This window comes from Ictidomys tridecemlineatus, chromosome 1, assembly GCF_052094955.1.
Source record: "Ictidomys tridecemlineatus isolate mIctTri1 chromosome 1, mIctTri1.hap1, whole genome shotgun sequence".
Lineage (NCBI taxonomy): Eukaryota > Metazoa > Chordata > Mammalia > Rodentia > Sciuridae > Ictidomys > Ictidomys tridecemlineatus.
Genome location: NC_135477.1, coordinates 239,791,088 through 240,034,880, shown reverse-complemented (window position 1 = coordinate 240,034,880; position 243,793 = coordinate 239,791,088). Strand labels below are relative to the sequence as shown.

Genomic DNA, 243,793 nt, shown 5'->3' with positions numbered 1-243,793 from the left:
AGGAGGCAGTTCAAAAAAGAACAAGCATGTGAAATATTATAGCTCTGAATATGCTAATGACATTTTATTTACTCATAGTATCAGAATGTTGGAAGAATTTCATTCTTATTTCTCTCTGAACTGTCTATTGTTTTTCTTTCTTTCTTTCTTTCTTTCTTTTTTTTTTTTAAATCAGAGGTCCACAACAATGGATTGTTTTTATGGAAATAAAATAGAGGATGGAGATTTAGATCTCGATCTCTCTCTCTCTCTCTCTTTTCTCTCTCTTATCTGAAACAATTACCATGATGATAAACAGCTTTCTTCTTAATACTGCAATACCATAAATAACAGTAGATGTCCCAGCAGTATAAGTGCATAAGGCAATATTGATATTACATATTGCTGGCTGGGAGAAATGCTTGTTTACAAATTAATTATTATATAACAAGACAACTTTAGTTAGATATCTGAGAGGTTAAAACACCAGATTCAGAAAGATAAAGTATGTTAGCATGTACATTAAAAAAAATCTCTGTGGTTACAAACAATTGTTTTGAGAGAATTGAAAAAAAAAACAAGTTAGAAAAAAAACCAGTTTATTAAGTAATATCATATAAATAACTTGTTACAAAAATTGATTTGCAAAAGGCATATTTACTCTTTGTGAGAAATCACTTTTTAAATTGCATTCTTTTCAAATTTATAAGTCTAAGAAAACAAAACAAAAGAAACCATTTCAAGGAGTGCGTATTTGCCATTTGACTACAAGGAAGGCCTAACCACGCTGAGCTAAAAGGTAATTGTTTCAATCCCACTCTTCTAATACAGAAAACTCTCCTACGAAAACGGTGAAGTTATGAAAATTTGCCTAACTAGACATGTGGATGGAAGCAGAGCAGGGATTGTTTTACATCAGGGATTCTCATAGCCAAAGACATGAAAGAGAAAAGTAAGGTGAACGGAACACTCCACCCAGTCAATCTTTAAGGGTGGCATCAGTTTCAATTTACACTTGGAAGTATTTTTAATTAAATACAATCAATACCAAAAAGCTTTTATTTTCTTGGTTTAAAGTCACAAATCACAGTAGGAGAATGCCAAATTGCCTTAGCTTGGTATCACTGAAGACGCACATAGCATTTATTATAAGGCCTATTCTGACGTAGTTCATTCTCGAAGCAAAGAAAATAATCACAAACAAAACAGTACAGTGGCTTTGAAGTGTTCTTGTGTCTCTTCCGAGCAGATCCGGTTTACATTTGCTACACAGCATTCTCCCCGAATGCCTAGTAATTCTATACATTTGATTCTTTAATAAACACTAAACTAATAGATCATAGAAAACTAAACGCTTATAGAATGTGCCTCCAGATATATTTACATAAATAGCGTAGCCTCCCAAGAAAGACCAAGATCTCATTATAGAGGAATGCTTTTTCCACAACGCTGGGTCTATGCCTCATTTGTCAAATTAACCCCATTTGAGGAGAAATTTGAGTTTGTGGTCCATGGGTTTAAAAAAAAAATGGAATTAAGCAACTTGTAAAAGCTCTTTTGAAATTAATCTAATAACCCAGTGGCTCTTCGACTAAGTGCCTCAGTCCTGTCTGAAATATAGTGGGTAATAGCCTTTGTTTCCATTTGACCTCCTTTCAACACTTTCATCTGCTGGCTCTGTGAGGCTAACGTTCCCCCCAAATTAAAAAATGAAAATGCATCATAAATAAGGTATTACAAAATGAGGAGTAGATTAAGGATTGTCTCAGCAATGCTTAAATTAAATTGATGATGCAGAGACCATAAAGTTCTGGTTTTAAAAATGAGCTATTTCTTTATTAACTTGTAACAAGTGTGTGAGTCAATGCATTTGCTCTAAGAGGGTATCGTTCTCCACATTAAATATGGTTGGGGTCTGGTATTTTTAGTAGAGCATTATCCCTTTAGAAAATTATTCCATAAAGATGCCAAAGGGAGATTAAAAAATGCTGCACCCATAATAGTTGCTGAAATTTTAAGGAGACCATACTGTAGTTTTGTATTCTCTGGAAAAGAAAACTGCTTGTCAGAACTGAGGAAATAGTTCATCTCCTGAAGATTCACATACCAAGTGTTAATCTTTCTACTCTTATCATCCGATAAAGAAGGTTGGGTTGTAGTGTTAATTTAAACACAGCCGACTGCTTGGATTTCGAGTCCCCTGCCACAATGTCACAATTCAAAAAAGATTTCATCTAGATAAGACATGAAAATTAAAATTACACTAAAATGATCCTTTTCAGAAGATGTCTTTCAAAATAGTGGGGATCATGACTTTTTAGAGTGTTCTTCCAAAGTAATTACATCACTTCAAAACTGGTAACTTGGATGAAAGAATTCATTTGGTGGTTCTGTGTTCCTTGGGAAAAACGAATTTAGCTGATAAGGATGGATACCTGATTTAAATATTTAGTTTGCACCCGGGAATCAACTTTGTTCTCTCCTTTCAATTGTGTACTTTTTTACAGTGCTCAAGCATATAAAAATCTAAGAATGCCCAATTGGTAGTTGGTACATTATTATCTCCCAGGAAATACCCATTCTAGGGCAAAGCATTTGATGTGAGATATTGTTCGGCAATTCAGGACATCTAAAATTTATAGACTTAGAAGTAAAGTAATGGAAACATCACAAAGTTATTTTGAATCCACAAAATTTGGATGCTTTGAAGATCCAGATTCAATTTTTAAGAACTTCTTGCGCAACTTTTTAGGAGCTGAAAATGAAAACTAAGCCACATATTTTTATACTGTGTTAAAATTGAATCACCAGCTTTGTTCCATCTGAAAATGGAGTAATTTTGTAGCCGTGCCTCCCTTATGCACCCAAACTATAAAAACAGGAAAGTTCTGAAGGAAATATATATTTACTGTGCTCAGATTCTCATATGGTTTTATGAAACCATCGTTGCTACTTTCCTGTTTGATTTATTTACTTATATGGCGGCAAATATTTTCAGTAGGAAGTGGGTATGAAGCGAAGGGGTTTCAAACTTATGTGCAATGGCTTAATGTTTTTAAAATTTTAGCTCATTTTAGGGAGTATCATAGTGGTTTAAAGAAACTCTTCCTTTTGCACAGAGGGGGAAAAAGTCAGAAAGGCTTCAGTGTCCTCGAAACGACACTTTACACAAAAGCGACCTGTTTCTGTTGAATGACTTTAAGCTTTTTAGTGATTAAAACAAATACTGAAATTTTACTTCTTCCCCCTCCTTCCCTCTTTCTCATCACCAGTATCTAAAACGAGGACATAGACAATGTGAAAACTGAGATGAGAACGATTTTTTTTTTCTTCAGTAACCTGTTCATGTTGACCCACGACCTTGCACTTAAAGAAACGTGCATGTGCAAGTGGTGTTTGAGCTGATATTTTGGTGGGAAGAAAGTAAGACCAGGCAGGAGATTGATGGAACTGTAGCTCTTACTGTTTGCAGGTTTTCAAGGGGTCTCATAAGAAAATGCCACTTCAACTCGATCCTTGCAGGACAGTAGTACTAAATATTCAGTTCTAGGCTCAAAGCATCCAATATCCTACAGGTTTCCTACACCATGAGCTTTTATGTTAAGATATTAAATACTAATTTCAATACTTAGTCTACTAATCCATTTTTGGCATGATACTGTACCCTGCCAATTACATTTCAAATGTCCCACGATAGAGCTATTTGATTTCACTTAGAAGGAGAAATCAACTTTGCCCTGAAATGTAGGAAATTGCTAGTGTCAACCCTCAGAATTCCAATTAACCCCAAAAGTTCAAAAGAACAACTTTTGATGATACCTTTCTTTTCTACTGAACTATTTTTCTTGGTTCAATTTGTTACATGACATGAATCACAAGGATAGAGCATTCTTTAGTTTTACAGTAAATTGTGTGATTAACGTGCTGTTCTATTGCTATACCTAGTACTTATTAATTAATTTTACTGAGCTATCTTTTTTCAACACTTACCTGTGACTATAATACATACTGATTCATTACAGTGAAGCCCTCCTGTAACTTTTAGTATGCATTCCTCTGTGTGTGTGAGTGTGTGTGTGTGTGTGTGTGTGTGTCTCTGTGTGTATAAAGAACTAGAAAAATAAAATTAAATTTTAAAAAAAGGCTTGGAATAGGCCAAGCATGAAATACTTGTTAGAATCAAGGGCAGACCATTAAAAATTAGGAAGCCATTTAGGAAACACAAGGAATAATATGGTTGTAAAAATATTTTCACTTTAACCCGAATTCCACATTTCTCTTGTTTTATAGGTGCTCACATTTACTTCCTGGGAAAAAATACCTATTTAAACTTAACTGAACAGTAGTATGTTTCCAAATAGAAAATATATGCTGATATGCCATTGTCTCCAAATGGAAATGACATCGAGATTATCTGCAGAAAATTAACATTAATTGAAAACAAATCCCTAAGACTAATAAGTGAAGCCAGCATGTTTTCAAGTATATATTATGAATAGATATACACAGAGTCTATTTTTAAAGTTTTCAAGCAAGGATTTTTTCATTACAGTACTTCAGAAATTTCTGATGACTGTACGATGTAAGATTCTAATGATAAAAGTCATTAGAACAGCCATATGAGATAAATGATTTGAACCTGCCAGAAGGATTAGTTCAGTTCACTTGGGTCCCCTGGATAATAACTGACTATGATGCTAATTGCATAATTAGAGAAATAATAGATTGGATGGATTTTACATTACTTTTCTATCATAGTTTGAGACCATTACTTTATCATTAGTTCAGAGACAACGATGGAAAGATTGCTATGGAAGCAAAGTTAAAAACAATGGAAAAAGTTAATACATATGAAAGTCAACTATCATTTTAATTCCAATATTAAACACTCTTGTTGAAGGGAATCCAAGTTTGTAAGCATCTTCCAGACACGAAATGAATATTTTCATAATGATCTCAGGGGTGTCCATCTTTACCCGGGTAAGTTTGAAAATGCTTCTGGATGTGAAGGGCAGAGTGTTAGGTTCATATGTGGCTAGCTCTAACCTCTCCCTGGATCTCCAAGAGGAGGATTTGAGTTCATTTAATCTAACTGTACTAAGCCAAGTGAATTAGGTGAGAAGTAGCTGAAGGATATTGTACTTAACATTGCTGCTTTTGGGTATAGTGGAATAATACTGAAAACAAGCACAGACAACATTCGTCTCAAAAAAATTCTTTCAGAAACCTTTAAACAATTATACTTATTTGTCATTAGCCTACTGATAGTTGAAACAATTTCAAGTGATCTGTGATACATTGGTAGCCAAAACTTTCAAATATGCTAAACATTTCATTCGTTAATATCATTCGCTATTTTCTCTTTCTCTTCCTATGGTGTTATGGCAAACTCTTGCATGTCTCATATATAACAAATTAATGAAGTCTTATTACTTTTCTGTTATTGTTATCTTTGAATGTTATCATTTCATTTGCTTTTACTCCTTAAGAGAAATGAGAATCTTAAAATGTGGATTTGATGTTCTGAATAATAGTTGGTGTCAGCAAAAGTTCTTAAAGCACAAACAGGATGGGCTGAATGTCATTTACTTTGCAACAGAAATTCTTTTATGTAGGTTATTATCTCCTCATGAGCTGATATATCAGGATTGACTTCCCAGTGGCTCCTTCTTTATTATTACTTTTTTAAAAACTATAACTATATTTTTATCAATAAAGCACAATCCCTTATCCCGTTAGCATGTGAAATGTACAGTTGGAGCAGTCTGCTGACCTGAGGCAATGGAGTCTAGTAAATCAGTGGCCAGTGGTAAGCCAGCAATTTCCAAACTCGCCCTAAGAGAACAAGTAAAAATACTGCTCCCTGTCCTCTCCTCGCGCACACGCCTGCTGGGCTGACTTGGTTAACTGAGATGCACTAAAAAATAAAAATTTGCCTTGGAAGCTCATAAAAGTGTACTAGAAAAAAGTCTCTAACATTGGATCCACAAGGACTGCAGCCATTGGCTTTTGGAACGGGTAGAACAGAGAACCCTTCACGGAATAGTGGATAAATAGAAAGAAATAGCCACTTCACATATTTCAGTGTCGTATTGGAAAATGAAAAAGGCAACAGATTAGGAGTCTTTGTCACTGTCCACCCCGCCATACATATCTGCCAGCTTTTTGAACCGAGGGCCCCAGTCACTAAGATAATCGTAGTCTTGATCTCCATCTGTGGTCACTGACTCCAGAGAGCTCAGGGAGTCGGCCACGGAGCCGGTGCCCTCATAGGCATAGGTGGCCAAGGAGTCGTATGGGGGGGCCGTGGGGTCCGTGTCATTTTCCTTTAACCTTTGGTTAATGAAATCTCTGACATCGGTGTTGTCACGAGCTGTTGGAGTCCGTCGGGGTAGAAAAAGAGCTTCAGGCACTATGTCCCTACGCAATTTGTTGTCCTCTATGGCTTCGGGATTCCTCAGGGTGCCGATATCAAAGGCCTGGGTGTCCTCCTCTCCACCACCTTCATCATTGTAACTGACAATGTTATCTCTGATGTCCTCTTTGGAAATGATCAAAGGCTCTTTCTTCCGCTGCCTCCGCAGAGCTGCAAACAGCACCACGGTCACTGGAAGAAGAAAACAAAACAGAAAGGGAAGGGAAAGTTAATTTGCCGCCCAATTAATGTCAGGAAGAAATACTATGCTCTGAATGTGAAATTTTAGAAGTTCTCTTGAAAAATGCAGAGTCGACTTTTACTTCTTTAAGGATGCATATGCCTCTGTCAATAATCAGTTCAGAACCCCAAATATTTGAAAGAAGGTTATAATTTAAATAGAAGATGAAACACCATCATGTTTTGTCAGTAGCTCCTTTTTGGCTTTGAAACAGCAAACTTGTTTCACGGTAAGAAGAAACAAAATAATAATAAAAAAAGCGTGGCCATGGTGGAAGTACCGCAATAAGGGTGCAAATTATGCCAAACACCTAGAATGCCCTGAAACTGGTTTTGAGGACAAGGCTGGCACCTTTGGGATGTGTCGAAGGGCTTGCATAACTCCACATCAAAAATAACTTTTGCACTATACCTTCTTTTTTTCTTGAGAAAAGTTTAAAATTGGTTTAAAACCCAAAGCAGAGATGTGAATGTTTGCATACCTTCGCAACATACAAAGAAATACAATTGCAGATAATTCCTGGAGAGACCCAGATTCAGAGAGTCATTTTGGACCTCAAGATCCACCAACTTGCATGGGCAAATGGTAATACACATTCCATAGTATTTTTATTCAAGCTAAATGAAACAGACATTTACAGGAGACTTTTATTTTTTATTTTTTCCAAAGGTGCATGGCCCATCAGTTTGTTACCCAGAATGTTTGTTCTTTTAACTTTTTCCTTCTAACACAAATTAGAGATAAAGCAAGAAGTACATTTAAATAGCTCCTGATCTTTCTTCACAGCTGTCTGGTAGAACAAAGCTGGCTACCTGTAGAGAGGCACATCTATCTACAAATGGACCTATGGGTGGGAAATAAAAATGTAGCAACAGCTTACAGAGAAAACAGCCATCCAGGGCAGAAAATGCATTATTAACCTAGGTTTGTCCAGAGGAGTTTATTACAGGAAGTAGAGTAATGTCTTTTTACTATCACACCCACACGTGGCCCAGTTTTTATAAGCTGTGAAGATTGGATTTTTACAATAATGGCCTTTTAGTGGTGAGTACATCCACCTATGTAATAAGAATGTGTGTACACCCATGTGTCTATGTTATAATTTCAGACATTAGTAGTCATAATGACAATAGGCTACCTATTGAAAACTTTCTCCATGTCAAGCACTGTGCTTAACGTACTGACTCTCTACAAAGTAGTGCCATCATGATAATCCCATTTTATATACCAGAGAGTAGAGGCTTAGAGATATCACATGTATGAGCCATTCAAATCCAGGGCTGTCAGACTCAAAGACCCACATTCTTAACTGTCATGCTTGAAGCATATTTGATTCTATTTACAAAGGAAATGCAGTTTTGCCATTGTCAAGAGTGTGGTTGTACAATTGTCTGTAGTGTCTCTTGCTGCCAGGAGTATCTTGATGCCTCATTTGTCACGTCCACCCTGGATATCCATTCACTCTTTAAATAAATACTTATGTCAAGCTTCCTCTCTGCCAGATACAGTTCTAGGTTCTACTGGAAAAAAAAAAAGACACAGCCCTGCCCACTTTCTAAGTGTGAAAGTTCATATAATGGGCAGGGCTGTGAAATGGTGCATGGAGACAGTAAGGGAACAATATGTATGATATAGAAGGAAATTATGAGGTGATAAGTGCCATGTAACCAAGGAAATGCTGAGCGGTACAAGGAGAGCAGGAGCTTATCTGTATGTTTCAGGGGCTGTGCCATGTCTTTTGAGGGGAGGTCATGCCATTTAAGCCAAGACATGAGTAGTTATACAAGGCTCTATGTGGCAAAGAGGAAAGAGCTCTGGGAAAGGCCCCAAGGTAGGTATGTGTCTGCCAAGTAGGAGGAAGAGCCAGGAGGCTCTCGGGCTAAACCACAAGGAACCCAGGGGAGGAGAAGAGTCGGGACTGGCCACGTTCCAAGGGGGCGCTGAGGCTTCTGTATACCTTTCATCTTTCCCTTGGTGGGCATGGATGTGGAAACCTGCAGGGTTTTGGGCAGAAGGATGCCCCTGATCTACTTTTACATTGGTTTCCAGTGTGACAAGTGACATGGATTTGCAAAATAGGGCTGTAAGTAGGACAACCATTGGAATTAGAGAAGAGAACCAAGCCAAATATCCCTCAAAGAATTCCACTCTGATATGCATGAGTTCTTTAACTTATTTAAGGCAAGACAGCAGGTGACTATCATTTCCTAATTCTTCTCCAGCTTAAGGTACCTAGATCTTTTATTCTAGTTTTATGCACATCTAAAAATACAATCATCTAGACCAGAGAAATCACGTTAAACAACTCAAAGGCATTTATTCACAGCTTAATTCTTGTATAGCTAAAATTGCCTATATTTTTTCTTATTAGCCCAAAGCACATCTGAACCCAAATTGCTTCAATATAATCATCTAGAAGGGAGATCTTTCTAAAGCTAACTTTTATAAACTGAAAACGTAATTCCTAAGTATAAGGAATAACATTCTAAAAAGGTAATATACCTGTGAAATGCCCTTACCAGAAACTGAGTCTCCTTTTTCCCTACTGTTACGGGGCCAGAGAATAGCAGTGAGATTTGAGTGTGGATGCAGGCACTTGTGCAAATTTAGTGTTCAAATTCTATCACAAAACTAGAAGATCATCAGATCCAGCTTAACTTAAATGATTTGACTTTTAAAGTCTGTTTTCCTTTTTAAAAATTTTTTTAGTTGTTGATGGACTTTTATTTAATTAGTTAATTTATTTATATGCGGTGCTGAGAATCAAACCTAGTGCTTCACACATGCTAGGTGAGCTCTCTACCTTTGAGCTACAACCCCAACCCCTTAAAGTCTGTTCTTTTATATGTAAAAGAGAAGAAATAACACAGTACTTGGCATTGTTGTCAGGAATGGGTTAATAAATGTAAAGTTTTGCAAACTCTGAAGTGCTATAGAGACATGAGATATAATTGTCACATTTTTGTAAATACTAGATGCCTCATGGTCTACTTTTTTCTCTCTTTGGTGGTGCCGAGGATTAACCCAAGGCCTCAGGTGGGCTAGATAAGCACTCTAAGCACTAAGCAACAGCCCCAGCCTGATTCACTTTCTTAATGTTGGATTTCCTCATATATCAATGTAATTTTCCTCCTCTGACTTTTCCTCTTCTTGCCTACATTTCTTCAATTGTCCCACTTAAGTTTGACCTCTTTCAGCCGGAAATCACCTTGCATTCTACAGGGCTGCAGGAAAGTGGAGTGCAGTGTGGAAGCACCCAGCCTCGAGGGAGAAAACCAGGGTTTGGAACTTGGTTCCACCATCTGTTACAAGTGTGACTTGACCACGTGCCTTTGCATCCTGGATCCTCAGCTTTGATGTTTAAAGTGCAGATAAATATATACCAGGTGCTTCTGAGAAGTGAGAAAAACATTAGTACAACTTCTTGCCCAGCATCTAGCTTAAGGTGAGAGCACTTGGGTAAGTTTGTGCTTAAATCACATCATAAAACAAGGAGATTTGCAGATCTGGGTTAGTGTAAAATGGTGTGATCTTTGTGAGCCTATTTTCTTATCTGTAAAAAGAGGGAACAACACAGTGCCCAGCATTGTTGCCAGGAGTTAGTTAAGGTTAAATCCCATTTTCTTCCTTTTTTTTTTATTGGGTATAGAACCCCCAAAAGACTAGACAAAATATGGGAGGCACTGAGGTCAATTAGTTATAATGAAGAGACAGTGAATTCACTTGGAGGAAGGAAATGAAAAGGGAACAGAAAAGTAAGCTAGTTTGAAGGAAGAAAAGGAAGAGGAGAAAATGGATTGATGATGAAGGAAAGGAAAAATCTGATTTAGCAGATGAAAGCTGGCTCTCTTTCCATAGACTACAAAAAGAGTCTGCATGCATGAGTATAACACTGACAGCCGAGCACTTCTGAAAATACCCCTTTAAAAAAGAATGTTCACGTCCTTCTCTTCTAAACAGTTTTATAAACCCACACCATTGGAAATGCCAATTGTCTTTGCTCACTGTCAGTTTCTATTTAAATGTCTTAAAATACTTTGCCCAAATCTTAGTTGACAAAGGGAACCACGGTTCTGCAGGGGAGTTTCAATTCTCCTGTTATAATTAGCAGCATGGATTTGGAATGTGAAGCTCTTGGGCAGGGATCCCTTAGCATTCTGTTCTTAGAGACACATAGGTCCTCTTTTACTCTTCTTGGGATGACTATGTCTTCATTTTCTTAAAAGACTTTTTCCTCCTGTGTAATCTAGGTGACTCAACTTCTGCCTTTATATTCATTTATTTTTTTCATTGCATAGGCAAGCTTTACAAATCTTGCTTTTGTTTTTGGAAGCGTTGTATTAATTAACATTTCCTTTCTTAGTTCACAGTCATGGGCCTGATTGATAAACCTTGCTTTTTCATTTCTATTACATTCATTTCTTTGGAGTCTCTGGTTTGTTCCCTTAATCACAGAAGTTTCTTAGTACTGAGGATGTGAAAATATTAGACATTTTGTATGCGGTAACCGGAGAGCAAAGCTAAGAAAATAGTCATTTAAGTGGGTAGATCAAAATACTGGGTTAAAGAAAATTTCATACTTTAATTTTTCTTGTATGAGAGAGAAAAAGTCATGACACTATTCTTTTTTTACTTTTCCACTGATCATAAACTTTACCTTTATAGAAGTGGCCTTCACCACATCCTCCATGCTGGGTGACTTTCACTCTTTCAAATTTAACAATATTTGCCAAGTTAAACATTCAACAACAAATGAAATGAAAAGGCCATATGTATATAGCCCTTGAATCCCCCTGAGATTCATTTCCAGTTTGATAGACAAGATGCTCTTTTGGTGGACCAATTCCCTGGGCAAGCAAAGATATGGGCAAGTTCCAAAGCCATTTCAAGCAAAATGAGTTCATGTTTGAACAACACAGATTCTCAGCATATAACTCTACTCACCTAGATCAGGCTGTATGCCTTAATGGGGGAGGCGGAAAAATCTAGAGTGTCACAGTAACAGTGTGTGCCCCTCACCAAGGGGAGATAAGATGCAGGGAGAAGCAGTTTACCTAGTAGGATCACGATGCATAGAAGGATGGCCACCAGAGCCCCCGTGCTCAGTCCTGTGGGGTGGATGAGGGCTTCCGCGTGGCAGGACTGCATGTTCCCATGGTGGTCACATGCACAGACCCGGACAGTCACTGTCCCAGTGCTGCTTTGGACTGGGTAGTCGTTGTCTGAAATGACCACAGGCAGGAGATAGGTGCTCATCTCATGTCTATTATAGCCATTTTTCCGAGTTAAGATTCCTGCTGTGTTGTCTGGAACCAAAAAGCAAAGTGTTAAGTGTACATGGACACTACATCATGTATTGGACCAATTATGATGGGAATTGATAGTTGTATGTATAGATGCATTGATAGAGAAAGTAATGAACTTATTTACCTTTGTTATCTTGGATGGTAAAGTTGGAGCCACTGACTGCTTCAGGGGCCAAAGAGAAGGAGAATTGGTGTCCACTGTAAGGGTCGTCCTTATCAACAGCACGTAGAGTCTGAATCAACTGAAATAAAAACCATACGGCTGCTCTAAAGTTCTGATAATTCACAAGTGTTTCTTACAGTTTTGTAGTGAGTTGCTTGATTTTATGATTTTTTTTTTTTTACTTCTAATTAAAAATCATAGCTTTTAAAAACTTCCAACAAATCCATTCTGTTCAAAGAACTGAAGGGCTAGATAGAGAGCCACAGAGCATGGGATAATTCTTTCCTGTGGGGTGTTGTTCTGTGCATTGTAGGATGTTTAGCAACAACCCTGGTCTCTAGCCTCTAGATGTCAGAAGTACCCTCCTAATTGTACAATCAAAAAATATCTCCAGTCATTGCCAAATAGCCCCAGGTAAATATCCCCTCCCTGGTTGAGAAACACTGATGGGAAGTGGTACAAAGTTATAAAACACCACAATGAATGAAAGAGGCTTGCAACAGGACTAAATGGAAGCACTCATTGGACGGCCTGTTTAGAAGTGCAATCTTGGCATGGATATAAGCTACTAACTGGCAAAAAACTAAAAAGAAAATTAGCATATAAAACACAGCCTCCACTTCCCACTTTCCCATGTACTTTAATAGTGCACTTCTATTTTGACCAACTGGAACATAATTTTTATATCACTGGCAGCAAAGACTTATTTCAGGTGGCAACAAATGGGTAAAATGGTAAAACATTCATGAATCTGTATTACTTGTACAGATGGGCAATGTAAATAAGTAAAACTATAAATTATAGGCAGTTATAAAGTAAGTCCTAGCTGTTACTTTCAAAAAAGATATGATAATTAACTATCTGTTCGCCAATAAAGATTTTTCCAATAACACTGTGACTCATCTATTTTAATGAAAAAGACCGATTTGGTATCAGCGTCAGTTTTCAGGAATGATGAACTTCCAGTTCTTAAAAACTGTTTGTTCTCTTATGCAATTTAAACATTCACCCTAGTTCTTATTTATGGTATTAATCTTCTTAACATTCACTTCATTGATAATTCAAAACTAGCCCTCAGATCTGTGTATCATATGAATTATTAGGAGACTTAAATTAATCTTTCAACTTGAATGTACTTTCTGATGAACTTACCTGATCTGCCTTTGCTTTTTCACAGACAAAGGTTTCATAGAACTCAGCAAATTCTGGGGCATTGTCATTGACATCTAGAACTTTAATATATAGAGGTACTCGGCTGCTTTGCTTTGGATTATCTGCCACATACCAAAAAGAAAAAAAAATAGGCATTTATATGTTGATCGCCAGTTCCCTGTGGACAACATTCCCTCTCTCTTTGCTCCTTATTCACACAGAGATTCCCCTTGGCTGCTGTGAATACTATAGAGGCATTGAGCACCACTGAGGACATGAGAAAGAATGCAATGGTTTGGTTCTTCTACGGTTGATGCACCTGGTGGAAATTCCTGCTTGTGTTGATACGATTACATCTGCATCATAAAGCCTGAGGCCACACAAAGTAAGAATAGGCATTTTAGAGGTAGATTTTCAAGGACACCAACAAAGCAGGAAGATAGGAAAAACATGGACAAAAGGAAGATGAGAAATGCATGAACCACCAGGATATCAACGTATGTTATTGGTGTTAGTTTTTGTGTGAGTGCTGAATAAGAGCTGGACATCATGCTAAGAACTGTGCTGGATTAGCCGACATGACACTTACACACCTTCTGAGGTAGATACAGTTATTGCCCCTATTTAATAGATGAGGAAACTGAGGCACAGAGAAGTTAAGTAATTTATCCACATTCACAGAGATAAGTAAGAAGTTGAGCCTAGGTTCAAACTTGGGTCTGTCTGATTCCAAAGTCCAGGTTGTTCATCTTGGATAATGGTTGAGTGCAGACAATGTCTTAAGATATGAAGTATTTTGTTTGTCTTTTATATTCTCCTGGTTAGTTGGAAGACATTGCTGGTACAGGAATCAGGAGTTAGAATCTCTTGCCTCACCCTTTCCATCTATTTCACTCTTATATCTATTTGTTGGCTCACTTCATTAAATGCTAACAATAAAAATTCTAATACTAATATTAGACCATCTAAGATTCATATGTGCTGCCATTGTTTAGGATGCCGGGAAACAAGGGAGCATAAAATTAGCTTGCTTCCTGGAGAGTTATTCTACTATTGGAATAGACAAGCTGTACACATGTAAGTATATCACCTATCAGATGGTTAATGCTATGGAGAAATTAAATGGAAAAGGGATTGAGACAGACAAGGGTGTTACTTTTTATTTTATTTTTTGGTACCAGCGATTGAACTCTAGGGTACTTAACCACTGAGCCATATCCCCAGCCCTTTTTATTTTTTTTTTTTATTTAGAGACAGGGTCTCACTAGGTTCCTTATAGCCTCACTAACTTGCAGAGGCTGGCTTTAAACCTATAATCCTCCTGCCTTAGCCTCCTGAGCTGCTGGGATTATGGGCCTGTGCTTCCGTAGCCCGGCTGGTATTACTTTAAATAGGATGACAAGAAATGGCTTCTCTGATGAGTCACCATTTGCCCAGAGATGAGACTGAAGAGAAAGATTAGGCCCCTTAGGTATTTCTGGAGGTCCTGGCAGAAGGAGCCACAAGCGCAGAGGCCTCATAGTGGGAGTGAACTGACTTTACACAAACTCTTGATTTTTGACACATCAAAGGTACTTCAGAGGCTGTGACAATAAGATTCTGAAAATCCTTTGTGTCCGACATTTTACTCACACCATTGTTCCAAAGTTAGAGTGGCTAAATATGAATTTTTAAAGGTCTGAATTACTAATACTTTCAAATGTGTCATAGAAACATTAAATCCTAAAAACAGGATTTTAAGGCAGAAAGCTTAAAATACTTATGAAGTGAATTTCATGATGTTTTGAAAAACGGTCCTTCTCAGTGGACAATAACTTTGTAATTTTCAAACTTTAGCGGTGCACTGTTGCTGGTATCCACAGTAGATACAAATGTCTAATGAGTTGTCCTTGTCATTATCAAAAGAAGGGCTTCATTGGCCCATATTGGTTACTTATTATACCACCCCATATCCTTCAGCTACTTCAAATCTCATGAGTTATGTTGACAAAATATAACTGTAATGGACTATTTGATATGGAATATTTCACTTTAGATAACCAACTGAGATGAAAATGTGTAGAACTTTAAGAATTAAAAACAAAAACTAAAAATATCTCTCACTTAGAAGTCTCGTTTTAAATACTAAAACATTATTTTAAAGACCATTTTTTATTTCATGTATCTCAGTCCAAACATTGTGTTTATAATTCATATTAATTTTCATTGAAGTATAATCATTTTATTTGAAATATTCTTTTGGCACTGTGTTTCTTTGCCTTAGTTTTCACAGGGAGAACCATAAAATTCATTCTGAACATTTTATTGATTACTTGGTGATCTGTATTGCTTACTTTGATATACTATGGAAAAATGATCATTTGTGCCTCTTAATTCTGTACAAATTTCAAAATGGAAATTCCAAGAAAGTTTGAGGAATAAATATTCACAAGATTTCTAGACCATGTCTACATTTTAAAGACACTTGAACTCTTTTTTTCCCTCCTCTGTCTTTGCAATGTCGGAAAGTCCATTTTTTCCCAGCTGTTTCTATAATGTTTTAACTTTACATGCATTTTAGAATCAAATCTAATAGTACCAATCCAGTCTCACTCTCAATCAAGTCACACTCTCATTCCACGCTTTCCAAACTATAAACTTCCACAATTTCCTCTCCATGTAGGAATGAACCACCCCTCAGTTAGAAGAAACATCACTTCAAACCATTCCAGGGATTTTCCCTCAATACATATTGAGCAGGATCATTGAGGTGTGGTGGCGAGTTTTGGCCATGCTCCAGGAGCCCTAGCTGGGACATGCGCTCCATCAATCAGGGACAGCAGCAGTACCAGGTTGGACTTACTAATTTCTGTCGCTATCACTGTTATGTTGTGCCACAGTAGTGTTTCTCGGTCAAGAAGTTTTGATGTAAAAATTGAACCATTTCCAGAATCAATGTTGAAGATTCTGTCCATATCTGTGTGTCGATCAACAGAATACCTGAAAATGCAGGGTAGAATTTAGAAAGGCTTTAGAATTGCTATCCTCACATCAAAAAGCAATATCCAGAATATATGTTATATGAATTTCTTTCTACTTGTACTGCATATTTAAATACCTAGAACTTAATATTAAGTAAAATATCCTGAGAAATCAGTTCTTTACGATGGAGGTGTTACCAGTAAGCTCACTAGAACAAGGTGCATGCTTTTAAGAGTCACCTCTACAGTTTTTTAAAAATATATAATTTGGATCAAGTTTTTATGGTAATTACATATTTCGTATTTTAAACTCAAGTTTTATAGAACTCAGAATGTGTATGTGTATTTGTGTATAATGTAGGGCATTGGTTATTTTTCTGTTATTCATTTAATTATTATTATTATTATTTTTTGGTAAGAAGCAAAGGAAAATTAGTGTGGCCAAGTTTAGTGAAGAAGGAAAAGGAGGTAGGAGATGAGATTGGAGAGGGATCCAGAGTCCAGACTGCGGAAATGATGGGTTGGCTTCATGAAGAGCTGGGCTTTATTCTAAATTCACCATAAATTTACCAAAGGTTTCCAAGCAAGGTAGCATCATAGTCTAAATCATGTTTAGCAAAGATTTCAGGTTGAATGGAAGAGAATGGTTGGATGGTTCTGCCATAAGCTGATGGAAGAGGAGGGAAGACAGGTTGTGGGGACTGGCTTCAGTTCCATTTTTAATGCATTGAGGTTGAGATGCCTGAGGAAGGTCCAGGGGAAGATACCTAGTTGGATGCATAGGATAAAGATCTGGACTGACAACCTAGATTTCTCATTCAACATCCAGTGAAAGGGGAAAAGCACTAAGGACAGGATCACTGATAGCACCAATGGGAGAACAAAGACCCACCAGGACAGAACAGTGGTGGGATCAGAGCAGGAGCTGAACAGATGAGAAGGGGAATTTGGAGATATTCAAAGAACAAAAGTGATGTCTTAGAAACCAAGGGACAGAGTTTTCAACCCTGATACTGATAGAAGACTCATAGATTTTGAAAATCTAATCTTATTTACAAATTTACCATCAGTTTTTAAAAAGTTTATTTACATATGTATGTATTTTTTATGGTTTTAGAGTAGCCATGTAAGGTGAAAAAGTACTTATGTATGCATGTTTATGAGCAAACAGGCATTTAAGAGAAAACACTGAAGAAAGTTGATGTTAAGGGCTGTAGAAAATGTGCATTTTAGATGGATTCTCAAAACTTATGATAGGAGGTTTATACATGTCATCTTAGAAATACAATTCAGGCAAATGACTTAACTAGTTGGAAATATGGAATTAGTATGAATTCTCTGGGAAAAATTGTTACTCATTGATAATATTATACTATGTCCAAAATGTTATTTCAAGGAATCATTTTTATTTATAATGTAAGTAGTGAGTTATAATAAACAATGTGTTTTACCTTAATAAAATTTATTTTTGTCATCTAGCAGGTGTCTAGATGAAATAGACGTTCAGTTATTGTAGGCTATTTAAATCTGACTTTATACAGAATTAATGAAGTTTACAATGGGTACAAGTTGGGTTGGAATTTTAGCTTCAGTGTATGTGATCCAATGATTTTTATTATCAAAACAGTGGAAACAGATGAAAAAGCTATTGCATTTACCCTATCTGTCATGAATCAACATTTGTTAAGAATTTAGGCAACAACATTGAATTTACTTGATCACCTTTCTTCATTTTAAATTTGAGGATGATAAATATTTATAACACATGGTTAATTACCAAAAGGAAATCTCAATATTCATAGACTTTGTGAGACATTCAATAATTATCTACAAACATATTTTTTCTCTCATGAAAAATGTCAAGCTTAAGAAGTGCCGATTAGTGCCTTTATAAGCTGCTACAATTATATACAGCAGTAATCTTTTTTTGTTCTTTGTCTCTTTGCCTCCTGTTACAGTTTAAAGTTTTAAAAGTAATCATATTTTTTTCCATCAAGTCTTGAAATAAAGGGTAAGCAGTGAGAAAGTTTTCATTGAAGGCAGCTTTAAATTTTAAAGGAAGAGGAACTATTTAAGAAATACTGACGTTTGTATTACTTTCCCCTAATTGGGAGATTAAAAAATTAGCAGAAAAATCTAAAATGCCCACTTTCCGTATGAAAAATTCTTTTACATAAAGCCTTATTTGCTTTTTGTTTTTCCCTAAAGCAATTTCAATTTATAACAGAGACATTTACCATCTATAAACATTGATTGTAAACATCACTAATAGAAAGCAAGGTAATCAATCCCATTATGATTGTAGCAGATCATTCTGCTGGGATGTCCTCAAACCACCACCCCCACCCTGGCTTCAGTGTATTTGTGATTAAATAATTTGTCTTCTAATGTATCCTCAAGGCAGGAAGATCTCTGGGCTGGGAAAGGAGGTGTGTTTGCATACAAATTTTTCATAGTAGGTATTAATAGTGACATAAGATTCTTTCAAGGGTTTCAAAAGGCATTGGTGATAAAAATTGTTGGCAGAAAATTATGTTCTTGTGATTAAAGAATTAAATATTATAGCTGCCTAACAATAAATCAATGTTTGGGGAAGAAGGGTCTTAATTGTTCACCTAACGTACGTACTACATTGAACCTAGTTGTTCAATATTTATGCTTAGAATAACCTAAAACTATGTGTAGTCGTACTTTCCTAATATAAGAATGACTTTTATCCTAGAAAAGGAATCACTGGAACCTATATTTCTATATCAATCTATCTAGGTGTATTTCTAGCTTTAAATCTATATTTGTATGTCAAATCCATACAAAGGGAAGTCTGGAAGCAAAAAACAAACAAACAAACAAACAAAAACAAAGACCTTTAAAATTAACTAACAGTTAACCCAGTTTGACAAGCTAACTACTTCCTTTCATAAAACATGAAATAATGCAGTGGGTAAAAATGGTATTTCATATAAAAAGTAACATAGATATAGAAGTATATAGCCTATATTCCCAAAAGACATTATCTCTTAAATTAAAAACAAGTTGATCTATTCAAGAGGTAAGTGAAGCTTGTATTTGTAAACTTTTGAGCATTAACACTTTAAAATTGGACTTGACACTGATTTGCTAAGATATTTTTCCTTATGCAGTTAGAATATACTCCAAATGAGAGAATAATTGTGAGAGCACTTGAATCACTTGTGCTATGGAAGTGAAAGCCATCTTTCGTTTTCCTTATTAATAATATTAAGCATGGATGGAGAAATACTTGATCCAAAGGCTCACATGTGGCTGCTTTGGGTTGACACAGTCCAATCCAAGGTATCTTATAGAAACTCCAGTAGAATGATATGACAAGTCTATTTACTTGAAAATAAGTCAGGCATTTTTGTATTTTTAGATGTGGGGGTGTCATAAGTTTCATGGAAACAAAGAGGTCTCGATGGCTAAAAAGTTGGAAAACAATTGCCTGACAGCCTCAAATTGTTTAATCTGCAGTAACATTCATCATGGAGCAACCCAGTGATCATTTTAAAAAGTAGCTTTGCATTAGGTAATGCTTCTACTCAAAGTGTTCAGTGGCTTCTCAACTCAGTCAGAAGAAAGTCCAATCTCTACCATGGACTATAGGGGCCACATAGGACCTGCCACGCTCACCTCCGCCATCCAGCCCTCCCTGTTGCCTCCTACCTGGCCTCTCTTCCCTCACTGTCTTCTAGCAGCACAGGCCTCCTTGCTACTCCTTCAACACACAAAGCAAGAGCTGATATCAGGCCTCACCTCTGCTCTACCTCTTCTGGGAATGGTCTTCCCCCAGATATTAGCATACTTCATTCCTTCGTTTCATTCAAATCTTTGCCCCATTGATTCCCTACCACTGAGCTTGACCACACTATTTAAAATAGCACCTCTGTTTCCATACTCTGCTCTATTTTACTGCTTAGAATTTATTTTCACCGGACACATTATATATTTATCAATTTTTTTATTTCTTTCTATAAGCTCCCTGCAATCAGGACTTTGTGTCTAGCATTCCCTAGTTCCAGGACATGCCTGACATATGGTAGGTGACCTGACCAGAATATATTTGTGGGATTCACAAGAGTTCTCATACAGCATTTTTGTTTGCTTACTGTATTTATGAGGAATAATTTACACAATGATATTTGGCTTAGCACTCTTCTCATTAGTCACCTTAGTTACTGGCTGAAGGTTGGAGGTTGCTAGACTCCAGTATTTTCATAAGATTCTACAATATTCAGAGCATTAGTGGTCCCCAAGAGCAATGAGGCTTTCTGGAACACATGATTTACAACTAATGTGTCAGGGAAGTACAGGGAAAACAGAGCTTGCTTACATAGCATAAATTTGGATTCTGCTTTATTAATTTCCCCTGGATTTCACAGACATATAGCATGAAATGGTTCTTGTTTTTATTTACATCCGCAAGAGGAAAAGTTATGCATCCAAATGGAGCATAATTCTGCCTCTAAGTGTTACATGATAGGTTCTTCCAACACTTGGAAAACAGACTCTCAAGCCCAGTGCCTAGTTTGTTATTTTCTCCATTTTACTTTGACGAATCTTAAACCCTAGGAAAATCTTGAACCTTAAACAAAGCCCAGGACACTGAGTTGCATTACCTCACACTACCTCCGGTGCAAGCAGTATACATCTTGAGCTCATCTTTTTTTTTTTTTTTTTTCCTTTCAATTTTAGTGTATTTTAGCTTCATGCTGCTGCTAAAATAATCTTTATGCACTGAGTACAGAGTCAAAGGTGATATTTGGAATAGTTTTTTTTTTTTTTCTTCAGGAAAACACAACTGTTTAATTGGAAAAAAAGCCATTCCTCTTTTTCTAAGGTGCAGGTGGATATTTGAATCTAAATTGGTGGAGACATATGACAGAGATGGTGCAGGAGTGTGCTTACTTGACGGGATTCCTGGCAGCATCTGGATCCTGGGCTGTGACCGAGCCTATTGTTGTGTTAATCTGAGCATCTTCTCTTATCTGTAGGACATAGGCCAGTTTGCTGAAGACTGGAGGCTCATCCACATCTTCTACCACAATTCTCACCGTGGCTGAATCTTTGAAGGGACCCAGGTAGAGAAATCGGGGCTCCACGTGGGGATTGGAGGCTTCCACCTTGAGGGTGTACACTTTCTTCTTTTCGAAGTCCAAAAACTTGGGAAGGAAAGTGACATATTTAAGGCAAATACCTGAGGTGGGGATGTAATCTATATTTTCAACCCCCCCCCCGCCCCCCGCCCCCCCCCGCCCCCCCCTCCGTGATTCTAAGGTGTAGTCAGCAATGGGAACTGCAGGTTTGCATATGGTTTCCCTATTCCTCATTCAGATAAAATAGATTAAATTTTTTTTTGCATGAGTTAATAAAATATTCCAAATGACATCTTGATAAGGGCACGGAGCTAATTATTGACCCAAGAAAGGAATAATAATCATTGTTGTTAAAAATCTTTAGAAAGAAAATTTTTGCTTTTGGAGACACAACAAACCCAAATGCTTATTGCTGACTTTTAGTTTTAGATGGGAATATGACAAGGCTCACTAGAAAGATAATTAATCAAGACGTTAGTGAATGTGATTTAGTTGGCTAGGCAAAATTTTAGTTCAAATCTTATCAGGCACTAAGAAAATTAAAAAGGTTAATGCACACTAATGGGCTTCCTAATTATATTATGATATAAAACATTGGTCTCAGTGTCACTTAAACATGTTTTATTGTGTTTCCAGATATTAGGACATGAGCTTAAGGGGAAAATTTTTGTTATTTATATCCACCTACGTTTATATTTACCAGCAAACACAACTGTGTGCTAAAGGAGGGAGAAATTATTATACTATACCTGATAAAAGAGGAATCATAAAAAAATCAACCAAATTAATGTGTTTAGCCTCAAAGCATACAATTTATTGGTTTTTAGCTTTTGCCACACTGTGACACTAGTTTTGGGAGGGGTTAAATTAATGCATAAGTACATTGGCAAATAAGAGGAATTTGGGACATAAAAGATTTATTATCATCGTGTTTCAGAAAAGAGCTTAAAGTAGCTGCAGAAAATTTGTATCACTTAAATATCTTCTCTAATTCAGGTCATCTGCATCACTATGTGAATTACTCTTCTCCTTTAACATACCTATTGCAATTTTTAGTTACACATTTATTGGTTTGTTTTCTTGCTTTCTATTTTTTCCTCCCCTATGAACTGGAAGTTCCATGACAGCAGAGACCATTTGTAGGTGCCATTGCATCTCCAGGACCTAGAATAATATCTGGCACTGTCTCCTTCCTTATTGTTCATTTATATTACTTATTCCATGTTTTTCATGTATAACATTTGTTTATATTATTTATTTACTTAGGAGATTCTTTTTTGCTGTTTTTAATATTTAATTGATTTTATTTTCTAAATACATCACAGTGGAATGCATTAAAATTCTTATAACACATATGCAGCACAATTTTTCATATTTTTGTTTGTATATAAAAGCTATTAAAAGTATGGTATTAATGAAGGCATAAAATTATTTAGACCCCCCCAAAAGCCAATGCAAGAGGTCTTAATATAGTTAGAACTGGCATTTTCCTAAAATAACAAACTCAGAGTCTAAAGGAATGTTTATATGAGATGTTAACTGCCCCTGATAACTTGGGAACCAGAGAAAAGCATGTTTATTTGTATGAGATTTAAGAGGTGGCATTACCTTTTTGACAGTTATGATTCCTTCCTGGGTTTCCTGATCTGTGATGACATCAAACATGTCCAGCCCCTCACCATCTGTGATGCTGTACTCAATCGCAGCATTTTCTCCAACATCAGCATCACTGGCTTTGATCCTGCCAATTGGTGTACCCGGTGGAGAAGATTCAGGGGTTTTAAATTGATATGTACCTATTAATCACCAGAGAGATGAGAGTCAAACACAGACTAAGAATGCTATGTCACAAGTAATCTCTTATTCATGGGGAAAGTGTTCTAAGACCCCCAGTGGATGCCTGAAGCTACAGGTAGTACTAAGTCCTATAACCAGTACGTTCTGTTTTTTCATATACATACCTATGATCAGTTTAATTTACAAACGAGACATAGTAAGAGATAATAATAATTGATAATAAGAGCTAGAACAATTATAACAATTATACTGTAGTCAGTTATTTGAAGCTTAGGAGTTGTTGATGCTGGAATATTTTATTTAATATTTTTGGACTGTGGTTGACACCCACCGGGTAAGTGAAATTGCAGAAAGCAAAGACTGTGGATAAGGGCGGGGATTAGGGTAAAAACGAAACCCATTTTTGAAGAGTCTCTTAGGACATGGATGGAGGCAGATTCATTCTTTCTTCAAAATAATTAATGGTGCCCTATTCTCCTTATGTCTTCACTATCATGATTGTTAAGAATATTTCTTCTGCTGGGTCAGGTGGTGCATGCCTGTTAATCCCAGTGGCTCAGAAGGCTGAGGCAGGAAGATCAAAAGTTTGAAGCCAGCCTCAGCAATTTAGCGAAGTTCTAAGCAACTTAGGGAGACCCTGTCTCTAAATAAGTTAAATATTTAAAAAAGGGTTGGGGATGTGGCTCAGTGATTAAGTGCCCCTGGGTTCAATTCCTGGTACAAAAAAATTTTTCCTCCCATCTATTTCATGATCTGCATCCTTGCAAATGGAGAACATTTATCTTGTTCTGTAACAAGGCTTCTAAGTTTATGGTGTCATTATGAAAATGATTGAATTCTATAAGAGAAACCACAAGTTTTCAATGCCCCCTGTTAATCTAATCAATCAGAAAGAGGAGAGAAGGACTTAGCCAGAACTGTGACTTGAAGTCAATTACTAGGTATTCTTTTAAAAAGTTCTTTCTGCTAATATTAGCAGAAGGTGAAAGTAAAATCATAGCAATTTGATGAATATGTCTAAAGAATATATCCTTTTACTCATATACATAGCTGGATTTAGTTGCTGAGTTAGGGATATAGATAAATACAATGAGTGATAAAGCAAATTTTTAATAACCAACTCTTTAAAATTTTATTATAATTTTTATCTATGCATAGGTTTCTCCCATGATTATGTTTGTATTATTAATTCAAAACTTCTAGTTTGTAGATAGGAATTTTCGTTATATCCTCTTCTTACAAAATTAGTTTAAGAAGACTACCTGTGAATTTCAGTTTAGATCTGAAAGGACATCATTTAATTAAAACTAAAACAAAAATAAACTAGTGAAACAGAAAGTTAGTCTATTGTCATATATTACACTCTGTCAACCATTCATGCAAATGGTTTTGGAAAAACCAAAACCAGACTGTGCCACCACTAAAATAGGGTTCTTGAATCATATTAATTTCCTGAGTATTGGGTTCATCCTTGGTAAAATGATAAAATGGGTTAAGTGTTTCTCTAATGTCTTCAACTTCCATTTTAAGGGCCTCCTGCACCTTTCTATATTCAATGCAATGTCACATAACAAGACACAGGCTAAGTGAAGAAAGAGTAGTTACATGTCCCCTTGGTACCAAGATGCTGGTGAAGCCCAACATAACCCTCCCCAGGGGACTGCCACACTGAAGAGGAGATTTTTGGGAAAAATGTTGGTGATCTTGATATTTTCAGGTTTCTTGGGGGAAATTTTAGCACTCATAAAACATTTCTTCTACCTCTTTTATCAGAAATTAGCTACTCTGCTATGTTGCTAACTCTGAATAAATTCTTGAAAAAAAAATATAACTACTTTTTAATGATCTATGTGATTCTCCATTCTACAGTTTTTAGAAAATGCTGTGATGAAGTAAGTGGGTTTTCTATTTAATAATTGAGATAACTTTCTTACGAGATGGTGTTCGTGGAGGAAAATGCATTAAAACTGGTCCCCACTTGGGCGGCTCTATGTGAAAGAATCAAGCATATGCTTGATACAAACTCAGCACTGATGAGTGTTGTTTCTTCCTCCTGCCTAATCATAAGAGTTAATGATGTTATAGACGGCGTTTGGTATCTCAATTAACCATAATGTAGAAAACTATTTATGATTACAAATGGATTAAGTACATAGTTACTTCCACAGTTATATTTTTAGAAACAGGAAAATGATAAATCCTTTCCTTATGAAGCTTTGTGAGGATTTAAAAGAGATTACATGCCTGATTAAGTTCACAAAACATAAAGACAAGTTTTTCCTAACAAATAGCAGCATGCTTGTATACATATGTTCTGTGCAAGCAAATTTATGTCTCTGGCAGTCTTTTTTAATAAGGAAAAAGAAAATAATGATGCTGTTTTTACAACAGCCATATCAGAAATCGCTCAGCTAATTACCAAGGGAGGAACATAAATGTTCACACTTCCTGAGCTTAAGTGGTGTTGTCAACTCATTTTAATAATTTTAATAAAAGTGCCATAATTTTAATTATGAAGTCCACTAATTTTGACAATAATGAAAATGGAAAATAAACATTTTTGAAATCAGAGTTTATGATACGGCATTGAAGAAACTTTTTCAATCAAATGTTCCTACTCTGGGGGAATCGAGGAGGATTGTCGTTGACATCTGTCAGCGTGATGTTCACTGTGGTGGTCCCAGATAATCCTCCCATCTGGCCGCCCATGTCCTTGGCTTGGATCACCACTTGGTACTGCTCTCTGTTTTCACGATCCATGTTAAGCAAAGCTGTCTTGATGATACCTATGGATGTGAAATTTAGGAGTGGAAAGGGATGCATTTAGAATACTTTACGGAATCATTTATTTATGCAAACAAACATAGACTGTCACCCACAATATGCAAAACACCATGCAGATGTCATAGTGATATAAAGATGATTATATACAGCCTTTATACTGAAGGATATTACAACCACATAGGGGAGAGAGAGACACATTTAAAAAAGCCTGTAACACAGAAGAATGAACACAAGTACAAGTCAAATCCTGCAATGGTATGGACTGCCTGTTCTATAAATATTAAGTACAGCAAAATCTAACTTGACCTATGATATAAAGGTGTGTTATGGTAGCTGCTTGATAAAAGATATTCAGGTACATTATGAGCAAATTGTTAAGAAACTGAGCTGACTTCTGGGTACCGCATGACTGAACTGGCTAATTGCTCCTCAAATACACCTACCATAATGAGTGTTCTGAGGTTTTTCGAAACCACAAAACTATGGTGTTAAGAATACACAGCATTGGTTCTCTCACAATTATCGTATTATATGATCCTGGAGAATTTAGTTTTTCCTAAAGCTTATGTGAATATTAGTTCAACTGGTCCCAACAGTAACAATTTTAAAGTTAGGTTAAATTTGTCTCTGTTGTTAGGCAGTTATAAGATAATTAGTTGAAAGAACTTCTAAAAGTTTGCCTGATTTCTATATAGGGTTTATGCTTAAATTAACTTTCTTTTAAAAATCACTGGAGAAGACTTTATAATCCTCTATGGTTGCACATTCCAGTGCCTAACAAGTAATGAAGCTGAAAATATCATTTTAATTTTTAACAAGAATACTTCAGACACCAGGTCAGTTTTATTCCTATCGACTTGACTTCAAAGTGCAGTGCTTTCTGTTCTCCACATAATAGTACCTGTCTATTAAATATAGGAGATTCTCCTTAGCTTTTTATCCTTTATCTGAATAATTCTAATTTTTCCTTCTTATTGTTTTTCAATTCTACATTTTCTTTCTCCTTGGAATTCTTCCCAAGTTCATCGCACCTTTTAATACCTAGATTTCAAACTGCTTGTAGGAACCTGGAAAGGTTTGGATTTCTACCATAATAATGGATGTTTGAAAAATGTAGGAAAGAAACTTGATTCCTTTTACAATTGGCAAATACATGTAGAATTTACTCTACAATACAAATGCTGTAAAAAACCCAAATCATCATCACATAGGATGCTATTCTGTGGGAAAAAAAAATACAGAAAAGTGAGTTGTTGAAGGAAGGATTTTATAAGGTGATAGGCTTTGTTGTATTAGGGCCAAATCTGGATGAGCTAGGCAATGATGTAACAACAAACAACACAACATCTCAGGGACTTAACACAACTGAAGTGTGAGCTTTGCCCATGCTCTGGGAGGTGAGCGGGATGCTCTGCTCATGGCAACACTGGCCATCCAGGGTAAACCCTTCTCAACATAGTTTCCCGGATCACTGGGACAGAGGAGGGGGATGTGGCAGGTTGTGCACCAACTCTGCATCACTGCCACATTTTATTTGCCCCAATCAATCAATCAATCAATCACATGGCTATGTCTAGCATCGGAGCAGAAGAGAGAGATGCAGTCTTACCCAATAGCTAGAAACAGAAGAACCAGAATATGGGTAAATAGCCCGACCAGAAAGGGTTAATCTTTTAGCTTCACCCCAAACTGGAAGAAAAAGAATAGACTGCATAATTTTTCTGAATCTGCCCTATATAAATACATTAGATGAAAGGTTCATTGTCAGGTTTCTTGATTAAAATGATCCGGATGTCATGCTTACAAATATATCATTAGTGTTTGGCAGAAGAATACAAGAAAATTCAATCATGCTGATTGTTTTTATTAAAAAATATGCTAGCTCAGCTGAGCATGTCAATTAAAATTATAGATTATAAAAAAATAAATAAAAAAGAAGGCCAAAAATGAATTCTTACCTGTTTCTGATTCAACTGAAAAATAGGGCTGTCCCTGTAGGATACTATAGACGACTTTGGCGCTGTTTCCGTAAGTTGGATCATCAGCATCGGTTGCCGTGACTTGGACAACAAATGTCCCTGTAATGACACAGAAGCATAAACTGAAAACAAATTAAGGGTTTTCCATATTTCTTGATACACACATAAAAAGAAAGCATGACCTTAATTTGTGTGAAGTTATCATGACAAGAAAGAGGTGAACTTCAGTAGGATGCTAGGTTAAAAAGCCTTGGATTCTTAACTCTGAAGGGGTGTAACCAACTAATAAATACTGTGAGGATTAGGTTGAAGAGAAGCATGGAGTGATCATGACCTTGAGTGGAACTCCTCCCAACCCATCTCCAATGATGGATCTGACTGGATTATTGCTGTAGTGACTTTTTCAAGTCATTCAGGACTAAATCAATTAGCAACTTGCATTACTTTGTCCACAGATAGGCATGAATTGAGGAGCTTTCTATTCCTTGGGCCACTCATGATTTTGCTAGAAGTCCTGCATCATTGATGCTTTGTCTCTTGGACTATAAGGTGCTGATGTGAAGCCACAAACAGCTATTTGTGATCTGAGAAAGGCCAGCCTGGGGACAAAGCTGTATAAGCTTAAAAACAGCCAAGAAACACCCAGAATTCCCATAGATCTGTACAAAGCCCAGTTTACTTTTGGATTAAAGTAATGTGACCAGTAATACTTTTATTCTTTAAACTACTTTGAGTTGGGTTTCCTGTTACTTACCATCCTAAAAAAAATATTTTATCTGGTAATTCCAAGATCCTGAAAGACCTTGAACCTTAAGAGGTACTTAAGATTAGATAAAGAATGAATTTATAAACATCTGGCAGCTGTAATTTCAAACAATGATTATAATTACATATACAAGTAAGACTAATGTAGTTTAGGCTGGCATTCTTAATTTAGGGACAAGAGTCACCTTAAAACTTTCAAAGTATCCTTACCCGCCCTGAAACCCCGTGCTAATTTTCATGTGTATGCTTACATGTGTGTTTCACTGGAAAGAACATGCACATATTTTATTTCACTTTCAAAAGGCTTTGTGACTTTCAAAAAGAATGAACCCCCCTGATTAAGACCATTTTATGGCTGCTTTTGATAATCCTATTAGGCAAGCAGTGGGCATACTGCTGGAGTCTTCCTATCCATGAAAAGGGCAGAGAAGTTCCATCTAGGGAATATCAGAGTTGTCAAGTTGCTTTTGCGATACCTAACCAATTTCAGTTATTGAACAGATAAATTGTTCTCTGTTAGGGTTGAATGCTCTGGATGTCTCGTGCTGCTGCATGAGATACAGCACCCACCTTGTAATTTGGCAAAGGAGGAGGAGAGAACGCCAGCATCACGGGATTTTAAAGAGAGAACTAACAGAAGTCAACAAACATCAGGCTCTTATTTGCATTAATACAAAATCTGACTGCTTTCGGAATGTGATTAGGTAGATGTTTTAAGTGCCTATTAGTTGCCAGAGATTGTACTAGGGGGTCTGAACCTGTTTTCTTATTTAAGCCTCAGGATAACCCTTAGGAGTTGACATTTATTATCATTATTTTTTATAGATACAGAACTGGAGAATCAAACAACTCAGGCTCAGAGAAATCAAGTAATTTGCCCAAGGCTACACTGCTGGTTATTAGTGTAGATGGTTTCGAATTTAGGTTTGTTTGGTACCAAAAATCCATTTTCACCTCCCTGATGTTGTTCCACTCGCTTAATGAAATTTCTTTAAGATGCCTTTATATATTATACTAATTGCATATTAATTTATAATGATGAATATCACATTATTATGCCTGCATAGAAATTAGAAAAAAAAACAACCTTCCCTTTCTCAAGAAATGTATGTCACTGTCAATTACTTCCATGTATTTGTAAATTGGCTATCATGGCTTCAAAAATGAATGTCAGGCCCTGGAGTTGTGCAGTGCATGACTGGGTGGTGCTGGTGACAAAGCTGTCTTTCATTAATTCTTTTTCCCTTTCTTATCTAGAGGAATCTGTATCTACGTCTCTATCTATATATATCTATATCCATCCTAAGAAATATTATACTTCCTAAGAAATCTTCCTCTTCAAAGAATTCCAACTCCTTCTTTGCTTTAGTGGTGGCTTATGATTTTTCTAACAAAGCAAAGTGGCTTCAAGCAACGAGATGAGCAATTTCCTCAGGCGAAAATTTAGATGCTTTACAAATCATTTCCCTGGATTGGATATTTTTCAAGTCTTGGATCTGTGAACTACAATCTCTCTGAAATCTGACTGACAGAATCATAGAAAAGTTATTATGTAATTTCAGCTCTTCTGAATATGACAGAGTGAAAATAAAAACAACCCTGTACATGAGTGGTTTAGAATTTGCTACTGTCTTCCATGAAGTATTTTAATGTTTCAAAGAATGACATCACTAGGATTTTTTCCTGAATTTAAATCCTGTTTACCTTCTCACAATTTAACAATCTAACAAATAAAATCCACACACACTAAAATTAAAATTGGCAGGGAAATTGTGCATACGATATTAATTTTACACATTAATGTCATGAAAGTCTCTCAATTTCCAGTTGTTCGTAAAAGGATATGCCCCCACATACCATGTTTTTATTTTTTAGTTGTAGATGGACACAATACCTTTGTTTTATGTTTAAGTGGTGTCCAGTGATCCACATGTGCTCTTTCACTGAGCTACAACCCTAACCCCTATTTATGGATTTTTTTTTAAAGTTTTCTTGAAATCTTTTCCAGATTTAATTACTTAAAACAACCACACTGTTGTTCAGACTGAACTATAAATTCATTTCATTGGGGAGGTATTCCCCTGGAGCCTAATATTCATGTGGATGGAGAGAAATGGAGAAGACTGCTGTCTTTCAGTCCAAGAAACAGAGGGAGTACAGGGCGGAGAGAAAGCAGATCTAATGGTCTCACTTCTAACCTCTCACCCCGGCTGAGCCTCATCATGAGAGGAAATGCTGTTTCCTTAACCGTAACCACCAGATGAGATGGAACTAGCATTAGGCAGCATGATGCACTTACAGAAAGGACATATGGATTGTTTGAAAGTGTAATAGCATCTCGACTCTTTCAACTCGGTACACATAGCTCCTACCCTTTTTAACTTGGTGGATCCCCAACAAGTTCTTGGTTGAAGTCACATCTCACTCACCAACATCAGACATTTCGGGGACAGTGGCTGTGTAAACGTCCTTGGTGAATATTGGTTCATTGTCATTGATGTCATGGATCTTGATAATGAATTCAGACTCTGGCTCCACGGGTCTCCCTGTCCTTCTGTTGATAGCTTGTGCTCGAAGGATGTAAACGGGTTTTTCTTCCCTGTCCAGCCTTTTGGTGGCCTGTATGTCGCCTGTGTTTTCATTGATAATGAAGAGATCTCCTGCTCCATCTCCTGAAAGGATATATTTAAGTGATCCATCTCCTCTATCCTGGTCTGAATGTAACTAGTGTAGGGAAAAAAAAATTAAAGAAAGTAAAAGTCAAGCTTGTCATCCTAAACTGGTTTGTTTTTATGAGCATGCTACGTTCATTTAATGCTTTCTAAGGCATACAGCTACTTTTTTCCTTGCTGTTTACATAACCCCTCAATAGCAAATGCCATATATTAATGAACATGCTTCCTTATAATCAAAGAACTTTCTAGAACCAAAACAGAGCAGGGAAATTTAGTTACCTTCTTATTTTGGAGAAGGGAAAGGTAAAGGACAGAGAAGTAGTTAAGATGCCCAAGGACATATAAGCCTGGCTGGAAGGAAACAGTTTTTGGATTCTACTAATACATTCTTACTTGCATGCACACAAACATATGATATAAGTGATATACTATTTTTTAAAATAAATATATATATTTTTTTTAGTTGTAGATGGACACAATACCTTATTCACTCAGTTTTTTTTTTTTTTTTAAATGTGGTGCTGAGGATTGAACCCAGTGCCTCACACATGCCAGGCAAACGCTCCATCACTGAGCCACAATCCCAGCCCAAATGATACACTATTGAAAAAAATCTTTGGTTTTCCAATCAGTGAGACCTGGGTACATTCTGCCTCTGGGTGAATTTAAGAAAACTAGATAAACTCCTTGGGTCTTTGGTGATGGAGATTATAATACCTTTTCTGGGAAGATGTGATAGTCATTTATTTACAAAATTCAACTCAAAGCATTTGAGAGACATCTTCAGTGCTGCCATGAGCAATATCTTGAAAACTAGCACACTAGATAATTTATGAGGTCACTTGGAAGAGTAAACATTTGACATTCAGATTTTAGTGTAATCTAGGAAAGGGTTGTCTGACACCAGGAGCCAGCCTAATGTTGAAACAGATGGCTTTCTAAGGTAGGGGCTCCCAGCTCCTGAGGGAGATTGAGCAGGGGCTCTGCTCTGGTGAGTCACTCCCAAGTGACATGAGATAAGGAAAGCTAGGATACCACAGAAACAGAGGTGGTGATCCTGACCTGGAAAAGTGATCCACCTTTCCTACCCCGAAGATCATTCTCACAGTGTTGAGTTCTGGTGCTTTCCTTAATTCTGTATTGCCACCCAGCACAGGTTTAGATTTTCATATCATCTATTTGCAAGTTTTCTAAAAGTGCTTTTTGTTGAGCAGAACCCTTTAATACCTGGGTCATCGGTATCAATGACACACGGTTTCCTAGTGGGAGGGCTGTGAACCTCTACCTTATTTCAGCTCCATCTAGACAGAGAAGCTGTGTTCCCCAAACAAAGGCAACAGCAACAGGTGACACTCTGCATCCTCACGGTTAACACATAGAATGCTCAGAGTGGCGTCCATGACACATCTGGAAATCGACTCTCCAGGCAAAAAGGGGCTTAGCAAATGCTCTAACGAGCCTTCCTAAAACTGTTCCATGGAATGTCATTTGCACAAAATGGAGCGAGAAAGTTTCCTGTGGCCCAATAAATTTGTGAGTGTCAGAAGATTAGAATTTGAGGGCAAGAAGGAGCCCTCTAGATGATTCGGTGCAACTTTCTCATTTTGGGATAGAGAGAAACCATGTCCAGTGCCACACATCCACAGCTAGCGAATCATGGAGTTTGGGAATGAGAATATTATTCATACAATTAGTAGCTTTGAAAGCTATTTGGCAGGAATAATGGAAGATAAATGTGAATGGGGAGGAAATTGCTTAGAAGTGAGACAAATGCAATAAGAAATGTAAAACAAGAGTATGCCATGATTTGTGTAATGTGATATGCTAAGGAGGAAGCGTTGAAACCATGATGACATAGAAAGAGCCACTGGGGAAAGTTTAACTCTCCATTGTCAAATCCTAATGACCGAAGAGTGCTCTTAAAGAGCCATTTCATTAACTCATGAGTAAAGCAAGCAGTACCGCTGCCCTGCAGATCCTTGCTCCAGGGCAGCTGTGGTCAGCAGCCTGGTTCAGGGTTGGGAGTGCCAAGTGCAAGTCCCAAGAATAGGTCACGTTCATTTGCTTTCCCTCACTGAGTGCAAGACCACAGCAGAGCCAATTAACCTCTCTGAGCAAGGACCCTCAGTAAAATGAGGATAATAAGGGCTCAACAATAAAGCTGCTGTGGAGGTCTCATTAGAGACCAGATACAAATACTGCATTAATTGCCACGTAAGCATGCATTAAAAACTCGGTGTATGTTTTATAAATTACAAAGCACCTTCCAAACTAAAGATATCAATGCTATTGTTCTCTGTTAGCTCATAACTGTCATGGTTTTGCTCTTATTCTGACTTTGAAAACTTTGTTTTGAGGACTTGGAAAACCTAATTTTGCAAGCACCCCATATCTCTGAGGTAAAATAATCTGTTATCAAAAGCTTATATTCTTCTACCTGGTGGCAATTTGCTGTCTTCACATGTGATTTATGATATTCTGCATTCTACTAGATTATACACTCTCCTTGGCCAGTTCTTTCATCACTTCAATATGTAATTGTTGCACACTTAGTAGGTGAATACCACATCTGATCACAAGATTTATTCAGGTAAAAGTAATCAGAAACTTATTTTTAGCTGTCAGGAGAGACCATTTCGATGACTTATAGAACAAACACCGGAGACGATACAAAGGCGCAAGGAGATGCAGAGAGAGGGTGCGGACGGGGATTGCTCTGCAGATCACAATTCTGATTCATCAATATTTGAAAACTAGTAGGGAGATGTACCTCTTCACTCAAGCATTGCCTGATAATAAAACAATTTAACCTGCTGCCCTCTTCTCTCCCCCCACAAAGAGCTTTATTGGGTCTGAACCGGTGTGCAGAAACCTCCAAGCGCCTTTCTTTTCTCCCCATTCTCCTCCCCTTTCACGGAGCTCCCCAGGGCCAGTCCTTTCTAGAGGAAAAGCGGGAACAGAAGCCTGCAGTGCCCACGAAAGCGGTGGCGACGACCAGACATTAGGGGTTTATTGAGCACTTAGATTTTAATTGGATTTTTGCTTTTGTGATGTCATTCATCACGGCCACTGTAAAAGACAGAAGTTAAACAACAACAAATAAAAGGTTGTAGCCTGCCCGAGGCGTGTTTTTACTAATTTCAGTTTAATGTGGCTGTTCCATTAAGTTTAATCATCTGGTTCACTTTTAATGATTCACCATCAAGTAAAAATTATCCACTTCCCTCGGAAAGTCACACCTCACCTGTGGCGGCAGGACTCCTTGCTACTGTATCTGAAGCATTCTGTGCTGGAAGAAGTTCAGGGTCTCTGTGTTTCTGTACATTTTTTTTTCCCTTTCTTTTTAGAAAAATAATAACCGTGCTGACTTGGCAAATCCATATAGGCATGTATGGTGGCTGGCTGGCCCCATGAAGGGTGTCACCAGGACTGGCAGCATCCTTGCCTGCAGCGCTGTGTGTCCCTGGGGATGAAGCATCTTTTTACCTGCTGCAAGTGCTGACTTCCAACCTAATTTTGAATTAAATTCAAGGGTGTAACATTGATTGTATGGATTTTTTTAGTGATCTATGGAGCCAGCTGCTCTATCACTCCTAGTTCCTGTGTGTCACCGAGTCACTATCTGAGTCAGTAACCAAACTGAATCTTCTGAGAATCAGCATGTTTAAGACAGAAAACAGTCTAAGGAAAAGCTTACCCCGGTGGCCTACGTAGGTGGAGTTAGGGGAAGGAAATATGTGATGTCTGCCACGAAACACTGAATTACGGCTTATGTGTTTTTAGAGTGTTAGTGCAAATGTAATTCGGTCCTTTGAGAAAGTAATGGTTGCCAATTTGAGATGACCTGGGACAATTAGAGAAGAGTTGTGGTGAGAAGATGCTGTCTGACCGAGGTGGAGAAACAGCAGCTAAAGGAGAAAACGCCTTCATGCTAAACAGGTTGAATATTATTTTAAATTAGGGAAATCATGATCAAGTTATGCCAAATTACGGCATAACTGAATTTAATATGCATATAGATGTTTGTATCTATTCATACATCTCTCCATATAATGAATGTATACAGAATGCTAATAAATAGACTTAGTGTTGGGAGGCTGGGGAGAGCCAGTTGGGTAGTGTTTAGGTTAGGAAGAAATTATGTTATGTGCCTGAAGTACATGGCAGAGATTAGAAATTGATTCTGTTTTAGAGATTATAGGATTAAGTCAATAAAAATATCTTTTAATAAAATTTCATCTGACAAATTTCACCAGGCTGTATTTGAATGTTAATGATTTAGCATGAGTTCACTAATTTTTATCTGAAAATTATTTCGTAAATAAAAAAAGTTCAGGGCAGCCTATTATTGTAGTAGGGAGCTTGTTTTTCTCTACTACAAACCCCTTTAGTTAGTCAGCTTTGAGTTACTGTAACAGAACACTTGAGATAACAGACTTATAAAGAAGAAAGGCTTACTGTGACCTACAGTTTCCATGGTCATGTCCCCATGCCCCCATTCCTTTGGGCCTGAAGTAAGGCTGAATATTATGGCTGGAGAGTGATAGAGATAGCTGCTTCTCTCATAATGATTAGAAAGCAAAGAGGGAAAGGGGAAGGGACTGGAGTCTCAGTATTCCCTGAGAGGGTAAACTCCCGCTAACCTAACTTCCTCCAACTAAGACCCCCCTCTATAGGTTCCACCATCTCCCAGTAGTTCCATGGGCTGGGGCCAACCCTTTCACATATGGGCCTTTGGAAGACAGTTAAAATCCAATCCATAGCACCCCTTCTCTGTTTGTTCCATAGTAGTTAATGGTCTAGGCAGGCTCATGCTCTCCAGTCTCTTGATAAAATTTTCACATTGTAATATGTGTGAATGTGAAGGGCACAACTTCAGTGTCCCCTGCTCGGCAAGAATTGGCTTGTTCTAGACGTTTTTGTCCCCACAGCCTGCAGTGGTAGTGAGGAAGAAGCTGGCTTCCTCCAGGCTGATGAGGACAGTACCTGGGGAGATGGAAGGACCCTGGGATCGGGAATAACCTCCTGTCTGACTATCCTGTAATGTGAAATGGAAACTACCCTACTCAGCCAGTATCTTTTTGATGTTTTCTGCTATTTTCACCCTACTGCAGCAGCCTCTTGGAACAAGGCAGAGATGTAAACTCCATGCCCTACTTATCTCCAGAATCAGAAACTCAGCGGGTGCCAGCCGGCAATCTGTTTTAAGAAGCCCTCCAAGTAATTCTGATGAGAGCAAAGTTTAGGAGCCACTGCCTTCACTAGGACAATCACAATGGCCAAAAACCTGGATTTGGGCAAGAGAAAGAAATGGGTGAAAGTCATGCTGTGTATTGGTGGTGTAACCTTGGGGAACTAAGTTCACTTCCCCAAGTCTCTGTCTCTTCATCCACATCCTGGGAATAATAATGATACTTTAACAGCAGATTACTCTGGAAATTAATAAAATAATGTACATAAAATACTTAGGGTCTCGCTCAGAGCAAGCCTTCTGTAAATTACATAAATCTACTTCTTAAACTGCATTCATAAACATGAAGTATTTAGAAGGTGGATTTGAAGAGTGGAAAGATTTCAGTCCAAATTTGGACTTTCCTATTAATCAGGAAATTAATTAAAATCTTTAGTCTTCGTTTTGGCTCTAAAAGACAGTCTTGCTTGTTCTTCCTCTTCTATCTGTCCCCTAAATGTTGGTGTCCCTTAGGCTTGAGTCTTAGACTCTTTACTTCCACACTCCACATGCTTTCCCCAAATAAAATCATCTACTCATTTTCGTTCAACCACTACCTACCTATGTGCCATCAATGCCCAAATCTGTATAGAACCCCAGGGCAGACCATTTTCTTGAGATCCATAGTCAAGGATATATTTACCTCCCAGGCAAGTTTCTTAGATCATTTACATTCAGTATGTCCCAGCTGACTTTATCAATTATCTCGCAGAAATACCCTCCTTTTGCATGTCCCATCTCAGCAAAGGCCCTTGGGGAGTCATCACGGACCATCCACTCTGTGGCCATCCCCACGTTCACTAAGCCACAAATCCTGTCATTCTACCTCTTTCATATATCTTATATGTATCGTGACTCACTTAACTTTCTCCATTTCCACTGCTGCCAACCTGGTCCAAGCCATCACCATTTCCACAGGTCTCTAGCAAGGAGGCCTTCCAAACACACATTCAGATTAGAAAAACTTTCTAGTTGGCCTCTGTTACCAGACCAATTTAATGCAACAACGGCTCTGAAGATACCACTTTCTTTCAATTAAATATTTCAGTGTCTTCTCTTTGCTCTCGGGATAAAGCTCTTTAATGGCACCTCCAAAGACCATCCTGGCCTCTGCTCCTCTCTTTAGCTTCCTCAGTTACCATGTTCCTTTGAACTCTCCTTGTTTTAGCAACACTCAAATCGCAGGTTCTAGGTCCTCCTTCATGTGGTCCACTTTTAGCATCTTCACCTGGTTAATTCAACTAGTATGTCAGGTCTGCTTGATTTATCTCCACGGGGACAATTTGTCTAAGTTGCTGGACTCAGTTAGATTCTCCTATGTACTCCCAATTCATTCCCTACTAAGCCATTAGCCTCTTCTATTATTTTGATGACCTGTTTTATAGCTATTTCCCTATCTAGATCATTAATTCATAAACGAAGGCATCAAATCTGTCTGGTTCACTCTGTATTCTTAGTAACCAACATTCTGGCACAATATAGGTCCCAAATAATTAATGATAGCAAAAAGTGAATGAATAAATGTTGTAAAGGGTAACTTGGATAAGATATCAATGACGAATGAAGGTTTTTGGCACATAGTAGACAATTGATAAAACTTAAGTGTTCTCCATCTCTTCTTTCTTGCTTGACTTTAAGATAGATAATTCTGTATTTTAAGAATATACACATATTCCTGCAGTTGCCAGATAATTCAGCAATTACTATCAAACAAGAGGCACATGGTCTAATCTGAACAATCTGAGGGAATAATTTAAGATATTGCCTTAAATCTAATAATTTTCTTTAAAAATCAATTAAATATCTCTACAATAATAAAACCAGCTTGTGATGGATTTCTTGACAAGAGCAGACTAATTATAACTACAGAGAGTTATAAACACATTGAGTATTGGGCCAGAAGTTATCTGTTAATGGTGAAAAGAGGTCAAGATTTTACTGAAACATGTTTCAAGTATCATCCTGTTGCAGAAACTAATGGAAAATGCCCCATTTCACAGAACAGTTATTCTATTATAAAATCATTTAACTCCGTCAACCAAGACCATATAAAAACATTTGTTGGCCTGAAGAATCTCACAAGGTATTGCACAAAAAACATCTGATACCTGTCTTTTATAAACTTGCAATTTAGGCTTGGGAATGCTGACTCTCATACATACAAAATTATAGAATAAAAGCAGAATGGCCAGAAGCAGCTATGCATGCCTGTGATCCCAGCAGCTCAGGAGACTGAGGCAGGAGGATGGTAAGTTCAAAGCCAACCTCAGCAACTTATCCTGACCCTGTTTCAAAGTAAAAAATAAAATGAGCTGGGGATATGGCTCAGTGGTTAGGCACCTATGGGTTTAATACCTGGTACCAAAAAAAAAAAAAAAAAGAAAAAAGAAAAAAAAGCAAAACAAGACACTAGGGTCCTGTTATTAAGTGATAGTTAGAAATAACATGGTATATGAAAAGATGGTAGATGGCTGAGAAGAAACTTGTGAACTGGACAAGATGGAATCAGGGAACATGTGAGTTCTCTGATGGTTTAGGAAGACTTCTTGGAAAAGCTTAGGTTACTGATAGGAGAAAAATGACTTCACAACTGTATGAGTGCATGGCATGGTTTCAAGGCTCAGGGTGGGAGAAAATCAGAGGAGGCCTTGAGTATCTGCCTGGGGTAATAAGAGCCATAAAGTTAGTAAAAATAGAAACATTCCTTCCCTTCAGTTGAAGGGTCACATATTTTCTCATACTGTACTGAGATGTGCACGGGAAAATGTGGCTTCTTCTTTATTATTATTATTATTATTATTATTTTTATAGCTTATCCCTCAAGCCCTAGTCCTGTTGAACTTTAGAACTCCATATAGGTTGAAAATTTAGTGCAATACAATAAAGTCTGCCCGATTCAATAATATGGTCTCCTTAGATAACTCTTTTAGACAAATCTCAGTCTTTCTGCTTGCTTTCTCCTGCTTCTTGTCCAATCCAGCATGACACCTGGGTATATGAAGAAAAGAGGCCCACATGCTGTGTCAGTGGAAAATGTGGGAGTGTTTGTACCCAAGGGCAGTCCTTGTACTGCTCTCTGCCCCCTACTCCGACCTCCACCCCATCTGTAGCCAATATATCCCATCCGTTGCTTTTCTCAGTGGCTTCTGTAGTTTGGGCAGGTGGAATCATGACCTTGGCTGTCCAGAGTCCAAGGTGGCCAGTTTCATCCTGCCTCCTCCATCAGCATCACATCCGCCAGCCCTGAGGTCTAGGTGTGACTTCTTATTGCCCTTGGCATATGTGGCCCTTGCTGCAGGATGACTTTGCCCTCAGTAGACATTATCTATGGGATCCATCCACTACTCCCTCCTTTCCCTACTGAAGCCCAGGAAGGGTGCTGGGAATGAAACAGGGATCCCCCTAAAGCAAAATGGGAACAGTAGAAATGAGACTGTGTTTGTGTGTTTGGTAGTCAAAGCACACAATTGTGAAATTCATGGGTTTCAGGAATACCCCACCATGTGTTTTGGGAGAAGAGAGCAGATGTGGAAACATGACCTGCAGCCCAGAACTTGACATAGGTAATGTTTAGTGACTCCATTTATAAATGGGATTGGTGAGTTTTATTCTTATTGGCCAGGATCACCCCTTGATATGTTGAAAGGGCTCTAAAAATAATCTAGAAGACAATTTTCTCCTCCTTCTCCTCTGTCTCCTCCACTGGGGATTGAACCCAAAGCCTTGCACATGCTAGCAAACACTCTACTAACCAAGCTACATCCCTGGCCCGTTTTACTATTTTGAGACAGGCTTTTGCTAAGCTGTCCAGGGTCACCTTGAACTTCTGAGTAGCTGGGATTACAGATGTGTGCCACCATGCCCAACTCATATCCCATGGTCTTTTTCTATTATAGCATGTTGTCTCTTAAGACATGAAAAATTATATTTCCTATATAACAAACTTAACTGATTTTTAAAAAATATTTACTTTTAAAAAAAATTTGTAGTTGGACACAATACCTTTATTTTATTTATTTTTATGTCGTTCTGAGGATCGATCGAACTCAGGGCCTCGCACTTGCTAGGGGAGCGCTCTACCACTGAGCCACAACCCCAGCCCCTTAACTGATTTTTATAACAGTAAAAATAGTTTATTTAAAGCATTCTTATATAATTCATCATTTGGTAATTGTTCTGGCTGGGATTTGTTAAAATAATAATAGTAGATATTTATTAAGTACATACTATGAGCCAGGAAATGTGCTGAATTCTTCACATGGATTATATCATTTGTTGCTCATCTTGGCTCTGTTCTTATCCCATTTTAACTGATGAGGATACTAAAACAACATAAGAGGTAACTTCTCAGCATCACACAATAAACAAGGGCAATGTTTGAGTTCATGTGATTGAAACTCTTATTCATATTTTTCCCCTTGAAGGTCTTTACATTCAGTTCTATGAGCATTCATTAAAAACTTACACTGTACCAAATAGTGTTGAATTACAAAGATTTGTATCTAATTTTTTATTTTGTGAAATTATTCTCTATGGACATTGTGAGTTGGACAATTGCTTTGGGGATTGTCCTGTGCATCACTGGATGATTGGCAGCATCCCTGGTCCTTACCTACCAGATGTCAATGCCTTCTCAATTTATAACAACTAAAAATATCTCCATATATTGACAAATGTTTACTAGGGCCACAAAATAGAGAATGTTGATCTGTCTGTCTGTTCATCTGTCCGTCCATCTATCCATCTTTCTATCTTCCATCTTTCTTCTCAATAGGTACCTTGTAACTTTTAAAGTCCACTTAAATAATACTATAAGGCATTTTACATTTGCAGAGATTCCATGACCCACTTGATTTAATCTTTTATCTCTTGTTAGATTTAGTAACTATTGAAACAGACCTTGTGTGATATGAAGGAGAAATTCTGACAAAGTGCTAAAAGCAAAGGAATTTTAAGTCTAAATGTAGGAGAAATTTATTAATTCCCTTGACATTTATTTTTTACACTCAATACCTTGACTTTAATGTCAAAAGTACCAGACTAACTATTGAATGGACAAAACTTTGGTGCTATTGTTGTTGTGGTAGGCAGAATAATGGTCTTCTCAAAGATGTCCATGTCCTAATTCCCAGAACCTGTGATAATGTTACCTTATGTGGCAAAAGGATCTAACACATGTGATTAAGGTGAGAAGAGCATCCTGGTATATGCATGTGAGCCCAATGTAATCACAAGGGTCTTAATAAGAGGAAGGGGAAAGTTGGAGTCGGAGAAGGAAATGTGATAAAAAGCAGAGGGGAGAAAGGGAAGGAGTGGGCAGAATATGAAAATGCTATGCTGCTGGCTTTGAAGATGGAGGAAGGGCCATAGGCCAAGGAATGCCTGTGGCCTCCAGAAGCTGAAAAAGGCCAGGAAACATCCTCCCCAGGAGCCTCCATGAGAACATCTTGCAGACACCTTGATGTTCACCCAGTGGACCCCATTTCAGACCTCTAGCCTTCAGAACTGTCCTATGATCCATTTATATTATTTTAAGGCACTACATTTCTGGTAATTTTTCATAGCAGCAGTAGGAAAGGAAATGAACTTGTTGCACACTTAATATGCATCATGTACTGCAGGAATGCTTTTGTGTCACCTCAATTAATTCTCCCAGTGACTCCAGGAGATAACCTTTATGCTCTCTCTCTCTGTCTCTCTCTCTCTCTCTCTCTCTCTCTCTCTTTTTTCCTTTATTAGGAAACTAAGGTCAGAGAGGTTAAGTAATTTGCTCCATGTTAAGGGTGGAACCAGGAACCATGCCAAGACTTGCTTGACTCTAAAGGCTAAGCTTGTTCTCATCAAAGCATATTGCCGAAACAATACCCCCTGCAATGACTATGAATCTTTCTGGATTCTTTGTATTTATTATATTAGGCCCCAGGCTAAGTTATTTGTAAATTCTATTGGCACAAATGATACACACTGTAATAGATGTTATTGTTCATTTGGGATTTATCAATTAAACAAATGCCTTCTGGTTTATTAACTGCATGAAGTTATTTCCCCAAAAGGCATTGTTTACTGCCTTTTGCTTGGCTTCTGAAGTCCAAGGTCCTTCTTGTCTTGGCAGACTGTGACATTCGTCTTAGCTCCTGCTTAGTCTAACATTTTCATTTTCAAAAAGCCAGTGGTAAATCAAGCTAAGAGGCAGATTCCCAGTCAAAAATTGATTTAGTAAGGCATTGTAACTCACCAATTATAATCCTACCTTTTTGCTCTACAGTGTAATCTATTTAGCCATTGCCAAATCTAAGGACACACACACACACAGACACACACACACACGCGCGAGCACGCGCGCCTTGTTTTCTCTTCTTCCTTCTCTCTGATACTCACATGCCTAGGAAAAATATTAAAAGATAAAATGTAGACATATCAGACATGATGATTCAAATGGGAGAAACTTTCAAAAAATGTGTTCCTTAATAGCTTTTCCCCAAAATGTATTTTTCTTTCTTTTTTCTTTTCCTGCATTACAAGGGATTGAACCCAGGACCTCACACATAGCTGGGAGAAAGCTCTACCACTGACCTATATCCCCAGCCCTTTAAAATGTACTTTCCTTGACAGGAAGAGAAACATGTTGGATATTCTTATATGCTGACTCTTACTTAGGATCTAAAAAGTTAGAGCTCTATCTTTATAAAACAAATAGTTTGCTTGAGGGAGGGACTATTTCTTACTCAAACTCATAACTCTCAAGCATTCCGAATGTGCACACTAAAAGATGATTAAATTGAATTCTGTAACCTGCTTATACAGTCAAGGAAATCATGGTAAAGAATTCTAGGAAAGAAGATTATGGGCTCATTTGTGAGTTTTTCTTGCTTTGAAACCAGCTGTAAGTTCTTAAGAGATTTCAAACACTCCTTTTAATTTTTTTTTTCCTTAAGGAAACTAATAGAAATGTTCAGTGAAGAGGAATGGGCACTGTCCCATGGCCATGCTGGCCAAAGTGTCCTCACCGTGATGCCAGTGGCACAAACTCCAGTGCTCTTCCCCCACCTCCAGCTTCTGAGCAATTATGTCATTTCATTGGCCACCGTGTCTAAAGAACTCTCCACCACTTTATCATCTTCTCAATTTTGTGGCACAAGGAAAGATGTCAGATTCAACCCCATCAAATCAGGTGGACTCCAGCCCAGTTTTGGTTTTCTGCTGGCAAAACCCTGTGTTCCCTGAACCCGTCTGACACTCTTGTTTTCTCTCATGCAAAAGGAATGAATCATGCTCAGTTGGAAGAGCAGTTATGCAGATCGCTTGAGGAACGTGCGGGCATCTGAGTGTTTTATAAACTGTACAGCCTGATAAAATGTGAGAAAATATTATCATTGCTCCTTATCTCAGTACAATTTTCCTGCAATGAAACTCTGAAAAAAAAAATCCAAGATGCCTCTTTGCCTGCCAGGGAATGATCTCTAATTTTTTTTTTTGGGGGGGGGAGTCTCTCCAGCATACAATAACTTAACTTCTTCTTCTGTAAATGTCACTCACTGGTTTGTATCGCAATCAGCATTTGGATGGCCACATTGCCATTTCAAACCTCAAGCAAGTGATGTCTCCATTGTTAAAGAGGAGATAGGACTGCATAAAGAAGTCAACTCTGCCTGGTTACCTAATTTTCTGGGATTGATTTTAAAACTCTCTCTTTTTAAGAAAGGGTAGATAGGTCATCATGGAGATAGTAACTTGAATACAAAGTGAAAAGTCCCTCCCAATCCTTTAATGTAATACACATGGTTGGGAGAATAGGCAAAATGTTGAAGATACAGATTGGATAAGAAAAATTATGCTTTACCTGATTTCTAAAAGGGAAGTTGGCTTTCTGTAGAGTATATACCTTCATTGCTCCTCTGACCCCACCAAGAATGAAAGCAAGCAAGAAACCAAGCTAGTCAGCTCACTCTCAGTTTCCAGATCAAGTAAGGAAATGAGCCAGATCCTTATGTTTTACAATAAAACAAAACAAAACAATCAAACTTGCTAAAGGTTTGAGTAACTATATTTTAAAGTAGAACTTTCTCTGCACATTTTCGTTCATGTTTCTTTTCTAAATTATACTCATAAAATAAGTGGTAGAGCTATAATGAGATAATTTTTCAGAAATGATTCTTTTTCTTGTGAAAACTCTCAATGTTGATTAAAAGATACAGTTGATTAAAAAAAGAAGGAGAAAGAATTGGCCTCAATATAGAATATTTTCTGTTTCTATATTTATCACATTTCTTGTGTGTGTGTGTGTGAGAGAGAGTGAGAGAGAGAGAAAGAGAGAGAGAGAGAGAGAGAGAGAGAGAGAGAGAGAGAGAGAAACATAGCAATCAATTTCCTCAGGTCCTAAATGATTATTTTTCTTTTACTGAACACTTGAATTGTCTGCACAATGTAGCCTCTTAGGAATTTTAAGAAAAAGAAATTTGCTTTTTATTGGCTGGCTCCTTTTGACTTTTTCTTATTTTGTATAAAACTTTCCTCTACGATCCTAAATATCTGATTTTTATTTGTTAAAGCCTCAAAGGAACCTACTTTTATGATATGCCATTTTATTTATTACTGCTTAAATATTTTAATTTTTCTTATTAGTTTATACACATACACGTGTGTTGTCTTTGGCTTTTCCTGCTTACACCGAGGAAGCTTCAGTTGCTTCCTACTGTATCATATTTGTGCCATTTTGATGTGAAATTTACAGAGGTAGTCTCCAAAGAAGGAATTTTACAATAAATTTGGTTTATACATTTACCATCTAATAAATACATCCTTCAACTTTAAGACTTTGGATTTTTGGTTGTCAACCCGACACAAAACACTATCAATGGGAGCCAGACTCTAGTGTGCTTGAGTCTGCAGTGACCCTATGCATTCCTACAGTGCTTGCCAGAACAGGGTTGGAATGGGTTTAGGTCTTGCCATGCTCTATTCAGAGCAAGATCATAGGAAATACAAAGCAAAAACACCACCACTATCAATGGTATGCATATGAAAGCCTTGCATTACAAACTGGGAGTTGCGGAGCTGTAAATATAATATGGTAGTTATAGCTAATATTATGATTTTATACTATACTTGAAATTGGCTAAGAGAACAGTTTTTAAAAGCTCTTACCACACAAACACACACATATGGTAACTATGTGAAGTGAGTGATATGTGAATCAAGCTTGTATGTAGTAATAATTTCACAATGTACATGTCAGAGCATCACATTAGATACATACAATTTTTATTTGTCAATTATACTTCAGTCAAACTTAGAAAAATTGGAAGGTGACTTTCAGATGGGAAGGTGGATGTTCATCTTTTGGGATCACCTATAGCTTAATTTAAGTGGTATTTGGCTGACTTCAATGTGTAAGAGCTGTCTTAGGTACTACCCGGGAATATAGAGATCAGTAAGACTTGTAGTCTAGGGTTTTGCAGAGTATACAAATATATATGTTTTCAAAAGCTAAATTCAATATCTTAAGGAAAATTGAAAGAATAGCCTTGGGACTGAATACAAAACACTACTTGATATAGTTAAATTCAAAATTCATTCTTAAACAAGGAATTAATTGTTTTGTTCTTGAGAAGATGAAACATTCAGGTAATTAAATAATGAAATCAACACTAATTTCCCCATAATAAAACTTTGGTTCAATAACAGGGAGTTTGTGATATTAATTTTAACTATTCTAACAAATCAAAACATTATTATTCTCCAAGTGCAAGAGTCATCTTGTGAATGGCTGGATGCCTGAAATTTTTTTATTGAAAACAAACAAGACCTAACCAGATACTCACATTTCATTACAATTGAAAGAACCTAACCTCAGATTGCAGTGAAATGTGATGAGGTTTTCAAGGGACATGATTAATAGCCAGGTAATGTGAATGTGGTGTGCGTTATATTTCTATTTTGGATGGGATAATAGAGACAACGTCATATTTCCTGTGAGCTCAGCATGCCGAATTGCTATGGGTGAATCTCACACCTCAGCTGCCTTGGCCGCTCCTTTCTGTCACTGGCCCAGGGTATGTCACTTCACAACCCTGGAGCCCCTGGAGTTACATGCATTCGCCTTCCTTTCTCCATTCTCTGTTTCTCCCTCTCCTGGAAGGCACACTTCTAGCAGGGTGTCTTCCTCCTTCAAGTCCTTAGTAAGCGGATACGCCAAGCCCTGTGTGAGCCCTTTCTGTGTATTATCTTCTTTAATCCTCACCTCCATAATTCTGTCACTTCCCTTTAATAGTTGAAGGAAAGAAGAAGCGAACTAGCTCACCCACTATTCATCAGCAGTGCCTGGTCGGGGTCCAACATGGGCAACCTATGCTGGGCACTCACACTCTTTAGTGAATAATTGCTGAATGAATTAAAAGCATTTTCTCTCCCAATCTATTTAAAAATGCCATAGCTGAGGTAATGACTTACCTCCAATCTCTGTTCCCTCTCATCAGCACTGCATCCCCCACCCAAAGTCATGCTTTTTGTTTTACCCCCTTTACTGCCCTCGGGTTCTTTGAAACATACCAACTCACCTAAAATATTTATAAACAGATTTCACACATGTATACATTTTTATCTTCTAAAATGCCTCTTTTTTGTTGTGCACATATATTCTCTATGAAGGGAAAACTGGAAGAGACAATCAATATTTTTTGTTTCCTAATTTAACTTTAGCATGCATTTTTTTTTTTTAAATTTCAGGTGAGTAATTTCAAATCGGATTCCTTACACTGGCCTTTTAGACTATTTGTTACTTTTATTTATTTATCAATAATGGCAACCAAAAAATCTCTTTCTTATTCTCTTAATGGAAATTTCTGTGTTTCCTTTTGACTCATTCTTCAGTGCCAGATGGAAAGATACATTTGCAAAGGATACCGATATATTTACCTTGCTCACGAGGATTTTGTTTCATTGTCATCTTGACAACTACAACATAAAATCTTGTAGAAGGTGGAGTTTGCTACCAACATGCTACACATACACAAAAAAATCACCTCCTGGAGGTAGCAATGGCTCACTGACTTCTTGATGAAGGCTATCAAAGGAAGAGGCTGTCACTGAAAATCTGTTTATTTTTGGCAAAACGTGGTTGTAGTACAAGGAGGATATCTTTTAGTTTGGGCTAGAGATGTGAGAGCCTCCAAAAATTCAGTTTATAATTCTGGCTACAATATATCTTTGGCTTTTCATGTTACTGAGCATGAAAAAAGCCAAAACAAACCGGTGGTGTAAGAATTTATTTACAGTTGATTACAAATATGTAAGGAATTTATTATTTGATTTTTAAAATAAAATTCAGTTAAAATTATAAATAGGGATATATATATAATTCTAATTTGTTATATATAACAGCAGAATACATTACAATTCATATTATAATATAGAGTATAATTTTTCATATTTCTGGTTGTATACAAAGTAGAGTCACAGCATTCATGTCTTCATAGATGTTCTTAGGGTAATGATGTCCATCTCATTCCACCGTCTTTCCTACTCCCATTCTCCCTACTCCTCCCTCTTTTGCTTTATCTAGAATTCATCTAATCTTCCCATGCTCCCCCAGCCCCCGCATTATGAATCTGCATCCTTATATCAGAGAAAACATTCAGCATTTAGATAAACAGGAATTTTGATTTGAAAAGAAATATAAACTAGGATATTGGCATTCTGCATATTTATATTTCCATCTAACACAAAGTATGGCAAAAATGAAGAACTCTAGTCAAATGAAGTAATTATACAGTTTAATAATTGCACCAACAAACTGACATCACCAGTAAAGAAATACTCAGCAATATCTGTAGAATAGATTTCAGGGGAACCTATCATAACCAGTATGAGGCCTTCAATGACCCTCAACAATCTCTAGCTCTGTTCAACTTAGGGAGCCTAGCTACATCAGCAGTAAAAGGGACTGAACTCTTAACTCTCTTTTATTCACCTTGATCCCTCCATTTTGCTCAACATATTGAATTCAAGCAGGAAGCTGTAGGATTCCACCCGCATAATGAAATGGAAGTTGGAGGATTTGGGATCTTGTCCTTATTTGAATCTTTATACGTTACTGAGCTCTTTCTAGAGCCTGGGCTGCCTTTGGGTTTATGACCAAGGTCAGACAGTCTAACTTTTCTGCTCTTCACATGAGCTACCATGCATAGAAGGAGGTTTAAGAGTCAGAAAATTGCAGCTACACAGGACACTTTCTTAGCATCAAAAAGCAAATTGAAGCTTTTGTCATTAAGAATGTGAAATCAGTTGCTCAATAGTGGAAATAAAATGAGGATTGCTGCCAATATTGGCAGTTGGTAAGCGACGTCATGAAACATTTTTAAAAAGTATATTCAATGAGTGAGCGTGTGCACCCACTCTCTTTTAAATACACTAACCAGTTGAAATATAAAAATGTTAAATGGCTGAGCATTAAATTTAAATGATGAAGAAGAAAGATGTGCCCAAGGCACTTGCCCTGACTCAGGGAGAAAAGATTATTGCAGGTCATTGAACTAGAACAGAAGTTTATAGAAGGTTATCAAGGGAAAGAAAAAGACTTTTAAAAAAATCACAATGACCAAAAAGATCACTAATTGTATATCTAATTTTAAAATGCTCACATTCTATAACTATTTTGAACATCACTGATGTGTTCTGGAAATTAAAATTAAGAAAAAAAGGAATGTTCATAATAATAATACAACCGTATTTGTATAGCTTCTTTGAAAGTAGCATTTAAAAACAATTCTTTTTCTCTTAGATTTCAGACAGTAGATTCTCAGAAGATATTTGTGGCATTGAGTGGAATGCCATCGCTAATGCCAAAGCATGTTCTGCTGTTTTTTCATTTGGGCTTCAAAATGGATCTGTGAAGCAGTGGACATACTATGAAAGGGGAAATAATGGAATTTAGGTGGTCAGGCAGTGCAGTCTCACTACAGGGTCCTAGCATCAGGAGACCTTAGTCTATAACACTCGACTTCTTGGCTTATTCATGTGTAAAACCAGGATTAAGTCATACACTAAGGTTGCTATAAAGATCTGTCTTAGTATGTTTTCTCTTGCTATAATAGAATACCAGAACCTGGGAATTTTTTAAAGAAAAGGGGCTTTACAGTTCTGAAGGCTGGGAAGTCCAAGAGCATTTTCTTGGCTTCTGGTGAGGGCCTTGTATTGATTCAAGTCATGGCAGAAAGTGGAAGGACTGGAAGTACGTGCAGAAGAGAGAGGGGCAGGGAGTGCTGTACAACCTTCTTTTGTCATATCTAACCTACTTTCATGGGAATTATATGAATCCCCTTGCAAATGTGACCCAAACACCTCTTTAGAGCCCCACTACGTCTCAACACCATTACATGAACAATTACATTTCAGTTTAAATTTTGGTGGGGACAAACCATATCAAAACCATAGGATCTAATGAGAGGATACCTTTGAAGCACCGAGCACAGTATCTGGGACCCAGCCACACTCAGTGAATGCCAGCTGTGACATCACTTTAATCTGTTGCAGCTGTTTGAAGTGACACGTGCCTCAGATTCCTAACCACCCATCTAATTAATGCTGGGAGCTCTCTACTCAAGCTGTGGCCTTCTCAGAAAAGTGATCATAATATAAGAATAAAAGAAAGTGATTCTTTAACATCATCATCTTTTAACTGTTCTTGCAGAATGGATAAAATATTGCTCCATGTTTGCTAAGTTTGGATCAGATAATGATGGGAACAAATAATTGCCCATCCCTGATTTTAAAGGTGCATATGGATGATGACTTTTATTTTTATGGGCTTTTAAAACATTGCTGTCTAATGAATTAATTATCTTGAGAAGAGTGACTTCCTTGAATTGAAAGATGTCAATTTTAAAGACTTAAAGAGAAATGCATATTGGGAAAACCTGCACATTGGAGCCTCAAATAGAACCTAAAAATTCACAATATTAAAACACCACCACCAACAACAACATATCACTGTTTTAGAATCCTACCAGAAGAAAACCATTGTCAACTTCCAAAAGCTAATGTCAGAAAAAACTTATGAAAGTAGAGTTTATTAAATTACATAAAAACAGATGTCCTTTTAAGCTACTAGATGTAAAAGCACCTCAAACACTTCTAATGGAATTATGTCTTCTGAGTACATTGTGTGGAAGGAAGGTATAAAGAACACTAGAAGATAAGGTGCAAGAGACTTAACCTGGGGCTGCTTAATAACAGCAATGTGTAATCTTTAGCTTGAAGTTAGACCTAATTCTGAGATTTTAATACACTCATGTTTGTATTAGTGAATGCCCACACCTTCAAAATCCAATCTACCTTCGCTACCTTTGCTCTTCTTTTTGTATTGTAATCTTAGACTACATATCAATCATGATCAAGGAATTGCTATATTATGTAGAGCTTGCAAGGGTTTCTGAAAATTTGGTATTGTAATGTTTCCCTCCCATTTTTCTATTAAGTTTACCTGAGCCAGAGATAACCCAAGTGGACTCTGTATAAAATCAAATACTCTTCTCTTTAGTCCCTGACAAGAAAACAGGCACTTCTTAGTTTCTGGTGTCATCAGGGACACTTCCACTGGCCTGGCTGTTCAATTTCTAAGCCTTCGACTCTGGACCTTTAGCTTCTGTATCCAATTAACTAGGAGATAATGGCAACTCTCCCTCCCTCTGCAGTGTGAGCTAACACCTGCTCTCCCTTTAAAATGGGGTTCAAACATCAACTCCTCTAGGAAGCTCTGTTGAACCCCAAAGCCTGGTGGGCCTCTTTTCTTTATATTTCTGAAACACCACAGATGCCCATTTTATCACCAAACTTGCTGCATTTTGTTATTATGATTGGCAAGATTAACATCCTAGGATTGTGGTTCTCAACTTTTGTAACATGTTAGGATCACCAATACTTAATTAAAACCTCGATGAATCAGAATCTCTGGGGAGGTAAGGCCCAAGCAAAGTGTTATAAAAGCAGCAAAATTTTTCAAATTTTATTGTACCAACAGTTCACCTGGGGTTCTGGTTAAAACACAGATTCTGATTTTATAAGCTCTGGGGTGAGGCCTGAGATGGTATATTTTGAACAAGCTCTCACAGATGCTGCTTATGCTGAAGCACCTCAAGGTTGCCTGCAAAAGTTGTTATGCATTTTAGGAAAAAAAATATCCCTATCTATATCTGTATCTATGTTTATATCTTATGGTCACAAACTCTTACCCAGCACAGGACTCCTCTCCAGTTACCTCTACCTGCCATCACCTTTTTGTATGAGTGGAATTGTTGAGATTTTTCTCATAAATAAGAATTTGGTTCATGAGTATTTCAGCTACAATTGTTCTTCACCACTTTCATCTCAGGGAATGCCTTCCCCCCAGCCCTACCTTTTTCTTGTTTCCCCTCTCATCTCACTGGTTGTGCAGCACAGTGGAAGGCGGAGGGGCATCAAGACAGGGAGAGGAGGCAAGTCCCACTGCTTCAGCTTGGGCTTCAGCTTCTAAGCACACTCTTGCCTATTTCTTGACATCATTAGACCTGGGATTTCCTCTTTGGCCCTCGTGACCTTCTGTGACCCCCCTTTTCCTCTCGTATCCCTGAAAGCTCTCTGCTCCCCACCACTCCCATCTCATATTTTACTTGCTCCACCACAGTCGCGGCTATCTCTTCTGATTTATCCCAAGATAATATAAACATCAAATGTTTGTCATAGAAAATATTTTTCTTTGGAATTTAAGTTCTATGTGCTCAACAGCATTACTTTTTCTCACTTCACACTTCTATCCTTCCACATACGGATCAGATCAATCTTCTCTGTTTTAGGCAACCTTGTTAGGCTTTGGGTAATTATTGTTTAGTAGGGCTAATGGCAAGATTGAAGCCTTTTTTAGTTTTTGTGCATCGTATGTGCCAACCTAACTAGAGTCCCATGGTTCCCCGGAGTGTGTGCCGAGGCAGCCTGGGATGCAGCAGGAAACTCCTCTGAACTTTTTAAAAAAGTTCATGGGACAGATAGGCACATATCACTGCCATCAGCCCCCTTGAGAATTACTGGTTCAAGTTAGTTCTCAATTTCTACAGTAGGTGGTGCTGCACTCCATTGGACGATGTCATTTGTAACCCAAGTTTTCCATAGTGGCTGTGATAAAAGCAACCACAGTACAAAAATCATTGTGGAAAAGGAAACAAGGAGGGTGGTATCAGATCTGATTGAAAAGTTGTGCAATGCACAAAAAATGCATATATTCCATTTGTAAGTAACTGTGGTTAAGAGTGAAATAAAAATATTATTTTTTTCTGTCAATTAAGACATATTTTTTTTTCGAAGAGTTACTAGATTGTTAGAGCAGAAATACTAAGTTGTTTGAGCTTATTTAAAACATGGAGACATTAGATGTTTCTTTTACCTTAAGGCCACTGTGAAAAAAGACCTTTAGAGAAAGTTTTGGAACCTCTGCTCTAGTCTAACATTGTCCTAAAAGTTTCCTGACATGGATGATACGAATTATTACATCAGGTGTCTGTTTTATTCCATGTCAATTAAAGGTGACCAAATGGCCACAGATGAGGGACACTTGTTTATCTCTTTTTTTTTTTCCTGAAAATTGTATTTTCTTTTCCTCATGTCTCATAACTACGCGAGGAGCTGAGGGAGGGGCAAGAGGGAAGAGCAGATGATGGTGAGGTAGGGAAATTTTTCAAAATATCCACGTGCGACGAGTCTGGTTAAAGCCATCACTGCAAAGGGATTTTACCATTATCCTCTACATTTTCCACCCACTGAGATTTGTTAATTACCCCATTTTACTTCTGCAGTGATATAGAAGTCGATGTTCCACTCGACTGCATTGCACATATGTTTAATAGAGCATATCCAATGAATTTTTCACCAGTAATAGTAGTTTCTTTACACACCTATTGTGTGCTAGCCTATACTGCCTGTCTCAAACCACCCTGCAACTCCACCAGGTATGCATTGCTTCAAGTATGTTCTAGATGAAGAGATGAAAACCTGAAACAGTTAATAACCTGCCCTGGGTCACAGTGGCAACTGGCAGCACAGGGATGCTCCTCGGATCTGCTTGAGTCCACAGCTTGCAACTTTTCCCCATGGCCATTGGACCTCTCACAATTATAACTGTGAAACTGATTCTTATGCAGTTGTAGCTGCCGCTGCTTCTAGGATTCTGAAATATCCTGGACTTTCTTTAAGAATATGTGGCATCATTGACATAACACGGCATCGCAATTTGAGAAGAAAAGCAGAAAAGAAAAAAAGTGGGGGGAGGGGGAGGGTCAATCCTTTAGACAAAGCACTTTTTAAAACTTAATCTTCTTTGGCAATAAGATATTTGTGCTGTAAAAAGTGCTTTAACACTGCGTTTTTCAAATTTCACAAACGAAATGCAGTACAAGTCAATGAACTGTCTTTCCTCAGTAGTCACACAGTGTGTGAGTTTCACAGCAAATCTGTGGCTACGTCCTTGGGGGATCCATGTTGATGTTCACCCCTTCACTGAGCACTCCCTTTCCTATTTTATTCCACATTAATAATTCACTTCACTGGAACATTGCCTGGTTATCTCAGCCTAAGCCACGGTCGGCTTTTCTCCTTCATTCATAGTGGTAAATACTTAGAATATCTGTACACAGTGATTCAGGGATATTCGATCACAGATTGAAGTGTGAACATGCAGCTCTTGGAATCGGCAAGACTTATTCTATTTGCGTGATACCCTAATAGAGGCATTCGAAAATAATTGCTATGATAAGAAATGAAGACATTTTATATCTGTATTTTAATGTTCATTCTCAATTTGTTTATGTAAGGGATGCGTATCAATACATTTTTCTCATCAATACCACCTGATGGAACGCAGAATCTGCAAAGCATGAGCCCACATTCCTGGCTTTTCTTTTACCTCTTTGCAGTATGCAGATATTCTGCAACAGGAAGGTAGGTGATGATACAATTTCAGTGACACTCATGATGACAGCCAACCCAAGTTGCTTCTCTGAGTCAGCTCCAGGAATTGTAAGGGCTATAATAAGCCATGCCTACTCACTCTACTTTCTAGAGTCAGTAAGATGGTCAGAAACTGTTTAGAAATAGCACCTTTACATAACCATTTTTTTTTCTCTTTTGTCAACCTGGCTACAGTAAATCATAAGAATTTAAAACATCTCATTCTTGCCAATTACTGAGATTAAGGCTAAATAGTAACCACTGCCAAGATAACCACCCCATCTGACCCATGGTGCTGGGTTTTGCCAACAAAAATCTTCATTTGGTCCAGAACAGAGCCGGCATAGGTAGCAGAGTTAAGAAACAGTTAATTTGAATTTGGCCAAAGGACTCCAGCTCAGAATGTTTGCTTTCAGATGAGGAAAAGGAACCTACCTCTCCTTACAGCATAATCTCTCTATTCCTATTTTTAATCCACCCTACTTTATAAAATAGCTGGACCCCATTTTTCAAGCTAAAGTAAAAATCAAAGGATTTATGTTAATCCTATGCGGATGGTTGTGGGCGTTTCATTTTTCACTGAAGCATTTTCTTTTTCTTTGTGGCACAGCTAACATTTCTCAGCTTCTTGCTACAGTCTTCTTCCCGAAACTACTCAAGTAGGAAAAAAAAAAAAAAAAGTCTTACCAGATAAGCAACAATTCTCACTGTACTGGGGAACAGTTCACAGCCTCCCCGTCTATTTATGAGAAGTAACTTCTTCAGGCTTTGAAACCCAGAATGTGAAAGCGCGCACAGGAATCCTACCTTGCCCACGTACTGATAATCCGATCCCGTGTACTCCTCCAGGAGAAAGAACTGATTCCACATCCAGCTCCTTTTCGAACGGTTCAGCTCATTTTTGCTGTTTCCAGAGAGCTCCAGGGCCCTTTTCTTTGCTGGGAAACCACTAGTCCTCTTAGATAACGGAGTGGAGAAAGTTGGGTAGGGCTGACCGACCCAAAAGAGCAGCAAGAAGTACCGGTAAGTTCTCATGCTGATAGCACCGTGAGTCCCCCTCTCCTTGAAGCGCCTCTTCTCACTGCACGGTATCCAGCCTCATTCCTCCTTTCTTCCTTAATGTTCTTTGCTTGGCTTTCAGAGGATATCTGGAAAGAATAATAACATATCAAGCATTTTTAGAGATGCTTAAAATTCAGTGTTAGAGCAAATAGGCTGGAAAAGGAGGGGAGGGGCAGAAATTTGAATAGCAAAACAACAACAAAAAAGAGTTGGCTATCAATTTTGAAATGAGGAAACCGGTCTTTCAGATATGCTAAGTGGAAGGCATGTGCCGGTAGGAAGCTGCTGTTTTCCTTCTTTTCTATCACTTAAAAATTCTATTTTAAGTAAGAGCATTGCTATAGGTCAACATGCCAGAATGGATTATTTCACTACTCTTTTACCTTGGAATATGTGGGCCGAGATCTGGTTAGAAGAAACGAGTTTGTGTTTCTGATTCTATTTGCATATTTATCCTCGTGAAATCTAAGGCAAAGAATACCCACAGACAATTTAAATTCAATTGAAAGTGGATAATGTTGAAATTTCGGGAGGATGTGTTGCGCACCTGTGTTGTGCCAGGCACCAGGCAAGGCAGAACCTATTCTGCAGACTCTTGGCTGCAGAGATGTGCTGTGTTGGAACAGTTTGGGTCAAGTAAGGTTGGAAAAGACAGTTCCATTTTTTTCACAGTGCAGGTTAGCATATTGAAGTTTCTGAAGTGATATTTTACACCAATGACAATAAACCTATTTAATTCACATTCTCCAGACTGGACCAGAAAACTATTTTTGCTCTTGAGATTTACTTACATTAGAGGATGGGTCAATGAACAACAGATAGAAATTGTATTTAAGCGCTAATAAGAATTAAATGATCAATTCTATTCAAAATCATTTAGGAGATCCTGAGGTTTTTTTATCCCCAAATTTCACTTGTATCTTAAGCAATCACATATGTATATTAAAATTGGTCAAACAGTTTCTATGTAATTTTCACAGATGCATCAAACATATCTAAGAATCACAGTGAGGACCACCAACGGCAAGATCTTCAGAAAAGTCAGCTATTATACATGTGGGTAATAATTTTCCATGGCAAATATTAATTTTCAAGAATACAACGTACCATTAAAAGATCCTGGAGCCAGACTGCTTGGCAAAGATCTCCCAACTTGAGTTACTAGCTTATGCTTAAAGTTGATTATGCCTGCTTTCTTTCTGAACTTTTCTACGTATCTGGGGTGGGGGGACAATCTAACAAAATACTCCTTTATCTTACTATTTTATTTTATTGGTTTGAAATCAGGGGCATTCAACCACTGAGCCACATCCCCAGCCCTAATTTTTTTTTTCATTTTATTTAGAGACAGTGTCTCACTGAGTTGCTTAGTGCCTCCCCATTCCTGAGGCTGGCTTTGAACCAGAAATCCTCCTGTCTCAGCCTCCTGATATCTTACTATTTGATGGAGGAAAAGCATTTTATTAAAAAAATATTAACAACAACAAGGAAGTACTTTCTAGGGTAGGATATAATAGTAATTGAACTGCTATACTCACTCTAAGCCATGATAAAGAAACATATTTTAGGGAATTTGATCCGCTTTTTTAAAATTTTAATGTCAGAAGAGAGTGGTTCATTTTATTCCTATTATTCTATCACATAAATGTATACATGACCATTTTTCCCTCCAGCAGTGAGTAATTATAACCACCTAACAAGTAGCTTAGTGGAAGTTTTCTGTTGGAAGATAAGTGAAATATTTCATGATGTTCAGCATTTTAAAACCTTTTTTTCCCATTATTATGCATCTTCTTGACAGTAGGCTGGGGAAGTTGAAAATTCTACAGGTGAGTAAATTAGTACTGTGTCAATTAGTCACTCTGGAGAAATGCCAGGCAACAGTATCCTTGTCATTTTGCAGCCTTGGTACAGGGGTGGAATGACTGACGATCAATTAGGTAACGATGATTCTTCTCTCTACTATGGATGGGGCATAGAGGGGACAAGAGGGCATATGGAGAAGAGCCCTCAAAAGACATTTATTCATTTTTAGAAGTAGAGATTACACTGAGGTTGATTCAGCACAATTACATTTTTTCTTAATTTCCTACATTCTCTATTATTTGCAAAGACAAATCCTGCAGTGAAGAATTACACGTCTGCTGCTGCACTCTGTGTGAGCCCCATGGTGCTGGCAGGAAAGAGGGATGCAGAGAATGGAGGCGTCAGCTGCTTAAAAGGCTGGCTCCTAAAGGCCATTTTAAAGAAAAATCGATCCCTGTGGGTGTTGTATGCAAACTCTACAAGCTGTTGCCACTTGAATATTAAATATTAGTTCTTTTTAATATCACAGATACCAAAATGTCAAGTATTTCATTTTTTTCTTTGTTGGTAATGAGCTTTTAAAGTGATGCAAATTTAAGCAGTGTTTCCAAGTATTCTATAACGTCTAGTTTGCTATAATCCAGTTCTTCTTGTATTAACTTGACAGGGTGAGGCTTTGTTAAAAACTCAATATGCAAAACTGAATACCACGAGCCATTCACATTTGATGTTAGCTTTTTTAGAAGGGCAGATTCATCTTGAAATTCTATGATTAAAAAAACCTCTCTAAACTTTCAATATACACATCTTTATAACATTCTATCCCTTTAGCTTCACAATCCCCATTTAATGTTTCTTAATAGGCAGGATTGCATGGTGGTTAAGATTATCAATGCTGAAGTCAGATTGCCTGTGTTTCGATCTAGGCTCTGAAATTTAGTCTCTATGAATTTGGGAAAATAATCTCACCCTACCTCAGTTTCTTCTTCTGTAAGTGGGGATAATTTTATGGTATGTACCTCATAGGGTTTTGTAAGGATTAAACAAGTCCTTATGTGCAAAGTACTTAGAACAGTACCAGGGCCTTAGAAAGATATTAGTAAGTGTGATTTATTGTTATATTACTTTCATTATTGTTACTACTACTTGTATTGCTGGTCTAGACTCCATCTATCACACATTTCATGAGTCTGCAGAAGCTGAGTTCTCTCTTAGGCCTAAATACTTTCTTGTTCAGAAAGCATCTTCAAGCAAGTCAAAATTCATTTAAAATTTGAAGCAAAGAAGCACTTGAAAATCAGAATGAATTCTCTGGCTAATTGTTTTCTTTTGTGTGGACTTGGATTCAGCACTTAGTAGTAATAGACACAGGGAAGGCAGCAACACGCTATTTCTGTAACCACTGATTGCACAACAGAGAAGAGCATGGATAAAGGAGAGTTTGCTAGAGAACCAATCCACTTATAGAATCTGTTCATTTCTTTTATCCTTTCCATTTTATTATGCTAAGATCTAAAAAAAAAAAAACATCTTTACTTTATTAAGGTAGGGGAAAAACCAGAACTAGCTTCCATTTAGTAATTTTGCCTTTGTACAAATGGTATTGACAATTAACATACTGACATGATTTGTGTGTTATATCAGATAAGAATCAGATATAATTAAAATGAAACACATTTTTTAGGTTTTTACTTAATCTGAAAATATGAAGTGCAAAGAAAGTGAATATTCTCCTAGCAGGGTTTTTAATGAAAAAAAATCAGAAAAACCAGGATTTAAGGTGAGGAATAGTCATGAGTTCAAGCAAAGAAAAGTGCTCATAAGTAACGCGGGCAGCTGTTGACTTTTGAATAGTCAAAACACAGGAGGAGTGCAGGGCCAGCGGTATTAGAGGTGGTGACTCATTCATAGATGCCAGGAGGTTGACTGGAAGGACAAGGAAGTAAGAATATACACAGAAGGAACCAGAAGTTTTGACAGTGGGAGAGAAGGCAAATATTGTACCATTTTGTGTCCCCCCAACCCCTCCCTTTCATCTCCTCTTGGCATTAAGAGAAACTCAGGAAAATAAACAACTCTATAAAAATTCAAATTCAACTGCCTAATTACAGTCTAATGATAGTTTAGCAAGACTCTGTCTCAACTTTGGATTTTCTATTTGTTGGGGTCTAGGCTTTTGCGGGGAGAACTTTCTACTTCTTATAAGCAATCATAGATATGCTCTGAAATCTGATGGGAAAAAGTTGTTGATCCAAAAAAATCTTTGCAGAAGCCTGATTTTAGTGACATATAGAAGGTAATTAAGATGTTTATGGATAACTGGGCAAGACTCACACAACACTAATAATTGCATACTTTGAAAATGTATTTGCCTGGCAGCAAACATGCATATATGCTTTAATCTTTATGGAAGTACTTAGTCAAGTCCAGGTTTTAGTCAAAGCATGGCATTCAGGAGGAGTCTGGGCCTCATTAATTCAGGTTCTATTAATTTGGAATATGTGATAATTAATGCAAAGTTTTCCTTTGATTAATACAAACTTTGTCCTAGATTATTGGAAATTAATAGTATAAATATGTTCCATAGGATATTAGAATGAAAAGACAGACTACAATGTCTACTGGTTCCCTAGAGTACTTTGAAATCACTTTTCATTCACCAATAATTAATATGGTAATTAGAAAATTTCTCCATTGATTGAATTGCTTCTCCAGTGACTTATGTTTGATAACAGTTTGAATGACTCAACTGTATTATCTGGTTTTCAGATACTGATTCTATTAACACTGTTTACAGACAAACAGGTAAATATTTGAAAGCAAGATAATTATGTGAGAGTTTTAAAATTCAGACCTGGCATATGGTTGTTCTAGTGTTCTTGATTAATTCTAATCAGGACAATATTACTATAATGCTACTAGACTTACAAATTAAACCAAACATATTCATTTTCTTTTGGTTTGTGGTTGCCTTAACTTGGGTCTTGAAAGCACAGTACACATTTGGTAAAGCAGTGCTACAGATATACTTTTTCTACTGAACTAATAAAAGAAGGCTCCAAAATCTATTATGAAATTGTTTTTTTTTTTCAGATAAAGGGTGTTGCATGAGGAGACTGTGGCATAACACTGCATGATGCTACCCACAGAAGATGTTTCTGAAGTATTGTTTGACTGAAGTCATCCCAACCCACTGAAGAACTTACACTTAAGTCATCCTAACGAATAAGCATAGAACTCTTTTCAGCATATGTGTCACAAACCACTTATTATTTTTTGGTACGTTTTCTCATGTTATATAATTAATGAAGGAGGAAGCAGCTGGTTGTTTACAGTTACTTAACACGTCTCTTGACCCCATTGCACTCAATGCTGAGCCTGAAGTTCTCCATTCCTGCTCTGGGTGCAATGGGAACAAGCATGATGTTGACGACATTCAAATATAGTGAATTAAACAAACAGAACAGCATGTGGGGATGAATTATACCAAATGAAGCCAAAGGTAAACTTGCCTTTGCACAAATAAATCTTTAAAAATACATGTTATTTGTTCAGAGAGAAGAGTTTTATAGCCAATTAAGTTTGCTGAAGATCAATTTTTTGATCACCCAAGAACCTTTGTTTTGAATAGGTGGCTTGCTGGTATGAATAAAAGAGTGTGCCTGTAGGACATGGTAGATCTTCTAGAAGTGATGACATAAGGATAGAACCAATTTAACATTTTTGGTAGGGATTTCACATGAAGTCTTCATTTCTAAACCTCCATTTCATTTTTTCTGTAAATGTCAAAGTCACTGTTGAGTAAAATTGGTTCCGTTTCGTGTGTGTAATGAACTCCACTGAAATGTGTCAAACAGCTTTGGCACCTCTCACCACGTAGCGTTTCTTCTGTGCCAATGAATCATTATGGCAACAGCCATCAAATGATGCTTGATTTTTTTGTAAATGTTTATATTTGTGGATAATATGCCAATCTGTTTGCAAACTGATGCATTTCCAGATGAAGCCATTTCAACAGTATTACCCTCGTTCTAAAATCATATTCCGCACATTAGATTAATGAAGATAAAAATCAAATGTGTTACAGCACATAAAACCCGGTTTTATATGTAGTTGAGGCTCAAGGAATATTTGGGTTGATACTCACATAGGACAAAACAAACACATTGGAATCAGAGGACATAGACAAAGTTCTTGTTTCACATGGAGGGAGGAGCCTAAACTATTTTGTTGTGAGAAGTGTCAGAATATGGTTAAAATCAGACTCTAGCATGCCACACAATCAGGGTTAGAATCTCAGGCCTGCCCAAGAGTAGTGGGACAAGAAGAGACCAATTTGTGCCCCAATTTCCTCAACTAAAAATGGGAGGGTATTAATAGTACTTACCCTCATGGAATGGCAGTGCAGATGAAATTAACAAGTTCAACTATTGCATTACAATGGTCAAAACCATGTCACCCAGCAAAGAATGTCTTAGCAGAGGACACAGGCAGGACATAGGCTTAGGACCAGATTTTGCCTTTTGAGCAGTTTTGGTTTTGTCTTTGGCAGTGATGAAACTTAAGCCAGTTCCTAGTCTTCAGAAACCAGCAGATCTCCGTCTCTGGGTTAACTTGAAACCTCAGAAGTCTGGTTCCAGAGTTGGTGGTGCAGCCTCTTGAAGCAGTGCAGATGCTTCCCGGTGGCTACAGCCCTTACTGTTCCTTATTGTGTCCCCTTCTGGGGCCTTAGGTTCAACTGCCATTTACCATCTCACTTTCACTTCAGTTTTCTTAGAGCTACTTAGTTTTTTTAGGTCCTTCTCTGCATCCTGCCTGGCTCCTGAGGGCCTCTGGACTTGTAAACCCTGTTTTCCCCCAAAGATTTAGTCATGTGAACAAAGGAGAAGAGAATGTGTTTCATACTTTCATTTAACTATTCATGATAGGAATTTTAAACATTCCTGTAGCAGAGTGTATGTTTGCAGAAATGTATGAAAAACTTGATTTCGCATTACCCTCTGTTTCTATGTTAGGTTGTCTGGCAGCTACATTAATTCCTTTGGACACATAGCCACTTAAAACAATGAAGTTTAAACAAGACTGGGAGATGTCTAAACCCACTAACTAATTAGCATGAATGTTTTCAAAATTTCAATGAGTTTGCTCATCTTTTAATGCTCAATGAAAAGGCAGCCTGAGAATATTGACTGGGAGCTATGGGCTAGCAGTAAAGAGGGTATCTTCGTGGGTATGGGGAGTTCAAAACAGACTTAACCTTATTAAATTACAAAAGGCATCACATATCTAAGTTTACCATTAAGTATTTATAAATTTGGCACACTATACATGGTTTTAAAGACTTGATCTTGTATATATAATATACAAGAATAGCATAAATGTTTTGTTTTTGCTGACATATGTCTAAATTTTTTTTATCACTGTCTTTCAAACTTTTATCAATGATGTTTAACTCCTAGATAAGAATACTTGTTGACACTTGGTGTTTTCTATTCCATAACTTACTATGTGTTAGGTACCATCCTAAGCACATCATAAAGTTGTTTTGATCTAATTCTCACAACAATTCTATGAGGGGAAGTAATATTCTTCCAATTTCTGCAGATAAACTGAAGCTTAGAGAGGATGAAGAAATGGTTCAAGGTCATGCAATATGTATGTAATGAACCTAAGCTAACTGAAGCAATCAGATTAGGGTATCCTCACTCCAAACCCACATGAAGGAGTCACAGGCCAGGCTGTTGCCCACATGATAAGTGAGCAATACAGCTGTGACCTTATAATTGAGTCTTCATGATTCTCCTAAAAAAGAGCACCAATACAGGTCTCCAAGAAGTAAAATAATTGTCACAAAGTTTATAAGCTAAATAAGAACAGCAAACAAATATTTGCACTGTGCCAGGTAATAGGATAAATGCTCTACAAATATATATGTCTTACAGTGGTCCTTTGAGATGAGAACCATATTCTTATTCTGTTTTAGAGATGAGAAGCACAGTCTTAGAGGGACTGGAGACTTTGCCCAAGGGTACACAGTAAGTGAAGCGCAGAAATTGGATAAAACCCAACTAACCTAGACGTTCCTTCTTAATCCTAACACCCACTATTTCATTTGTATTTTGCTCTTGGAAACAGCATCTAGGTTTTATTTACTCTCATTTCAGACAAAACTTGAACAAATTTATCGTCAGATTTCTAAATCCCCAACAAATTGAACAAAAAGGCAAGGAGTGCTAGAAGCTGGAGCATCCACATTAGTGGGAAGGAATAGCTAAAAGGCTCAGGGGGAGTGGTCACATAAGGCAGGCAGAAGAACTGGAGGTAGAACAGAGTCAGGGGCTGGCCTTGGGAGAGCCGAGAAGTCCTGCGCTCCACGCCAAGAACAGGGCGTGGCATACAGTAACACCAGATAAATATTTGTCAAATAGGTGACCTTATGGATGAACACATGCTTGGCTTCATGTAAGAATGACTGAATGTGTGCTTTGATAATATGACTGAAGACTGCAAGAATGGACATGAGTATTTCACAGCACTGGAGGGTACCACTGTTTGTAAATACAGCTCCAGAAAACACATGGTCTTGGTCTTAAATTTTTTTTTTTTTTTTTTTATTGGTTGTTCAAAACATTACAGAGCTCAAGACATATCATCTTTCATACATTCGACTCAATTGGGTTTTGAACTCCCCAAATACATAATACAGACTCACTTCTGTTACATACTCACATTTTTACATAATGGCATATTAGTGACTGTTGTATTCTGCTACCTTTCCTATCCCCTACTATCCCCCCTCCCCTCCCCTCCCAACATCCCTCTCTACCTCCTCTGCTGTGGTTCAATTCTCTCCCCTTTTTTCCCCCCACCCCCTTGCCCCTCATAACCTCTTATTATTTTGTGTATCACTGAAGGTCTTAAATTTTTAAGGAAAAAAACCAGTTCTCCTAAATATTTAGCTTGAGGAAGCTTGGGTGGGTAGAATAAATAGAAAGAAAATTATTGTCAAAAGTCACTATAGTGGGCTGAGGATGTGGCTCAAGCGGTAGTGCCCTCGCCTGGCATGCCTGCAGCGCTGGGTTCCATCCTCAGCACCACATACAAATAAAGATGCTGTGTCCACCGAAAAACTAAAAAATAAATATTAAAAAATTCTCTCTCTCTCTTTAAAAATAAAAAAAAGTCGCTATAGTGTTGTTTAGAAGAGATGGACTTTCTGTGCCTATGTCTCTGTCTCTCTTCTTTCCATGAGAGAAGCAAACTCTTCTACTTTTTTGAGCATTTTTCAGGTATGAAATCAGTGCTGAGATGCTAATACCTAGGGACAAAATAGTATCATGGATAGACGTACCCTGGAGCCAGTGTACCCATCTGTATCCCAGCATCAGCCACTACTAGGTATAAGATACGGGTAAGTGTCTTGATAAAACATGCTTCCACTTCTGTATCTTTAAGCCAAGAGTAGTAAAGTCTTGGGGTTTTAGTAGCTGTGCCTGATAAATAACACCCCCTTTTCTCTTCCAAACTCTAAAAGCAGAAAAGTTCCCAAGTGCAGACTCTAGTTCTACTTTTCAGAGTGGGACTTCCTGCTCCTACCTCCAGCCAGCTCACATATACAACCCGAGGTCTGAAGAAAGTGATCAGAATGAATCTCTTTTAATCCCCACTAATTAAAATGAGATATTAGAGACATCAGCAATGCTGAGAGCCAGTAAAACATTTATTATTTGCCAACAATTCTTGTATTTAAAGCTTTGCTTTTTGGAGTTGTTTACAACATCACTAAGAGGAAAAATATGAATAATTTAAAGATGGGGAGTTTAAAGGTTCCCTAAAAATATCTTTCACTTCAGGCCAATCAATGTATTACAAGCAAAATGAAACTCTTTTCCATTTCGCCTCACTTTCCCACCTACACACCCGCACGCGTGCAAAGAGGGATAATGATCTAGATATTTTTATTGTGCTTCAGACCTTTGCCTGTAAGCAATGAAAAGCTACCATGGCTATTCTTACTCAAAGGATGGCAGTATTTATGGAGGTGCAGGAAGGAAATAAGCAAAGCTTCACTTGCTGTTTGGATAGCTTTGTTCACTCAGTGTGTTTTATGTAACACTTTATTTGCAGAGGATTCATAACCTAAATTAGATGCTTCTCAGAATGTCTTGGTGTAATAACTTAGAAGAAATGCAATTTAATAAATAATGTATAACCCATTAAAGGTGCACACTGCAACACTGAAAGGTTTCTTTCTTGAGACTAACCAAAGTGGAGGGGGCTTGTGATGGTGGGGACATCGTAACTAATTCGGGCTAATGTTAACTGACCATCAAATGAAACTTGCACCAGACAGGAAGACAATGTGCTTGAATGGGATGCTTGGTGTTGTATCAATTTTGATTGCCTTCATTTAAAAACTTTAATTAGAATCTCTGTTTACTTGAGTCAAATTGTGCATAAAATATCACTCACAACATTTTAAAAGAGAATTTTAATTATACCACTAAAGAAATGCCCTTGTTCAATGTTTACTAAACACTTGCCAGAACAAGTTAATTAATACGTGTTTAAATAAGTGAAAGAAGAAGAAGAAAAACAACAAAGAAATCACATTCATCTTTTGTCAAGTTTTGCTACCGTCGTCAAAGAAGTTCAATTTCGGATTCAACCACTGCGCTGTCAGAGTGCACGTGCGAGATTCCCAACAATGAGCGCCAAAACACAACGGAGGCCAGAGGAAAGCTCTTCCAAATGAGCTGTTGCTCCAAATAATTGCACATTGTTTGCTGTTCTGCAGTCACCACTCAAGTGCTTTCAATTTCTTTCATCTATTCGTTTATTTCCTGGTACAACATCAGAATGTTCAGACATTGCTGTTTTAACAGGTCAGCATGGGCTTTTTAATTATTTAAAAGCACAGGAAAAATAGTTTTTTAAATAGAAAGAGCATATATGTAGAAAATTTTGATGGATATTGAGATTTTAGTTCTAATTTTAATACGTCACTCACTTTTCAACTTTATCGTTTTAGATTCCCCTCTTTCCCCATCTATTAATGTAAGCTATGATTGATTGCTTGTGCTAGTAAAGATTGATATTGGAAATCAATTGATGATCTGCCCAAACCAAAATGAAACCAATCTCTTTGAGATGTGACCTGTTATCTCAGTAACTTTGTGAAAAGTCAGAAGAAAAAGTATCCAAAGTAATGTTGAAATCTTTTAGAGAGAGAAAAATACAAATATTTCATTACTTATCACTATCATCACTAAGAACATTATTCTCTTAAACAGCATCATGGGTATTTACCTTTTCTTTCTTTAAAAAGAAGAAGTGTTTTTTTTTTTTAGAGAGAGAGAGAGAGAGAGAGAGAGAGAATTTTTTAATATTTACTTTTTAGTATTCGGTGGACACAACATCTTTGTTTGTATGTGGTGCTGAGGATCAAACCCGGGCCGCACGCATTCTAGGCGAGCGCGCTACCGCTTTGGCCACATCCTCAGCCCCAAAGATTTTTTTCAAGATTTATTTGCTAAGATAGATCTCGCATAAACTATTCCAGTATTAACAATTTCATTCAGAAATGCTTCTGAAAAACAGACAACCTACATCAGTCCTGATGTAGCCCTGATGTCACTTGTTCCCACACTGCTGAAATTCACCAAATTTCTCAAGCCCAGACGTCTGGTAGGAGCCTGTGAAGGTCTGCTAAATGATGTTGGCTTGAAATTGCACTCCAGCTAAAAGAGTTGTGAGTCTTACATGTCACAAGTTTGTTATAAAAATTAAGTATGACACAGTGGTATAGACTAAGTGTCTGTGTCCCCACAAAATTCCTAAGACCTCATCACAATGTGATGGTATTTGGAAGTGAGGCCTTTGGGAGGTGACTAGGGCATGAGGGCACTGAAGTACAGAGTTAGTGTTCTTATCATGCTCCATAAGCAATGAATAAATCTTAGCCAGGACTGTTTTCAATATTATTGTCTATAAAAAGTTGTGTGGAAAGAGCAGATAGAGCAATCAGTCCATATCAGTGAAGAATGTAAGTCAAAGTACCATAAAAGGCAACCTTCTTAAAAACCAAAACAAATATGTATGCATTACTTTTCTTTTTTTAAAAAAGGGAAAACTTTATACCTAGGGTAAAAAAAAAGCACAATTTGATACTTAAGCATGCCGTTGATTTGCTCTTATTAATTTTAGCTGGCAGGGGAAATAGAATTTCCTAATGTATTTTTTTCCTTATAAAATAAGAACTTGAAGTGCCAGCATATTTGCACACCTACCAATTATGAAATGAGTTTCCCTGAATATGAAAACGAAGCCAAAACATAATTTAGTCCTATAAGCTACTGTCAAACCCAGCTATAGTTTCTCTTGCAGCATCCAGGATTATTATTTGATTAGCAATTGCTTAATGGACTTGAAAGTTGCTATTTTTCCATAACACATTAAAATTTTTTTTTGTAAAAAAGTGTTGTTTTTTTTTTTCTAATTAAACACACACACACACACACACACACACCACATGACACACATTAAAAGCATCTTCGAAAGTTAGGTGTTTCTGACCTTCTGAGTTTAGAAGACGTGATAGTTCTGCCACTAATGTAGAATTTCTTTCACATAACTGTAAATAAAAATTAGATATCCATGGTTATAAATACCCCATTTCACATTTTCTTTAGCCACAGCAAAAATTTTTAGTTAATTGAATCACAGCCAACTACAAATAAAGCAAGAAGTGCAATACTTGGAGCTCCAGGTCATAGGCAACCATTAATTAAGATGCAAGGGATCAGCAGTACAGGCCTCCAATACAGGGTTTTTGTCCCAGAATTTTTTTTTGATGGATATGGACTAAAGTATCTAGAAAATGCAGTTCCAGCTCTTTGGAAATGAGGAGATTAGGTACAATCTTTATTTTGCTTGACCTGGAGTTTTTGATAAAAGTTCTGAAGTGTCATTTTGAAAGTGAAAATAAAAAGCTTGCTTTCTTTAGGAATCTCATTTGTATTTTTCTAAACTTGGCATATAATTTATTTATAATAAAGAGGGTCACTTCACGGGTAGATGGGCTTGTCAATACACAAAAATGCTAAGAATGTGGGAAGATTAACGGTCGCACACTTTGTTCGGTGACTTTGTGCAGTTGCTATTCTAAGTTTCTCTGTCATTTTCTCTCTGTCTCAATGTCTGAAGGGCAAACCACACAAGAAGACCACTCAGTGTTATGAATAAGCATGTGGAACCCATCCCTGAGAGATGGAGGGCGAAGGAAACTTCAGTTCTCCAATTCTCAGGGCCAGGATAAAAATTCCTTGTCATGGACTCACAGGACAAGGAAATCTGGCACTTCCCTATTTTTTACCCATCCATCTGCCTTCATGTTTGACCTCCGAACTTCACAGAAGAGCAAAATGGCAGATAAGTCCCCCTGAAACCTGTTCTCGCCTTGGTTTGATTCCAGTTCGTGCGTGGTTCAGAATGGCCAGGAAGAGATGACTGCAAAGAGGAGGTGATATTTACTCTGAAAATGCTTTGTTTCTTCAGAATTCAGGGAAGGTGTCCATGGCCTCATGTCTATGGTGTCTCCAGGGGCAGGATGGAGTGTGGAAATCACTTGGGCCCTGTGCTGTCACAGGACTGAGTCAAAATACTCATCTTGGGTTTTCGAGTAGTTGCTGCTGCTTCTTCCCTTAGTCTGGCTCCTGAATGCAATGTGTTTTCTACTCATCCTCCTGTGTCTCACACTGATCCTGTATCCAAGGAAGGGAAGCCTGGATGGGGTTGCACCTCTCATAGCTGGTGCTCTGGAGGGCATGACCAACAGAGCTTGAAACTCTGCTGGTTTGAGTGGTGAGGGTCCCTGCCTGTGGATCCTGTGGTCTTCTTCCTTGTGCCCTCTTTTGAATCTGAGGTTCGTAGGAGTTGACCTAAATGGCTTGAGGTTTCTGCAGGGGGCTGATGCCCTTGCTCAAGTGGCTGAGGTGGCTCCTCCATTGATAGTGCCTGCTGCTGCCACAGTCATGTCTGAGTGTGTGCAGGCTGCTGAAAAAAGTGCCCCTCTTCAGCTGCCTATTAGACCTGCCCACCGTGCTGCTCCTCTGCCCACCATCCCATAAGCATTTTACTGACCCAGCCCCTGCAACCATTGCTTGGGATGACGACCTTGAGGTTGAGTAGAGTCCTTTAAAGGCAAAACTGCCAGGTGAGTGTGCTTGGTGTCTTATCTCCTAGCTTCTTTCTCAGTGCGGGGGCCGGAAGGAGCCTGAGTACATGAAAGCCCCACTTTCAGCACTGGTACTGTTGACATGTGACACATGAAAAACCAAGAGGAAGGTGGGGGTTCTCTCTGGCATAGCTTAGGATGGCTGGGGCACCCTGGTTCATGGTGCTTGGCTGATAAAGCCCTTAGAGGGATACCAAGAACTGAGGATGTGTAGTATGGAGGAAGAACTGGTACAAATGACTGGTAGTTGCAGAAAGAATTGGAGGGACATTAAGGGAGCTGCTTGGGACAATGCACAAAGTTGGTTACTTTGCTTTGGCCAAAAAAGTCATGTGAGTTCTCTGGTTTGGGCTTCCTGCCAAGCAATTCACAGGTTCACCTCCACTCCAGCCTGAGTGCCAGGCCCTTCTTTTCTGAAACCATAGCTGAATTCTGGATTCTAGAAGATCTGTTGGGGCTGGGGATGTAGCTCAAGCGGTAGCGCGCTCGCCTGGCATGCATGCGGCCCGGGTTCGATCCTCAGCACCACATACCAACAAAGATGTTGTGTCCTCCGAGAACTAAAAAATAAACGTTAAAAATTCTCTCTTAAAAAAAAAAAATAGAAGATCTGTTTAGACAGTTCTTCCCTGGTAGCAATTCCAGATAACTGATTCTTCTCAAAGGCTTGAACGAGCATACTGGTTTGTAATCTAGTGAAAGGCATCCATTTTCACCTGTCGTTTTCAGTAAACATTCTTGAGTCCCAGGCTGAGATGTTGGTGTTCTCCTGAGGAGCATCCAGATCCCCAATGACTCTGCCTGAGGCGTTGCGACCTCTGGTTTTGAAACCAAATCTGTGTTCTAGTATGTCTATTTCTTTGGCCAGTCATTCTCCATTAGTTATACCCGGGTATGGGTTCTGTTCCAACAATGCAAGGTTTTGACTCACGTTTGAAAACTGTTCTCCTTTGTTGGAATTCTGTTGGTTCAGAGGAACTTGGCCCACCCATCTCTTAGGTATCCTTCCAGTTTAGCCCTATATCAATTATTTAAGACCTTGAGGGATTCAGAGGAAGTCAGAGAAAGTAGAACTTTAAGTAGAAGTACAGATGCTACCAGGAGTCTGGCCTTTCTCATAATCATTTTTCCAAATATGTTTGATTCTGAGACCCTGAGTTTTGATATGTGGAAACCTTTTGGTCTCTGTTATGTTCATGTACTCTTGTTTCTTCATTATCACGGATGGCCACATTTCTGAAAATCCAGGGAGCCCCTCCTTACAAGTCTACTTTTCACACTCCCTCCAAATTCTTGAAGTCCTCATTTCACCATCAAGTCCATTGGGTGATGTCAGTGGAGTAACATGAGAGGAAAATTATGTTGGATTGCTCTCAGAGTCAAGCCATGGATAATACCAAATGGTGTTGCCACCTGGGTAGAGGACAACGAATTGCACACAGCTACAGAGGATCGCATAGCTGTATCAGCTAACAAAAATCAAAAGGTAGAAAATGGAACATCCTCCTTTCAGTTTGAAGAGAAGAAAAATGGATTCTAAGTAGTAAAGCTCAGCTGGACTTCCCTTCCCTCAAATGTATTTATTTAAACTGACAGACAAAATTGTATGCATTTATTATACCCAGCACAATTTTCTGAAGCATATGATAAATATGTAGGTTGTGGGATGGTTAAATGTAAGTTGCACATGCATAAACTCATTTAGTTATCATTTTTGTGTTGAAGAAGATTTTTAGAAAAGAAACACTTTCCAGTTTTTAAGAAAACGTTAATTGCCATTGAGGGGATGAGAAAGAGATTAAGATGTTTTAGAAGTAGTTAAAGCCACCAAACAAAATTTGTAAAGTGTGACATATATTACTTAGAAATCTCCCCCAGAATGCCTGCCATGGGACCAGTGGAAGATATTTACAAGGGACAACCCACAATCCTTCATAATATCTAGACACGTTAGCAGTATATTTTAAGGTGTGTGTGTGTGTGTGTGTGTGTGTGTGTGTGTGTGTGTGTGATGTTTTGATTGTGGGAGATTTCTGGAATGTAGACATTTCTTCATGTTGCTTTATGGTGGTTGAGTTCAAACAAGGAGAATTCTGAAGAAGAGATCAGTACAACTTGTTAGCCTCCAATTTATCATCCACCTATACAAGATTTAATGGTAGTATTAACCTGTACTCTCAAGAATAATTATAGTCTAAAAACAAGTCCTTAAAGCAAAGAGATGAAAAGAGCTATATAAAGGGAAGGCTGTCATGAAATAGCAATTGCACAAGCACGAGAACTTTCATCATGTTGAATAAGTATTTTACTATGGGATTCTTTTTAAAATTAAGGGGCCTAGTAAGTTGGTTGAAAATAAAATATGTATGATTAGCAGGAAATACCTTGGCCCAGAATAGTTGGAAATGAGTGGAAAAAGGAAAGAGAGGTGTTTTTTTTTCTCCCCCTGCTAAGTCATTACCAGCTTTAGTTCACAGAAAAGTTATTTCAAATACTTGCTTTGAATTACTGCTTTGAGGTCTGCTTTTAATTTGAACAGTTAAATATCGTATTCATGCCAATGAATCTTTTTTCTTGTTTTAATATCATTAAGAAGAAAGCTTTCTTGGCCACAGTGAACAGTGTAATTGCTTAAAAGAAGAAATATATAACACACATATTTAATAAAAGCCTTTAAAACTATTTCCTTATGTTGGCTAGGCACCTGAGTTTATATGATAGGCTTTTAGTTTTTAAAACCAAATTACATTGAACCATATGGAACAAATCTCTAGAATAAGATTTTAGCAAATAAATAACCTCTCAAAGCTCTTTGTTGTTGAGCTTTTTGTGGTTGTATGTGTTTGGGCTGTGGAGTAATTTTCAAGGATCTTTTATTTTGCTAATGCAATTAGAGTTAGCCACACTCCATATAAACCTGAAAAACCACTAAGAAGAACTAAGATAGGGGTCATCCTAAAGCTTTGGTAATAAATTTGATAATACAAGTGCTTTGAAAATTTTTTACATTCAAATGCTTCCACCAACTGGAAAATATTTGTTTTAATTTAAAGTGAAATGAAAAGTTTTTTAAAAAAGAGCGTGAATTGCCACTTTTTATAGCTCAACAGATTGCTGTCTGCAGGCACAGCATTTCCTACTGCTTATAACTAAAAAGAAATGAATTTGGCACTTTATCTGTTTGATGAGGGATTGTAGTTGAAATTGTCCTATGAGACACCAAGACACCTGCCACATAGCATCCTTGGCTGTCTGCCTGGACAAGGCATCTTTCTCAGTCAGTGTGAAGGGAGCAAACCAAAAAGCCACCTGATAGAAGTAGGTGGAATATTCTTGTCAAGACAATGGACTTTGTGTCAACGAGAAATGGGTTGAAAATTTTACTTGTGTAACTTTGACCATGTTATTTAACTTTTTGAAGTTCTTCCTTTTTCACCTGTAAACTAAGGATGACCATATTTGGGTCCTATGATATTAATGTGGAGACACAAAGACCAAGTGTACAAAAGGAGTAGAGACATTATAGCTATTATCACTTTTTTTTTAAAGCAAAGTTTGGGTGAATTTATAATTTTTGATCATTGATAACTTTTGACTTTATGGCAGCTGATTTACTTTCAAACTTTTCAGCAAAGATGTCCTGAGTAAAGATACCAGGGAGGGTGGAGGGCAGAATCCCAAATGGGAAATTTAAAGTCTTTAAGTTTGTCTTAAACACTTATGCATATTTTGCATTCTCCTCAATGAGAGAATTAAATTATTTTATTAACAAAATCATTTTTGCGTCTCAGATTTTCTTGTAATCTGATATTCTGGTGTCTCTGGCTCAATGTTGGGCCTAAGAATGACCCTTTTGGGACATGTGGGATAAAACACTTGTAAGTCCATAGAGTGCTTTTTAGTGCCATGTGCAAATGGTAGGGGAGCTCTTTCCCTCCGATGATCTGCTTCATCCCAAATTGAAATACAGTCAAGGTAGGTTTTCTATTTCTAGATTATTCTCACCATTTAAATTTACATTATTAATTCATTTGGCTGAGGAATGGAGAACAATTAGATGGGAATAGAGAATGGGGAGAACGAATTTCTATTCTTTACTAAATATTCACTGGTAAGGCCTGTGCTCCTCTATGTGGCTCTCTGCACATCCTTATTTGGGAGTTCATCATGGAAACATTGAGATAGGTCAGGAGAATTGCTCTGGAGATTATGGTGTATGCTCAACAGAGGTTGCATGTCATCCTAGGAATTTCAGGAAATTTGTGGACAGCTTTGCAGAGTAAGAAAGATGGAAGCTAGAAAAATCCTTTGGGAGGCTGGCTATATAGACAATTGGGTCATTTGATCAGGTTATGGGACATTTCTCATAAATAAAAGTTCACAATAAAGAACAGCTATGGTTTGTATTGGCTCTCAACTTTCTGCCATCCTGATAGGTTAAACAACTATTTGACTTAAAAGTAAAACTTCCACTGCTTCCCCTGCTAGCCCCAGTCCTTCTGGCCCCGTAAGCTAAAACACACAAGCTGAGAAACTTGCAGAGGTAGGATGGTGCTTGGTAACTTGGACTAAGCCCAGTGGTTGGGAGGGAGGGAGAGGGAGACGAACAGGGAGAGGGAAAAAGGGAAGAATAAGAACAAACTGTGATGGTCTATTTATAATTTTAACAGAGAAAAAGATTGAAATCAAAATGCTAAACCATCTCCCAATTGTCTGTTGAATTTTTATTCAGTAGAAACAATGATTCTGGGGCCCCTGAGTGGGCCCTTTTCAGTTCCTAGACACAGGCTACCTCTCATTTCAGTAATGAGACTGAGTCATGTGCTTGCTGTGATCAAAACTTCACATTCAGTTGTGACGCTCCCTCCTCAGCTGCATCTTGCTTTCTGCTAGGGTCCGCACTGGGAAAGGAGTGCGGTTCATCCCTCTCTCCCAGCTCCTAGCCCCCATCCATTAGCTCTGAGTTCTGTGCCAGGTAAGTGGTTAAGTAGTTGCTGGGGAGGAATGGTGAGGCTATGGGATGCTTCTTTATGTTTCTGGGCTTGGAAAATGATTCAAACCGACGCCTGTTCAAGCTCAGGCATATGATCAGACTGAGCTTTTGCTGTCCAGGAGGCACTCGGATGAGATTCTCAGAGGTCCCCTAACTCTGGTTTCTCTTCTACTACAGATCCTGTGCCCTCGGCAAATATGGTTCTATTCAAACTGGTCTCGAAGGACATCTTCCACAGAATCCAGGCACTTCTAGACTCTGCTGGGGCTGCATTGCTCCTCTAGGCAGCCCTTTGTACAGAGCCCCAGATGGCCCCAGGCCTATCCTTTCCCAAGGGGCCAGTCCCTGGGAAACACACATCTATTTGCTAACAAACTCTGGCTGATTCCAGCAAGGCAGCATGGTCTTGGCACTGTCACCTAAACAGTGTATCAGCCCTTTCTCTTGTACCCCAGATTATAGATCGTTTTCCTCATTATTTTGGTAACTCAGTTTCAGCTGAGTTAGGAAAAGTGTTCATCCCTGTGATATACAAATCTGATTTAATTCAGTTAGGAAAAATAAGCAAACTCCCCATAATAAATAAAACTAAAAAAAACCCCATAAATATGACACCAAAAGGAAGTCACTGCAACATGTTTAACTTCCCTAGGCAGGTAACCTAGCACTTAGAGTTTGATTTGACCATAAAACCAAGTCTGTACAAAATCGGTGTGAAATTGTCATAAAAAGAAATGAGCTTTAAAACTGTATCGAACTCACATCGTGAGCTTTTCCTTTAACAGTAATATTTATAGGTTTGGTCCCCAATCTGTAAGAGATGGGAAGCAAACTTTTCCTGTGATATCTTTGACTCTGTTGAACAGACAGTGGGTAAAATGCAGGTTTGCTTTAAAGATATATGTAGCAGGACTCCCTGTTTGAGCATGAACTGTGTTTACCTCTGGGATCCAACGGGTTTAGATGTGTCTGCCAGACTCCTGGGGTTGGACTGCCCAGACTCTCTGAGCATGAGACAGGCACTATGAGGCTTCCCAGGAGACAAGGGTTCTCAGGGGAGAAGTGTCAAGCGGGCAAGCTTGAACGAGGAGTGAAACCTCAGCCATCACATGGGGAAGAACAATTCTGAGCACAGCACGATGCTGCCATTTGGATCTGTCCCCCCAGGGACTCAGGCGTGAGTCCTAGGGAGAGGGAGGTTGCAAGTAGAAACTGCAAGAGCTATTTTCACTAAAATCTTTGAGACATGGAAGATTCAGGTGACCTGAATACTTGAAAGCCTGTTAGCTCCCTGAATCTGCTTTGCTAGAAAAGGCAGGCCCTCCTCCTCTGTCTATTGAGAATGATGCAGTCTGGCTTAACAATGGCCTAGTGACCCCAATCAGGACAGTAAGCTTGCAGGGGGTGCCAATTCTCCTCAGGTTCTCATCCTACCAACCCTCACTGCCCCTACTTCTATATCCAGCAGTAGATTTCAGCAGATTCCATGTGGCCGTTACAAAGTCAGATCTACAAGGGGTCTCTTTCACCAAAAGAATTTCCAGATTTCCAGAAATATGCATGGAAATGGATTTGAAGACTGTTATACCAAGTAGAGAGGAGCACAATTATAGACTGGGCACATGTGCATTCACAAGATATTCTTCCGCTTGCTCAAAACTGGCTTTAATAATAACTGGCCCATGTTAAATTTAGCTGAAAGGTCAGATTCATTGATATAACATAGCAGAAGGAATCTAGGGATCTAGCAGGATAGGGGGCTGAAGTGCCCTTATCTTTTGTGACTGTTCATCTATCACCATTAATTAGTCTTCTTGTTCCAGCCCCCAATTGCCCCAGAGAATACTCCATTCTTTAAGGGAGTATTGATAAAATACACCAGCATTTTTGCAAAGTGCTGAGAAGTTATTCTCTATAGGCTGATGATGAATATGGAGATGCTGATACTGCCACAGTGACCTATTAGAACGAGGTGGCAAAGGCAAGGTGCAGCATGTGACCTCAAGAGGTGAGGTGAGTGTGGCATCATAACAGGTACCACAGGCAGAATAGTGAATAGAGAGGGGTGACTCCCAGAAATCTTTGGCAGTGGGTAATGCAGCATGGAGATCCTAGAACCAACATAGTCCGCTGAGGTCCTTCTTCATCTGTAGAGCTGAAAAACTCCAGATTTGGAATGCAGAATCACCACAGAGAGACACCAAATCACTAAGCAAATTCCAAGACTCAGGAGAGTTCCATGACTTAGTACTTTTAAGCAAAGAGGAGGTTTAGTATCTTTTGATGTCATATTCTAACCTTCCTCCAAGGGACAGTGGCTGTTTATCAGAGTTACTGTGATAAAGAAAGGGAGACATCCTGCATTCTTCATGTTTTTGATGGTTGCAGATCTCTAAGACTCTCCCTCTTAGAGATTTAAACTGACAGTTTAAATTAATTAAGATGCAAGGGATCAGCAGTACAGGCCTCCAATACAGGGTTTTTGTCCCAGAATTTTTTTTTTATGGATATGGACTAAAGTATCTAGTGGTATGGTACTTATTAAAGAGGGGCCATCATTGACTTCCATTTGGTCTTTCCATTATGATGCTCACATTCTAAAAGTTAGGGAGGCAACGTAGAGATCTAGTTCCTGGGTTTATTTATTCTAACTACATACTGAGTAACTGATTTGGGGTAGGGCTATGGACAGTGGCTCTGAGCTGAGGATAATTCAGGGGCCCAGACACCGCTGTGGTACATTGGTTAGAATGGAGATTTATGGAAGTCAAAGGAAAAATGGAATTTTGGGTGAAGTCCAACCCTTAGTGGGATCATTATGTCAGTCCATTGGTCTGGGAACATGCACTGTGGTTATTTTCTTGGTAGGGTGGTAAACTGAGTCATCCCATAAATTGATTAGGATCAGAGAGACTTCAATTGCTGGGGAACTCTTCAAAGTGTTACAGCTTAAGCAGAGAATGACTTGGAGAACTGTGTCCAAATATAGCCTATGCTGTCCTCCAAAAGCAAATAAACTCTTCTTGTATGTGGAGGACCAGACAGTAACTTGGTTCCAGGTCAGTGCCATTAGATCCCTTCCCTCCTGGTACAGATATTAACCCTAAATATGAATTTGCCTTCCCTGAGTGCCATGATTCTGTCACTACAACCATCCATGGACTTATGTGGCAAGATTTTTTTTTTTTTATAAAGTGAGTCCCTAACATTGCTTCTGGACAAGGGGGAAGGAAAAGCAAAGCAATGGGTGGATGTCCATGGAAATTTCTGACTTCTACCATGTACCCCATTAACCTGAAGCAGCAAGTTTAAAAAAAAGAGTGGATTGGCCATATTGAGAACTCATATATATAACAACTGTTGAGAGACAACATTGGGAAGTTGGATGACTCTCCTATAGGATCCTCTGATGTAGTCAGTAACATAGGGTGTAGTTTCTCTATAAACAGAATTAATGGGGTAGAATGACAACTTTTATTATTAACATCTAAATCTGATCTCAAAAAATATTATTGCTCAAACCCACAGATTTGGGCTTTGCTGGATTCAAGATTTTATAATGCAAAGGAAAACTGCTTCTATTAGGGGCGCACGACAGGCCCACTAGTTGAACATTGAGATTGCCATATGGTTATTAGGCTCTGCATGTCATTGGGTCAACGGGGGAAAAAGATGCCAGTGTGTTGTGGAATGTTTGATAGAGCCCCAAAACTCAGGAATCTGACACCAAGAACTGCCATGTAAGGTGGTAAAATGTTATGGAGGAGCAGGGAACTCTACATAAGAGAATACAATATGGTCACTAATAAAGGAAATACATTTCCTTTTTCCTCCCAGGCATATAGACAGACTATAATTCCCAATCTACTTTGCAGCTAGGTGTGACCATATGACACATGTTTATCAATAGGTTGTGAGGAAAGTATTATATGCAACTTCCAGGTCTCTTGTCTAAAAACCTCCCTTGTAATCCTCTGCAATCTCTTTCCTTAGAGGCCGACTGTGAATAACCCCAGGGCTCTACAGAAGAACAAAACTATAAAATGAAAGGAGCTGGGGTTTCTGAAGGACATCATCATCTGACCTTCTTTGAGTTTTACTTAAAAGAAAAATCATTTGCTAGGTTAGGCCACTTTAATTTTCAGGTTTTCCTGTTACAGCAGCTGGCATTACCTCAACTGATTGCACACCACTTCAGAGGATGATTTCCTCATCCATCAGTGGAACTTCAGAAGAGAGCCTGGTCACAGCCTTTATGCTGTATTCCATCCAAGAGGGATGCATTGTGGATGAGGACATCCAAACAGCTAGAGACTACAAAGAGATCAAACACAGGGATGGAAGAGGCTGAGCTAGAGGGGATCTCTCACCTTGGAAACGGTAGGTGTGTGTTGGATGTCTGAAAACTCATACTTGGTTCCCATGTGAGATAGCACGGAGGCTAGTGAAGGTGGGTCAAGGGACACTGTAACTGGGAAGACAAGCTTTCTTCATCTCTCTCCTCTTTGGTGGTGATGAGGAGTTTTAAATAGAAGACTGAGGGGAGGAAAGAGGGGAAGCAGCCTATCTACAATCCAGTCTGGGGGAGGCCAAGCTGAACAGGACTACACTGGGCCATAAAAATAACAGAGCAACCACAAAGTTGAGGAATTTGTCCAGGATAACATTTATAGTGTGGGAAAGAAAGGTTCAAGAGAGCATGAAAGAATGTAGCAATTGCAGAAAAATAAAAGCATGCCATACTATTCCACTCTGTTCCACACAACTTAGAATGTCAATATTGTTACACGCCCCTTTTTTTCTACTCTCTACTCTGTTTTCAGATAAGCACGGAGAAGAGTTGGAATGAATCCTGGCACTGTTTTCTAATTGTGGGGAAAATGAATTGATATTAATAAATAAAAATGGCTATTTCTTCCTGGCAGCTGGTAGCTTTCTGAGAAGAGTGAGGTTTTCTTCTTCTTTTTTTTTTTTTTTTTGTACCAGGAATTGAACTCAGGGGCACTCAACCACTGAGCCACATCCCCTGCCCTATTTTGTATTTTATTTTATTTTATTTTTTATGTGTGTGCTTTTTTTTAATTGTATAATTCGTTTATACAGAGAAATCATTTGATTGATCTATTTACAATTTTTTTTTCCAATTTTCACTTCTACTGGCAAATATATTTCACATAATAGTCAATATTGACTTGAACTGATCACCATTACAAACCTGCAATGACACAGAACTTTTAGTCATTTCTCCCCGTCTCATTATAACAGAAACATTTTGCAGTTAAGATCCAGAAGTCTTTTTTCCACTTTATGACTAAATCCACCAAAATTGACCTAACATGGCCAAATTTTCAACACATTTCATTGTTTCTTTTCAAACTTATTTGCAGGTATCATAAACCAAGGCAAATAAAGTCCACATCCCCTCAAGCCTTCTACAACTTACTACACACCCTCAAAAAGAGCTTTTCTATCTCCTTTCATCCTCTGGCACAACCAGACATTTTTACTTTAAGACAATACTACTCTCTTTTCCCCTCTGTTTTCTTTTACTTAGTACCAGTCAATTGCCTTCCCTCTTGCTTTACAGACAACATTAAAACTTTCAATGAATTCCTTGAAGTGGTTTTTCTTTCAGTAGTCTAGATTATATGGCGTCATTTCATGCGTCTTCACCACCCTGAAATGTGTATGTGTGTGTGTATGTGTGTGCGTATGTGTGTGCGTGATATAAATATATATATATTTTTTGTGTTTTTTTTTAATTGTATTAACTTTGCCAAGTGGAACCAAGCCATACTGTTTTTGAGCCAATTAAGAAATTGAAATTTTTACAGTGTACCTATTTTGTATTTTATTTAGAGACAAGGTCTCACTGAGTTGCTTAGCGCTTTGTCATTGCTGAGGCTGGCTTTGAACTCGTGATCTCCCGATCTCAGCCTCCTGAGCTGCTGGGATCATAGGCATGTGCCACTGCGCCCGGCAAGAGTGAGGTTTTCATAAAGGTGGGGAATTCTTGAGGGAGCTGCTGCTCATGGGGTATAAAGTGGTGGTGTCATTTATACAGTGTCATATTTTCTGCTCCAAGAGTGACCCGAGTTATCTGTATCACAACACCTTGTCTTTAAGTGAAGGTCAAGGTGCTTCAGAATGCCAATGTTGGCGGCCATACTCCCTTAGTGCCCTACATGCATCATTGCTTCTCATCATTGATGAGGTGCAGCTGCTTCCTCTTCACCCCAAATCAAAGAACACACAAAGCTGGCATTTCCCAAATTGTGTTCCACAGAACCATTGTTCCTTGGGATATTTACAGATGCTACAGAGGAAAAAAAAAAAAAGAGCTAAGGTCATATAACTTGGGTAAATCAATATTCAACAAAGGGGAATAGTTTTTCCTTTATCACAGGTCTTCTCAGAGTCTTTAATATGCTAACGTGTGCGGCAGATCTCATGACAGTGATACAGAGAACAGAATCTCACAGACTTCTAAGTCCAGGGACTTTCTTTTTACCCCAGATTGTCTTGGAGGATTGAGGGTTCATCAGTCCATACTTTGAGACCTGCTGGTCTGATTCATTCCCTGCTTTGCAGAAAAATTCACAGGTAATGAATTGATATGAATAAAAAGAGAGAGACAGTGAAATTCTGTTCATTTGTCTAAAAGACCATTTGAAGAATTGTCTGTGTTAAAATTATGGGCTTTTTTTTCCCCTGGACTAGAGAGAAGCCAGACCATCTCTTGATAAAGCGAAGGCTGGTAAAACTGGAAAGCATGTTTCATCCAGCGCCAAAGAGCTGTGGATTCCTCTGTGACTCTTCTAATATATAACCTTTGTGCAAGCGGGCTTTAAAATGAATACTGTGCTTTTGCCTTGTCAGAGACTTCACTTTTCATCACATGCACCACCTTTAAACTGCCCATGAGGATAAAGAGAAGTAGCCCTGGCAAGTCACATATTTTGTTACAATCAGGACAAAGCCTAAATTCACTTTGCTTTTAAAGTTGGTTTTATTAACCATTCATTTGCAAGTGTGTATTTCTATATACTTCTAGGAATGGTTCTTTATAGCATTTCATGTCTTTATATCAATGTTTTCTAATAAGCTGAATTTTATTTTTAAAAGCTTCTAAACATAAATGGAGAAACAATCTCCCACTGAAATGATATGAACTAGAAATATGGATTGGGAAATAATTTAAAGTATTCAAGCAATAACTAAACAACTTTTCATTATTTACAAAATAGGTCTGAACTTGAAACCATGATATCTACTTTCTGTTTTTTTTTTTCCCCCCCTGTATTCCTAATAAGTTCTGTGGCCCTTGGCAAATTTAACTTCTCTAGTCCTTGGTTTCTTCAACTGTAAAATAAGAGGGCTGGAGATGTTCTCCTCCAGGGACATTTCAAGCTATAAAATTCTAAGATTCTCATACTATTTCTTTTAATATTTCCACATCTACCAGATTTCAGTATATCTTTATCATTGTGATGCCCTGCAGAGGAATGGTTATGATTTCCAGAACCACACACGCATGGTGCATTGAATTAGATGCCCTAACTGGCAATATCATCCCCATTATTTTATAAAGGATGAATGGGCATCATTTTTTTAGCTATCAGTCAAAATTGTATTTTGGCATTTGGCTACTTAAGTGTGTCATTTTTCTCTTAAACCTATATAGAGAAGTAAACATATGATCCAACACTCAGACTAGCTTTTAACTTCTGAATACCTTACAATGCAATTAAGAGTAAGATCAAAAAGAGGTCCACAATTCTGGAGCTGTGCCACCAAATACAGTAGCCCTTAGCTACATGGCCTATTGAGAACTTGAGATTGCAAGTCTGAATTGGGATGTGAACAAAATATCAGATTTTGAAGACTGGGTGCAAAAAAAAAAAAAGAGTGAAAATGCATCATTAGTAATTTTAAACATATTGGTTGCTTGTTTGCAATGATATTTTGAATATGTTAGGTTAAATAAAATATATTATTAAAATGAATCTTACTTCTTTTTTACTTTTTAAAAAACGGTTACTATTTGCAATTACATATGTGACTCATTAAATTTCTAGTGGACAGTACTATTCTAAGAAGGTCTGTGATGCTAATGAAAGTGAAGATATTTTAGGTTATCAACACTATATTCCAACTATTCTAATTTATCCCCATTGAGGTATTAATCAACATAAGCAGCTCCTAATATTTAAATAGGCTCGGCTCTAAATTTTTGTGTTACTTTTCTCTCAATTAAAATGATTTTTACATTGAAAAAAATATGAAATAATACAAAGGTTTTATATTGAACAATTATGAAAGACTGGTTAGTTTCCCAGCTCAGAGCTGAAGCTTATTTATTCTTAAATGCAACTAAAATTTTGCACGTAAGCAATTAGAAAACAGTACTATTTGAAGTGACAGTAATTTAACAAGCAAAATAAAAAGAAATGTTTTTGATTATTTTGATTATTTATGCTTGGGTCAATCCTGTCTAACCAATGGTGAAAGACAAGATGAATACTTTCAATGTAGTTCTTCAGAGGACTTTGGGGGCATTTCCAAAGATTTAAAATCCTTTCACGTATACTATTTTTATTTTGAAATTTATGGTTTTCATTTTTTTAAGTCATGTATAATCCTTTCAGTGTCTTATTTATTGCCATGATTTCAATAATTTGTTTTGAATGACAATAGTAAAAACAAAACTAAGCAAAAATAGAAAAAAGAGAGAGGTGGGGGGAGAGAGAGAGAGAGAGAGAGAGAGAGAGAGAGAACTTAGAAAGACAGTTCTTTCTGTCTACTTTCAAGGGGACAGATGAAATGAAAGAGACTGACTTGGGTTGGGGAAAAGGAAAACAGCTTTGGGGTGAGAAGGTATGAAAATAGAGTGGTCCCTTCTATGCCCGGCCTTAGTTTCTTTGAAATAGCATTTTGCAATGGACATATTTTAGTTCTCAGCTAGAGTGCATACGGCATTCTGCTCAAGATGCAGAGCAATTCTTCCATTTGGTTGTTTTTTAGAATACTTAAAGTGCATAATACAACCTGATGAAATTATCATCAGTTGCCACTGTCTTCTCATTGTTCCCCAGATTGAAAATTCCTTAAGTGTAAAGTTTTAGGATAATGTAAAAAAAATCAATGTGTTATTTTCATAAAAGTGAAGCACAATAATATCAGGACAAAGAAAGACTTAAGTGGTCCTAATTTCAGAGTTTACCTTTGTTTTCTCCTTCAAATTTTCACTGAGGGAAAGAACCTAAAGACAAAGAAATGAACATCTATTGAGTATCTTCTACACACCCGTTTTTATAGAAGGAGATTAAAAATCTTTGGGAAATTAATGACTGCAACAATCCTATCCGGGTGTGAACATTATCATTTCCACTGACTGATGCAGAAACGGAGACTCTGGGGTTTCAGAGAAGTTGAATAAATGGCGCACTGTGAATGATGGTAAGGGTCAAGAGATTTGGGCTCTTTTGACTGAGAAGCTCATTCTGTCTTCCTGCTCCTCCTGCTTGGTCTTCCAGAAAAAACATGAAAGGAAGAATATGACACAGGAAAGAAGAATTGAGGATGTGAAACCTAATTTTACACACAAAGAAATATTGGGGGAAAAAAAAGGTCAAATCCATTTTCTTACCTCTATCTCAAAACTGAAAAGTCAATTTTTAATTATAAGGGTACAATTGCCTGGGGCCAAACCATCAAAAATGCTGAGTTCAAGGTTGGAGATTAAATATGAGAGAAGCTCAGATTTATCACTATCTGTGAGGAATAAACCCTGATAGAGACTGGAATCTCCACCTCCAGCCTGCTCTGACCCGGGTATAAGCCATGTAAAACATGATCTCTCTGGACAATAAATATAAAGCTCATGGATAATGTGGTTTACAGCATATGTCCTATATTCTGGGGGCACTGATACCATGTGGGAAACACTGTGGCTCTCATCACCTGCTGACATCTCCATCTACCTAGAGGCACAGATCTGCTCAGGCTGTACAACATCCTGAGACCCTACCGAGAGCTCCTTTAGGCCTTGGGATAACACAGATCCTCTGACTCATTCTTTTCCAAACAACCTATCTCTGACTGCTAACCATTTATTAAACATTATTCCTTATGCTTACCTGTCTTGTTCAGCTGCCTTAAATCCTCTCTGGAACAAGGCAAGATTTAAATAAACAAACTGGGTTCATTCATTCTTAAACACCCACTCTCTTGCCAAAAAGCTATTTTTCCCCCCTGCATGTTCAAAAATACAGGATGGCTAAATGGCAATGTATTCTTAAACGTACAAACCTATGTGGATTTCCTTCAAAAATGAGATAAATTTTGCTCTTTACCATCTTATCAGCATGATTTCACAGTACTCCCTAAGCATCAGGAATCACATTGAATAAGGCAGACACTGGAATGAAAGACAGAGCAGAGGCGGTGCATGGGGACCCCCTTCCCCATTTAGATCCTGGGCACAAATAATGACATAAAATCCCTGCACGAGAGACCAGATTTTCAAATTCTGCTGATCAAAACAGGTTCATGGCCAGCACACTCAAGTTCAGATGGAGGACAAAATGACACTGGGAGATGGGGGCAGGGATCCCTTCCAAGTAGAATGTTCCTGTTGATCCCCCCTAGAGTTTCAGTAGATTAAAAGCAGCAGTGCCAGCCAAAGAAGTTGGAGAGAGTTGAAAGGTGTTTGAGGCAGGATGGAGCATGTGGCAGAGCATGTGGCAGGATGAAGCATGTGGCAGAGCATGCACCTCTCAGAACTAGGTAGATCACATAGAAAATCACCTCCCTTTTCCTTGATTCACGTCACCAGAATTCACATTGTGTTCCTGTCACTTCTTAATTAGGGAAGTATATTATGACACTTCAGCGGGTCATTATAAACTATAACTGAAATAAAGTTGAGTGATTTGTTTCAATGAAAGACACCTTGATTGAGATGGTTATTAGCAAAAGATAAAGTGCAATGAGAATAATTGGTGTGAACACTATCATTATTTAGTATTGTCTTCAAATTTTCCTGTGATTAAACAAAATCATTTCCATTTAGCCAACCGAGTATAGAATATAAAAATCATTTGCCAAAGTATAAAATTGCTATTTATACTCAAGCTATTAATGAAAAATTTGTACCTCATAATAAACTGTTTTATATTTGCAGACATCTGGTTCTTATTCAAAAAAACCTGACAAATATTTTCTAAGGTTCAAAAAATGAATGGCAAAAAAAGAATAAAATCCTTAGTAACTGAAAGCAAATAAAAATGCAAATACCAATCAAGTTAGTATAAATAATAACATAAATTGATACAAATAAGATAAATTAATGTCTCAAAATGCCCACAACTCCCTATTGGCTAAAGTAATATAAAAAGTATAAAACACTTATTTTATAATAAATTCCATAATTTCCTTAATATTCTAGAGTATTGCTTCCTGCATATGTAGAGTACGCTCAGCTTTTGACCTTTCATTTTGACATAAAAAAATCAGAAAATATGTTTGGAAATGAGATTGTCTTTCATTTGCTCTCTGAAAACAAGAAATTATTCATTTGGTTTCCATTGCTATAAATTACTCATTTGGGGCTTGTTTCTCTAAAATGAAGGGTTTATGCAGTCAATCATGCATATTCCCCCCCCTTCTCCTCCACTTAGTCGGCTAGCTGCTTGCAGAGAAATCATATGAGTTGTCATTACAGAAAACTGGAGACAGAAGAATAGGGAGAAGAGCAGAAATCAAATAGAGGACAACTCTAAATGTACCATGATGGCAGACATCGATATAACTGTCGACTTTGAAATGAAATCGCAGGATACTATTTCCTTACAAATATAGGGGCACAGAGAAACTTCTCCAATCACAAAATTACTCTTCTTTTGTTGGCTCTGTCATAATATATTGACCACAAAGTGGAATTTTTCTAATTGGGGCTTGAAACAATGTCTTAAAAAGCAAAAAAGGCAAAAAAAAAAAAAAAAAAAAAAGAAGGACAATCCAGCCTTATAACTTTAAACCTTAAAGAGACCCTACAGTAGTAAAAACTTGGATTTAATGGGTGATAAGAAAATTTCCTTCTACTCCCTGGTTCCCTCAACTAGTTTCCGAGACTTGACAACTCATTCAGTATCTCAAAATCTAAAATAGATCAAATCAATCAATTGACTGATGATGTTAACTGAAGTGTGGTGCTGGGAAGACCTTTATGTTGCACTTCTGTGGATAATAGAGTACTTGGGTACTGAATACTTTGAGCTACTTAGACTAAATGGACAGAAAATAATTCTTATATAGCTCCAATGCATAAAGAGTATATATGTGTGTGTATATTTTAAGTCTCTCTCTATATGTATATATATATATATATATGTACATGTTTGCATGTATATGTATCTATACATAGATATGCATGTCTCTGTGTGTATGTGTGCGTATATCTCTCTCAATAAAATATATGTAATTTGGGCTAATCATCATTATAATAATAGAGGCCTGGATCCTATCAAAGAAGACAGGTATATCCTTTACAAATTCTAACTACATCATGGGTGGAGGGGAGCCACAGAATAAGGAAAGCAAAAAAAGTAGAAGGGAAAGATGAAGGTGTTCAGTGATTTTTTAGTGAGGCCAGTGGAGGAGTGAAGATGTGAATCCCTATTCACTTTGTCTTTCCTTCTTGACCTGCAGGGCTCTGCATGGTGGGCATTGGAAGAATAGCATGTAGTTATTAGGAACTCTTTTGGTGGTGTTTCTCTGTGCCTATCTTCCCATTGCCAGTCTTTGATAGATCTGCTAAACTTTTTTTTTTTTAATATTTATTTATTTTTTTTAGTTCTCGGCAGACACAACCTTTTTGTTGGTATGTGGTGCTGAGGATCGAACCCGGGCCGAATGCATGCCAGGCGAGGGCGCTACTGCTTGAGCCACATCCCCAGCCCAGATCTGCTAAACTTAAAACTATGACATAATTAGCCACATACATATACTCACTGTGATATGACTCTGAAGTTATGATACAGTCCATTAATTTTTTTTAAAAAAAGTCTTTTTTAAAAAATTATCCTAGTGTATGGAAATTTCCAAATTTTCTTTTTGGTACTATTTTAGCATAATTTTTTTTGTTTTTGTTACAACTTTGAACAACACTGACATATTAATAAAGATAAAAATACACCTTTAAATATAACTATTATCAGGCTAGACATTTAAAATATGATATTTAAATTATGATATAAAGTGTAAGAAATACTTTTAAACAGAATAGTTCTAGGCAAAAGAAATTTTGAGAATTTGACCATTACTACAAATTTTCATTCACGGAACAGTCATCAGAACCAAAAATTCAATCATTCAATATTCATGGGGAGTTATCTTCTGAATTCCTTTCATGTCCAAAACCTGGTATTAGGGTCTGTCCAGCCCTGAGACAGACACAAAGTCCTGCATCCAGGGATTGCCTGCTGTAGAGGAGACAGACTCTGAGTGAAGGAATGATAGGAAGATCATACATTTTTGAATCATCTATAAGGCTCCAGCAGACAAAATGGACAAGGTAAAGGAATACTGATATCATAATTTAAATGTCTAGCCTGATCATAGTCATACTATTATCAGGAGAGAGTGAGGTGGTGAGTATTTTATATAATGTCATGGAGAACATCTCTGGAGATACTGAGATCCTGATAAATGCCAGTCACAGAAAGAGCTGGTGGAGGCTTATGGCAAGCAACAAGTGCCACAGCTGTAGAGGAAACAGATTTTCAGTGGTTTTAATAGAACAGGGCCAGAATAATAGGTAGAGTCTGAGGCAAGATGACTCTTACCTTCATAGGTAATGATAAGCTGCAATAAGGAAACAAGGTAAGGAGCAAAGTAAGGAGCGAAGTTGAGTGGTTGAAATGTTTTCAACGTACCTTTCTTCTTTCAGCTTTTATACATTAAAATATTACTTTTTTGTATAAAACATTCTCCTTAAAATATACATACTCTGTGTGTATATCTGAATGTGCATATGTTATATGTGAGTGTGTATATATATATATATATATATATGTGAATATGTACTTGCACGTGTATTTATACATGCCTATATATAGGCACATCCATATGTGCATGTGTGTGTACTTGTATATTCAGTTGTTCCTTGCATGGTAAGGAACAGCATGGCATAGAGGGGTTCAGACTCTCTAGTTTGTATTCTGGCTCTCCTGTGTTGCAGTTCTGCCACTTTCCAAAGGTTATTTAACCTCTCCATGCCGCAGTTTCTTCATCTGTACAATAGGGGTATTAAAGTACATATTTTGGAGTGATGTGGAGAAAATTAAATGAATTAATGTGAAAAGCTTTTGAGAAGGGATGGCACACAACACAAGTATTAGGTAAATGTTGCTTTCACAATTTCTTTGGCAAATAGTATTTTATTCAAACAAATAGAATATATTGTAATTATTTGTTCTAATGTACATTCTTCAAATCAATAATAAAAAGCCTGACTTGATATTTTCCATTGGCTGTGCATGTTCACGTTTTGAAGTAAGGCATTTGAATTTTCATTTCATTTTGGAATATTTCTAGCTTAGAGAGGAGACCTCTTTTGCTTCTAAATTAGGATAATTAAATGTTTTTGTTCTGAATGGAGGAGGATGAAGCCAAACACGTTTCTAAAGATTAAAGGTGCATTAAACATATTTCCACTTGAGGGAGCTCTAAGATTTTCCGCAGTCTGGTCTTAGTGTCTAACCAACCCTGGGACAGGCACCCTGGCACTGAGCTTGGGTGATGTGAATTTCTTAAATGTCCAGAATAAAAGTTTTTTTTTTTTTAAATGAGGTAGTAAAACTGATAATTATTTTTTTACTGTTTTCCAGTTATGTATTTAATTGAGGGGAACAGAAACACTTTTTTGAGAACTTCAAACAGCTCAGCTGGAAGCATGGGAATTAGCATAAAGTGAAATATTTATGGGAGCTTAATACTGTTTAAGACTCATTTTCTCCTTGCCTTAAGACAAGAAGTCAAATTAGCCATTTCTAATTAAAGAGTTGGAAACAAAGTAGCGAAAGACCAGAAGTAGAAGCTAAATGGTAATGCCTAAGTTGCAAAGTGTGGAAAAGTCATTTGACTTAGAGGTCAAGTATGGGAAGATACGAAGAAAGAATCCCCTTAGAACCAGAGAAACAAATCAGAGTGATTTTAAATATAATTAGGGTAGGCTGACTACATTCCTTCTGAAATGAATATTTTCCCCTTTAAGAGTAGAGTTCTAAAACTGGGCATGGTGCTGCCCCTTTGTCCCTTTCCGTTAGTGGCTAAGCAATAATTTCTTTAAATATGATTCATAGGAATTCTGCCCCCAAAACGATCATCTGGTAAAGATACCAAAAAAGGAAGAGATTCCCAAGGGCCACCAATGAGTTTCCAGGAGTCTCCTCCTTATTTCTAAGCCACTAGGGAGATGCACAGTGATTTGATTAAAATATCAATTGTATGCACATATTTTAGTTTTAATTGCATCATGATGGATCTGTTAAAAAGAGTTTGAACATTTGGCCCTAAATCATTATAGACTGAATCATATAAAGATCAAAATAAGGCAATGGAGGTTGCCATCCAGAAGAAAAGGAAAATAGCACATTTGAATATTCTTTCAACGCATGAGAACTATAATTAAAATATAATCATGTGATTAGAAGAAAATTAAAAAGAGCATATTGTGCTTTCTGCATATTCTTTATGTGCTTAGATTTACATTTTAAAGACTTTGTTTGTCTTAACATGGCCTTAAGCATTTTGCACAAAGATTCATGTGGATCTTTTCATTCATAGTTTGTGAAATCTCCCACAATTGTTTACTCATTAATTAACACATAATATTTTTAACAGTATGGAATACTGCACTGCTAAGCTTCTTTTGTATGTGTCTACAATTTCTCTGCGGCATTATTTTGATTTTGACTAAACCGAATGGATTTGTTGTTCTACTTGAGAACAGAATCAGGATTATCTTGCAGATGGTTTTTTAATCACAGGTTCGTGTCTTTTCAAAAATATCACTCCTTGTTTTCATGGAGGATTTGTATCTCTTTGCTTTGTCTTTAAGTTTCTTTCCTCGTTTTTTATTAAGTACATGACTTCATGGTCTTAAACACCTTCGGTGACTTTCTTAAAGATGAAACAGGAAGATATGCCTGTTGAGGAAGCCTGATACTTCTGGATTCCTTGTTAATAAATAAATTGGAAATGTATTTTCATGGTGTTGAACATGAAGAGTTTAATATATAATCACAAAGGCTGTTCATCTGGCAAGAGTGGTAACAAGCCAGGCTTCAATCTTCTTTTTAAAAAATTTTTGTCTGTGATGGCTACACAGACAATCCTGGGTATAGTCTGTTAAGCAATATCCATCATCCCTTAGTGAGTTCTGTCTTTGGAGAAGTCATCCACTGGACAGAAAGAACTGTGCTGATCTGAGTTGATCTTCTAATATTATCCCCTAAACAATAGCCTGAGTGAAACCCTGGAGGAACAGAAAGGCCTCCGGTTCTTAACTATTGATTTTAAACTGGGACTTCAGGGCTCTTTCTGTGCCAAAGACTAAGCAAGTTTTCTTCAACTGGGGTATTCTGCTGTGGGTAGGATCACTGTTATCTTAACACTGTTGTGGAGACCAGCTCTGGTTGCAGAGGAAATAGTATTTGCCAATTAAACACCAATGTAGTGTTCAAAGGACATGGAAGATAGGACTTAATTAGGTAACAGATGACACTAGCCAATCTTAATTGTCATGCCAGGCTCCAACTCACTGTCCTCTTAATCACCAGCCAGGAGAATGGATAGTAGAGTACCTTCCATCACCAAGGGCAGGAAGCCTCTGGCCATGATTATACTGCTCCTTAATAGTCCCAATTAGGACCACCAGCAATAAAACAATGAAAACTTCTTATTTTCTGTAATGGTTAAGTACTGGGAAATGTTTATTCAGTTACTGTAATTGCAGACAACTGGATTTCTCTTTGTCATAATTAATTCTTTTGCTAAGAAATCTTTAGGTGGGCCTCTAGTGCCTTTCAAATTCACACAAGTGTTTTCAGAGTTCTTTTAACATAAAAAATTAACCACACTTACTGGTTTAGCCAATAATATCAGGGGAACTGGAGACCTATAAAAGCTTCCAAATTGGCACCAGCCATACAGTCATAACCGCCAAGCTGCCTTAACAACTCGTTGGAAATGCCTAACAGCTCCAGAGAGAAAATATTTTCCTGAGCCTACAGTTCCTCATCCTGTTTTGCTTTTCTGCAAACTTCACAAAGATAACGGGCAATATGCTTCATCTCTTATACACCGGATCTATTTTGGTCAAATAATTAATTTCTAACCAGTGCGGTGACCAGAAGAGGGTAAGAGGTCTGGTCTAGGAACTAAAAAAGTACAGAATATGAAGTAAAAACATTTGGTTTGTCTTTATTGAACACCTACTAAGGATCTGCCTGTATGCTGGGTGGTTTTGCATTTTTTAATGCCCTATGGGAGAGGTATTATTTTCTCCACGTTACAGGAGAAGAAACAATTACACAGAGGTTAAGTGACATGTTTAAGCATCCCATGACTTTGCTATTGACAAAACTAGGATGATAATCAAAGTATGTCTGGCTTGGGATCATACTGTTTTCTAATTCTAAAAGTTTGGAATCAAATGCAGCTTTGTTCTTTAGCTGATTCACCTCCTATGCTTTGGCATTAGGGATCTATGGCAGGCAGAAAAATGGTTTCTCAAATATGTCCACATTGCAGTTTACGGAACCTACGTTACCTTACATGGGAAAGAGGACTTTGCTAAGGGTCCTGGGCTAGAGAGATTATCCCGGATAACTTGGGGGATCCTCTGTAATTAGAAGGTCTTTGTAAAGGGAGGCAGGAGGTTTCAAGAAGGAGATGTGATCCTGAGGTACAAGTCCATGACAAAGAGAGGTTTGGAGATGCTAAGCCACTGGGAAAAAGGAGGAAGGGGCCCTAAGCCAAGGAATGCAGGTGACCTCTAGAAGCTGGAAAAAAACAAGGAAATGGACACTTCTCTAGAGTCTCCAGAAAGAGTATAAGCATTCTGACAGGTTGATTTTAGCTTTAGGGGACTTCTGACCTATACATCTGTAAGAGAATAAATTAAAATTTTTAATAAACACAAGTGTGTGGTAATGTATCAGCAGAAGGAAGAAACTACTGCTGGATCCTGTCTTCCCAGGAGTCCTCAAGCTTTATTGTTCAGACATAGGGTGACTCAGTCACTCGAGAGGTGGGATGAATCATGGAAGTTAGGGGCTTGATGGCAGGAAGTGTCTGAGAAGGGAAGCAACGTCCTGTGGCTGAGATGGGATCTGTGATTGACTTTTTAGAGAAATGAAGTTGGAATTGGAGGCCACAGAGATGTGAATTCTGGAAGAACGCTGGCCAGAACCTTGGCCTGTGACATACAACGGGTGCTGAAGGAACTGGGGTGTTCTGCCTCTGATGCACCCTGCGAGAGAACCCAGGAAGTACTTCTGTCCCAGGGTAGACAGCAGTGACCTCCCCAAACTAGAAAGCATAGAACCCCCAAATATACATATTTATTTATTAAATTCAAGTATTTCCATACACACCATGTAGTCTGTGATAGTGAGTAAACAAAAATACAAATTGAAAATATGTGTGATAATAGTAATCACACAGGTTGAGTGTTCCTAATCTAAAATGCTTGAGATGAGAAGTGTTTCAATTTTTTTTTTTAAATTTTGGGCTATTTACATATCCATAATGAGATATCTTGGGGTTGGAAACCGAGTCTAAACACAGAATTCATTTGTGTTTCTTATAGACTGAAGATAATTTTATTTTTAATAATTTTTGTGTGTGAAACGGATTCACGGTGTGGAATTATTCCACTTGTGCTGTTATGTGGGCGCTCAAAAAGTTTCAGATTTAGAAGCATTGCAGATTTGGATTTTCAGATTAGGGATGCTCACCATGTATATAGAAGTTCAACTATTTCCCCACCACACTCTAGCAGATTGTCTTCCACATTTACTATGGTGCTATAGAGCATGAGGGAGGTTTGGGAAATGTGATTTCCTGGGTGGAGGTGCTCCCCCATCACATTTTCCTTTCATTGTTTTGCCTAATTACATTTCAGAAGGGAGAGAAGTGGGATGGCGTGAGAAAGCTGCTGGGTAGGGGAGTTGTGCACTTTGAAGTCTGTAGAGCTGGAGCACTGGGTCTTTTTGGTTTTTGTTGGGTTTGGTGCTGCGGATCCAACCCACGGTCTCCTACTCAGGGTGTAGTCCTCTATCTTGGACTAAAGCCCTGACCCAAAGAGCCTTATTTTATTTTATTTCTGGTTTTTTTTTTTTTTTTTGATACTGGGGGTTGAGCCCAGGGGCGCTTAAGCACTGAGCCACATCTCCGGTCCTTTTTATATTTTTATTTTGAGACAGGGTCCAAGCTTGGTGCCTTGCTAAATTGCTGAAGCTGGCTTTGACCTCACGATCCTCCTATGTCAGCCTGCCAAGCTGCTGGGATTGCAGGCATGCACCACCACACCCAGCCTAGAGTATGACTCTTGTTTGAAGGGGCATGTGTCTGCACCCAAGGTGACATGCTGTGCTGGGAGAGGGGGACTAGCTTTCAGGCTGGAGCAGTTTCCAGGCTTTGCACTACTGTGATCTGAACAGCTCCACCATTTTCGTATGAAATCACGAGATCACATTTCTTCCCATTTGGTTCTGAGAGGCATAAAATACTCCAAAATCCTTAATTAGTTTCACAGAGTGATTTGATTGCATAATAATAAGAATTGTGGGATTTCCTGGGCCTCATCTTTCTTCTCCAAATGCCCAATTTTTCACAATTTTTAACATATTTGCGGTCCTAAACAATTTCTGAAAATAACAAAGATAATGAATTTTTGTATCTAATTTATAAAATCATTTTGTTCAAAAGGAAGATGAACCAACTGCTATCCTTCAGTTGTCAGGAAAGGGGTGGGCACATTGTGGGAAGTAGCAAAGGGACCAGAAGTAGAATCGTGCCCAGGTCATCAGCTTCTCCTAACCTGCTGTGTGAACACTGTCAGGTTGCACAATCTCTCTGTGCTTGGGATAAAAGCAAGCGGTGGAGCAGAAGAGATGGTCATTCATACCCTATCCTAAATCAATTCTGTTTTTATGGAATGCTTAAGAGATACTGGACTGTGCTTTTCTGTGGTATGAGAACATTTCCTTTCAAATTCTCCCATCCAATGGGCTACTCAATTAAATCCAAGCCGACTTAATAAGCGCTTGACTTTATTTCAGGAAAAACTCTATTTAAGTGCTGCAAAGGATTAGAGTAGAACTAGAACTCTACATTTCTTTGGCTAATTATATCTGAGATATGTTGAACAGAGCCTGTATTTAGGATGAGAATTCTGGTTCATCTACTTAGTAGCTATGCAATTTTAGAAAAGGTATTTAACCTTTGTACTGCTCAGGGAAGATAGTGCTTGCCATGCAGTTTTGTGAACATTTGCATACGGAACATACATGGATATGTCTAGAATGGGCTCTTGTCCGTGTCTACAGCAATAATAAAAATGTCATCCAGCCCAAAGGACACATGGCTTAAACCCTCGGAGACTCTGAGGGATGATCTAAGCTCTCTGCATTTATGCAGTCTCTTATAAACACAAAGCCCAGAGTCATTTATGCATTAGAGCAGTTCGAACAGAAATCAAGCCATATAAAGTCATGATTACCAGAAAAATCTTTCACTGGACAACTCCTTAAACAAGGTCTCATGACCTTGGTACTACTGACTTTGGGGCCAGATATTTCTTTGTTGTGGGGCTGTCCTATGCAAAATATGACGTTGACCAGTGTTCCTGGCTTCTATCCACCAGATGGAAGCAGCACCATCTCCCAGTTGTAAAGGCCAAAAATTGCTCAAGGTATTGATGAATGTTCTGTGGGGTGAGGGATAGGGTCACTCTACTTTAGAACCCTTAGTTCTTAAAATTATTAAACAATGCAGAGGACTAGACTGAATTATACACATAGTGAGATTACTTGTATTCATAAAGACTAAAAATGATAATGAGAGTATTTACAATTTTGTCTTTAGAGCCAGGGTTGGCTCATGCCTGTAATTTTAGCCTCTCTGGAGGCTGTGGCTGGAGGGTCATAAATTCAAGGCCAGTCTCAGCCTTGAACTTAGTAAGACCCTATCTCAGAAGAAAAAGATAAAAAGAGAGAGCAGCTTAACTCAGTGGTAAATCACCCCTGGGTTCAATTCCTAGCACCAAAACAAACAAACAAACAAACAAAACCCAAACAAAAAATCCTTGCCTCTGGAAATTTTGAATTTATCATTAGTTACCCATGTAACTTTAGATGACTAACCTCTCAAAGTTTAAGTTTTCTCCTTTGTGAAATGGGGATAAAAATCACACATGTCCATGGGATTGTTGTGAAGATTAATGAGGTTATTTCATGATCCTGGGCCTACAAAAGGATTAGTAAGTGTTGATGATTGTACTTTTGTTGTTGTTTACCACACTACCACTACGATCATCATATCACCAGCAATAGACCTTTCTCTATGTTGTAAGGCAATATTCCTCAATAATAAAGTGGAGCTTCAAAAAGATAATTATATGGGTAAGCACATTTTTTACTCCTTTATAGAATTTCAAACTTCAATCTTCTTAATGCAAAGCTCTTCGAAATATCCATTTTTTCTTTTGACTCATTTATTCATTAGTAATGATTGTATTGGACACAGTTAAATATGCATCTCATCCGGTGATGCCCATAGGGAACCCCAGTGCAACACATACCACCAAAACCAAAATGTAATGTCAATGGAAATTAACAAAAGACAAATCATCCCATAGCACACTAATTAGTTTTTTAAGAATTAAATCACCAAGAGCTGCACATTCTACAAATAATTACAAAAAAGAATAAAATAAGAATCTCATTAAACTATTTAAACAAAGTACTTGATTTATAAAACTCCTAAGTTCCACATTAGAGAGCACAAGTATGTTTCCCAGAAGGAGGGATAATGTTACAAAGCTTCCGTTTTTCTGAAATCCTAATTTTATTAGCAGCAAAGTAATTAATTTTTGTGACAACAAATTCTTCAAGGAGAAATAAACACTAAGGCAGAGTAATGTGAGCAAAGCAGTTAAAAAAGAGAGATGAAAATGTTTCAAGCAAATCTTAAGGGCAATTTTTATCCTTCACTATGAACTACAGCCTTAAAATCTGGTTCATTTTAAAAAGTTTCTGAACAAAATCTCCACTACTCAAATGATAAAGGTGGTATCAATGAGCTTGCAGACCAGGCAACTGGGAGAGAAAATGGGAAGTATTTTTTTCAGGTTCTGAAAGACAATCTGTAGGCTGTTAAAAAGAAAACTTTGTGTGTGGTGTGTATGTTGAGGGGTGGTGTTGCAGAAAGACAAAAGAATTCACCATCTCAAGAAGAACAAAGTGGACTTTGAAAGAACATGTAAATATCTAATGATCGTGGCATTAATTAGGATAACGCACAAAATAATAAAATTAGCAGATGGCCTAAAATTTATATTGGATTGATTTAATTTTATTTTTGCCATTTTCAATTTGAATCAAGGCTATGTGGAATTAGACTTCCATTTAGGTCACAAAATTGTTATTCACTGATTTTTCTACCTTCAGTTTCTTACCTTTTCTGAATCTCAATTTTTCTCATCTGTATAATGAATCTGTCTATATATGCAAATACAGAGCATTTATATCTTATAAGTATTGAGAGGTTTAAGTAAGATAAAGTGTACTGAAGTCTTAGCATTGATTGTGGCACCCAGGAGCTGGTTCTGATTATACTGATATTTGAATCATCACAAGAAAACATTTTCACGTTGAGCTCAATTTAATGTATTCTTTGGGAAAGTTTTTCTAATTAAAAAACTTTCTGTAGCATTATGCCAGGCAAAATAAAAGTGTGTAAGACTTTGATGTGTGTGACAAACAGAAAAATAAGAAACTTAACATACCTCATTCTCTGTGGTTTACATGCAGGGCTAATTTTTAAATCGCTATCAATCACTTTTACAAGATGGAAGGATTACATTCTTAGGGAAAAATTGATACTAAATAATGTTCACTCGATTGGAAGACTTTAGTCATTGCATATCATGTGTTAAAGGCTATATATTTTTAATATTAAAACATCCCAAGAGGAAGTATTTCTATCCACAAAAAGTTAAGTTTCTTGGGTCATTTTAAGATTTATTTCTCTTTTTTAAGGAGTTTACAGAAAATCTGTTTTGGGAAGTCTTTCCTATTCTTAAAAGTACCATGGAAAAAGGTATTTTATGATTTTATTGAAAATGCTAGTAGGTAAAAGACAAACTAAGATATACCCAGAGCTTACGGTAAAGATAAAGTGTCTCTGATGGTTTTGTATATGATTTCTCACATAATCCATCTTATAGATTTAGCAGTTCTCATCCATACTTTTACAGATGAAAGAACCAAGGTTTAAAGAATGCGAGGAACTATCTGTCTTAAAAGCTCATGACGAGCAATGTCCAAGTTGGAATCTTAAGTTTCCAGAACAACTCCCCGCACACGAGCCTGCCTATCATGTCATGCCTTCCTTCTCTCTTTAACAGCTTTTCCCTTCAATACCTCTAACAACACTGATGAACTGTGCCTAAGTCTGCTAATTCACGTGTTTCATTACAGATATGGTATTCATTCTCTTATTCATAAATGATGGATAAAAGAAAGTGCAAGATGGCATGATGTCATCAATCAAGTACAGCCACTAAGTTCCATCAAGATTCTAAGCTTTTCTGATTCCTTCCAATTCCTTCAATGACTCACGGAATTTTGATGACAATCTTCTCTCAGTGTATTTTATAAAATGTGGAGTAAAGGTTAGTGAAAAAAAAATACTCAAACAAAGGTAAAATCTTCATCAATGAGAAATTTTCTAAAAATCTGGAGAACAATGTTCTCCCTTAATTCCAAGAGAGTACGATCTGGAGCTGTTATGCATTAATTCTGAAAGACAGAATTAAAGCTGATTTTAGGTGACAAATTTATGGGGCTGAGAGCAAGACCAATAAAAGGTTTCTGACTTTGGCTTACAAAATCAGCACTTTCGGTATATAAGGATAAGAACGATTGATCTCTGCATCCAATCTTAAGCGTTTACTTTCTGAAGGGTTCTGGTAGTGTGCTACAAGGCTTGACATGTGAACAAGGAGTGACCAGGGACCCTCTGAGTCGCCACAGCTGATGAAGGACTTTGTTGTCAATGTGCGGTCAGGCTAAGCTTGCATAATGAGCAACCTGGACAGCTATTAAATTGAACAAATTCTGTTCAAGAGGTTCAATGTGCATGACAAACTACATGGCTCCTATTTAAATGTCTCTCCCTCCACATGAGGTATCCAGGATAGGATAAAAATTCAGGCAAGACACTTTAAGATCTTGGCCAAAGGCTAAGGAAAGAAAAATTCCACAAGATGTCAAGGAGATGCCCGTGAAAAAATACCCATTTGGTTCTTCATTGGCTCTATCACAGGTGAAAACAGTCTGCACTGCACATCTTCCTCCCGTTGTTACCATCCTGCCCTCTCTCCTAATGCTCTCTACCTGTCTCCATCTTTCCACCTCAGTTTCTTTCTTGATTCTCTCCTTGTCTTCCTTCCGGCTGTGGAATGCTTCACAAGGAAAACGCATCACAAGGAAATGAATGCATAGACGAGCGAATGAATGAATGAATGAATGGAGAATGTGACCTCCCTTGCTTTAATCACCTACGCTGTCTCTAACAATTAATAGAATAAGACAATAGGAGATCCAAGGAGAGTAATACAATGTGGTTATGAAGTTAAGATATTCCAAACACCCTTTAAATGGATTTAGCACATCTGTTGGAGTTGGTCCTGCTTTCCAAGCTCTCACATTTTAAAAAAATCAATGTTTTTTTCCCTTTGATTTTGGCAATATGGACAGTATTATCTCATGAATTCAAAAAAGAAACTGGTTAGCAGATAGAACCTTTGAAACTAAGTCCACACACTTTGTGTTTGGACCCCTTATGGTTCTCCAAGAGTGAAGATTTGTCATGGGAAAAATATAATGAACTGTTTTCACCTGTGATAGTTATAAAGAAAGAGTAAGGTTCTTGCTCTGATTCAATCAGATTTAGTAGACTCTGCAAAAAAAAAAAAAAAAAGAAGAAGAAGAAGACAGATGACAGATTTAAGACAATTTTAGTATATATCAAGTTTTCCTATTTAAGACAGAAGAACTAAATTATGTGTGGAAATTAAGAGGAGTACTGCCACTTTTTCATGTGCTCTCTGACTTTCCACTTCATTGTATGGAGAGTCACCTTCTGGACAGAACAACACCTTCTGGTGCAGGGTAGTGTTTAGCAAATCATTTGAAACTTAGAAAACATGCTTTTCTAGTTGACTTGTTCTTTCATTTATGTGATAACTACTTTCTGAATACTGTGTCCCAGGCATCAAGGTGCTAGGGACCCAACAGAGAGCAAGGTACTACAGTCTTTTTCCTCTTGGAATTGAAATCCATCAGGGTCAAATAGATAAAATATAAGTAAATGAATGAACAGCAATCATTTGAGAATGCGGAGTAATGTGGTGGGGTACTCGGGGGAGCGACTTTGAGCTGAGGCATGAATGGTGTGAAAGAGGTAGTTCTATGCTGATCCTAGGAAGGGAGTCTCAGAGATAGGCAACAACAGAGGAGTTACAGCAAGAGAAGGTTTGGCATGTGTGGTGTATTGTGACCAGGGTGCTCCAGAGAAATAGAACCAAAGAATGTACGTGTGTGACCTTGTGCATATGTGTGACATATATATGTTTGTGTGTGTGTGTGTGTGTGTGTGTGTGTGTGTATATATATATATACCCAATTTGTAAACAAGACAATGTAGATGACTTAATGAATTTATGCATGGGGGAGGAGAAATGTTAAGGAATTGGCTCACACAAAAATCAGAAGCAGCAGCAGAGAGGTAGGATAAAAATTCAGGAAATTGTTGCAGTTCAAGTCCAAAGTGTGTCTGCTGACAGAATTCCTTTTTCCTTTGTGTTCTAGTCTTTCCTTCAGCAGAGGCATCCATGAGGCCCACCCGTATTTTGGAAAATGATTTATTTTACTTAAAATCTACCGATTTTAATATTAACATCATCAAAATATCACCTTTAGGAGACCACTGGGGCAGAGTAAGGGGTAAGCAGGAGGGGAGGATAAGGGGAGGAAATAGGGAGTGAAACTGATAAAATTATATTATGTGCATGTACAAACATGCCACAGTAAAACTCACCATCAAAATTCATAGGCACCAATAAAAAAAAATTGAACAGGAAAAGGAACCAACCAACCAACCCAAATCACCTTCATAGAGATGTTCATATTACGTTTGTCCATATCTGGGCACTTTGGCCCAGCCAGATTGATGGCTAAAATGAACCATCACATCTGGAAAAGGAGAAGCAGTTCAATGTGACAGAAGTTCAATGTCACGAACAGAAAGTATTGGGAGGCCAGGAAGCAGGGGAGCGCCCTGGGAATCTGGTGTTTTTGAGTAACACGTTCTGATTTCAATCCTACAGAAGACTCCGAGTACAGCCTGGATTTTACAGAAGAGACAGAAAGCAGGGAGCCAAGTTGGAGGTTTCTGTGGGAGTTTGGGCGGGAGGCAATGATGGTTTGGATTTCAGTTCTGAATGGCGAGGGAGGAAGAGGCGAATTTTGGGTGTATCCGGGAAGCAGATGGGGCTTGTAGGCACTGACTGTAGGGCTGATAGAGGAGGGATCCAGCTCTTTCCCCAGGTGTTGACTTTGATGGGGAAGGCCAGGAGGAAAGCACTTAGGGGTTTTGCTATTGACATAGGTATAACTTCTTGAAAAAACAACAGAAAGACAGACAGACAGACTACAGACTATGTTTTCTTATATCTGCAATTTATGCCAGTAAAAGAAGTTCTTTGTTGAATGAAGGGAATTGCAGCGCATTTGGAATTACCTACCCATGTTTTACTTTAATTAACTATAAATCTTTCAGACATGTGAGATAAACCTCTTTCAGGTACAGTTTTCTTTCGGCTATAATTTAAAGTACAATAATAGGGTATTGTGTCCTTTTTGTTGTTTTTGTGAATTTCTCTGCTTTTAAAATGTCTAATTGCTTCATTGAATAATATAATTAAGCCTAAAATAGTAATAGTTGCCAGTATATTTCAAGTTGGTCTTTCTATAATTATAAATGCTCTTCAATTTTAAATGTGTATAATAATAATAATACCGTTATTTTATAATTTGGTTATAAAACTGAACTAAGATAAACTTAAAGACTTTAATGAAAATGGAAAAAATAAATGCCTTCTCTATTTAAGCAAGCAAATTTCTAAAAACCTAATCCTAGTCTCAACTGCATTATTTGTACTCAATTTATATCTGTATTTAAGGCAAGTGTAGCTTAATGTTTTTTCTATTCTCAAAAACTCTAATTTGGGGGAGTGATTAAATCTAAAAAGCAAAACAGGAAGCCAAATCCTAAACCTAAGGTTAATGAAAATACTAGTGAAATAAAGTCCAACTGGCCTGGAACTTGAATTTCTTTTCTTCCTGCTGTGGATTTGCTGCTGCAACTGGTAGAGAAGTTCTTGCCTTCCTATCACTGATTGTTTTACCTACCCACCTAGGCACTTAGCCCTTAGCCTGAGGGAAGGTGCCTTGCTCATTATTGCTCATTACAGCATCTCAGAGTCTGGCTCAGTGTCTGGACAAGGCCTTATTAAGAATCTCCATTAATAGTTGTAAAATAGCTGGGTGCTACTGGTGGCTCATGCTTGTAATACCAGCGGCTCAGGAGGCTGAGGCTGGAGGATTGCAAATTCATAGCCAGCCTCAGCAATGGTGAGGCACTAAGCAACTCATTGAGACCTTGTCTTTAAATAAAATACAAATTAGGGCTGGGGATATGGCTCAGTGGTTGAGTGTCCCCGAATTGAATTCCTGGTACCAAAAAAAAAAGTTTTAAAATAACGGATCAGATCAATTCACCTGTGAGTATCCAGCTATTTATTTTGAAATACTGTAAACCTGGCTTTTCCAAACTATGGATCAAACTACCCATCAGTAGGCCAGTAAATTGGTAGGTCTGATAAGAATTTAAAAATCATTAAATGAAATAAAATGTAATAGACAATTTCACATGTAGAAAGGTGGTTTTTTTTTGTCTATTTCCAGTAAAACTTCTCTTTTAGTTATAGATATTTATAGATGTGTGTGCTAGGTTGTGCTGTAAAGTGTATTTCTTAGTGCAGTTTGTAATTTTAAAAGGTGAAAACCACTTGGTCTAGGTTTTAAAGTTAAAATAACCTTTTTTTTTTTTAAAGAATCTGAATTTGTGAAAATTTTTGCCTAATAATGGGATACAAGGACTGGATGGGAAAATTGAGGCCACACTGACCATTTAACACATGTAACATAGAAATAAAAAGAACCCACCTTATTTAACAAGTATAGGTTGTACACTTAAAAATGCCCTTGGTAAGTACAAAGAGGAATATTAAAATGTACTGCTCTTCTCAAAGAGCATGAGAACACCTGCAGAAAGGTCCTAAGGCTACCTATGTCTAACTATAGTCCTTCAACCAGGAAAAGTTCTGCAACGTTTAGACACCTACTGCCAAACTTCATGTGCTAGTCAGCTTTCTGTCACTGTGACAAATGCCTAGTATAAATCAACCTAAAAAGAAGAAAGGTTTATTTCAACTCATGGTTTCAGAGTTTTCAGTTTATGGTTGGTTTTCCTATTGCTTTTGGGCCTCTGGTGAAGCAGAATATTATTATGAGGAGAGTGTGTTGGAGCTAAGTTGCTTCCCTCATGGTGGCCAGGGAGTGAAAGTGAGGACAAGAGACAAGAGTCCCAATGTCCCCTTCTAGGGTATTCTGACAACTGGTGCAATTTCTCCCTAGACCCACTGTCTAAAGATCCCATCACCTCTCAGTAGCACCATAGGTTGGGGACTAAGCCTTTAACATATGGACTTTTGGGGAACACTTCCAAACAATAGCACGTCATAACTCAGGCTCGGTACTACAATTAAAATAAATTATAATTTCATAAGCATTTGTGGGCTAGCCCAGGAATCAGATTGTTATTTGGTTTTCACAAACATCTGACTTTCAAAAGAATTTTTTTAGTATAAAATCTGGTGAAATTTAAATTGATATTGCTCATACAATTTTCTAAAAAAATTATTGGAGGGTTTGTTACATGAAAGTAGGAGTCAGTAGATTTTTTTTTTTCCCAGTGCTAGGGATTGACCAAGGGTTTCTTACATGCTAGGCAAACACTCTCCCACTGAACTACATCTGTATCCTGGCAAACTCTTTTCTTAAAGGGCCAGATATAAAAGATTTTAAGCTTTGTGGACCATATATAATCTCAGATGCAACTTCTCAACTCTGCTATTGTGTGAAAGTAGCCATAGATAATATGCAAATGATTCGTTCCAATATGATTTTATTTATGGGAACTGAAATTTGAGTTTTATATAACATGTAAGATTATAATATAAAATATATTCATGAAGTAATATTCTTCTTTTTCTTAACCAGTAAAAATGTATCTTTTCTTTCACATGGCAGAGAAAGGGAAAAAAATGGGTGAACAAAAGGGATGTTATGAAAGCAGAAGGAAGACCATTGGGGTAGAGAACAGGGGTCAGGGTGGGAGAAGGGCATGGTGGTGGGTGCTGGGGAATATAATTGGTCAAATTGTGTTTTTTTTTTTTTACAGATATATGACTATGCCACAATGAAGCCCACCGTTCTATATATCTAACATGCACCAATACAAATAAATAAACAAAATGAAAAAAAAACATTCTTAGTTTGTGGACCATACAAAAACAGTCAATGGCTGGATTTGGCCTGGAAGCCATAGATTATGGACCAAGAATTTTACTTAATATTTTTGTTCCACCAAATCAATAAAAGGAGCATAAGATTGCAAACAAACTTCTTAGGCCCAGAAACTATATCATTAAAATAAAAAAAAAAAAAGTTAAAAACAATGTCAGATGTACTGGGACTTCTAAAACTACATTGAATGTGTGCATAAATGAATAATTTAAGTAATATAATCGACTATCTGGTAGAATTTATAAAGATCCCTATAGAGTTCTGATGTAGGAGGGCACAGAGTTTTAAAAAGCTGGAGTCTTCCTCTTGGTTTATGACATTTTTAGCACAGTCACTGTCAGGACATGTAGGTTTTAAGTTATCTGTCTCTTGGTACTTATGTGGAATTTCTTTGTCCACTGTCAAATTGGATGATCTAGATTTAATTCTATGAAAGGAGATGGTTGGTTTTCATATAAGTGTTTGGTGTGGTGTGGTGATGGTGGTGGTAGGTGTGTGTGTGTGTGTGTGTGTGTGTGTGTGTGTGTGTGTGTGTGTGCATAGCTTGGAGGATTTGGGAGTTCCATTTTTTTTCATGCATAGATTTTAAAGCCTGGAATAATAATCAAAATGGCTAAGACTTATTGAGTTTTTACTATGAGACACTAACCTGCGTAAAGTCCTTACTGTAAATCCTACTCAATCTTTCACAATGATTTAAAGAGGTAAGATATTGAAAGAAAAAGAAGATTGAGTGATTAACTGAAGCTCACCTTGTGAGTGAGTATCCAGACGAGGACCCTGATTCCTAAACTAATTGTCACTCAGAATCTGCTCACACGTGGCAATGTTCTTTAGTTTAGACACAGAAATATTAAAATAGCTGCTTTGAAACAAGTAATGAGTCTTTCGCACACCCTCCACAGAATTCTTAATTTACTCAACTTTATCAAAGTTATATTCTTCAATTAGATTCTATTATCAAAGCATTGATTTGTTTCAATCAACACTTATTTTACATGGTAGAATTAACTTGGCCCCAAGCTTTTTATACATTTTCTATTACCTAAGTATTGGTGGTACCGTAAACCTAGTGCCTTTGCTGAATTCTTAAAGACATAGTTAGTCAAAACAGAGAACTAAATGTTTTAGCCAAAATAGAAAATTAAATGTTTTACTTTGGGAACCCAATGTAGGAACTACACTGAAGCATATATTGAACAATATCCATATCTACATCAATTTATTGTGGCCCAATAAATGTATCTAATTCTACTTGGTATTGTAGTTAAATGATTTTAAAAAATCATTCAGTATTTTAAATAAAAAAGTAAAGTGCCATATAAAGTATCACTGACTGGTTGACTGGTGCTTACGAAAGGACTTTTCTTGCAATTATAGTTGAAAAATATATTAGCGTTAATTATAGACATCATTCAAGAGAATATTCAGAGGGAATTACAGTAGACAGGAATTGCCAATTTATCTCAAATTGGGTAAATTATGTCCTCAGCGGCAGAACTATAATTTCAATGGATTAAAAAAAAACACTATTAAATGTATATGTGACTTGATCCTGTTCTGTTGACTTTCATGAAGGAACTAACGTGAAATGTAATACTTTTTTTTTTTTTACATGAGTGTTGCAAACATTTTGAAGGCATATATTTTGATAGTAGAAAGAAGAAAGTTGTTAAAATCATTCAAAGTCAGCAGTTCATATGAGTTGACAGAACTTTACCAGGATGTGCTCACATTTTTTCATTAATTACAGGCCAAGATTTATCTGCAATCAGTAAATAAAGGCTTATAGAAATGTAGTTCCATTGCCAATTGCCTTAGCTTTGAGTGCAGGTTTCTCCCAATGTGATTTCTTTTTTAGATACAACATAATTTCTTTCTGATCCTGAGCATATGGGCCTATGCTAATACGAAATGGTGTCTTAGAAAGGTTATTTTTGTTTTCTGCGGGGAGCAGTCATCCTTTGACCTATATTCAATCTGTGACACAGATCTGATTGTACAACAACCATTAGCCTCATCGGAATTCCCTAGTTGGAGGTTGGGGCTGAGGTCAGAGACCATTACTCTTGGGTGTCAGATCTAAACTTAATTAATGCCTTTTAAAAATCTATGGATGATATATTTTTTTTCTCTTTAGGATGTATGAAAATGGTTTGCAGAATTTAATCCAGAAAAATGTTAAAAACAAGAATAGTTGAGTTGTTTGACATGCCCCCGTGACCTCTTTCTGAAATCAGCCCCACCGTGCGTGCTTTGGCTTTTCCCGGCCTGCTGACCAGCTTTTTTTTTTTTTTTTTTTTAAGCAAAGATTCCTTTTTTGTGAACCTTTCTGGTCCTCAAGGCATCCTCTGGTAAGCCATGGTCCTTTAAAGTCTCACCCCTCCCCACAACCTGGTGCTGTTCCAGAATGCAGAGGGTCACAGGGGCCGAGAGTTACAAAATGCACTTGGACCTACAACCACGAGTAACAATGGTGGTTCCTATGGCACCGATGGGCAGAGGAGGCAACTGCTCTTGGGAGCTGGTGCTGAAGTGTTTAGCAATCATTTTTTCAATGAGAATTGGCAGTTGCCTGCCAGGATAGGATGTTATGTCAGCACAGGTGTCAGAGAATGAGAGCGGTTTCTGAAGGAAAATAATGGGCAAATCAGATAGGGCTGGGGAGGGCGAGAGGAAGAGGGCAAGGTGCTATGCAGCAGATAGCTTTAAAAAGTAATTTTTAACCAACATTATTTAGGAGCCTTTTAGAAAGCAGATCCCTCTTTCCCAGAGGCATCTGCCAACTGACAGTCCAACAGGAAAAGAGGAAACTACTTCCGAAAAGGCTTTAAAAAAAGACTTTTAGAGGCTGTTAAAAAGACATACAAGCACATCCTGTGTAAACCTGTTTAAGCAGCAGTTTATTGCTCAGACTGGGATGCTTCTTAACAGTCAGCTGATTTCCCTTACCTACAAACCCACCAGCCCACCACCCACTATTTAGAGCCAGGTACCTCTGTTTTCTAGCTGAGCTTCACATGCCATAGAGATACCAACAGCGAGGTCCCTGTTGTGTGGTCTGGAGATGTAGTTTGGATTTTAAGCTTTTCATCCTTGCAATAAAATGCCCTCTGTCCCATGTTTGAATGTCTGCAACTTGTGCTGCCTGGGACGGGTTCTGATGGGTGTATTCAGCCTTTATGCTTCTCATGCCATGTTTGTTTTTTTTTTTTTTTCTGTCATCTGTTATCCAGCCAGTGATGTAGTGTGTGGATCGTGTCCTCAGATGTGAGGAAGATCCATTCAAAATGCCTTCTGTGGTCCCTTTGGGAGGCTTTCCCTGGAGACATAAAGCTCCCAGTGAAGAAAAGAAATTACATTCATCATTGTCCCTGCCATAATTACCACGTGGTAGGCTAGCAAGGAGGACTTGTTGGAAATAAGAGTGAATAAGTGAATCATAAAAAAAAAATGCATGAATGACCATTGGCAAAATCAGAATTGAGACTAGCAAAGGCAGCTGCGCACAGGCACATAGTTGGACTAGAACAGTAGCTCCAACCGGCTAGGAGCCTTGATTCTGGACCTGTAACTCACTTCCCCTGATTTATTTGAGTTACGTTTGGTAGTGGAGCTATCGTGTGTGCACACAGCTCACGTGAGCGCCACAAAGTTATTGATCCCTTGCTTTTCTCTAGTCTTTACCACGTGGACAAGCATAGGCTGGCAAAGAGGATGGAGTGATATCCAAAAGTCAAAGCAGCAAACTTCTTACATGGGACATTTGCATGTCCCATTCTTACTTCATCTTGGCAGTAGTTGGTTCACACCGTCACAAACCCAAATGAGATACCCAGCTTGGGTTGCATATTTTCTGGGGAACAGTGCTGAAGAGGCTCTAAGGAAATTCTGAATTTAATCCACACTTGGCACATTCCCTGTGTCAGCCAAAACACATTTCAGTGAGAAGAATTATGGGCATATTGCCCCCAGTGGCACAGTACATTTGTGACATAAGAAAAAAAAAAAAAGTAGTGGCTTATTCCAATTAGTGAAATATTTTTAAAAAGCTTGAAAAATGCTTAAAAATAACCCCATCCAAGTTGATTAAAAATTCAAAAGAAATAATAACAACAACCACGGTAGCAGGAAAAGAAACAGCTAATATTTTTAGGGTGCTTCCCATAGGCTAGGCATCATGCTTACGCTCTTCTCAGCATATATCCTAGTCACTCCTTCACAACACTGTTACAAAGTCAAAACTATCCCTGTTCTCATTTGGTTGGAGGAAACCAATCTCAGGGAAATGTTCACCAGGGTATCTGTCTTGCAAGGTAGTCACTATATCTACACAGTCAACCTGAGACTCTCTTTGTCACCCAAAAGTGTGACAGTTTAAGAGCTCAATGATAAAGATGCTCTCTTCCTTTGAATTGCAATATAGCTCATCTCCTAATGAAATATGAAGCTTTGATGGTCATGGCTCCTTAATTCTGTCCCCTGAATTCCTTCCGGGTGGGGTGAGGGGAAGAATGTTCTGTTGTATTTAGATTTACAGAGAATTGAACTCAGACTGTGGCCAAGTCAGCTGTAAGAGATCACAAATAAAATCCAAGAAAAAATTAAAAGTTATAGATTGTATTCCATTTCAGGAACATCCCTTTGTGTGGCATATAGCACAAGTACATAAATGCATTTATATAAAACAAACTCAGAATATCACTTTTATGCCAAATTTCCCAGTTAACAGGGGTGGAACTCTGTAGAGTTTTTTATTTTATATTTTACAATTATTTTTTTGTACTGTTTTGATGTGGATCCAGATAAACATATGCATTTCACTTATTTGCCTTTCAAATAGAACCTGAAAGAAAAAAAAATCTTTAAGAAAGGTCTGGGGTATTTATAGTAAGAAAGAAAAAAGAAAATTATTTTGTGATGCTATTTTTAAAGAACACCTTTTAGAAGTTTCTCAAAGCTCTAGTGGTTAGGACAGAGCTAAAGGCAAAAATATTGCTTAAGAAAACACTTTAGAACATGCTAGAAAAGCTGATGTCCAAGCTAAGCCCCCTGAGAGCAGAGAAAGTACTCACATGTCATGATGTCCTTTGAATCTCTTAAGGTTATTTTCTAAATGAGACTATGAGAACAAAATGAAATTATATTTTCCTTCCAGCTAGTTAAGACTCAAATCCCTAGATGAAAAGAAATGTTTTCTTTTTGGACAGTGATGTATTTCTAGTCAGTCTATTCCCAAAACAAATACACTAAAAACCCATCGCACACACAGACTAAAGGAAAGGTGCAGGATTGCTCTGAATTGCCATTTTTCAGGTAACCCTCCCTCAATAGAATAGGGTGGATGGGTTTGGTCTTGCAATCTATTACCTCTAAAGCTGTAGTTTATTAAAGTAGACCTCTCACTTATACAATGCTTATATTTTCACTTAGAGCAATACTGATTTGACGTGACTCAACTGTAGAAGACAGTGCTTATGGGCTACCCAGCATCCCTTTCTCTCCTTCTTCTGTCTTCCCAATAGAATTCTGGTTTTGTTCAGATATCAGGTAGGTATCTGCTCACACACACACACACACACACACACACACACACACACACTTCAAGGAGAGCTGATTCCAAGAATGGATCTTTAGTCTTAAGGACCAAATAGTACCAAATAGAAGAGTGCCCAGGGATTAATATACACTGGGGTGGTCCTAAGACCTAAGTTGGCTCAACCCAACTAAAAGGCACTGTTTTTAATCCTTGATTATGAATTTATTCCATCCCCTTTCAGCTAGACATGAATAAGGAAGCTTGTAGTTTCAACTGCCACTGGCAAACATCTGCCATGGGATGAATGACTGATACTGAGAGAGATCCAGAGTTTTCGGTTATATTATTGCTCTATGGATCTCTGGGAGTCTGCTTTCCTAGAGGCTGTTCTTTATGTAAAAACGATATTTTCATTTATTTTAAAATTCAGTTTGAGATGAGAGTTTTCTTTTACCCATAACCCAAAGCATCCTAATAGACTAAAAACACTTAGTGAAAGAGTAAGAAGTGAGTAATCTGATCTTTAGGATGTTGAACATGAATTAGCTCATTCTCCTGATCATCTTTTTCCTGTTAATAGGGTTTCTTGTTGGCTTCCCCTTTACTCCCACGAGCTTGATCACTTTTGGAAATCCTTTAATTCTCTACTTATTCTAAGGTTAGTGTTGTGCAGCGTAGGAGAGGACTGCCCTTAACCTGTTTAGATTACTGTTGCTAATCAGAGATGTTATTGATTGGAAGGTGTTAATCAAAGGAACAGTACAGGGCAGAAAAACGACATCAGGGATCACTGTTCGAATTATTTCAGAACCCATACTCTCTACTGTTCTTTCTTGGAAGCTATAATTTCCCACAGTAGGTCAGATGCAAGAGAAATATTTGCCAGATGATACCATGGTACCTATTCCAGTTTAGTAAATCCATTTATGTAAAACAAACTAATTTCTATTTTGGTAATTAGCGAGTTTAGAATTCTTTATGTACCTTTGACTTCAGACTAATGAATATCACATGAAACAGGGGAAATATGAGCCATGATCCAAACCTCTCCCACTTCATCTCATCACCTTACAAGACATTTTGGCATGTGGAGATAGAACTTAGCTAAAATGCATACTTCATTGCCAAGCAAGATTTATGAAGTTCCTGTTCTATGCATTGACTGCCACTTAAGAATCAAATGGGACTGCATAATCAGTTGAGTTTAATTCCATCTATTTTGTACAGCCATGTTCAAGGTTACAAGGTATAGAGAATCTGGTATTTGGCTTCCTACAGAACCTGGAGAAACATTTCCAAGGTAGTAATTTAAGAAAAAAAAATGATTTTACTCATAAAACACATACATCAGAGTGTTTCACAGTTTGTTTTGTAGATTCAGTTTGATGTACTACTATGGGTGGATGATAAAGCAAAAGATAACCAAGTTTATCATACTAGCCTATGCCAATGAGAAAAAATATACAGCCACAGTTAACAACATGAACTCATAAATAAAAACTGCAATAATTCTATGCCTGGAGGTAGAGTGACCAAAGAAATGCCAACTTACAGATAAGATATTTAATTATTCTTCTGGGAGAACTATTGCTTATAGTACCTGTAACAATTTTTCAGACATTTGGCCAGAAGCACCGCAGTCATCCTGGAGATTTGGGGCATCTTCCTACTGTTGGGGGTACCTCTTTGGACAATCTAGAAGGCTGGCATGGACTTTCTTGCTTCTCAACTATATTCCCACAATGAATCCAAAGGAAATAAGATTAAAAGGAAGGAAAACTAACATCCAACATGAATAATGGAAAAGCACATCAAGGTAGCCCAGAATTTCATGATGAGCAGTCCCCATTTATTCTTTCAACCAACATTTGATGTTTTCTTGCTGTTTTTTTAAAAGCAGTGTTAGATCTCAGTACTAAAGTAAGACTCTGTGGCCTTTTTCTTGAAGCTGTGTGAAAGACCAGATGTAACAATTATGGTGGGGGTGCCTATGGTGGTGGTACCTGCCGGCTGCTTCATTAGGACAGTCACATAGACTTTTTTTTCAATCTTATTCACTTATTTATTTATTGCAGTGCTGAGAATCGAACCTAGTGCCTCACGCATGCTAGGCAAGTGCTCTACCCCTGAGCCACAACCCCAGCCATAGTCACATAGACTTTTTAAAACATGGCTTGACAGCTACACTGACAGTCAGTAAAGACTCTTACACAACCACACAGTGAGTAATGTAAGTAATGAGGGCAGGATAGGTAGGTGGAGGCCAGGCACCTTTTCCTGACTGATTCCTGACCTTTTCCCTGAAGGGTCCAAGATTTGGCCAGGTGAAGATGAGTGGTGACACAGGGGTGGGGGGTGTCAGCTACCAAGACAGCTGTTCACATGCCCACAAGCTGACTGTGCACAGGATTTGGTGTCAACACATTAAACTCTAGATATAACAATGGTAGATCCTAATCTACTTAGTGACTAAAAGACTGAATCCTGACAGAACACCCCTCTCTGCATGGGATGAGTTTATAAAATGACACCAACCGTTATGTTAAATACTGAATACATAATGCACCCAGACTGGTATCAAAGCATTGTGTCATTCAAGGCACCCACCACAACTTGCACAAAAATGTTCATTAAATGGTTATTGAATTGAAGTGCCATCACCCAAATCCCAAATTTCAGCTAGTCTTGTTCCATGAAATGATTTCTTGCTGAAAGGTATTTCTCCTGATGGTAAATATACTGTTTTGAGATTGATGACAAAATCCCTAGAGATTTATGAATTAGAGAAAGAAAAAAATATACCGTGAAAAATATTCTGAGACATACTGTCAAAAACATAAAACTATTTTAAGATTGTGGTAGTGAAGACGGATGTGGTGGTTCTTTCTATGATGGGCAGGAGGTCAGAAGCCAAACCTAAAAATGAGCAGAAACCCTACTAATCATGATGTAACCTGAAACAAGAAGCCGATTTCTGTATTCATGGAAGATGTAAACATGGGGCAAAGAGAAAATATAATTAGCTCTGAATGTCCCGCTCACAAAGCTGGTATGGTTGATCTTGAGTGGAGTGTGAGGAAGAAAGCCATTTCCCCTAAGTTTCTGGTGTAGATTTGTCCAGTTACCTATGGTTTCTCGGGTACTAAGGATGACAGGAGAAGTGCTCAGTAAATATGAAATGGATAAATAAATCAATGATGAATATGAATCTACCAAACATTCTGCCCAGGTCTCCCTTGGGATCAACAGTAAGTGATTACAAGACTGACTTAAAGAGACAGTCCTTGAGCAAAAAGGCCTCCGTGAGGCTGAAATCTGCAGCTTGGGCTGTAACTAATTGATCTCACATTACAGAATACATTGATATCCTCATTGAGGGATGAAAAAAAAAAGATGAGTTTTCTTTCTAACTGTATTTTTGAGTCATGAGAACTCTGTACATCGCACATTTGTTTACATATACGTAACCCCTGTACCTTTGACTTTTTTGTATTTGAGAAACACACATCTTTCTATCTAGATATATCCATCTGCCTATTTAATCTATTATCCATCGATCCATCCATTATTATTATTTTATTTTGCTTTTTATACATGTAACACATACATTTATATCAGGTACAAAAGGTACAAGAATATAATAGTTAAAACCACATGGGTTGTCTAGATAGCTAGGATTTAGTTTGGGCTCACATGTGTGACTTTGGGCAAATTGTTGGACTCCTCTGTTCCCAGTTTTATCTTTGAAATTGGGAAGATGGACAATATTTACCTCAGAGCCTCGTTGAGGTCATTAAATTCACGTAAGACCTTTAGAATAGTGTCTGACACACTGTTAAGTGCTTTCTAAGTGTTAGCTATTATTATTATACTACTTTATTTCCCCAATCGTCTTGCTCATTTTTCTCCTTAAGTAATAGAATCAAAAATATTTTCCAGAGAATATTTAGGATTATTTGAATAAGGGGTGGGAAAAAAAAGTCATTCACTTAGCAAATAAGCAATTGCCTCATTTATCAGAGAAAATATATAGTAACACACATGGGTACTAAAATCGTAAAAGGAAAAAAAAAATTTGGAAAGGACAGTGTTTGGTTTAGGTTTGAATTTTCCAAAATAAAATATGTTGAAAGTGTAAACTCAGAGGTATATTCTGTTTCCAAAGACAATTTGAGAATTAAAAAATCAAAATGACAGACGTCTGCTAATCTGCTTAGGAAGGCATAAATTGTTAATCAGGCTCCAGGCGACAATGCTTAATACCAACTTTAATAAAAGTCTGCCTGGAGGAAAGAGAGGGCTGGTGGCTGGGCTTTGAAAGCTGGGCAGCCCTATCAACCCTGGTTCCTCTGGCTCTCAGGACATCATGGAATCAGTTTCTTTTGAAACAGACTCCTTCTAAAGAAGTCAGAGTTATTAAAAATTAAGTTGTCAGCAAGGCTAGAAAAATCATATTTCCACTGGCGTGAATGAGCTTGAAAAGGAAATAATTTGGGAAAATATTTATTTAAGAGATCTTTTGGAGCTTGCATGAGAATTTGACCCAGTGAGAATTTATTGGGCATCTATACTAACAGTTTACTAGTGATGCCCACACCTCAAAATTCTGAACTTGAAATGGAAAAGTGATATTTAAAACCATTTTCTAGTTTCCCCCAACTTGGGTTTATCTATTCTGTAAAGCATCTTCTATTTGTATCAGGTGGGCAGGGAATCAAATAAAGATTTTCCCAAAAGTCTCGGCTGAATATCATTCTTAGGAACACTTGTCAATCAGCTAAAACCTAAATGGGGAAGTGTCTGACAGGCAGAGCATCTCTTTAGCATGCAGAGTCTTCAGAGCTGCTTTTCTGGATTGTTCAGTTTAACCCTGTATAAATTTCTCTCCTTGCTTTAAAGTCTCTCTTCAAACCATTATGGATATTAGTGTATATTTCTTAGTTTAAAAGTAGGGCAAGCCTGGTTCTTGTCTTCTGTGACTGGTTTCTCTAATCAACCATGATGAAAAGATTATCAGAGGAAAAAAGGAAAAAAATAAGTCATTTAAAAATCTATTTTAGCTTAGTGGCAAATTGGGAAGCAAACATATGCTCTACTAATGTTCAGAACATCCGGGGTGCAGAGCAAACTTTTTGTTCTCTAATGCCCAATTAGTCTAGTCTAGGGTTTCAATAATTTCTCTTCTGTCCACCACATAAAACTCTTTCATTACATCACATTAGACTCATTTGTTAGAGAGTTTTTCAATTCTTATGTACCTTGCAACCTCACATTTTAAATGAAGCCACTGTCCTATTTAGTGTCCCACTTGGGGACAAAGTGCTTATTTGGATTAGCACAAGACATCTTGCACTGCTTACCCCCTTTTTGTGGTCATCTCTTTAATTAATTGTTTTTCAGGACACAAAGTATGTGCCATTTAAATTCAAGGAGTGGGGAAGTTCCCTCAGAAAAATAAAACCACAGTGTTCTTTGGAAAGATAGTTTGGAATATGGTAGCAAAAAATTATAAGGAAACTGGAGAAGGAAAATGCAGCATGACACAAATATGTTAAGTATAAAATCTGTGCTTGACATGCCTGTACTTCTTTTTTTTTTTTTCTTTTCCAAAGACAGTTTACTTGCAGATAAACATTTCCACAAATGCAAAAATTACTATAGAGCTGGTACTTTTGGTATCCGAGGGTGGGATGTACCAGTGGGATGAGATCACTGCACTTGAGTAACTAGTAAGGAACCACACTTCATTCTTTTGTCTTAATTAAGACCTGGCCCAAACATTTCTCTCCTCTCCTGTCCTCTCCTCTCTCTTTTTGATAAAAAGCAGTCAAGTCAGAGAATAAAACTCTGGCATTGATATTTATCACAAGGCCATCCTCATAGAATTAATTCTTTATGAAACACTGACAAAATCCTAACTAGATACTTTTAAACAAGTAGTTTAATTTGAGAATAATTTCTGGAAGATATAGTAGCTTGACTTGGTTCAAATTAGGATTCATCAGTAATGTAAGACTCGTGATGGGTTTTATCATTTTGCATTGGTGATTTCTTAGTCTGACCACACACCATTCTGATTGGTGTTAAATTAGAACCTGTTGCTAAGGAGAGCTCAGAATATTTTAGTTGAATATGAAATTGAACAGTTTCAAACATTTTATAAGATGGATGATAGTGGATTAATGAAACTCTATCTCTTTAAAATTCTGAAATAGGAGGTGTAAGCTTTGCAGTTAAAAATATAATCTTATTTTCATGACTAAAATCTGTACTATATCCTAAAAGGCAACACTTTTTTTTTTTCTTTCTTTCTTTTTTTTTGGTACCAGGGATTGAACTCAGGGGCACTTGACCATTGATCCACATCCCCAGCCCTATTTTGTATTTTATTTAGAGACAGGATCTCACTGAGTTGCTTAGCGCCTTGCTTTTGCTGAGGCTGGCTTTGAACTCGTGATCCTCCTGCCTCAGCCTCTAAGCTTGCTAGGATTACATGTGTGCACCACCACACCCAGCATGCAATTGTTTTTGAAGCAAAAATGTGTACCTTAAAATACAAATCAATGCCTTATAAAAATTTTGTTTTTCCATAATTATTGAAAGTTTGTTTTAGGGGAAAAAGAGACACCCCTTTCATGAATTATATGGGTACAGTTAGATAAAACTTTTCACCTCCCACTGAATCATCCATTATGTAGTCAAGTGGGCAGATGTATTGCTTCTGACACACTCCGACTAGGAGTTTGACAAAACACATGTTTAGAGGACCTGTTAATTTGGTCAAAGATCATATTAATATTCTAACATTAATATTAATGTGTATAAGTTTTAATGAAGGGACCCAAGGATACCTTTTAATTTAGTGGTTTTAGTTTAGTTTGTCCTTTTGGCTGGTTTAAATATAATTGCTTTTTGCTCATCCAAATGGGAAAGAAAAGAATTAAGTCAATAACTTTTTTTTTTTTTTTTAATAACAAAGCCATCCATTATCTAACCCATTTGTCACCAGACTTTCAGGTTTCATGGAACATTAACAGTTTTATTTTTAAAGAGTGGGGGGAAGATGACATTGGATTGCTTGCTAGATTTTAATTTTGCTAAAGCAAAAACCAGCATAATCTATCCATACATATGCTTCCATGAAAGAATTGACATTTTAACTCCAAAGAAGTGGGAAGTTCACTGAGTTTTTAAAATAAAATAAGTTGGGACTTATGAAAAAATACAACAGGTTGTCATCATTTTTTATATCTGTTCATTGGCCACTAAACTTTTTTTGAAAGGTCGACACTTGACTTTGGGTATCCTGGGAATCACTGATTTGTTTAAGGTTCATTCACATGTGTCCCCCAAGCAGAGGTCAAAACTATAAAGAAAATTTTTAATTTTTCTTTGCAATAGGCATTTTACAAAATGTACAAACACATGAAAATCCCGAAGAAGCCCATATCCTTATTTTTGCTATTAAGTTTCCATGTCTGCTCCTTCATGGAATACTTATAAATAACAATATTGTAGATTTAAATTTCCTCTTTAATTTTTAATGCTGGAATTAAGTGGAGATGACAAAATGCAATGACATCCGGCAACCAGAAATCAAGCTTCAAAAGAGAAAGATAGAGATAAAAGAACAAAATGAATTTAGTACATCCATGGATAAGTTACTTCATCTCTCTGGTTATCAGTTATCTCATATGTAAATGATGGGTGTTGGGTGAAGTCATCTCTAAGCTCCTTCCTGTGTCTTATATTCTCTGATTTTATTTCTAATTATCAAACTTCCCTTGAAGGCTAGATTAACAACATGACTTTTTGAACGGGGGCAATAGAAAGAATAGAGTCTAATGAAAATGGCTCATCAAATGTCAATCATCTATAACGTGAATTAAGAGGGTTTCTCCTTCCTTCCTTCTCTTCCCCTCCCCCATCCTTTCCTCATTTTCTTTGTTTTTGTGTTTTGTGGGGTGTTTTATGGTGTGTGTGTGTGTGTGTGTGTACGTGTGCATGGGCACACGTGTGGGATTTTACTTGATAAACAAATAATTCAGAAAAAATACTGAATTATGATCATAATGAGGAAACATACTTATGATCATAAAAGAAGAAAATAATCAATCTTACTTACCAGATAAAGAAGGTGGTAAATACAAGCTTACTCAGGTTTACCTAGACAACCAGATGCTATGGACATAGTGAGGCATGTCCATGTGCTGAGAATGGACTGATGTCCTTAGAGGATACTGTGAGGTTGGGATGTCCCCTCCCCATCAATGAAATGAACAGTTCTCAATTCTAGCTACTTTTCTGAAGTACCCTTTCCACAATGACGCTCTCTCTGAAGGCAGGATATGATACTTTACTCTCCCATAAAAAGTGCCATCATTATGTTCAGACAAATGACCTACACAGTGCTTTTTAGTACACTTACACACTTTAATGTGTGCTTGAAAATGTTTGTTTTAAAAAAATAAAAACATTTTCTTAACCTTAAAATGTACCTTTCTCTGGCCAAAATAATAAAGTCCCTCCCAAATCCTCTGCTGCTCTGTATTTCTCAGTGACACTTTCCCTTCTAAGATCTCACAAGTATTTGTGAACATTCATTAAGTGCTTCGCTCAGATGGAGAGTCCCTGGAAATTCAAACCAAAAGAGGGCTAAATAAAGAAGATAAGAGTATAAAATTTCCATTTTGACTTATTGTGTCTTTATTGCTGTGCAAAAATTCATGGAAAATACTTAGAACAGTGTGTGACATACAGAAGCTTAGAAGGTTAGTTTATTATTTTTTATCATTACTATTATTTGGATACATAAAAATTCTGAGAATACTCATCATTATTTTTTTTTTAATCTTGGCTGAATACTTATAAATAACAGTATTGTAGATTTAGATTTCCCCTATACCGAGTATGGTTGTGGGGGTGTTCTGTTTTGGTAGTTCAGTCTTTCATTATGTTAAATCATATATGAGGTCCAAAAGGGTAATAAATGGAATATTTGATCTGTATCGTTTTTATATACTTTAGATTTCAGAATAAAAAATATATCTATTTAGCTTGCAGGACAAAAAGATAATACAAGGAATGAGTTGGTATTATTCAAAGCACTAAGAAAACAACTTCCTTGATTCTGATGGACTTTCAGGCCACATTTTAAAAAACATACTCTTTGGTTAATTTATGACCCATCCAACATCATCTCCTTTAGATGGTGATTTTTTTAAGGATAATTTTTGAGTAGAGGAGTGTATACAAACACGTTAATGATGTAATCATGTTATAAGGTTGTATTTAATAGCACCATTTATAAAGAGGAAATATATTTGTGGAGAAGTGGCAATTTTAATTCTTTTGCTTCCTTCACAAGTAAATATTTACCTCCTCGTCTGTTAACATTTTACTCCCTTGGACATCTCCTCAGTTTAATGTTTTCTTGCTATTTGCCATTACTATAACTTATTAGATCTCTTGAACATCTTTTGACTAGATCTACCCACTTAGGAAATGACAGAAGGAGACAAATACTATCTTTCAAGGGATGAAATATGAAGATAAATCACACCCTATGGTGTGGCTAGCTTCATATTCTTCATCTTCTTCATAAATTATTCTCTTCCACAATTTAACACTACACATTTTAGTAAAAGCTTATGATCCAGGCTGCCTACTTATACTGTAAACCAAATTTAATAGTAACTTCCTGGCTTTAATTAAACTTCTCTCCTTATAAATCTCAGCAAGGTGATCAGATTGCTGGAGAAAGCAAGCACCCAACAGTGCTAACATAAAGGTATTAAACAGATTAAGCAGACATAATCTCTAATATTCTGCAGGAGGGAAAATCAGCACTCTGCACAGGTACCCATTCTACATTCAAGAGCGTACGTATGCCCAGAGCATCCAGCCCTCAGTGAGTTTCTTTGCTAGAAGAGTTGAACATTTCTTGGACAGTTCAGTTTTGATCAACTAGACCACAGACTGAAGATGGTTTCTTCTGGCTCAACAATTTTTGGTTTCTTACAAGTTGATACTGTTTCACTTTCCTAGTAAATGGAATCACACCATCTTTTTGAAGGATTATCTGTACTTTCCCCTTCTTCCCTTATCTACCTTCTTTGTGGGTGATAGTGTTACAAAGACTATATTCTGTGGATTCAGTCATTAATTAGAGAGAACCTGAAGTTCCTCATAGGACTGCTTTGAAAAAGGGAGCCTTCCTTAGGAATAGGGTCTTTTAAAAGTGCAGATCAGTTAATCTTTTTAAGAAGCAAGCTCAAACACAAATATTACTGTTCAGATCTAGAAAAGAGTCCCAATTTCTCATCTGTCCTCAAAATATTATAGAAATCCCCATGAAGGGGGAAAGAAAGAAAGAAAGAAAGAAAGAAAGAAAGAAAGAAAGAAAGAAAGAAAGAAAGAAAGAAAGAAAGGGCCTGAAAAGAAAATCAACCCATTCCCTATGCTTCTATATTTTTTCTCCCATATTTGGAACTTCCAAACTGGGTGCTCTGTGGGTATGTGTGATTAATTCCCCCTTTTTCTCCTGCAGTTCTTCTATCACTATAATGTTCTTGAGTCTTTGTATTTAGTATTATTATTTGGAAAAGAATTAAGCCAGAGAAAGTTTAATCATCTACATTTTTACTTTTTGTGAAGCAAAATGTAGGCTCAGTAGACACTAGCTAGGCTCAAACACTGTTCAAAGTGCAGCTCAGACTGTCACTGCTTGTTATTTTTATAAACCAGACCCTAATTCTGATGGACCCCAAAGAATGGGCTGCAGTGACTAAGGAAGCAGCACGAGGCAACTGGCTTCGGCTGGACGTTATCTCATTTGGAACACATTTCAAATTTTAGAACAGATTTCTAAATTGGATGTTGAAACCTGCAGACTGTCAGCAGAAGAGGCTGATTCGCCCTATAGTACTTATCTTATTCCAAGTTCCAGGCAGTTTTTTAAGAGAGGAGGTTAGCTAAAATGTGTTGTGGATATATCAAAGAGAAATTACAACACATACACACAACAACAACAACAACCAGAATAGGGGCAACACACGCACCTAAACACCTTGTGGGCTATTTATATATGATTATTTGAATTCTTTTTCTGCAAATAAGTCTTTAGTGGTGGGAAATCTTCAAGTGATACTTTCTAAGTCATAACTATCAGGTTATTATAATTATGAAGTGAATTGGAATTTAGAAAGTAGATCCTTGACAAGGTCAGAAATAGGCAAATCTTATATCAAAGGTAGTGAAATCTTTATTATCATAGACCAGATACTGAAAATTTACATACCCAGCAAAGTATAAAAATAGTCACGAGTCTCTTAAGTAAGGGAACTATAGGAATGATAGTAATCATGGCTTTGACCTGGCATGAATATCAAGATGGTGCTTGGAGAATGCTAACTTATCTATGGAGAAAAGGTTACTCTTATGAGCTACAGGGAGAAATGCATGGAGTGACCCACTAGAGGTCCCTTCCAACTTAAAAAAAGTTTCACTAGTTCAAAAGATGCAGCCTTAGCAAGTTGGCATTCATGACTGCAAAACAAGTAGGGCCAGAAAGGGGACCAAACAGTAATTCCTTGGGAAGATACATATTTGTCACAGTTTATCTCTCTTCCTCTCTCTTTTTAATCCCCTTTGTGAGGCACTCAATTAGACTAATTAGACATTTAGACTTGTTCCAACTTACTGATACAGTAAGGAAGTATCATTTCATGCCTTGTGATGGTAGCTGCACTTTCTAGAAATTTTAGCTGTTTTCCAGTATCTCAAGCAGTATTTTGCAAGATAATTTTTTTTTTCTTAAAAGGGAAGAATGCCTCACAGTAAGTTTCTCTTTGCAAAGCTGATGGAAGTGGTGGGAGGAGGTAAAGGTATACATTTTTGGTAGAAAATGATTTTGTTTTCATATATTATCTTTGCAGAGTTAGCATTGAGAAATGTAATTGCAATAAATTGGTGTAAAAGCCAGCTAGTAAAGGGATTAAAAGTCCCTCTGGAGACACCAGCCTGTCTCTTCTAATGGCACCAAAAGATAATTGTGGACAAATAAGATAGAACTAAATCATTGCCATTTTCCTTTAAAAATGTGCTGCTACCTCTTATTTTTTTTTTCTGAAGAAACTGGTTACTTCCTCTGCTTCAAATGTAGTGGCATGAACCATCAAACTAGGTAGGAAGAGAACTGCCTTTTATTTTGCCCCAATATCTTTTTAATTAGAACACAGCAAAAAGCAAAAGGGGATGATGTACAATCCTAGTGATCGTATTTTGCAAATCAATTGTTGGATTTCTTTTAAGTTTTTGAGCTGTGCATTGAAAATTTGGCCTCTGGCATATACTTTGCCCTCCTCTTTATGACATCATGAAGACATCTGCTTGATGGTATCCCCTTTCTTCACATAGCTGGTTTTCCGGTTCTTTAAAATAGCAAACACAGAGCCCTGCAAGTGCTAGTACACAAAAGGCGATGCTCAAGCTAAACTGAAAGAGATTTTTTTTTTTCTTTTCTTTTCTAAAGTAGAATCCTGAGGGTTTTCCTTTTCAGGTAAATCTGTCGGCAAGAAAAGAAAGGAAATAAGCAGCCCTTGGCCACCATTCACACAAAGGTATTCATTACTCATTCTTGGAAGAGTTGTGCATTAACTAGGTGTATCTCTGGGTTCCTTCCCCAACACCAGGAGGAGTTTGCACTCCCTGGATAATTAACCAGTCAGAAAGCCCATATTTTGTGACTGCACCCCACTTCTCCCCCAGCAACTACATGTGTACACCACAATCACTCCAGCAACATTGTTGCGGGCGGGGGGAGGGGGACCACACAAACACACATAATAAACGTTTTCTTTCCCACATTATGTGTTTCTGTAAGTGAAAATGAAGATGGCCTGGAAACACAGGATGATGAACCTCTACACTGTGACTATCTTAATTACGATTTCTTAAAAAAAAAAAAAAAGTGAAAGAGGAGAAAATGTAAGGCTATTCCGGATGATTAAACTTCTTGGTTCTCATTCTCAGTAGTAGTTAACTCAGGTGACTAGCTCTTGTACTCACAGAGACCTGCATTTAACTCTCTATAAAATATGGATTTTATTGCAGCAGCGACAACAGTTCTCAGTACCACGCTGACCTCTTCAGCATCTCCTATCTCGAGATGTATGGTAACTCTTGGCAGGAGAATATCTAACTACAGAAGTAATCCCAGCTCTGCAACTGCTGCAGTACACAACATTGCAACACCCCCTCTCAGTAAATTCCAGATGATCGCACTGGGGGCTTCACTTTTCTTGCATCTGAAACCTAAAAACCAGGAGCTGCTTGCCAACTAGTCTGAGAAAGGCGTTATCCACCCCCCAGATTTGTGCCTGGCTAGCTGTGGAAGAGAACAGGCGGGCTGCGTCTTGCACATGACTTTTCCCTGGACAGTGTGCTCCATTTTCGGAGTCCAATGTTGGACTTTCCTTGCAACCTAAGCATTTGTGTCCTACGTGAACCGGCAGACGTGGCCCCGAACGCGCAAGCTAACAGTTCGCTTTAGGCTCCTTCTCTCGACCAAACCATCGTTTTACTTTAAGTTTTCCTTATTGGGAGCATTCCAGAGTTTTCAGACTACCTGAATTTCTGCGTTACTCCCAAAGCCAAGAGCTATAACTCAGCCCAAGCGGGCACCACATAGACCCTTGTACTGTGAGCAGGTGAAAATAAATCAAGCCCCCGAACAGTTCCACCGGTCCTACACGCACCAGCGCCCTTGGTAATTGACCAGCCAACTTTGCAAATGCTCGAGCTCCCCTGGCAGCCTCCGCCGGCGGAGAGCAACGCAGCTGGTTCACCCGCGGACCCGCTCCATGTGCCTCGGTCAAACCCCACGGCAGATCGGTCTTACCAGCAGGCGGAGGAGCGGCGCCCAGGCTCCCCGGGAAGCGGCGCCGGTCCTGGGCAGGGGCAGCAGCGCCGCCAGCGCAGCCGGACCCGCGCTCCCGCCCCAACCCCGGCTCGCAGGCTGAGCATCCCTCCCAACTCCGGCGCGCGGCACCCACCCGGCGGAGAGGGATCTCTCTCTCTGATTGGCTTCCATCAACGCTACAGAATTAAAAAAAAAAAAAAAAAAAGGAAAATGCATGCACATCCACCAGCACCGTCTACGGAGACCGAACGCACCTCTGCTCGCCTTTCTGTGCCCGGGAGACCCTGCGACCCGCCCAGGCTGCTCTTGCCTCTGCCGCCGCCGCCGCCGCGGTCGCGGGCACTGCGTTCTTACTGTCGCGGCTGAAACTGCAGCTCCCGGGATGGGAAGGTTACGGGCTCCGGAGAGCTGGCTCTTGTGGGCACACACTGATTTGCAAGTGAATGAAGTGGGAGGGAGCAAAGAGAGGAGGACTTTGTTAAAGAGGCCCAGAGCCTGCCCCCGCCCGCCCCCTTCCCTTGACAGAATGACTCCCAGTGTTTGAAGTCCTGAGCAATTCGCTCTCTGTAACACTCCCTCAGCTCCAGGCTTTTCCTTCGTTTTCTTTCTTTCTTATTTATTTTTTTGGGGGGGACGGATGGGTGGGTTATGTCATATTGAAAACTTGTGCGACTTTATCTGATCCCTTTTGTATGTTGTCAAAATGTACCTTGTACTATTATCAGCAAAGGTCTGATGTTCTTTTTTTATTCGACCAAGCAATTACGATTCCCAGGGACACGATACCGTGTCTTGCTGTGCGTTGGCCAGCTTCGTGAGATAGCACGCGTAACATGCACACACACAGAACAACCCCGGTCTCCTGAGATAGCAATACCGACGGCTGTTGTTTGCAACATAAACAGATGCAAGCAGACACAGATTCACAATGCTTTTCCATCTCTGCTTTCAGAAAGTCGGATTTTAATATAGCCCCACTATCTCTGGTACTCTTGCGGAGTGAGTAACCCCAGGATATTGTAGCATGAAGCCATACTTCCCTAGGCTTGCAGAAACGTTCAGCTCAAAATCCAAGCCCTTCAGGCTTGCCAATGACTTAATGGCTGATGCCATATTTCTAGATGATCTGATGCAAGGATCTACAAGACTTGCAGAAGAGGGGTATATGATGCCATTTAAGATCTTTTTAAATTTTTTATTTTTATTTGTAGAATCTTTCTGGAAACTTACAGAAGTAGGATAATCTCCAGATAAAACTCTTTGGTACACATGGCTGTGCGAATGGCTGTATTTACAATTACAAAGAAGTGACTTCTAATGTTAAGGTACTAAGCTGCAAAAGCCTTAAACATGTCCAAGCACTATTAAATGAGAGTGACAATTTTCTACATAGGAGACGTAGACATGATGGAGTCAGGTGATGTTGGATTAGGAAAATTAAATCTAATTACCACAGTGATTGCAGCCGGGGTCAGTAGCATCCCATGCCAGCTGTGTTTGTGTATGCTGCAAGTTCTCAGGGAGATTTCCATTGCATAGTGCTCTAAGAAATTCCAGGCCAGTTGGCCTCTGAGCAGTTAAATTGGTTGGAGGTTGGTCTTATTCCCAAGAGAGCTCTTACTAGAAAACCTTTTGTGTCTCCAATAGAAGTCCAGGCATTTAAATAAAGCCAAAATCAAAGTATTTCCTCTAGGCAGCTAGTGCTTCAAAGAAGTGTGTGTGGAATGGTTTTAGCACAGATGTTCTGCACATGCACAGTGGAAAGACTTTGAGTTTCATTCTTGAAAAGATCTCCCCCTAATGAAGAATTGACATCAATTTACCAAAAGAGGCTGAACATTTTCTCTTCATGTAGTTATTTAAACTAGAAGGAAGCTGTTTTGCATTCATAGTCCACACCTCTGATTACGAATTTCTTATACATTTAACTTGAAAAACTAGCTTTTTATGTCCATATAGTCCTTTACTGTTCAAAAACTACTTTAATAGTCTATTTTATCTAATTCTATCAACAAGTGGTGTGACTCCCCCCACCCACCCCCATTAAGACAGAGAAAACTGAAGACACAGCGGAGATTAAGTAACATGTCCAAGGCAATCAAACCAGGAATCACAGGGTGGAAAAGATTATTGGCCAAACTGTGTGCAGATGTGGGTGCAGGCAAATGTACTGAACCACAAGTTATTTGTGTATATATAATTTATCAACTTATTACCATATATGATAAATTAGTAAAGGTGCATGTAATATATAAAGATGTCAATAAAAGTAAGTTATATCTTAAGATTGCCTGTAGCAGACAGATATACAAATTAACTGATTTTTTTGGTATAAGAAGAATCATAATGAAGTTGATTTTCCATCCATTGAACCAGTTAATATATTACAAAGGAAATCTCTAATTGTTTGCCATATACCACCTTTCAAATCCCATAAAGCTACCAATCAAAGATAGTTAAAATAATTACTTTTTAAGAATGAACAGATAAATTTGCTTCTGAGCAGTTCAAGTGACAGCATTAATTACATAAAGGATAGCACTTTTTGTATTACAAAATTTTATGTGATTTTTTTGAGGCCTCCTAGTAAGATATAATACCCTGAAGTATGGGATCGATGCAAATATGCAGAATTAGTTTATCCAGGAAACTTAAGAGAGGGAATTCTGCAGTGCTGCAGTCCGGCTGCAGCAAAATAACTGGGGGTGACGAACAACTTGTGTAGCTTGATACAGCAGAAGTAGGAGCCGTTTATTGTAGGACAGGAGCTGTATATATATATATTCCACACAGCTTATCTTAATTAACATAAACTAGGAATCTCCACACTTAATGGCTCGCTGGCATTACTCCACAAACCACTCCCCCTGGCAAAATGCCAGGCGCCATCCCGACTTGTTTACAGACTCTAACGCTGCAGGGCTGTGGGAAAGGCCTAGAAGCAGGTTCTGAGAGGCCATCAGCACTCTCCTGTTTGTGCTTCAGCCTGTCTGGTCTCCCAGCACACTGGCCTCCTCTGTTGTTCAGTCCACAGGGCAGAGAAACATCATCTGTAGTTCCAGAGCTTAGTTGTGGGAAAAAGAGTGAATTTCTTCTTTTGCTCCTTTTCCAGTTTCACAGAAAGCAGCTCTGATTGGTCAGGCAGTTTCTGGACCTGGGGCTGAGTCTGGGGAAAGAGGCAGCAGAGGGTTACAAGGTCTAGGCTGGGCCCCCTAGGGTCCCCACAAGGGGAGCATTAGGAGGTTTCTCTGTGTTCTGGGAAGGCAATCCACAAAGGTCCCATTGCCCACGTTCTCTTTAGTAGTGCCATATGGTTAAAAGCAGCTCGTCAGTTTTCATGCTATTTCATTATTTTATATGTCTTAATCAAAATTACCTTACCTCTCCTTTTACAGCTTGCAAAGTTTTACTTTTAAAAGAATCTCCTTTATAGACCATTACTAGGGATATTAATTTTGATGAAAGATTTTCTAACTGAATCTCTCTTTAGATGATTAAGAGACTATCTTATCTTTATAAAGGGACTCATATAAATAAATAATCACAAATTCCATGACTTTTTTTCAATAATATACATCTGTATGCAGTGATTATCTGATTAAAAAAATTTCATGATAATTAACAATTATTTTTGATTAGAAGAAAAGAATTTACTTTTGAAGCCATGTGCCTGGTTAAGAATGTTGACATCACTGGTCTTGACTCTACCAATCCAAATTGCCAATCTAAAACTTACCTTAGTGTGCTGCTACTAGAAAAGGTGCATCCATCACTTTCTTGAGACTTAACTGTAGTGTGCAGGAATGAAGGGATTTCAATGAGGAATGAATGTCCATCCCCCACTCTGCCCCCTGTGTGTGTGACAGTGCATGTGCATGTGTGTGACAGTCAAAGTAAACATATTTAAGGGGGAAGAAAAGCTTTATCCACTCTAAGTATTATTGAACTGAAACAAAGGAGACAGGAAACCTCGACGGAATTCCCTTTTGTGAGAGCCACAAGACATCTCAATACACGGTAAAATAAATTCACACAAACTACATGTGCTTATTCAGGTTTCTAATCCTGAGAGAGCCTCCAATCCTGTATTTAAAGTGGTTTGGGTCCCACGATGCATTAAGACATTTCTCTCTTGATCATTATATTTGACTCATCACTATAGGTAGATTACAATAGGCCAGGAGATTTCCAAAGGAGATAAATGCATAGCAGCGAAATGCTATTGACCTACACAGGGTATTTTAGTACTCTGGGCATTTCAGGGAGGTAGAACAGACTTCAATTTTGTTGAATCCTTTTTTACATTGTATTCACTGCTTTGTAGTAAGATAATTTGCCTGATCAGATTTGTACAACCCAAGTTTAGTAGATTGAGAATCAAGCTCATACTATGACAATGAAAGGACTTGTCCTTATTTAGAAGAAACCACCCATTTGGAGAAAATGTACTCTGCCAGTATGTTCTTTTAAGTAAGTGGTATACACCAGAATAAACACAAAATCCCACGTTTTCCTCCACAGGGGAAAAATAATGCTCCTCTTCCACCAACCCACTTCCCAATTATAGAAGCACTTGCTGGGAAGAGTGACAGGCTGAAGTGGGGAAGACAATATAATAGCATAGGTTCAAAAATATTTTGGGATTTTACAGATTGTGAGAACATCAAAATTTCACAGTATATCATGGCTGTCAAAGAGAAGACAATGATGAATATGAGAAGATGGAAAGAAGATTACCCTCTGTATAGGTATAAGAATTCTATTTAGACTAGACCACTCCTCATCTACAGCCTTTTGTTCCTCTTTGGGCACCACACTTAAATACTCTTCTCTTTTTGGCCCCATCTCTTGTGTTCCCATTGTGCATCCTAAAATGCCTCCAGTATTTTGGCTAGACTTTACGGTTTACATGTCATTTTTTATCTGTTCATGGGATTATATGTCCATGGGATTATTGGAAACCCAGCATTTTTCTGTTTTGTTTATCATTTCATCTCTGGTACTTGAAGAAGTGCTTGGTGCTTGTACGTATGATTATGTGGAGATTCAGATAAACCAGAATGGATTTAGTAGTCAGAAACTTGAGATTGTTCATAGACTTAAGATTATTCTTATGAGCTGAGGGTGATGAATTTGGTAAAGAGAAGGTTCAAATACTTGAGGGACTGTCTTATGGAAGAAAATTAGACTAGCTCCTAATGTGCCAGGGCTTCAATTAGGACCAACTGGTGAAGCCATCAGAAGATGCTGCATTTTGTTGGTTATAAGACACCCGTGTTTTCATATTTTAACTTCACTGAATTCCTCCCACAACTGACCTGATAAGAAAGCATCACATTATGGTATAATTGGCAGTGTCTTTTCTCTCTCAAGTGACACATTAAAATAATGGTGCTACCTGTTTGTTACCTTTGGCATCTTGGATCCGATGACACGCAGATTGTAGATTTCAGCCCAATGAATGGAAAGACTTTCAAACTATTAGTGCTATTTAAGATGAGAAGTGCTAACAAATTAACTTCCTCCTTAAAGACATTGGATCACATTCTCCACATATTCTTGTTCTAAGTGAGTTCAAGCATCTGATTTGGGATTGAATGATCTTGAATATCCTTGTCTGGCCTGAAATTCTTGAATTTGGATGCAGCTTTCATATTTTGTGCAGATAAGAAATTAATGACCACACAGGTGAGTGCTTGGTCTATTGTCATAAATCTCCTTAGAAGTAGAGGGGCTGGACCAGCATGGCTCCCATGTCCCAATCTGAAATCTGAAGCATTTCTCTTGTTTCTCTTGCTTTCTTGTCAGGTTTAAAGTATGAAAAATGGGTGCATCAACATTTTGATAAGAAAAATAACTAACATTTACTGCCTGCAGATGATGTGCCAGGTACTTGTTCTTTACAGGTATTATTTCATTTAACTCTTTTGACAACCCAGATACTATGTATTATTGCCAATCATCTTGTTTGCAGATGGGGAAACTGAGGAGCAGGAATAAAATTTGCTTGAAGGCACCCAGTGAGTATAAGTCGGAGCTGAGACGCACACTTGGAAATGAGCTCCTGTAGGTGATTTCAGAGTCATTGAATTTACCTCGGAATCTATGTACAGTGATGTGAAAATTTAAGCCTGCCATAGTCTGAAGTTCATGATTTTAAGATAAACATATTTTGGGTGCCATATGACTATTTTTTAAAAATATTTGCCTTACAATAGCTGGATAATGGTTTTAATTCCCAAAGGCATTTATGTGTGAACAAAACCTATACTTTTTGTTAAATTTTAGAGCTAAAAAAATAAACCACATAATTTCTTTCTTTCAAATCAAGAAAATTCAGCTTCATCCTAGTCCATGTAGATTCTCCTACCTGTTTCCTTTTGTTCCTTTCTAGGAGTATCCTAAAGTCTTCTTTCTTTCTTTTTTTTCTTCATAATACGACATTTACTTAATGAGTAAATGAAGGATGTTAACTGTTGTTTTTTTTTTTCTCTTTCTGGTTCTGTAGCTTCTTGCTTAGAGATAGACTTGATATTGATAGACTGCATCTTATTTTCTATAACATCCTAAGTTGAGGATTATTTATTTATTTATTTGTTTTAATTAATTATACATGACAATAGAACGCATTTGACACATTGTACACAAATGGAGCACAACATCTCATGTGGACCGGTATTTCTTATTCATTGTGGGCCCTTGGCCATCTATAAAGATATGTTGACTTCTGCAGCCCTTTTCTGTGGAGAGATATCTTTGTGTACTTTTTGACCCAGAGGGGTAATCTGTAGTTCTCAAAAAAGAATCATTCGTAGAGGATTCAGGCAGAATTCTTGGTCACAGCTGAGGTCTTATCTTTGCCCTTGGGAAATTGTACTTAATATATTTCTGAGAAGGAAGAAGAAAACTAGAAATAAAGCTACTCAGTGTCCAACAAGACAAAATTTAAGTTAATTTGGGAATACTTACCAAGAGATTTAAAATATTCAAAACCTGTTTTAGTATGCTTGAGGATTGCTGAAAAATCCTGTGGTCTTGGCCAAGTTCTCATCTCGTGGCCTTAGTTTCTTCATATGTAAAAGGAAGGTAGAGAAACCGTTTTTTATTCCAGGAGTTTTTATTTTGTCTCTTCTTTATCTGTTGTTATTTTGTGTGTGGCCACTAGGGGGATAAAGGAGCGATCTTTCCATTGAAACTCTTGCTGCCTATTACTGATAGGGAATAATAGTCTTGAAGAACAACCACAGGGAAAGCGGCTTTTTCTTAATGAGATATTGAATATTTTAAAATGCCTTTTTATTAATTGGTATTAGACTGTGATATGAATTGGTGCTTCATTGTAAAATTTGAGAACTTGAGGAAAGTGATTACTATTTCTATGACCAGTAAAGGCTTTGTACGTATAATCATGTATCTCCATGAACATTACCATGTAGGAGATTTTACTAAGCCCATTAAGAATCAGGGATATGAAGCCTTTTTGGAAAGTGTCACAAACCATGATGACTTAAGAATGCAGATAAAAATACCTAAGTGATATTTTGAAAAATTTTTAGTGGTTATCAAAGTTGATAAAAAAACAAAAGCAATATAAATGAGAAATATCTAATTGTAGCAAGGAAAAGGGACTTAATGCCTTGTAACTAAAGAGTTCATAATACATAATTATCTTTAAATTTAGTAGCTAATATTTATTGAACAATTATTATATGCCAGGCAATGTGTTAACAGTTTTTTTTTAAATTTATGCATTTTAATTTGTTATGCATGCATGATAGAAAGAATGCATTTTAATTCATAGTATACATGTAGTGCATAATTTTTTATGTCTCTGGTTGTTCAAAACAGTTTTTTTTAAATATATCCTTTTGATTCTTTGTGCATGTCCTTGGATAAATGGAGATTTAGGGAGTTTAATACTATAGCTCCTCACACTATTGGCCAGGAGCAGAGAGGAGATTTAAACCCAGGCACTTGCACATCAGAGTGGTATATACTCTTACCTATCAATGGTATCACTGCCACATGGTAACCACTGCCTGTGCTATATAGAACCTTCCAGATTATAAAATGATTCATGTTTATTACTCCTTTGCATGTTTACTATAATTCCTTTCAGTATGGGATACGAATATTATTAGCTTTCATGTATTTAGGCAGGACAGGCAAACTCAAAACAGGTTAAGAACCCTGAACAAGAATCTATATGAAGTTTGACAGAATGGATTTAGTAACAGGAATGTCTTTTTTTTTTTTTTCACCAGGGATTGAACTCAGGGCCACTCAACCACTGAACCACATCCCCAGCCCAATTTTGGATTTTATTAGACTCAGGGTCTCACTGAGTTGCTTAGCATCTCACCATTGCTGAGACTGGCTTTGAACTCGGGATCCTCCTTCTCAGACTCCTGAGCCGCCGCTGGGATCACAGGCTTGTGTACCACTACACCCAGTGGAATGTCTTATCTTTAGCTATTAGTACCAGAATCTGGGTATGGGAGATGAAAATGTGTACTTTCTGAGCTCTTGGTTTTGAAAAGTTTAGGCTTATAGGACCCTAATTCTCATCAAACTTAGAACTTCATGTTTTTAAACAACAGTGGTCATTCCCTTTATTGAGTGCCTATTACAGACAAGTGCTTTATAAGTTGCCTTGTTTGAGTCCCACCACAACCTTCCAAGGTCAATATGCATCTTTTTGACCCAGAGGGGTAAATTTAATCTCTGAGGTACATGTTCCTCATTTTTCTAATGAGGAACATGTACCTCAGAGATTAAATAACTGTTGAAGGTCACACAGCCAGAAAGAGGTCAGAGCTGAATCCAAATCTTAAGTATGATTTGAGCTAAGTATACTTAATGAGGTTCAAGGTATCATATTTGTTCAAAATGGTTGCAGTGACACTCTCTATTCTTAGATATAAATATGACCCAAGTTCAGGCTGGTGAGGTGGAGGCCTACAGCTTTCTGTGGAGATGAAGAACTAAGGGCAATAAGAAAGGAGGATAAAGTTTCTGCTATTCTGCTGTTTATTTTGCAAAATATGATCCCTTTTAGTGAAGAATAGGGTCAGAGTTATCCCACTGCTCTACAGATTGGGGCTGTTGTCCTGGAGCAATCTCCTCTGAGAGGTGAATCATGGCATCTGGAGCCCATACACTGACTACTAATAGGATAATGTCCAGTTAGACTATTAGTGTTCCTACTGGCCCCAGTAATGAGGGGTGAAATCTTCCTGTCTCCTGTCTGATCTTCACAGCTCAGCCTTTCATTTTAAAATTTTTATTTCATGTATTCATTTTAATATCATATTTGTTTATGAGAAAGAAGAAGCTAGCACTGAGCTTACTGCGGCTCAGTCCCCTTTAGTCCCTCTAAGATACCACTAGATGAGGAGAAAGACTTGACAAGATTATATGGCAGTTCAAAATTAAATCGATTCTTCTTGTAAAGGATTCATTTTAAATAACTGGTGGTCCACACAAAATTAATACAATCAATGTTGTGCTATGATAAGCTCCTATTTTCTTTTCTTTTTTTAATTTGGGACAGTTTGTCCATGAAGGTTTGGATAAGTGCATGCAAGTTATATTGTGTGCTTAAAGATAGTAGTTTCATTTATTGTTTTTATTTGTGCATTTATTTACATTTATTATATAGCCTCTATCTAAGTTTTATCAAAAAGCATTGAATACTAATAAGTTCTTGAAGTGTGGCTTCTTTCCTATGTATGTGTGATTAGGCTGAAACCTCATCACACACCATACCCCTCTGCTACTGTCAACTTTTCCCATAAAATTTTAAGTGAAGCAAAAAGATTGGTGCGACTTGAATTGTCTGCATACATATTGCAAGACTACCTTTAACTGTGACTTTCTAGTTACATTACTTTATTGCTTTACCTCTTCTTTCTCCCCCTTTTCCATTCCTTGCATAGAGCATCTAGGTTGCCTAAAAAAGAAAATGATTAGGTGATTATGACATACAGGAGAAAAGTAGTTATGTTGTGTCTTGCTAAATCATTTTTTGCTCATGCACCTTCTTCTGCTAGCATTCATATGGCCCATGATTACAAACACACAGAGTTCTTGAAGATTGATTAAACATTAAAAATACAGTACTCTCTTGCATTTCTAAATGAAAATCATTAGAACAGGCTATTCAAAATGGCAGGAGAGAACATAGCTTATTGAATGAAACATTTAAATTCGGAAAATTCTGGTGCAAGGTTTTTTGATGGAAACGGTATGAGAAATATTACTTAGCTCACACTTCCTTTGGATCCCTCTGCATGCTGCTGCTTCTATGGTGTTTTTTTTTTTCTTTTTCTTTTTTCACTAAAAAAGTTACAGTGACTTCAGTGAGATTGTGTGATAAACTGGACTCCTTCACAGCTTGATCCTTTTCTGACTTTGTAGTGAAAACCGCTGCTGTTGAGTGGAACACAGGTTGCTGGTTCCTCTGTTGGACCTGGCATGCCACCTAAATGCTTCCTGTTTATTCGTTGTTGCCTGGTGATTTCATTTGACTGCCTGTCTGATGCATGGCTCTGAATATAGGCTGGAGTGAGATGATATTTTGGGGTTCAGTGTCTAAAAACAGAGTTTCATGATGTAGATCTCCCATTTTCTGGTTCGCCCTCTTGGATTTGAGACTGATTCAAAGATGCTGATGAGTTTTAGAGGCTGGCCTCCTGGGATGTGGCAGCTTGCCACGATGCCATCAGTTTAGACTAATGATTGCACAGAATTCTCATGAAGCAGATGGCGACTAACCACAATATTAATATTATTTTGCTTTGTAAATTTAGGGAAAAAAATAATTTCCACAGTTGCAAGGGAAAACCTTGTTCAGATTTTATAAAGAATGATGTGCTACAGAAATAACATGCTGTCAGGACCTGTTTTATATGCTTTCATTATCAGTGACAAATTGTGATATTAATTCTATAGCAAATTTGTGCTTGGGATTTTAGTATTTGTCTCAGCCATTTCCTTTCTCTGCATAGCTGGTAGAATAAAATGTTGAATAAAATGCTGTGAATTTTACCTTGGAGGAATCGACAGCTGGATTTAAATGTTACCTCAGTAATTTGCTCAGAGACTGTTGTTTATAAATCTGAAGAGTGGATGTTCTTTGACAGGACTCAGAGTGAGGCGGATGTTTGGGGTAACGGCTTGGTAATACATACAGGTAGTGAAGACACTTAAGCCTGGATTTCCCCAATACTATAGCCAAAATGAGAGATATCTGTTTCTATTTGAATTAGCTAGGTAATTACTTCTGCTCTCTGCTTCATTTTGCAGTTGACATTGTGGTTTACAGAGCAGGAGAGGATGGTAGCAGGAAGTTCATGTTGATTTGTGTAATTTGGCCAGGGAGTGTCAATCATTTTGTTTTGAACAGTGTTATTGGACCTCCTATGATGCTGTTTTTAGGATAACTCATAGACAAGGTTAATTCAGTTCTTGCCTAATATTTGGGCATCAGGGAATTTAGCATGGCTTTGCCTTAAGCCCAGGGATTCTAAGATTTGGAGCCTGGGGTGGAAATGGAACGGTCGGCAGCAGTGAACATCCGTTTCCTTTTCACCTTTCAAGCAGTCTTGAAGCCCAAGATAGGCAGATGTGAGTTCTTTTCTGTAGTTGGTTTGAATAGGCCAGGTGTTTGGACATGGCTTTTCATCTATTGGTTTTTTGACTTTTTTTATTCTTGTGAAATCCTTGAAACATAATGGGAAGAGGGGAAAAGCCCAATTATATTTTGGTTTTAGTCACCTCATAAGTCAGACATAAAACCCCAAAAAAGACAGGAAATGTCTAATGAATAAGAGAAAGAGAAGAAAATCAGGTCTTTTCACAGGAGGGGTTAGGAGGAAGATTTAGTAAGGGACTTAAGTTCCATTCCATTTAGAAGTTTCATTTGGAACTCTTGGCAATTCCGTTCCAAATCTGAAACAAGAAAAACAAGGACTTGGTATCCAAGTGACTATTTCTTAACAAACCATCCTTAATTATATTTGACATCTAGTTTTTGACCACTTAGCAGTTTTGCAGCCATAAATTAGAAGGACAGGAGGTGACATGATGTCAGATGAAAGTTAGAGGAAAGAGAAGAATACATCACTAAAAAGCAGACACTCAGGTTACTACAGCAGAAATAGCATGAGGAGTCCTCACAAAGATGACTCTGAAATTCAAGAAAAGTTAAATTTAAGATTGTCTTTCCTTAAAAAACTAGTACAAGTTGAGTTTTCCTTGTCCAAAATACTTGGGACCAGAAGTGTTTCGAGTTTTGAAGTTTGTCAGATTTGGGAATATTTGCATATACATAATGAGAACTCTTGGGAATGGGACCAAATCTAAACATGACATTTGTTTATGTTTCATATACACCTATACACGTAGCCTGAAGGTAATTTCATACAAGGTTTTTAGGACCCCTGCATTTTGACTGTGACTTGTCATATGAGGTCAGGTGTAGAAGTGTTCACTTGTGGTATCATGTGAGTGCTCAAAAAAACATTTTGGATTTTGTTGTATTTAAAGTTTTAGATTTTTAGAAATAAGGGTGCCCAACCTGTTATGATTTCTTTTAGGAAGCAGACAAATGAATGGATGATGAAGAGAAAATTCATTTATGGGGAGTAGTTGATTTCCAGTGATGCAGATGATTAGATGTCTTTGCATTTGATTTGGGTCATATCCAATCAAATACTGTATCCTTCCTTGAGTAATAATGACTCAAGGTGCAGGGGTGGGTCAAATATCTGAAATTATTCATTTGGAGAGCTATTCCTTTGGGCTTTGAAGTCATTTTAATTATACAAACCTCCTTTTAAAATAAAATAAATGTTGATAAAATAACTATACTCTGGTAATCCAAAGGTATAAAATTATAAGATTATTATTCTTGCAGTTAGATACTGTGAGAACTCTGAACAGAGCACACTCCTTCATTTCCTGATCTATAACTAGCTCCATGATATGGATCCTGAAAAGAAGATTTCAAAGACAAATTCACCCAGCTTGTTTCAGTTCTATAAAACAGTTGCCCAACTTTTGTTTTTACCTTCCCAGAGAATAGAAATCTTTAAGCTTGATGCACTGGAAAACTCCATCTGTGGTACTAACTGTAGGTGATTAATTGATTGCCCACTCTTTCTGACTATATAAGCTGATATTTATCTACCTGGACAACCACTTTTGAGTAGTAATAACAGAGAAGAAGAGATGGAGGCTGCAGTCTTGTTGAAGGAAAAACTGTGCTTGTTTAAAGGGTGAAAATCAAGTGACAGATTGGCCAAGTGGCCCACCTTGTTTGGAAAGACACCTAAAGGTAAGTTCTACCATCTTCAGTTGCAAATAAAAAATCATTCTGTAGGAGGACTGCCCAGTTTTAGGGCAATCAGCCATCTTAATGCTTGGGACGGTTCCAGTACATGCCTGTTGCCCTGATTTAATTGTTAATACTGACTTATTTTACCTTCAAAGTATTCCTGCCTAGATAATAAGTCATTATGTGGTCACTCACTTAATTTGATTGAAACAGAAGAGAATATATGAACTCCACTTTGGATCTGATCATTCACAGAGAGAACCTCTCTTACAACCTCTTATTTCCTTCCTTGTAAAATAATAAAAACACACCTGACAGCCCTTTGTCTAGTGTTCTACCTAGCAACGAAATGACATCAAACCCTACAACAGCTCCAGTCTTCTCCCCCTGCTGCCTTTATATTTTATGGAACCATCTAAGTTCACAGTGGAATTGATAATAACGAAGCAAAGACTAACATTTCAGGTGAGAAATGTAGAAATAAATAACGCTACATGCCTGAGTTTATATCTAATGGTGAATCAACTAGGAACAGGAGGGGAAAAAGTGAAGTCCAGAGATGCTGTTCAGAGAAATGTTAATATTCCCAACCTATGGGCCTGCTGAGTCTGGCCCGAGCACAGCTCCTCCCCTGGCAGCACACTCCACATGACTAGCTGGGGAGATTATTAGAATGAATTTATCATCCTTCAGTGGTCATTGACACTGACTGCAATGGACAGTAAATTTTTTACACTCTTTATGAATGAGTCTGGAAAGCAGTTTCAGAATTTTTCAAAGTGACTTTTGGGGGTAATAGTCATTATACCAGGGACATATCCTCACAAACATGAAGAACATGAAGGCCTGTCCCTCAACAGTCACACAAAGTTGCTTTTATGGTGTTTCTGGTGTTAAAAATCCCTATATACTAACTTTATTTGTACTCTCTTATGGAACGTTGTCCTTCTCTTACCACTGGCCTTTCAAATGTTGTGTGCTGTCTTACCCCTGGTGAAGGCAATTCAGAAATTTCTGAGTAATGAGCTTGCCTAATCACAGCAGGAGCCTTGCATTTTTAAAATCTGTTCAGTGTCTTCTTTATCTAGATCCTCTTTTTTGTTCTGACCACAAAAATGCTCCTCATGGGTTCACAAAATACATATATGATGGTGTGAGGGGGAAGGGAAGGGAAAAAAAAGAGAGAGAGAGATAAGTGTCACAGTAGTATGGGTGGACAATAGGGAGGGGAGGGGAGGGGAGGGGAAGAGAGGGGAGGGGAGGGGGGATAGGGAGGGCAGCAGAATACAACTGACACTAGGATTGCTGTATGTATACACATGGATGTATAACCAACGTGATCTTGCAATCTGTACCCGTGGAAAAATGAGAATTCATACCCTATTTGAATCAAAATATGTCAAGATCATTGTATTGTCTTGAACAACTAATTTAAAAAAAATGCTCCTGAGGAAGACTTAGAAGATTAAACCTTCAGGGTAACACACAGCCAGGGGAAGGGGAAGGTGAACACATGAGGTGCATCGTCACTAGAAAAGGAAGAATTTAGGGCAAGAGAGTGAAGTCAGGGTGCTAATGATTTGAATTTGGTTTGTTCTCTCAGGAACTCATGTTGGAGTGTAATCCTTGTGAGGTATTAACTGGGCATAATCGTAATCCACTCTGGTTTTCAGAGGTGGGTCTTTTACGAAGTGATAGGATAAGGTAAGGCCAGCAGGCTGGGGCCCTCATGACTCAATGCTGGAGGCTTCATAAGAAGAGAGAGGGACACCAGAAGGTTCTCAAGTATGTTCCCTGTCTCTCGCCATGTGATGTTCTCTGTTGTCTAGAGACTATCAGCAAGACGGGCCATGCAGGGCCTTGACCTTAAACTTCCAGAGCCATGAGCCAAAAGAAACTTCCTTTCCTTAGAACTTATCCCAGCCTGTGGAATTGTGTTATTAGCAACAGAAAAACAGAAGGTGTGCGGTCCTCAGGATGCCCAGTGCTGTGCAGCAGTCATGAAGAGAACATTGGATTAGCTGTCAGACCAGAAATCCCTGTGAGGGTGAGCAAAACTAGTGAAGTTAGCAGGGACCGCTGAACACTGACATAGTATGGGACAGACTTTGTAGCCACATAACTAAGATCTAATTCTCAGATCTCCCCTGTGAGCTACGTGTTTTCCAGTAAATTTCCTAATGCTTCCCTGCCTCAGTGTCTTTATCTTAAGGGGGAGAGAATTGGAGTCTTCATCTAATAGGGGAGGTGTGAGGATTATGTCAATCACTCTACATAAGGAGCCTCCAAAATCTGCAGGCACATTTTGAGCACTCAGTAATGTTCGCTGTAGATGAACACCCCCCTGACTGTTGTTTTTTGGCTTTATCCTCTCCCTACAGCTGTGTGGTGAGCAGGAAGGACGCGGCTAACAGGACCAGCATCAACACAGCCACATAACACCAGCCGCACTTCTACATAGCACAGCATCCATTCTCAACTGACTGGATTGAATTCCCATTTTCCCTCTGGGCCCAAGAAGACAAAAACACTGGATGAGTATCACATCAAATGACACAACTATGACCCCAAACTTGGGTGTACAAGGGGGAATAGCAAATGGCCTTAAAGCTATAGCCTTCCCTTGATGATAAATGTTAGAGAAACAGAAAGCACCTCATCTCTTTCCCACACTGCAGCTGTCCCTAGAGGTAGTGTTTAGTACTGGGCACAGTGTGTCACCTCTTTTACAGCTGAAATTAAATCATGCCCTATAACTGGAGTGGCTAAAAATCCCATTTGGTTCCCTTTTTAAATTTAAAACATCTTGAGCATTGATTACTCAAGGATACAAGACTCTCCCAGTTTCTAATATCAATACTTAATAAACTAGCCTTTATAGAGTCTAAGATTGTGCAGGGGATAATGGGTGGGTAAGACATACTTCTAGCCATCTTGGGACTTGTGATCTACTTGAGAAATAAAATTTTAGTGTGCTTTTGAGTGCTACATTGCTGGATGTCATTGTTGTTAGAGTTTGTTAAAAAAAAAAAAAAAAGTCTCCTGACCCATTTTCCACCTGCGTTCTGACAGTGCGAATCTTCCTTTCTCGTCTCATAGAATCTTAGTATGGTCTTACTCACCCAGCACCTAATGATACAGTGCCATCCCTCACTTGTGGTAGACTGTTAATAAACCTTTCTTAAATTAATTACTTTCCAGCTGTTTCTTGTCTGAAAAAAAAAACAAGTTGTTTTCTATGAGTTTCATGCTTTGCTCTGCCCTTACATATCATTTTTGTACCTGAAATTCTTGCTGACGTGCTATTTTTATTTAGTTGCAATTTTCTAAAATATCTTTTCTGTTTTAATTAAGGTTATCTACGTAATGTGCTTAATACAGTGTCCAGGAATAGGAAGTGATCAGTGGAAGTTAATCCAGCCTATTAGTATGTTCTTGTTCGTCTGCCATGCAGTTCCAAATCATTCTTTTCAATCGTGTGTCATGTTCAAGTCCATTTCCATTTCATGCATTTATTCTTACATTATAGAAGATGAAAACTAAAATGGGAAAGCACAAAGAGGAGGGTCATCTCTCTCTCCTGGGACAGAAGCACAAGCTCAAGTAATATATTCAGTGGAGAGAAAGCAAGAGTAAAAACAATAAATGTCCTGAATATTCTTCCCATTAAGTAGGTGAAATTATTCTCCTGTTCTTACAGCTATGTATTTGAGGCTTTGTATTTTATTTATAGTATAAATTCTATGCTCTTTTCAGTAGGTGCTGCTCCTTGTACTGAGCAATGGTTACGAAAGACTATTTTTCACTCCCTGTGTAATGTGCTCCTGATACGCAACGGCAAACCTGCTTTCAGCTAACTTGCTCAAGCCTTTCATAGCCTCAACGTGGAGCAGTATTTTACAATCCTGAAAAACCTCAGCTTTATACACGGTATTGTTTATTTGCATAGACTTTACTAATACTCTTCATGCACAGGGTAACTTTCAGTTATTTCTTTGAACTTAATTTTATAAAAATACAGCGTGGTTGAACTGAATTTCATGTCTCTTTCTAATCTCAAATTTAGGCTTTCTTGAGACTGATGGATTTTTCTTTTTTTCCTCTTAGAAGGTGAATTATATTATATCCATTATCTCAGAGGAGTCCTTTGAGATGAACTAAGAAAAAAAAATAAGCATAATAAACAGGTGAATTGTTACAAGACTATGCTTATAATGGAGAAAACACATCAAACTCCCTTGAGGATTCTGGTGCTTGGTGCAGGCTGCACACTGAATTTCATTAGTGTGCTCCTGTCTGGTGGAGGCTGAGGATACCTTCCCTTCTCTACCATGAACTTTAACAGTTCCAATTGGCCTTATTTTTTCTACTTCTTCTTTTGAACTGGGGGTTGAACCCAGAAGTGCATTCCCACTGAGTTACATCCCTTCATATATGCATATTTTAAATTTCAGACAAGGTCTTGCTAGGTTGCCAAGGCTGGCCTCAAACTTGCAATTCTCTGGCCTCAGCCTCCTGAGTCATTAGAATAATAGGTGTGGACCATCATAACTTTTAAATAGACTTCAAAGACAGGTTCTCTTGGTGCATCCACATGACTTCTTTGGATGGTACAGTGACATCTAATATACTATCTGTTGTCCCTTCCTATTATAGTATCCAGAGGAGATACAGGAAAATCCTAAGAGTTATTTTATTTAGTAGTTGTTCTAAGTAGAGTGATCTCCTTTAGTGTTATGAGAAAATGACACTAATTCCAATTTCAACAATAAAATTAATCTGATAAATGATGAAGATACATGATAAATATTGACATTTAACTTCAGAACTTGCTTTCCAAGATTAACTCTGGTTAACAACAACAACAAAAGAAATCAGAAAAATTTGCTTTTTTCTTTTACCTAAAGGACTGGTTTATTATAAATTTTATTACTTAGCAGTAAAACCCAGCACTCAGAAAGATGCAATATAGATGGATATTCCTCAAGAATGACTCAGAACATTTATCCATTCAGACCTCATCTCTTATGTAGAAGACTCAGCCATTCTCTAAATCAGTCCTGCATAGTGTCTGAAATTCTGTGTATTATTTTAAATGTCCACCATCTTTTATTGTACTCTGGATGGACCACTTACCACCTCTAAAGAAGACAAGAAAGACCAATTGTAAAAGTTTTTGTAATTACAACGTTTGAATATTACGAAGCTATCTTTTAACAAGCTTTTAAATTTTGAATCCTTCCCCACCCCGTGTTCTATATAGGTGACGTAAGCAGTGTCTAAGAGAAATTGAGATGGAGGAGAAATAAAGATTATCTGTGATTTGAGCTTTATAACAACACACATAGGTAATGACATATTCAGTAAGACAAATTAGAATGAAGAGGCAGGAGACATAAAAAATATCTACACCTCCATTCTATGTCATGTTTTTCCCATATCCAAGACATAGACTTATGTTTATGGGTGAATTTATAAATCATCTCAGAGGCTATTGCACTTAATGCAATGTCTATATGGGTGACCAGTTGGCATGGCAGTGACAGATGGACTCACACAACTAGGTCTGGTGGTTCGAATGGAGTTCACTTTGGCAGTGACTAAAAGTCTTTCTGATCCAGTGATCATTCAGCGACCTGGATGAAATGAATTGGTCTCTTTCCTAGTGAATAGCTGTCCATGTCACAAGACTAGAACATAACTGGTACTAATTGTCTCCCTGGTTGATAGTCCCAGCCACCGGGTTAAAGAGGTCATAAGGATAGATGATGAAATGCTCTGTCTTTTCGCACCATTGCTCATTTATTGAGCCCATTGCACCAGGTCATCCCATCGGTCAGGCAGGGAGGAGGAAAGCATTCATTGCAGGAACCTGAGTTAAACTGAACCCATCTTAACAGACATATCTTCAATTCTCTCGATTATCTCTGTGACCAAATCTTTTTACATGCTGAATGTAGTCCCACACTTTCAACCCTGGGGACAAAGGCAAAAGCAATGGTAAAAAAGGAAAAAATTAGTTCTGAAAATGATAGATATATCTTATCATTTAGAGCAAAGTCCAGAATTAAAAGATTCATGGAATTAGTGCCATAATTTCTTTCTAATTATATCCTCCTTTGTTAGAAAGTTGATTTAGAAGGTGCTATCATCAATGTGTATCTTTCTGATCCCATAAGAATTTTTTTAAAATATTTTTATCCTACATAAAATGAAGTTCAGAGTGGGAAGAATTAATAATGTGAAGATGTCTATCTTTACTAAATGAGTATAAGAGTATAATTTACTCCTAATCAGTATCCAAAAAGTTGATCTCAAAGTCCATATAAGAAAATTCAAACAGAATTCATGTTAATTATGAGGTATATATAATGATAATGAAAGTGACAACAGAGTTAATGCAATAAAGTGAAATGACACTGGAAAGTAAACTAGTAGATTAATATAAACAGTGGATTAATATACTAGAGAGTAGCCCCAAGCAAGGCCCAACATAAGAAAACTTAATATTTAGGCAGGGTATTTCGAATTCATGAGAAGTTTGGACAATTAGATATTTAAAAACATAAAATTAGGTTTCTCCCTCATATCATATCCAAAGACAAGTTGCACATAGATAAAAATCTAAATATAAAAATTATAGAATATTGAATAAAATATTTATAAGTTTGTACTGGCATTAAGTAAGACATGGAAACCAAAACCCATAAAGTAAGCACCGTGGGAAGACTTGAGGACATTAGAATTCTAAATTCTGTCAAAGCAGATGCAAAGTTAAAATACAAACAGCTGGTGTGAAAATACTTGTACCATATATAAGAGGTATGTGCAACAAATATTCCTAGTATTGGAAGAGATCCTCCAAGATCTCTGAGAAAATAAATTAGTTATTTAATAGAAAAGTGGACAAATAATATCAACAGGTAATCCACAGATGAAGAACCAGGGATGACTGATAAACAGATAAAATGATGCTCAATCTAAGTACTAATTAAAAGTATGAGAATTAAAAGAGGATACCTGTTTTTGCTCTCAGACTAGGGTAATATAAAGAAAATTGAAGCCATTCTGTGCTGCACTATATTGGACTCTTCAGTGAAAAGAAAATGACCTTCTCATCCCCTACAGTATTAAAGTGAATTTGTAAGACCTTTGGAGATTGGTTTGGTAATAGCTATTAAAATTTTAAATGCATATTTCCAATAACCTAGGAATATCATTCTGAGGACTCTTACTTATAACTAGGAGTGTGAAATTATATATTTGTGCCCATCATAAACACAAATGTCCATTGATAAGAACATAACAAATGGCATCACATTGTTACAACGGACTCTGCAACCATCGGAAAGAAGGCGGTGGAGTTACATGTAATGACATGAAAACATTTATGTGCTATAATCCTGAGTGAGAAAATGTGTGATGTGATGATAGCTCTTGAAAGTGTGTGTGTGTGTGTGTGTAATCATCTATAACCTTAGGAGAATTTGGGGATGGATATTACCCCAATTGTTTAAAAAAATGAAAAGCAGTCAATAGAGTGTGTGGATTTAATTTTAAAGGCAGGACTTTCGCTTTTTAAAATAACTTTCTTTCAAAGCACAGGAATGTGAATACTTCTCTAGACTTGGAGTTCGGGAAATTTCAGTGAGTTAGTGTGTGCCTATGCAGCCATGCAGCGTGCTGGCTCTTGTCAATGCCCATTTTTCGATTAAGGCTGTGGCAGAAACCATTATTAGGGCTACAGACCCCTTGCTAAGGGAACCTGGTCTGTGAGTGTGTTCAATTGTGTGTGATTATGATGAATGCTTCCAACTGGGGCATATGTAAAAGGAAAGTGTGACCCCTTGGATCTCAAAGGAAGGTGGGAGGATGATTGCCTTCCTATTGCTGATGTTCAATTTCAGAGCTATTTGCTTTTGGTTCCTTTTCTTGTTAACATGTAGCACTGACCACAAAATAACTCTTAATATAAAATATCAACTTTGTGAAGTGTCAATTGGAAAAACATTTTAAAGACATTTGGATTTCTAAATCCCTTGCTTTAATAACTTGTGAAGGTTTTAAGTATGAGAGAATTACTCCTTTTTTTGCTAACACATCTATAGATTTAAAATTTCTTCTGTAAATAATTTCAATAGCTCATGTTGTTGAACTGGCATTTGATTCAAGGAGAGAGTTTCTGCCCCACCCCCAAATGAGGAGTGTGGCAAAATTTCCAATTACTAAAATGCAAAACTTGTCCTCCCTATTTCTGTTTTTATAACACAGCATGAAAATCTGTCTTCTGATTTCTTAGAGTAAGAAATTAGTTTCTAAAGTACAAAACTGCTTTTAAAGCCACTTCTCTCTTTCCTACACTGATTTCTCTTCCTGTCTGTCCTTCATATAACATTTTCTCAGTTATAGGCTTTTGGAATGGTTTGTTCTTTGCTTTTATGCAGCATATACCAAATAAGACATTATACTTTCATAATATATTTCCTATATATATGTATATATATATATATATATATTATTTTTAACCATGTCTGGTATCTTAACTTATAGTGTTGACATTAAAATCTCTCCCAATATGGGTAATATTTCATTGCTAGATTCTATGTGAACTTCACTTCTGTTCATGTCACAGTTTTCTGTTGTTATTTCTTCTGAGAAATACTTTTGTTCTTCTACAGGAAAATTATAGGGAAGATATTAATTTAAGTGAATGAATATGGTGTTCCCCTAATACTAAGCTAGTAATAAAACTTAGAAGGAATTGTAGGAATCAATTTCTCCCAAATGCTGCTATCAACATGCCAATCTGTTATTCAGAATTATCTTAACATTTTAATTTGTTAGCACTCCTGACCTTCTTAAAACAAAATGAAACGTTTACCCTTGACCTTCTCCACAAATCTGATACCATTTGTCTTTACCTGAAAAGGGCAAGAACACTGAAGGACAGACAATACCCACCCAGAGGCAGGACATGTTTTTAGGAGAGCTCACCTAATGTTCAAGGAGAAATTACTAGGAAAAATGACCCTCATGTCAGTAATACTTTTGATCTTTATCTGAAAGAGAGACAGGTGTGTGTGTCGGGGGGGAGAGGAACAGATATAAAAAGCTACCAAAAATGAAGTTGAAAACAAAGTCCCCTTTCAAAAGACATTGCCAAATAAGTGAACATTTGTATAATAATTTTATATTTGGGAGTGAAAAATCAGCCACACAAAATGAATCAGCCACACAAAAAAATTAACACTTGGGTGTAAGTTAATGAGCTTTGGTAGAAGTAATTCAGATTCTAAGCAGGAAGGTCCTTGATGTTAGCCATGGAAGTAGGACAGTAGTTTTTATTTTTACCTAGAAATCAAGAGGGGGCAAAAGGCACAAAATTGTGGAGACACGTTAAAATGATGCTACCGAGTGGATGTGGGCTAGAAATGATTCACATGTGATTTAGTCATGACATGAGGCAGACATTATTTTAAGAGAAGAGCATTGTGATATAATAAAGTTTTTGTCCACATTTAGATCTAGCTAAGGGGATGTACGTGCAGAATAGCATGATGATAAATGGAACCTGAGCTGTCATTTACTTGGGAGGTGCTGGGTGACACTTGTTAGTAATGCACAGAGGCAGCCCTGAGCCTGCTGCATGGTGTTGGCCCAGCACTATGGGAGCTGATGGTTCAGGTGTTCAGAGGAGGCGACAGCCAGGAGCAAAAGGGCTTCTCCGTACCTGGTGTGGAAGGATGATGAGCAAGGCACAGGCCATCCCCATTCCTGTGCATGCTCAGTAATTAGGTGCCTCTTGTATTGTTTCCATGTTTATTGGGTAGGAAGTGATCCGTCAATTTAATTTAGAACTTGCATTTTCAGTGCAGCTGACATTCGGTTAAAAAAATCAATATAAGACTTACAAGATAAAAATAATGTTATCTTATTGACAGCTCTCAATAACGGATAATGAGGCCTTAGTTTGAACCTCTTTGAACAAACGAGAAATTGAGGCTGTCAATAGGTTATAAATGAAATTCTAATGATGTAGAATTGTTAGCTTGGATTCCAATCTTAGACATTGATGTAATTAATTTGTGGAAAAGTAGCAATTTGAATGTGATAATTCTAGTGTGTTTTAATTCTTTTTTTTTACACATAGGTAGAAATTTGGAGAAAAATATCTTTCTGTTTTATGAACAGAACCCATGCACATGTACATATGATATACAAATTTTACATGTGTAAATACATGTTTTTTCATACTTAGGATTCTTTGAGAGGCATGATTAGAGACAGATTTTTAAAAATTCTCTCTTCGGCAGCATTATTCATAATGTCCCAAATGTGTAAGCAGCCAAGATATTCTTTAATATGTAAATGAGTATATAAACTTGGCATGTACATACAATGAGCTTCAATGCCATTAAATGACACAAAGGAGCTTAAATGCACATTGCTAAGTGAAAGAAGTCATTCTAAAAAGGCTGAACACTGTGGTTCTAGCTATGTAGCCTTCTGGGAAAGGCGTAACTGTAGAGACAGAAAGAGATCGCGATATTGAGAACAGTGAACTTCTGGGTATGATACTGTAATGGCAGAAACATGACATTATTTATTTGGCACAATCCTTAGAATGTACAACACAAAGCAAATCCTTATGTAAACTAAGTATTTCAATTAGTAATGATGGATCAAAATTGGCTGGCCAACAAACGTGCCACACTAATACAAGATGTTAGTAATAGGAAAATCCATATATAGGGGAGAGAGGTATATGGGAACCTCTTTCTTTTTGCTTTTGTTGTTGTTGTTATTTTTTTTCTGTAAACCTAAAATTATATAGAAGAGAAAAGATTTCTGAGCCCTTGCTAGCTTCGTGGCCAATACCCTTTGACAACAGACGGATGATTAAAGAATACAAATTTATTTAACATAGTTTTACATGGGCACAGAAGCCTTAAGAAATAAAGACACAAAGAATTTGGGAGAACTATGCATTTGGAGGACAGCTATATGGAAGTATGTGAGGGAAAAAGAGATGTCCTGATGGTAATAAACTTGGGGGAACTTAGCAAGGCCTATTTGGGTCCCTGTATGATTTTTTGTTCCTCTGGATATAAGATGGATATTTCTTGAATAAGGATGTTATATCCTACCTTCTATGAAGGTCAGAGATTTCTTTTACAGTTGTTTCATGGGAGAAGGGTAGAAGATCAGGGTGGCCTTCATGCTTCTGCCATGTTTGGTGCCCTAATTTAGTATAGCAAGTCCTGGAGTTCCTCAATTGCTCTAAGAAAAGTGGCATATTAATAAAAAAAATTCTCTTCAAAATTAGAGTTTTAAATAAAAACCTTGAGTTTACAAGATTAAGGCTAGTCTTAATATAACACTCGACTGGAAAATGCAAAAAATACCACTTTACATTTCATCTACATAGTCATGCTCCACATGGTGATGTTTTTTTGTTCAGTGACGGACTGCATATACTATAGTGGTTCCATAAGATTACATTACCTTATGACATTGCAGCCATCTGAGGGTGTGTAAGTACATGAAGTGGTGTTTGCACAATAACAGAATTGCTTCAGGATGCATTTCTTAGACCATATTTCGTTAAGTGATGCATGAATGTATATGTATGCACACACAGATACTCCTGGGGTTATGTCCTGGTAAACCCATCGTAAGTTGAAAACATTATAAATTGAAGATGCACTTAAAACATCTAACTTACCAAACATAGTTTTGCAAATATGCACTGTAGAACCTGGTTGTTTACCCTGATAATCAAGTTGTTGACTGGGAGCTGCATCTTGCTGCTGTTGCTCATCACTGAGATAAGAGTATCATGCCACATATTGCTAGTTCAGGAGATCAAATGTCAAAATCTGAAGTATGGTTTCTACTGAATATACATTGTGTTCAGGGTAAAGGTGAAAAATTATAAGTCCACTCTAAGTCAGGGATCATCTGTATATGTATGTGTACACAAACACATATGTACGCATAACATATATGTGAACCTATAAATACGCATTTATGTAATTCTATATTTGATGTATTTATATATTATTTATATTTGTATATACTCAATTATACTTAATTGTGTATACTTAATTGTGTATACACAAACTTATATTTGTGTATAAATGTTGTTTCAAAGCAATTTTCAAAGTGCACCACTTTGACCCCAAATTTGTGTTGTCTCCCCTTGCATTTTTCCGACCAGAACAATGTTACCATCTTTGAAGGCAACAGTATTCTCTCAAGTTCATTTATATATTGGGAACATTTATATTTTAAACACATGCATAGAGCAAGAAGTAAATAAAATTTCTCCATATCATCATCTTTCCATGGTTTCAGAGTTCCATAATTATAGAAAGATGAGTAAGATAAAGCAATATACACACATAAACACACTCACAAAAATCCCATCAATGAATGCATACGTGTGCACATGTACATGTGCCCCCATGCCTATATGTTTGTCTCTCCACCTCTCTGTGTTTTTTCTCTTAAAGATCCCTAAGCTAAAAGAGACATCAAAGAATTCACCATCTCCTGCATGGACAAAAGCAATCAACCACATTTGACCTTTTTCTTTTCAATCCCACAGTAAACGATACCATAAACTACTCACATCAAGGGATGAGAGAGTTCTCTTATATGTTTATAAGTCACAGTTGTTATGACAGTGAAGGAGACAAATATTCTTTTGTAGTAAGTAGCTTCCTGTTGTTTCCCTTTTGTTCGAGGGAGACAATAGTATACATCTATTTGCATAACAAGGTGAGTTGGGGGGGGGGAAAGGGGAGTGGGCAAGAGTATTTACCTTCCAGGGTGTGAAAAGACAGTGGAGGTAAACAAATATTTTTTTTTCCAAATATAATCTCTACAGTAAAGGAAAGAGAAAAGATGAGCTAAGAAGGTTGGGATGTAGAGATTTTCCCATTTGGATTTCTCACATGCAGTGGGTGGTCAATAGTAGTTTTTGAAATAATTTTCAAATAACATTGCTTAACTCTATGAGTTTTCTATTACCTGTTCATAAACAGCAGATTATTGTGGTTGCTGTGGCAATGCTTGTATATGAATTTATGGTTTTGCTATTTTTTAATCACTGGAAAGCAATTTTGCATTTCAATTTAAATGTTACCTCATTAAAGTCCTTCCAAATCTAAGATAAGCTTACCAGATCCTTTTGCTCTCACTGCATTCTGTTCATTTACATCATAAGATTTTATCTCAATTACAATTAAATAATCACTTGGCTACTTTTCTAATTATCTTCTACTACCTGAATGTAAGTTCCATGAAGTCACAAGTGAATACTTTGCTCATCTCCCCATATTCAGTATTATGAAGAGTGCCTGACAGATGGTAGGGGCTTAACAAAGGATTTTTATAAATGAATAAATGAGTGAATGCTGAGGTTATATAGCACATAGGTAAGAGAATAGCTCTGGAACTGGATGCCCAGCCACACCTTGGTTCTGCCACTTAATAGTTATGTGATTCTGAGCAAGTTCAAATTTGATTTCCTAAGTCTCCTTACCTGTTAAATGGTCATGAGAACAGTAGTTCCTGCCTCGTAGCTTTGTTTGGGGAAATTTAAAACATTAATGATTATAAATATTAATATATGTAAAACAGTTAGGTCAGGGCATTTTCTTAGTGAGCACTCGATATATGTGTTTTGTCATAATTTTTTCCCATTTATCTGAAATGAATTTGTATATGGGAAGTATCTACAATGAGTAAGTACTATTAGATACAGAAATATAAAATTTGAAAATTGACACAGAATTTTAAAAATTGTATCGATGAATATACAACAATCTATGTCTAATATAAGTACACATAGAAGCTAGTATAGAATAATCTTGTCTCCTTTTTGGTTTGTAATTGACAACTACTGTTCTATGTAAAGTTGTATTTGATTTTGACCATACCACTGTGGGATAAGTATGGAAGGCCTGATACTGTATAAAGGAGGAATTTCAGAGATGTTAAGTGAGATTCCCAAGACCACATAGACTAATGCCTGATGTTAATCCACATCTTCTGACTTTAAGTCCAAAGCTCTTTTAGTTTTTTCTGTAAAATTATCACTTGCAGTTTTCTTGTGTTGGAATTTCACAGGTCATCTGTTTACCTCCTTTTTATTAAACACATGTTCATCACCAACCATATGCACAGCACCCTATAACTCTTCTTACATTTGAATTTGAGATTTTTATATCTTTATATGGAGTACGTATTTTAGAAATGTATTGGAAAGAGTAATGTATTACATGCAAATAAATAATATGCCCTTATTTTAATTTGTATATGTTTTCTTTTTGTGCCCTACAATTAATTTAGAATAATAGGCAATCTAGAAAAATGCTGGTCAAATCTTAATGTGCATATAAATTATTGGGGGATTTTGTTAAAATGAAGATTCTTATTTAGGAAGTCTAGGTTGGGGCATGAGTTTCTTCATTTTTAAACATGTTCCAAGAGATATGAATGCTACTGGTCTGTTGACTATAATTGAGTAGCAAGAATATTAATCACTCTGCTAAAAGTATGTTCTTGTGTTTTGTGTGTGTGGGTGTGTAATACTTGGTAGATATTTTAGAAATAATGGAGAAATAAAAAAGGATTGACAAAAAAGAAATAATTATGGAAACTAAATCAATAAGATTTTTTTTTTTTTTTTAAAGACAATGTGAGAATAGTACACAGAAGAACAATGTGTGAAAATGGCTCCATTTCTTTTGGTCAAGGTCAAGAAACTTCATCTACATATTTCACAGACTCTCAAACCTCAGCGTGTCCAAAAGGAACTAATCATCTTGCTCCAGTTTTGGTTATTTCTTTCATAGTTCCCACCTCAAACACCAAAGTCAGAAACTTGGGATTCCGTCCACATTTCACTGTCTCGCTCTCGTCCGCATTTAATCAATTACAAGTTCAGTCTATTCATCTTGTAACTATATGCTATGTCTTGTCAATTTCTACTGGGTCTTCATCAGTTTAGGTCTTCTATCTCCTCGATCATGGGCTACTGAAACTTTAAAAATTGCTGTTCCTGTCTTGATTGTTCTGCCCTAATATGTTCTCCAACACTGCTTCCAGAGTGATCCTTATCAAGAACTGGGAAAGGTCTGAGATTTTACTCCAGTTACAAAGTGACAAGTTAGGTGGTCCCTTTAGTGTTAACAATGTTGGCAGAGGACATGAGACTCCTAGGTCAGAGACAAAGGATATTTCTTTTACTCAGTAGCCAGAGGATCATCATTTTCTCATGCCTTTTCCTTAAGCCCACAAGACAACATGAAGAGTGTTAGGTTACACCTGCACACACAGTTTGTCACATTGCAAGAGAAGAACCCCATGCTCAGAAAACCCTAAATTTTTTATCGGGCTTCGTCTTTTGCCTTAGATGAAGGCATTGTCTTTCTTATACTACATTTAGCTCTTTTTTTTTGCACATTTTGACTGATAAAACAAATACCTTAGACTAAGTAGCATAGAAACAATAGAAATTTATTTTTCATAGGCTGGGAAGCCCAAAGTCAAGTGCTGGTAGATCTGGTATCTGGTGAAGGTTCATTTCGGGGTTCATAGACAGCTGTCTTTTCACTGTGTTCTCACACAGTGGAAGGGACAAACGAGATCCCTTAAGCCTCTTTTATGAAAGCACTAATCCTATTAATGAGGACTCTGCCCTCATGACTTAAGAAATTCCTAAAAGCCTCATTTCCCAACACCATCACCTTGGGCATTAGGACATCATATAAATTTTGTGGGAAGACAAAGTTTTAGACCAGAGCATTATAGGATGGCAAACCCCTCTACCTTCTGCACCAGAGAGAAACATTATCTCTGTTTTCAAGGCTGTTTACCATGCAAATATCCTTGAAGAGATTGTCCAAATGAAAAACTCAGTGCTCACATTGTGCACGTACATGTGACAGATGCATGGATATTCTCTGGCCAGCAGATATTGGGAGGTATCAATGCATGTTCTGTGTGGAGCTGGGCCATACCTCCTGTTTCTGATGGACTTCTTGGTAAGAGGAATGGTGAGCAAATTTTAGTCAGAGCTCTCCAGGGGGGTTAACAGACCCTGCCAGTCAGGTCAATTTAAAGTGCTTCCAAACAGCTGGGGAGACCCTTCATGAGGAAGGTTCTGAGGGTAAAGCTCCTCCTGCATCTAGACCTTCCAGAGTCTCAGGTGTTTCCTTTCCAAGTGCCTCGGATTGTTCTCCTTTTGCTGTCACAAAATGGTTCTGTCCTCTTCTTCAAGTAGTAATAGCTTTACCTTCTTCCAGCCACTCGTATAGCCTCTCAGACCTTTCTTCTAGAAATGCAGAAGATAATTCAGTGAACTTCTATCTCTCCCCCCCCACCACCATTGCTGTGTGTTATCATCCAGATATCAGAGAGAACATTTGGCCTTTGTTTTTTTGGGGATTGGCTATTTCACTTAGCTGATAGTCTCCAGTTCCATCTATTTACTGGAAAATGCCATAATTTCATTCTTTATGGCTGAGTAATATTCCATTGTGCATATGTACCACATTTTCTTTATCCATTTATCTGTTGAAGGGCATCTAGGTTGCTTCCATAGCTTAACTATTGTGAATTCAGCCACTATAAACATTAAACATGTTGCAAACAAATAAAATAATAATCAGAAAGAAATATGAGAGATAAAAGTGACAAAAGAACATTATTTTAAAACATAGAGACCCAAGTTATCCCAACTCTGGTCCACTGAGTAATTGTAGGTGTCAATATCCCCATGGTCTAAGGCCATTATTCCATAGAGGTTATTATCCTTAGGATCTAATGAAAAACCAGCCTCTACCTCAGAGCAAAGCCTGTCCAAGGAAGAGGACTTGACCCTTGTCCTTGGAAAGACCCACAGAGCACTCCTAGGCACATACCTAGGTTGAGTTGTTTATCTACAAATAACAGGAGAGATCTGTGGATCCAGGTGTCCCTGACTCAGTCAGACTAGGTGAGGATCCATAGCACCCCCCTAGCAACCACCAATCAGCATGAGACAGGGAAATACCTGGAATGCCAGATGACCCTCCCAGTGGTTTATGGTGGTTGATAACATGTTGGGAAACCATGTAGTTCAGCACGTTCTCCCCTCGTGGCTTAAACCAATCAGTTCAAACGAATCCCCCTATTGCACTAAGCAACCACCCCTACCCAGCTTGTTCCCATCAGTGAATGTGTTGTTTTATGATTTTCCCTCCATGGGTGATGACTTGCTAAGAGATGCTATGAAATATGTGAAGTCCCTGCCTTCCCCAAAGAGTGTATAAAACTGCTGCAAATCCTGGGCTTGGGGCCTCTCAGGGTCACCAGTTGCTGTGTGCGTGTGGAGGACCGAGCTAGCTCGCAATAAACACCTCTTTGCTGCTTACATCGATCTTGGTCTCTGGTGGTCTTTTGGGGGTCCTGAATTCGAGCATAACACTAAGATTATGGCAGTCTACCCAAGAGAAGCCAAGTAGCTGAACCAGAATCAAGCTTGAATACCAGTCTCCCTTTTGGCTGGGCTCTCAGAGAGGCAGTGCATGAACCTGAGTGACTCAGGGTTATTGTCAGGGGAAAGAGTGCTGCATCATGCCCAGGAATGATCAGGTTGGAGTTCAAATTTTCAAAATATATATCTATACAAATTCCACTATAATTTTCCTGATCATTATTCAGATGTAAATATTCCTTACTTCAAAATATTCCAATATTACATAAGACCTACTGAAAATTAACATCTCTCTCCATGTTTCTTTTTTTCCCCAACAGAACAATGGATTCTTAATGACAGGGAATTTTTGCTTTTGTCTTTGTAGGCCTAAGAGGGTACCTCTAGGTACTTGGGCCTCTGGGACCTAAAGGGTGCCTGGCACTGTAGAATTTCTTTCTTCCTTCCTTCCTTCCTTCCTTCCTTCCTTCCTTCCTTCCTTCCTTCCTTCCTTCCTTCCTTCCTTCCTTCCCTTCCTTCCTTCCTTCCTTCCTTCCTTCCTTCCCTTCCTTCCTTCCTTCCTTCCTTCCCTCCCTCCCTCCCTCCCTCCCTCCCTCCCTCCCTTCCTTCCTTCCTTCCTTCCTTCCTTCCTTTCCTTCCTTCCTTCCTTCCTTCTTCCTTCCTTCCTTTCTTTTTTTTTTTTTAAAGAGAGAGTGAGAGAGGATAGAGAGTGAGAGAGAATTTTTAATATTTATTTTTTAGTTCTCGGCGGACACAACATCTTTGTTGGTATGTGGTGCTGAGGATCGAACCTGGGCCAGTGCGCTACTGCTTGAGCCACATCCCCAGCCCCCCTTCCTTTCTTTTTTACTAGAACTTGATAGAGAAAAATGGAAAGTGAATTGTGTAAAAAACATAGAATCTACTTAAGAGGAAATGATGATCAATTAGCTATCTGTAGAGGAAACAATAGGTTTTGGGATAAATATTGCATATTTCTTCAAAAAATTCAATAATTGTGTATCACTTCAAAAAATTCAATAAGATTCTGAGAGATTAATGTATATTTCTTGTGGATTCCCCCCCACCCCTATTGCATTAAACTATTTAGAAATGTTTTGACATTTAATAGCTATCTATAGAATTATTTGATTGGATTATATTACATTTTTTGGTCTTAATGATGCTTATCAAATTAGTTCATTAAAGTAAAAAAATCAGACTAAATTTCAAAGTGCCTGCCTGAGATGAATGACAACTTTGCAAAACTAAAGAAAAAAAAAAAGTCAAATACTTAAAAAGAAAAGTTAGAACAGTTTTCCTTAAGCTTTGTTCAAACATCTAGGGGTAAATTTAGGTAACAGTGAGAAAGTAGCTCTGGTGCTCTGGCCTAAGTGCCGATGTGCTTATATTTGGAGAAATTCTGCCAACTAGTTTTTACAAAGGCACCAGGAGCAGAAAAAGCAGTGAACAGTCTGTGAATGGTGTGGGTACTGAGGCGCTTGTGTGTGAATCCTTGGTGACTCAATGGCATGCTTTCCTCTCTGGCTTTCAAGTCTGAGTTACTGCTTTACTGCTGGTCCCCAAGGCTCACCTTCCCTTGTTTTTGCTTCTTTCTTTTCATTGCAAACCCCAGGAAGTGAAAGTTGCAATTTGCCTTGACAAGACATTCCAGAGCCTTTGGACTTCATGGACATAGGGAGCGTATTCAGAAAGCTTCCTGCTTGGTGATCACATTCTTTGTTCTTTTATGCACATCCTAAGTGAACTTTGCTCCAGACAAATTAGCCCAGGGCAAGTTGTTAAAAAGATGAGATTCCAAGAGGGCCACATAACACAGAAAAAAGGGAATATTGGCACACTTCCATTTAGGTTATTTTTAGCCAAACATTTGTCATTTTCATGTTTAATTCCTCCTAAGAATGCTAGTCATTCATAGTTTTATTTTGTTGTAGGTACAAAATTGCTTCTGTCTTTCCCTAAAGTTTTCAAACATTGGTTAACTTTAGGGGCAAGAAATCCTTAATATTTAGTACAAAACAGCTTATCCATATGCCTGAGGTTTTTACTATGTGAAATTTGAAGCAACATACAGATGTCATCCATCTATTCAATGATGCCTGGTTACAATCCCCCACCTTAGGAAAATATCAATTTCATTAAGCGAAAAATTAACCTTCCTGTTTCTGACTCAATAGTCTCCCCCCCCCCCCAGGGAATTTTTTTTCTTGATTTTAATGTACTTTGTTGGAATAATCTATCAGGATAGTATCCTTAATTGTGTGCACATTATGTATGGGATTGGCCTTTGAATGACTGGAGGGGAAAGAAGAAAGTTGCATTTGTATTTTAAACTATCCTAGACCATCATCTAGTTTAGTACTTGCACGATATCCATCCCTTGTTGACTTGAATAAATGTCAATCTGCTCTTATCTGAAAACTTAGTAGATTTGCTTAATTTTATTAGAAATATGCAAGATAAATTAATATATTTATTTCCTTCACGAACAAAAATTCATCTTCTCAAACAAAAGTTATAGTCCACGCTTTTGTTTTTCCCATTTGTAATAATATACTAGTGTTCTAAGAACTTTAATTCTTAGTGGACACCACTGTCAGTCTTATCTTCAAGAAACACTTCTCTATTATTATTATTTTTTTCTTGACTTTCAATCTTTTAAAACCTCCCCATTAGGAAGGGGTAAACTGGAACACTTTCTACCCCGTGCAGAGCCTAGCATGGCGCCCTGTACGGAGTTACTCCATGGATGCTGATTAACTGGAAGAAGTCAGCCTGACGGTGATTCTAAGGGGGGGGGGGACTCTGCTGCTCTCTGCTTTTAGCCACATCTTGTTAGATTTGTGTATCAATGATGCGTATGAATACTTAGAATGTATATTTATCAGATTTGCAAATGACCTGTGGCTGGAATGGATAGCAAATATATCATATTTTAGAATTAGAATCTGAAAAACATTTTTGACATGCTTCCTTTAACAGAATGAAATTTATTATGGATATAAGAATGCAACATCTTACTTCAGAAACAAAATTCAAACCTTCCTGCTTGCCAAATGCATGTAGAAGATTCTCAGAAGGGTCATCAGTGTTAGCACTGCCACATGTCAAAGAAATTTTAGATTTATTTGGAAAATAGAAGGAAGGAAGGAAGGGTCTCTCCCTTGGCATTGGTCAGACCCTCATTTGAGGCCTACATACGATTCTGGATTCTTTACTTTCAAAAGGATATAGACAAATTGGAATACAAGTAGAGAAAGCCAAAGGTTCTTAAATCTATGCTGCTAAATGACTGTTTTTCTATGCTAAGAGAAGACTCAAAAAAATACATTTCTTTTTTAAATAGTGGAATTACCACCTTGACAAAACAGATTTGTCTGAAACTGAGGTCTCAAAGGTTTGTAAGTACCTTTAAATTTTAGGGAAAACAACTTTGGGTAACTCTAAGGGAAAAACATTTAATAATCAGCTCCTAATTAAGCCATGGATTTCCAGAAAAAACACTGAATTGTCCAAATTTTTTTCCAGAAGAGAAAAAAGTTCATTAAGGAAAAGGCTGACTTCAGCATCACAGGACCAGTACCAAGTATCAGGCCCAGAGGACTGGGGACACCATGGATAGGAGCTGTGTGTCTCTAGAGGAGCTTATGGGTGGAGTGTGAGGCAATATGAGACGCAAGTCTTCAGGAGGAAGGATGAAGGCCTAACAAGTTGTCATGGCCACTGGCCTGTGGCATGGATCACCTGGTTTAAAGGCACAGAATCTGGCTGGTCTTGAGTTTCCTGTCTTTGAAGAGATTCACAAAAGACTGGGGATTGGCTTCTGAGAATGCTACACATATACACACCTACACACACATACATACATGTATCTGGATGTATATACCCACATATACATGCACATATTTATATACTTATGTGTATACATACGTACACATAAAATAAACATGAACAAATAGATATAAGATCAATATGATGAAAAATGACAGAGGTGAGGTAGAGGGAGGACTGAATAGATATTTGAAAAATGCAAAGAAAGTGGAACTAAGAAGAGCTGAGGAAATAACATTGTAAACACAGGTACACATTTTTATATTTAATTGTGTGTGCAGGTGTGTGACCACCATGAGGCCCATCAGGATGGGACAAAGGAAATCCTCAGAAAGCAAGGGAAGACAGGTAAGCCCAGATGCTTCTCACCTTCTGATGGGATCCCATCCTGATAAACCCACCGTGAATTGAAAGAACTGTAAGTTGAAATGCACTTACTATATCTAACCTACCTAACACACTGGCTGAACATCACAGCACACTGTGGGGTCTCAGTTCTTTCTCTTTGTGGTCACAGGGCTGCCAGGGAGCTGCAGTTGGCTGCAGCCACCCAGTATCTCCTGAGAGAGTTGTCTGTCTATCACCAGCTTGTTAAAAGATCCAAATGCAAAATCTGAAATACGCTTTCTACCGAGTGTGTATCACTTCCACGGGGCCATCAAGTTGAAACATCATAAGTCAGACCCTGTTTGAGCAGGGACCCAAACTATTTTAAGTCTTGGACCCAAGAATTTTTCAAAAGATTCTTAGAACTGTTGTATTTACCAAGAATGAAATTAGATAAATTTTCTTATAATGGATCTGAAGAATTGTTTCCTAACAAAACATGGAAAAGTTTGAATACTTCATCAAATGACAAGAGATAAGGAAGAACTGTGACAGTAATTTGGGGTAAAAATGTCTTATGTTCTAGAACTTTAAAAAAATCCTTGGGGGGTAAATTAGCACCACGCTCTGTGCCTCTCTGAATGGGGACTTCACTTGCATTGTGACGAGTTTTTAATAGCGGCGACAAGAAAAGGGTAGGGTGAAAATGACCAAGCTGTGCCCCTGTGGTTGTGCATGTTGTCATGGTCCTGAGGGAGACGTGAAGAGATAAGACATGTGTGGTCACGCAGGCTTGGCAAGCACACACAGATCCAGAAGAGCTGAGAGCAAAGAAAAGTGAGAAAACAGGGACTAGGAGAAGAGAAGAGAGGGCACCCGACAGTAGGATAGTAGAGTACAACAAGATGTGAGAGAAAGGGGAGCCCGGAAGAGTCAGACTGAGTCCTCCATATATGATCATTATCTAAACTACAAACTTAGGGGCGTTATCAATCTATTAAGAGACTTAGGAGATGTAGCTCACTAGGAGATTTGCATGCATTGCACAATCCAGCCATTACCTGCGCAAGGATGAAGAAGTTTTATGTAATGTTGTTCTTAGGAAATAAAAAATGTCCTGTGGTCTCCTCTTTCAAACATGAGCTGCTTCCCCCCGCTCCATTTCTGTGAAAATGGCATTGAGCTTGTGGTGTGCTTGTTTGAAAAGGTCTGTTGTGTGTGTGTGTGTGTGTGTGTGTGTGTGTGTGTGTGTATTTTTTTTCCTCCCCAGTGGTATCCCTCAAAGTATGTGCCCACTGCAGCTCAAATCTCTGAGGAGCGTGTTGTGGGGCTTTGGAGAGAAGAAGCACGGGAATGGTATTGCATGTGATATCTTCTGTGGCTTTTGTGTTGGTTTCTGAGTTCCACAACTGCAACTTCTGTCACACCATTTCTTTCAGTGTCGTACACCTGCAAATTCACATTCCAGGATACCCACTCAGTGCAGTGAAATGAAGTATTAATTGAAGTGGATACTAGCCACTTCAGCACAAAAGGTTTTATTTTAGTTTATTTTTAGAGCTTGATACAACACGCTGATACAAAAAATACTAAATCATCAGGACAAAAAAAAAAAAAAAAAAACCCAAACCCAAAACCCAGTAGTGTTGTAAAGGATGTGAGAAGGGAGAAAAGAACAAAGGACTTTTCTCCAATCAAATGCAAATGAAAATGACCCGCAAGATTGTGAACACAGTCTTTCTCCTGACAATGAACATTTTCATGCAGTGAAATCCATTTTTGAGACTCATTAGCAAACGCTGTGATCTTGCTTATTTTCTATAGCAGCGTCTGGTTATTTCAAATTGATTAGGAGACCTCTGATGTGGGAAAGCGAATCATTGAACTACCCCAGGTATTTCTGTAATTGGTTATCATGCTTAATTACAAATGTTTCAGCACAACCAATTTATTCTGGACCACATTTCCCTTGCCTTTCCTCGGCTGCTTTTGCCGGCAATGTTTTCTGTTTTCAGGGACAGAACAGAGGGGGAGAGAGAGAGAGAAGACAAATTAACCTTCTCTATGCATGTTTTGGTTCTAAAAAAAGGAGATTAATGGATTGAAGGATTCATTCAAAGTATTCTATCAATAGTAGTAGTTGAAAATGAAAGAAATGGAAACATGTCTATATTAGTTTGTAGCGGGTGGCCATTCATTGCAAACTGTTCCCAGTCTCTTCTGGTTGTATTTTCCCCATTAACTAGTGCTGGGAGCTGGAAGTTCAGTGCTCTCATCTCTCTCACCCTGCCATGATGCTGGCTGACCTTCATGTATTCAATCTACTTGCTCCCGAGCTCATCAGAAATAAATGGACTAGAATAGAACAGAATAAGACTCCACATAGCGCTATTCATCGTTTGGTGATTCTGAAGACCTGAGCAAATGGCTAATTGTGCTGGTGTCCCAGGCTGCAGTCGGGGCACACATTGCCTTCTGCATAGTTTCTCATCCACAGCCTGGGGCGTTCCAGAGTCTCATAATGAGAGGTGGGTCTCTGGCAAGGCCACTGGTGTTGTGCCTTCTACCTCAGGAAGGACCCCTGTGAATTTTGCAGCCCCAAAGGTTGATGGCAAGAATCTGTCTCTAATACCCTATGATCAGAGTGGGTTTTGAGCAAATGTGGACATTTTACAGGCCATCCCTACTGGGGTGCACATCATAAAGAGAGCTCCAACCTAATAGGAAACGTCTTCTTACTGATTCTATAATGGACACTTTGGATACAAAAGCAAAACATGCATTTCCTGATGCGCACTTTGATTTCTGATCATTCTGATCAAGTGCAATTCTTGTCATTATCTTAAAAGTTGAGCTAAATCTTCAAATAAAGTGAATCTTAAAAGTCTCTACCCACTAAAGAAGAGGAGGGGTTAGATTTGATCTAACTTAATTTCCCATTGGTGAAATTCACTGGATTATTTTTAGGAAATTTTTAGAAAATGACAAAACAGAAAACATAGGAGCTAGGAAAGCTTTTTGAAATATCTGAACTAATTAATTCATTTTCTAGATGACAGAAATCATGAGGTGGTCAGTTAGTGGCAAAGCTGAAACCAGAATCCAGCTTTACTTTAGGTGCAACACACACCTGAGAGAAGAGTTTTCTGTTGTCTCTGTGTTCCCAACAACTGGCACCTCCTGCTCTCTGGAATTTTCTGTCTTTATAGAACGATTTGATTTTGCTTTTTTTCTGATGATAGGAATTACTGATAACCGAACAGAGTATAGTCAATTACAAGCAGTTTCATTTTTCATTTTTCAAAATTTATTTCAAGATCGAAGGAAACTTTGGTTTTTGAACACTTGGGTACGCGGAGGAAGTGTTTTTCTTCTGTGGGAAAGATATTTGTGTTACAGTTCTTAGTATTTGTTATCAGCACTTCAGTAAACTTCTGTAAATCATTATTGAGGGTAAGAATTAATTTTGAGAGAAGTAGCCATTGGCGATGTTCACATAAATGTGTGAGAAAAACATTCCAAATGGGGATTTTATAGTCACCGAAGGAAAAGCTCTTCTGTTATATTAGAGCTGCCAAAAGAATTCAGAACTCAAAAGATCCAAATGACAGCAAAGCAGATTGAAGCTGCTCTTCTCTCCACATTCTCTCTTCTTTATGCATTCAGGGCTCTGCATCAAGAAAACTTATATGCAAGGGGTGCAGAACAGATCCAATTATACAGAGCTCCAGCTAATGTCTGACGCTTTTAAGTACTTTTCAGAATTTCTGTAGATCTCTATAGAGCCACCTCTCAATTTCTCAAAGTAATGAGAAAAGACTTGGAATACATTACCCCAAAAACCATAGAAGACAGTAATTAGCATTCATTACCAATTTTATTTCAATGGCTAATTGCACTTCACACTCCTATTTTGATAGAAAAAACTGGACAGTTGAGGAGCATCCATGATCGTTTATTATATGAATACAGAGAATAGTTGAGGGAAAGTTTTGCTGCTCTGAAGAGTCTGCAAAAATTTGCACACAGTTTGATAGAGTGTTGTGATCTGTTCAGTATTAGACCTGAACACTGGTGGGTCCAATAGGGATTGGTGGGGGCTTGATACTTAAGATAAATATCTATTAAATTTGAGAGTTAAAAATGGAGCAGGAAAGGAGTGGCAGTGGGTGAAGGTGAGGGTGGTGGCGTTCTTATGTGTACTTGTGTACTCTGACTACTATGATGTGTCTAGCGGAGATGAGCAAATGTTCCAAAAGCTTTAGTATGAGTGTCTACAGAGAATGCTAAACTAGGCAAGTTTCTATGCGAAGGGTAGGCTTCTAGATTTTTCTGCTGTGAGCCTCAGGAGACAGAACACTCCGGTGACCTTTCCCAGTATTAGAGGAGTACAGATGTACATAACATTAACTCTTACCTCATTTTTGACTCTCTTGCCTTATTGCATCACTAGAATAGGGAAAAATAAGTATGTTTATTATCTTTACTCACGGGAATTTTCTGGAGCACTTTTATAAGCCAGACACTGTACTAAGAAAGCTTTTGCTTGCATATTAGGGCTCAGCAAGAAACAGAAAGCATGTGAAAAATGGAAAGATTGAGGAGGATATTTTAAAAAGATAATTTAAAAATCTCTGGGTATTATGTAGAAAACCATGAGAGACTGTGTGTTGCCTCAGAGCTTGCAGGAGTAATATCTTTATGACCTCTAGGTCTGAAGAGACAGGACTGACTGTTAAAATAATCTGTGAACGGTTGCCCTTCAGAGAGAACCTGGGGAATAAATGCTTACCCCACAACTTTCCTTCCTCCATAATATCCCATGCTGGGGCTTTCTATTGGCTAAACTCAACCAATTTTAGGAGAAGGGAGCTCCTTGGTGCAGTCCATTATAAGTCAGCATTTGGGTGGACAGATCAGGGTGGAGAAGGAGGGGCTCAAAAAGAAAGTGAAGAGAGAGCCTACATTTTGGGAGCAAATTTTTGCTGCATGCATGTCAGATACAGCACTAATCTCCAGGATATAAAAATAACTCAAAAAACTTAACACCAAAAAAAACCCAAACAACCCAATCAATAAATGGTCTAAGGAGCTGAACAGACACTTCTTAAAAGAAGATATACAATCAATCAACAAATATATAAAAAAGTATTCAACATGTCTAGTAATTAGAGGAATGAAATCAAAACTACTCTAAGATTTCATCTCACTCCAGTCAGAATGGCAGTTATCAAGAATACAAAAAACAATAAGTGTTGGCAAGGATGTGAGGGAAAAGGTACACTCATACACTGCTTGTGGGACTCCAAATTGGTGCAACTAATCTGGAAAGCAGTATGGAGATTCCTTAGGAAACTTGGAATGGAACCACCATTTGACCCAGCTATCCTACTCCTCAATCTACACCCAAAGGACTTAAAATAAGCATACGATAGTAAGGCAGCCACATCAATGTTTATAGCAGCTCAATTCACAATAGCTAAACTGTGGAACCAACCTAGGTGCCCTTCATTAGATGAATGGATAAAGAAACTGTGGTATTTATACACAATGGAATATTACTTAGCATTAAAAGAGAATAAAATCATGGCATTTGCAGGTAAATGGATGGAATTAGAGAATATCATGATAAGCAAGTAAGCCAATCCCCCCCAAACAAGGACTGAATGTTCTCTCTAATAAATAGATGCTAATCCCTAATAGGGTGGGGGGGGGATGGGATGGAGAAACTCTAATTAGGCAAAGGGGAGGGGGGTATGGGGGCAGGAAAGTTGGTGGAGTGAGATAGACATTATTATCCTAGATAGATATATGACTATGCATATGTTGCAACTCTATATCGTGTACAACCAGAGAAATGAACAGTTGTGCTACAATTGTGTAAATGAATCAAAATGCATTCTGCTGTCATATATACCTAATTAAAATTAAAAAGAAGAAAGGAAGTGCACCAAGGATACATTTGGCAGAATCTAGGAGGCTCTTTTTTAAAAAATTTTTATTTCTTTAGGGTGTTTCTTTGTTTTTTAATTAGTTGTTCAAAACATTACAAAAAAGCTCTTGACATATCATATTTCATACATTTGATTCAAGTGGATTATGAACTCCCATTTTTACCCCATACATAGATTGCAGAATCACATGGGTTACTTAATTGAGCATTGCTTCAGGAGAGAGTAGCTGGGGTTGTGGCTCAGTGGCAGAGCTCTTACCTCACATGTGTGAGGCACTGGGTTCGATTCTCAGTAGTACCCCATGTAAATAAATGAATAAAATAAAGGTCTATCAACAACTAAAAAATGTTTTTTTTTTTTAAGAATGAGTATCTGGCATTAGGAGCTTTCTATACTCACAAGAATTTTAGGTGAATAAATCTCCAAATTGAGGAATGACATTCCAATGGTGAGTGGCCAAAGAGCACACCATGTGCCCATTACATGCAGGACTTATTAGCTCCATGTTCAGATGAGAATCTGTGGTTCAGAGGGGCTGACAACTTTGCCGGATTTACAGCTTTGGTTGAAAATCAGATCTAAAATGTAGGCAGGTTTGGGCTTTTACTGTTCTGTCAAAATTTCTCTCTACTTCTTCAGACAATTCAATCTGATTTCCCCTTTAGTGACTTTTTTTCTTTTTAAGACAGCATTGAATTTTTTTTTTAAGTGTAAATGATTCAAAAACTGACTTGAATGAAGAAATACATGAGAAAACATAAAAAAGAGAGGAAAAAAAGAATAATGAGAGGAATATTAATACATAATAGGATGCTCTAATAATTAAAATAGTGTGGTAAGATATAGAGGTACACAGATTAGCACAATAGACTAGAAGTTCCAGAAATTGATTTGCATAATACTGTGATAAAGGTGTCATTTTAATAGCAGATAAAGAGAAATCTGACTGGACGACCAGCTGACTATTTGGTTTGACAAAATCATATCATTTAGTGATTGAATTCCAAAGGTATTAAATGTTGTAACATGAAAAATGAAAAGAACAACAGAAAATATAAAGGAATAAAAAATACTTTTTTAGTTGTCATGGACCTTTATCTTATCTATTTATTTATATGTGGTGCTGAGAATCGAACCCAGTGCCTCACATATGCTAGGCAAGTGCTTTACCATGAGCCACAACTCCATCTTGGGAATATTTTTATAACCTTGATCTGTGTAGAGCATTTTTTAAGTATGGCATCAAAGGCAGAAAGATAGAAAGAACTATTGCTAGGTTGGAGTATGTAAACATTAAAAATTCCTCCATGACAGTAACCACATAGACAAATAGGCACATTGAAAAAATGCTTGCAAAATATGTGAAATAAAAGGACTACTATTTTTAGTATGTAAAGAAAAAAATTCACAGAAGACATGAAAACAGCTTATTAACATATGAAAGGCTGCTTGATCAAATTTGCTATAGTAGTCAATGAATTCACATTACAACAAAATTAGCAGAAATTAAAATGATTAACAATGTCCAAAGTAGGCACGGGGTGAGGAGGTGGATTTTTATTTTACAGTATTCTGGTCAGAGTCGAAATAGGACTGATTTTTTCTGAAGAATTATTTAGCATTAAATACCAAAATTCCACTTGTATGATTATTGCACCAGAAAATAGTTCAACAAGTTGAGAAAAGTAGGAATAAAGTATTGTGAATGGTATAGCTATCATTTATTTTAAAAAGCAATATATCTAGAAAAAAAGGAAAAATTATGCCTTAAAATGTAAACTGTTATATGACTAATACTACCTTGAAGGACGTTTATTTTTCTTCATGCATTTGTACAATTTCTAATGAGATAGAATATATATGTCATCATTAAGTAACATGTAAAGACTATTTTTCATGCTAAATGACTTTTCTAGTCTATGTATGTGTATGTGTGTGCATGAGAGAGAGAGAGAGAGAGAGAGAGAGAGAGAGAGAGAGAGAGAGAGAGAGAGAGAGAGAGTAATAGAAAGCTAAAAAGAGGAAAGCAGAGAAAGAGAGAGAAGGCAGTGATTTGTCCTGATCTACAACCCTCAGAGGATATGGAGGGAGGTAAATGGCACCTAATCCCACTTTTTGCTGGGAGTTGGTCCCGATCTCATGCAGTTTTGCAGCTGGTTATCAGGTCTAGAAGACTGTGGCTCACCCGTGCATTCTCCACAGCCCAGTCCTGTCTCCTACCATCCCACAAAGCACGTCACAAACCAGTCGCTGTATGCAGAACACCTGTCCAATTAACAGTGGGACCTTGAAGCTTCCCATGTGCTCAGCTGCAGTCAGGATGTCTTTCCCAGGACATGAGAGATGCACCTCTCCCTCATCAACACATGCTGCAGCCTGACTCTTAGTGGCTGTCATTCCTGGCTTCCTGGGCTCCACTTTCCATTTCACCCAAACCAAACACCATGTCTGTTTCTGCATGGAGTAGCAGCAACATGACTGTGCTATGGGCGGCAAACTTTTACTGTAGCTGTAGCAAGGAGCAGCAGAAGATGCAGATGGTGAAGGGGGTAAGATTGTTACTGCACATTAGCCTTGAGGTCTAAATATTTCTTAAAATTGGTTTGTGTTGAGAAATCCTTCTCACTCTCAAGCTGCTTTATGAATCCCCTGTTCCTTAATCTCTTGGATCTTTACCCTTTCTGTTTCAGGGGCAGAAACTTAAATCCCTTCCCAAAGTTGGCTTAGTTTTCTATTTTTTTTTTTGGTGGGGGGAGCAAGGGCAGATCAACTATCAAATCCAAGAAGACATTCAAGATGTTTTCCTAAATGAAAGAAACCTTTCCTGGAGATAAGTGGCCTTATTCCCATGTTTGTGATAGGATCTGGTTTGCCAGTCCTGTTTTATTTTCTCTGTTGTATAATATGGCCCAGTCTGGAGGGGGTCAGGTTATTCTTGGGAATCCTTCCTCGTCCCCAGATCTTTCTTTATACTCAGGGCCACCCTGCAGGTGAGGTTAATTTTGATACTAAATGGACCTATACTTTAGGATACAGTGGGGAACCAAGGGCACCTGCGGGCTGAGCACTAAGGGATTTCTCTACTCAAGGCTGTTCTGAAACTGAACTGATGAGGAGGAATACTTTAGATGGTTGTGAAGTGAGAGAAGAAAGGCTCTGCAGGAAGAAATAAAGGAGGAGCAAAAGGAAAAGGATACAATGTGTATAGAGAGGAGTAGAAAACAGTCTAAGAGGGAAAGAATAGAGTTTGGCAATAAAATATGAAGGAGCTAGTTTAAATTTTCTCCTTGATACTGGGCTTACTAATAAATTATAGAGGCCTACTCCACCCTGCTCTTAATATAGATGAGGAAATTGAGGGCCCAAGAATTCAGGTGACTGGGCTAAAGCCATTTGATTAATTAACATAGATCTGAACCTGCAATCTAGGTTGGCTAGCCACCAACCCACCCCATGGTTTCCAACAGCACATATTTTCATTCTTCTTGGAGGAAGACCATCTAGATTATCATTAATTCATGAAAAAAAGTGTAAAGTAGATGTAAGTATAAGATAACTAACCGCGTGAAGTGTTCAGAATTGCATCTGTTTTGGAATTTTGACACCTGCTATGTTCACTGGTTGCCGATAAAGTTTAGTAGTCTCTTTTTTTTTGGTCTAAAACTGAATATTGGGTTTAGGAAAGTACCTATCAATATAAGAGGACTCAAACACTAACAACAGAGCTCGTTCTCCAAATAGTTGGATAATAATCTAGGAGGGGCACAAATAACAGATGCAATGATAATAACATTTATTCTTGAGCAAGTATTTTCATGTTGGAATTATATACATATATATCTACTGTTAATCAGAAAAGATCAAAGGACCAATTCTCAAGAGACAACTTCAAAAGGCAAGACAGTATTTTTGACCAACTTTTCTCCTTGCCTATAGGCAACTACACAGCAAGAAGGACAGCAACGTAAAAGGCACCAAGTGAAAGGAAAGAAACACTTAAAGCAGGAGAGCAATAATTTCTTGGCAAGAAGCGTTTTTGTGTTGACGTTAGTGGATCAGTTAGTGATCCATTATGGTGCTTAAGAGGCCAAAGGGAACTGTAGGTCTCTGAGGTCCCAGGGGGCAGGGCAAGGAAATAAGATGAAGAGAACACAAGAATAAATGAAGCGCCCCAGCAGCTGAGAAGGGCTGATGGATGTGCTTTGCACCTCAGAGACTGAACTCCCAGCAGGAGAATAAAGGGTGCAGCAGAGCAGAGCCGGCTAGAACCACACAGTTGAGAACTGATCCTCTAATAACCTCCCGTTTCGGAAGTTTATAATGTGCTATAAAAACCCCCTGTCTCTGGACTAAAACCTGGCACTACCACACTTAGCTGCATTTTATTGCCATTGTACAAATCCCTGATTTGCTGTTACTTTCTCTTAAATAGAACTGGTTCTATTTTCAGCAGTGCAGGTGCCAAGATGTTTTGTAAAAATTTTCTGTGCAGAATGGATTTGATTTTTAAAATGCAGAAACTGGATTTCAACTCCTAAATTGTAATGCTGGAATAGGCACCAAGGACATTTTGATTAAATCTTGCCTATGTTCAGGCTATTAATTCCAACTTGGATGGTGCCTGTAGATATAGAAAACCGTGTGAAAAGCAGAGATATTCAGAGTCCCTGATGGGTGAAGGTCACCCTTAGCTAAATTCTTCTTAATGGCCTTCATAACAAATTTTTGGGAAGCTCTTGGACCAGTAGTGTTCCAGATTTAGGATGTAGAAATTTTGTCGCTATATGTAGTTAGATATCTTGGAGAAGGAACTCAAGCCTAAACATCAACTTGATTTTTTTTCCATTTACACATAACCTGGATATAATTTTATACAACGTTTTCAGTTTGCCTGTGCTTTGACTGTGACCCTGTTTCATGATATCATGTGTGGGATTTTTCCTTTGTAATATTAAGTTGGCACTCAAAAATTTTTGGATTTTAAAGCCTTTCAGATTTTTGGATTAAGGACGCTCCACCTGACTCTATTGGCAATTTCATTTGCCATAGAATTTTTCCATAGAAATAATGATCAATTTATTTTATAGAAGAGTTTATGATGTTGTAAAAAGAACAAAAGGTAGTAGGGTGGAGGAAGGAGAATGGGAGAGGGGAGAGAGGACAAAGGGAAGGAAAAGAGGGGGATCATGAACTGAAATCAAATTTCATGCATGTATGAGTTTGTCAGGATGAACCCAGCTACTCTGTACAATATAAAACTCTAATAAAAAAATAAATACAATCCATAAAATCATGAAAAAAAAGACACTATCATAGATTGTACTTACACATATTTTTAAATGTTGTGACCACCAATGATGACTCTTTAGCTGACAATTTTATTTCAGTGATTGGTTACAGCTATCCATGCAATACCTAAAAAGTAGACTGACTAGAATTCTCCTTAAATTAAATAACTGTGTAATGGTCAAATTCAGAGTTAGAAATAAAAGTCAGGTCATTGTTTCTCTCCTTTTCTACATTTCTACAGCCAGAATCAAATACTATGAATGAATGATCAATATCTCTGTTCATAATTTCTAAATATAAAACCTTTTACCTGGTATGTAAGGGACTTTATAAAATATAGAAAAACAGGATGCCACCATGGAAACACAATAAATTGAAGTAAAAAAACACACTTAACTATTTAGAGAACCAAAAGCCTAATTAAGAAATTTACATTTTATATATTCTAAGATTTGTTCCTGAAGAAAGGATATTTGTTCCTGATAGTCCAGATGTTCCAGTTAATTATTTTTAAAGCGAGCATTATTTATTCTTGATTCTATTGGTTTATTTATTTTCAAGTTACAAGCTCAGCATCAAGATGATATTTTTAATTCAAAGGTCAAAACACCCCTCCCCCCTTCTGTTTCTACTTTTAGAAAGGAATAGTGGGCTAAATACACTCTTTTAGGGAAGAAAACTTTTGCACAACAGATGGAGAAACCTGATGTTTTCCCAGCTTTAAGTTATGTGTTAGCATTTTCCTTTCTCTGGTCAGGGCTGGTATGTAAAGGGTGTTTACCTTTAATCACATTTTATTATTTTAACAACCCTAGATTGAGAGTCCTGGAAATAGATGAAGAACAAAAGAGAGGCTCGTTTCTACGTGCATCCTTTGCAAGCATTCTCATTCTGTTCTTAAGACTGAACTCTTCCACTTTGATTTCACTAACTAGGGGATCCTGCTTTGGTTTATCTTTTGAACCCTCTTGGGTTTGTTGAGTGCATGTTCTTCCGCATTAGAGTCTAACAGGTCTGCAGTCATATCCGTCCAACTTTTTGAAGTTTTCCACATGGCAAATTTGAACTGGGGCTGCTGTGTATACAGTGCACTTGAGCCACAGTATCTAGCTTGGGTGATTGCTTGTTGGAGGAATGACTTGATTTGAGTTTTGAAAAATCAGTATGAGCTGCTGAATACATGTTTTTTTTGTTTGTTTGTTTGTTTTATTTTTGTATTTTGGTACATGAATCCAGGCCGAAAGAACTAGATAGGTGAATATTTCCAGAGACAGGAAAATACGGTGTATTTATAAAATTTAGGATGTTGAAATGTAGGACATATGTAGTATAGGAAGAGAAGAAAAATAGGAGATGAATTCTGGCAGCCAGGCAGGGCTCAAATGCAAAACGTCCTTGGTGGTGTGGGGGTGAATTTGGAGAGGGTGCATGAATGTGGATAGGTAAGGGGCACTGGTAGATTTTAAACAGATAATCAATGGTACATGGTTAGAACAACCCCTTTAATGCTGCTTTGGAGCCCCATGACATCTTTAGAATTCATTGTTACACCACCCAGCGGGCTGCTCTCCAGGATTCCTAAACTGACAGTCTTTCAACAGAGCAATTTGCTGAGCTTCCTGATGTAGTAGGTGCTGTAAATTCCTCTGGACTTTTCCTTTCCATTTTCTCTTCTCTGCTTTTAAAGATGCTGATTCTTTCCTAGATTTCCTGACACACTACTGTAATAATGGGTAAATGGAGATTAAAATGATCCCTTCCTTGTCATATTTTTGCATTTGAGCTTGAACCCTCAGAAATGGCTTTACTGGAGGAGATTTCAGGCCCCATGCCAGGCGTCAAGAGACTTGAGCTTTCAGCTCATCTCAAACTAGGCCATGTAAGTGACTGTCTAGGCTGACTTCAAAGACATTTGGGTTTGGTGCTTAATCTGGCCTGCCTTTGAGATGTTCACCATTAGACCTTCTAAAATGAAACTGAGTGTGTGTGTGTGTGTGTGTGTGTGTGTGTGTGTGTGTATTTAGATTCAACCTAATGGTGTGTATGATTTCTTTCTTTTTTCTTTTCTTTTCTTTTTTTAGTTTATGCTTTTAAGAATCAACTAAGAAAGTTCTGTTATTTGATCCTGCTGATGTTCTCTTTCCGACAGCTGCCACCAGCACCGCGTGGCCACTTCCTTTTTATTTCCTATTCCCTTTTAACTGTCTAGCTTACTTTGATATGATTTCGTCTCTCTCTGTAATGGCAATGAGAGAGGATGTTTTTTCCCAAGGCCATGGCATGATATGCCTTTTAATTCATTTTAGGCTTATTACCTAGCAAATTTAAGAATGAATTAGGCTCTGTTTGCCTGGGCCAAGCATACTTGAGACATGTTGGGAGGTAAAGGGGCACAATAGATCACGTGTGCCTGACAGCCTCTTTCTAGGGTGGAATTGGTAGTTAAAGGTTTGATTCCTGGGTCTGCTACTTTTCTGTCTTGTGACTTTGGATAACCTACATAATCTATATGCTCACTGACTCCTTTATAACATACTAAAAATAATATAATTTTATCTTCCCGAACTCCAAGAGATGCCATGCGCTTTCAGATCAGGTATGAAAGTTGCTTTGAGTTTCATGAGTTTCATGCAAACATGCCTTTAAAATGTCTTAATACAAGGATGCTAAATAGGGAACATATTTTGTTTTGGAAAACAATGTGTGTTTTTTAGAAATAATATTTCCATTGCACAATGACAGTATACATTTTTCTTTGCTGTGACTTCTGAATTTTATTTTTAACACACGATTTAACAATATGCTGTATTTTTGACAGTATTACATATCTTCCTTGAGAAATCTGTGCTGTTAATTTGAACCTAGGGAGTGAATCTTGTCCCCGGTGAATATTGCCACCTCTGGAACCTGCTGTCCTATTAACAATCCACAAAATAGAAATCACAGGTAATGATGCTACACAGTGGAGTGACTTTTTCCAGTATGTTATACTGTCTGTTTTGCAATGCATTTTTCTTTCTCAGTAACTCCCTCTTGATTTGTTCTTGGCTTCTGGCTGACCTATTAGTAACTCCAAGATAAGATACAGTACTTTATGACATTTGGAAACAAGTTATAGAGTGTCTGGGAAAGAAAAGATTTTTTCAGTGAACACAGAGTCCCTCCATTTTCTTATTTAGGGATATCCATAATGATTTTATATCCTATATTCATGTTCATCATTTCTTGTGGATACACATCTCCAATTCTTTCTGTGTCACATGGTGGCAATTTGCCACTGCTGCTTTCAGAGCAGAAGAAGTATAGGTTCAGCTCCCTCAATTTGAAAATTTTGACCATATATACCACTAATAAAATGATTTTGAAATTATGGAAATTACTTCTTTCACTCCAAACACTAAAGCTGTGATCCCCAACTCCAGTTTCATCTCTCTCCAGGTAGCTCCAGACAATCACTCCAGACAGGAAAAACAAAACACAAAGTTAATTTTCATTCCATTTAACTTAAAGACAAATGTATGCCAAATTGAGCTATTAAAGAAAGGGTTCTCTTGACAACCAATAAATGTTGTTTTTTTTTTTCACCTGAAAGTACACTGGGAACTCTATGAGACTTATACTCAGGGTGGTGCCTCTGAAAAGAGCACATCTGGAGGAAAGCATTTTTTTTTTTTTATCCCCATGGAAACCTCTTTGTCCAGATTTTAAAGCTTGAAATAATTTCAAGATAATGTGAATGAAACAAAACGATAACTTAAAGTTGATCTCTGCTTTTTGGTAAATCTAGGTTCCATTTGAATGATATAAGTTAAATCTCCATTCTGGGAGAAAAAATATTTCATTTCATTTCTGTTCCATCTTATGATACCTGTCTATCAATATTTGAGCAGCTCTAGAATCCTCACCTGATGTCCTCCATCCTCTGCCTATTAGGAAGTGCTCAAAGATAAATCCCTTACGTCCTTACTTCCTTGCATCATTACTATGGCTTTTAAAAAATGCCTTATGGTGTCAATTCAATGATCTTTTAAGAGCAAGAATATTATTAATCACAGAAGTGTGCTGATTGATGTTTTTGTATTATTTCTTCTCTTTTGAGCCCATTATTGTTCAACATAATTTCTTTCCTTTTTTTATTTTGAGTCATTTAAAAAAATTTTTTTTAGTTATATATGGGCGTAATATCTTTATTTTGTTTTTTATTTTTATTTTTTATGTGGTGCTGAGGATCGAATCCAGGGTCTCACAAGTGCGAGGTGCTGATGGATTAGAGACTCTTCCAGCAGACCTCATATTTCTATACTATTAGTTTGGAAAATGGGGAAATATGTTTGGTTATAAATTTAAATTTTTCAAGAGGAGTACAAATGGGATAGGAAAGAAATACTACTTTTTGTATACACTGAAATCTTTAATCTTCTCACCTTAATTTTCAATTCTCATTATTCATACTCATAGCAGTAGCATTATTTTATGTAAAGATACAGATGTAACTAAGTCTATTTTAGTATTATGGAAGAGACATAACAGATATTTCTGTCCTATAGCAACAACAACAAAAAAGATTCACTGAATATAGAATGTGTGCAGTGACTGCACTCCCTCTGTAACCATTTTCATTTTTAAAGACAAAGGATATTGAAAAGAAATGTCCTTGACACAGATAAAGAGTCTGAGAGTCCTTCCCAATAAAGAAATGGTTCTGGGCAATTAATGTATCTAGCCCATGATTCAAATGCATGACATGGAAAGGTTTGCACGTGGCCACATATTAACATTACTGTTTTGGATATTTTATAGCACAATACATTATAATATTCTTATCATGAGATAATTAAAATTGTTCACATGTCATGAGAATGAGGAATGACAATGCAAGGGACATCAACACTTGCTAGAAGATATACAGGCACCAGCTTCTTAAAGTTCACCATCATTTAGAATGGGAGTCTTTCTTTCTCTCCATGCTCTTTATTTCTCTTGTATGATTCTGTGGAGACTTGACAAAACTTCAGATTCTGAAATGTCTCCACTGAAATGTGATATGATAGTGAAAATGAAGAATTGTAATTCTCATTTTACTTACCAGTATTCAGATGTGCAATGGTTCTGCAGGCTTTGAGGGGCTTAGGGGATATTTTTTACTTTAATACTACATCAGGAAAATATTAATGTTGATCACAGGTGGGAATATCATATTTATAACCCAATTGTAATTCAATCAGTACTTTGGGGACGGAAAGCCCTCGAGGGAGAGTCGCACATTTACATGATGTATCCCAATGCTCACGTCTCTATTTGTAAGTCTGTTTTAACCAAGAGACGTGTAAAATCACAAATGACTGGTCAATTCCCCAATGGATACAACTGGGGAACCTTATGAATTCCATTTTTCCACTTATTAAAGTTTAATATTCTAATATTAATAGAGGCTGTGAACTAGATTCTTGCTAAGATTTTTCAGTTGAGAATCTGGAAATGGGCCAGACTTAGCTGGCACCCAGTAATATTTTGAAATTATTCAATTCTCTGCCTCTTTTCTCTTAACGTTGGGTGTTATTTTTAAATATGTTTCCCCTTAGACCCTCTGTTGGTGACGAGTGTTAATGTCTTCTGGGGTTCGGTTTTCTCAGAGGAAACTAAAATTTGACGCCAAAGCCATGGCTTCCTCCTCCTCCACCACCTCTCTATCATTATTATACTTGCCTGGAACAGAGCAAGTAGCCTTCTTACCTGGTTTCCCTAAGTCCAGGCTTCCTTCTTTCTAATTATTTTCTCCAGACTGCATCTAAAATGATATTCCAGAAATGCAGATCTCTCTCCTTTTAATCATTCAGTGTCTTGCCATTGCTCCCAGAGTAAAGTCCCAAGTTCTTAAGGTCAGTAGGATTTGGGTTTAAGTTCTGCCCTGTAATTTATATCGGTGTGACTTGATCTATTACACCTCAGTTAATACTAAACTGTTGATTTTCATTATTTGTGATAGTTAGGCTCTGTAAAATCCCTGTGAACACTGAATTAGCAAATAGTGAACAATTGTTCCTCAAGGAAAAATAGAGTTAGATTCCTATGAGTCTCTGATCACAACACTTTTGTCAATAGATGAATATGTAACTTTATTTTATGTGTTTCTATTAAAAATACCTTGCTTAATGTGCACTGTTGATTCTTTAACACTGACCTCAGGGTCAGCAGCACTACAACTCATGCCTAAATGAGATTGTGCAACACATGAGATTTCCTCCATAGGGCACATCACAACTTTCTTTGTACTTCGAAGCACTAGTCCGTCTGCACGAAACACAGTGCCATGCATGGGGGTCGTTTAAAGTGATGAAACCACCAACAAAAGGCACAAAAATTCAAAAAAGTGACAGGGAATAAACTGCGAAAAAGGCTACTTCTTTGTAGTGAGAACTGAATCAAGGAGTCCCAGGGTCCCCTTGTTTGTTCTCAGTTGGGAACAAATATGCATATTTTATGACTCAAACATTAAATTGCCTCACACATGTCTGTGAGTAACTGAAAAAATATGTATTGAATTGGGGTTTACAACTACATTTTACCAATTAAGTTAATTTATAAATCTAGAATGCATTAATAGTAAGATTGTTTACACGGGAAGAAATGCATACAGCAGACGCTCTTGATTTCCTACTCTCATGTCCGATTTGTGCTTTAATGACCAATTTCTAATTTTAAATGATTGGGTCTGTTGTTTTCTTGGTAGCTATGAGCTCAGAGAGGAGGCTGTCACCCTCTGATAATTCACAACCATCTACAGCATTTATGGGGACTCCTATGTCCTTTGTCAGTGAAAGGTTGAGGGATGGGCTTGTGGTCCCACCTAGCTAAGGAGATGTGTAAGACAGGGGTGTGCCCTGGGATCCCGGAGAGATTTTTCTTGCTTATGAAAATGTACACTGGAAGAGCTGCTCCTCTCCTCTTTTGTTGAAAGATTGTGTGTCAGTCTGGAACTGGGGACAGCAGGGGTGACCTCTGTCATGTGAAAGCTGATATGCTGAGTATGATTCCAAGAAAATCTGAATAAATTGAATGTTTTGAGCACATTGGCGATCAGCTGAATTAACAAACTCAGTCTTCTTGATATGAAAGATAAACTTTTATGCAAGTTTGAGTAGGTTTTGCTTGTTAATTATTTGCAATCTAAAACATCTGGATAATATGTTTTATTTTTCTTAAGAGTGGTATCAGGAGTAAATGAGATTAAAAAACATAAATATACATGTACACATGCAGGTATATACCATCTGTTTATATTGTTGTACCTTGATAATTTTTACTTTTCCCTATTGTATTTTTGGATAGAGAAAGAATATATAAGTTAAAGACTATGCTACTAAATTTATTAAAATATTTTTCTAGTTAACAAGAAAATGAGCATGAGCTGACTCAAAACCTTATAGGATATTTTATATTAAAATTGTTTCTCAGAATCATTATCCTCTCAACTCCATTTTCTCTCTTGGCCATTTGTGGCTCAATTATTTCCTTTTTGTTATTATATAAGGCATTGGTTATATTCTTTAAGTTTCAGTATCATGATTATTATAAAATTGTCATAATATTTCTGTAATAACTTTCTAATGCTGAGGGGCAGAGAGAAACTATATGGCCAGGGACTTTGTGACTATTCCACATGAAGGATGGCCAACTTTCAGAAATTGAGATTTCATGTAGAAGACATAAGTTGGGGAGGATAATAATTCTCGACCTTTGTTTTATTAATTCTTTGTTTTATTAAAGCATTTATTAAATCGTTGCTGTAATCAAAACATGGAATGGGTTGCAAAGTGATCTTGAGGATGTGCCCCATTTTCTTTGGCTTAGAGAGCTTGCTCTGGCCAAGGCTGGTAGTTTTGGAGACCAAGAAGTTTTTCCAACATCTTTGCATGGTCTGTGTTGCCAAGTCCAGAATACTTTTCACAATGAGTCATTGATAGACTCTTGTCAAATAATGGTCTATTACTGTTGTGTAAAACACACACACACACACACACACATTTAAAGTCGACTAATATTTGCCAAAAACATATAATCCTTTCCTTTATTCATGTTTTAAATGGCATTAGATGACCCTGGGTCCCAACATTTCCTCAAGTTCACACACTTCTCTGTTAATTGCATTTCCTGAAACTGTCTGAAAAGTGTCATTTGTCAGGATTTGTTGGATGATCATTCACTTTAAGACACTGTCATAGCTCATGGTTCGTAGGTGATAGCACTTGGGGACTTTCTTTGTGATTTTACTTTCCAGAGAGGCCTCTGAAGCCACACCATTCAGCAGGGATTTGCAACCCTGCCATCTCTTGTGAGTGTACACTGAGACCTTGAGCTAATGCTCTTTAGCTTCTGGATGATTTCTCTGAGACATTTCTCGGATTCTGACAAGTAGTCTAACACCGAGCTATTGTTTTTTTTCTTCTTCTTTTTTTTTTATCCCCTTACAGATAATGCATTTGAGCATCTAGAATAAAACCATTTTCTCTCTTCAATAGAAACAGTATTTAGTTCCTTTAAAACACTTACGTCTAATATTTTCACTCACTCTGCCATTATTTTTCAAAGTGCATTTCAATCAATGTGATGTGGGGATTGACCTAATATTCCCTTTACAACACACATGGCCTTCTCTCCATACTTCCTTCAATCGTAATGAAATTAACACAAAACACAACTTTAAATTGCTTCAGGGTGCTGTGTGAATGCAGATGGTATTATTATTTTAAAATGCTATTTTAGCATCACCATAATTTAGAGAAACCTATTTTTTAATGGAAAACAATGGATCTTTAGATTCTAAAATTAAGTAACAAATTAAATTAAATAACAAATTAAAATTAAATAACAAATAGATTTTAGGGGTATGTGATTTATGCTATTCTGAATCAGCCTGTTAGGATGTTTACTAATTTTTTTCTGTCTCCTGTGGGTGCTCTCATATTTCTATATAAGATGGTATGTTAGATTAGGCTGAGTGAGTTGTAGTAAAACAAGTGCTAAATTGAATTGAAAGCACTAAATTTTATTTCTTGCTCAGACTGTGTTCAATGTGGATCAGTTGAGGAGTGCTGCTCATTGTTACCCAATCAGGTAAAGAAGCTCAGGGAGACGCCATCTGGCTATGAACTTCCATGGAAATGAGAATGTGCCCCTTAAAACTCAGAATTGACTTACTTTCCTGTGCTCCCATTTGCCACAGTAAGTCACATGACAGGAAGTACAACCCTCCCACAAGGCTGGGAAGAACTTGGATCTTTGTGAATGGTCCCATACCTGTCTCTGGTACCTGGAAAGAATTGGAAAGGTGAGTTAGGTGCTACTCCCGAAGCCGTGTTTTTAAAACACACAAAATCATTTTTACTTTTATGTTTCTGTGGGCTAGTTTTCAGTGGAGGTGATTGATGGAGGATATTAAGAGAGAAGCTCCAGCTGTAATAAACTACCTTTTGTCCCACCTGTACTCGTTTCAGGACGTGTGCATAATGAACTCTGTTGATGGAGTTCTAAGTGGATTATTGCATGGAGGACAATGAGATTTCTGTGCACATTAGGTAAAGTTTGCTTGTATGCATGAAGTTTAGGATGATTAAACGGTATTTTTTAACTCAAATTATCATATCTTTTGCTTTTATTATCTGTGATGCAATGTTACAGTAAATCCCTTAACCTGGCTGCAAGTGAGATATGGCTCCCTCCCACATATTCTTGGTTCCTTTTAATAACGTAAAAATGAAACAATGAAGCTAAAAATAATATTATTTCAGGAGTGTTTAATAATCACTTGATGTATTCATATTTTCCCAATGGTGTCAGCCAATCCACAGTCCACTGACAGATAATACACACACACACACACACACACACACACACACACACACACACACAGGGGATGGGGGGGAGACAGAGAGAGGGGAAAGAAAAGAAAAATGGAAACCATGAAGGACACTGTCATGGCTCCAATTAGCAGAGTGATTTTTGGAATCAGAATGACCCCCAGGTGGTAGGTAGGTTTTAATGGCCTACAGATGCATCCGTAAGGCTGTTTTCAAAATCAGTTTAAGGAAATGTAACTGAAAATAAAATAATTTTCATTTAGTGTGAATTAAAAACAAAAAAAAAAAACTGGGTGTATGTTTTTCTGAGCAGTTTAGCATTCAAGTGACCAAACCAACATGCCAAGTGGAAAGTAATGCCCTTAATGGAAACATAATGAGTAGTGAGGTCAAGCAGTGATGTGCTTTAAATTATTTTCTTAATAAAGAAAAGACCTTTAATTTCTTTTAATTTCAACACTAAAGATTTTTAAACAGTAGACAAAAGGTGTGAGGCTAGGCTTGTATTTTAGAAAATGTCATCAAAAAGGCTTAAAAAGAACTTCAAGTAGGACTCTCTCCTAACTATTGCATTTTTTTTTTTTGTTTTCAGGGTCTTTGAAGTGAGGTTTCCTGGGTTTGGGAGTTATTCTCTTTATTATGTTGCCTTCGCTTGTTCGTTTATTACCACTCTATTAAGGCCAGTTCCTGGCAGGAGCCCACAACCTCAGGGCTGTACAGGAGTGGACCTGAGCATACTCGGTCCGAGGAGACAATCACTGACCAAAATCTGTCTACCGAGATGGGTCTCTGTGCACAGCAAGAGAGGAAATAGGAAATGACTTGGGGCGAGGCGTGCTAACCTGGAAAAATGAATTAGACACACTTCTAAATAGAATCGGAAAGCATTCTCATCGGAGGAAAAGGAGAAAGGGTCTGGGAAAAGTTGTTACGGTTGTCACCTGGGAACTGAAACGGTCCAGCTAGAGCCCTCTCAGTCCTGTCCGGCAGCCCAAGACATCACCACGGAGCAAAATGTTTTCATTGGGTTGTGCTTTTGTTTTTATTTAAAAATATTTTTAGTTATGAAAGAAGTACAGTAGACAAGAAAACCAAGATTAGTGAGCTTGACTGAAACACAACATTTCCCACTGAAAAATCAGGCAAAAAACCCAAACCAAAACAAAACAAAAACCCTGTACAAACAGTTCTGACCTCAGAGGCACTATCCTTTACAAAGAGCAGTACAAACTGGAGCAGCTCCATCTAACCTCCAGTCTGTGAAGACAAATTGCGACAATTGAGTTTGCAAGTTTTATGTTCTTAAATCTCATTATTTTGTCAAGACATTGGAAGGGAAGCCAGAAAAAGCAAATTTCATCTCCCAGGATAAAACAACAACAAAACAAAACAAAAAACAAAAAATGCCAAATAGTAGCTTCTGCTGGTTTTCACTTTGCTCATACCATTGCAAATTGCTCATACCATCGCTCATACCATTTGACACATTAAAAAATAAGTAAAGAAGTTGGAGTATGAAAGTCTAAAACTCAATACCAGCTGCACATCCTGTCCTTTGATAAACTCCTACATTATATTTATTTTTAACTGAATTTGGAAGGATGTTATTTTTTAATTTTCTTTGGATATTTGCTTTCATGTATCTTGAGTCCCAGAAATTCAGAAAACAGGATGAAATGCTTGTTCTCAGGAGGGTGTAGTATCTATAAGAAAGTCAAAATGTAGACAGACATCACAACCAAGGAAGACAATGTGAGCTGAGAGAAAGAGAAAAGAAAGCAGAGCACCTCAGGATAAAGCCATCCTCAGTGTTTACACCAGCTGATTAGTGTGTGTGAGTGAGAGAGTTTCTTGCCTCATTTACTTTCTTCATCATATTCTCTTCTCTTTCCTCCTTTCCTCTGTAATGATAATTGCTAGAAATTCATGCAGAAACATACGTTGATAAATAAAACCCGAACAAATATTAATCATCTTAGTAGAAAATAATATTTTTAGATACATTGAGATACAGGCTTTCTCATGGCCAGCTTTCTCTAGGACTCAGTTATTTGAGAAATATAATTAACACTGATGACATAGATTTTTGTTCACATTTTAGTTTTTTTTCTCTGAACTTACAGTACTTTAGGAGTCAAACCCACCACTGTAGACTTGATGTTAAGACATGAGTACTAGTAAAATTTAGAATTTAAAAAGTCAATTTCTCAGCAAAATTTTATATTATTGAATATTTTATTATTTTTTATATCGGGATTCCACCACTCAAGCTTCCAGGGGAATGAAAAAGCCACTCTGAGTTGCAATGTGGACATTTTCCAGCCCTTTTAATTGGTTATTTGTCATTGAAAGGGTTTAAAAGGTTTTTGTTCCCTGAAACTCAGGTTGAGAAATGTTATCTGCTATTTACACACGTCTGTGTTTACTCTTTAATTTAATTGTGAGTCAGATTTAACACAGGAGAAGTCAGACATTTGCGTGGTCTTGATTTCCGGGAGGTCAAGGAATTGTGTTCCCGAGGTGACAGCCTGGTGAGTGATGCAGGACTCTGGTAAGGTAGTTGACCGCATGAGTTTCAGCACCATTGCTCTCGAAAACCTTTTTGGTCTGCTGCAGAGCTTCTTAAAGATTAAAACAGATTTGTGGCATCAAAAGGTATTTTGATGGTCAGCCAAAATTTTATGAGGATCGGATTATGCACCATAAACTTTATCCTCCTTTCCAATGATTTTAAAATATGATTTTTAGAGCTAGATTAAACATAGATTCCCATTGTATTTGCAATACATATTCCAAATCACTCCACTAGATTTACTGTGCAGTACTGCATGAACTCTGGGGATCTGAAGGCTAGCTTGGTCAAATGACTTCCAAGAGTGTTGTGGTTATTAATATGCTTAATGTTGTAAGCCATATGAAATAAGGAAGCTAGTAGAAAAGCCCAGCTTTCTTTGGAGACAGTGCACTATATCTTGCTTAATTTGCTCCTTGGAGTCTTAGCATGCTAGTGGTGATATAGGTAAGACAAGGTTACAAAAAAGATCTTTCTACTCCTGCTCTAATTCAGAGATTCTGCTTTATACTGAATCACGTAAAATTTAGTTTCCTTAAGTGCATAAGTAGTCTTAAAATCACAAAACATTGCATTTTGGAATTCAAGGTTTGAAATCTCCCATCCCAAACTCTGGGAGCCACAAATGTTTAAGGTTTTAGATTCTCCCTCCTCAAATTTTAGAAAGGTAATATTGTGCACATACTGTATTTGAGGAAAAGGTATCAGCAGGGTCTGGACAAAACCCCATGAGCAAATAATTAGAAGCTTTCCAGAAACCATAGGAGTGCTGCCGGTAGGTAGGATAAATACAGACCAGGGCAAGCTCTCTTCAGTTCAGGTCAGATTTTGTCACCAAAATTTCTGAAACACCTTTAAGTTTTTCAGAGCCTTTTGGACTTTGGAATTTCAGATAAGACATTACACAATCTGTATTGATTTTGTTTTTCTGTTACCACTTGGTAGACTTTGTAAAGCTTTTATTTACTAATAAAGAGAAACACAGTAAGATTATTTAAAAATATTAAACTAAATGTTTATAATAGCTTTCAAGGATTTAGAAACATTCTGTCATAATGTTTTTGGCAAAAAGATAGTACAATATTACTGAAAACTAGCTAGTACAGACATAGCCTTTGTACTTCTTTTACGGTTAAAAGAATGAGATCAAATTATATATTTCAATTTTGAAAAATTTTCATCGGAAGTGTTGAATAATGTTACAGTTGAAACTTTGAATGGGGGTATAGTTGAGATACACAGAATCACATCTTTCCCCCAGCTTCCTTAACTTTCCTATCCCAGGAACTTTCCTTCTATTAGTTACTCCTTTCTTTCATCCATTTTCCCATTGCCCATTCACACCCACCCATGAGCTTGATCTAGATTATTCTGTTTTTAAAAGATCTGAAATAAGATCTGAATTTCCAATTTCAACTGAGTACCACAAAAAAATAGATGCTGCATTCCAGAAATAGGTACTAAACCAAGCACAGAATTTCTAAAGGAGTTTTGGAAAAGTCATTACATGACCCGTGAATTCTGCATATACCTTGTGGGTAGAAAAGGGTCAGGTTAAAAGCAATATTTGGCTGGATGTAGCAGTACTCATCTGCAATCCCAGAGATTTGGGATGCCAAGGCAGGAGAATTGCTAATTCTAGGCTAGCCTCAGTAGCTTAGTGAGACCCGGTCTTAAAATAAAATTTAGAAAGAGCTGAGGATATTATCTAGTAGTAAAGCACCCCTAGATTCAATCCCCAGTACCAAAAGAAAAACAACAACAACAAAACACCCAAACCCTCAAACAGCACAAACAACAAAAACAATGACAAAAAAATGAAACAAAAACCAACCGAACAAAAATTTCATGCACAGTATTTGGAGGAGATTTTGAACAAAGAAACCCATATTAGATAGGTTTCCTCTCCCCCGCCTGCCTCTCATCTCAGGTGTGTGAGAGGACCTTCAAGGACACCACTTGAGCAATGATGATGTCTTTCTGAACTCGGGTGTGCAACCTCTTACTGAAGCACTTAACAGACAGAGATGGAATGGTTCAGAAAACCAAAGTGAAGCAATATTGATTCTGCCTAAGATCTAACTCTATTCCCAGGATCTCTTTTGATGAAGAACACACAAATGTTTCTGATGGATTTCTTGAGAACCATAAGTGAGAAAAGGCTTCTTTGGGGATCATTCTTGGTTTGACCTAATAGGATCATTTTCAGAGGATTGAAAAGCTTCAGCAGAGAAGAAGCTGGAGATGACCTGAAGGGACATTAAGGAATTGCTAGGATAGGGCACATTCATCTTTCCAGGGGAAGAGCAGGTGAGTGCCCACTAGTAGTGTGCGGTCTGTAAGGAACCTATGCGAAAGTTTCGCCACCAAGATGCTTTAACCTCCATCAAGCCAAAGAGCACAGAGCCAGCTTACCAAGTGCCAATCCTGCAGACACTTTCTTACATCTTTTGTTTCTCCTCTTCCTTCCACCAGACAGAATGAAATAGAGTAAGCCAGCCATGGAAGAAGAGGGGAGGAGAAAGAAAATGAAGTCACTTTATTTCCCAACATTTCTTGGGTCACCCAAGGGATTTAGAGGGTGTTAACTTCTATGGGTATTACTGGATTTAAGACTAGACTTATACATACAAACTTTTAGTGACACTGTGAGTTTTATATGAGACTTTCCTTCAAATGAAGTTGGAGATTTTGATCTTTAGATGGCATACAATGTTGTAATTAACAAACCAAAATTATGTTTTGTGAGTTAAGGTTGCTGAAGGAGTTTGGAATTACAAAGTCTTCCCAAGAAAGTCAAAGGATTGTCCAAGTGTCCATCCAGGGAGTGAAGAGGAAAAAAGACTGGGAGGTAAAAATAAATATTTGATTGTAATGAGACACTCTTGAGTCTTTTTGGTCAACATAATGGTTTCAAATTTTATCCCGTACCTTTCTGTTTTCTTCTAACAGGTGTCCAGATTCCTCTGTTTTCTTATGGAAAAAAGATTCTGTTTCCTTGTTGAACAGATTTTTATGTATACTCAGCTGCTTTTCCTTCCACATTTCTCATACGTAATCCAATCCCCACAAATCTGTGGTCATCCCTATTGCTCCAGGGAAATTAGTCTAAAATATCACCAGTGACCTCCCAGTTGCCAATTCAACATACATTTCTCTATTTTCTTCTTACTAAATCTCTTGGTGGCATCTGACCCAGATGATTTGGAAATACTCGTTCCCCGCTTTTTGTTTCTCTTGTGTCTATGGCATATACTGACTTCATTTGCAATTCTCTAATTGTGACATATTCTCAGGCTCTTCCACTTCTGGTCTCTTCTATATCAAAGGGGCCCAGGGCCGGGCCATGGATTCTTCCTTTTTCTGCACACCAGATGACCTCATTTGGACTGATGCCATCCAAAGTTTATGTCCCAATTCCTGACCTTTTTCCTGAGCTATGTAGACTGGACATGTATCACTCTTCCTGACTACACTGTTTGGATGTCTAATGAACACGTCAAAGTTAATATATCCATCAGCCAGTTTTCTCTTGGACCTGTGCTTTTTGTTTTGCCCATCTCAGTAAATGGCACCACCATACTGAAAACCCAGGAATTGCTATACATTTTCAAGCTCTCATCAGGTCTTCATTTTATCTTTAGTGTACATTATAACTAAGGAAACAATCTCTACTGCAATAATCCAGATGAAAGATCATTTATGGTCTACATGATTCTGATAAATGTATGAAAAATGGATGGTTGAGAAATCAAAACTTTCTACTACACTCTTCCAATGGTCTGATCTCCACTTGTGTCTCAAACATCGTCACAAACCACAATCCCTTTTTCTGACTGTGTTTCAGGTGGACTTGCCTCCTCTTGTTCTTAACACATGTCATACTGTCTCCTGTCTTTCCATTTGTGGGTTGTCCTGTCGAGATATTTTCTGGTTTGTATGTTGGTTCACCTATGTATTGTCTCTTATTCCCTTCATCATCTCATACAGTAGGCAGGGAATGCTGTTTAACCCAAGTAATCCTTCAACCAAGATGTAATGTATGCTATCTTCCCTATTCAGCACTGTATTTGAACAGCTATTGGAAAACCAGCACAAAGTACTTACCTATAAATATTTTTTTTGATCAAATGAAAGGATGTAAGTATTTACAGTTTATAGGCCAGGCTCAGTGGCACATGCCTGTAATCCCAGCGGCTTGGGAGGCTGAAGTAGGAGAATCGTTAGTTCATAGCTAGACTGGGCAAAAGCAAGGCCCCAAGCAACTCAGCAAGATCCTGTCTCTAAATAAAATACAAAAAAGGGCTGGGGACGATCGTGCTCAGTGGTTGAATGATCCTGAGTTCAATCCCCAGTACCCCTTCCCCTGAAAAAATATATTTATAGCTTACAATATAAATAGGGGAAATTATACTGTGATAGAAAGAGCTCTGCGGAGGCATTGAGTCTACTCCTGAGTTCTCTCTCTGTCACTTCAGCAAACCCAATTAAAAAAAAAAAAATCAGTTATTTTTCCTTACTCTCAAACATGCAGCTTCCTAAGTCTGTTAAACAAAAACAAATGATACCACACAGAAATAAAAATGGTGGACATATATTTCCACATTGAATTCAATACGGAAAAAAACACCAATAATTTCAAACAAATGGTCTCTCCTCAGTAATAGTGCCCTTTTGATAAAACTTCACACCACAGGAAATCCATTACAATAAATATCTGTTCCAGTATCTGTCCACTTAGCAGTAATTCTCTTTCTGCCGAATACCTCTTCCTTGATGGAGGGACCCTCCTGTCCATCCATCTGAGATTTCCAGAGTTTCAGTCCTGCCTCTGAGTGCTTGCTGTTGTCATGGGAGACTTGCTAATTTTGCTTATATTTTTTTCCCCATATTTTCCCACAACCTTTGAAAAGACCAAGCTAAATATGTGCCAAAGGCTATTTCTGACTTAATGTTGTCGGCATGAAAATATTTCTTTTCTTAGCCTCTTGAAAAATGTTAAATGGTTGTCGCAGCATCATTGATTGAGACTATTTGTTTATTCCCAGGGCTGAAAGTTGAGGCCATTCTATTTTGATAGAACTATTTATTTAAAACAAGCTCAAAATCAAAGACACCTCATACAGTATGCAGGGAATGCTGTTTAACCCAAGTAATCCTAAAGTAAATAATTTGTTGGATTACTCGATAGATTGAGAAATGAAGGTAGGATTTGGGTGTATTTGTTTTGTCTTTTTCTTTTTAATTACTCACTAAATAAGTGCATGTGTTATGTGAGTTTGGAGGAATATAGTCTTATTGAAAAGAAGACATTATGCTGGTAGTGACCCTTCGTGGTCCCAAGAAAAAACAGATCTATTCCTACCTAGGGAGCAGGGCAGCTCTGCTACCTGGTGGTAGGCATACTTGCACTGAAAGGCTAGTTTTTGCCATAAAAACAGCTGTTGCTGCAAGAAAACCATTTAAATTCTCTGGGCTTCAGTTTCTTTATCTATGAGACAAGGAAAAATCTCTCACCTCCTTTCTGACTCTAAGAATGAGCCATTTTCTTCTGGACCAGCCAAAAATTACTCTAGCAAGGAGACAAGATACAGGGTGATCTCTCAGGAGCTGAGAGGCCATCGTGAGGACCTTGCTGTGCCATGAGACTGGGATGCACCCTCCCTCCTTTTTTTTTTTTTATATCAAATGCTGGCTTCCTTTCAAGCTGATGAAATGTCATTTTGTTTCATTGGGTTTTCATTCATGGGAAACTTGCCACACAGATCTTGTACCAAAGTTATTTTATTGTTGTGGATGAAATAACACAATACAAATTTTTGTTCCCTATTCTTGCCTTTTCAATGGGTTTTTGAATTGCTAATTTTTTTTGTTGTCAATTAAAAATACATCTCCACAGCCCAGCTGCTCATGGACCCATGTCGGCTCTACACCATGCTTCCTTGGCAGTCAAGCTTCTGCCGTTCAGCCCCGAGAAACAATGCTTATTTATTCATTTCCTTACTTAGTGACAAGAATCTTGATCATTTGTTCTTTCTGGTAAAAAAAAAAAAAAAAAAAAGAAATAGGCTATTATGGACTTAATGTTTCGATCCCCCTTAAATTCATTTGTTGAGATTGTAACTCCTAATTTGATGGCATTTAGAGATGAGGCTTTTGGGAGGTACTTAGGTTTAGATGAGGACATGAGGGTGGGGTCCCCACGATGAGATTAGTATTTTAAGAGGGAGAGAGGTCATGGTGCTTTCTATCTCCCTAGCTCATGTGAGGATACAATGAGAAAGAAGACATCTGCAAACCAGGAAGCAGCCCACCAGGAACCAAATGGGCTAGCATCTTGATGTGGGATTTCTTAGTTTCTAGAACTGTGAGAACCAAATACCTATTGTTTATACCACTCAGACTATTGAATTTTATTATAGCAGCCCGAGCAAACTGATGCTAGCCAGTGAGAAATATTTAAATGGATCGCAAGATGGAACTTACTGACCCTGTAATAATAAGAAGAAGCTGGCAGAAAGTCCTAGGAGATGTATATGGGATCTATAACCATTTCTAGGAAACTTTGAACATTTAATCAGCTTAATATAGAGGTCTCAATTAGTTACAGGTCCATCAGCTCCCAGCATAGTTTAAACCAGGAAATCATTAAAAATGTGAAACAAAGTATGGATAAAATTAGAGATAATGGATTTACATGACTCATTATGCAAAAAGCAGCATGTAACTTAAAATATCAACAGACGAGTTTCAATGAATTTATGAGTAAAGATGTAGTATACATTCATAAGGAAATCACAGATATTTGAAATAGACACTTGATGTATGAGACACTCCTGCTGATACCCTCAATTTTGAGGTCGGTCGACAACATGCACAAAATGTACCTTGTTGCCACTCACAGAGAAAGCGTATCAGACTAACTGGCTCATTAATTTGACCTATTATGGCATATCTTATGTTCTTATATTCCTATGACCTCCTTGAAGGCTCATTTGGCCTTGAAGCCCTACAAGGTGAAAAAAATTTCAAAATTAATCAAGAAGTTACCAGAGTGCTTTTACACAGGCTTAGCAAATTGTCATCTTATCCTTGAAACAACAGCCTCTATCAGAATCTTTTTTTCCCCGTGATGATGCCAAAAGGACAGAGAAGGGGACTGTGAAGTTGCTGCCAGAGACTCGGTCTCCTCCCTAATTCTTTGCCCATCTTTCAGCTAGACACAGAAAAATATGTAGACAACATCAGATGAAGAAATACAGATTAATTCATTCCTGAGAGTTTATGGCAAGGCATGATTAATGGTACACAATAGACAGGCAAAGTATCTTTCATTATCAGTAAGGAAATAAAAAATGATTCAGAAATCAAAACAAATTCATATGAAGCAATTAAGACAGTGCAACACGCATTTCTATTGCAAAGTATCATAATAATCTGGAAGGTGTACTTTCTTTGGTGTATATGATTTGATGAGAAAGTCATGCTTTGCGGAATATGATTTCTTTGACTGATGTCTAGGACGTGTGTCATTTTACTGCCAAAGAATAGGATGGATCAACAGTCACGTGGGACTAGACCTGTTTTGATGAGGAACGCCAGTTTTGTTTTCCCTTTAGATGGACCCCTGCCTCTGGAGGGGAGGTTTGATTCTTTCACCTATTAGTTATGTCTGAAAAACGAGTGTTTGTTCTGTAACTGTGAACCAGCCTCTAGGTGAAGTTGCTCTGCCAACACTGTCTGAGTCATTAGAAGGGCCGACCAGTTGTTCTCCTGTCCTTTCTGCGTGACTGCATTTCCTTAATGACCAATTCATTGTGTGTCTTCAAGCATGACACCTGAAATGCTGTGATCTCTTTAATGAAGGATCCATTAGTCTTTCAGGAATGTGAACATGTGAAGTTGAGAAAGCTATTCAGTAAAGTATCTCCTTGAAAGAACTCTAATCACATTGTGAAGTGCATTTATATAAAACAGAACTTCTTCATGCATGTTTAACCGAAAAGAATGGTTTTGGAGCTATATTAGCTGACACTGAGAAGAACACAGGCTCAGTTTACAAAATACTTTCCATTTTCATAAAGTTGCTAAAAATGCCACTTTTCTTTTCAATCCACATTTATATATAGCAGAACATCCTTTCTTAGAACATAAGCCATTGTACAATCCTCTGTGTTCTTTGAACTCTGGCAGCATACTATCTCCAAGATTCCACCAGCATAGATGGTCACCCTGCTGTTGTGTACAGTGTACGGCTTTATTCAAGCCTTTCTGGTGCCATTGGAAGTGACTCTCAGGAGACAAAGCCCAAGAATGACCCTGACTATTACCTCTTTGTATATTTATTCCTGCATTTCATCTTTGACTTCTCAACCTATTCAAAGGTCTTTCTTTCTGTTTGAGCTTCTAAAATTTAGCATATCCTCTCCTGAATCTAGAGAGAAAAAGACACAATTACAATACATGAATTGCCCTTGCTGGCACATTAACACAGTTAGAGGAAATAGGAGCTTTTCAATATGAAAACTAAGTTTTTTTTCCACTTTTTTTTATTTCACATATTTAAAAATAATGCAATATATCAGGAATTAATTTTAAGGTAGTCAAGTGTGATTCATCACCATAAAGTCGCTTTTGCCAAGGAAAATAACTTGATATACTTTCTATATCATGGAAGAAGAAATAAAGTATATTTCATTTTAACACAGAAATACAATTCTGTGTCACAGTATAATTGGATTAGTGGTATAGGAAAGCAACTCATAATAACGTTTTATTGTATTTTTTCCTAAAGTTGCATAATAAGTATCAGCTTCCATAAAGACACTTACTTGAAGAATTATCTGAATACTGTTTCTTTGAGTATATTCCAAAGTGTCCATTGGACATGTTTACTTGGGAGACTTCTAAGCTAGTATTAATTTTTTATCAAATTAAATATTTGAATTTCAAATTTGACAAAAATTATAGTTAATAAAGTAATTCCAATTGGTAGAGTTGGTAAGCAAATCGTTGGACTATTAAGTAATTTTTTAAAAAAATCAAGCAGGGTTAAAGCTAATGGTTTGATTACAAGAGAGGTGAGAGTATTATTAATACTGTTATAGCTGGAGACTTCCTTCAGCTCAACTCCTTAGAAATAGGCATGCCTGGTCTTGTCTGAAGCTCTACAGGACACTGCCCACTCATGGCATGGAGGATGAAGGATGGAAAGAGGGAATTTCCTGGGAAAGGATGCCTTCTGAGAAAAGGAAAAGGGTGATCAGGTTGACTTAATAACAAAGACTTTCTTCTTCAGGAGGAAGTTGGGCTTTGAGGTCTGTTGTGGAGTCTCATTCATAGCTGATTTCTCTTCCAGTCTAGCCACTCCCTCTACTTTGTGTATTCCTCTCTGGGAATTCTGAGTTCTGTGATATGTATTAAGAGCCTGAGTGAGCAAGAGCGGGGGGACAACTTTACATAAAAACAGACCTGACTGATGAGGGATTCTCTTATGCTCTGTTTTGGTCCTAACATTAATGGATACAACACAAAAAGTGGTAAGAGGAATCTGTCTACTTTGCAAGGAATAGAACTCCCCAGAAAAAAATAATCCTACAAAACCAAACCAGAAAACATTGTTGTTGCTCTGACCAACAACTAAAGAGCCTGAGTTTCTGTAGTGTGGAGCAGAGCTGGAGGTGATGTGGCTCTGCAGAGAGGCATTGCCGTTATAGGATTAGGGGAAGAGGCCACTAGGTATGGGGTGAGGCTGGGGAAGAAGATACAATGAATATTTCAGGTCATCTGTATTATGATTTTTTTTGTGATAATGAACAAAGTGTTTAATTGCTTTCCTCCATTTAAAAATTATTAAAATGGGTGTTAGTATCACTAACTCACTTTAATGTTTAATGGGTGGTAAAATTCTCAAGGCTTTTATTTACTTCAACATTTTTCTGAAATAGTTGTTTATTTAGGAATTTGTCTGTTTATGACAAATACTTCCTATTAGTATTAAAATGATAGGAAAATATTCTTGTATACCTCATAGAGAACATGAATATGTACTGGAAATTGGAAAGTGTAGAATATAAATCCTATTGGATATCTCACTTTCCTGAGCCTCTCAAAACATTGGCATAAAAATTATCCTCTAATGTAGAGTTTCTTGACACTTTGGACTATAAAATTCTTTGTTTTGGGTGACTGTGCTATGCACTATACCTTGTTTAGTAGCATCCCTGACCTTTACTGACTAGATGCCTGTAGTATGTTCTCCCCCATGTCCCACCCCATTGTTACAGTGAAAAATGTCTCCAGACATGGCCCATATACCCTGGGTGGCAACTAGGGAGGGGATTGTTGTTCTTATATAGTCATTTGCAACAAAATGATTGAAGAAAAAACAAATACTGTTGGTAGAATTGACTATAAAGCATTAAAATAATTAAATATTAAAATAAAGCCAACATTCTAATGTATTCTTTACTTAGTTTTTAAAGTATTTTTTCTTGATGTGTGAACATGATAGACGATTAAAACTAAAAACAATAATAGTTGCTGTTGATGACATGCATCAGGGATTTTCTGAGTGCCAGGCATTGTCGTCAGCACCTCTTCACAGTTGGTATTATCTTTCTCTTTCAGAGAAGGGTTAGGGAGGGAAAACAACTTACTCAAAATCACACAGCTAGTCAATGAAATGCCCATAACTGAAGTTTACATCTGCTTCGACACAAGGTTTGAACCTTTACTTTTATAGCTCAATCAGGGTCCCTGCAGGAAAAGGCCCATTCCAATGGGGTGAACCATGAGGCTATAGCAAAAGGCTATTTACATATGATGACAAGGACATGGATGATGAAGGGTGAAACTCTTACCTGTTTAGAAGCTCCCAGACCTACAGGTGGTTGTAGCTCCTGGGAGGATTGACAGAAAGGAGCAGGGAAAGATACAGCCAATTCAATAGCTACTAAAGACACCTGGGGAGGAAACACCTTACTGCACACCTTACTGCACCTTTAATCTCACCTCGATGACTCCCAGGTCCAATGGGCAGCCAGAGGGCAAAGGAGCCAGTTGTTGTTGCATGCATAGAGGTCAGTGCCTAGGACTCAGGGGTGAGTGGGGAATGGATCTGGCAGGGTAGAGGGAAAAATCCCTGGATGTTTTGACCTTAATACACCTGTGTAGAGGCAGCGGGGGTTAAAAATGATGGTGGAATTCGATGGACATTATTATCCAAAGTATAGGTATGAAGACACGAATTGATGTGAATACACTTTGTATACAACCAGAGATATGAAAAATTGCACTCTATATGTGTAATAAGAATTGTAATGCATTCCTCTGTCACATATAAATAAAAAAATAAACCTGTATATAATTAAAATATTTTATTATGTTTTTTGAGCACCTATGCAGACCATAGTATTAATCACTGATAACAGTGTGCTATATAGCAGGGGTCTGCAAACTTTTTGATGGAGGGCTGGTTACAGAGTAAATATTTTAGCCTCTTTGGGTGTATAGTGGTATCTGTCATCATCACTCAACTCTTAATTTATATTGGTCCAAAGGTTTGCATTTTGACAACTTCTCTGCTATAGGAAAACACAAAGCCAAAAATCACACTTGCTAAATTTTGTCATCATTCCTTCCTTCCATCCCCAAAAGCTAAAGAAAACATAGCACATTTCTTTTATACATATACTAATTGCCCTAAATAGACTTGAAAATTTAAAATAATCCTGTATTAGAATTCCTATCTTTGATTTTTTTTTTTTTGGTCTGTTCAACTGTATTATTGCAACAAAAGGCTGAACAAAGAGAGTGACTTGGTATTTAACATACTTTTAAAGTATAATAGAGTGTTTACTGGAAAGTGAGAAAACTGGAAGGAAGGAATAGAGTTATTATTCATGAGACTATGAATCTTTGGAAAAAATAGATAAGCTTTAATTGTATACAGGAAACAATTTCTGTATCATAATTATAATAGCTTCCTAAATAATCCTTGTTGAAGTGGGGTTAATTTAAGAAAGGTAGGCCACTTGACCTCTGGGCTGAGGCTATTGTTATGGTTTAGATATGAGGTGACCCCCAAAAGCTCATGTGTTAAAATGGATGTTAGTATCACTAACATGCAAGAAACCTGAGAAGTTCTATCAGGCCTTAACTTAATCAGTGCATTGATCCACTTGAATGAATTAACTGGTGGTAACTGAGGCAGGTAAGGTATGGCTGGAGGAGTGGGTCATTGAGGGCATGTCTTTGGGGTATATATTTTGTCCTTGTTGAGCGGAGCGCTCTCTCTCACTGTTTCTTGGTGGCCACATATTTCTGTTATGCTGTTCTGCCTCACCTTGAGCTGGGTGGGGTGGAGCTAGCTGGCTCTGGACTGAGACCTCTGAGACCATGAGACCAAATAAAGTTTTCCTCCTCTAATTGTTCTCGTCAGGTCTTTTGGTTAAGGCAGTGAAAAAGCTACTAAAAACAGCTATATTAGTCAGATGGTTGTGCCACGAGACTCGTATTTTATACCGTGGACCTAAAGATTCTTGGACCAGATATCCAAATTTCATTGAGGTATTGTTTCTCCTTTCCTGTCTTCCTGACCTTCTGCCTTTTGCATGTATAATGAACTTTACTGACAGCTTTAAGAGGAAGAGGAGTCATTATAGTACAACTTTTAACTGATTGTACAAAATCATGTATTTTCTAAAATCCTCATGTCACTGTGTTTTATGGTTCCCTAGCCTCCAAGATATGTTTCTCTTACACAACAGTCTTTCTCCTTTCTCCTGGCCCTTGGAAACATCACCGCCCACAACAAATTGCTTCTGTGTTATTAAGGGCAGCGTTTTGAGTCTCTAAACCTAACGCTGCATGTTTAAAATCTCCGTGACACCTTGTGCTTGACAATAGACAGGCTGCTCTGACTCTTACCAGGTTCCCCTTCCCCATCATCTGTTAGTGAATTATTTCTCTCCTGATATGAATTAATTAACCTTCCTAGAGCGCACACACAGACTTGTTTAGCTTTTTTTCTTTTTCTTTTTAAGAGACTTAATCTCTACCTTTTTATGCATTGTAACTTGGGAATCTAGTACACAGAAGGTTTATATTTTATTCAGTGGCTTGTTTTATATGATTTATTTATTTATATTTTTTTGGCCAGGATATCCTTTCCCAATAATTTTGTTTGGGGTTATAAATTTGGTAAAATGTAGAGACTATTAAACAATTGGAGTTTATTTAATGAAACCACTCTGTCAGCTTTCAAAAATATTATTTTGGCTTTTCTTCTCCCTTTTCTTTTACCACCCCCAGTTGGAGGTGAACAATTAAGCAACTGAGTAACTCAAGTCCCGGGTCCTCTGTGTTTTAAATTATATTTATTATATCTACTTTGTCCTACATAATCTCCCCTTTTGAAGATCCACCCATAAAGAACAGATAGGACAGTTTCTTCTAAGAATGTGAGATGGATGGGAGCTGAAACTAGTGTGTTTAATTCTTGAGATGCTGATTGAGATCATCGAAGCCCAGTGGTTGGCTCTTGGTGTAGCGAGAGGTCTTTCTCCAATAGTTCTTTAGTTTCTATAGTCTATGTCTATTTCTATTTTAGTCTTAGGAACGAGCCAAGAGCAAGGAATCAGGCTCAAGTTGACAAGAAATCATGTGGTTATAGACCTGAAAGTATAAAATTTGATTAAGTGAATACTGAAAAGAAAGAAAGAAAGAAAAGAAACATGTAGATAATTTTGACTTTATAAAAGCTTATTTAAAGGAAATTATGTACATCATGGCCTAAGGAATCTTACCTACATTTCTTTTTGGAATAAGAAGCTACATTAGTACAATGTTGATGTTATGAAAACCCATAGAGAAGAAATTCTGATTAAAATTAATTCCTGTTACTATAAAGGTAAAAGGCAATGAGCCAAAATAGGGGGAAATGAAATATATGCCTTAAGGAAGAGTGCTTTCAGACTATAAAGACGTAAGTCCAGAAGGGAGGGAATTGGGATGATTTATTTAACTAAGGTAATGAAACTTAAAGGTAATCTAAGTAATGGTTTCTAAAGTAACCTAAGGTGCTGAACCTTCTAATAATCGAAAATTTAACTCTGAATGAAATTTAATTTATAACAAGATCGTATATCTCCACATATTGACTAACAAAAGAAGTTCACACAGAAATTTCCAGAGAATAAATCCACAGAGAGAAAAGAATGGCAGATACTTATTCAGAGGTACTTTTGAAATTAGATTATTATTTTAATGCTTTAAATTCTGTGGTTAGCATGGAATGGAAATCACCAATAAAGCTCTTAGTGAGAATAGAGGCAAAGTCTCCTTCTTTGTAAAATTCAGTTCAACTCAATTCATTTCCACAAATATTTTTGAGCGATGAATAACTTCTAGGGGGCCTTTCACAGTACCGTCCCGATATGCATAATTCATAGCTCAACATTGATGCTTACTTGGTTAAGAAGAGTTTTGACTAGGGAATTTGGAGATTCCTTACAACATTTTAATCTCTTATTCTCTTGTGGTAAGTACCTTATGGAACTGAGTATCTTTCATGAAAGATCCCGAACTCTGTTATCACTTCTGTGTCATATTTAGTATCAAACCTTATTTCATACAGAATTCTAAGAACTGTGGTGGTTTCTGGAATCTCCAATGTGAAGACAGTGCCTTCATTTTAAATGTTCCCATTTCATGGTGACATGGGCATGAGAGGTGAAATCTCTCTGCCTGTGTTTTGCTTCATTCTCGAAGCGTTCACACAAGGAAATGCTGCACATATCACTTTTTATCTAGCATTATTTTACTTTCACTCTAGGACTAGCTGCATCATCCATAATCACCAGGTAATAAAGCCATCACCACTGCCATCCTAGTCTAAGCTAATATCACCTCTCTCCTGGCTACCAAAAGCAGCTTTCTGACTGATCTGCTTGCTTCTACTCTTGTTCCCTGCAATTCACTATGCACATGGCATTCATGATGGTCTTTAAAGAGTGTAAGTTGGACTTGCCTGAAATGCTCCCAAGGCTTCCTATAACCTTGAGGATAGAATACAAACATGACTTGATCTCAATCACCTCTCTCATCTCATCTCACGCTGCTCCCCCTCTTGCTAGCCACCCTTGGACCACTATCTTTTGGTTCCTCCAGGATTTCTGTTCTTGGTGGACATTGCACTTTCTTCCATTGTTCCTCAAACACCCATGACTTATCACACAGCTCTCTTGGTCACACTCACATTTGCCTTAACCAGTCCATCTAGAGTGGCCTCACAGTATCTCATATCACCTTGTTAAGATTGAAATGGATGCCCCCAATTTGAAATTGGAAGTTGAATCCCCGATTTTATGTGCTGATGGTATTTGAAGGTAGAGCTGGAAGGTTATGAGGATTAGATAAAGTCAACAGAGCAAGGTCCCCATTAGGGGATGGATCGCTTTATGAGAAGAGGAACAATGACTGAACTGACTCATATTTGCTTTTTCTGGCTCTATGACGCCCTCACCCATGTTGCAATGCAGAAAGAAGGCCTCACCAGATGCTGAGCAAATGACAGCACCAAGACTTGGGACTTCCTAGTCCCCAGAACAATGAGCTAAGTTAGCCCCTATTTTTTATAAATTATCTGGTCTGTCGTATCAGTTATACCAATAGAAAATAGGCTGAGAAGCACCTTTCTTGATTCTCTGGACATATTTCCTACTATTTGATGCTCATCTCCTTTATTTATTATTGTTGTGTTGTGACTGCCTTCACCAATTAAATAGAAACCCCCATGCCTGAAGGTCGTGCCTGGCTTGCTCATTTGTTTTCTCAGAGCCTAGGGGAATCTTTTTATGAAATGGGTATTAATAAACACTTATTTAATGAAAAATAATCTTTTTTAAACATTTTCTTGGGACCTAAGACTAAAAACAAATGATAAAAAAAAAATCTAGGTCCATCAGTAATTCAATTGACTGTGTTCTCATGTAAATAGTTAGATAAAAACGTATCTTCCGTGTAATTACACAAAATAACTCTAATGTGTTTTCATTTTTTAAACAATGAATCTCCTTGGCTCTTGATCTGAAAGTAATTTGATATATTTTTTCATTATAAATTTTATGTATTTAATTGGAGTGTTGTATTTAATCTTCAGCATTAAAACAGTTTATCCTTTACTTTCGTCTCTCTAATTTTAGTTTCAATCAGGCCTTGCCATAATTTTAGGATCGTAAGGCCAAATGTTTTTAAAGCTCTCATACTTCTGAGAAGTGTACTGAAGAAGTCTGAGCTCAGTTTGTGGTGCCTGATAAGGGAGCCAGCAGTTTGCTCATGCCCAGGGGCACTGCCTTTTTAAAATTTTATTGACCCTAAGTAGCAATACTAGGATTGTATTTTGTCTAATAAAGCTTTAGTTTTAGTATTAGAAGTTGGACAAAGTGCCCCAAAGGTTGTGAGGTTGCTAAAACAAACTTATGATTCACTTAAGCTGAAAGTACAGGGCGTGCAAAGACTGAGGGCTGACTTAAGCATGTATCTGTGTTCCATGCTTATAGGTACTTATAAAGCCAACTTGTGTTTCTAAAGTCCCTATTGGAAAACTGGTTGTAATTTATTTAAGGGGTGTGTGATCTTTAAATCCATGATTCATTTCACTAGGTCCATTCCAAGTAAAGATCTAGACTAGAGTGTAATATTTTTCGAATTGTAACAGGATGACCCATTAGTGAGCCATAAAATCAATTCCGTAGGCTGTGATCAGCATTTTTTTTAAAGAAATATAACAGAATTGAATCAAATAGAGAGTATCAGAGGGCATTATGCATTGTAAAACTTAGAACAGTTTCATCAAAATTTTCCATCAGTTATATGATAGCAGCCTGTACAATGTTATGATGTAAAATGTATTTCTCACTGTGAACGGGGTCAGAAACCTGTGAAAGCCACCAGAGAATATTGGATTGGGCTGGATCGGGTTCATCTGACATAAAATGAAGAACAATTTACAGAGAGAATTTTCCCAAGGGTATGAGAACTAGTTCCCAAATAGTGGCAAGTCAAATTGTTCCTTTTTAGTAGAAAACTGCTGGGAGATGGGTGGATGAGAAGAGGAGAGATGTTGATCAAAGAGTAGGAAGATTCAGTTAGACAGGAGGAATAAGTTTTAGTGATCTACTACACAGAAAGATGATGATAGTAAGTCATAATTTATATTTCAAAATAGCTTAAAGTAGACTTTAATTATTTATGCTGCAAAAATAGGATAAGTATCTGAGGGAATAAATATGTCGGTGTGATTCAATCATTTTACATTGTAAACATGTATCAAAACATCACATTGCAGCAATATACAATTGTTATTTGTTAATTAAAACTAAAATTAGAAAAATTAAAAATGAAATAACTAAAAAAGAAAAAAAAACCTGATAAAGTCCTGAAGAGAAAGTGTTAGACTCCATAATTCACAACTCCCTTCAACATAGCCCTACTCTTGGCCTAGTGATGATTCATAACTTGTATAATGGTGTTTTGATTTCCTAATCAGATATTAAATTTTTGAAGTAGAGTGGTCATATAATTCTGGGTGTTTTACAGTACTCGTGTGAAACATTCTTTTTGTTAGTTGGCCAATTAAAAAAAATAAAGAAGACCAAATGTGGCCTGTATCATTTTAGCTCGTTATTCATTATACCCAGAATTCTTGCCCTTCCTGTCTCTCTGCAACATACGTGTCAACTTCTATCTGCATGCGTTTTTCAAGCCAAATCTGTTTTTAATTAAAAAACAGGCTCCAAGATAGTTATCAACAATCAAAAACACCTTTCCAAAATTTCAAATTACTTATCAAATCAATTCCACTGTTTTAAAACCAACTCCACTATTTTAAACTCTCAAATTACGATTTTATCAGAAGGGATCAAGATCCCTTCCCCTAACTTGATTTGTTTTTCTTCTCTATGGTAAGGTCAAAACCCAGAGGGAGGAGAAATGGCTTTAGGTTTCTGTTTAGATTCCTTTCATCTCCCTCAGGTTTAGGATCAGATGCTCCTTCACAACCCAAAGCCATTGAGTTGAATTAAACAAGAGATTCCTGAGAAGATGAAACCAACCATGACCAATGTCTTGTCTCCAACACATGTCAAGCTTAGTTAAAAATTAGACTCCCCCTCCTTATTGCTGGGAGAGAGGAAAGAATCTTTTAGTATGACCCAGCATGAGGGAGCAGGTCTAATGTTAGTTTGAGGTATTTTACTTTTGTATTTCTCTTGTGTAGTTCACAGCAGGTCCTTTTAGGAGGAATAAAAGCCCTTGCTCTGCAATCTACCCTTGTTGTTTCACTGAAGAGTGACAGTAACACATGTTTCAATCAGAAGAATTATATGAGTGCTATGCATGTTTCCATAGCCAACAGAGAGAGCCCTGATTCCTTGAAGGTCAGAGCTGATGTTTTAAAAGAAAAATTTTGATGGTCAACCATTGGGGAATAAAATCCTATGCTCTACTGAGTGACCTAGCTCATTGGGTAGTAATGAAGAGATAAGGCCAGAAATTCCAGAGATTAGCTACACTAGATAAGATTCTCAGACTTCTGAAGAAAAAAAAAAAAAGACATTGCTAGGATACGCAGGGACTCCAGTGGAACTTGAGTGCCACAGTTTTATAGTGTGGCCACCTTTCTATTGATTAGTGTTAATGAGATGAGAGGGCCCCACATTGATGGATTATCAAAGTCCACCTAATCTTGTTTTTTAGTGTTTAATCTTTCTTGTTGCTATGGTTAGAAATATGTGTAAACTAAATCCTGTTTCTTCTTTCACTTGACCTTATTCTGATTCATCAAATTGATTCTCTTACACTCTGAACTATGCCAATTATTGTGTCTGTCAAGCCATACATTCATTAGAGGACTGGAGCTAATGGACATGCTCTAAGAGCACATTCATCTTTAGAAATACGGTAAAAGCTAATTCTTTTGGCTCAGCAAAGCTCAGGTTGACATCTTGCCACTCTTCTGCTGCCAGGAATATCTGGTGACTTAATGAAGCAAAGATCTTAAACACACAACTCAGTGGATTATTCAATATCAAGGTCTGTGCTAGAGTCTGTAAAAAAGGATTAACACTTTCAGTTCTACAAAAGCCCAGGCATTGAAGGGAAACACAGGAGAACTCCTAGAATGGACAGTTCATCAAAAGGATTACAGAGTAACACGTACTTCATGAGCCCATTGATCTTCCTTTTCATATGGTATTTAAAAAATAATCTTTTATATGTCAGTGGTAATGCAACTGGATTAGTGGAGCCAACAGGCTGTGACTATTTAAATATTAATTGGGACGGCAATGTCTAAATCAGTGGTTCTCAACCCTGGCTGCATATTAGAATCACCAAGGGAGCTTTTAAAACTTGCCTATGCCTATTTCCTACTTCCAAAGAGCCTACTTTAATTGGTTGACGGTGGTGCCCTGGCATCAGAATATTTTAAAAAGTTCTTTAGGTGATTTGCAGGTATAGAGAACACTGAGAGCCACTAGTAAAAAATAATGGTAAAATAGAATAGCTTTTTGTTACCAGAGCATTTAACTCAAATACTGTATTTCTTTAAAGATTCTCAGTGTATATATTTTGTTTTTTTAAAAAAATAGAGCAAACGCCCTGTTTCATTCAATCCCAATTATGTTGGCCTTTGCCATGTTATAACATATAGACTGTGCAAAATGCAATTGAAACATTTTGACCATATTTAGGAAGGCTTTTTAAAATTTCAAAATATATTTGATAGGAAATTTATGTCCCTTTGATTTTTTTTTTTTTTTTTGCTGAGTCATGGAGTTTGTTCTTTAGAGCCAAAATGCAAAATATACCCAAGGATTCTTTGCCATTCCAATAAGCCAGCAAACAAATAAAGCACCTTAAATCTGTTTTGTTTGGCTAATTAAACGGACTGAAAAGAAGATGATCAGTTATTCATTAATTTGTGTTAGGAAAAAAAAATCAAGGTCGTTTTAACAGGTAGGGGTTTATAAACAGGTAAGCTTGCAGGAGATCCACCAGAAACTTCCTGAGACATTTTGATCAAGTTGCTGAGTTCTCTTGGTCCTCAGAGTTGCATGGTTAGAGGTGGAACTGAGACGCTTCTCTTGACTTGTCCCATACTCTGAGCACTGCTATTTAGGAAAAGAACAAGGACAGAGTGAGTGGAGGAGAAGAAGAGAGAACTTACATTGGGCCCTTCCTCAGAAGATGAAAAAAATGACTGTAACCCCAGCAAATGGGGAGGTGGAAGCCTGAGGGCAGCAAAAGAGGCCAACCTGAGCGATTTAGTGAGATCTTGCTTCAATAAAAAAAAAAAAAAAAGACTAGGAATTTGGCTCAGTGGTAAAGCACCCCTGGGTTCAATCCTTAGGGCCAAATAAGTTAATACATACACTAGTAAACAATTTAAGAGAAGATGAATAAATTTGTCTCCAGGCTGCCTCTTTTAACTGAGTCTGAGAGTGCGTTGTATGCACTGGTGTGCTTGTGGAAAGCAGATGTTGAGTTTCACTCCGTTCTGGATTCCTACTGCCAGTTGGTCACTGGCTGATCTGCACAGGACATGAAGAGAATGAACTGTGGCTACTCAACAGGCTCAGCTTCTTCCCAGGAATAATGCTGAAGGCAGAGCTGGTGACCTGGACCCATAACCAGGACATGATTCCTCTTTGGTCTTTTCCCGGGACTTGTTGCTTCATCACATGTGGCTGCTAATGGTTTCTCCAGTCTCCCCCTTTGGACAAGTGCTTCTTTGCCTTGAAGATCTATTACCACCTTGCAGGTGCTTTCTTGGTAAAATGCTACTGAAAGGAGGAGCCAGCCAGAGAGATGTAGGCACAGTATAGTCTATAAGGGAAACTGAGACCTGATTTGCTTCTCTTTCTCTCTCTTGTTGTTGCACAAATGCAAGACTTCTATACTATTGTTTGATTCTCTCCATATATTTATCTTCTTGGAAATTATCGGAGGTCTATACATTTTTCTCTAAGTTCATTAGCTTCACACTTTCTTTTACTAATAATTCTGATGTTTCCCCCCATCTGAATTTGCTTTCTGATCAATCTTCCCTTGCAATATCTCTTACATGGCTTCCTCATTTGATTGCTCCATTAAAAGGATCTTGTTATGGTTTAGATATAAGGTCCCCCCCCCAAAGTTCCTGTGTTAATGTGAGAATATGCAGAGGTGAAGTGATTGGATTATGAGAGCAGTAGCCTAATTCAAATGAACTATGCTAGTTCAAATGGGTGGTACCTTTACGTAGGAACATGACTGGCGGAGGTGGGTCACGAGGAGTGTGCCCTGGAAGCGTGCCCTGTGTTCCCCTCTCCCCTACCTGCATCCTGATACCATCATGAGATTCAAAGATTTACTCTACCACATCTTTCCCCATGATGTGCTGGCTCACTTTGGGCCCAGAGCAATAGAATGAGCTGTTGATGAACCTCTGAAACAGCTCCAAATAAGGTTTACTTCCTCCCATTTATGACATATTTTTTGGTTGGTCCTTACTTTTTTTTCTTAAGCATTCCATAGTGCCACACTAAAATAATAATAATAATAATAATAATAATAATAATAATAATAATAATAATATCTTTTATTATGATAACACAGTCCAAGTAACATTCTCTTCACCATGTCTCACTGCTAAATCCATAAGAAGTGTTTTTGACCATCATAAACAACATTGTGATATGTTGATATCTTTCAGAGTCTTCCCCCAAAGTCCCCCAAACATACATTGTTTCCCGGTATTTTTTTTAATGGCATATTTCAAACATGCAGAACAATTTGGAAAATAACAGTGAATACTTGTTCACCAACAAGTTCAATGAAATCTTGACATTTTCCCAAACCTATTTCAATTATTTTGAAGGAATGAAGCACTGCAGAAATAATTATAGACACCTGTATATCCCCTTTTCTCTCTTCTCTTTCACCTGCCAGCCTCCCACAAGATAAACACTATCTTAAATTTATTATTTATCACAGTCACACATACATTTTATCATTATTAAGCACATATGTCCGTAAATGAAATACTCCAATATAAATACTTATAAATAAAATACTGCCATTTTCCTCAAATGGCATTTTATGAAGTACAATTCTGTAACTGCTTTTTCTGCTCAATATTATGATTTCGAAACACATGGCTCAAGCTTACTTATTTCAACTCCTATATCATGTTCTATTGAATATTCATGCAATTCACTTATGCAGTTGATGGACATTTAGTCTGTTTCCAATTTTGAGTTAGTACAGACAACATTTTAATGAACATTTCTGTATCTGTCTCTTTGAGCAAATGGGTTTGGTTTCTCCTAGGTCCCCCGTGCATTGTTAGTTGTTGTAATAGCTCCTTCAAAATTAAACTTTCTTGCCATTAACTGCCAGGGGGCCAAAGGCAAATTTCCTTGTTTCCATTTAATTTCACTGTGCTCTAGAAGTGTCAACAGTAAGGTTCTGACCAGGACAATTCAAAGGGGTTGAGCTACCTGGTTAGAATAAAAAGAGCCTGTGGTGTGAACTCTGTGATTCATGGCTCCTTTACCTGTCAAATTGCATTGCTCTTATGGCAGATAATTTCTGATATGCCATACTCCCAGTCTTCCTTCTACTTTACCTTCCATTAGGAGCAGAAAGGAAGTTGTTCCCCACAGCCCTCTAAGATGAAAGGCTTTTCCCTGGGCTCTTTCAGAGACAGATATTGCAAGCCTCCCGGATGAAGATTCGATGTTTAAGATCACCTTTCCAACTTTTGGTATGATTGGCTGTTCTTCTTCCTAATGACTCTGGAATCTCAACCACACCTTCTGATAATTGTACCCAGAATTGGACTGCATCTTATCCCGCCTCTTCCCTGGGCTCATTTCTCTATGTAATGACAGTGGAATAGTTTTCTGCAAAACATCAGATCATTGTAACTACTTCGCAAACATAAAATTTTGCATTTTTCAAGGGAGATCAGTGAGAATTTGGGACAGCCATGGCAGCTCTTTGCTTTTTAGGATTGCTCCCATCTGCCTAAATTGGCCTCTTATGCCTAGGCAGATGCAGATTCAATTTGCTTTATCCTGCAAGCTGAGTTGCTTCAGGTTGGGAAAGGGCCTACATAGCAGTATTCTCCTTGGATTCTGATGAGCTCAAGAGGAGTAAACTAGGCCCGGTTGCATGAACTACCACTCACTTCAATTGGGTTTTTGTTTGGTTTGAGACAGACTTATGTTTGACCCTTGTGACATCCTTCAGAGCAGTCAACTTCTGTCCCATATGGAGTCCTATATTTCTTTACAGCCGAGTAACCAGTTGCTATGTCTATCATGTGTAGTGCACTAGTAATTTTAACTTGAGCCACATTAGTTCCATTAGAGAAAACAGGGCAAGGGCCAACATTAACAAACACAGAGGATCAATTCCTTGGATCAATACTCTGATTGAACAAGACTCATGGCCCCTCAACTTTCAATAAACTATATAACATTTCAAACCAGAAAACTGGAAGGTGATATTGCCTGCTCTAAGTAAGTAACATTCTCCATCTGAACTTCTATCAGCTGAGGCCAGCTCTGACTATTCTACTACTTAGGAGTTAGGGCAGTATGTATAGAAAATGCTATGTGGACACAAAAGTCTGAATTTATCAAAGGAGGAAAGATTAACATGTTTCCATAGTCCAATTTTACTTGCAGAAAGTATTACTCTATGAATTCCCAATCTTATGTTTCTCGCTGGCACCAACACTATTTGGGAAAAGAAAAAAATCATAATTTTCCATAGAAATAAGAAATCTATCATGGATTTCCAATTCTCATAGGTGAAAATATGGATCAGAGACCCCATAAAAATACACACACACAAAGAAAATTAAAGCACAAGGCAATGTCATGACAATCTCAGTCCTAAAAGGGCTGAGTTGGCTGACACAGTTGGCTTGTGTCATTGTCTAAACCACATGCAAGGATCTAGCATGGTACATAAAAACAAAGAGGTTCTCTCCATCGGTCTAGGGAAAGGAAGATGACAGGGTTACAACCTTCATTCTTGCTGTAAGCTCTGTGGCTTACTGTGCTGGCTTGCTCATGTGTGAGCATGTGCTGTATCCACTCTCCATGAAGCCAATTTATTTAAATCCAGGACAATCTGCTGCTGATTCTTCCTAAACCGAGCTGTCGGTTCAGCTTCCTGCAGGGTGACACGGTGACATCTGAACTCTCAGTTTGGGCCTTCCGCTCCTCTATCCTGTTTCTGATCTCAGTGGGAAAGAGTGGTTGAGCTTTGCTTTGCCTACCCCAGTAAAAAGCAGCTCCTAAAATTAATCATTAGTTGTCTATGAAGTTCTAGTTTTTTTCTATTCCTCAAACTTCACTACTTGATCACTGTGATTATGGGCTTTTACTGTTGGTAACTAATCAGGATACATAGATTTTGACTAGTCAGCTGATGGTTCTTGGAACTGTCTGATGCACTTGCTATTATGCTAGGCAATAGGAGGGGTACTTACCTGGCTCTTGCCTTCTCAGTGCACATGTGTTTACTTTGATAATAAGTCTATGGACAATTTAGGCAGAGAATGCATATAGACCATGTCAGTGAGTGATCTCTCAGTGAAAGAAACTGGGAGGGCCCGGCCTGCCAGGCACTAGGATGCACAGTGCTATAGCACTGGGGGCGTCAAGGATCATTCCTGGTCAAGCTGTGGAAACTAATGACTGGCTGTAGATTGCAGCACTCAAACTCTCTTTCCACAAACATGTAGATTCCACAAACAGAATGTACACACACATGAAGCTTCATTGGCTAGATGGCTGGTTGGGATCTCACCAGATAGGATTTTTCCACTGCTCACCCAAACCACCACACCATCTATAATCTCCAGGAGCCCTTCCAGTTACTCCAGTGTACCTCCTAGATATGAGAGTAGCAACTGTGAAGAGGTGTGAAAATGTCAGGGAAATCCTCTCTAACAGGTATTCTTAAGAATCACTGGGCTTTAAGGTCATCTGGGAAGCTTAAATGAAAAAATAAACCCCCCTCCCCCCAAAAAACCCCAAACAAAAACCCACTTCTAGGCCCACAAAACAAAAGTGATAATTTCTAGGTTAAACCTGGACATTGACTTTTTAAAAAAAATACTCTCTGTGATTTGTATGTGGAGTTGGGCCTGGGAACCATTTCTTTGGTCTGAAATTCAGAGTAAAGGAAATAAATATTGGAGATAGAGGTAAGCAAGTAAAATAACTGAAAAGAAGGTAGGGTAGAATTATGGTCACTTGATTGAAATTAGAAGATGGGGGCTAGGGAGAGCAATGCTCAGAGAATTCTGCTTCAGAAGGATTTAACTTCTTCCTTTATCTTACCTCCAGCATTTAGAAATATCATTTTAATTGTTCAGCTTGATATTTTTCCTTCCCACATTGCAATTCCTTGTCCTGAAGAAGAGGGCTTGGAGAGAGGGCGTGTCATTTGCCCTACACTTAGAGAGGAAAAAGCCTCATACTGTAATGCTAGGGTCTGGGAATTTCCACTTGATCAGCACTTAGATGGAGTCAAGATCTGGGGTGAAGGTGTGTATGGGAGCCTCTTCCAACTGGAAAACTAAAAAAAGAAAAAAAGAGAGAGAAATTTTGCTTTCTTAGTATGTACTAGAGACGGCTGATTCTTGAAACTTGAGATAAACACTTGAATTCATGGCAATAAAATGATAACTCATTGTGTGTGTGTGTGTGTGTGTGTGTGTGTGTGTGTACAACATTCAAATCTTCCATTTTACCCATCAACACGTATATCCATGATCTAGGGAAATTGGTTAATTTACCCAAAACCCATCAAATAAAAGATCAATTAACTGAAAGGCCAACTCTTCAAAGATCCAGTATGACAATTTTCCCAATCTAAACAATCCACCACCCAAAATTTTAGATATTAAAAAGAGAAAAAGTAATCACATTATTAAAATAATCACAAATAATCATGTTATATTGAAATTTAAACCTTTATTACTAGAGATACAAATTAAGGTTTATATGTTCAATGAAGAGGCACAGACATATTAAACATACCTAAATTTTTATAAAATAGAAAGTCAACTTTCAAACACACATGAAAAAAACAAGAAGTGGTCAAAATAATCAAGTCACACAAAACATTTGGGTTTCCAATAAGAAGGATGTGTTGACCTGGGAGACGTTTGCAAAGAGGTTCAACACAAATCTAAAAGCCTTTCAAAAAAATGGAATAGTAGTGAGAAAGCACAAGAAGTATTATTGTCCCTTAGGATAGCAGTGGAAAGACAGGGCATATAAGTAAAAAGAGAAACAAAGAAAAAAAATGATCTCTGGTTGTACATAACATATGAAATGAAAAAAAAAAAAGAAAAAAAATTTGGAGAAATCTTAAGACTCCTAAAGACTTGTTAAAAAGGTAGGTAAAGTTTCCACCAGGCAAAGACAAAAACAATCATGTTACATATTAAATTTTGGCTACTAATGACTATAAAGCACATAAAAATATTGATATACTACTTGAAAAATTGGAAAATGAATTTTTAAATTTTTGAAAAACAGACATGACACAGAAGAGAATTGGAGATACATCAGCATAAACTGAAATTTTCTATATGAAATTCTGCAGTAAAAATCAATCAACTAAAATTTTGCAGAAAGCCTCAAAATGTCAGAGCCATCTCATCTTATAAATTGCTAAAGCTGTGTAAGTAGTTGTTTCTAAAAAACAAATTTGGATAAGTAGATTCATTAGTAAATACAGCAATTGGCCATCCAGCATATTGATTCTCATATGTGTGAACTGACCAGAATGTAAGATACATAGAGGCAATAGAATTAGTTCCATTTTCCAGAGACATGAACTGTTAGTTTCATTATGAAAGAGTAAAGTTCATACCTGTTTTTCATGTTCAGAGTACTGTTGTATGTTCCTTAGAACTCTGCAGACTACAGAGGATTCAAGTCCATGTGCAACATGTAAAATGTACAACAAAAATAGCTCACAAACATCTTAATTAAAGGATATCAGATAATAAATAGAAAATGTAATGTAGCTAATTGAAAGAAAATCTCCTATCAAGATTTTCAGAAACATACATGATGCTATTTGAGCTCTATGGAAAAGAATAAATCCATAGCTACAGTTCTCCAAGTGCCAGTATATATGAGAAAATTGTCACTTCCAGATCTAGGATGGTATTTGGCACATGGGATGACATATGTCATCCTCTGCAAGCAGTTTCTTATGCATATGGTCCCTCCAGCTAGAGGAGCCCATCCACAGTCTATTTTATCAATACTGAAGACACCCAGACTGAAAATAACCTTGCATTAAATAAAATCAACTTCTATTTGACCAGAAAGCAACACATATTTTATAGATACATTGTTTTCCTTAAGCCTTGTTGCCAAAAATGTTGCACATTGATAATATAGAATAGTTCTATATCTACATGCTGAGCATTAATTGTTTTGTAACAAGAGTTTAAAAGTGTTCACTAAGAATGAAGGATTTTCTGTAGGTTTTCTGAGTCCCATATATGGTTAGCCTTAAACAAAATCTTCATTTCTTTTGCAATTCAAACGTGGTTTATAATTTTGATATTCCTTTTCTGATGTGTAGTACTGAAGTTTTATTAGTTGTTATGTAACTTTCAAAAGGGAGTCTCAGCACAAATTCCTTGATTATGTTTGACCATTCCAATAAAGAGAAATTATGTTAAGTAACTAATATGTAAATCAAGTGTGTAAAGTAAAGCCAAGTTCATTCTCTTTTAATAGGTTTTTAAATGAGAATAATGTGGCACATCACTTACGAGTTCTATTTTGATTGTTTGCTCTTTTTTTTTTTCCCAAAACGTAGGAAAGTAATTTTAGAAACTAAAATAGACCATGATATAAATGCTCTTTTTAATGGTGGAAAAATGATTTTTTAAGAAAGAATGCTTGACTCAGTATGGCAAGTAAATTTCTGTAGACACTAAGAAAACTTACAGCTAAACTTCAACTACTATTTTTAAACATTGGATAGGACCAAGAAATTATTTTGAATATCAAATAAATGGAATTTGGTGATGTTGAAGAACAAGAACTAACATTTTAGTTGAGGGAATGCTTCCCCATACTGCTAAAAAATTCTTCATCACAAAACTAGCAAGAATGGGTTGGTATTTTCACCAATACTCAATGAATTTAGAGCCAGAGAATCTAGTCTTTGGTAATTGATAGAGGAATTACCATGTTATGTGGTGCTTTCCCTCAGGTCCGTATTTGGTGTATGGTATTACAAGCAAAGGAATTTTACTCTATTGCTCTTTGGGATTGTTTTTAGCAAGATTACAATGACTGGCCTAAGAGCCTATCTGAGATATTCTGGTTCTCTTCTTCCTGGGCATGTGGTGGAATTATGCCACCCACTTTGAAATTTGATGATCTTGTGATACTTTGAACAGTGAGGTGATTGGAGATGATGTATTTCTCTAAGTGGAAGTTTTAAAAGACAGTGTGCTTTCTTCTGTGTTCTGTTTCCCTGTCACAGTGGTGAATACCTCCCCATGGAAGAGTCTTCATCAGCTTGGTTCCCAGAGAGGGGAATGTGGAATCCCAAGCTGACCTGGTGCATAGAAAATGTAAGCCTTTGTTGTGACAACTCATTAATGAAAGATTTTCTATTATTGCTGTATAATGTTGTCTCTCCTTACTTAATTTAAAACTAATAAAATAACAGCAGAGGAGTGACTATTCCAGAAAAAAAAAACCCAACTGAAAGAAATGTATCACAAACGATTTGCTCAAGATATCACTTTTTCTATAATATGAAGAAATATATACAGTGAGAAAATCAGCTGAATTGTGCTTTATGAATTTTTATTCAATTTAGAATTTTTTGCTGGTCCTATATAATTTTATTTTATTATTTGGGGGTCTGGAAACTTTTCTGTATGTGGACAGGTAGTAAATATTTTTTTAGGATTTTTGGCCACACAGTTTCCATTACAACTATTCAACATCATAGCCTGAGATTAGTCACAGACATTATGTAAATAAATGGTCATAGCTATGGTCTAATTAAACTTTATTTACAAAAAAAAGTGGTAGGGGTTGGGGTTATGGCTCAGAGGTAGAGCGCTTGCCTAGCATGTGTGAGGCACTGGGCTTGATCCTCAGCACCACATAAAAAATAAAATAAAGTTATTGTGTCCACTTATAACTAAAAAAATAAATGTTAAAAAACAATAATAGGTTGTAGGCCAAATTTGGACTGCTGGCTTGTTTGCTTATTTGTGTTATTAAATGATATATCTATGAGACCTAATGTGGTTAGACTTAGTAATATTGACCTCTCTTATATTTTTCTACAGGACCCAGGCACATATATTTTCTTTCTTTTTGAATTTATTTATTTGTTATAATCAGTCACACATGACAGCAGAATGCTCTTTGATTCCTTGTACACAACCAGAGAAGTCAAAAATTGTGCTCCATTTGTGTATAATGAATCAAAGAGCCTTCTGCTGCCAGGTACATATATTTTCTTAAAAGTGAATTACTTTTTAAAAACTGGTTTTGTGGTGTAGGTGGCATAATTATCATCAATTGAAAAATTATATCTGCTATACTGTAAGAACGATACATATAGAACTTCTGATTTATGGACTCATGATTTCTAACTAATTGAAATGCTTTATTTTAGCTTAACAGGTAAAGCTACTGAAACACACTGAGACAAGTGGTGGTTTGAAGTCACAGAGGCAGTTTGCAGAGGAACTAGGCCTACAGGCTTGGCCTGCCAGCACCCCTCACCTATTCTCATTCATTGCTATTATCATATGCCAACTTCCAGATGAATGGAAGAAGTCAGAAGGATCTGGTCTAGAATTAAATAGGTTAAAAATGTAAAGATTTTATTTGAACATTTTCCTAGACTTTATTTGAATGTGAGAACATTTTAATGTTGAATAGAGAATGTGTTAAAGAAATGTCTGTGAATATGCATAAGAGTATTAAGTTTCAGTGTAAGGTATTTTCAAGGTAGGAGGGAAGGAAGATGTAGAGTCCCGCTATTAACCTAATTTATGATGTTTACTTATTCCTACCTATCTGACTAATGCTCCTTTTGTTCTCTTTATAATTCTTAGTTTCTATCTTCTGCCTCTGTCCCCCTAAGAGCTGCAAACATTAGCTGATTAATACTCAGTCTCCTTAGCTGCTGTGATCAGTGGAAGTAATCTCTCATTGCACATTGATATCTAAATCAACAGAATATATCTAAATCACCTTTGCTAATCTGCTGGAATTTTTTTTAGTGTTTCCTGAGCTTATATCTCCACTACAACAATGTGTTTGGAAAAAGAAGTACCCAGGACATAAAGATAGGAGAATTCAATTTTGCAAAAAAGACTGAGGTTTCACTTTTTTAGCTTGAAATGTTTTATCAAAGTCTTCCCCCCGCCCAAAAAAGTTTTCTTTCCTTTTTAAAAAAAGTGGTTTAGATTATTCTGAAGAGAATTTTTTCCATGTATGAAATTATTGGATGACCATTTACTTTATTTTTATATTCTCTTTATTTCTCTGTACCCAAATAATAGGAGAACAAAAACAAAAGCAAAGCCAGTAACCCTAGAGGTGAGAAAGAGGAGTGAATTTGGAAATCTGCAGTTTAGCTGCACATTATCTTGCAACTGAAAGTGCTATTTTATTTTCTTGAAGACCTGATATTAAGGACCGAATGTTTGTGTTATCTCCACCCCCTCACCCCCTGCAACCTGCAAATCATATGTTGAAATTCAAATCTCTAATATGAGAGGTATTAGGGAATGGGCTTCTCTAAGGTGATTAGCTCATGGGGGAGGGCTTTCATGAATGGGATCAGTGCTGTTATGAGAAGGATACTTCTGTTCCCCTATCTAACATGTGACTATACAAGGACAGTTCAGCAGTCCTCAGCCCATAAGAGGGTCTTAGCTGGAATCCAGTCATGTTGGTACCTTGATTTCAGACTTCCAGCCTCAAAAATGGAGAAATAAAAGCCTGTTTTTCATAAACCACCCATTCTGTGGTACTCTGATATAGCAACCAATATGTCATAGACATGCTTAGATTGTTAATTATAGCAAAACACCAATGACTTTTATATTGTATGAATTTTCTGGATGTATAGTTGTCGTGGATTGAATTTGTCTACCATAGTGTTTTGAATAATGACCTATCAAAGATGTCCATGTTCTAATGCCTAGATCTGGTTGATATGCTGTTTTGGAAGGCCAAAGGGACTTTGCAGGTATGATTAAGGATCTTCAGATGGGAAGATTACCTTGGGCTGTTCAAGTAGGTACATCGTAATCCCAAGGGTCTTATGAAACAAAGGCAGCGGAATTAGAGTCAGAGAGAAAAAGGTGATGTGACCATGGAACATGAGATTGGTGTGATGTTCTCTGAAGGTGGAAAAATTCCCCATGAGCCAAGACCATGCAGGCAGCCTTTAGAAGCTGGAAGAGATAAAGAAGACGATTCTTCCCTAAAGCCTCCAGGAGGAGGAAATAGTAGGCAGCCCTGTGAAAACCTTGACTTCAGTCTTCTGACCTCTAGAATTCTCAGATCATAAATGTGTGTTTCAAATGGCTAATTTGTGTTATAATGACGGTAGGGAACTGCTCTCTGTATCCCCCTTTATTATCAAGGGACACAAGCAAGTCTGAATTCTTGATGCAAATCTACAAGAGAAATAACCAGTTTTTGATTCTCAACACCAGACACGTGTTTTGGTAAAACATAATTTGTTTTGGATTATTTGTCTCTTTTTTTTTCTCTTCTGGGATAATTGAGAGTTCTTAGAAATGTTACTGATTTTAGACTAGTCTTCCATTTGTTACATTTGCTCTGTGGTTTATTCTGGTCCTCTTGTTTTTTCTTCTTGCTTTCTATGAAATTTAAAGAGCACTGTGGGGAAGTGGGAGCTGGCCTACACTAGCTGGCACTGCAGGAGCTTGGAGACTAGGAGAGGGAGGGTACATTGGCTCACTTCACTAAGGCACAGAAAATGTCTCATTTTTTCAAGGACCATCATTTCCATGGCCAGAGATGGGGCCAGGAGCCGAAGCACAGCAAAGGAAGTAAAAATCTCCTTATTACAGGTTAATTGAAAGAGAATACAGGGGGAAAAAAAAAGTCATCCCTACCCATTCTCTTTATTCAAGTGGCCTGTGAACTCTAGTTATGAAAGGAGAATATGACTCCATGTCATAATCAGGCATTTTTAAGACTTGGTCAGGGCCAAGATGCAAAGGACTTTTAAAGATACCATAATAGTTCTAGAATTTTCTAGGTTTTCCAAAAACGGACCTCAAAAAAAAAAAAAAAAAAAGAAAGAAAGTTCAGTGGCTGCGTAGAGCGACCCATAGAAACCCCACACACTGTTGTCTTGCATAGTCAATGCTCTTTGAAGAATCGACTTGCAATTCCCTTGTTTTATCGTACCTGTTACTTATAGCTGGTCTCAGTTTTTATTAAGCCCAGAAGGAATATCTTTCCTAAAACACTGGCAGTTGCAAAGTTTAAAATGTAGATTCCAGTAAATGCTTCCCCCTCCTTCCCCGCACAATTGTCCATCCTGCTGCCCCTTGGAAATGGATTAGTTTCCTTTTCTTACTTGACTTTAGAAAATGTTTACTTTGGAAAATGGTTACATAATTTATTGCCCAAAAGAAAAATAAGTAACATTTGCGCTGGTGCTGAATTAGGAAACTTGAAAAAAAAATGTTAATACATGACTTGATGATGTGTTCTCAGGAGAAAGATCAAGAAGTGAAGCACTTGGTACTCAGGGGACTGTTGTCTTATACAAAATAAGAGGGGATCCTATTGTTTCCTTCAAGCACTGCATAGCTATACTAGCTGGCACTGCAGGAGCTTGGAGACAAGGAGAGGGAGGGTACCCTGGCTCTCTTCACTAAGGCAAAGAAAATGTCCCATTTTTTCAAGGACCAGCATTTCCATGGCCAGAGGTAGGGTCATGGAAACCCTTTCCAGGGAGGAAAATGTCAATGCTTGGACAAGTTAGTTCATAAAGCACACACGCCACATGGTCTCCTAGTTAGTGAATAATGGATACTTGGGGAGTGAGAGAAGAGACTAGACTGGAGGGAGATAATGAAACAAATCTTCCCAGATGAGGTAGGGTGAGTTTGACTCAGAAGTGTGTCGAGGATTTAGAAATGTAAAGAGGAAAGAGGAGAGGGGGAGAGTCCAAGACTAGGAGATCTCAGCAACACCAATTTTGATCACATCATGTTTCAATGTGTGAGAGGAGGCTTGATTTGTGCTAGTAAAACTGTGCCCTTGTAATGGAACTGGAGGGCAGACCCCTGCAGTCCTTTTCTCTTCTCTGGGATTCTAAAGAGAAACATACTCTTGCCTTCCAGGTGGAGCCCAGTTTTCCCTCTGCTGTGCCAGCCTCAGCTGGTGGAGTGTGGTTTAGTCGTAAAAGCAGATTCTTCTCCAACAGGCCAGACATTTTGAAGGCGTAGAATCCTATCACTTCTCACTTAGCATTTGCTCCAAATTGGGGGACGGGAGGAGGGAAACGTTACAGCAATTGGAAGTTTTGCAGTATCAACAAAACCTGTGTTAGAGCTAGTGCGCAAGTATATAGTTTTCCTGTCAAATCCTGGTTTCTCGGGTTCCCCATCCCTCACTCTAACCTGCCAATGAGGTATAATTTTGAAATGGTGAAGACTTGTTCTTGTCTTTAACTTCTTTATAAATAGGTGTGAGCTAGGTGCTATGAGAAATCAAACGTTCTACCAGTCATAGTCTCTACCCTGAAATTTTAAAAATTATGTTTTGGCCTGCTTCAGAGCTTGAGAGTACAACAAGCTCTGAAAAACCACCCTTTGCAAGTGGAAACAAAGTGGGTTACGTCAGATTCTGTTTTGAGGCACGGCTTCCTAATTATCTCGTAGGACTCAAAAACCTTTTAGAAGAAGAAACTAATTTTGGAAATAAACTTCTTTCCAAGAATGAAAACGTGCCACACGGCTGAGTGCTGTTATTATAACTGAGAAGGAGAATTCGCAGGCTGCACAGGAGGCCGGCAGCCACAGAACCTTCTGTACTTGTTTTTAATAGGCATGCTCACTCAATACTCCCGGATCTCCCTCCTTCCAGTTCTGAGCATAGGCTTGGCCTTCAACCCCCATGACCAAATTCTGTAGTCAGTGGCTCCCTCTGCAAAAGCCTAGATTCTTTTAAGCCAACGAAGCCCTTTACATGCATGTTGCTTTCCCAACCTCCCTCTTCGTGTGTCATTTTTAGAGGCAAATACACTATTTCTTGTTGCCTGTGCACAACACCTAAGCAGTGACTCCAGAATATATCCACTCTCATTTGGTCCTATGGAATCCACTTCCATATTTCCAAAAATCTATTGAAATGAAGGCATCTGAATTCAGGAAGCCCAAATGGGTTTACTTTTCCCTAAATTGCTTAAATCTCCTACTTTGGTTAATTACCTTCTCATTCTCCCTGATGCTCAAACAAGGAAACTTGAAGCGACTCTCGAGACCTTCTCTTTGCTCCTGCCTTCCATCATCCCTAGATCTCCCTTCCCATGGGGCCTCTGGTTTGTTTCAGACTCACCTGATTTCTAACCTGATTAATGCCATAGGCACCTCATGTTTTTCAACATAATCTTTGCACTGTCTCAAATTAAAAATCTTCCCTAAACATATCTGTTCACTATAGTTTTCTTTCAATTTTTTTTTACACAAAAAAATATTCAAATTTCCTGGCATGAATTATATGCTCCTTCAAAATCTGGTACTGACCTTCTTAATTTTATTAATTTTCTACCCAACATTATCATAAGGAGTGTCTTCTAGACTCAACTTTTTAGAATTTTCCTAAATATGTTGTTCCCTGTCAGGAATTTTTATTTGAAATTCCTTTCCACCTATATCTGCATTTAAAAATGTTATCTTTTAAGATAGTTCAAATGCCACCACATCAGTAACTCATTCCAGATTTTGCCCTTTTCCACTCAACCCTTGTTACTCTCCTCTTTCCAGACACATATCAAGTTCTACCCCATAGCATAATTTAATAGAAAAAAAATGTTTGGAATTGTCATCACAAGCTTAGGTTTAAGCCTTGAGTTTTCCCTTATCTGTGATTTTGGGCAGGATGTTTAATTCCTTCTTAATCAGAAGAAGTGGTTGTTATTCCTTACTTCAAAGGAGCCAGGTTTGCAGTTAAGTTATGAAGTGCTATAAATGTGATTTGGTAGCATATGAGAAACCAGAAAAAGGTCATGATACTAAAGAAATTCCTAAAGTTTCAATGGGGCAGAACCATTAAAATAAAAACGTTCATCAACTGGTCAGGAGGAGATTTGTGCACAATAAACACAACTGGCTGAATTGGCAATATTTATCTCTAAGTTCACCTATATCTAGCTGCCATACTGTGTAAATAAAAATGAATGGTTCTGGGAGCTGGACAAACCTGGTTTAAATGCCAAACTGACTCTCACTAACCATATGGCACAGAGCAAGTTATGATACCTCTAGGAGTCTCAGTCCTACCCTGTAAAAGTAACTCACTGGTAAAAATTTACAAGGACCTGCTCTGAAAGGGATCAATGCTATGAAATATCATTGCTTTTGGATGACAAGATCGTAGGAAATTTAAAAGAATTATGCTTCTTGTAAGGCAGGAAGAGGATCAGTGTCCTGAAGAAGTGTTTTCAGATGTTCTTCCAGTTACTAACCTGGGGTTTCTCAGGCTAGCAGAATTGCAAGTGGCCCTCTGTTCACTGAAGCCAGACTCAGAGTTTGGTGCTGATAAAGACCATGTGCTCTCAAAACTCCTGCAGCCTACCAGCAGATTGGAGAGTTTTTAGGAAGGGTGGGAAGACTCAAAATGGACAAGTTGGTTGGGTGATTTTCTTCCTTCTCCATCATCTTTAGTGCTGAATCCTTGGCACGTGGCTATATCTTCATGGGCATCCTAAATGGCGTACATTTAAAAATCATTTTCCCAAGCATCTCTTCTATTCTCTCTATAATAATTAAACTAATTTATATTATAACCACATAATGATGGGGGAGGAGGCTTAGATGTGTACATGTATATGAAAAGAGGCATTCAGCTGTGGGGACTTTGAGTTGCTGTTGGTTTCTAACCTTCAACCTGTTAGTAAATTGAGAATAGAAAGGTTGTTTTGATGATGAGATAACACAGTGTATGTAAAGCGTCACTTCTGTACATAATAAGCACTCAATAGTTCTTTCTTTCCTTCCTCCCTTCCTTTCTTCTTTTCTTCCTTCCTTCCTTCTTTCCATCATCCCATCCAAAATATCTTCACCTGGAATTTAAAATATTTTTCATAAAAATACTATATAGGAATTCAAATGGGGTTTACTCACTTCCCAAGACAATGATGGCAGTTGGCTGGGTTAAGAATAGTGAAGCTCTGTCTTAGCTCATTGGGAAGGAGGGTTACAGTCAATTAATAAAGTTTGCCATGGAAATGCCACAGGGGCTGTGACAGCAGGCAGGCAATATGTTTTCCGTCCTTGATGTATGTTGGTGACATGTGGCTCTTCAGTTTGTGCACATGTTCTTGGAATGGTTCAGGGGCAGCATTCTGTTAAATGTATAGATGAAGCTTAAGGTCTAATCTCAAACCCAAGAATACTTACCTACTTTTGAAATCATGGGGTTTTGACTGTGCATATGAAGTTGCCTTTCTATTGTTGCTGTTTAGACAATGATTCTGATATCAAAACCGCCAAAGGAAAATAAAAGCAAACAAAACCACTGAAATATTAAACCTAATTGGGTTTTCATTCCCTACAGTGGGATGAGCTGTTTTTCAAAACATCCACAGCCTTACTTTCTCTATTTCTTTACTTCTTAGATTTGAAAAACCAAATGGATAATGCTTTTGAAACTCAATTGCAACATAATAAATAAAATGACCTATCACTGAACACCATGGTAGTATTTGTTTTTTGGAGCATTAAATGCACTTTTTAGAAATGGATTTTCATGATTTGGGACCACTTCCCTTTGACCTCGAGGACTATTTGCAATGAATCTCAATCTTTCATCTCTGGATAAAAGCTTCCTTCCTGCACTCTTCTTCCTACTGCTGATCCACAGGCTGAAGCTAATGAATAAATAGGTGCTTTTTTGCCAGCCTACCCCACAGGAGTTCTGTAAGGATTTATCAGTTCTCTGTGGTCAAGGGCAGATTTCTAGTATCTGAGTAACTCAGACAAAAGCCCTCTGTTTTATTGGAGTGGAGGAGAGTATTTAAGTTTCCAGAGCAGTTACCTTAACTCTCTTTCTTGTCTGCCCTTCACTAGACTGTGGTGGTTGTTTGAGAGTGACCGTGTGAGGATATTTTAGTGGCTGCCAGGTGAGGGCCAATCTCATCTCATTCCTTCAGGACCTCAGGGGGATCTTTTGCTGTGTTGCTCAAATCCCTCCTCAGTTCACCTACATTTGTTAAACTGAGGCCTGGAGATTACAGTTAAGCCTAGCAATGCACGCTGCTCTAATGTTGATCATTAGCTGCCTTGTCCAGATGGTCCCGAAGCTCGCTGACAGATATTAAGGCTAAATTGTTCATCTCCAGCGCTTCTTGTAGACTGCCCAATATGTTTACTGTGGTCCATTTTCGGGAGAGTGACATTAAGCAGATCTGATGTTAACATTCTGGCAGTAGCCCTGATGAGAAAAGTGGCAGATCTGAGGAGGAATGGGGAGGATACAGCAAATGAGTGAGTTACACTCGAAAGCACTGGCATTCTGAGGGCAGCTGACTCCTCTAGTAATCTGTCAGAGACAGGTAGGAATTCCAGTTTAGTGCTCAGTTCCTGCTGGCCTGGAGAAGATTAGCAGTGTCGCAGCTGACACCTCAAACTATTTTCCTTTAAGTCATGGAAACAGCAAGCAAGTGACCAAAAAACACCAGCCTCACACCTACCTTGAGGTCATTCTCATAAATGTCAATCATGCTGGGATCAGTGTGGTTTCTGGAGACACATATCATAAGAGACTTACAACTCACTCGCATGCTGCTTAAAAGTTGCATTCTCCTTTTAAAGTTTAGCGCTAATGGCCACTTGATCTCACAGCTCTCTTGGCTTCCCATTTCTCCTAGCTCAGCCATCAACTCAGTTAATACCAGTCTTTAATTTCTAGTTCTGGCAACCGTAAATGCTAAAGCCAAGAAGTAGTTTTCTCATTTTCCTTTGTTCGTGTTTTTCCTTTGAAATAATAGGCAGAGACCATGCGAAGGCAGTCATGTTTTACGGGGTGAGAGCAAATGTCCAGTCTGTGCAAGGTGCTTGGCTTTCTAACATCATGGATCCCAGAAACTACAGTTCAGTTCGTGCCATCTAACTATTTACATTAAGATCATCAGGTCTGATAATCAAATTTAATTCTTTTGAAACTCTACCATAGAGTTTCACAGCTTCTAGAAAGTCATTAATTACTTGAGAATCAATTTATAACCATTCATTATGAAGATGTGCAACTTAAACAAAGTAGCTTCCTTTAAAAAGATGAGTTGGAGAGGGCAAGGAGAGAAATGAGGAGATTTATTTAATAACCTCGTGCAACATAGTGGGTGAGGAGCTCAGGACAAATGCGTTACACACTGAGGAGGAGTACAAGAGCAGAGTGGTACTGCTTTGTGGTCTTTTGTAACACAACCCATACCTGGTAAATGTCAAGATCTCTAAGGCTTATTTTTTCTATTGAAAACAAAACAACTGAAAAGATACTTCAATTTCTCCATATATAAGAAAAAAACAATATTTTGCATTCATTCTTTTTTATAGCTTAAATATGTTTTAGGGCCATGACAATTGGCCTTCCCTGCTGGAAAAGAATTGTAATTAAAACAGAAGTAAATTAATTTTCTTTTAAGGTTTTTGAAGTTCCATTCAACCTCACCCTTTGATTGCAGTGTGTTGGGAAAGAAAGAAGTTTCCGTGTGTGTGCTTCAAGCCCCTGAAATGATCCTCCTTTCTCTGGAGTTCAAAGTAGAGAAATTGTTCCATCCTACTTTTCTACTTCAAACCACACTGTCTGGTAGTCAGACTTTGAACTCAAGGTGAGAATAGAATTAGCCTTCAGGTACTTTGGGGAGATTTATAAAATAAGCAATGAACATTTTTCTGCTCTCCAAAGACTTTTTGTTGCCATTCCAGGTAATATCCCTGGTGGGCTATAATAAGCATACTTTAAAAAAAAATCCTTTTGGATCTCTACTGCCCCACTTTCTGGTTTGAACAGCTACCCAGGAAACTATTATCTCTGAAACTGATTCTGGTCTTATGTGAAGAAGGCAACTATGGAAGGTTCCCTCAGTCTCCTCCAAAGGTAGGATGGGAATTGACGAATAGAAGAGTGAAGAGACATTTCAGGACTTTTCACTAGATTTTCTCTTTGTAACTGAACCTAAGATTTAGATAATGTCATTTTTTTTAAGCAATAGAACACTTAATTCTGTCCCCCCCCCTCTCAAAAATATGCTGAAAGCAACTGGGAATTTTATGGTGACTGAGAGACATTTGTTTTCCAGTGCTCCTTAATAATCGTTTCATATACTTTTCTAAGATAATTATAAAAGGCTCACCAAAATAGGAGTTGCCATCTGAATATACACAAAAATATCAGTTTCAGTAAATTTGAAGATAAACTTTTGCACATACTCACCAAACCTCTTCTTCCTGTGCCATCATCCTGTTGGGTGGTGTTTGCATCTCAGCCTCTAAGTGAGAAGCACGGAGAGTGGTTTCCTTACTGCCTCTTCTTACCCGGCACACCCAGTGGACCACCAGCTCCTATTTACTCAATTTTTTTCTGGGAGTCTCTCTTCTGTCTCCTTTTCTCAAAACCCTCCTCAGACCCCTTAGTTTAACTTTTTACACCTTGAATGGACTACTACTGCAATAGGTTTCTAACTGGAACAGGCCTCCATCTCTGAACTCAATGTCAGTTCTGTCTGGCACTGACACGAACAACTGTGAACATATCTCCCCTGCCTCATGTTTAGTGCCATCATTTTGGAGCTTCAAAATGGCTACAATGCATGGTTTTCTTTCTTCGGGCCAGCTGTTGAATATTTATCAGCACGCTATTATATCTTGTAATTTTCTACTTCTCAGTATAGCCTCCTGGTTGCGATCTCCCATTGCATGACCACTTCCTAAACAAACAAACAAACAAAAAACCCTGACCTTTAAAAGACACAGAGTTGATATGTCTCCTGCTTTCTTTCCACTGTCAACAGCTTAAAGTCAGAATACCATATTGTGGTATACAGACCCTTTTCCAACTGGTCACATCCCTATATTAATTTTCTATCACCACTATATTTTATGTTGCTCAATATTAATAGTGTATAGGCCCTAAAGAAACCTGCTTATTTCCCATCTTCTTGTTTCTGCACACACTACTTCTTAGAATGCCTTTATTTTTCCTTTTGGTAAACACTATTCCTCATATTTAACAACTTGTTCAGGGCTTGGCACAGAGCAAGGTATGCAATCAACATATTTTATCACAAATGAATACTTAGTATTATTTCTTTTTTCTAGAATCTCTCCCCTTCCCTATTAGAGAGACCATTAAATTTCCTTTCATTCTATGTATTTTATTATGGACACATATACACTTCATGATCAACCCACTTATTTATAAATCTGTTTCCTTTCTTAGGCTATAAATCCTTGAAGACTAACCCCAAGCTACCTGTTTATATTACGTTTTTAAAATTGAGTACACTTCAGAATAACACATAATTAACTGAAATACAGTGCCTGTAATATACTTCTGTTAGTAAGGATAAGCATGATTATGCTGCAATAATAAATACATTCCTAAATGTAGTGGTTTTACGTGGTAAAAGTATATTTTCAGCTCTCACATAAGTCAGCACGTGTGAGGGTAGTTTTCAGGCCTTCTATTATCCATGCAGACTTTTGGGATATGATGTGAGAAAATTCTCTCTGAGGCTTCCAAAGTGGCTCATCAAAAGGTAAAGTGAAGTGGAGGAAGGATGGTAGCTCTTGACTCCCATGACACTTTTTCCCAAGTTCATTGGCCAAAACTAGTTTTACGATCCTAATTTGACTCTGGGGAAGGTTTGAAATACAGATTTTTAGTATGCATTAACAATCTCTGCCACAAACCTTAAATAACTTAGGATAAGGAACATGTTATGGGGTGGCAGAGCTGGGACATATTTTATGGAAGAATTGGGGCTCATATTGAACCTGGAATAAAGATAGGATTTAGATAGAGAAGTGAGTTTACTCATTTCTTGACCTAAAATATAATTAAAGTGGGTTTTTAATTTCAGATTATTTTCTAGTTTCTATATACCTTTCAGATTCACAATTTTATCATACTATTTAATGTTTTCTTAAAAATATTGGAGTATAATTAAAACTCATTTATTTAGTTTAGTTTAGAATTCTCATTAAAATCTCAGCAGGAGTTTATGGTTACTAATCAAAGACTGTTAGAATAGCTTAGACCATATTAATGCCTGGAAGTTGGGAAAAAATATCATTTTGCAGAAGATCAGTTAGACTAGTTAGGGAAGAATATTAAAGTAAGAAACATGACTGAAATCTGTATTTTGGGATCTAAGATCAGTGCTTTACTTATTTACTTATTTATTTATTTGTACCATATATCTACTTCTTTCATTTGCTTTTTGATGTTGTTAAAATCAAACTACATCCTGATTTAAATTATTATTGAAGTTTCACAAGAAAAACTGACTTCTTCAGGATCAAATGCTACACTTAAATAAAAATATCTTTGAGTGCCAACCACATAAAAAAACAAGCAAAAAACAAGTTGGTTGATAGACCAAAAATAACAGATTAAAACTCTTCCTCAAAAGACTTTGTTTCCTTTCTCCTAGAGTTTTGCAAAACAGTTTATGTAATTGATGTGGAACCTGAATTGAAAATCCGTAAATAAATCTTCCTGTATCGTTTCCCATCAAATGGCATCATTTATTCAGATATTGAGTAACTGCATATTGATCGCATGTAACTTGGTAGTTACTACAGCAAACTCTGAATATTCTTTGAAGAACTATATGTGGTTTGCACACACCCTCCACTTGTGCCCAGAGAAGTCAACAGAAAGTGCAGTCATTGCCAAGATGGGGGAGTCGAAGGTGTAGTGAAAACGGACTAAATGATTTTAGTAAAGAAGAGTCTTTGAGAAAAAGGTCCTCAAGTTCTAGTCTGCAACAGAATCACCTGGAGGCTTTGTAGAAAGGGATTGCTGGGCCTCACCTCTACAGTTCCTCTGATTTCATAGATCTGGGCTGGATCCTGATATTTTCCCTTTCTAACATGTTCCCAGGAGTACTGATACTGTAGGGCCAGTTGTAGGGCAAAAGATTTAAATTTATGTTAGTGACTTTTACCTTTACCTTTGCTATTGGCCTTTAGCATATATTCCAAAGGCAATTAGTATTTTTTACAAAAGTGTTTCATGTGGTACTAGTAAAACGTAAGTAAATAAATCTAATTAATTATCCTCCATTAGTACAGCAATTACATGGATTTGCTATGATCACATTCACAATGAACACATAATCTATTGAGAGATGAGTTATCTGAAAAGTTTGCAACTGGAGGAATATACTAAGTTTGATGGCTTTGTATCCTGAGTATATTTTTAGGGCAACTGATTGAAAATAATTCCATTTAAAAATAGAGAGGAGCTCACTTGGATATTTATAACTTGACAGGTTAAAACTAGCATAACATCTGAATGAGAAAATCGTAACTCTTAAAATCGACACAAGCATTTTCTAAAAACTCAATGGATTAATTCATAGCAAATGCCACTTAAGAACTATATTGTTCTGGACAAGAAATCTTAACAGCAAAAAGATCTTCCTACAAGGGTTAAAATGCTAAACTACTCATCTAATTGAAAAAAAAAATTAATCTATTAGAAGGAAGCTTTTTTTTTTTTCCTGATTCAAAACCCCAGAATCTCCTTCCCTGGGTGTCTCCTCACAACAACTAGAAGCAGATGGAGGAGGGAAAAGAAAAAGTCTTGGCTTTTGCCCAGACTCTGTCTGCTGCCTCTAGCACCCTCTCCTCAGGCTGCCTTATTAAAAGGCCTAAGGGGGTTGGGAGGAGTCAGCGGCCTGTCCTCTTCTTTCATAGTGGGGGACTTTTCTTCTGGATCCTCCCCAGGGAAGGGATCATTGTGGGTCTAGGTATTACAGTCTGTAAACAAGTCTGGATGGCGCCTGGCAAAATGCCAGAGGGAGTGGTTTGTGAACTAACACCAGGGAGCCATTAAGTGTGGAGACTCCTTATTGGTTGACTGCTGTATCTAGTTTATGCTAATTAATATAAGCTGTGTGGAATGTATAAATATCGCTCCGGTCCTACAATAAACGGCTTCCACTCCTGCTGTATCAAGGTACACAAGTTGTTCGTTACCCCCCCCCCCCAACTGTGGCATCTAGGTTCTGATCTACTTAATCGAGCCAGGCCTAATGGGATGGAATGAGTGTAGTTGTTGGCATTGTTTTAAAGATGGGAGAATGCATTTGGGAAGGGTTTTAACTTGGTAGAAAACCCTGAGAACAAGGCTGAGGGCACCAAAGGCACGAGCCAACTAAGGAGGAAACAAAGAGTTCTCAGATCCTTCGCTGTCAGCTCGCGGATTCATAAGCGTTTTCTCATTTCATTCCACCAGCAACCCCGTGAGATAGAGTAGTACCCCCACTTTATACATGCCCATACTGAGGACCTGGGTCTCAACAGAGCAGGAAGGTAGTAAAGCTGGGAAGGATTCCAGGTCCATGGCCTCCTCTTAACTTCCCCAGAGGAAGGTTATGGGAGAGAGACTGTGGACAGATGAAGCACTGAGGGAAAGGTGAACAATTTTCATGGTAGATTGATTCTTTTACTTAACACCTGAACAAGAATCATTCTCTTTCTACCTATGACCCTTATTTTGTGGGTCTCTTGCAAATTTCCCTTTAGTTATTTCCTCTGCACCAGCATTCTATTTTACAGCATCATACTGGATCTATTAATTATTCCAAAGGTCTAAACTTAAACGACCCATTTCTGTATCTGTTCACTGATTTTCAGGAAGCCACCCATGAGCCACCACACTCTTCGGTGGGACCTTTTGTCTCCAAGGGTCTTTTCTTAGCACTGCTTTTTAGCATTGCTCTTTTTGGGATGGCCTATTGGGGTGCTCCTTCTTAGTTCATGCCTGGTTTAGAGTGAGGAGACCACTTAGGGATGGCCACTTCTCAGGAACAAGATTATAAAGCAGCAAGATAAGCCCTTCCTAATTAGCTGCTATCTTCACTTACCCCTCTCTGCCTCTGACCCTGTTTAAACACAAATGTATCTTTGCTCTGCATTCCTTATTATCTTGTATCCTGTGTGCAATTGTGCCTTATGGAACAAACGTCTGTGACATGTTTCTGAGGGAGCATCTCCCTTAAACAATTAACCTTCTTACTCAGGTGGGCTCTTATTACCGAGACCGGTTTCCATATCACTAGTTTTAGAAAACATTTTTAAAAGGATGTCACCGTTTTATATACAGCATGGAGCTTTGTGCATAAGCATGTAAATCATTTTTGTAAATAGCTCTTTACTAAGGATGAGCAGCAATTTGTGCTGGGTGGGAGGTAAAGAATGAGGTTTCATCACTTAATGGTGAGGTACACATACTTCTCAATTATCTGTGCTAATGGGGACAATGACAACAAGGGTAATGGAGACCATAAGAAACCCATAGTGGAATTTAAATCAGCCTTTTTTTTTGTTTCTTGTTAGTAGTGAAGGGAAGCATTATGTTAGAGTGAAATTTTAGATTGTTGGTAGATTTCAATTATGAAGCCATTCCCTTTCCCATATTTTCCCCTCAATGTCTGAAAGTTGAATGCTTATAATAAACAGATTAGGAGTTCGTTGCATTTTAAAAATAAAAGCACTTTAATCAAATTGTCTTATGAATACAGAATACTCAAAAGTCCTGATTTTTCCCTCTGTTGAATTGAATAAATGTTGGCATTTTACAAACAAAGCAAATCAAACGCTTTTACTGAAATTATCAGGGCATTTACTAGGGAAAATTCTGTGATGTTATTTAGAAGTGAGATGGATTGAAATTCTAAAAACTTTGCTTAAAGTTTAGTGAAGATCCAGAGCCCAGTGGGTAGCTGCAGATAGTAGGTATTCACCTGCAGGGGTCACTTTCCCTACTTAGGTCAAGAACTTCCAATAAAAGGTTTAAAGCCCAAGATAAAACTACTCTCTGGTGCCACATGTGTATCTCAGTGTCTCTCTACCTCTTATAAAACCACTAGGATTCGATGCTGGCGTTTTCACCCTAGTGACCTGATCTGATCCTAATTGTTTCCCAAAGATCCCACCTCTAAATACTGTAGTCAGGTTAAGTTTCTACGTATGACTTTAGGGATTGGATTCCTGCAGGAGTTTGGTGGGGACAAACCATATTTCAAATCTTAGCAGTTAGACAGCACAACTATTCTTAAACATCGACTAGGAAAATGTCACAAAAAATAACAATTTTGAATGAGACCCACAAAATAAAAACCAAGACACAAATGAGCCCGCTTCCCCAACACCACATCTGCTTGCTGCTCCTGTAATATTTAACTAAACTTAAACTAAAAACGCAGCTATTTCAGAGACAGAATCACTTTTAGTCCTGAGTCCAGAGGTTCAAAGAGTTTCTCTCGTGCAACTTGGTCAGAAGGTAGCCTCAAACCACTTTAAAATCTAGAGGACTTGATGCCTCTTGAAAAATCCTATGTGTTCAAAGACTCTTGCACTAGCTTCAATCTCTTCCCTCTGGCAGTAGGTCTGTAATTAGGAGCTTCTCCCACACCTGAGCTAACATCTTTTTGGAAAACTGTCTTCTGCTAGTTGCAGCAAGATATCTCATTTGATACATCTCTCTTTCTTTCTTTTTCTTTTTTTGCCAGCCACATCATTACATTTTCTCTCTCTTCAAAGCCAGAAACAGAAAGATGAAGAAAAGTAAATCAACAAGCCTCCTATATCCCTTTGACCACCCCTCTCAAATGTTTTGAACTTTTTTTTGTTAAGATTTCTTGGATGGCAGAGATGCCACATTAATCTCATTTTCTTTTTTTGCTCTTTTTCTTTTGGATTTCTCTTGCTTGTGAATTTGGAGAGGACAGTTGACATGCTTCCTTCAAGAGGAGTTGCCCATGGCACTCTAGCATCTCAGGAAGGAAAAGAATGTGTTCTGGAAGAAAATGGGGAGATAGATGAGCCCAAGATGGTGAAAAGCTGGGGCTTAATAGACCAGGGGAGGGCTTACAATTTTACAGAATGTGAGCAACTTTCACAGGACAAACAGCCAAGACCATGGACTCATGGTTGTAGGTATACATGTGATGCTCTGTGTCTCTGTGGGACCAGCCCTCTTCCTTGTCACCTCTTTTGTGAACAGTCTCAAGTCATCATTCTCCCACAAGAACCAGCAAAGATCTGTCACCACTCTTCTCACCCCACCCCCTCCCAATATGCCACGGTGCCATATTGAACAGGAACAAGGAAAGGAGAAGGGAGAACCGAAAGCTAAAAGTCTAAGCATTTATCCTGAAGAAATTTCTTTGTGATACTATAGACAGGCACATTTGAAATTTACTCTCAACACACTCTCTGACCGTGCGTGGGGTTTTTCAAATATACAAGGACAAAGACAGATGCTATGTTTCCTATAAACATCTAAGTATGATTCAAGGATGCAGAATATCTCAAAAATTATTTTTCCTTTTTTGGAGAAAAAGAGAAAGATGCTACATATTAGTGTATGTAATATGTATATTGTCAGATTCTTAAAATTTATGTACTGTTTGAAGAAAAATGTTAAATAAAACATACTGAAGAGAAAATATTTATTAGAACTGAAATTAGGGAAGAATAAATTTGTGGGGCATAAATAGAATATTCAGTTGTTTTATTAGATAGATTTTCATTTCTTCAGAATTTGCATTAATCCAGACAAATTTTCTCCTAAGATGTAACTTTATATAATATGTGGCGAGGTAGAAGAGGAAAACAGCAAGGAGGTAAGGCTATTTATCTGTCTCCTAAGTTTATGTATATTTTTAGTTCCTCCAAAATTTTAGGTAACAAAGGGAAATGTCGTCAGTGAACAGTGGCAATAAGATGTTAAGAGGAGGTTACTGGAACATTCTAGATGGCTTCTACTTCAGCACAGTTTTAATGCTCCTCCTTCAGTGAGTGTGAGGAGCAGTATGTGCTGTGGATGTGACATTGTCACTTGGGCATCTTTAGGTGAGGACTGTCTTCCCATTGGCCAGCTTTGCCTGAGATTCAGAAAGCTCTCCACTATCTTTCCATTAATTCATTCTTACCTCAGTTAATCTAAACTGGTTTTCAGTTAGTTGCAACCAAAGAAGTCTGGGCTGATTTTTCTGGTGTCTGAGACACTTAATAATCCCAATAAATACATTTCAAGTATCTCAGAAGCCTAGGTTAACATATAAATAAGGCAATTGACACCTATGTGGTAATTGACAATGCTTAGGACAATACTATTATAAAGAAAGAGACTCATGTATTTTCCCCAAACTTCAACAAGAAAACTTATTAGTAGCCTAGGCACAAGTTACTGAGTAAATTTGACCATGGTAGAGAAACTTAGTTTCATTATTCAGGCTCTACATCCCAGGACTGCCAATGGCCTTGGATGATAAGAATCAGATATTACTTAGGGCCCTTATCAATTGCTTCATTCTGTGCAGCCACATCTTTTCCTCAGTGATTTCTGCTGCTGCTGCTGGTGCTTTCCTCTCCTCTGTCTCTCAACATGCAGAAGGCGGGGATCAAGACTGAAAGGTCATGTATGTGGTAGCTGCAGAGGTAGAGGTAGTCATAGGGTGCTTGCCTAGCATGTGCAATGTTCTGGGTTTCATCCCCAGAACTGGAACACAAACATACAAAACAGATCATGTATGGATGTCTGTGATTAAATAAAAGGTTTGAAGAAATATCAGATGTGCTCCAGTTTAAATAATCACTATTAAGTGTGTTAACTAACACCCTTTTAGGAAACATATCACTAGTTTGAGGATTAAGAATTCTAAGCAAGTGCAGTACAACTGTTAGAAATATTTAAAGCAGTTTTCTTCTTCTTTTTTTTTAAAGAATGAAATATTCTACTCAAAATCTATAGCAGTTCTCACTTTTATTTGTGCTGTGTTTTACTTAGTCATTTAAAAATTATACTATAGTTATATTTATGGCTACCAAGGTGCAGGTTGGGAAAGATGTTGGATGCAGCTGAACAGTGTGTTGTGAGAACCATAATCTTCCCTCCATCCTTCCTTTTGTGTTCAGGACCCTCCAACATGTGTGCATGATGTCACTGGGAAAATCCAGGCCTTCTTTCCCACCACTCCTTCTAATGGGTACCACCACCTCATTGGTTCTTCATTGTCAACAAGCATAATTTATGCATTTTAATTTCTAGATACCCAAACAATTGAATATTAGCTTAAAATTGATGGCAGGTACAGTTCTTTTTGGAAAAATCACCTTGTCCCTATTGCCAAGTAGCAATTTTGATACCCATTTTAGCCTCCTCAATTATTTACATTATCATCCACAAATTCCAGATTTTATAATACTGTTTCTCAAAGTGTCAATGCAACTAATTCAAATGTTTGAAAATAATACTGCAAAATTAATAGCCATAGCAGGCTCTAAGGATGACACAGTCCTAACATCTTAATGATTTTAGCGAATAAAACCAAACACAGAGTAAATTACCATTCAAGTAATGCATCTGAAGAATTGTTCATTTTTGGCAGAATTGGTTTAGGAAACTACATGTTTCTATATTACTAAAGCATCTTAGTGTTCACAATGTTTCATTAAAGTTTTTTTTTTTCCAAAACAACCAGAAATAACACAAAATTTATTTATATAATGGATTAAGTTGGGAATGTTGGCTTTCACATATCTACTTTAAAAAAAAAAGATAAAGTATTGTCTGAAGACTCCTGGCTATACTCCTGGAAAAGTATTAATATATATTATTATACTAACACTTATAATTAAAGCTTTGCCAGATAGCAATCAAAGATATATGAAGTTTTTAAGAAAATGAGTAAGCAGAGAATATGGTTCTTAGTTATCTTTAAAAGCTTTGATGTAAACCTCAATTGACTAAAAGGAAAATGAACAAAGAAGTTCTAGCCACACGCCAATCATAATATCACTATAGTATATCTTCCAAAAGTGAACGGATCATGGTGAATAAGAAGTAAAATTGGTAATAATGAATGTAATGCATTCCACTATTGTCATGTATGTAAAAAATAAATACATAAATAAATAAATAAATTAGGGGTGCTTTTGAGATTAAATTTATGTAGATATTTTACATTTGTATTAAGAGATGAAAGTGTCTACCTTTCCATGCAACTAGAAGAGTATTTAGAATGGGTGTGTTGCTGAAACTGCTGCCTAATAAAGAAACCACCAATTCAGTGAAAATTCATTTCAATCTATTTACTATATGTGTATAACATTCAGTGATGGACTAATTCCTTCAATTCCTATTCTTTAACAACTCTTGGGAATAGCATGAAGACTGGTTTATCCAATTAGATTTGTAAATTAATAAATCCATATTATTTTAGATCTGTAAGGATAGAACATTTAGCTACAATAAAAAATCCAACATGGTGATAAGGGCACTAAGAAGACCACTTTTATTTTCTAAAACCCTGAAGATAGTGTATGGGAAGTATTCTAATAAAATTAAAAATAAACCCTTGCATTTAATGGTACTCACATTCGATGTTCATTCACTCATTCAATAAACAAGTACAGTGCTTGGTATATGCACACTGTATCAGATAGCTGGAAGGGGTATAAAAATAAATAAGGTATGATGTCTGCTCTCCAAGAGATCAAAACATAACAAGAACAATAAACAAATGAACAAAAACTTAATGATACCTATTATGTCTTTATTCACCATTATATCCCTAAAACAGCCTAACATTTGGGATTCAGTACATACGTGTGCAATAGAATCAGTGCTATAAAAGAGAGCTGCCTAAAACATTGTGGACAAACCCTGCGTGGAAGATTTTGGTAAGGGTTTAAAGAGTTAATTGTGAAGGATGACAAAGGGTGTTTTAGAAGCACTGACCAGAATTGCAATAATAGCAACTTATTTTTTTTTTTAAAGTTTGTGTACTTGGAAAAGGAATAGAGATGAATTGATGAGACTGGAATTAGACTTTGTAGGTGGAAATAATCCCAGCTGATGCTGGTAAAATTTGGTAAATCTCTATCCCATTAATAGGAGCTTAGGCGCTATTCTTTGGAATACTGAGAGCCATAGTGGACTGTGAATGAGTCATAGCAGATCTGTGAACTTTGGAATCACTGTCTGTGAGCTGGAGGTAGAAGAATGGGTCAGAAGGAGAGAACATTTTTCATCAGATTAGGAGGAATATGACATGATAAATTTGGGGGAGGGAATGGACAGTTTTGAGTGACATGACTTGGTGACTGATTATATCTGGGGTTCAGAAGCGAGGGGAGAGTGTTGAATATACCCCTGTAGTTTTTCTAGAGTAAATTTCCATCTCTGTTACTCTTTGAAAGAATTTCGTGCATAGCAGAGGCCCCTTCATGCATCCTTGAGCACAGCTACATAAAATAAATTGGATTAAATGGAACCTATTTTACAATTCAACCACATATTTGTTGGTGTTAAAAAATGAATTTGACAGGGCACTTTTGACTAAGGACTGATGAGTCATAAATCATCCAGTAATAACCTAGGACCTCCATGAATTTCTCGCCATTCTTTAGCACCTGTCAGAATCCAGGTTAACATCAAAAGCTTTTTAGGGTCAAAGAAGATAGTACCCCACTCCATGTGGATGTGATAAACATTAAATAAATACAATAGTATCTTACAAAGTAATTGTATTGGAATCATTGACAGCAACAATTTTTACAATTTTTTTTTCTTCTTTGTGGGCTAGGAAGCACTTACTCTCATGATTCAGCAGGTAATAGAATTGCAATTAATATTTATTGTTTGCATATTGATCAAGTCTTTGATGGGCAGAAGCTTTTTAAAATGACCTTACTATCGCCAATCTGCTGGATTAACAAACATTCTTCATTCCTTCTTAAAGCAGAATAACTGTGGCCCAAGCTACTCTAGGTAAATTGGGTAGGGAATACTACTCTATTCTACCTGCTCAAGTAAGACCCTTACTTAATAGTGAGTTAGGCCTGGTCCTAAACCTGTTAGTTTTGTTTCAAATGCTTTTAGTGGTTTTAACATTAATTACATTTTACTAACAAAATACAAATGCAAAATGGAAGCTGATCTTTTTGAAAACAAATGCTTTTGAAAAGCTCAATAGATTTGAGTTGCTAAGAATTGCTGTCTAAACAGAGGTGAATATATGTAACATAAGTAGTAAAATCTAGAAGATTTACTTTAAAAATGTGTACTTTGCTAGTATTTATGTTGTTTCTCTACTTTAAAAAAAACTGAACTAGAAATCATGGATAATGCTGTACAGATGAGTTTATTCTTGAGCGACAACAGGGAAATGTAATCAGTAGCAGTGTATACACCCTACATTGCTTTGGACTTACATTGAAATAGTAGGAAATAAATGTATATTTACTTGATTTTAGATTAAAAGAAAATGTTTATGGAAAATGTGCATCATTTAAAAAATCTCTGCTTAAATCAATTTTATATTTTTTTACAACCCATGAATCATAGTTTGAATGAGTTGGATAAGAGGTCAGCCCTCTTTTTTTTTCTTGAGAGCAAGACATATTAAAGAAGTCTGCATGGCACTCAAACAGAGGCATGGACATTCTTGTCTCCTTAGCAACCTGTTCAAGCATACCATTGGGGTTCTAGCCTTTGCCATCCTGGCCCTGGGTAGAGACATGAACTTCCTCTTAAGGGCATTCCATTGAATGTTTATAGCTCTCTTCACATAATGAACCATTTTTATTAGAGAAAGGAAACATTAGGGAAGCATATTAAAGCTATCTCAGAATATCATCAAGCAGACAGTAATCTGGGAACACGGTAATCAAGTAGGTTCACCCCATAGCTTAGTAATGTTATTCACTATGAATAGTTATTATTCACTAAATAGTGAATAACATTACTGCAATCCATCCAACATTAAAATATTTCTCATTCTGTGTTTGAGAAGTGGTCAGAACCAGAAATAAGTAATTGTGTGCAACCGACTTGGTATTTAAGTAGGTGGTTGCTTCCCAGGACAAAGCTCCTGGGACACGTAAGGAATGCTTTCTGTATTATGAGCTTGTGGGAAATTCTTTTTGCAGGTGTGGGAGGTTGATGTTAGGGTAGCTCCATGGACAGGACTATATGATGTCTGCCTCTTGAGTGGGTGAGGCCTGACACTTGCTTCTACCCAACAGAGTAAGGCAAAGTGATGGGATATTACTCTCATAATTAGTTCAGTCTATCTATATATCTATTTATCTATCATCCACCTATCTATATTCATATACATATGTACATACATACATACACACAAGTACCTACCTACATAGCTCTGTCTTGTCAGATGCACTAGAGAGATTTTTCCAATAACCTTGAAGAAACAAATTTCTATGATATGAGCAGATGATGACAGCATCTCATGACAGGAAAATATGGATGATCTTTAAAAGCTGAGGAATTCAGTCAAATGGATTCAGGGAACTGAATTCTGCTAACTGTCATGTGAACTTGGAAGAGAAACTCAGCTTCACTGATACCTCTACTGAAACAAGCCTTGTGAGTCCCTGAGTAGAGGTCCAGTAAAGCCACAACCAGACATCTGAACCACAGAAACTGTAACATAATAAATATGTGCTATTTAAGACACTGAGTTTGTGTAAATTGTTGCACAGCAAACAAATACAAAAGGAATCAGTGGGACTTCTCTTTTGGTTTTATTTCTATCTTTCTATAAAGTGACTCAGGATGAATGGCTACAAATTACATTAGTGTGTGAATATAAAAGTTTCTTCCAAAATACCTATTATTGTATATCCCAATTTTCTTTGACATATATCTACAAAAGATGCTTTTTAGTGTCTTTCATTTCTTAGTTTTCCGGTGTTTCCCTCCTCATTTATTACTATTGATTTACATATATATTTTATTTGTTATTTTTGAGAAATTGAAAAAGAAATAAATCAAATAAGTTTGTAGGAGAATAAAAATGTGTTCTCATTTATTTCATTAAGAAAGAAAGCTGTGTAGATACTGTAGAGAACAGAGAAGTTATCACTGTCATGAGTGACTGGCCACATTCTGTTGATTCTTTTGGAAATAAACATGGTATCCTCCTGCTTAGTTTACTCCCTCTCTCTCATCTTTCCCTCTTTCCATTCCCCCCCCCCACCCACCCTTTCCAGACCATCTTTTCCCACTTAATCACACAGAGTTATTTGGCAGATAAGTCCCATACATAGCGACACAGGGGGCATTTTCTTTTTAGAATACAGTCTACAAACTGAATGTTCTTTATTCCTCATACCTGTATATATGCTGCTTATGTCTTCAGGATGTTTTGGAACCTCAGAGATGGAGGAAGGCAAAAGACCATTTTTATTTCTGGCTTCTATTGTCTGGAGTAGGACAGTCAATATTGAGTCCATCTATAGAATGAAATGTCTTCAGATGGGAAAAATAGATGATTGCTAGCCCTTAATGCCCACAGTGCTTTTCAAACATACCACCCGAGTTCATGACTTGATTTTCCAAGTTACTCCTGAAAAGCAACACAATGATGATTATTAATTTGACTCTGAAGGAAGCATATTCATATGCATATGGATTTGGCTACATGACCACCTTCACCGTTAGTGGGAGTGTAGGAGAATCACTCTATGTCCTGTGCTGAATGGGTTTGTATTTTCCAGATGCCTCAGAAATCCAAAGAGTGCTCTTAAGTTATTGTCATGCCAACCAAAGTAAAATGTTTTTACTTAATGATGAGAAATAATTCCCAGCTCTATCCATCTGGAGGGGAGTGAAAAATGGCTCATCCACTTTCAATCATCAAGTTCTCTGCATCTCAATCATGAAAGTAGATCTTTTAAACAGCAATGATAACAAAAAAGTAGGATAATGTTTTGATTTCTAATTTGAGGATCCATCAAAAATTATCTCCTGGGCCAAACAAAGAGTGAATACAAAGATGTAAAGATTTGGGGGGAGACTCTTCTGTCTTTGTAAATAAAGAGCAAGCAAGTGTTGCAGGAGATTCACAACAATCAAGTAATTAACCTTTAAATGATGTTATTTATTTTAGAAAGCAACTTTACCACCCCAAGAATTATGGAGAGAAATTTATTTTACTAAATTTTAAAAAAAAAGTATGTGTTAACTCTTTAGTAGTTTAAAGAGCGCGTGTCATCATGTAAGTGGCTGACAGATTGCTGTGTAACTAGAGCTGAGGAACTGGCGTGCAGGAATAGGCTGTCACTCAAGCAGGTGTCATCTCTGCAAAAGCCCAGAACATGTCTTTTTTATTATTGAAGAGCATTGTCATGTTGGCAGATTCAGGGACAGAGTCTGAAATAAAAAAAATATTCATGCAAGTAGAAGTATCTCATTCCCCAGATCTGCTTAATGCTTTTCCTCCCAAGGCTGAAGGCCTTCTAGGTCATTTCTGGTCATTAGACTCAATTAAAAATTAGGAACATAAAATTGATCTTCGCTCACCTCCAAATGCATCCACATCAGATGGCAAATGGATGGTAAGCTTGTTAATAATTTCAAGCTTGGCATAGGCATATTTCCTTGAAACTTAACAGTTTGGAGGAAAAGAACATACCCAGTTTACCCCAGAGGAGAAAACAAATTACCTTTTGACTTTCTGACATCTTATTCTCCTTCAGTGCACCTGGCCAGTCTCCACCTGGCAGTGTTCTCAATCACCTAGATGGAAAAGAAGTTTAGGTGGCCCCTCCAAAAGCTGATGGAGTGGAGCCTTTTCGCTAGTCTAATAGAATGTGCTTCATCGTGGAACGGTCTACATTATACGCATCTGTCTTTCAGGGACCAATAGTCTGCATACATTCTTTTCTTTGCACCATAAAGCAAAGAAATATTTTCCTGACTGTTTCCACATTTACTTACCCATAATATTATCAGTAGATTGCTTTTATCATTATGTCTAGTTTCATGGATAATCCTTTAGTGTTATACTGTAGCTTTCCTCATACAGAAATATGTAGGATTTCTTATCTTCTAATATATGTGGACCAGAAATAGCACTTCTCTTAATGATATGAGTGTTTATTTTACTTTCAAGATGCTCACTATTTTAAACCAAGATAATATAAGAGAATAATATGGCTACTGTTAATCGTGTGTGCAAAATGATAAAGCCGTTAGCTTGTGTTTTGAGTAAAAACATTGGCAATTGATTATTAAAACTTGTTTAGAAATGGTGATTCAAATTCATCAAGATGAATGGAATATTTGAAGCCCTGAAAATATCTCTATTTCTATTCCTACCCACTGACCAAAGAGTTGAATAATGCAAAATTTGAAGAGGTTCAGTAACTAAACAGAAGTCTCTGGAGGATAGCCATAAGAATTTTCATTTACTTCGCAGTCCTGGTGCAAGTTGAGAAGGAAGGATCACAAAGTTAAGAGGTCTATTTCTATTTGAATAATTTCAATACATTACCAGAGCTAATTTTCCGTAATGTCCCTAAGACTATAAGCAGAAACTTTATACTCTCTAGTCTCCTGTGATCAGAAATTTCCAAATCAGACTTGCAAATCGCCTTCTCATCACATTACTGGAGCTGCCAGATAAGAAAGTCTTGTAAGAAAAGGAACAACCAGAGTGCATTCATTAATGTCATTGTACTCTAATTGAAGAAGTGACTTCTTTTGTATCCTAAGATGGAAAATCGGTAAGCTTGTGACTGGGCTTGGATGTGTAGCTCCTGGCTGAATGGTAGAATAGTTCTTACACATTGAAGTATAACTATGATGATGGAAAATGCTATAAAATACAGGATCTACTTTTTGAAATTCGCCTTAAGATGATGACTGCACTGTAGATACCAGTTATTACCAGTTGCTTTGCCAATTATTGGGAAGATCCCCTTAAAGAACATTTTTTTTCAACACTAGGTTTACTGTTTTTCCTGTAGTGTCCTTAGTTGCATGCGAGAACATTGGTATGTTCTTTATGGGTCCTAAATACACATACAAAATGCATACTGGTCTCTGCAGGAACAGCTGTACTGGCATCGAGCTTGTTCCAGTGGTAGCAATTATATCCCTGACCTCTCCAGGAAGGAGGAGCTAATTCTGGAGTCTCATCAAGCTCTAAATAAGCAACATTTGCCTCAAGCCAAGAATGCATTTTGGAGGGAGTGACAGCAGATATCAAAGGCACATATTTATCAGATCTGTAATCTGATTTGTTGAATAGCTTGAAATTTGAAAGTTATACCATTTTATTATGTAATTTTATATTTTTAAATTTTTGAACTTCAGTTTCTTATGGGGGAATTAATATTAATAATTCCTTTTAGGCTTTAGTGTCATGAGGACAGAATGGGTTGATATAGGTAAATGCACTACAAACTACATAGAGTGCAGTAGAAATGGAGGTTATTTTTGTAAGATAAAATAACATGTCTACTGCTGATCCATGTCTACTGCTGCTTAGTAATGAAGGCTACCTTGCTAGCTACTTAGTTCCCCCATATGTGGGGGAAATTAAAGCATGATTTGTCAGGGTTGCTATAAGATGACAAATATAGTGGAAGAGATGATTTGCAAGATGATTTCATGGTATGACCAAGCATAATGGTATTATCAAATCCCTATGACCCTTTGATTTCATTCACAATTATACCTAATAGTAACACAGTTTTGGAAGGAGTGCTGATGGAATTGCCAAATATGCATATTAAGGAGCATATATCTATGCAGTGTAGATGTGGTAAGGATCTTTGATTTGTGTACTATTAAGAGATGAACTATGACAAGTAACTCATGCAAGGTCAATTTGGCTTACATGCCTGGATCTCTTAAAAATTGTTACCTATTCAGAGAGACCTGAGGACCTCAAAAATTACTCTTGTCAATCTCAAGGGCAAAATAAAAATTCTAGTACCAAATTTTATCATGTTATTTTGTTTTATAAAGTGTAGATTCATTAATGTCTCCAAAAGGTACAAATAAATATTCAGCACTTAAGCTGAAAGGAATGCTGAAGGCACAAAACCTAGTTTGAGCCATTGATTTGATAAAAATATTTCCCACCACTTGAATATGTTTCAGCATATTCGATGTAAGTTACCCTTGCCCTGGCATCCCCCCCCCACCCCAATAGTTGGCAGTCTCATCAGATAATGACTTGCCAACCTAACCTGACTTACTGGGAAGAATAATCAAAGCAGGTGAATATCAGCCTCTAGGAGAAACATATTTCCTGCTACTCAGTTTAGTGCATGTACGTCATAGGAACTCCCTGCAAAATTGTGCCTAGGGGCTCTAGGATCCAAGTCAAAGAGATTCATAAAATGGATGAGTTATAAATCTAGCTGTGGAAGATTGATGTTAAGGCTCCTTAAATGCTTGCTAAGTCCATTCACGAGCAGGGATGGTACAGTTATCTCCTTTTTAGTAGCCTACCGTTTTATTACTCTTTAAAGAAATCATTAAAGATATTTGAAGTTGTCAGAATCAGAGGGCTGGTGTTTTGGAGGAATTCCAGGAAAGAAATGCCTTACAATGAAACACTCCCAAGGCGACTTAGGTATAGCAAAAGTCTATCTAGTAAAATAGGTTAATTGAGGGCTTTTAAAATCGAAAATACAATGGACTTGGTTTAACTCACTCATTCATTCATTTATTCATTCATGTGTATATTTATAGTGCCTTATATGAGTCAGGTACAATTCTAGGGACTTGATTCTCAAGAGGGAACAAGATGCACATGTCTGTTTTTGTGAAGTTTATGATACAATCAATTTATGTCCTGTGGAAAAAAGGATGCTTGTGCTATAAGTTATCTGAAGTCATTGGCAGCACATCAGCATGCTGCAATTTGGGGCATATTAGTACTGTTAAGTGAACTTGCGAGAATGCAGATGGCCTCGTGTGAAAGGGCATCCCTGAAGTAAGAGCCAACACTGATAATGATGAAACTACAAAAAGTGTCATGCAGATTTATCCAGAAAGAATTTAAGAAGTTTATATATACCCTGTTTAAAGCTGTAGGTCACTTTGTTGTATGGAGAAGTACCTTAAGATTTGTGTCAGTACATTTGTTTATTGATAACACACACACACACACACACACACACACACAAGCATGCACACACACATATACATCCTAACTCAATAGAGTAGGACAAGATATTGTCAGAATGATGCAGAACCCAGGCCTCACTAAGGGGTGTTGATGTTGGCAATCCTCCTCTCTCTCCCTCTTCCATGGTCCTCGTATTGTCCTGATGTTCTGTTTCCCCAGGCTCCAAAATTGTTCTTGGAAAAACTAAATTGATAATTGGTGACTTTGAGGTTTTTTAAGGGAGGTAGATCCTCACCTGTAAATTCTCATTCCTAAAAGCTTAAATCCCACCATTAAACTGCTTTTCAAATTCTCAAATGCCACCACAAATCACCTGAATATTACCCTGGTTGCACTGTCCTAATGAAAAGATATTGAGGTGGGCCTTGTAGAGTAAGAAAACAAAGATGTGTTAGATAAACCCTTACTCTTGAGATTCTTATATTCTAGTTCTTGAGATAAGAGTGAATACCAGTTAAATGCCAATAAAAGATTGCAATAGCATTTTATGATTATAGATGCTTTTTTATAGCATAGTAGCTGATGAATTGCCAAATGAATTGCACAGCTAGGCCTCTGGCCCATTTTATTGGGCACAAGAGGAAGGATTCTATCATCGTTGTTGTTCAGGAGGGCTCCTCTTCATGAGTTAAAATAGCTGAGCTTCCTCTTAAGAATTTAGTTTCCAGCTAACACAGCTCAGGGGAGGAAGCACATTTTAATTATTTTCTCCATTTCTCCTTTACTCTGAGTCTCTTCACAAAGCAAACACGCCTCTTTGGTGAAGAAAGCTCTTTTCCACAGTTTGACAATTCATCACCCATCTGTGAGAGTTTCGCTCCTTTTTGCTTTTAAGCTCATTGTTCAGGCATTTATCTTCACAGAGGTGAACCAAGAGAACATCTTTAAATATGGCATCGATATGTCCCGACCCAGATGCAAGCCTCTTAAGTTAGTTTCCCTCAATCCTGTTACTACATATTAACTCCGAACAGGATTATCTACCAGCCTTCCTGTCAAGATGTTCAGGGGAAAGGGAAAAAATGGAGAGCAAAGAGCTTTTCTGCACATCAGTCTGCCATGGGACCAGTGGAATGAAAATTTGTTCTGACCTCACTTTACTCATGTTGCTACGAATTACAGGTACAGCTGCATGGGCAGCAGGAAAAAAAAATTGAAAACACATGCACACACCCTTCATAATACACCTAGATCCCCCCAATAGAAACTTGATCTTTGTTTATCTGCATATTTGATTTATAGCATATTTTAAATCAATACTTTAGATAAAGCAGAAATTTAACAGTTGAGCTCTAATAAGTGATCATTTAGATTGGATTGGTTTGGTGCTAATGAAATAATTAGCACTGTTTCAATGTGATTAATTTATAGCTGTGTATTAAGTGCTCAATTAGTTTAAGAAATTTGAGTTCCCCAAGTGCTGGCTGAAGAAGGCAGATGACTCAGCAGTGGCAAAATGTGATTAAAATTTGAGTCTTCAATGTCATTGGAGTCAGCTCTTGCCTTATTGCTACCTCACCACCCTGAGCCCGGGCAGCAATTTCAGGAGGACATTAAGAGCAAACCTTGGTAGATGAGGAGGGTTCAGCAGGTGACAGAGAGCTTTCTATGATATGATTCATCAATACAAATCCCGAAAACATGAAAGGCAAATGTTTAGGAGCTTTTGAATTATGTTATGAAGATTAAATACCGTTGCCATCTCTAAAGCCCTCCCAGTTTGTCTTACATAAGTGAAATAAAAACTTGTCGTTGATAATCATAAGATGCCCCATTTTTCCTTAATACATCTATTGATTGTTTTAATATTTGCTGAATAGACTTTTTATCATTTTAATGGTTTCTTATTCACATTTTATTTTTGAAGTACTCCAATGTGATTTTAAGGTTCTCCAATTATATCTGTTTTTTTTTTTAAAAAAAAACTATGCTATTTTGACATATTTTAGATTACAATCTAGAAAACAAGGACATATTTTCAACTCGTCTGTGTTTGAAGTCTGAAATTTTGCTCTTCTTGAAAACTAGTTAGGCCAACACAGCTTCATGGATGCTGGAAGAAAGCAAGAGACTCCTGAACCAGAGACTAAGGACTTTATCACTCATAGAACTAATATGAAGATTATTTCTCACCATTTTCCCCAACACCAGCTCCCAGAGGGCAATACGAAGAGGGCTAGGCTATACATGACTTATGGTGGGCTGTTTTACAGAACACTAACCCAAAGCTTAGGATACCCAAATCTTTTCTAATGAGTGGCAAGAATACCTGCCTTCTTTCTATCTTTTAAGACTTTTCATTATAAGCACAGTGTGGTGGCCCATGCCTGTAATCCCAAATGGCTTGGGAGGCTGAGGTAGGAGGATTTCAAGTTCAGAGCTAGCCTCAGCAACTTAGTGAAACCCTGTCTCAAACTAAAAAATAATAAGGGTTAGGATAGGACTCAGTGGTTAAGCACCCCTTAAACTGGTTCAGTCTCAGTTTTTTTTTTTTTTTTTTTTTAAG

The 243,793-nt window shown here is 37.5% G+C and overlaps 1 protein-coding gene, 1 long non-coding RNA gene and 1 other non-coding gene across 4 annotated transcripts; 2 read left to right on the top strand and 1 right to left on the bottom strand.

The window, feature by feature from the left end:
* Nucleotides 1-561: 561 nt before the first annotated feature.
* Cdh6 (cadherin 6) lies at nt 562-124,545 on the bottom strand. Of its 2 annotated transcripts, none has more exons than XM_005325664.4 (12): nt 124,343-124,545; nt 55,335-55,675; nt 31,082-31,376; nt 27,867-27,986; nt 25,743-25,910; nt 22,936-23,123; nt 21,140-21,393; nt 16,099-16,235; nt 13,257-13,378; nt 12,066-12,183; nt 11,690-11,941; nt 562-6,586 (listed from the first exon to the last, which is right to left on the bottom strand). In XM_005325664.4, the coding sequence occupies exons 2-12, from the start codon at nt 55,560-55,562 to the stop codon at nt 6,096-6,098; spliced, it is 2,373 nt and encodes a 790-aa protein (XP_005325721.1). In that variant the 5' UTR covers nt 55,563-55,675; nt 124,343-124,545; the 3' UTR covers nt 562-6,095. The 2 variants fall into 2 exon arrangements, with proteins under 2 accessions (XP_005325721.1, XP_021582273.1); XM_021726598.3 differs by lacking the exon at nt 124,343-124,545 and adding an exon at nt 124,068-124,212.
* On the top strand, nt 45,416-45,549 carry LOC120886007 (small nucleolar RNA SNORA9). Its single transcript, XR_005728790.1, has one exon. It is a non-coding gene; the product is annotated as a small nucleolar RNA SNORA9 (small nucleolar RNA).
* LOC120885249 (uncharacterized) lies at nt 55,451-66,659 on the top strand. The gene is made up of 3 exons (XR_005727731.2): nt 55,451-55,550; nt 56,570-56,645; nt 60,489-66,659. It is a non-coding gene; the product is annotated as an uncharacterized LOC120885249 (long non-coding RNA).
* Nucleotides 124,546-243,793: the final 119,248 nt, after the last annotated feature.

Excerpts from the sequence above, each read along its gene's own strand:
- Cdh6 (XM_005325664.4), bottom strand. The coding sequence starts at position 55,562 with ATGAGAACTTACCGGTACTTCTTGCTGCTCTTTTGGGTCGGTCAGCCC. Across the intron at positions 13,379-16,098 it reads AGTGATAGCGACAGAAATTA|ATAATCCAAAGCAAAGCAGC; the intron begins GTAAGTCCAACC and ends GGTATGTGGCAG. Across the intron at positions 12,184-13,256 it reads AAAAAGCAAAGGCAGATCAG|TTGATTCAGACTCTACGTGC; the intron begins GTAAGTTCATCA and ends TTTTTATTTCAG.